The sequence below is a fragment of the Homo sapiens genome, chromosome 4 (assembly GCF_000001405.40).
Source record: "Homo sapiens chromosome 4, GRCh38.p14 Primary Assembly".
NCBI lineage: Eukaryota > Metazoa > Chordata > Mammalia > Primates > Hominidae > Homo > Homo sapiens.
The window spans coordinates 128,396,487-128,669,506 of record NC_000004.12 but is presented as its reverse complement, the minus strand read 5'-3'; the positions used below and the strand labels follow the sequence as shown (position 1 = coordinate 128,669,506).

The 273,020-nt window shown below is 41.0% G+C and overlaps 3 long non-coding RNA genes across 4 annotated transcripts, besides 23 other annotated features; 2 read left to right on the top strand and 1 right to left on the bottom strand.

Annotated features, from left to right (window-relative positions):
* Window positions 16,446-16,945: an enhancer, noted in NCBI's record as "H3K27ac hESC enhancer chr4:129573717-129574216 (GRCh37/hg19 assembly coordinates)". NCBI's record gives its function as "activates a minimal SCP1, AML or CMV promoter by ChIP-STARR-seq in primed H9 embryonic stem cells {active_cell/tissue: H9 hESC(primed)}" and the evidence as "EXISTENCE:reporter gene assay evidence [ECO:0000049][PMID:30033119]".
* Window positions 20,896-21,634: an enhancer, noted in NCBI's record as "NANOG-H3K27ac hESC enhancer chr4:129569028-129569766 (GRCh37/hg19 assembly coordinates)". NCBI's record gives its function as "activates a minimal SCP1, AML or CMV promoter by ChIP-STARR-seq in primed H9 embryonic stem cells {active_cell/tissue: H9 hESC(primed)}" and the evidence as "EXISTENCE:reporter gene assay evidence [ECO:0000049][PMID:30033119]".
* Window positions 24,814-25,313: an enhancer, noted in NCBI's record as "H3K27ac hESC enhancer chr4:129565349-129565848 (GRCh37/hg19 assembly coordinates)". NCBI's record gives its function as "activates a minimal SCP1, AML or CMV promoter by ChIP-STARR-seq in naive H9 embryonic stem cells {active_cell/tissue: H9 hESC(naive)}" and the evidence as "EXISTENCE:reporter gene assay evidence [ECO:0000049][PMID:30033119]".
* Window positions 29,398-29,898: an enhancer, noted in NCBI's record as "H3K4me1 hESC enhancer chr4:129560764-129561264 (GRCh37/hg19 assembly coordinates)". NCBI's record gives its function as "activates a minimal SCP1, AML or CMV promoter by ChIP-STARR-seq in primed H9 embryonic stem cells {active_cell/tissue: H9 hESC(primed)}" and the evidence as "EXISTENCE:reporter gene assay evidence [ECO:0000049][PMID:30033119]".
* Window positions 53,788-54,287: an enhancer, noted in NCBI's record as "H3K27ac hESC enhancer chr4:129536375-129536874 (GRCh37/hg19 assembly coordinates)". NCBI's record gives its function as "activates a minimal SCP1, AML or CMV promoter by ChIP-STARR-seq in primed H9 embryonic stem cells {active_cell/tissue: H9 hESC(primed)}" and the evidence as "EXISTENCE:reporter gene assay evidence [ECO:0000049][PMID:30033119]".
* Window positions 54,288-54,789: an enhancer, noted in NCBI's record as "H3K27ac hESC enhancer chr4:129535873-129536374 (GRCh37/hg19 assembly coordinates)". NCBI's record gives its function as "activates a minimal SCP1, AML or CMV promoter by ChIP-STARR-seq in primed H9 embryonic stem cells {active_cell/tissue: H9 hESC(primed)}" and the evidence as "EXISTENCE:reporter gene assay evidence [ECO:0000049][PMID:30033119]".
* LINC03140 (long intergenic non-protein coding RNA 3140) lies at window positions 98,964-101,574 on the top strand. Its single transcript, XR_007058268.1, has 2 exons — window positions 98,964-99,282; window positions 100,220-101,574. It is a non-coding gene; the product is annotated as a long intergenic non-protein coding RNA 3140 (long non-coding RNA).
* Window positions 102,543-103,043: an enhancer, noted in NCBI's record as "H3K27ac hESC enhancer chr4:129487619-129488119 (GRCh37/hg19 assembly coordinates)". NCBI's record gives its function as "activates a minimal SCP1, AML or CMV promoter by ChIP-STARR-seq in primed H9 embryonic stem cells {active_cell/tissue: H9 hESC(primed)}" and the evidence as "EXISTENCE:reporter gene assay evidence [ECO:0000049][PMID:30033119]".
* Window positions 103,044-103,544: an enhancer, noted in NCBI's record as "H3K27ac hESC enhancer chr4:129487118-129487618 (GRCh37/hg19 assembly coordinates)". NCBI's record gives its function as "activates a minimal SCP1, AML or CMV promoter by ChIP-STARR-seq in primed H9 embryonic stem cells {active_cell/tissue: H9 hESC(primed)}" and the evidence as "EXISTENCE:reporter gene assay evidence [ECO:0000049][PMID:30033119]".
* LOC101927259 (uncharacterized) lies at window positions 115,954-120,615 on the top strand. 2 transcript variants are annotated; one of them, NR_187927.1, is made up of 3 exons: window positions 115,954-116,145; window positions 117,081-118,068; window positions 120,252-120,615. It is a non-coding gene; the product is annotated as an uncharacterized LOC101927259 (long non-coding RNA). The 2 variants fall into 2 exon arrangements; NR_187926.1 differs by lacking the exons at window positions 117,081-118,068; window positions 120,252-120,615 and adding an exon at window positions 116,670-117,000.
* Window positions 116,075-116,144: an enhancer, noted in NCBI's record as "active region_21891". NCBI's record gives its function as "activates an Ori minimal core promoter by ATAC-STARR-seq in GM12878 lymphoblastoid cells {active_cell/tissue: GM12878}" and the evidence as "EXISTENCE:reporter gene assay evidence [ECO:0000049][PMID:35858748]".
* Window positions 116,165-116,354: an enhancer, noted in NCBI's record as "active region_21890". NCBI's record gives its function as "activates an Ori minimal core promoter by ATAC-STARR-seq in GM12878 lymphoblastoid cells {active_cell/tissue: GM12878}" and the evidence as "EXISTENCE:reporter gene assay evidence [ECO:0000049][PMID:35858748]".
* Window positions 133,220-133,873: an enhancer, noted in NCBI's record as "H3K27ac-H3K4me1 hESC enhancer chr4:129456789-129457442 (GRCh37/hg19 assembly coordinates)". NCBI's record gives its function as "activates a minimal SCP1, AML or CMV promoter by ChIP-STARR-seq in primed H9 embryonic stem cells {active_cell/tissue: H9 hESC(primed)}" and the evidence as "EXISTENCE:reporter gene assay evidence [ECO:0000049][PMID:30033119]".
* Window positions 133,874-134,527: an enhancer, noted in NCBI's record as "H3K27ac-H3K4me1 hESC enhancer chr4:129456135-129456788 (GRCh37/hg19 assembly coordinates)". NCBI's record gives its function as "activates a minimal SCP1, AML or CMV promoter by ChIP-STARR-seq in primed H9 embryonic stem cells {active_cell/tissue: H9 hESC(primed)}" and the evidence as "EXISTENCE:reporter gene assay evidence [ECO:0000049][PMID:30033119]".
* LINC02615 (long intergenic non-protein coding RNA 2615) lies at window positions 150,109-241,491 on the bottom strand. Its single transcript, NR_125882.1, has 9 exons — window positions 241,209-241,491; window positions 202,735-202,899; window positions 199,291-199,457; window positions 198,958-199,155; window positions 187,757-187,834; window positions 186,020-186,178; window positions 157,862-158,096; window positions 153,509-153,650; window positions 150,109-150,751 (listed from the first exon to the last, which is right to left on the bottom strand). It is a non-coding gene; the product is annotated as a long intergenic non-protein coding RNA 2615 (long non-coding RNA).
* Window positions 150,880-151,641: an enhancer, noted in NCBI's record as "H3K27ac hESC enhancer chr4:129439021-129439782 (GRCh37/hg19 assembly coordinates)". NCBI's record gives its function as "activates a minimal SCP1, AML or CMV promoter by ChIP-STARR-seq in naive H9 embryonic stem cells {active_cell/tissue: H9 hESC(naive)}" and the evidence as "EXISTENCE:reporter gene assay evidence [ECO:0000049][PMID:30033119]".
* Window positions 150,880-151,700: a biological region, named in NCBI's record as "NFE2L2 motif-containing MPRA enhancer 199".
* Window positions 151,288-151,337: an enhancer, noted in NCBI's record as "active region_21889". NCBI's record gives its function as "activates an Ori minimal core promoter by ATAC-STARR-seq in GM12878 lymphoblastoid cells {active_cell/tissue: GM12878}" and the evidence as "EXISTENCE:reporter gene assay evidence [ECO:0000049][PMID:35858748]".
* Window positions 151,556-151,700: an enhancer, noted in NCBI's record as "145 bp enhancer 199 fragment used in the MPRA reporter construct; PK_construct_3518". NCBI's record gives its function as "activates an SV40 promoter by MPRA in HepG2 cells {active_cell/tissue: HepG2}" and the evidence as "EXISTENCE:reporter gene assay evidence [ECO:0000049][PMID:23512712]".
* Window positions 151,623-151,633: a transcriptional cis regulatory region, noted in NCBI's record as "NFE2L2 motif; enhancer activity is reduced when this motif is scrambled". NCBI's record gives its function as "necessary for full MPRA enhancer 199 activity {active_cell/tissue: HepG2}" and the evidence as "EXISTENCE:site-directed mutagenesis evidence [ECO:0005528][PMID:23512712]".
* Window positions 152,610-152,689: a silencer, noted in NCBI's record as "silent region_15685". NCBI's record gives its function as "represses an Ori minimal core promoter by ATAC-STARR-seq in GM12878 lymphoblastoid cells {active_cell/tissue: GM12878}" and the evidence as "EXISTENCE:reporter gene assay evidence [ECO:0000049][PMID:35858748]".
* Window positions 191,971-192,140: an enhancer, noted in NCBI's record as "experimental_74020 CRE fragment used in MPRA reporter constructs". NCBI's record gives its function as "activates a minimal promoter by MPRAs in K562 erythroleukemia cells, with activity observed for the non-introgressed 4:129398607 variant allele {active_cell/tissue: K562}" and the evidence as "EXISTENCE:reporter gene assay evidence [ECO:0000049][PMID:34662402]".
* Window positions 198,768-199,967: an enhancer, noted in NCBI's record as "BRD4-independent group 4 enhancer chr4:129390695-129391894 (GRCh37/hg19 assembly coordinates)". NCBI's record gives its function as "activates an origin of replication core promoter dependent on BRD2, P300/CBP, MED14 and CDK7 cofactors, and independent of BRD4, by STARR-seq in HCT116 cells {active_cell/tissue: HCT116}" and the evidence as "EXISTENCE:reporter gene assay evidence [ECO:0000049][PMID:35650434]".
* Window positions 252,474-252,973: an enhancer, noted in NCBI's record as "H3K27ac hESC enhancer chr4:129337689-129338188 (GRCh37/hg19 assembly coordinates)". NCBI's record gives its function as "activates a minimal SCP1, AML or CMV promoter by ChIP-STARR-seq in primed H9 embryonic stem cells {active_cell/tissue: H9 hESC(primed)}" and the evidence as "EXISTENCE:reporter gene assay evidence [ECO:0000049][PMID:30033119]".
* Window positions 252,974-253,475: an enhancer, noted in NCBI's record as "H3K27ac hESC enhancer chr4:129337187-129337688 (GRCh37/hg19 assembly coordinates)". NCBI's record gives its function as "activates a minimal SCP1, AML or CMV promoter by ChIP-STARR-seq in primed H9 embryonic stem cells {active_cell/tissue: H9 hESC(primed)}" and the evidence as "EXISTENCE:reporter gene assay evidence [ECO:0000049][PMID:30033119]".
* Window positions 254,097-254,266: an enhancer, noted in NCBI's record as "experimental_73994 CRE fragment used in MPRA reporter constructs". NCBI's record gives its function as "activates a minimal promoter by MPRAs in K562 erythroleukemia cells, with activity observed for both the introgressed and non-introgressed 4:129336481 variant alleles {active_cell/tissue: K562}" and the evidence as "EXISTENCE:reporter gene assay evidence [ECO:0000049][PMID:34662402]".

Genomic DNA, 273,020 nt, shown 5'->3' with positions numbered 1-273,020 from the left:
AGCGGGGCATGATGGTGTGTGCCTGTAGTCCCAGCTACTCGGGAGGGTGATGCAGGAGGATTTTTTGAGCCCAGGAGTTTGAGACTGCAGTGAGCCATGATGGCACTACTGCAGTCCAGTCTGGGTGACAGAGTCAGCCCCTGTCCTACCAAAACAAACAAACAAACAAACAAACAAACAAAAAGTTTGGTGATTTGGTTTCCACAGCAGCTATTATTTCATATAAAAGCTACAGATAATATATTAGGAGTGCTTTTGGTTAAAGCAGAAAGACTAGAAACCAGCACACACGTGGACCTGGGGCTGAGAGGAGAAGCTATCAGATGGTACCAGCAGGGAAGCCCATTCCCACCTCTGGGTCCAGGAAAGATTGCAGTGGACACACACAGAAGCCCTGTCTATTTCACCAACCCCAGAGGGCATCTTGAACCACTACCTAATAGTATAGCTGACGTTCACAGCAAGGACTCAGAGCCATCAAGAACACGTTAAATGATGTTCAGTATACGCTGTTTAATGAGGCTGAGAAGAATATAATTCATTTTATTACGATTTCCATGAAAATGGCTAAAGCTTATAAAAGTTTGGTGCTTATACTGTCTAAGCTTCAGTTCACTGGAAAACTCGATGCTTTGTGACTCCTCGCTTTCTGACGATACAGATTGGTGAGGTATTAATTTAGGCATATTCATTTGGCATTATAATGTATGCTAAGACTACAACACAACAATTATTTCCAAAGACAGAAAAGAAGCATTGTTCAGCAAATGGAGAGTAGAACAGTACTTTGTTCAAATTAGGAAATAGACGTTGATGTGACTTCTTCATGGTGTTTTTTTTTTTTTAAACATCTGTCAGCATTCAGTGACCTCCTCTGCTTTTAGTCCACATTTGCCTAGGGCCAGATATTATCATTAATCATTTTGCCCCTCTACTCAGCAACTCAGCAAGTACTGGATTGGCCTTTTGTCCTCTTTGTTCAGCAATTTCAGGCTTTATATCAGCCTCCATAGAGGGTCCCTCTTTAGCTAGCCTACGTCTTGAACTCCTAATCTTCCTCTATTCTTACCATTGTCCTCCCCACATGGCATAAGTACTGTCATCCCAGCTTATCACATCTAATATTTTTAATTCATGAAAGGCTAGCATATTGGTTTCTGTGTAGAGCACAATTAGTGGTTCTTCAGCCCTTCATACCACCTTGTCTAGTACATCATCCAACAGGTCTAGTTTAGTTGTATCCCAGGTTACAGGCATCCAGCACCCTGCTCTCTAATTCAAGGGTCATAGAACTGAGTGACAGACCTGTGTACTATAATATTCTCTTGGTGATTTTATTAAGTTTCAAAATGTTTCTATCAGTTATCTAACATAGTCTAACACTCTCCAAATACCAGCCCTGTACTATATGGGATTTTTACATTGGATAAAAGTATTTCTAGATGCAACATGGATTATTTTTTAAAAAGTACTGACTTTGGTGTAAGACTTAAGTTCTAGGCCTGTTTCTGTCTCATGGTAACTACATGATCTTTGAAATTTTCTTAACCTCTCTGAGCTTTAGTATTTATCTCTATAAGGAACTCACTGCAAGCATTATATTAGGGTTAATGTCACTGCAAGGGTTAACTCATTGCAAGCGTTAATTCATGTATGTAAAGCACCCAGTTTAGTTCCTAACACAGGGAAGATACTAATAAATATTGACCATTTTCATTTTCTCCCTTCTTCACAATCTGTCTCATTTGGGATATTATCCTTTGGATATTGGTTGCTTTTAACTAAGGCCCTGTATAACAAAACTTTTCCAATAATATTTATTCATTTATTTATTTATCTATTTATTTATTTATTTTTTGAGACAGAGTCCTGCTCAGTCGCCCAGCCTGGAGTGCAGTAGTAGGATCTCCTCTCACTGCAAGCTCCACCTCCTGGGTTCAAGCCATTCTCCTGCCTCAGCCTCCCGAGTAGCTGGGACTACAGGTGTCCGCCACGACGCCAGGCTAATTTTTTTTGTGTTTTTAGTAGAGATGGGGTTTCACTGTGTTAGCCAGGATGGTCTCGATCTCCCGATCTCGTGATCTGCCTGCTGCGGCCTCCCAAAGTACTGGGATTACAGGCGCTAGCCACCGCACCCGGCCCAATTATTAATTGTTTATTTTTATTTTATTTATTTATTTATTTTTTGAGACGAAGTCTCACTCTGTTGCCCAAGCCAGAGTGCAGTGGTGCAATCTCAGCTCACTGCAACCTCCACCTCCTGGGTTCAAGTGATTATCCTGCCTCAGACTCCAGAGTAGCTGGGACTACAGGCACACACCACCACGCCTGGCTAATTTTTGCATCTTTAGTAGAGACCAGGTCTTGCCATGTTGGCCAGGCTGGTCTCGAACTTCTGACCTCAAGTGATCAGCCCGCCTCGGCCTCTAAAAGTGCTGGGATTACAGGCATGAGCCACCATGCCCAGCCAAAACTTTTTCAATAATTTTTATGAACTTTCCACTTCTCACCAAGTATATGAGCGTGGGGAGGGCTGGGAAATCTAGAAACTGCTCTTTAATTAGTTTGGGGCTGGTATTGACAGCACATTTCCCAACTTCCATTTTCTATCCCATGCTTCCTGCTTGTCATGTACTCTGTTCCTTTACACATCCCTAGAATTCAAGAATGGAAGAAGCACTTGTCAGGAAAACCATTTTTTCTTACCTCCAACATTGGAGAGTTTTGGCTTCCAAAATGAGAATTTCTGCCTTCCAGAATTATTGTAAAGTTTACCTATGCCCTTTCTTATAATCCCCTTCTTCATTTTTTCCCAAATGCTATGGTCCAAACGAGTCTAAAACTCTAAACCCTGTTAAAGTCCTGACCCTAAGGCAATGATATTAGGAGATGGGACCTTTGGGAAGGTGATTAGGTCATGAGGGCAAAGCCCACATGAATGAGATTAATGCTCTTATTAGAATAGGCTCAAGGGACTTCTTTTTTTCACCCCTTCCACCATGTGATGGCTCAGCCAGAAGTCACCATCTGTAGACCAGCAAACGGGCCTTTACCAAACACCGAGTCTGCTAGTGCCTTGATCTTGGACTTCCCAGCCTCCAGAACAGTGTGAAATGAATTTCCGTTGTTTATAAGCAACCCAATTTAATGGTATTTTGTTATAGCAGCCTGAGCAGGCTAAGACACCACAAGATAAGGAGAGACTAATCTGATTGGTGATATAGAAAAGTACTGAAATAGCTCAGCTCCTCTGGGCTTTCTCTTTAGGGCTGCCTGCCTACAAGCCAAGCTGCCCCTTAGCTCCAGCTTCCATGTGGTATCCCATATGGTCTGGTGGGTCACACAGTGAGAAGCAGAATATCTACCTCCATTCAGCTGCCTGAGTGTGTGCTTGGCAGATCCAATGTGGCTCTTTCTATGGGTCTCAAGAAATCGACTTCAGGCAAAGGAGAAAGGCCTTGATTTCAGCCATAGACCTATTCTCCCTTTCAGCATTTTTCAGCAAGAAAGCAGATATTTGGATCTCAATGGACTCTTGTGACTATTTCTCATTTGGCACCTCAGAGATCTCAACACCTCAGAGATCTCAACTAGTGTGAACAGGATTTAGTATGACCTCATCTCTTCTATTCCTTCTCACTAGTGTATAGTTATTGTGGGCATATTATTAGAGGAGGACTTTAACCATGAAGTACCCGCAGTCCAACCTCCCTCATTCTCCCAAGGAGAATGATGCTTGGAAGATATCGAGTCACCCATACTCACATGAGTAGTCAGTGTCAGAACCAAGGCTTGGAACAAACCCAGGTACTCTGACTCCTGGTCCAGAATTCTTGCCAGAGTGTTATGTTGCCTCTTCTTGGCTAAGTAGAATTCAAAGCAGATATGTGCTGGTGGACAAAATTCTCTGGACTCTCACCTTGGGTTCTGGCTCTCTCCTAGGTTTCCATTCTGAGTTTGATGTGGATCCAGTTATTACTAGCTTCTGGTCCTCTTATCCCACCTGGGTGTGAAAACTGCATGCACTACACATCTAGGTATCCCCAACTTGTCTGCAGGCCCCAGGAGAACTGAAGTGTCATAAAATATGATTCTTGAGCCTTCTAACTCAAAACCATCTTGTTGGAAGTAAGGCTGTATAAGTTTTGTATAAAGCATGTAGGGTCAGTTCTAACAGTCCAGAAATTTTATAACATCAGTGTATTTTCTAGGTCTAAGCTCTGTGGACTTGTCTTATTCTTCTTCTTCTTTTTTTTTTTTTTTTTAGTGTTTTCTTTTCTTTTCTTTCCAGCTCTTTTTTTTTTTTTTTTTTTTTTGAAGTGGAGTTTCACTCTTGTCACCCAGGCTGGAGTGCAATGGCACGATCTCGGCTCACTGCAACCTCCGTCTTCCGAGTTCAAGAGATTCTCCTGCCTCAGCCTCTCGAGTAGCTGTGATTACAGGTGCCCACGACCACGCCTGGTTAATTTTTGTATTTTTAGTAGAGACAGGGTTTCACTGTGTTGGCCAGGCTGGTCTCAAACTCCTTACCTCAGGTGATTCATCCACCTCAGCCTTCCAAAGTGCTGGGATTACAGGCGTGAGCCACTGCACCCAGATTTTTCTTAGTGTTTAATGTCATAAAGTCTAGAACTCCCTAGAATGACAAATGTGCTGTGGCAAATGATATTTCACATCAGTCATTTTGACTTATTATTTCCAAATGAAGCAGGATTGTCATGAGAAATACATATCACTGTACAATGGGTATAACCATAGTTGAATACACTGCAAATCTAAAATCACGTGTTTTTCAACCACTCTAACAAAGGTAAAGGGGTAGAATCATTGGGAAAGTATCCCTTATGTAACTCACAGGTAAGTTGTATCTCTACTTTCAGGTCCTGACAACATATGCTTGATCCCAGCTTATTGGACAGCATGAATAGAGCTGGGACCTCTGTTGTCTGAAAGGGAGGGAAGACCCAGGAACCATGAGCAGGAGAGGTGACTGGTTTCTGGAAGGCCCAGGTGATAGGGACTTCCAGAGTGTGCGGGTGGGCATGGGTGTGCTTGGTGGTGAGCAGAACATGAAGGTGGGGCACATGGCAGGGCTCTGTGCTTCCTTTCATGCCTTGGCTTCCTGGAAGGTCTTAACTGGCAATAGCCATCTTCAAAGAGAAGTGGCTGCTGCAGCCCTAGTGCAGTGAGACCCGAGACAGAGCCTTCAGTCCACCAGCCTGAACGACTGATATTTAAATGTCCTAATTAGAGATTTGTTTCTTTATGAGGATGGTATATTTTGAAAACATTAAACTATTTTATTTGTAATCCCCCTCGTCTCCCATTATCATCCCCAGCAGCTTAATGGACCAGACAAATGCTACCTTTTAAAAAGGAGTTATAACCTGAGAAAAGCCTCTATCAGGTAGAAAGGGGCAGGGGAAAAAGGTCCTTTTGTCTCGGAAAACTATGAAAATTAAGCAGTTAGCATGGATGTTCTGATCTGACCTTCTGGGACAAAATCCTGGAGGAAAGAGCAATGAGATGGGTTGAGGAGAAATCCAAAAGCGGAGAGAGTTTATACTCCACTCTTCTAACCAGGAAATCCATGATTCCTGTAGCTCATTAGCAGGCAAGCTGTATCTCCCACTGTAACTGCTGGAGGAGACCACCACGCTTGGTGGCTCCACTGGACCAAGAAGCCTCATGAGCAGAATAAAAATGGTGGCACAGCACAGTCTCCAACTGGAGAAGACTAAGTTGGCATTCCTAAGCTTCCTTCAGCAGCCTGAACACCCAAAGTGCCCAGGAGTTCCTGCCAGTTCTGGGGCTGCAGAACGTAGATAATGAGGCTGGCCTGAGTTTGCCATGAGAGAAGGAAAGAGACTTGGGCATAGGGCTGCAGGGCACGCCACCTAGGCTAGGGAAGTGACTGACACTCAGGTGTCACAAAGTCAGTGCCTCAGGCCTGACCAAGCTAAGATTGAAACAGGTTATCTGGCAGTTTGCCCGCAAATACAGCTGCTACCATTTCCTCTTCTACCTAGATGTATGAAGACAAGGAGTCTGTTTTCCTTCCCCTTGAATCTGGCTGACACTGCACCTTGTTTTGACCAAAAGATTGTGGCAGAAGTGATGTTATGTTGGTTTGAGGACATAGCCTGGCAGATTTTACTTTTGTTCTCTTGGAAGCCAGTTACTGTGATGTGAAGAAACAGGTTACACTCCTGAATGGTAAGAGGATGTGAGGAAAAAGACCCTGGAGGGGTCCAGCTTGGATGTTCTAGCCCCAGGCAAGCTCCCAGCTGAATACAGCCATATGAGTGACATCCACTCCATCTTGTGGAACAGAAAATTTGCCCAGCAGAGCCCAGTCAATCCACAAAATCATGAGATGTAATTGTTTTCATTGTCAAAATGATCGTTTAACCCACTAAGTTTTGAGGTGGTTAGTTATGTAGCGTAAAGTAATTATAATAAACAAAAATTCATCTGTCACAGATTTCATCAGTGGGATCCAGCCCAACCAGAAATAAGCCCATCGCAGTAGTAGAAACCAGCAAGGATCCAGAGAACAAACAACCGTTGAGTCTGAGGCCCTCTCTCCTCTACCTTCATGTACCCATGCACTATTTTGAGAAGGAGCAGCAGGAGGGGAAGAAAGAAGTTAGAAAAGCTGGTGTGGTAGGCAGAGTCATGACCTCCAAATATGTCCACATCCTAATACCTATAACCTGTGAAAAATTACCATACGGGATAAAGGGCAATTAAAATTGCTGATGGAAAGCCAAGCACAGTGACTCTTGCCTGTAATCCCACTGTGGGAGGCTGAAGTGGGAGGATCTCTTAAGCCCAGGAGTTTAGGATCAGCCTGGGCAACATGGTGAAACCCTGTCTCTACAAAAAATTAGCCAGGTACCACTGTACTCCAGCCTGGGTGATACAAAGAGACCCTGTCTCAAAAAAAAAAAAAAAAAAAAAAGGTAATTGATGGAGTTAAGATTGCTAATCAGCTGACTTTAAAATAAGGAGACTAACCTGGATTGTCCGGGTAGACTCAGTATAATCACAAGAGTCCTTAAATGTGGAAGAGTCCGTTCAGAGAGGAGAGATGTGAGAACTCTACACACTGTTGCTGGTTTTGAAGATGCAGGAAAGGACCATAAACCAAGGAATATGAGGGGCCTCTGGAATCTGGACAGTGCACAGAAATGGATTATCCCCTAGAGCCTCCAGAAAGAGACATAGCCCTGCTGACATCTGATTTTAGCCTAAAGAGACCCATTTTGGACTTCTGAACTATAGAAGGATAAGATAATAAATTCATGTTGTTTCAAGCCACTAAGTATGTGTGCTTTTTTGTTTTTGTTTTTGTTTTTTTTTTGCAACAACAGAAAACTAAAAGAGGTAAATTGTAAGTGATTAGATGATTGCTCCAATTAAGACTATCTTAAGATAGAAAAGACTGAGATGGCTTTAAATAGCAATTTTAGGAGTTTTTCTTCATAGCACCCAGTGTGGGAAGGCCAGAGAGTTAAGATTAGATCTTTCATGGGAAACAAAAATTTACTTTTTTGATTTTCACACTCTTGAGTATAGTGAGTTAAATTTGGGACCTGTTGGACATTTGTTCTGAAACTTGATTTTCTGTTAAAACAAACTGTCCTTGGAAGAGTCACACATTAAACTTTTCAGAATGAATGAGTTTATCTGATTGCTTCTGAACACGGGGCTTGAGTGAGGGGAGAATGGAGGAAATAGTCAAGCCTTGAGCATCCAGATTCCTGGGGTGGGGAGGAGTGGGGAGGAGGTAACGAGGCCAGGTAATTCCCAACTCCAAGGATGTGGCAGACATCATTGCTGTCCTTGAGCAGAGCTGTTATCAGTCCCACACAACGCCTCTCTTTACGAACAGTCTCAGAGGCACCATAAACTCTGCATCATGTGGCACTGAGTGCAGGTAGGAGTTCATTATGCCCAACAGCGAGACCAATCGCTTCATGTTACCTAGGGCCCTCACATTCTCATTGTTTTTTTCCACTGCATTTCAGATACCTGTGGTTTCAGCCCTGTAATTGGAACATCACATTTCATCATTGGTCTCTGGTTCTCCAAAGTAAAGGCTTTTTGAACCAAAAGTTAAAATATCAGCTTCCCGTGATCATTATCATCAATTATTATTCTTCACTCTTGAGGTGATACTTAACCATACAATGTTAGAAACACCATTGAATAAGTACTAATGAAATACTTCATAATAATACCACATCATTATTGTAATGATTACCAGGGATTTGTCATTCCTAAGACACACAAATATTTGGGGTATTTCAAGGCAACTACACAGGTCCTTGGATGCTCTTGAGTTCACTCTTAATTGTTTAGAATAGGGAGTGAGGGAGAAAGCTGGGGTAAGGAGGGGAGGGAAGCAAATCAGAGTTAGGTGATTGCTAAAGTCCCTGGGAGGCACAAGAGTGTGAGCTCAGGCATGAGACTACATAAACGCGGTCAAAGTCACTCTAACATTCTGTGACTCTGGGAGGTTACTTACCTCTCTGTCTATATAAGAAAAAAGGTGGGTGCAGTAAGAACAGTGCCTGCATCATAAGACTGATGTGATGATTACATAAGTTAATTCATATAAACACTCTGTTCTAAGTAGAAAGCCAATGCTTGATGAATATTAGTCATTTTTATACAGAACCCCAAAGTTGAGAAATCAACTCTTTCACAAGAACACAGATATTTTCCTCACTTACTGCATTTTACTAACTTCAAGATCAATGTTTCATTCACTTTGATTCCTTCCTCACGTGAGCTTGGTGTCCAGTTCCCTGCATATCTGGAGTCCTTGGAAACTTCTGAGAAGATTGATGCTGTTTCCAGGTTCCCTTATCAGGCCTCTGTTTCTGTTTCCCAACTGCTGCCTTTCCCCATGTGGTTCCAATACCAAAATATTTAGTCCATCTGTCCCAGAGGGTTTGGACTTTCTCTTCATTTGTGCTTCTTGAAATAATATGCTCCTGAGGCACAGACTGTTCCTTCATCACTAAAAAAGGTCAAGCATTTATTAGTCTGTGTATAAACATGACAACAAAGGAGTCCTTGTAAAAATGGAATGTTCAGCTTGGATAGAACACAGAGTAGTTCCTCTTGAATCTGGCAACTTCCCTTGGTTTTCATATCCTTTAAGTACACCATGTTAATATCACTGTTTCTTTCTTGAATTCCCAAGCCTTCCTTATAAATCCCCACGAACCCTTTGAGGTGCAAGTTTATTCATTTATAGAGCCTATAAGTACAATTTCTTTTTCAATTCAAACACATTAACAGGTTGTTCAGATAAACCAATTCTTTTTTTTTTTCTTTTTTTTGAGACAGGGTCTCACTCTGTCACCTAGGCTGGAGTACAGTGGCACGATCATGGCTGACTGCAGGCTTCACCTCCTGAGCTCAAGCAATCTTCCTGGCTCAGCCTCTTGAGTAGTTGGGACTACAGGCACGCACCACCACACCTGGCTATATATATATTTTTTATTTTTAGTAGAGACAAGGTCTCACTATGTGCCCCAGGCTAGTTTCAAACGTCTGATCTCCAGCGATCCTCCTGCCATGGCCCTCCAAAGTGCTGGGATTACAGGTGTAAGCCACCACACCCGACCCAGATAAACCAATTCTAATACTATGGATGGAAGGTGTACACTCCTGTGTGTTACACAACTACTTATCATAATAAAGGAAAATGACTTTGCTTTGCCACCAGCTGCCATTTCACACAGATGTGGCTCTGATCCCCTTGAGCAGCAACTCCTGGAAGCCCAAATTCTGGTTCATTTTCTTCTTGCTCTTCAGATGACACTAACCAAACACAGAGCTCTATCACCATGGTTTTCCCATTCCTCATGGAAGCCAACCACTGTCTGCATTAGCCTGTTCCCTTCTTAAGCCTGATCCTTTTAGACATTATATATCATCTATCTTTGTAAAACATAGCTTCTGTTTCAGAACTAGTAACACAGTCTGGGTTTAAAAAAGTTTTCATACTTCCATGTTGTCTCTATAAGCTGTTGTGAGACTTCAATGTACATAGGGCCCATTAAAACCAGTTTTTTCAATCCGCATTCCTTTTCATGCTAAGAATGTCTCAATATGGGAGCATTCTCTTTTTTTTTTTTTTTTTTTTTTTTGTCTTTTGAGACAGAGTCTCGCTCTGTCGCCAGGCTGGAGTGCAGTGGCATGGTCTTGGCTCACTGCAACCTACCAAAGTGCTGGGATTACAGGCATGAGTCACCGCGCCCGGCCAGGAGCATTCTACATGATCAATAGTGTTGTTGGTGTTCTTGTCCTTTTTATTTATTTATTTTTTTGAGAAGGAGTCTCGCTCTGTTGCCCAGGCGGGAGTGCAGTGGCACGATCTCGGCTCAGTGCAGCCTCCATCTCCCAGGTTCAGGTGATTCTCCTGCCTCAGTGCTCACTACCACCCCCGCTCCCCACCCCCCATCCAGTAGCTGCAATTACAGGTGCGCACCACCATGCCTAGCTAATTTTTGTATTTTGGAGATGGGGTTTCTCCATGTTGGTCAGACTGGTCTCAAACTCCTGGCCTCAGGTGATCCGCCCGCCTCGGCCTCCTAAAGTGCTGGGATTACAGGCATGAGCCACCGTACCCAGCCTGGTCTTCTTGTTCTTGTTCTTTTTGTTCTTGTTTTGGCTCTCTCTTCCTCCTTTTCCTGCCCCACTCCTCTTCTTCCCCCTTCTCTTCCCCCTTCTCCCCTCCTTCTCCCTTCTCCCCTCCTTCTCCCTTCTCCCCCTTCCCCTTTTCCTTCTCCCTGTTCTATTTTTCTTCTTCTTAACCTGACTTGCCTTTTTGTCCAGAGCTGGCCAGGAAAGCAATGAGGCTTGGAAAAAGATCCACAACATGTTGGCTCACTAAATACTTACTTTACCGCTATGAATTTCTCTGGTGTATGGCAGGAAGTCACGTGGTAGTATATTTTTAACTTGATGTCAACTTGTATTATTTTGTAAATACATAAGTGAATATCAGCCCTGAAATTTAGTGGCCTATCCTTCTCACAGGAAGTACAAAGTACATTTCATTCAAGTGAATGAAACAAACATCTGCTTTCAGGGCTGGCCCCAACTTACTTTTCTAGTTTCTTCAACCATATGCCCCTTGACTTCCCCAACACACACACGCGCACACACACCCCACCACTACACAGCACACACACACTGCTGTTGGCACATCATATTTTTCCCTTTCCTCTGAGCTTAGGACAGTTTTTGAGCTCCAATTAGGGGAATGAATGAATGAAATGAGCTGTGCAATCACGCCCTGCTTTTCTGGTCATCTTTTCCCTGCCTTTTGGACTATCTCCCTTCCCACTACCCCATTTTTATGGAGGAAGTTTCTATTCATCTTTCAAGGCCCAGTTTGCTGCTGTCTCTTCTTCAATCCTCACTCAGGATTACTCTCTTCTCCTCCTTCTACTTACAGGGTTTTCCTTCTTCAATATCACTCCTGCTCTGCCTTTGTTTGCCTTTTTTTGTTTGCTTTTCCTCTTCTCTCCTTACAGTAAAAGTTTCTTCATGGTAGAAAATGTCTTTTTCATTTCTGTATCTCCCAGTCGAGCACAATGGCTGCCATAAGATAAGCGCTGAGATGTTTAATGTCTACTGGTAATTGAGCTCAGAGAGGATGACTTTCAAATTCCAGGCATACAGTACAGTGGAAAGTGTCTAATACCCAAGAAACAGGATGCACAGTGGGAGTTTACATATGGGCACTCCAATGTAGATACCCTGTAGTCACTCGAATCTATGGGTCTGGAGCTGAGGCGAGATCAAGACTAGATATATAGAGTCAGGAGTTACCAGTGTAGCAGTGAGAATTAAAACCAGGGGAGTGGGTACAGAGTGAGAATTGAGGAGGGCTGAAGAAAGTCAACGTTTAAGGGTGGACAATGGATGGGACCCAGCAGTGGACTCTGAGAAGGAGTGGTTTGAGAGGTGAACAAAAAGAGAGTAAAGTCATACAAGCTAGGGGAGGAGTCAAGTTCAAGAAGGATGGTGGTGACTAGGGTTAACTGCTACAGTACTAGGGCAGCTGCTAGATAGAGGTGCAAGGTCAATATAGGCTTTTCAAAGGAGGGAAGTGTTGCTTTTCTTTCAAAGGTTCTTATTTTCAAGGTTGAATCAAATATTTGATAATTAAAACCTTAGGGGTCTAGGAGCTATAGGAACCAAACTCTCAGACAATTATAAACCTCATCAAATCTCACCAGGAAAACTATATTCTAATCTGGATTTCCCTGCTTCTCCCTATAAAAGGCATTACAGGAATATGACAGAAATTTTGTTCACAGCCTGTGACTACCTTAGAGTAATTGAGGATCTTTAAACCATATGTCCTCCGTAGCTGGTGAAGCCTTGTCTTCTTGTGGGGTCACTGGGAAAGGGTTCCTAAAGAAAGCCTTTGAGAGTGTGAAGAATATCATTAATCACCACTGAGCCTCCAAGAGTAAGAGAAAAGTAGCACTTAAAGGCAAAAGATGCCTCGAGATAGGCATTTTAATTTTTTGCCATGATAACAATCGTTATCACAATTTAATTTATATTTATTTGCATTTGCATTATTTAAATTGAAAGAAAATATGACCTTCTTTCTGAAATAGATTAAATTAGTATCAGTACAGAAATGACTACGTAATATTTTTCTTTTCTTATTTTATTTTTGGAGTAGAGAAGCAACCCATCTATCCATTCTTTCATCTGGTTTTTCATACACCTATCCATCTATCCATATATCTATCTGTCTGTCTGTCTCCCCAAATCATTTTAAGTCCCCCTTATGAGCTTTATGTATTCTGTAAGACCCTAAACCTGTAAAAACGAGCAGGACCAGATCAACATAGTCACCATTCATTATATATGAATTTGATCTAAAACATCATTCAAATTAAGTCAGGGATAAGGAGATCATTTAAAGATAAAACCTAAAGATATGCCTTAGGAGGCATCTCTGTACTTCTTCAGTGTACTAATGCTCGCTGGCATTATTGCTATCACTGATAAATGTCAAAGGGGAGAGTGATATTTTTGGAGTTGATTTTTTTACCCTATTACAAAAATAGATTATAAACACACATATGTCACAGAAAGAACTTAAGCTAATATTTCTATATAGGGACAAGCATTAGCATATTTTTAAAGTTCACAGTTACATTTCTGTTGTCAGTTATAATCGTCTCTTGGTTTGAACTCATTATTTTAAGATAGCTATCAAAAATCTATTGGTATAATGTAATCTGCTTAAATTTCACAAGTGTGTGAAAATTTTACAGTCAAAGAGTTCCTAAAGGAAGCTGTGTAATTCAATATTTTCATATAACCATCTTCATAAAGGCACAGAGCTGACTTAAACCAACAAAGGATAGTCCCTAATAACAACAACATAAAGCTATAATTGAACTCAAATTCATGAATATTTTATTTTTAGATAGTTATTTTCCACTCGGACATTAGTCTAAATCAGTATTTAGTTACAATTTACACTAAGCATATGCTTTGGAGGAAGACCATAGATAAAAAGCAAAGTATAAATGAGTCAAAGTTACCCATATCATCATGACACTCTACCACAGGTCCCTTTGCTCCTCTTAGAAGGCAGCTTAGTACCTCCAAGGTTGGAGAAGGCACTAGGTTTATCTGGATTTCTGCTCAGAGAAGTGAATGATACAATGTTTTACATGAGAATCTTGGAGAAAGCTAAGATTTCTCCAACCTTAGAGGGGATTCCCTTTCTAGAAGCCCCTTGCTTGCTGTGTTGGCAGTTGGAATGCCATATTATACAATATACTCGCTTTATTTAGTCAAGGAGACTGTTGAGGCAGTGTCAAACAGCAGGTACAAGAGCTGCAGGAGCTCTTATTATTCATCACAGTTTGGCAGCCTGATGGGTAAAGACAAGTATTGGTGGGATACTCAGGTCACAAACTTCTTTTTCCCACTGCACTTGCAGGGTATGCATTAGTCAGCTCTGCTACTGTAACAAGCAACCCCAAAATCTCAGTTACAACTACAAATACTTATCCTGGATCTGGAATAAAGAAGACAGGTGCATCAAAACTGGCTTTATGTCTTCTTCATTCCAGATCCAGGCTGAAAGAGCAGTCCATTTTGGGGTATGCCATTCCTATGACAGAGAGAAAACAGCAAGAGAGCTGGTGGAATACAATCACTCTTAAAGATTTGGCACAGATGAGGCATAGTCAAGGTCACCCACAAGGCCTAGTCACTCACGTGCCCAAGCCTGACATCAAAGGTGCAGAAATTGTAGACTCTCCCATAGGAGGTACTCCAAGAGAAGGAGAATAGGGTCTGGAGGCAGGGAACCTAAGGCTGATTTACCCTGACTTCCTAGAACTAAATCAAAAGGAAAAGCCTGACTTTCCACACCCAAGTAACAAAAGGATGAGAGGCTACTGCCTTTGCAACCCCCTTCCCCGCTTTTCCACATGGTAGATGAAAAATTGAAAGTACCTCTGATTGGTCCCCCCTCACAACCAATCAGACTGATCTTGGGCCAAGTCTTCGTTTGCATAGGAGTATAACTCTATAACTTCATTTCAGCCTCTGATTGGTCACTTTCCACAACCAATCAGACGTTTGCATAGGTTGCAACTTTGTAACTTAACTTCAGCCTCTGATTGATTGTTTTCCTTAACCAATTGGGCTGATCGTGGGCCACTACTTCATTTACACAGGATGTACACCAAATAACCAATGAAAAACCTCTAGAGGGTATTTAAATCCCAGAAAATTCTGTAACCAGAGCTCTTGAGCTGCTTGCTCGAGCCTGCTCCCACTCTGTGGAGTGTACTTTCATTTCAATAAATCTGTGCTTCTCTTTTGTTGCTTTGTTTGTGCATTTTTGTCCAATTCTTTGTTCAAAATGCCAAGAACCTGGATACCCTTCACCAGTCACACAAGTCTGTGTAATCTGTCAGAATGGGGAGTGAGTTGCTGGAAACAAAAACACAATCTATGTTCCTTGCTGCAGCCCCTACCCAGTTCTCCAGCCTATTCCTTCAAGCCCCTCCTCTTCAATGCCAGCTCAAGGAGGGTAGTTTGGAGAGCTCCATGGTGAAGGACTGTGCCCAAGAAGTGGGGCTGCAGCAGCTGTTGTTGCCATTCATCCCTGCTTTGTTCTCAGCGGCCTCTAAGTGCAGAAGGCGGAATAAATTGGCAAGAACTGAAGATGAGTTGGAAGGCAAACAAGAGAACTGAGAGCTTTCTCATTAACTAAAGGGGTCATTGAGATAATGCTTGAGGCAAGAGGCAGAGTGACCTTTAGGTACTTGGCTGGAGGGCTGTCCTGAGAGAATGGAATGAAGCTCACCCCTTAAAGCCATCATCCCCTTCAATTAATATTTACTGAGCACTACTAAGACACTGACCCTGTACTCAGAACTGTAAGCTTTCCTGGGTTGGAAAAGGCTCTGACTAATTTGCACATTAAAAAGCACACAGACAGAGGAACCCACCTTTTTTTCCCTTTCCCAGTCACCCTGGGAGAGACCGTCTTCTCTTCTTCATTCATGTGTGGAATCCCAATTAAGCGTAGTAAACAAAGGAAACTTCTTACATTGTGATTTTCCTCCCTCTTCCCTTGTTTTATTTGCAGTCTGGATTTATTGCTCAAGAATTACCTCCTTTAAGCATCATCCCCTATTAGCCAGAGAGATAAAAGCCATAAAGGGAAGGGAACTCCTTCAGTTCTCTTTGCCAGTTGTGAGACAGAGCAGCTGCGTTTACAAGGGGAGTTGACATCTGTTGACTGAGCCGAGCCTGTCCTGCCCCAGCACTGTGCTCATGCTTGGAATGCAAACTGCAGCTATCAGAGACAGCGCCGGGGTTTAATAACTGCTTGAGCCCAGAGCAAATCTACTTGGGCACTAGAAAAGAAATTGTATAGTTTTAAAGCAGATGTATGCTCTTAACGTGGTTGGCTTGTAAAGCAATAAAACTTGGGGTTTTTCCCCCCTTAGCCTATCACAACTCTTAGAATAAACAGTGTACTTAAGACAGGGCGATTCTATCACAATTCCATGTAATATTTAGTCCATATAACAAGATAAAATTTGAATTAGCATCACATATAGAAGGCATTTCATTTTCTCACATACAGTACAATATTAAGCGCAAACAACATATGTCTCCATGGTTATAAACAACAGCGTCATGTTTGCAAAACAGATCCTATATGTAGAACGTCTGTAAATGGGAGAAAATATGGGGCTTTTGTTGGTTAAAATGATGTTAAATATTTCAAGTCGCATGATCTTTATAAGAAACATTTTCAGGGGCCAGGCGCGGTGGCTCACGCCTGTAATCCCAGCACTTTGGGAGGCCGAGGCGGGTGGATCACGAGATCAGGAGATTGAGACCAGCCTGACCAACCCTGATGGGGTTTAGTAGTGAAACCCCATCTCTACTAAAAATACAAAAAACTAGCTGGGTATGGTGGTGCATGCCTGTAATTCCAGCTACTCGGGAAGCTGAGGCAGGAGAATCACTTGAACCCGGGAGGCAAGGGTTGCGGTAAGCCGAGGTCGCTCCACTGCATTCCAGCCTGGGCAACAAGAGCTCTTTCTCTGTGACCTTGAAAAAATCAACTGGTCTGAGCCTCCATTTCTTCACCTGCCAGAATAAGGATGTTGGGCTAGATCAAGGTTTCTTTAGGTGTATTGTGAGGAACATTATTTCTGAGGAAATTAATGGGAGTAATTTTTTAAAAATTATTTTTGGCTGGGCACGGTGGCTCATGCCTCTAATCCAAGCACTTTGGGAGGCCAAAGTGGGTGGATCTCCTGAGGTCAGGAGCTCGAGACCAACCTGGCCAACATGGCAAAACCCCACCCCGTCTCAACTAAAAATACAAAAATTAGCCAGGCGTGGTAGTGGGTGCCTGTAGTCCCAGCTACTCGGGAGACTGAGGCAGGAGAATCTCATGAACCCGGGAGGCGGAGGTTGCAGTGAGCTGAGATCGCGCCACTGCACTCCAGACTCCAAACGGAGTCTTGCTCTGTTATATTTGGAGGGTACAATGCAGATTTCTTACATGCGCACATAGCATACTGTCGGAGTCTGAGCTTTTAGTGTAACTGTCACCCAAATAGTGAATGTAGTACCCAATAGGTACATTTTCAACCCTCACCCCCCTCCTGCCCTCCCACCTTTTGGAGTTTCCAGTGTCGATTATTCCACTCTGTAGGTATGTATGTATGGACATGTGTATTCAAGGAGTAATATTTTTAAAAAGGCATTCCATGGTCAAATAAGTTTAGGAATTGTGACATTAAACAAAATTAAACATATTTCTTTATTCAGAAATTTAGTGTGCTAATAATATTCACCACGATGCTCCAAGAGGGAGGCAGAGTATGCATTTCCCTTATTTATTTTACCAAAAGCTTTTTCTTGTAAAACGGTTCTCAGAACTAGTCCACACACTGGACTTTAAAGACCCTTTAACTTATGACATTCTATGATTCTATTGCCTTTTTATTCTGCTTATCTTTCCAATTTTTCTCACCTATTTCAGGAAAAGACCTACTTGGGCTTTTGAATTCATTCAGAAGGTGAAGTTTAGTTTGTTCCTCATTTCTTTCATCCTTTATTCTTTTTTCTCCTACAAATTTTTTATTTTGAAAAACTTTAAGCCCTCAGAAAAGTTGGAAGAATAGTACAATACGTATATATTCTTCACTTAAATTCAACAATTGTTAACATATTGCCTCAGTTGCTTTCTGTCTCACTCTCTCTACCCATGTGCCTAGACACACATATACATTATATATATATTCTATGTATAATTTTATTGCTGAACTATTTGAAAATAAATTTCAGACATCATGACACTTCATCATTAAATACTTAAAAATGTATCTTCTAAGAACAAGGAAAATTTCCTGGGTAACCTCAAAACCACTACTGCATCTGAGAAATTGAACATTGATTAATATCATCTAATGTATACTCTGTGTTTAAATTTCCCCAATTGACTCTAAAATATCTTTATTTTAGAGTCCATTTAGGGTCCATTAGCTACTCAGCCTCCCGAGTAGCTGGGACTACAGGCGCCCACCACCATGCCAGGCTAATTTTTTGTATTTTTAGTAGAGATGGGGTTTCACCGTGTTAGCCAGGATGGTCTGGATCTCCTGATGTCGTGATCCGCCTGCCTCAGCCTCCCAAAGTGCTGGGATTACAGGCGTAAGCCACCGCGCCTGGCCTCATGACATTTATTTATTTTTATTTTTGAAAAGCCCAGGTCATTTATTTTGTAGAAAGCCTAAGATTTTTAATTTTATGACTGTATGGTTTTTTCCTCATAATTATATTTAGTTCACATATTTTTGGCAGAATATTAATATGTGATATTTTTGTGTACTTCACATCGCACCATAACAGGGGCATGTCATGTCACTTTGTCTCATTATTGGTGGTATTTTGGGTAACAGCTAGGTTAAAATGTTATTTCCTGTAATTCTCTATTGTAAACGTGGGGCCAGGCGTGGTGGTAGACGCCTATAATCCTAGCACTATGGGAGGCCAAGGCAGCAGATCGCTTGGGCCCAGGAGTTTGAGACCAGCCTAGGCAACATGGCCAATCCCACCTCTACAGAAAATGCCAAAACTGAGGTGGGAGGATCACCTGAGCCTGGGGAAGTCGAGGCTGCTGTAAGCCGTGATCACACCACTGCACTCCAGCCTGGGCAACAGAGTGAGACCCCCATCTCAAAAATAAAATAAAATAAAATAAAATAAAATAAAATAAAATAAAATAAAATAAAATAAAGGTATCTTTTCCCCTTGGCAATTAACAAGTGATCTGACAGTTGATGTTTTAAGAATTATGAATAACTTGGTTCCCATCAATTTTTCACCTAATGGCTTTCCCATTTACTGATGATCCTTCCCTGAACAAAATATTACACTGGGAATTGCAAGATAGTGGTTCTTCTAATTCTATCATCCCTGCTTCTTTATTAGCTGTTACTCTTCTGTAAAGTAGAGCTTTTCTTTTGCTCTCCCCTCACATTGAGTATCATAACATATCATAGATTTTTTTTATTAAATGTTTTATCATCTGTTTTGTAATTCATTATTTTAAAATGATTATTCAGGGGCTAGTCTGTGCCAGGTATTGAAGTGAGATTAACCTAATGTTAGTCTCAGTTTCCCTTACCTTTCCTTGCAAATACTTAGGAAACCAGTATCAGTGGGAACATGAACAACTCATCCAAATTCTTGAACTGGTAACTACTTAGCTTCAAAGTTTGTTAGGTGGTAGAAGAAATTGAAGATGAAGATGGGAGTTGAGAAAGGCCCCCAAATTGTAATTATTACTCCCTTTTTATAAACCTTGGTCAGGCTACTGTGGTTACAGCAATCATCAGATGGCCATCTTAATCATCACACAGGAAAGAAAAAAAATCAACTACCATCTCTGTGGAACTATGCTGGGTCTGACTCAGAGGGCAGGGAATCTCAACACCAAAAACTCAGCCTCCCAAGATCCATGGAAAGAGAATCTATGTTTCTATGTTAAGCACAAAATGAGTCTTTTAATGATCACCCAAGGCACTAGGAAGACCTGGGGGAATACGTTTTTATCTTTAACATGTAGTAGATTCTTATGTAAATACCAAAGGACCAAAGTCCCTGGACAAGTCAGGGAGCCTGGGAGCACTTCCCTGGTCTGACACAGGACACAGGTCCCACACCAGCAGTATCCTTACCTCTCCAGGAGAATCTGAATGACAGAGCTGGGAGCCTACTTTCAGTGGAAAGATAAGGGACACTAGTTTCTGGAAAGAACAGACCAACCCATCCTGGTCATATTTTCCAGTGGCAAGTGTATTCTGAGTGTTATGTGGCAGGGGTGGGGGAGGATTTTGCAGTGTAACAAGCCTGGGTACCATGGGACCCTGCTGACTGGCAGAGGTTGGCAAACACATCTAAAGGACGTACATTCTTTTGGACTTGATTTTGTTCCTTTTAGGGAAGTCTCTGCTCCCTTGTGGAGCCTTCCAGCCTCAGAAAAAAGGTACAGTCTGTGTTCCCAAAGTGAAGCAGCAGGCATAACAGACAGAAACTGGCATCTTGCCAGGGGGATCAGTAGTCAGGGGGTGGTGGTGGTACCTGGAGCCTTTGTCACCTCAGTGAGTATACAACTTCAGTGGCTCTGTGAAGTCATGGGGGAAGATCCACCCAGCTGTCAGAGAAACTCCAAAGGGATAAGGGCTCAATGGAAAAAGTCCAGGGTTTTGAGATGAAAAAACTCAGGTTCAAATGCCATTCCCTAAAATTTATGAAACATAAGACAACTTACTTAATACCAGTTCCTTCATCTGTAAAATAGAGATAAAAAATCCCTCACAGATGTGCTGTGAGAATCAAGGTAAAGTAAAGCATGTGCCTACTTTATCGTTAGGATTCCTTTTTTTTTTTTTTTTTTTTTTTTTTGAGATGGAGTCTCACTCTGTTGCTCAGGCTGGAGTGCAGTGGCACGATCTCGGTTCACCAAAACCTCCACCTCCCAGGTTCAAGCGATTCTGCTGCCTCAGCCTCTGAGTAGCTGGGACTACAGGCGCACACCACCATGCCTGGCTAATTTTTTGTATTTTTAGTAGAAACGGGGTTTCTACTAAATCCCGTTTAGTTGGCCAGGCTGGTCTCAAACTCCTGACCTCAAGAGAACCACCCACCTTGGCCTCCCAAAGTGCTGGGATTACAGGCATGAGCCACCCCGCCCAGCCCATTAAGATTCCTTTCATTCCAGGTAACAGAAACCCACCTGAGCCAGTTTAAGAAAAAAAAAGCAAGAGAGATTGAGAGAGAGAATTAATTGTAAGGTTATAGTGATGTCTCATCATTCTTAACATTAGTAATTCAGCTAAGCCTTATAATGAGGCTGGAATCAAAAAATAAAAGGTCATCAGGAGTCATTGTAGCTTTACTTTGTACATCTGGGGTTTTTTCCTCTCCTTGTAAGGTTTGGCTTTCTCTCCTCCAAACCAACAGAGCTGACAGAATTTAGCTACCTAGAGCTCTTGAATGTACATCTTCCAAGACACTAACATAGGGGGAACCAGAATCTCATAATCCCAAGTCCAAAGTCTCACAACAATTTGATTCTTCCCCTTATAACATAGGTTCACTGTGGTCATGAGTGGATGGGGTTGGAACAGTGGGAGGGTGCACTAGGCTCAAGCAGCACACACAGCTGAAAGGCTCGCCCCTGTGTGAGAAGGGGAGCTGCAGGGATTGTTGTGGGCTGGGTAGATGCTCCAGAATGTGCTTTCTTTTTTTTTTTTTTTTTTTTTTTCAGTACAGCTCTTCAAGAATTTATTTATTTATTTTTATTATTTTGTTGTTGTTGTTGTGTCATCTTTTTTTTTATTATTATTATACTTTAAGTTTTAGGGTACATGTGCACAATGTGCCGGTTAGTTACATATGTATACATGTGCCATGCTGGTGCGCTGCACCCACTAACTCGTCATTTAGCATTAGGTATATCTCCTAATGCTATCCCTCCCCCCTCCCCCACCCCACAACAGAACCCCACCCCAGAGTGTGATGCTCCCCTTCCTGTGTCCATGTGTTCTCATTGTTCAGTTCCCATCTATGAGTGAGAATATGCGGTGTTTGGTTTTTTGTCCTTGCGATAGTTTACTGAGAATGATGATTTCCAATTTCATCCATGTCCCTACAAAGGACATGAACTCATCATTTTTTATGGCTGCATAGTATTCCATGGTGTATATGTGCCACATTTTCTTAATCCAGTCTATCATTGTTGGACATTTGGGTTGGTTCCAAGTCTTTGCTATTGTGAATAGTGCTGCAATAAACATACGTGTGCATGTGTCTTTATAGCAGCATGATTTATAGTCCTTTGGGTATATACCCAGTAATGGGATGGCTGGGTCAAATGGTATTTCTAGTTCTAGATCCCTGAGGAATGGCCACACTGACTTCCACAATGGTTGAACTAGTTTACAGTCCCACCAACAGTGTAAAAGTGTTCCTGTTTCTCCACATCCTCTCCAGCACCTGTTGTTTCCTGACTTTTTAATAATTGCCATTCTAAAAATTTTTGCAACCTACTCATCTGACAAAGGGCTAATATCCAGAATCTACAATGAACTCAAACAAATTTACAAGAAAAAAACAAACAACCCCATCAAAAAGTGGGCAAAGGATATGAACAGACACTTCTCAAAAGAAGACATTTATGCAGCCAAAAAACACATGAAAAAATGCTCATCATCACTGGCCATCAGAGAAATGCAAATCAAAACCACAATGAGATACCATCTCACACCAGAATGTGTTTTCTATACGTACCTAGGGCAGTATCTGTCACACAATGAGGGCTTAGTAGGTGTCACTTTCCTTTTTCTTTCCCTCAGACAAGATATGATTAATGTAAGAGCAGAGATGGGGACAACTACCCAGATTTTTCTAGGGGCATCCAGGGCCTCAGGATAAGTGCAATGGAAATCACTGGGATTATTGAGGTGTCTGACACCACCACCACCACTGGGATAAATAAGGTGGGCTGTGTACTTTTATAACTTCCTTGCCCTTCCTAAATTTGGCTTCTTGCTATGTTCTTTGAGACATATCTGATCGCCCTTGGAAAATTCCCTGCTCCTGGTGATATAGTGTCAGAAACAACCCTGCTATGGAGAAAAGTACTCTATGGAAGTAGGGGGTTAGAAGGTCATGGTTAGGGCTAAGAGTCAAAGAAAATACTTAGGAACTCAAGGAATAGAATCCCTACTGGCAAGTAGCTGGCTTTTTCTTATAGCTGTAGACCACATTGCCAAGTGCAGAATGTCAGGCCTCTGAGCCCAAGCTAAGCTATCATATCCCCTGTGACCTGCACGTACACATCCAGATGGCTGGTTCCTACCTTAACTGATGACATTCCACCACAAAAGAAGTGAAAATGGCCTGTTCCTGCCTTAACTGATGACATTGTCTTGTGAAATTCCTTCTCCTGGCTCATCCTGGCTCAAAAACTCCCCTACTGAGCACCTTGTGACTCCCACTCCTGCCCGCCAGAGAATAACCCCCCTTTGACTGTAATTTTCCTTTACCTACCCAAATCTTATAAAACAGCCCCACCCCTATCCCCTTTGCTGACTCTCTCTTCGGACTCAGCCCGCCTGCACCCAGGTGATTAAAAAGCTTTATTGCTCACACAAAGCCTGTTTGGTGGTCTCTTCACACGGACGCGCATGAAATTTGGTGCCATGACTCGGTTCGGGGAACCTCCCTTGGTAGATCAATCCCCTGTCCTCCTGCTCTTTGCTCCGTGAAAAAGATCCACCTACAACCTCGGGTCCTCAGACCCACCAGCCCAAGGAACGTCTCACCAATTTTAAATTGGGTAAGCGGCCTTTTCTTACTCTCTTCTCCAACCTCTCTCACTATCCCTCAACCACTTTCTCCTTTCAATCTTGGTGCCACCCTTCAATCTCTCCCTTCTCTTAATTTCAATTCCTTTCATTTTCTGGTAGAGACAAAGGAGACACGTTTTATCCATGGACCCAAAACTCCAGTGCCGGTTCATGGACTCAGGAAGGCAGCCTTCCCTTGGTGTTTAATCATTGCAGGGACACCTCTCTGATTATTCACCGACGTTTCAGAGGTGTCTGACCACACGGGGCATCTGCCTTGGTCCTTCACCCTTAGCGGCAAGTACCACTTTTCTGGGAGGCAAGAACCCCCCAACTCCTTCTCTCCATGTCTCTACCCTTTCTCCACTTTTCTGGGGCCAAGAACCCCCCAACCCCTTCTCCTTCACCCTTAGCGGCAAGTACTGCTTTTCTAGGGGGCAAGAACCCCCGATCCCTTATTGCCATGCCCCAACCTCTTATCTCTGTGCCCTGATCCCTTATTTCCATGCTCCAACCTCTTATCTCTGTGCTCCGATCCCTTATTTCCATGCCCCGACCTCTTATCTCTGTGTCCCAGCCCCTTATTTCCACGCCTCAACCTCTTATCTCTGTGCCCCAACCCCTTATTTCCATGCCCCGACCCCTTTCCCGCTTTTCTGGAGGGTAAGAACCCCCGAACCCCTTCCCTCCATGTCTCTACTCTCTCTTTTCTCTGGGTTTGCCTCCTTCACTATGGGCAACCTTCCACCCTCCATTCCTCCTTCTTCTCCCTTAGCCTGTGTTCTCAAGAACTTAAAACCTCTTCAACTCACATCTGACCTAAAACCTAAACGCCTTATCTTCTTCTGCAACACCGCTTGGCCCCAGTGCAAACTTGACAATGGCTCTAAATAGTCAGAAAACGGCACTTTCGATTTTTCCATCCTACAAGATCTAGATAATTCTTGTAAAATGGGCAAACGGTCTGAGGTGCCTGACGTCCAGGCATTCTTTTACATATCAGTCCCTCCCTAGTCTCTGTTTCCAATGCAACTCATCCCAAATCTTCCTTCTTTCCCTCCTGCCTGTCCCCTCAGTCCCAGCCCCAAGTGTTGCTGAGTCTTTCTAATCTTCCTTTTCTACAGACCCATCTGACCTCTCCCCTCCTCGCCAGGTGGAGCTAGGTCCCAATTCTTCCTCAGCCTCGGCTCCTCCACCCTATAATCCTTTTATCACCTCCCCTCCTCACACCCGGTCTGGCTTACAGTTTCATTCCGCTTCTAGCCCTCTCCCACCTGCCCAGCAATCTCCTCTTAAAAAGGTGTCTGGAGCTAAAGGCATAGTCAAGGTTAATGCTCCTTTTTCTTTATCCAACTTCTCCCAAATCAGTTAGTGTTTACACTGTTTTTCATCAAATATAAAAAACCCAGCCCAGTTCATGGCTCGTTCGGCAGCAACCCTGAGACGCTTTACAGCCCTAGACCCTAAAAGATCAAAAGGCCGTCTTATTCTCAATATACATTTTATTACCCAATCTGCTCCCAACATTAAATAAAACTCCAAAAATTAAATTCCAGCCCTCAAACCCCACAACAGGACTTAATTAACCTGGCCTTCAAGATGTACAATTCCTTGCCTCCACTGTGAGACAAACCCCAGCCACATCTCCAGCACACAAGAACTTCCAAATGCCTAAACCACAGTGGCCAGGCATTCCTCCAGGCCCACCTCCCCCAGGAGCTTGCTACAAGTGCCAGAAATCTGGCCACCAGGCCAAGGAATGCCTGCAGCCCAGGAATGCCTGCAGCCCAGGATTCCTCCTAAGCCGTGTCCCATCTGTATGCGACCCCACTGGAAATCAGACTGTCCAACTCACCCCCTAGAGCCCCTGGAACTCTGGCCCAAGGCTCTCTGACTCCCTCCCAGATCTTCTTGGCTTAGCGGCTGAAGACTGATGCTGCCTGATAGCCTCGGAAGCCCCCTAGACCTTCACGGATGCCAAGCTTCAGGTAACTCTCACAGTGGAGGGTAAGTCCGTCCCCTTCTTAAATACTACGGAAGCTACCCACTCCACATTACCTTATTTTCAAGGGCCATAACTGTTGTGGGTATTGACGACCAGGCTTCTAAACCTCTTAAAACTCCCCAACTCTGGTGCCAACTTGGAAAACATTCTTTTATGCACTCTTTTTTAGTTATCCCCACCTGCCCAGTTCCCTTATTAGGCCAAGACATTTTAACTAAATTATCTGCTTCCCTGACTATTCCTGGACTACAGCTGCATCTCATTACTGCCCTTCTCCCCAACCCAAAGCCTCCTTTGCATCTTCCTCTCCTATCCCCCCACCTTAACCCACAAGTATAGGACATCTCTACTCCTTCCCTGGCAACTGATCACATGCCCATTACCATCCCATTAAAACCTAATCACCCTTACCCCACTCAACGCCAATATCCCATCCCACAGCATGCTTTAAAAGGATTAAAGCCTGTTATCACTCACCTGCTACAGCATGGGCTTCTAAAACCTATAAACTCCCCTTAAAATTCCCCCATTTCACCTGTCCCAAAACCAGACAAGGCTTACAGGTTAATTCAAGATCTGCGCCTTATCAACCAAATTGCTTTGCCTATCCACCCCAAGGTGCCAAACCCATATACTCTCCTATCCTCAATACCTCCCTCCACAACCCATTATTCTGTTCTGGATCTCAAACATGCTTTCTTTACTATTCCTTTGCACCCTTCATCCCAGCCTCTCTTCGCTTTCACTTGGACTGACCCTGACACCCATCAAGCTCAGCAAATTACCTGGGCTGTACTGCCGCAAGTCTTCACAGACAGCCCCCATTACTTCAATCAAGCCCAAATTTCTTCCTCATCTGTTACCTATCTCGGCATAATTCTCATAAAAACACATGTGCTCTCCCTGCTGATCGTGTCCGGCTTATCTCCCAAACCCCAATCCCTTCTACAAAACAACAACTCCTTTCCTTCCTAGGCATGGTTAGTGCAGTCAGAATTCTTACACAAGAGCCGGGACCACACCCTGTAGCCTTTCTGTCCAAACAACTTGACCTTACTGTTTTAGCCTAGCCCTCATGTCTGCGTGCAGCGGCTGCCACTGCTTTAATACTTTTAGAGGCCCTAAAAATGACAAACTATGCTCAACTCACTCTACAGTTCTCATAACTTCCAAAATCTATTTTCTTCCTCCCACCTGACGCACATATTTTCTGCTCCCCGGCTCCTTCAGCTGTACTCACTCTTTGTTGAGTCTCCCACAATTACCGTTGTTCCTGGCCCAGACTTCAAACCGGCCTCCCACATTATTCTGGATACCACACCTGACCCTCATGACTGCATCTCTCTGATCCACCTGACATTCAACCCATTTCCCTATATTTCCTTCTTTCCTGTTCCTCACCCTGATCACACTTAGTTTATTGATGGCAGTTCCACCAGGCCTAATCGCCACACACCAGCAAAGGCAGGCTACGCTATAGTACAAGCCACTAGCCCGCCTCTTAAAACCTCTCATTTCCTTTCCATCGTGGAAATCTATCCTCAAGGAAATAACTTCTCAGTGTTCCATCTGCTATTCTACTACTTCTCAAGGATTATTCAGGCCCCCTCCCTTCCCTACACATCAAGCTCAAGGATTTGCCCCCACCCAGGACTGGCAAATTAGCTTTACTCAATATGCCCCAAGTCAGATAACTAAAATACCTCTTAGTCTAGGAAGACACTCTTACTGGATAGGTAGAGGCCTTTCCTACAGGGTCTGAGAAGGCCACTGCAGTCATTTCTTCCCTTCTGTCAGACATAATTCCTCGGTTTAGCCTTCCCACCTCTATACAGTCTGATAACAGACCAGCCTTTATTAGTCAAATCAGCCAAGCAGTTTTTCAGGCTCTTGGTATTCAGTGAAACCTTTATATCCCTTACAGTCCTCAGTCTTCAGGAAAAGTAGAACGGACTAAAGGTCTTTTAAAAACACACCTCACCAAGCTCAGCCACCAACTTAAAAAGGACTGGACAATACTTTTACCATTTTCCCTTCTCAGAAGTCAGACCTGTCCTCAGAATGCTACAGGGTACAGCCCATTTGAGCTCCTGTATAGATGCTCCTTTTTATTAGGCCCTGGTCTCATTCCAGACACCAGACCAACTTGGACTGTGCCCCCCAAAACTTGTCATCCCTACTATCTTCTGTCTAGTCATACTCCTATTCACCATTCTCAACTACTCATACATGCTCTGCTCTTGTTTACACTGCCGGTTTACTCTGTTTCTCCAAGTCATCACAGATGATATCTCCTGGTGCTATCCCCAAACTGCCACTCTTAACTCTTAAAGTAAATAAATAATCTTTGCTCCAGGGCTATGCTGAACCTCCTTAGGCACTCTCTAATTAGATGTCCTGGGTCCTCCCAATTCTTAGACCTTTAATACCTGTTTTTCTCTTTCTCTTATTCCGTTTAGTTTTTCAATTCATACAAAACCATATCCAGGCCATCACCAATAATTCTAAATGACAACTGTTTCTTCTAACAACCCCACAATATCACCCCTTACCACAAAACCTTCCTTCAGCTTAATCTCTCCCACTCTAGGTTCCCACGCCGCCCCTAATCCCGCTCGAAGCAGCCCTGAGAAACATCGCCCATTATCTCTCCATACCACCCCCCAAAATTGTCACGGTCCCAACACTTTACCACTATTTCATTTTATTTTTCTTAATATAAGAAGACAGGAATGTCAGGCCTCTGAGCCCAAGCTAAGCCATCATATCCCCTGTGACCTGCACGTACACATCCAGATGGCTGGTTCCTACCTTAACTGATGACATTCCACCACAAAAGAAATGAAAATGGCCTGTTCCTGCCTTAACTGATGACATTGTCTTGTGAAATTCCTTCTCCTGGCTCCTCCTGGCTCAAAAGCTCCCCTACTGAGCACCTTGTGACCCCCACTCCTGCCCGCCAGAGAACAACCCCCCTTTGACTATAATTTTCCTTTACCTACCCAAATCTTATAAAACGGCCTCACCCCTATCTCCCTTTGCTGACTCTCTCTTTGGACTCAGCCCACCTGCGCCCAGGTGATTAAAAGCTTTATTGCTCACACAAAGCCTGTTTGGTGGTCTCTTCACACGGACGCAAGTGAAATAGAAATTATGCGTAAAGCCAACTTTCTTTCTTTCCTTCCTTCTTTCTTGCCCTTCTTTCCTTCTCTCTTTCCATCCTTCTCTCTTTTTTTTTTGAGATGGAGTCTTGCTCTGTCGCCCAGGCTGGGGTGCAGTGGCATGATCTCAGCTCACTGCAAGCTCTGCCTCCAGGGTTCATGCCATTCTCCTGCCTCAGCCTCCCGAGTAGCTGGGACTACAGGCGCCAACCACCACGCCCAGCTAATTTTTTGTATTTTTAGTAGAGGCGGAGTTTCACCGTGTTCGCCAGGATAGTCTCAATCTCCTGACCTCATGATCCACCCGCCTCAGCCTCCCAAAGTGCTGGGATTATAGGCGTGAGCCACTGCACCTGGCCCATCCTTCTTTCTTTCTCCCCTTCTCTCTCTCTCTTTCTCTTTTCTTTCCTTCTGTCCCTTTTTCTTTCTCTCTCTCTTTTTTCTTCCTTTATTTTCTCTCATGCAATAAGTGTTTATTGAGCCAAACATTATACTATTGACAGAGCTACGGAGAAGTGCTTAAGATGTTTTACGTGTTAAACTTTTTCTCCTGGAAAAGCAGAAGACCCAGGCTGGCATGTCAGGAACTCGGGCTCAGCATGACAGCAGAGATGACTGTCCCTTGATTTTAGGAAGGTGATCAAAGTGACACTAGGTGAGGGCAGCCGAGAATTTGAACAAGGTGAAAGCATCCAGTCTGAGGGAGGAGTAAAGAGCATGAATCTGAACCAAAGGATGAAGAGCAGTGAACAAACAAGGCCACAGCAGCAGGCTGAGGCAGGGCCTGGCCGGCTCCCCAGAAGCCACCAGCCAGCCAGGGCAGGAAGCCCTTAGGGAAAGCCCATAAGCCTTGGCCCAGGAGGGATCCCTGAAGGCAATAGACCTTTCAGAGCCAGGGAGGACAAAAAGCAGATTCTGAAACAATCAATGTGCCCCACACCAAATACTTTTCTAGTTGCAAAGATCAGGCCATAAAAGTCATCCTTGGGAATTCTATTTCCTGCTCACTCCCAGCACAACTTGCAAAATAGCAGGCAGAAGAAACTTACATTTTTCTAAATTCACTACTAAGACTAAAGTACTCCCAGGGACTTAGACCAAACATAAGCCCTTTCTTTAAGAAACAACAATTTAAATGTGGTCACTTAACCACAGATTTCTTTACATCACCATTAAAAACAAATTATGTCTGGGTGGTAAAATATGTTGGACTAGTTTCAGGGTTTTCCTAGATTGGCAGCTTAGGTTTGAGGCAGCATTTGTCTTCATATATTGGCATTTGTCCCCACTATGTTTCTCAACCAATTGAAAACCACTGAATCACTGAGAAATATTTAATGGGTAATGAGAATCACTTGAGTGACAAGTCCTATTTGACTAAATAGCCCTGCCATGTCTTTACAATTGATATAAATGCTTTCATATTACATTTACATCTCTTATATCCACTATGGACAAAATAGTATTTCAACAGTGCAAAAATAATGTGGCAGGAAGGCAACCCTGGAGGGTTATAAATATCAAATAAGTCATAACTATAATGATAATATTGGAATTTATCTTCAGAAGATAAAGGTTGAACTTATCAAAAGGCCACAAGTGAACAATAAAGTCTTCCTTATAGAGTACAGATAAATTTGAGATTTTCGATAATCTTGTTAAATTCTCTGTAGTTCCTTATTCTTAATACCATGCCTGAGTTTCAAAACTGCTCACTGCTTTCATAATTGCTGCTTTTTGTTGCTTCTTCCAAATCTGATCTCCAGTAAAACACTAGGATGGCATCTCTTTCTTTTCTCTGCTCCCACTTCTACCTTCCTGAATTCCCTTCTCAACTCCCTTCTCCTCATCACCTCCCAAGCCTCTATACCTAACAGTAGGGCCAAGGACATAAACAAGGAAAAGAAAATGCAAATAAGAGTTAGATATTTAATAACAGAAGAGGAAGAAGCATAGTACACACTTCACCCCTTTTTTCTACCTAAACAAATCTCAAGACTGCCGTTTGCTAGGACTGCCATAACAAAGTACCGTAGACTGGGTGGCTTCATCAACAGAGAAATATTTTCTCCACATTCTGGAGGCTAGAAGTTAGAGACCAAGGTGTCAGCAGGGTTGGTTTCTTCTGAAGCTTCTCTGCTTTGCTTGGAGATGGCTGCTTTCTCCCTGAGTCTTCACCTGCTCTTCTCTCTGTAGCTGCATCCGTCCAAATCTCCTGTTCTCATGAGCACATCGGTCACAATGGGTTAGAACCTATTCTAATAAGCCCATTGTAACTTAATTATCTCCTTAAACATCCTGTTTACAAATATAGTCACTTTCTGAAGTACTGGGGGTGAGTTGGGACTTTAACATGTGAATTTTGGGGAGACACAATTCAGCCCATAACAGCCGCTTTCACATACCTTTACCAAATAGCATTTCTTTGCCATCCATCCTACCCTGATGTTGATTTTCCCTAGCCTTGGTGATCTCTGCCATTATTTTAGTGGCTGATTAAATTTAATTGGCACTTATGCGTACTGTCTTGAGTAGTTTTTAGATGAAAGTTATTCCTCTCCCCAACAAGATCCACGAGCACAGGGCTAGTTTTTAATCCTTCTTGACGTCTAGAACACGATTGAAACATTAGCAGATAGGCTTACAGTGAAACAAAAAAGCAAAACAAGCAAGTCTCTAATGAACTGGAAGAGAAAGTGTCATTCTTTTAGTTGTTGTGTGTGTACATTTTCTCCCTCTGGGAATGGAAGCTCTGTAGAGGCAAGATTGTGCCCTTCTGAAGGAAAAGTAAAGGAATTCATTTAATTTGGCCAGTGAAAGTGAAACCTGGACAATTTTCAAAATCCTTTGCCTTTCCAATATGATTTTTAAGTATAGTGATGAGAAAATTTTGTAAACGTGTCAATTCCAATATTTTCATATATTTGGCCAAGAAGATTTTCTTTATAGGAACTTAGTTAACTTTGGATGATAACCACTAAAAGTAGTAGCAGTAGTAGTCACAGTGATCCTTCTTTGTAGAATAAGATTAGAATGCTGTAGCACAGGTACTGAAAGCAAATCTTGCAAATGATTCAAGCAGGGTTACCATCTACATTTGTGTTGCGTGGTTTGATTTTTCCATTCATAGGGCTACCTCGTCTCTCACATGCCCTTGCTGTCTTTACAAACATGGTGGGGTTTTGTGCCATGACCATGGCTTTGAAAAAGCCATTTGGCTCTTCACATATCCAAACTACATCAGGTCTTTCAGAACTCATTTTACTCATGCCTGAGGATGTGTCCAAAGAGAAGCCTATTCAGTTATAGTCTTTCATTGGCTCGAAAATTCAGTTTCAAACAAGAGGTGAAATTTGTTCCTCTCCTGGCTCTTTAGGGATGTAAGCAAAAATCTACCTTAGTGAAGAAAAATTCTAATTCCTTAGCATAAGAAATAAAAGCCAGGAAATTCCAGAATGGTCAAAATAATGGCTTATGTTATCTTCTGAGACAGCTTCAAAGAGAAATTAACCCTAATTATGACATCCTTGTTGATAAAGAAGGGAATGACAGGTCATGGGAATTGTCATTAAATGCTTTTTGGAGTGTTCATTCTTCAACATTCAGAGATAATAAGAATGATGATGGTGGCAATACTCAAAAGGAATCAGACATTTGCATAGTGTTCAACATGTGAGATGATACCAATTTTGAGAGACACTAGGATGTCATTAAGCAGGTGAGAGGCTATGCCCAGGAATGCTGTCTAATAGCCTCTCATTGTCATTATAATGGATCTATTTGACCATGTGACAAGCGCCTTACTTACATTGCCTAATTGAGTCCTCACAACAATCTGCTTAATGAGGTAGGCATTATTCTCCCTGTTTTACAGATGAGGAAACTGGGGGGTCAAAGAGTTTCTGTGACTTTCCCAAAGTCATGCAGCATATGCAGAAGAGTGACAAGTGCCAACGTGTACAGAGTCTAGGCTGTCAGACCCAATTCACCCAAGATGCATCCATTTAAACCCATGAAATTTGGGTAGGATAAATGTTTGCCAAATTCACAGGCTGGGTTTCTTGAATCCTCTATAATGTTTTTCCTGGCCCAGCTCCTTCCAGAGCGGTCCCTGTTCTCAGTCCCCATCTTCGAAGAGGAAATCGACCTGCCAGAATGACCAAGGGCTTCACCCAAGGGTTTCCACACTGTATTAAATAAGAGAGTCTCCAAACTGCCTGAGAGACAATTACTTACATAGAAAATATATTATATTTTGGTATGAGACAATCTCTCACCTCAAAATATACAGGAATAACCACTGCTTACGGTTGAAAACATTAGGAGGGGGTAGCTTTGGCTTTCAAAAGACTGCAAAACACTTTCCTAGTATCTTCGTCTGGGAAAATAATGGTCTTACTTCATTTCTTTAGGCTTCTCCCTGAGTCTGAATCTTATTTGAGAGGTCCTGGTGACTCCTTGTTTCCACAGCCTGCACAGGCAACATCTGTTCTGGCCTAAGGATGAGAACCTCACCTCCCCACCCAACACAGCTCAGCCTCAGGGGTGAGGGGAAGGAAGCACACATGCAGTTGCTCTCATCCTGAAAAACTCCTAGTGAGGAAGAAGCTTTCACACTCATGGTTCACAGAGAGATTTCAGCCAGAACTAGCAGTCTCACTAGTTGTCAGAGCCTCTTGTTGATTCCCACCTTCAGCAAAAATCCTTCAGGGCAGCAAGCGCAGCAGGAAACCTGTCATTAACAACCACCATGGTGTCACATCAGCGATTCTCAGGAGCCCTCACTCCACTATTTAACTCAGCTATTTACCTCATCAGGGAGAGCTTTGTTTGATTGTCAGAAAATAGAACATGTACATTTGTCTGTCATAAACACACACAAGCTCTCCAGAGCATAAATAAACAAAACGATCATGTACGTTGGTAAATGTGTTTGCATTATTTAACCAAACCAGATGAAGCATGTGAATAACCCTGCATATAAAGTACCATCAAGTAACTTGCTTGTAATCTGTCTTGTACAATACAGCCATTGCCACTCATTCCACTCACCCGATTCAGACCCTGGAAATGTACTATTTTTAGTTGGGCTTTGTACACCACTATTTACAAAGAGCACTGTTAAATCCTTTGAATAGCAGCCAAGAAGTTGGGTGAGAACCTAGAAGCCTGCCACACAGATCAGCATCCTAATCAACTCTGGGACAGCCAGTGCTAAAGATCTGCCTTTCTTTCCTTTTCTTCTTCCCCTTTGTCTCCCCGGGAATATCAATGTAAAAGAGGAAAGGAGACAAAGAGTTGGGCCTTATCTGTTCTTGTCGTTCAAATGGGTTGCTTTACTCACTCTCCTAGATAACAGCCCATTTGTCAACATCTTTGGCGGTTTAAGCCGTTCTTTGTCAAAACCACTTTTGGAAAAGATTTGACCATTTATTTACATGGGAGCCAACGTGACGGCAGCAGGTGCGTCATGGAAAACTCGGACGTGGGTGCTGCAAAGCCGCTGGGATTCGGTCACGTGACAGCCCGCCTGCTGCCCGGCCAGCGGGCCAAATGGCCACACGGGAAGGAGGGACAGAGGAGAAAATAGTAGGCAAAGTGTTGGCGTGAGGCAGGTGGTGGATGAGGCAGTCGCAAAGAGAAAGGATTGCAACATCAGGGAGGAGATGAAAGGCCTCATATCATTTTGCAGCCAACAAGAAACCTGAAGGAACTAAGTTTGGCTCTATTTCTACAGCTTGTGAAAAGCTGAGAATGGAAGCAATGACTGGGCTAATTCTGGACAAAATTTTTTAAAATGATTTTTGTCAGAGGAGCCCAGATCTTTGCCTCAATTCTTTGCTTTTGTCTAAATTGCTCATTTTTCCAAATTTCTGTAAGTAATTTTTTAGGTGATGTGAATTGATTTGCCTTTGGTATACCGGACAAGATTTTATTTTATTTTATTATTTTATTTTTGAGACGGAGTTTCGCTCTTGTTGCCCAGACTGGAGTGCAGTGGTGTGATCTCAACTCACTACAACCTCTGCCTCCCGGGTTCAAGCGATTCTCCTGCCTCAGCCTCCTGAGTAGCCGGGATTACAGGTGCCCGCCACCACACCGAGCTAATTTTTGTATTTTTAGTAGAGATGGGGTTTCACCACGTTGGCCAGGCTGGTCTCAAACTCCTGACCTCAGGTGATCCATCTGCCTCAGCCTCCCAAAGTGCTGGGATTACAGGTGTTAGCCACCGTGCCCAGCCTGGACAAGATTATTTGAGACATCTCTGGTGGCCTAAATCGTGAAGGGTTTGCCCCCTGTTTCCTTTTGTCCACTTTCCTCATAGTGCCATTTTGTTTTGTGCCTTCACTCAGCCTGAACTGGCTGGTGAAAGTGGCACAGCCAACTGTTGCCAGACAGTGATGTCCTGTCAAATTCCTGTACCTGCATGGGTACGTTCTCATGTTCTCTGAAATATTATTCCTTTCCCTTAACAGAGCTCACCAGACAAGAAACAGAAAAGTGTTTTGAGTACTTTGAATCAAAAGTGGTCTCTGAATTTAAGGCATTTTTATTATTTTATGTGTTATTTGTAGTTCAAAAGGGTCTTCCTATTCATCATAGTATTAGAGGCATTTGATGGAAAAGTAGTGTGCCAAGGTGATTAGTGACAACAACAACAAAAGCAACTTATTTTTGAGCCTGTGAAAGGCCCTCTTCTAGACACTTTATACAACAGCTGTATCCTTATTGATAGCCCTGCAAGGTAAGTATCATTTTTCCCATTGTGGAGAAGTACTGAATCTCGGGAGGGTACTGGGCCAAGGTCACCAGCCAATCAGTGACAGATAGGAAATTCAAACCTAGGTTTGTTGGGTTCTTTCTACTATACCAGGCAACACCATTTGTAAATGTGAACTCATTCTGAGCATCAAAGGACAATTGGCTTTACTTTGAAGAAACTCAATTCCATATTGGTTTCAGTTATTTTAACAAATTCAACATGCTTAATTATCTCAGAATTTTTACAGAATAGTAATTGTTAATTCCCTGGTAGAATTAGGCTTGCCTGCAACTATTTTTAATTCCTTAACATCTTCTAGGTATTCCACTTGACCCGATGCTTTTCCTTGATGTGGTCTGGAGAATGTGATCTATAGAAACAATGTATAAGAATATCCTGGCCGGTGGCTCACACCTGTAATCCCAGAACTTTGGGAGGCCGAGGCGGGTAGATCACGAGGTCAAGATATCGAGACCATCCTGGCCAACATTGTGAAACCCTGTCTCTATCAAAAATACAAAAATTAGCTGGCCATGGTGGCGCATGCCTGTAGTCCCAGCTTCTCGGGAGGCTGAGGCAGGAGAATCGCTTGAACCCAGGAGGCAGAGGTTGCAGTGAGCCGAGATCGCACCAGCCTGGGGGACAGGGCAAGACTCTGTCTCAAAAAAAAAAAAAATATCCTGACTTTCTTTATAGGCACATAAATAAATAAGGAAAGAATCTTTTCCCCAACCCTGAGGAGATAGGCAGTACCACTATATAGCAGGCTTGCATGCATGCAAACTTTGAAAGCAATCATTGAACAAAGCTTGGGCAAGGTTATGGTGAATAAGAAAGAGAACAAAGTTCATGAAGAGGTGCGAAGAAAACAGGAAGTAAGTGTTGGTAAATTTTGCATGTACAATAGTATTTCTGTCATAGTGAATGTCTTCTCAATAGATTATTCTCACTTTCCTCCTATATATCCATTTATTTTGTTGGACACCAACACCCAATAAAGATAATGGGAACAAATAAGAACTATAGCTCTTAATATAGATTCTAGAAAGTGAAAACTGCTTTTTATAGCTCTAAAACCAAAGCTTTTGGCTTCAATATAGATTGAAGATATCTCTCTACCATTTACTACCTGGGTTTTTTTATTCGCTTGTATAACCATGTTCTATTTCTGTTTTGTTTGAAAAGAAAATGAAATAGAATTACCTCCTACACTCACACTGCTATTGACATTAAATTTCATCTTCTTTTATTATGATCAGCAAAGTTACTCATAACACTGGAATTTGTTTTTTGGTTTTAAAGTTATAGCTGCTGCTGTTGTTGGAACAATTAGTATTGCTTTGGCACTGTGTTCCACCTAAACTCATGGCATTTGTGTACTATTTACCTTTCAGAAAAGCTATTTTCCAAGAAGAAAAAGAAAATGGAAGTACAAATTTCCAACAGCACACATTTTCTCTGCTCTCTCCTTGGCTCTGAAAGAGGATGCGTGAAACAGAATTTCAGGCTGTAATTAATGCAGCTCTTCATAAGATAAGAGGTTCTTTTATCTACAGAAAAATTGCTGCACTAATTCCCAACAAGAAGTGCAATGCTCCGGTTAATGCTCTTTCTACAAGAAGAATTCACCTTTTCTACCCTCTACATATTTACAGACAAATTTGAATATTTTGTTATGGGAAACTGAAGATGGGTAAACATACAATGATAATAGTACTTTATAGGGCTAAATCTAAAAGCCTTAAAGATTAATATTATGTTTGGATAAATGCTGAATAAGTTTACATAAAGAATTTTCAAATAACATTGACGCTACAGGCATGTACTTGTAAGCACAGACCTTAATTGGGCACAACTTAGATCCAGCACTCTTTGAGGGGGAGAATAAACAAATTGGGAAATGCATCCTCATTTGATACAGTGAGGAAAAAGAGCTATGGTTCCTTGCTCTGCTTTAAAGTACTGTCCAAAGAAGGATGAAGCCCCGCTATTTCATTTTGATTTAAATATTTCCTTGTAGAATGCACATTCCAATTTGGAAACAATACTTTCTATATGTATGTTTCATGTATGTGCTTGGAATAATTGGTAATGTGTTGGCACTGTGTTCCACTTAAATGCATGGCATTTGTATACTATTTAATGTTTTGTTGTTGTTGTTGTTTTTGAGATGGAGTCTCAGTCTGTTGCCCAGGCTGGAGTGCAATGGTGTGATCTAGGCTCACTGCAACCTCTGCCTCCCGGGTTCAAGCAATTCTCCTGCCTCAGCCTCCTGAGTAACTGGGATTACAGGCGCCTGCCACCACGCCTGGCTAATTTTTTTTTTTTTTTTTTTTTTTTTTTTTTTTTTTTTTTTTAGTAGAGATGGGGTTTCTCCATGTTGGCCAGACTGGTCTTGAACTCCTGAACTCAGGTGATCCACACACCTTGGCCTCCCAAAGTGCTGGGATTACAGGCGTGAGCCACTGCACCGGCCTTTTAATGTTTTCTTAAAAACCAGTTTTCTAAGAAAAAAAGAAGAATGGGAATACAGCAAATGAGTAGAAGACAGAGATCACAAGAATCGTGCCTGAGGTCCTGGCAAAGAAGACCCCACTGTAAGGCAGAATGGCACCTCTGATTCATTGGCCCCTTTGTATTGTTCTCAATTTCTATATCCATAAATAATAAGATTTTCATTCCCTTCCTTCCACTCTGTGAGGTGGATGTGAAATAGGTAGAGAGGTTTGTCACTGGGTGCAAGGCTAAGATGCTCAGTTAAAGCAGGAAATTACGTTGTTTGGCTGAGAAATACGTGTAATTTCTAAGTGTGATTATTGCAAGTAAAAATGAGTGATGTTTCAACAAGAGGGTTATTGTAATTCAGGGTATAGCAACAATTTTAATGTAAGCGAGAAGATGTTTGTAACACTTCCAAAAAAATAGTACTGTATCAGTCCAGTGTCCACTTTCCTCCAAACCTTCGTGCCCACGCACACACACATAAATACATGCAGGATTCCTGAGCAGGGAAGGATCCTTTCTCACGTGTTCACAAAGAGACTTTTAAGCTCAGAACCTCTTGAGGGTGAGAAACTTTTCTTGGCAGACTATCAACTGGTTCTGAGTGAACAAATCCGACAGAGCCCTTTTCCTTGCTTCTTTTTGTTCATATTGTTCACCCTCTCACAGCAAGGAAGGCTGCTAGGTAGAGTAAGGGGACTCTCAAAGGAGATGAAGGTAAATTTTTCTGGAATAGCTGCAGAGCAATTCTAATGCTTCAGTTAATCTGTTACCTCTTTCCTTGCCCCTAGCCTTCAGTTTTCCTTTTGTATCCTGAAAATAACATTGACATTAAATTGGGTCAGTGGAAAAAAATCAGTCACCAACTGTTGCTTATAATTTTGCCCCCAAGAAAACATTTGGTAACTAACCCTTATCTAGAGTACACACTATGCACAGCTCCTAGGGTGATATTTGAATCTATTCACCTTAGGGAAAGTTGTTGATTCTTTTAGACTCAAATTTCCACAATCAGAAAATTCACCTAATGCCTTTCTAATGTGTTATGCTTCACAGAAGGAGTTTAAGATCAGTGTAAATAGATATACACCCAATAGAAGTCATTGCAATATACACGAGCAGACATGTCCAAGTATGCTTATAGTTGCACTATTCAAATCAACCTAAACTACTTGAAATTAAACGGCGATTGACAGGAAAATAAAATGTGGCATTCAAACATGGAATTCTATAAGGCAGCAAAAATGAACGGACTACAGCTACATACAATACAGATGAATCTTAAAAACATAATGCATGAAAACATAAGTTTCAAAGATTACTAATAACATAAAACCCCCTCTACATAAAAAAGTAACTTAAGGCCAGGCACAGTGGCTCATGCCTGTAATCCCAGTGCTTTGGGAGACCGAGGTGGGCGAATCACCTGAGGTCAGGAGTTCAAGACCAGCCTGGCCAACATTGTGCAACCCCGTCTCTACTAAAAACACAAAAATTAGCCAGGTATGGTGTTGCATGCCTGTAATCTCAGCTACTCAGGAGGCTGAGGCAGGAGAATTGCTTGAACCCAGGAGGCAGAGGTTGCAGTGAGCCGGGATCACGCCACTGCACTCCAGCCTTGGCAACAGAGTGAGACTCCATCTAAAAAAAAAAAAAAAAGTAACTTAAAAAATTATTTAGTAGGTATACCTACAGTGATAAAACTACATAAAAATCCTAAGAGTAGTACTTACACTGGGGGTGGGAAGGCAGGGACAGGAAGAGGGAGAGTAGTACACAGGTGGATTATTGTCAGTGTTTCAAACAAACATTTGTTCATGTTAACTCATTATATTATTGAACATTAATAATCAAAGGACCATGCATAAGGAAAAAACTGACACGGAATATCAAAGTATTGGCAGAGAAAAACCATGATGAGTATATAGTGATGTTCACAGTGAAATGCCATAGGATACTCAGTTTTGTGCAAAATAAATAACAAAACTCAGAACTCATCATAAGGGAACATGCCACAGAATCTGACTCTGGCCACCTCTAATCGTTCCTCATGTCTGCTTTTTCATTTGTTTGTTTGTTTTGAGACAGAGCCTTGCTCTGTTGCCCAGGCTGGAGTGCAGTGGCACGATCCTGGCTCACTGCAACCTCTGCCTCCTGGGTTCAAGTGATTTTCCTGCCTCAGCCTCCCAAGTAGCTGGGATTACAGACGTGCACCACCACACCTGGTTATTGTATTCTTAGTAGAGACAGGGTTTCACCATGTTGGCCAAGCTGTTTTCAAACTCCTGGCCTCAAGTGATCCACCCACCTCAACCCCACAAAGTGCCTGTAACCACTGCACGAGGACTCCTCACGTCTGTTTGATCCTTACCTGACTTCTTTGGGAACCATCTTCCTTCTAGTTTGAATCCCTAATTGTAGATATTTCCTGTGACTTTATCTTTGCTCCTCTTTTTTCTTCCCTATATAATCTCTCACTGGAAGAGCACAACCACTCCCATGGCTCCAACTGCCTTTCAGATGCTCCCAAATCCATCCATCCAACATTGATCTCCCACGGGTAGCATTAAACCAACTGCTTCCAGGGTAAATCCTCTAGGATTCTAGCTATTTTCTTTTTTCTTTTCTTTTTTTTTTTTTTTTTTTTTTTGAGACGGAGTCTCGATCTGTCGCCCAGGCAGGGTGACCAGGAACTAGTCACTCAAGCTCTCTGTTAATTTCCTCATCTCTGAAAAGCGGTGTCTATAGATATCATTTCTAAGCTCCTGTTTCTAAATTTCTATGAATTCATGAATTATTGACTCTTCTTGACATTAGCTATTTGTCCAGGATATCACTATTATTCTAGGCTTATCTTTGACTTATTTCTATTTTTGTGTGCTGATTCCTAATCTGATGCCAAATTTTGTCATTTCTCTTATTGAAATGTCTCTCAAATTTACCCCATTTTATCCATTTCCTTGGTTTTCCCTTAGTCCTGGACCTAATAAGTTTAGACTTAGATTACTTGAAAGGTGTCCAGACAGGTTTCCCTGCTTCCTGTCCCCTCCTTCATTCAAGTCCTCTGACACACCACTTCTAGATTATTCATGAAAATATAATAAAAATTGTCACACCCACTTAAGAGCATTCTTATTTAATTCTGTGTTATCTACTAAAGCAATTCCAATATCTCTGGCTAGTTTAAGACCCTCCATGACTCCATGTGACTGATCTCTCCAGCTTTCTTACCACTCCTCAGCACTTAAACTGCATTGAAACGAGTGTCATTGAAGTCACACAAGCATGTACCTAAACTCCAGCTTCTAAGCCTTTATCCATGCCAATTCCTCAAACTAAAATGTTCTCTTTCTCTTTTTTCCCAAAGATGTGCATTTTTCAAGGACCAACTAAAATTCCACCTATTTAGAGCTTTCTCTAGCATTTCAAGTCTCTGTTAAACTTTCTTCTCACCTAAATACAACAGCAGCTAAAACTCGATGATGGACAATTGATTATTGCTTCTTAATTTTTCAAAGCATTGTTTGTTTTAATCTCCCAACCAAATTAAAATATTCCTAAAGGCAGAAATCATGTCTCAAATCTTTCTTATAGTTTCCTTTCTTATGGTTTCTTATTCATTGAATAAATATTAATCTCAAGTGCTGAAAGTGTGTACATCCTAAATAAAATCAGTATCTATGAGGATATGTTCAATTTAACCTTTATTGAGCACTACTTTTATAAGGGTCTGTGATAGTCATGAGGGACTTGAAACTTGAATACATAATTCTCCTTGAGAAGCTCAGACTCTTTTAAATTTGGAGTAATACATTCTACTACCTGTACATTTTTAACTCTCACTTTGACCACTCTCTGGAGATGCAGATCAATTATGTCCAACATCTTTAACATCTCTAACTGGAAGTTTCACAGGTACCCATCTCAAATTCAACTTGTTTATTACTTGTTTTTGTACTTTCGCCCACAGTACAACTCTGTACATTTTTGCTTTATATAATTTAAAGCTATGTTATGAGCCCCATTTAAATTTGAACTTGTTATATCATCCTGGGAATTGCTCCTTTTATTATTTAATCCCTAATGGTATTTCCTTCCTTAAATAACATTTTGTTTGATATTAATTTAGAGAAGTCAGCTTTCTTCTGGTTAGAATTTGCCTGTTTTTTCATGTTCCTTTTTTTTTTTTTTTACTTCAAATTGTCTAAGCTCTTAAATTTTAGATATACCTCTTTTTTTTTTTTTTTATTTTGAGTGGAGTCTGGCTCTGTCACCCAGGCTGGAATGCAGGAGTGCAGTGGCACGATCTCAGCTCACTGCAAGCTCTGCCTCCCAGGTACACGCCATTCTCCTGCCTCAGTCTCCTGAGTAGCTGAGATTACAGGCACCTGCCACCACGCCTGGCTAATTTTTTGTATTTTTAGTACAGACAGGGTTTCACCGTGTTAGCCAGGATGGTCTTGATCTCCTGACCTTGTGATCCGACCGTCTCGGCCTCCCAAAGTGCTGGGATTACAGGCGTGAGCCACCGTGCCCGGCGACAGGTATACCTCTTAAAGAGTGTAAAGCTGATACCTTTTTTCTTAATCCAATTGAGAATCTCTCTCTTTTAACTGGGGAATTTAGTCCTTTTACATGTATTATGATTTCTGATAGAGTTATTTCTCTTGTCTTGTTTTGGGTTCTTTCTTTGCTTATTTTCTCTATGTTTAAAAAAATTTTTTTTCTAGCTTTCCTTTGGATCAACCACATTATTTTCCTATTCTCTCCACCCTAATCTTTTGGATAGTATATGCCCTATAACTATTCTCTTAATGTTTATCCTTAAATTTTTTAATATATATACTTAAATGAAAGATAATCAATTTCTCTACCTACTTTATAAACCTCAGAACCTCAGGTTTCTTTGACTTTGATCATCTCTTTCAGTTTAACATGTAATTTTAGTTCTTTCTCTCTATTAATCCCAAATTAGACATTGTAATTTAATGAGTTTTTCAGTAATATATTTACTCAGTCACACTGTTTTCATTTGTTCATTTATGTTGTGATAACAGAATACCTGAGACTGGATAATTCATAAAGAACAAAATTTTATTTCTCACAGTTCTGGAGGCTGGGACATTTAAGATTAAGATGCCAGACGGTTAGGGTCTGATCTCTCTGTTTCCAAGATGGTCCTTGAATGCTGCATCCTCCAGTTGGGAGGAACACTGTGTCCTCACATGGCAGAGGAGCAGCAGAGAGCAAACCCAGTGCCACAAGCCCTTTTTCTGTTTGTTTGTTTGTTTGTTTGTTTCTTTTTTTTGAGACATAGTCTCGCTCGTCCCCCAGGCTGGAGTGCAATGGTGCGATCTTGGCTCACTGCAACCTCTGCCGCCCGGTTCAAGCGATTCTCCTCCCTCAGCCTCCGGAGTAGCTGAGATTACAGGCACGCGCCACCACACCTGGCTAATTTTTTGTATTTTTAGTAGAGATGGGGTTTCGCTATGCTGGCCAGGCTGATCTCAAACTCCTGACCTCAGGTGATCTGCCAACCTTGGCCTCCCAAAGTGCTGGGATTACAGGCGGGAGCCACAGTGCCTGGCCACAGCCCTTTTTATAGCAGCATTAATTTATTAATGAGGACAAAGCTCTTATGCTCTAAACACCTCCTAAAAGGCCACACCTTCCAACACTGTTGCATTGGGGATTAAGTTCAACATGAAATTTGGAGAGGACAAAACCATTTAAACCATAGCACAGATATTTAGCAATTATTTTCCCTCTTGCTGTTTAATGATTATCAGGATATGGATTTATAGCTTAATAGTTATTTTCTCTTAGCATTTAAAAGATATTGTTTAATTGTCTTTTGGCTTCTATTGTCATAAGTGTAATGAACATTTAAAGATAATATCTTTTCTCTCTACTTTTAATATCATTTCTTTCCTTTGATTTTTTTTTCTTTTCTTAAAATTCCTCCACAATGTGTCTAAATGTATATTTATTTTCATTTGGGTCCCTTTGTGGTTTCAGAATCTGAGAATTTATGTCTATTGTAAAGAATTCTCAGTCATTATTTCTTTGAGTATTGTGTCTCCCCGATTATCTCTACTCTTTTTCCAGAATTTCAATTAGATCTTTTTATTCTTTCAGATCTCTTAACCTTTTAGGCATCTTTTCTCTATCTTCCAATTTACTAATTCTCTTCTTTTAAAAGCTTTATTTTATTTATTTTTTATTTTTGTTTTTTTGACAGGGTCTCACACTGTCGCCCAGGCTGGAGTGCAGTGGTGCAATGATGGTTCACTGCAACCTCTGCCTCCTGGGCTCAAGTGATTTTAACGTCTCAGCCTCCTGAGTAGCTGGGATTACAGGAACATGCCACCATGACTGGATAATTTTTGTATTTTTTGTAGAGACGAGTTTTCACCATGTTACCCAGGCTGGTCTCAAACTCCTGAGCTCAAGTGATCTGCCTGCCTTGCTCTTCCAAAGTGCTGGGATTATAGGTGTGAGCCACAATGCCCAGTGCTTTATTTTTAATTGACAAATCATAATTGTATATATTTATGGTGCACAATGTGATATTTCGATACATGTTTTCATTGTAAATGATCAAATCAGGGTAACTGGCATATCTATCATCTCAAATATTTATCATTTCTTTGTATTGAGAACATTACTAATTATTATTATTATTATTATTTTTTTTTTTTTTGAGACAGAGTTTCGCTCTTTTTGCCCAAGTTGGAGTGCAATGGCGAAATCTCGGCTCATTGCAACCTCTGCCTCCAGGGTTCAAGCAATTCTCTTGCATCAGCCTCCCAAGTAGCTGGGATTACAGGTGCCCACCACCACACCTGGCTAATTCTTGTATTTTTAGTAGAGATGGGGTTTCACCATGTTGGCCAGCCTGGTCTTGAACTCCGACCTCAGGTGATCCGCCCGCCTTGGCCTCCCAAAGTGCTGGGATTACAGGTGTGAGCCACCATGCCTGGCCCTTACTAATTCTCTTTTTAACTGTAATTTTTTTTTTTTTTTTTTTGAGATAGGGTCTCACACAGTTGCCCAGGCTGGAGTGCAGTGGTGTGATCTTGGCTCGCCAAAACCTGCACCTATCATGTTCAAGGGATTCTCCAACTTCATTTTCCCGAGTAGCTGTGATGACAGGCGGGGGACACCAAGCCCAACTAATTTTTGTATTTTTAGTAAAGATGGGGTTTCACCATATTGGCCAGGGTGGTCTCAAACTCCTGACCTCAAGTGATCTGCCCGCCTCAGCCTCCCAAAGTGCTGAGATTACAGGCATGACCCACTGTGCCCGGCCTTAACTATAAATAATTTTCTATTTAACTGAGTTTTCAAATTAAACAACTATATTTTGTATCTCTAGAAGTTCTATATTGTTCATATCTTATTTCAAATTTTTCTATTTTCCCAAAGAATCCTATTCTTTTCTTATGATTTAGATTACTTCTTTTTATGTTTTTAATCAGTTTTAAATGCTTGCTTTATAGACCTTAGTAGTTAGATTATCTAAAGTTATTGAGAATGAATTATGCTCTTTGTTGTCTTTGTGGATTCTTGCTTATGGCAGATTTCCTCATTCCCCACATGTGTTTTATAGTTTCCGTTTGAGTTAATTCACAGCCAGGCTTTATTTGTAGAAATCTCATATGGATTATTATGAAGGTATGTCCCACCAAAACAGTTTTTCATTCACGTCCACCAGGCAAACCTATGTTGTCACTGACTTCCTTTGATGTTGATTTCTAGGGTGATTCTTAGACCATTCAGAGGTATAAATTCAAGTCCAAACCTACATGTGATGGTGTCAACTTGACTGGATTTGAGGGATGCCTAGATGGCTAGTGAAGTACTGTTTCTGGGTGTGTCTGTGAGGGTGTTGCCAGCGGACATTGACATTTGACTGGGAGAGGAAGACCCACCCTTGATGTAGGTGGGCACCGTGCAATCAGCTGCCAGCACTGCTAGAACAAAGCAGGTGGAAGGGGGATAAGCAGCTTGCTGAGTCTTCTTGCTCTTTTTTCCCATGCTAGATGCTTGCTTCCTCTCCTCCTGCCCTTGGGCATCAGACTCCAGGCTCTTTGGCCTTTGGACTCTGGGCCTTGCTTCAGTGGTCTCCCAGGGGTTCGCGGGCGTTTGGCCTCAGACTGAGGGCTGCACTGTTGGCTTCGCTGATTTTAAGGCTTTCCAACTTGTACTGAACCATGCTCCTGGCTTGTCTTTCTTTCCCCAGCTTGCAGACTGTCTATCATGGGACTTTGCTTTGTAATCGTGGGAGCCAGTTCTCCTTAATAAGCTCATAGGATATATATATATATATATGTCCTATTTTCTGTCCCTCTGGAGACTCCTAATATACTACATGAGGCTTTCCTCCACTCCATCCAAACCCCAGGCCAAGACAGGCAAGTTACCTTATTATCTCCTAGTGCCTATAATTGATTTTTTTTCTTTTATGAAGGTTGAAGTCATTAATGATTCTGGTGCTACGCATGGGCCCCAGCTCCAATTCTCTGCTTCACTAAAACCCAAGGCCTAATTTAATTAATCCATGTGAGTTTTCATACATCATATTAAGACCAGGAAACCCATCATGTTTGTAAATATATAGTTTATATCTAACTTTTTAGTTTTTCTTCTCTCTTAATTTTAAGTTCCTGGGGATTTACTTTATTTGTAAACTCAGCTATGCATTTGATGCTATTTTTTCAGAAGCATCTTTGGGTTACCTGATCTATCTTCTGCTATAATTCCAAATCCAAGCCTGCTGTTTTAGATCTGGATCTTGCTTCTCTACCAACCCCCGTCGACTTGGCATTTTATTTTATTTTATTTTATTTTATTTTATTTTATTTTATTTTTTGAGACGGAGTTTCGCTCTTGTTGCCCTGGCTGGAGTGCAATGGCGTGATCTCGGTTCACTGAAGCCTCTATCTCCTGAGTTCAAGCAATTCCCCTGCCTCAGCCTCCTGAGTAGCTGTGATTACAGGCACCCGCTACCAGGCCCAGCTAATCTTTTTGTATTTTTAGTAGAGACGAGGTTTCACCATGTTGGCCAGGCTAGTCTCAAACTCCTCACCTCAGGTGATCCTCCCACCTCGGCCTCCCAAAGTGCTGAGATTACAGGAGTGAGTCACCATGCCTGGCCTGGACTTGGCATTTTAGATTGTTCTTTTCTTCCTCCAGCAACCTTACCCAGAACTCAGACTTTGGTTTCCTTTCCCTTCATTCACATACCTGCCCCAGCTTACAGAGATCCTGGCCAAGGCCGGCTCTATACCTATGCCTGTCCAGAAGGGAATATTGGCCAACAAGAGCTTCCTATCTCATTGCCATGGCAACAGTCTCTTGTTTTCAGGTCCATCCTTAACATTGCCTGTAGAATGACTTTTTCTAAAACCCAGATCTGAGTATGCCGTCCCCTGCATAAAAACCTCTGCACTAAAATGAGAACTATTCTATTATTATATATTTTTAAATTTTTATTTATGTATTTATTTAGAGACAGGATGTTGCTTTGTCACCCAGGCTGGAGTATAGTGGGGCTATCATAGCTCAGTGCAACCTTGAAATCCTAGGCCTGAGTGAACCTCCTCCCTTAGCCTCCTGAGTAGCTGAGAATACAGGTGTCAGCCATCACCTTCAGCTAATTTTTAAATTTTTTTAGAGACCAGGTCTCACTATGTTGCCTAGGCTGGTCTTGAACTCCTGACCTCAAGTGATCCTTCCGCTTTGGCCTCCCAAAGAGCTGGGATTACTGGTGTGAGCCACCACGTCTGGCCTATTATTATTCATTGATACAAAATATTTTACATATTTGTAGGGTACATGTGAGTATTTGCATAGGATGTGTAATGATCAAGTCAAGGTATTTAGGATAGCCATCACTTTTGAGTATTTATCTCTTTTTTTTTTTTTTTTTTTTTTTGAGACAGAATCTCAGTCTGTTGCCCAGGCTGGAGTGCAATGGTGCGTTCTCAGCTCACTGCAACCTCCGCCTCCCATGTTCAACTGATTCTCCTGCCTCAGACTCCCAAGTAGCTGGGACTACAGGCATGCGCCACCACGCTCGACTAATTTTTTTTTGTATTTTTAGTAGAGACAGGGTTTTACCATGTTGGTCAGGCTGGTCTCAAACTCCTGACCTCAAATGATCTGCCCGCCTTGGCCTCCCAAGAGTATCATTTCTATGCGTTGGTAAGATTTTAAGTTCTCGGCCAGGTGTGGTGGCTCATGCCTGCAATCCCAGCACTTTGGGAGGCCGGGGCAGGCGGGTCACCTAAGGTCAGGAATTCCAGACCAGCCTGGCCAATATGGTGAAACCCCGTCTCTACTAAAAATACAAATAATTAGCCGGGCATGGTGGTGCATGCCTGTAATCCCAGCTACTCGGGAGGCTGAGGCAGGAGAATCAGTTGAACATGGGAGGCGGAGGTTGCAGTGAGCCAAGATCATGCCACTGCACTCCAGTCTGGGCGACAGAGGGAGACACTGTCTCAAAAAAAAAAAAAAAAAAAAATTCAAGTTCTCTGTTCTAGCTACTTTGAAATATACAATACATTGTTGGTAACTGTAGTCATCCTGCTCTGCCACTGAACATTGGGGGTTATTTCTTCTAATCAGCCATTATGTTTTTGCCCATCAACCTCTCTCTATCCCCCCTTCCCACCCATACACCCTTCCCAGCTGCTGTATCTATTCTGTTCTTTATGTCCATGAGATCTTTTTTTTCAGCTTTCACATATGAGTGAGAAAATGCAGTATCTGTCTTTCTGGGCCTGGCTTATCTCACTCAACATAATGACCTCTAGTACCAGCCATGCTGTTGCAAATAACATGATTTAATTCTTTTTTATAGCTTAATTGTATCCCATTGTGTATATATAGCACATTTTCTTCCTTTCCTTTTTTTTTTTTTTTTTCAGCAGCAGCAAGATTTACTGTGAAAAGCAAAAGAACAAAGCTTTCCATGGCATGGAAGGGGACCTAGCGGGTTGCCCCTGCTGGCTCCGGTGGCCAGCTTTTATTCCCTTATTTGGCCCCACCCATGTCCTGCTGATTGGTCCATTTCACAGAGTGTTGATTGGTCCATTTTACAGAGTGCTGACTGGTCCGTTTTCACAGAGTGCTGATTGGTGCGTTTACAAACCTTTAGCTAGACACAGAGCACTGATTGGTGCGTTTTTACAGAGTGCTGATTGGTGCATTTACAAACCTTTAGCTAGACACAGAGCGCTGATTGGTGCGTTTTTACAGAGTACATTTTATCAATTCATCTATTGATGGACAATTAGGTTGATTCCATATCTTTGCTATTGTGAATAGTGCCATGATGAACATGACAGTGCAGGTATTCCTTTGACGTACAGACTTCTTTTCCTTGGATAAGCACCCAGCAGTGGGATTGCTGGATCATACAGTAGTTCTATCTTTAGTTTTTTGAGAAATGTCCATACTGTTTTCCACATTGGTTGTACTAATTTACATTCCCATCAAAAGTCTGTCAGAGTTCCCTTTACTCCACATTCTTGCCAGCATTTGTTATTTTTTGTCTTTTTAGTAATAACCATTCTAACCAGCGTAATATGGTATTTCATTGTGGTTTTGATTTGCATTTCCCTGATGATTAGTGATTTTGAGCATTTTTTCATATTTCTGTTGGCCATTTGTATGTCTTCTTCTGATAAATGTCTATTCATGTCTTTTGCCCACTTTTTTTTTTTTTTTTTTTGATGGAGTCTTGCTCTGTCACACAGGCTGGAGTGCAGTGGCGCAATCTTGGCTCACTGCAACCTCCACCTCCTGGGCTCAAGCAATTCTCCTGCCTCAGCCTCCTGAGTACCTGGGATTACAGACACGTGCTACCTCACCTGGCTAATTTTTGTATTTTTAGTAGAGATGGGGTTTCACCATGTTGGTCAGGCTGGTCTCAAACTCCTGACCTCATGATCCGCCCACTGCAGCCTCCCAAAGTGTTGGGATTATAGGTGTGAGCCACTGCACCTGGCTCAGCTTTGTTCTTTTTGTTCAGGGTTACTTTGGCTATTCTGACGCTTTATTGGTTCCATGAATATTTTAAGATTGTTTTTTCTAATTCTGTGAAAAACAACATTTGTATTTTGGTAGAGATTTCATTGAATCTGTAGTTTGCTTTGGGCAGTATGGTTGTTTTAATGATATTAGTTATTCTGATTCATGAGCATGGGATGACTTTTTATTTGTTTGTGTCCTCTTCAAGTTCTTTCATCAGTGTTTTGTAGTTTTCCTTGTAGAGATCTTTCACCTTGGTTAAATTTATTCCTAGGCATTTTTTTTTTGTAGCTATTGTAAATGAGATTGCTTTCTTGATTTCCTTCTCCCGTTGTTCATTATTGGTGTACAGAAATGCTACTGACTTTTGTATATTGATTTTTGTATCCTGCAATTTTATTGAATGTGTTTATCAAATCTAGGAGTTTTTTTGGTGAAATCTTTAGATTTTTCTAGATATAAGATCATATCATTGGCAAAGAAGGACAATTTGACTTCCTCTTTTCCAATTTGGATCCCTTTTATTTCTTTCTCTTGCCTGATTGTTCTGGCAACGATCTTGAATAGGAGTGGTGAAAGTGAGCATCCTTGTCTTGTTCCAGATCTTAGAGGAAAGGCTTTCAGCTTTTCCCCATTCAGTATGATGTTAGCTGTGCGTTTGTTGTATGTGGTCTTTATTATTTTGAGGTACGTTCTTTCTTTTTTTTTTTTTTTTTTTTTTTTTGAGATGGAGTCATCTTGTTCTGTCACCAGGCTGTAGTGTGGAGTGCAGTGGCACAATCTCGGCTCACTGCAACCTCTGCCTCCTGGGTTCAAGCGATTCTCCTGCCTCAGCCTCCCTAGTAGCTGGGACTACAGGTGCACATCACCACACCCAGCTAATTTTTTTATTTTTATTTTTTATTTTTAGTAGAGACGAGGTTTCACCATGTTGGCCAGGATGGTCTCAATCTCCTGACCCTGTGATCCGCCCATCTCAGCCTCCCAAAGTGCTGGGATTACAGGCGTGAACCACACCTCGCCTTGAGGCATGTTCTTTCTATGCCTAGTTGAGTTTTATTATGAAGGGATGTTGAATTTTATCAAATGCCTTTTCTGCATCTATTGAGATAATCATATGGTTTTTGTCCTTCATTCTTTTGATGTGATGTGTGTTGTTTATTAATTTGCATATGTTGAACCATCCTTGTGTCTCTGGTATAATTCCCACTTAATCATGTTGCATTACCTTTTGATCTGTTGTCAGAGTCTGTTTGCTAGTATTTTGTTGAGAATTTTTGTGTCTATGTTAATCAGGGATATTGGCCGGTAGTTTTCTTTTTTCTGTTGTGCTGTCTAGTTTTGGTATCAGGGTAACACTGACCCCACAGAATGAGTTAGGAGGAGTTCCTTTGTCTTTAATTTTTTGGAATAGTTTCAGGAGGATTGGTATTAGTTCTTCTTTATACATTTGATATGAATTGGCTATGAATCCATCCAGTCCTGAGCTTTTCTTTATTGGGAAATTTTTTATAACTGATTCAACTTTGCTATTCATAATTGGTCTATTCAAGTTTCTGATTTCCTCCTGATTCAATCTTGGTCGGGTGTATGTTTTCAGAAACATCCATTTCCTCTAGGAACATACATCCATTTCCTCTAGGCTTTCCAGTGTGTTAATGTATGGTTGTTTATAAAAGTCTCTGATGATCTTTTGTATTTCTATGGTATCAGTTGTATAGTTGTAATGTCTTCTTTTTCATTTCTAATTTTATTTGGGTCTTCAGCTAGCGGTTTATCAATTTTATCTTTTTTAAAAAAACAACTGTTTCATTGATCCTTTGTATTATTATGATTTTTTTTTTTTTTTTTTTGAGACAGAGTCTCGCTCTGTCCCCCAGGCTGGAGTGCGGTGGCGCCATCTTGGCTCACTGCAAGCTCTGCCTCCTGGGTTCACGCCATTCTCCTGCCTCAGCCTCCCGAGTAGCTGGGACTACAGGCGCCCGCCACCACGCCCGGCTATTTTTTTGTTTGTTTTTAGTAGAGACGGGGTTTCACCATGTTGGCCAGGATGGTCTCAAACTCCTGACCTCATGAGCCACCCACCTCTGCCTCCCAAAGTGCTAGGATTACAGGCTTGAGCCACCACGCCTGGCCTATTTATTTATTTATTTATTTTTTTTTGAGACAGAGTCTTGCTCTGTTGCCCAGGCTGGAGTGCAGTGGCGCGATCTTGGCTCACTGCAAGCTCTGCCTCCAGGTTCACGCCATTCTCCTGCCTCAGCCTCCTGAGTAGCTGGGACTACAGGCACCCGCCACCACGCCCGGCTAAGTTTTTTTTAGCAGAGATGGGGTTTCACCATGTTAGGCAGGATGGTCTCAATCTCCTGACCTCATGATCTGCCTGCCTCAGCCGTCCAAAGTGCTGGGATTACAGGCGTGAGCCACCATGCCCGGCCTTGTATTTTTTTCATTTAGACTCTGTTTTATTTAGTTCTGCCCTGATCTTTATTACTCTTTCACTAATTTTGAGTTTCATATATTCTCACTTTTCTAGTTCCTTGAGATGTCTCCTTAGGTTTTTATTTGAAATCCTTCTCTTTTTTTTTTTCTTTGAGATGGGGTCTCACTCTGTCACACAGGCTGGAGTGCAGTGGTGCAACCTTGGCTCACTGCAACCTCTGTCTCCCAGATCAAGCGATCCTCCCACCTCAGCCTCCAGAGTAGCTGAGACTACAGGTGTGTGCCACCATGCCTGGCTAATTTTTGTATATTTTGGTAGAGACGGGGTTTCACTACATTGCCCGGGTCTCGAACTCCTGAGCTTAGGTGATCCACCCACCTCAGCCTTCCAAAGTGCTGGGATTACAGGCATGAGCCACTGCACCTGATCCTGATTTTTTTTTTTTTTTTTTGAGACAGGGTCTCACTCTCTTGTGCAGGCTGAAGTGCAGTAGAGTGGCATGATCTCAGGTCACTGCAACCTCTCTCTCCTTGGCTCAAGCAATCCTCCCACCTCAGTCTCTTGGGTAGCTGGTACTCAAGTGTGCACCACCACACCAAGCTAATTTTTTGTATGTTTTGTAGAGACATGGTTTCGCCATGTTGCCCATGCTGATCTCAGACTCCTAGGCTCAAGCAATCTGCCCATCTCAGCCTCCCAAAGTGCTGGGATTACAGACATGAGCCACTGAGCCCAGCCTCCATTTTTTTGATTTAGGTGTTTATTGCTATAAACTTTCCACTTAGCATTGCTTTTGCTGTATCCCATAGATTTTGATATGCTGTGTTTCTATTTTCATTTGTTTCAAGAATATTTTTTATTTCCATCTTACTTTTTTGTTGAGTCAATGGTTGTTCAGGACTGTGTTGTTTAATTTCCATGTATTTTTATAGTTTCCAAAATTCTTGTTGGTATTAATTTCTAGTCTTATTCCACTGTAGTCTGAGAAGACAGTTGATATAATTTTGATTTTAAAAAAAGTTGAGACTTGTTTTGTGGCCTAATATATGGGCTATCCTGAAAAACATTCCATGTGCTGATGAGAAGAATGTATATTCTGTAGTTGTTGGATAAAATGTTCTGTAAATATCTGTTAGGTCCATTTGGTTTAAAGCGCAGATTAAATCCACTGCTTCTTTGTTGATTTTTCCATCTAGATGATCTATCTCATGCTGAGAGTAGGGTGTTGAACTCCCCCACTATTGTTTTATTGGAATGTTTTTCTCTCTTTAGATCTAGTAATATTTGCTTTTCAAATCTGGGTGCTCCAGTGCTGAGTGCATATGTTTTCAGAATTGTTATTTCATTTTGCTGGATTGCTCCCTTTATCACTGTATAGTGACTTTCTTTGGTTTTGTTTGTTTGTTTACTGTTTTTGACTCAAAGTTTGTTTTATCTGATATAAGTATAGCTACTCCTGCTTGCTTTTGGTTTTCATTTTGTGTAATATTTTTTTTCCATTTCTTTACTTTAAGTTTATATGTGTCTTGGCAGATAAAGTATATTTCTTGTAGGCAGCATATAATTGGATATTTTTTCTTTATCCATTCAGCCACTTTATACATATTAAGTGGATAATTTAATCCATTTACATTTAAAGTTATTACTGATACATGAAGTTTTGAATGGCACTTGAGAAGTATTCAGCTGCCAACAGTGTTCAGCTGCCAACAGTGGCTGGGCAGGGCAACCTCCAGGCCCTTGGACAGCATGCTTGAGAACTGGAGGACAGGACCAGGATAGTGGACTTCAGGCTCTCTGGTAGTGTGTTCCATCACTGGTTATAATAGGCAAAGGCAGGTGGTCCCCAGGCTGTTGGCAGAATGCTCAGGTAGGGGCAGTGGTGGCTGTGCTGTGGGCCTGTCTCTGAGGAGGATGGGGCCACTCTCAGTGAGAGCAGTTTAGGAAGGCAGCTATGGGATGTGCAGTTCTCTCACCTTTTGGTCCAACAACAGACTGTGGCAGAGGAGGAAGTAAGATTTGTCGTTGGTGTGTGTAAAAGTGCCATCCTCCTCTCTTCTTTGACAGTCTTCTGGGGGCTGAGTGCTCAGAATGGTGCCATGTGGCAGTTGCTTGGGGCTCAGAAGCCTGTGGGACTCAGTGTGAGTGTTCTTTCTAAAGTAGTGCCTCTACACAATCTCTAAGTAGCTCTGTATGTTCGTCTGAAGCCCAAGAAGGTCAAGGTGCTTTCCTGTGGCTAGGAATGTAGAAGTCCATGGTGGGAATGTGGAGCCCTGGGGGTCATTCACTTACCCTTTCCCTATTTAAGGGAGGTTTTCTCAGCTTCCAGCTGATCTTGACCCAGTAGGTTGCCCTGCCTCCCTCTCCTTCTTTGCTTTTGATGCTTCCTACCACTTTCCTGTTGAATTCTAGTGTTTTCTCTTAGATGATCTATTTGAAGTGTGAATATCTACTTGCCATTTTTTTTCCTCTCCACAGAAGAGCTGTGTACTAGCCGCATTTAGTCAGCCATCTTAGATTTCTTCCACTGGTTCCTTGGTGGGTTGCTGACATCAATTGCTAGAAAAGCTTTTCCTCTTCCCCAGGGCCTTTCTGAAGAATTGTTCTATTTTTTTTTTTTTTAAAAGGGGGACTATGTTATTTAAAAAATGTCAACATCATAAAAGTCACAGACAGGCTTCAGGACTGTTCTACATTAAAATAGTAAATGGACATGACAACTAAGTACAATACTTTAGGTTAGACTTGATCCTGTTCTTGAAGGGGGAAAAATACCATAACAGATATTGCTTTAATTGACAAAATTGGCATATGAATTCCAGGGTAGATAAAAAGTATTTTATTAGGGTTAAATTTACTAAAGTTGATAACTATTCTGTGGTTAAGAAGAGAATAGCCCTATTTTTAGGAAAAAAGAACAGAGATATTTAGAAGAAGGTCATAATGATTCATCCAATTTATTTTCAAATGGTATAGAAACAATTCTGTGTGTGTGTGTATATGTACATATATATGTGCACACACATACATATATGTATTTATAATAAAAAGGAGAGAGAGATCAAACAAAAAAGCAAGTAGGATAAAGTATTAACAATAGGTGAATCTGGATAAAGGATATACAGGCATTCCATATACTATTCATACTTTCAACTTTTCTGTAAACTGGAAATTATTTACAAATAAAAGTAAAAAATAAAACAAAACAAAAAATGTTCCGTCCTTTCTCTGTTGTCTGAGGATGTTTAGTAGACCCTTCATAGCCTGGCTCTGGCTCCTTTCTGGCTGCACCTGCTACTATTTCCTTTCTCACACCCCAATAAGCAGCCCAACGCTTCCCATTCCCCAGAGTACACCTCTCTGCCTTTGCACCTCTAGTTTCTTATATTTGGAATGGTGTTCAGCTTCCTTCCTGCTCAGAAAATCCTCATTTCCTCAAGGCTCAGCTCAAAATGATCTCTTCCATGAAGTTCTCTGAAAAATCTTTTAGAAAGTTTTAAGCAAAGTTGAGGTGCTCAGAAAACTAGAGAGAGACACAATATGCTTTGTTTAATCAGAAATGTGCAAAATAAAAGGTCTGGAAAGAGTTGGGTAATTTTGTCTCATAACTTTCTTTTCACTTTTAAAAATTCTTGCATCATTCAGTACAGTTTTAAAGTCTTCACTCTACATGGAACTTCTATTTGAATCTTTCTACCATATTATAGTAAGTTATTTTATTTTATTTATTTATTTATTTTGAGACAAAGCCCCACTCTGTTGCCCAGGCTGGAGTGCAGTGGTTCGATATTGGCTCACTGCAACCTCCACCTCCTGGGTTCAAGCAATTCTCCTGCCTCAGCCTCCGGAGTAGCTGGGATTACAGGCACCCACCACCATGCCCCGCTAATTTTTGTATTTTTAGTAGAGACGGGGTTTTGCCATGTCGGCCAGGCTGGTTTCAAACACCTGACTTCAGGTTATCCATCCACCTCGGCCTCCCACAGTGCTGGGATTATAGGCATGAGCCACCGTAACCAACCTACAATAAGTTATTATTATTATTTGAAACGGGGTCTCACTCTGTTGCCAGACTGGAGTGCAGTGGTGCAATCTCGGCTCACTGCAACCTCCACCTCCCAGGTTCAAGTGATTCTCCTGCCTCAGCCTCCCAAGTAGCTGGGACTACAGATGTGTACCACCATGCCCAGCTAATTTTTGTATTTTTAGTAGAGACGGGGTTTCACCATATTGGCCAGGATGGTCTTGATCTCTTGACCTTGTGATCCACCCACCGTGGCCTCCCAAAGTGCTAGGATTACAGGTGTGAGCCACCATGCCCAGCCTAATAAGTTATTTTATATTACAACAACAATTTGTATATCTTATAAGATACCGTGCTGTATCATAATTATTTCTTCAGGTATCAGTTTCAGCAATCACAATGTGGAATAAGAACTATCTTATTTGTCTTTAAATCTCTTCCAACACTTTGCAAATGCCTAGCATGCAGTGGGCATTAAGCAAATTCAATGATCATTGTATAAAACAACCTAATTACCAAATTTGATTTAAACATGCATGTACATACAACTCTCAAGTTTAACATCACTATTATCCTAGCAAACAAATGGGAAAGGCTTAACAAAAATGTTTTCACTGGACTTACTCTTCTCGTGGGCAGTCTAATAAATAAAGTCCATTTTTTTTCAGTCCTCCTCAGGCAAAAAGACATGTAATATATGGGTAAATAAATGATTATAGACCCATACAGAGTGAAACCTTTTAACTACAAATTTACATAGAGCCAAATCTAGTTAGGGTCAGAATTTGAAAATCCCACCAGACTCAAAGCAATTTGTAAGTAACAAAATTCCATTCAAATTGATTTATCTCTGATTTTTAGACTGTGTTTTAAAAATACTTTTGTCTAAAGGTAAATCGGTCTCTGAACAAACATCAGAATCTCTGTAGCTTTGTTATGGCTAGGTTTGTCAGATGAGCGTATGTATTAGAGTTCTCTAGAGGAACAGAACTAATGGAATAGATATATCTATTTAAAGGGGAGTTTTTTCAGTATTAACTCACATGATCACAAGGTCCCACAATAGGCTGTCTGCGGGCTGAGGAGCAAGGAGAGCCAGTCTGACTTCCAAAACTGAAGAATTTGGAGTTTGAGGCGTGGAATCATCCAGCACAGGAGAAAGATGTTGGCTGCGAGGGTAGGCCAGTCTCTCTTCACATCTTTTCTGCCTGCTTTTTATTTGAGCTGCACTGGCAGCTGATTCAATTGTGCTCACCCAGATTAAGGATGGGTCTGCCTTTCCCAGCCCACCGACTCAAATGTTAATCTCCTTTGGCAACACCCTCAGAGACAAAGCCAGGATCAATATTTCGTATCCTTCAATCCAATCAAGTTGACATTGAGTACTAACCATCACAGTGTGTATGTTCATCTGCCTTTTGGTTTAAAAAATATACTTATTTTATACTTATTTTATACTTTGAACTCATGAGGACATTTATATTTGTACATATTTAAATAAACACTATCCATGTACTAGATTTTCTAGAAAATAAAACAGTTCCTTCTAGGATTCAAATTAGAATCAAAAATCAAAGTAAATTTGTGCTTTTATGCTCTACGAACCATTGAAAATGACACATGCACAACTTTCCCAAATCTAATTTAAATCTTAGCTAAGAATATCCTAGCATATCAGTTGTTTCCTGGAATTTTAATATTTGAAGAGGTGGAAAGAAATGGGTTTTTTTTCTTTATTTAAGGATAGAGTTAAATAACAACTAAGAATTTTATTTTTTATAACAAAGCTGCAATGTTTTGAGCACTATTATGTTTTAGCACAATATGAAGTCTAGAGATTCTTATATTAACTTAGTGATCTCAGACTTTTTACAAATAAAAAGTGTAAATTTTTATTCCATTGGATTCTATTACTCCCCTTTGTGTTATAATTGTTCTCTTTTTTTTTTTTTTTTGAGACAGAGTTTCTCTCTTGTTGCCCAGGCTGGAGTGCGGTGGCGCGATCTTGGCTCACTGCAATCTCTGCCTCCTGGGTTCAAGCGATTCTCCTGCCTCAACCTCCCGAGTAGATGGGATTACAGGTGCCCGCCACCACCATGCCCAGCTAATTTTGTATTTTTAGTAGAGACGGGGTTTCTCCATGTTGGTCAGGCTGGTCTCGAACTCCTGACCTCAGGCGATCTGCCTGCCTCAGCCTCTCAAAGTGCTGGGATTACAGGGGTGAGCCACCACACTTGGCCAATTGTTCTATTTTTTCAGTAGAGCTAGTTCTTTTTTGTGTATGTGTAAGACAGGGTATTGTTCTGTTGCTCAGGCTGGAGCGCAGTAGCACAATCACAGCTCACTGCAGCCTTGATCTCCCAGGCTCAAGCCATCTTCCTGCTTCAGCTTCCTGAGTAGCTGGGACTACAGGCATGTGGCACCACACCTGCCTAATTTTTTATATTATTTGTAGAGATGGTGTCTTGTTATGTTGCCCAGGCTTGTCTTAGACTCCTGAGCTCAAGCAATCCTTCCACCTAAGTCTCCCGAAGTGCTGAAGTTATAAGCATAGGCCACCATGCCCAAGCTAGCTAGTTCTTTTTACAATTTAAAAATTAAGTGTACACTGCAACCAGAATTCTTGATTTGCAGAGCTCACTTAGGGACTGATAAGGACATGCTGCTGACTCAAAAGGATGAGAAGCTTGCATTTGATGATGCTGAGTAAAACCTAACTCCCTGAGTTCTAGTAATTGCCCACAACACATTATTTTTTCTCCTCTTTTTTTACTTCACTTTTCCTCATATATGACATGCAACTCTGAGAATTAGAGGTGTCTTACCTGGAAAAGAAGAGAATTAGAGCAAATATAATTGTCATGGGCTAACTCTTGCAGATCTCAGCTCAAGAAGTCAGAACCCATAGGTGAAATTGTAGGGATAACACCAGCTCAGTGTAAAGAATTTCCAACATAAACAGCTACTGCATAACAGAATGAACTGCCATGGAAGAATACAACATCCAGTCAAGGCATGTAGTCAAGGAAGAGCAGATAACCATCTGCAAGAGGATTTCAACACTGGACCAGACAGTCCTATAGTAAGTTGAAGTCTAAGACCCTATAATTATGTGATATTGGAGATTTAATGTTTACAATATTATTGTCATTCCATCTGGTTCCTGGTACTAAGTCTTTGTTTTTTGTTTTGTTTGTTTGTTTTTCTTTTGGAAACAGGGTCTCGCTCTGTCACCCAGGCTGAAGTGCAGTGGCATGATCTTGGCTCACTGCAGCCTCAACCTCCCAGGCTCAAGCAATCCTCCCACATCAGCCCCCCAAGTAGCTGGGACTACATCCATATGCCACCATGCCTGTTTAATTTTTGTATTTTTTGTAGAGATGTGGTTTCACCATGTTGCCCAGGCTGGTCGCGAACTTCTGAGCTCAGGCAATCCACTCACCTTGGCCTCCCAAAGTGCTGGGATTATAGGCATGAGCCACTGTGCCTGGCCTGTGGTACTAAGTCTTCCCTGACATTTTGTCAGTAAAGGTCAAAGTCACTGGAAATGGTCACTGCACCTAACCTAAGTGTCAGTTTCCTGATCTATAGAGTAGAGGATTTGATGAATTTATCTCTAGAATTCTGTCTACTTCTAGTCAGATTCTTCACTGACATGAAGTCACCACTGTGTATCTACCTTACTAACCTTTTTTGGTTAACATGTGGGAAATTTAATAAATTCCTGACATTTTTCAACAACATTTATAACCTTTGGGGATCAGTTCATTTTCACCAATTCAATTTTAGTCATCTTGATTGCTTTTGTCAGAGGGGAAAAATAATGTCACATAATTAAAATAATAAATAACCTCCCAAATAATGTATGTTTATTAATCTTATGACAGAACCTCCAGCTATATTTTGTTAGAACTAAATTTAAAACAGCACATAACTTGCAGCTCTTGCAAGTTCTCACAATTTAAAAATTGAAGATGTGTTACAAGCAGAGTTCATGAATTATAGAGCTCAATGATTATATTTGATAAAGTATCCTCTGATCTACAATTACAGACTGATGAGAACATGCTGTTGATTCAAAAAGATTGGAAAATCGCATGTATCACTTGCAGACTGCTGGGACCAGCGTACCGCAGGCTGCTCAGGTATAGAGACGCATCTTCTAGGAGTGCCAATTGCCCTACTCTCTGGGACTGAACTAACTAATACCCAACCTCTGAGGTCCTTAACACCTCATGTATTCAATCTGTGGTATTCTTAACACCTCACCTCTGAGACAGTCAACATTGTGTCAGGTGTTGAAGCCTAAGCCTCTGAAGCCAATGTTATGCTAAGCTGTACAGGAGCTGAAACTACAACCTCTGGCTCAAGAACATCCCAAGCAGTGGCCTGTGCAGAAACTCCTGCAGGAACACCCCTTCATCAGGTCTAGTGAGCCAAGTCCTTGCAGCAGTAGGGCCAGTAATCACTCCCATTCCCATTGACTTTTTTTTTTTTTAAATCAGTTAATGCTTAAATATAAGTCCACCTCAGTCATCAATCTCTTTGCCTGATTTTCCCCACTGCTCCTGGATGAGCCCTCTGTTCCTCCTCTCTTGCTCAGGGCTTCCACATGCCTTCTGGAACCGTTGCTTTGTATTCAGCAAACTCCCCTATGTCATCACTCTGTTCTCTCAACCATGCCTTCACCTTTTTGCTCCAACAAAAACCTGAGTTTTCCCTGAGGACATTGCTTCTCCTTTAGTCCTCTGAAGTGGTGACCGTCTGCTTTCTCACATCAGGTGGAGAAGGGCTTTGCTGTCCCATTGTTCCCCATTGTCATTTCCAGGTCCCTTGTCCTTGCACTCTCTCATCTGAGTCAGTGTGGAGCTATCTGATAAGGCCTCCTTTCCCCCTGCTGGTAGCTATCATTTCTGGGCCTCCCATTTACTCTTTGGGACTGTTCCCCTCAAATCCAAACTCTGCCAATTGCTGCAGTAATTTCAAAATGCAAAGTTGACATACATGATAATCTGGCCTCTGAGTCCCAACTTCCTTATCTCCAATGACCTTTAGCTTCTCTCCATCCAAGCTACCCACTCTCAGGGTCACATTTGGACCTTGTCATCATCTGCAACAGATCTATTGCCAAAACCGCTGATTCAAGCATCCTGCTTTTTTATTTTTTAGTTTTTGAGGTGGAGACTCACACTGTCACCCAGGCTGGGGTGCAGTGGCACGATCTCTGCTCACTGCAACCATTGCCTCCGGGGTTTAAGTGATTCTCCTGCCTCAGCCTCCCGAGTAGCTGGGATTACAGGCGCCTGCCACCAGGCCCGGCTAATTTTTTGTATTTTTAGTAGAGATGGGGTTTCACTACGTTGGCCAGGCTGGTCTTGAACTCCTGACCTTGTGATCCACCCGCCTTGGCCTCCCAAAGTGCTGGGATTACAGGCATGTGCCACCTTGCCCGGCGCATCCTGCTTTTTGACCACACCTGCTTCTCCTTTGCCGTTCCACCCACCATGACTATTTTGTGTCCAAATTTAGATTTTCAGCCCAGTAACCCCTTCTACTTTCTACCAATTCATCAGGTCTCTTCTTTTATCCTTTGTCCCTTATCCAGCTAAAATCCCATGGACTGTAGTTTCCGTAACAGTTTGTACATTGTCTCCCCTACCACAGAGCCTTTGCCCATGGTAGTCTCTCAACCTACAATGGTTTTGCTCATCACTTTCCTGGTTAATTCCTATTCATCATTTAGACCAATGCTGGTCAGTAGAACTTCTGCAGTGATGTAAATATTATATACCTGTGCTGTCCAATTCTGTAGGCACTAGCCACATGTGACTATTGAGCAGTTGATGTGGCTAGTGTGACTGAGAAACTGAATTTTAGGTTGTTTTGTTGTTGTTGTTGTTGTTGTTGTTGTGTTTTTTCATTTTTTTTTTGTTTGTTTGTTTTTGAGACAGAGTCTCGCTGTGTTGCCCAGGCTGGAGTGAAGTGGTGCGATCTGCAACCTCCTCCCGGGTTCAAGCGATTCTCCTGCCTCAGCCTCCCGAGTAGCTGGGATTACAGGCATGCCACCATGCCTGGCTACTTTTTGTATTTTTAGTAGAGATGGGGTTTCACCATGTTGGCCAGGATGGTCTCGATATCCTGACCTTGTGATCCACCCGCCTCGGCCTCCCAAAGTGCTGGGATTACAGGCGTGAGCCACCATGCCTGGCCTGAATTTTAGTTTTATTTACTTTTAATTAATCTAAATAACTACATACAGTGGCTGCTATTTTTGTCAGTGCAGCTTTAGCTCTCACTCAAACTCACCTTCCTTAGGACAGCTTTCCCTAACTCCCCATGTGATTTCAGGGTCCTCTGTTATATTGTCATGGCTTTATCCTTGCCTTCACAGCACCTATCTTAGTTCGTGATTATATAATTGTTGTGTGATTGTTTGACTGTGTCTGATTGCTTACCATTGGATCCCCAGCATCCAGCATAGTTCCTGACATACCATAAATATTTTTCAATAAATGAATGAATGGATGGACATTGTGAGAGGAAGAGGAGGTGGTGCAGATTAAAATTGCTGCAAAGAATCTTCAGTGGACAATCCTCATGACCCAAAGAAAAATGACTGCACTACTGGAGTTAGGGGTGCCACCAATGAGTCAGCTGAGCAACCTATTTCCAGGGCCACTTGGCCAGCATTGGTGCCAATGAGTGCAAGGACTGTTAATACTGACTCACAGGCCAAAGACAAGCTCCTTGTCCTCAAACTATAAGCATCATCTCATTATTCACGTTCTATCAGGTTACCATTAGTCAGATTTCAACTGTCAAAACAATATCCTCCTCCAGCAGAGCTATGAGCCTGATAATTTATTCTGATATACTTTGGCTGCTACCAATTTTTTGTAACTTAAAAAATACTGGGATACTATATTTGAAAGTAAAGCACATTATTTCAACACCTGATTTACTCAATTTAACATATGGCTTATATCTTAAATGTGTTTTTAAAAGATTATATATTCTCAAATTGATAGAATTATAATTTCCCCCATTTAAGGTTTACATAATTAAATATAGGCATGTAATTTTTGTGGAAACAGATACAATATGATCTAGAACACTGTAAAATATTCCTGCTCAGAAAAAAATAGATAAAATTCAAAAAGGTCCTTCCAAATATAACACTTCCATTTTTTCAGTAACAACTTTGAGAATTCCTTTCTAATATCAACAGTTTTTAAGGACTTTCCATTTATAGTAATTGTACTTTCAGTATTCAGTTAAATGAGAAAACACATAAGATAAAAGCTTCTATAAACCCAATAATGTTCTGAAACTTATAGCCATTAATCAGCATGTACTTACATATTCTTAAAAATAAGAGTACAAATATATTTGCAATATAAACAATGTTTGTAGTGGAAACACACATTTGCTTCACTATCCCAACTTCCCCACCATGCTCTCCGGTTTGTTTCTGTTATATATTTGGTGGTTCGGTAACTCAGAAACTGATCCAAAATTTAGAGTAGAAAATGGACTTACTGAAGGGGGACGGTCTTAGGCAAAATGCAAACATATATACATATATGTGTTTGCTGGGTGTATTTATTATATATATGTCGCATATTACATGTACTCTTGACAAGAGAATCATAGAACTTGGAGATATTCCAAAGTTTATCTGGGCTATTTCCCATAATGCAATAGAGTAGTATCTAGATCATTCATAACAGAAATAGCTGAATGATTTGGGTGCATTCAGCAATGAAAGAATGTTATTATTTTATAGTGGCTTTAACATAGGAGAAAAAGTGTTTTCCCAATAATTATGATTATTGCCATTAAAACCTCCAAGGTTTTTGGTTTTCACTCTACTACCTATAGGTGTGTGGAGTAGTGCAAAAATCTAATCCATGTCTATTCTGCAACAGAACAGCCTATCAGATCATTTCCCAGTTAGAAGCACCTGCCTTTCACTGATTCAAGTCATACTTTAGCCCTGGGGCATTCTCTTATGGCATGTTTCTTTTATGATGCTGGTTTATGTCAGTTTGGTTTTTGCATGTAAATGCCGTCATTCTTAGAACTTCCTCCCCCACCTTACCTAGTTATGATAAGCACAACATCAGTGAATCATGAGAACGTAATCCTGAAAACTTCCCCATTTTAGGAACTGCCTTAGTTTTGCAAAGTATTTTATAGAAATACTATGTTCATATTTTAATAGAAATATAATCTAGACAAAACCAAAAAGCAAACTTCTTTCTAGGTAAACTTCCCTATGAGGACTCTGCTGTTACATTTTCCTCCTCTGTAGTTAAGTTTCCTATATCTTTGAGCTTTAGTTCTAGAGCTTCAGATTTTGTAAGGCATTTTAAAGGAATCATAGGAAACCTACTCTAGGACCAGGTTTACTTAGATTGTCCTGATTCTGAACTTCTGAATCCTATGTGCACCTCCTTCTTAATTATGTAAACCTGTGACCCTCTGGTCTCTTCCTCAAGTTCCTTTCTGCGCCTAGCCCTCTACAAACAAGTCTTTTTTTTCCCTATTTCCCAGAAGAAAAGCACTCTAGTTTTGAAGACTTGTACTTTGCTGATCACCTTCTTTACCTATTCATCCTCCAAGACACATAGTGGTAATTTGATTAGTAGCAACCTGCCCAGATAGCAAAATGCATGTCCACTTTAATTTCTGTACAGTCAGCTTAAATGGTATGCCTCAGGGAGAGCTCTAAGCTACACTTGACTTTAGATTCCCTTGTTAATTCAACAATTAAGACTAATCTGTTACATATTACAACTTATAAAATAGTATTTCCAGCTTTTTTTTTTCAGACAGGGTCTTGTTCTGTTGCCCAGGCTGGAATGCAGTGGTACAATCATAGCTCACCTCTGCCTTGAAGTCCTGGGCTCAAGCAGTCTTCCTGCCTCTGCTTCCTGAGTAGTTGGGACTACAGGTGTGCACTGCCATGTTGCCTGGTCTGGCCTCAAACTCCTGGGCTGAAGCCATCCTCCTGCCTGGTCTCCTAAAGTGTTGGGATTACAAATGTGAGCCACCATGCTCAGGCTATTTCTAAGACTATTATGGCATAATGGGTACTCAATAAATATTTGTTGAAAGAACGAATGAATCAACTTATAGTCTTAGACGGAAAAGACAAAGGATCAGATCTCTTTTTGCTAACCCCAGCACTGGATTGGTGAATGCTGCCTTCTATTTGAAAGTGTGTAAAATTCTTCTTCCAGATATAAACTAAAATCAAAGACTACCTCTGCATGCCATCCCATGAAGCAGTCTGCTGTTGCGATATCAGGTGTGGCTTCCACCACCACTGCCACTATCATCCTACATATTTTTTTTTTTTTTAGACTCTGTCACCCAGAATGGAGTGCAGCGGTGTGATTTTGGCTCACTGCAGCCTCCGCCTCCTGGGTTCAAACAACTATCCTGCCTCAGCTTCCCAAGTAGCTGGGACTATGCCACCATGCCCATGCCACCACACCTGGCTAATTTTTGTATTCTTAGTATTGATGGGGTTTTACCATGTTGGTCAGGCTGGTCTCAAACTCCTGCCTCAAGTGATCTGCCCACCTTGGCCTCCCAAAGTGCTGGGATTACAGGCGTGAGCCATCATGCCCGGCCTTCATCCTACATTTCTCTATTCTTCTTCTGTCTCCTCTTATCAAAATCTGAACTGATCCAGAAATCTTCCAGCCCTTGGTGTGTGTGTGCACATACATACACACACACACACACACATACATATATAGATATGTATGTATTTTCTTGATCTTAGTCCTAATGAAAAACATGTGGAGCATAGCAAGTAATTCCTTCTTATCCTATGAATAGCAATTCAAGGGATGGTTTCCAAGGAATTATTAAAACACACACAAGAATTTACATTATACTCCAGTGGGTAGTAACAAATTGAAAAGTTATCAATGCTTTATAATGTGGGGAAAACTCTGAGTATATAACAATCTTGGGCAGTGAAAAAGAAATAACCCAGATTCCACAGTTTGAACTGCTGACCTTTTTCTGTAGCTGATCAACATTTTTCACCTCACTTAGTTTACTAATTTACTATTTTCTTACGCTAAATTTTGCATCCTTTTGGTATAAAGTGCCAGCATACCCAGAAAATATTTTTGCATTTCACATGCTAGTTAAAATACACCCTCACATAGTTTGTGTCTTTGAAAATAATTTAGTACCCTATGATTAATACACCAGACTCATATAAATATAAATAGACATAAATACACATATATATATGTTTCGTCTTAGTTTCCATCTGAGTTTAACTGAGAAAATCCCCATATAACAAACATATGTACAAGTCCCAGCCAATGATCCATTCTAGACAATGTTAAATAAACCAAATCTGGTTTGGCCAAAGAACTTAGATAGTCCCTTGGAGTTTTCTGCTACATCAGGTGTAACTGAATGTAAAATTTTCTATCTGGAATTTCAGGGGCAATTAAAACTCTTAATAATTCTTTTTCCCTTTGGCTGTACCTTTATTGGTTGGCAATGAATTGGTTGGCTTCTGACCAACATAGGAAAAAAACATACTTTTTTCTCAGAAAACTTGTGATGACAGCTGTCATTTTCCAGCTCTCAGATGCCAATGGGAATTGACCCCAATAGTCATAAGCAATAAATTTCTGTACAGAGAAAATCCTATTAATGGAGGAGCATTTTCCATTAGGAAATTCCTTCTAATAAGAAATAACTAAAAACTACTTACTGTTCTCTTTACAGTGCCCTGTCCCATGACAGGCCCTCATTCCAGGCCCCACCACAGTGATATCTCTATTGTACCACCAGCTCCCCAAAGTGGTGACAGGAGCCCTGGGCCTGAGCTGCAGCAGTGACTCAGCACGCCCCAAATGTCTCCAAGTTTCCAAGGCCACCCCACAGTTGTATAGTAGCTCCAGTCAGGCTCCTGGGGAGGTCTGTCTGACCTCATTACCATGGAGCAAGACAGGATTTTGTAGAACATGCTTTTTTCAGTCTCTTTAAAGAGCACAAGCCAGGACACACAAAGACTAGAAGCTGGTTTCTAGGAAATTTAACCTCTCAAAATATGGGCATCATTGAATGTCCCTGATACAGTCATTCTTCAGCTGCCACTGTCTGAAAACAACATACACAAAAGATGAAAGACAACTTTGAATGACAAGCCCCCGACTCAGGACTAATGATAAGATTATTAAAGTCACACATCAGCCTACCAGAAGCAAAAATTTTCTTCCCTGAAAGAGTTGAGAAGTGTCACTGTCCAGTGAGGCATTTATTTTCAAACTAAATCCAGTTAAGAAGCTGGGCTGCTGGCCATAACTCCTACAGAAACTAACGTATACTTCTGTGCCTCTGACAGCCCGGCCCAGTGATGAGTACACAGTTGTAATTGAATTGCATTTGATGTTGTTTGCACTAACACAGCACCAGACTTCAGGACAAACCACAGCTCTGCAGAGCAGAGTTCTGGCCCACTCTCCCCCCACCTCACCCCCCGTGGCTTGGGTCTGCCCTTGTTGTCCTGACCTGCCGGAGGTTTCATCAGCATTACCTCTGACTCATACTTCGCATTCAAGAGCAAGATGAATTCGCTAGCAATGAGTACCTGGAAGAGGGCCAGACTATTGGTACTAAAGCAGTGCTGGCCCCAACACAGCTCGCTGGGCCAGACGTTGATGGGAAATGGCTGACAGCAGGATAAACAAGCAGCTCCCTTTTTGGTGAGCTTCAGGGGAATCAGGTGGACAGAATCAAGGCTTCAGGTATGCTCTTCAGAGGCTCTGTGGAGTGGTGGGAGGCTGTAAAACAGCACTGGAGATGGTTGTGGTTCTCCCCCAGCAAAAGCACCGGCAGGAAGAAAGGCAGATTGGCAAACAGTGTGGGCCCACAGTGCGAGCCAGGGGAGAAGCCATCAGGTGACACATCAAGCCGTGAGAGGCAGCTGGTCAGGGACCCCTCAGTTCCCCACCGTCCTGCAGAGACATGGGGGGCAGTGTCCGTGCCTCCCTCCCTCACCACCTGAGCTGCTCCACAAGAAATTCTGAGCGCCACTGGGCAAGTAGAGGGAACCAAATGCCTCAAGATGGAGAAGAGTGCAAGGTCTAACTAGCAGTACTGTGGAAGAGCAACACAGACAAGAGGTGTAGAATTAGCTGGGCAGGGTGTATGGGTTCCTTCCGGTGCCTGCATACCTGAGAAGAAGTCATTCGTTGAGCTTAGTTTAGGTTTTAAGGCAGTTTTGGTGTTTGAGGCTTATTTAGCACACATAAGTCCAAGGTAGCATCAGACAGAATTATAAACTTCATGTGACTTTTCAAAACAACCCAGTGAGCCCATTGTTAGCAAATAGCAGTCAGCCGAGATAAGCGGCCATTCTAGGAGCAAAGGCACTTGTGCCAGGAAAACAAGAACAAGCACGAGCAAGAAGCAGGGCAATGCAATCCACAAACACAATTCATGCTTTACAGCTGTGAGACAATGCTTCTTTTGCTTGGACCTCAGGCTCTGCAAACTGCAGCACAGAGGAGGGTAAGTGTGCAGTGGCCCCTAGAGAAGAGTGGTCAGTAATGAAATTGCACCCCACTTTACTTGCCCCTTTGTGTTCCTGGGTCACTGCCAGGCTGTCCCAATCCTGCAACATGTGGAAAGCCAGTGTGTTCAGATGGAATAGTAGGGGATGCAACCTAAAGAGATTACTAGTAAGATTTTCCAGAAAAAGAAAAATAACTATTTTTTAAGCATGAGCAGGGGTGGGGAGGGGTGGGGGGAAGAAAGTTTCTTTGTTTCTCATTGGAAAGCTTTGCAAGCTATTGACTTATTGAGGAAAATCAGGACAATTGGGTACACAGCTTTGACTTCTGGTGATTTCTGACACTTTCCTCGAAAGCCTATCACTCCACACTGAGGGCCCCAGGATTGACTGTTTTACAGAAGCTCTTATGTATTGAGGTCCTGTATGAACTGGACCCATGTAAGATGGGGAGTGGTGACAAACGTTGGCTCAACCTCAATTGTGAGATTATGGTTCAAGGTTATTTTCTTAGAGATAGTGAGTCTTCAGAAAACCTTTGAGTAAAGGCAAATGAAAGGCTTGTGTCTAAAAACAGGCTTCCAAAAGTGGAAATAGGACACAGGAAGTGGAGAGTCGGAAAACAAAACAAAACAGATGAGCTGGAATGAGAAGAGTAGAGAGAGAAGTAGAAAGACAGGGAGAGACTCTGTAAGGAAAGCTGTGAAGGAAAAGGATTGCAGCCTCTTGGCTTTATTTTCAGTTAGTGCCTCATACAATTCACGAGGTGAGGCTCCCACACATTCTGGCCTGTTCTCCCCAATTATGGGGGTGGGGAGGTAAATGAACTACACCCAGACTTCTTGCAGCTGTCACCTCAATATCAGGTATCTGCGAGGTGGGGAGAGAGGTGGGAGGATTGGTAAGGGGCTGTATAATTACTGGGAACTCCAGCCAATGTAACACATGGTTATGTGGGCCTATGTAGTTAGGTTTCACTATCCCTATTGACTGTGCCAGACCCTGAACTAAATACTGGAGTGTCGAGATCAAGAAGGCATGATTCCCGCCCTTAGGAGTGCACCATCAAAGGAGGTGAGGAGTGCATCTCCTCACAGGAGGAGACAGATGAGTAAACTGAACATTTTGATTCAGTACGTTTTGGGATACAGGTAGGAACCAGAGCTGCAGGGCCAGGGGAAGGGGGCACCTCCCCCAAAGGCAAAGGTCCTATCCTCGGTCCCACAGAACAGCTTACAAGACTCCTCCTCAGGTGCAGCTGGTTCGGAGGGTACGGTCGTCTCCAGCTGTCTCCTACATCGTCTCTATTTTCTCACTGGCTCCTTCTAGTCTAGGTCTCTCCAATCCTATACACATCGTTTCCAGCTCTGTTATGCCTTCAGGCTACTGGCTGAGACTTTTTCTTTTACTGCTAAAGCATAGCATACATTTTCCTGCATTTCCTCCCTACCCTCTCATTTTTCACCCACGCCTTGATGTCAAGTTCCTCTCTGTACCACTTTATCATAATCTCCCTCTTGAAGAAGAACCACCAGTGATTTCCTCATCACTAAATCCAATGATCCTCATTGATGTTATTATACAGGGAGCTGACTGGCAACTACCACACTACAAGCTAAAACTCTCCCCTCTTTCACTTTCCCAGGCCTGTCTGCCCTTGTTCTTCCTGCAGTTCTCCTGTGCTTCCTTCATTAGCACCAATTCCCTTTCCCATCTCATAAGTGGGAGCGTCCCCCAGTGAACAGCCGCAGGGAGCGCACCTGCATCCAGAGTTCCAGCCCTTCTCCATGCTGATGACACCCAAGTCTTTATCTCTAGGTCTGATCCTTTACCTTATTTCGAGTCCAGAATTTCTAATCACGTACTGGTCAGGTTCACTTTCATGGTCATCTGTGTCTCTCAGGGTTCCTGGCATAGTGCATTGCATAGATATGGATACAATAATATTAAGCTGAATGATGAGTGAACAAATGAACGGATAAAATATCCCAGTCTCCTGCAGAAAATCCCACCTTGTTACCTCTGCCTTTCTTTCCTGACCATGGTTTCCAGCCTGTTATCTTCCAAGAGACAGACAATTTATTATTATCTTCCTAGAGGAGTCTCATCCCCAAAGCCTGGAAATGGGGCTTTGTATTATCGGTCTAAAGATGGGTATTATTGTCTCTCACCCCTCCATTCTCTTTTCAGTGTCTCATTTTCTTTCTTGGTGAAATAGAACAAAAGTGATCAGCCCTTGTGACAAGTCATATTATTCATGGTAACATTGTTTCGTCTTGTAAGTGACTGACATTAGGACTGACATATGAACTGATTTATACCCCAACTTCAACATGCCCTTTCCCACGATCCTTAACCCCAAAGCAACAGTAACAGCTGGACTAACAGCCCTTGCGATATGCCAGGCACTGTGCTGGGCTAAGTGCTTCACATGTGTTATCTTTCCGAATCTTTTCAAAAAGCTTATAAGGCAGAAACCATTTCCAGAGAAGGAAACCGAGGCTTAGGGAAGTTAAAGTAACTGAATCAAGGTAAGTGGTAGAGCCAGGGTTCAGGGAGACATGAAAACATCCCACTCTTAACCCTTCACCACACAGCCTCTTGTGTCTATCGGATTCAGTTACAGGGGGCTTGAGTTGGTTCACGTCTACAAATAATTGAACGTCTGTTACATAGTGAGCATTGTGGGATACAAAGGTTTAAAAAGATCAAGTCCATGATCTCAAGGAGCTTACAGTCTAGAGGAAGAGCACCAACATGAGACTGACGCCTGTGCAGTGAAATGAGACTTTTGGATGAAAGGGTTACATTTACACAAAGCACGCACAGTTCAGTATTACATGTCCCTGCCCTTGAAGAAGATCCCAGCTGCTAGAGTTTTGACTATGCAGTGTTTCAGATTTAGTTTCCCCTCCTCTTTGATCAGGCTCCTCTGTCTTTCTAAAGCTCATACTATACATATAATTTCCATTCAAATTCAAAATCTTTCCAATTATTGTAGTGAATGCAATGTTATTCAAGGATTTTTTTTTCCTGAAAGAGCACCTATCTGACATGCATTTTTAATTTTATGTGCAATATGCAAATGTCATCACTGTAGTTGTTAACCGCAGTGCAGGATTGCAATTAACTATGGAGCTGTGCATTTTAGTTATATGCTAATGCTAATGAGATTTTCATAAAGCAAGTCCAATTACCAGCCCTATTTTTTAACTGCAAGAGCTAGTGCAAAGCAAAGGTGTTGACTTTCTTTAGAATAAATTACCCTTTGTCCTTGGCTCCTTCATCATATTCAATCATCCTAAAAAGTAACTCCTGCTACTTTGAATATTGTATCCTGCCTTGCTCTCCAGTACAATATTAATGGAGACTGTGGGCAAGATTGTTTAGAAACCAATTTACACTGCACAGGCAGTGGGAAAACTTCCTCCAAATGTAAACTGCTCCAACAGAGGAGCAGAGCTTTGAGTACTCAAAGTAAACAGGACCTAGAGGAGACTGAAGACCCAGACAGTGAGTTAGCAAAAATAAATCACAAGAGAGCGCATATGTGGTATAACCTTGCACTGAGGAAACACAAGCGGTGAATGGGTGTTTAAACTCAGATTTATGATCAGCTGTGTCACTGGTGGAAGACAACCACCTTAGAGGGATATTCATTCATTCATTCACTCATTCAAGAAACAGTTGTGGGGACTTCTGTGTTCCAGACACTAAATTAGACACTGAAGGTTCAAATATGAATAATATAGGGGAGGAGAGACAGACTTTCATATTTTATTTCTATACTAATTGATTCTTTTACAAAAAGAAAGTGTCTGTGAATTACTTGGGCAGTGAAAGAATGAATAAGCACAATGCCTGCCTTCAGTGAGCTTATGGTCAAGTAAAAGGATACAAATATGTAAAACAATTTTAAAAGGATACAAGCATGTAAAACAAAATGTGACACATGAGGTATTTTTAGAGGAGGACAAAATGAAGGCAAAGGTCAGTTTGGAGAAGGAAGGTGATGGGGAGAAAAACTTCTTAAAAGATAAGGAGATTCTTGAGCTGAACCTTGAAGGTGGATAAGTATTAGCTAGAACAGGGTGGGAGGTCAGTCCAGAAAAGAACAACCTGAAGAAACCACAGAAGTATGCAACAGCCCAGGTGACTGTAAGCGATCCAAGGTCCCTGGAAGCACAGGGTGTGCAGCAGAGCCGAGGTGAAAGGTAAAGTTGGAAAGGAGCCACTGAGAAGTTTTCAGCAGGAGAATAAACAATCAGACGTGCCTCTTGGGCAGCAAAGTGGAACAAGGGCGAAAGGTGAGTGGGTGGGGGCAAGTAAATCACCCACCCATAGGAACCACTTCTGTGTTCAACTCAGACCCTGAGACAAATGATCAGATTATATTTCCCCTCAAGATGTTTCCCGTGCCCCTATGGAAGGCTATGAAACAACAAAGTACTCTTTATTTTTAACATTTTCCTTCCAGAAAGAAAACATGAGAGACAGGGAAAAAACGCTTGATGACGTTGATATACAGTTTGAGTGTCTTTTCTAATCTGGATCAACTTCGAACCAAGATGAAAGAAGCATAGAAACAAAAGCACAAGAGAAGAAAAGGCAAGAAAAATAAGGGGAGAGAGGATGACAAGAATAGTACCAGGCTGGGCACAGGGGCTCATGCCTGTAATCCCAGCACTTTGGGAGGCTGAGGCGGGTGGGATCGCCTGAGGTCAGGAGTTTGAGACCAGCCCGCCCAACATGGTGAAACCCCATCTCTATCAAAAATACAAAAATTAAATTAGCTGGGCGTGGTGGTGCACACATGTAATCTCAGCTACTTGGGAGGCTGAGGCAGGAGAATTGCTTGAACCTGGGAGGCGGAGGTTGCAGTGAGCAGAGATCATGCCATTGCACTTACAGCCTGGGTGACAAGAGCGAAACTCCGTCTCAAAAAAAAAAAAAAAGTACCGGCTGGGCGTGGTGGCTCACGCCTGTAATCCCAGCACTTTGGAAGGCCGAGGCAGGTGAATCACGAGGTCAGGAGATCGAGACCATCCTGGCTAACATGGTGAAACACCGTCTCTACTAAAAAAATACAAAAAATTAGCCGGGTGTGGTGGTGGTCGCCTGTAGTCCCAGCTACTTGGGAGGCTGAGGCAGGAGAATGGCGTGAACCGGGAGGCGGAGCTTGCAGTGAGCCAAGATCGCGCCACTGCACCCCAGCCTGGGCGACAGAGCGAGACAACGTCTCAAAAAAAAAAAAAAAAAAGGTACCAAAAATGAAGTAGAATTAGGTCTGGGTAATGGGAGTACCTTTTCTCCTTTTCATACCAACCTGCCCCCAAACTCCTGACACCTCTGCCTGGGAGAGAAAAGCCAGGAATTGGGAAAGGAAAGTGGAACATGGAATCTTCTGGAGTCGTCAGTAGAAGCAGACGTCCATTAAAGGCAGAAGTACACAGAGTTCCACTTCATTGTAACAAGGATGAAAGGTTAAAAGTCCCAGTACATAGGCAAATATATTTAGTGGTGGAAAGTTGAGGAGTTTCTATCAGATGTCTTCTGCTTTAATTGTGAAATATGAAGTAAAGTTATCTGCCCTGAGGGGAGAGGTGGGAATTCAGACAATGAAAAAGTTTGAGCAAATAGTGGGGTTCGTCCAGAATTGGGGTTTTGCTAGATAACTTCAGTGGAAGGATCAAGGGTCAAGGGAATTTAGAATATAAGTAATATGTTCTGGATAGGAGGAAACTGAAGACAAAAGTGGTTGGTGGATGGGCAGAAAGGAAAGAGGAGGAGTGATGGGAGCAACAGAGTAAGCTGGAGGGAGGGGGATGTAGCCGGAGGGCAGTCATCTGTACTTGTTATCTCAGGGGGGATGTCCAGGTCTAGGGTGAAGCTGTGAGAATGGAAGGCGGAGATGGGGTATGGAAGATCACTGGAAGATGAGGAGGTCAGAGAACTGAGTGCTCAGTGGTTAGATGGGTCAGATAGAAAGAATATGAAACAAATGCCAGGCTTCAACGACTGAGGAGGAGTGAACAGAAAACCAAAAGAGAAGAACATCATGGAAGGGCAGTGGGGGCTTGGCCTGATGACCTGGGCCTTCAAGGAGCAGGAATCCTGAGGCAGATGTTGGTGATTTTTAACCTCATCCTTTCATCATTTTTCTTGCTGATAGAGCCTTCCTTCCCCATGGAGATCACATGTATGAGCTCATGACCCAACCCTAGCCAACAGGACTAGGGGGCAATAAGATGGGGGCTTCGGGGAAAGATTTTCCTCCTTGTTAGGAAATTGTAGGTGAGGAGAAATTGCACTTTCCAGTTTTGACATTATAGCAGGTTGAATAATTCCCCTGAGAGATATCAGGTGCTAATCCCTGGAACCTGTAAATGTTACCTTGTATGGGAAAAGGGTCTTTGCAGATATGATTAAGTTTAGGATCCTGAGATAGGGAGAATATCCTGAATTGTCCAGGTGGGCCCTAAATGCAGTCACAAAGTGACCTTTTAAGAAAGGGGTAGAGGGAGATTTGATATAGACAGAGAGAAGACACACACACACACACACACACACACACACACACACACACACACACAAAGGTAATGTGAAGGTGGAGTCAGAGATTGGAGTGATGTGGCCACAAGCCAAAGAATGCTGGCAGCTATCAGAATCTGGAAGAGGCAAGAAACAGATTCTCCACTAGAGCCTTCAGAGGGAGAAGAGCCCTGCTAACACTTTGATGTCAGCCCAGTGACACATCAAACCTCTGGCTTCTAGACCAGTGAGAGAATAAATTTTTGTTGTTTTAAGAACCAAGTTTGTGATATTTGTTACGGAAGCCATAGGAAACTAATTCAGATGTAGCAGTGAGGGATTTGATGACTGGAGTGGCAGCAGCTATCTTGAAACCATGAGGACACAAACCTGAGGATAAAATTAAATACAATATCCTGGAGAAGACAGAGTGGAAAAATGGAAAGACCTGTTGAATTAGCCACATATCACTCAACCTTTTGACTTCTTATCATGTAAGATAATAAATGTCTTTATTGTTTATGGCTCTTCTGGTTGGATATTCTGTTACCTGCAGCCACAAGCATTCTAATTGATACAGCCCTATCCAAAAGGGTAGGAGAGTCCTGGCTGGGAAGCAGCAGTGGGTACTAAGGAAGAAATCTGACCCACTTGCCAACTCTGACAAGAGTGCATAAAATGAAAAATGAGCAGCTCCCACTTGAGAGAGGAGCAGAACAGGTAACTTGGAGAGAGTCAGAAGATTAAGAAAATGGTTAGGGAAAAGATTGTAGGGATAGGGGCATTTGTTAATTATGCAACAGGCCTTTTCAAAGGCAGTAAAAGCTTAGGAAGAGGAAGATAATTGGGAGGTATTCTGAGAAAAGGTGTATGTGAATCATGACACTGTACTGTTATGATGAAATTATATAGAGTATAGGTGGAGTGGGGAATAAGGAGAGACTCGCACTTTGGACAATGACCAAAAAAAAAAAAAAAAAAGGGAAAATAGATACAATGCTTGTTAGATTTAACCAGCCCCAGGGTTGCCAAGAAAACATTTCTACCAATGCCAGGACCAAAGTAGTTTTTGAACTTTAATGTTTATAAGGTTCATGGAGTTTGTTAAAAATCTTAAACATTCCTAGGCCCCAGGACCAAGATCCTGACTCAGTAGATCTCAGTAGGGTCCAGAAATCTGCATTTCTAATGAGTATCCCAAGCGATTCTATTGCAATTGATTTGGGACCACATTTTGAAACACACTGTCCAAAACACTTGCTTTCACATGTTTTTGACTAAAATCTGCATTAAGAAATATATGTTGTGGCATAAGCCACATGCACACACCCACACATAGGCATGCACACACCCACAAGCACAAACGTGTGCACAAGGCAGGTAAAACAATCTGGCTTAACCAAATAGACATTTATTTTTCATTTACACAAAATCCAAAGCTGATGTCCCTGGCCAGGTGACTCCATTTGGGTGACATTCCTCCAAATAATGGCTCAGGATCCAGGCTGCTTCCACATGTGCCTCTGAGATCATGTGGCTTCAAGATTGTCCCGGTGTCATCTAGTGGCATACGGGAAGAAGAAAGCATGGAGGAGCCTGTGTGGGAGGGTTTTAAGGGCCATATCTGAAAGTGGCATATATCCCTCCAGACATACTCTATCAACAGGGTCTCAGTCACATGGCCGGTTGTCGAGGCTGGGAGAGGTAGAGGAGCCCACAGGTCCTGGTAAGCACCATCAGACTCTCCACTGTAGACAGACTGAGATGTGTGTATTTAACCAAGACCAAAGTTTCACAAAATAATACTCCTATCACATCCAAATCCTCTGATAGTTTTCTGTTTTGTTCCATCCCATTCTTTTCTAGTTTATTTTTCAAAACGTCAGTCTTCACAACTAAATTGATCTCATGTTCAGTGAAACTCACTCAACACGCCACAGTTTCAAAAGCATCATCCTGGAGGATGTTGCCATTTGGCCAACGGGGTGGGTGGCCCCACATTTTTGAGGGGCTCTGTTTTCTTTGAATATACATTCAGCACCCCCACAGTCCAGCCCACTCAGTAAGTGGTCACTATCATTGCTCTCATGATTGTGGTGGTGAAAAATACAAAGGCTTCCCCAGAAATGGCAATTTTTTGCAATTAACAGCACGTAAAATAGCCTCCTTTTGGTTAAGACTTTAGAACTGAAACTTGCTAGTGGGGCAAGACGAAGGAGGAAAAAGAGCTGGAGGACGTGTGTCTACACTGAAGGCAGGACGGAATCTACAGAGTGCCTCTGCTGCTGTGCTTACCACGTGGTTCCCTTTCTCCCTGCACTTGGACCAGACAGGCAAGATTCACCAGATGTGCAACCTTTGCCCGGCTGGAAAAACCAGAAACCCAAAGCCATAGTAGACATTTCCATAGGGATTTCTTACCTCTTTTGGTCTGGACCGACCCAATGATTAGTTACTGAATTTGACCCTCGATTGTATTTCTGAAGCTCCAGGTTGGAAATGGGGTGAGTGGGTGAGAAGGAGCGGCCCTGGCTCCGGCTCCTCCCCACACCCAAACTCTTCCTGTCCTTTCCAGCTGTCTCAGACACAGGCTTGGGGAAGGAAGAGATACACACAGGGAATGGGAAAGAGGATTAGGAAAAGGTGCGGAAATGGGAAAAGGAAGGGAGAAGAGTGGGAGAGAGGAGAAGGGAAATCAGGGGACGTACTCCAGAGCAAATTTTTACCAGATGAAGAGAAAAAAAGAGGAAAGGCTCTTTAGCTTTCACTCCACCTCACGCATGGACTTAGGAGAACTCGACTACAGGACTCAGTTTTTGAAACTAGCTTCTGGAAGGATTCAGAACTCACTGAGTTTCACGAAAAATGAAAATTACCTGAGGAAAATGCTAAATGTTATTTAAGAATCACAGAATAAGGACTGCTCACTTTAGACAGGTTAATGTGTGGCTCTTGGATAAAAATTTAGAAAGAGGCAGCTGTTTGGAAAGTCCGGGAGGGGCACCAAGCCAGAGACCTGGAGCAGCTCGCAGCCCAGCCTTATGCTGGAGTAACCTGAGCCCTCAGAGAGTCCAGGAGGTGAGGCTACAGTCCAGCATTCTATTTTTAATTCACAGTGTGGAGATAAGAGTTAAATATAAAGCAGATTAAGACTTCCCTTAAATCTCCTCTATAAAAGAAAAACTGGAATTAATCTACAGGAGCACTCCATGGATAGCTCAATACCATCATTTTTTAAGAATAAAATTAGAAGCAGAAAACTGTGTCCTTATCCTTTTGACATCCAAGAATTATTGCCATGAAAGTACTACAGCCCATGAAATTACTTTCCAGGTTACACTCATTAGATTTAGCATTTTCATTCTGTAGACCTGTGGTTTTAACGGAAAAGAAAAGAAAAAAAAATCCCCTCCCTTCATAGTACAACTGTTCCCATACACTGGCCCATTAATGGGATGCTAATGAATGCGGAAGTCATTGTAAAATCACAAACGCAGAACTGAGAAGCAGATTTCAAACATCGATAGGCCTAGCCTTGTTTTGGAAATTTGGATCATGAGAGCATGGGACTCAGGTAGAGCCCTGCAGCCTGTGTTTTCTGCACACTGTAGCTAAAGAGGCCCTCAATTACAGGCTCGATTTTTAAAAAATTTTTAGTCATATTATACAATCACCATTATGGGTTAGACATTAAACAGATGCCAACCTAGCTACTACAGGCTTTGTCACTGGAAGTGTTAACCACATAACACGGCAGCAGCAGAGCAAAGAGATTAAGAGTTCAGGCTCTAGAGCAGTTGGCCAGGGTATGAACCCAAGCCCTACCAATTACTCACTGTGTGACCTTGGGCAAGTTGCTTAATCTCTCTGTGCCGGTGTTTCCACTTTTGAAAAGCGGAGATAATAATAGTCCGTGCCTCCAGTTAGGATTAATTGAGAAAATGTATGCAAAGCACTAAATCAGTTCCTGGCACCATAGTGTGTGCTCAACAGCAGTTGGTGGTTGTTAGTATTTTGTTGTTGGAGACGTGAGAGAAACGAATCTGAAATGGCTGTGCACTCCGGTGGCTGAGTTCAAACCTGCTGAGGTGTCTGGTCTTCACGACATCTCAGGCCTCATGCTGCAGAGGAAGAGGAACCAGTCACCTTCTCTGACGGTCTTCTGTGTATCTGAATCTATTGCCATGCACTGAGCCTTGCATGGTGTGTAATGCCTTGGTTTGTGTATTTACATCATTCCAGCAAGTCAGGATGCTTTTCTGAGCAACTCTCTGTTTGCATGGTGCCTTTAAATACACACAAGAATTACAAGGCAATCCTCTGTTTGTAGCCTACATGAAGGCCAGTTGGAGAGATTTCAAACACCCAGGAGATTCAGCAAACTCATTATAGGGTCTAATATAAGAAGGAACTGTATGTATGAGGAGCTGCTAGGATGCAAAGATGAGTAAGAACTGACCTCTGCTTTCAAGTCAACAATTAGCTGAGGGGCACAGTTAAGACGTAGGTGGATTGACTTTTGTGTTATCCAAACAACACAAACCCATTGTTACAGAGTCTCCAAAGATGAAACACCAAACAAGACACACCTTAGAGAGCAGCACAGCACAGATTCATTTCACAAATACCTACTGGGCATCATCATTTGCCAGGTTACTATTCTAGGTGCTGGGATATAGCAGTGAACAAAAGTCCCTGCCCTTGTGGAGCTGACATTCTAGTGGGCAAAAGAACAATAAATAGAAAAGCCCAAGAGTATGTGTATATACACACATATACACATGGATAGTACGTCAAGGCATGCTAAGTGTTACAAAGAAAAACACAGAAGGGGTAACAGGTTAGGGAGTGACAGGGAAAGGAGGGGTTATATGACAAGCTGCTAATCTTGAGGTAAAGGAAGTTAAAGAAAGAGAGAAACAGATGAGGACTAAGAGCATCATGAGAAAATTCTGGAACCTGGGTAGGCAGGAAGGCCATGGTAGAAGGAGCGGGGAGCAGGTTGTTCTAGGCATGGGATTTAGAGAGAGCAGAGAATGGCCAGAGATAGGAGGAGGGCCAGAGGAGAGGCAGGCGCCCCCAGGGTGGGCACAGCACCTCTGGGGACCAGGTTAACTAGGGGCCTGAAGCCAGAGCCATACAGGCCATTAGGTGTAACTCTCAAGAGCTACTGCAAACTGCCTGGGGAAAAAACATAAGCAGTCCCAGTTTTTATTTCAGCTGGTGAACAGGAACCAGGGCCAAAGGACGGCACCAGCCTGGTAACACCAGACACTTTTTCTAACTCTCATTGTCACTTGTCATAAAGAACTTCCAATACTGCCTGCTGTCACAGGTGCAATCTAAACAAGCTGAACTTATAGAGGCAGAGCATAGAACAGTGTTTGTCAGGGGCTGGGAGAAATGGGGAGTTGTTAGTCAAGAGGTAAAACATCTCATCTATGTAGGATGAAAACGGTCTGCAGATCTAATGTACAGCATGGTGACTGCAGTTAATAATTCTGCATTGTATACTTGAAATTTGCTGAGAGAGTAGATCCTAAGTATTCTCATCCACACACACACAAATATGGTAACTTTGAGGTGATGGACATGTTAGTTGACCATGGTAATCATTACACAATGTGTATGTGTATCAAAACATCACATAGCACACCTTACATGTATACCATTTTTATTTTAAGAAAAAAAAGAACCTCCAAATGTGCCTCTCTCCATGTGCTAGAGAAGAGCCTTCCGCAGCCACACATTCCCCCTTCCAGCCTGGTCACATTTGGGAGCCCCTCCCAGCTCGTGCTCCCCCATTTCAAGGAAGGCTGCGCATCACTTCTCCACTCACTCTCATGGTGGCTGGGTTTGAGGACATTATGCTTGGAGTGATGACACCAGAGCCACATGGAGAAGAAGCAGGGTGGCCTCCAAAGGAAAGGAAGCTGGGCTAGGGCAACTGTCCACCACACGTGGGGTGTGGTTCTATGTGTGAGAGTTTTGCTGCCTCTTCCTTCAGCAGCGTCCAGAAGCCGTCGTCTCTGCTGCGGCCTGAGTGCTCGCCTCAGCAGCCTTCCCTACCCCTCTGGGGTTTGCTGCCTCAAGTCTTTGTGATCAGGAGACCAAACACATAGGCCTTTAAAAAACACCCGGCATATAAGCACAGAATGAGAGCTTAAAGAGGGCCACTCACACCTTGGGCTTTTGAGAGACCATTTCTAAGAATTGTGTCTGTGTTTCTGTGGGTAGAGTTGGCTGAAATTCTAATGGGCACCGCAACATCCTCTGTATGAAGTAAGTGTAATTCCTTAACGCGAAATAGAATGGCTGAACATCACGTGAGTTTGCCCGCCTTGCAAACTCACAGAGGCAGTCCAATCCACAGAATCTACAAGATATGCTATTTCCATTTTTTTCTTTTGTAATCAAGTTAGCCTACAAGTCAGTATCTCTGATACTGAGACTCTACAATAAGCAGCTCCCATGGAAGCCCACTAGCTTTGCTCAAATTGAACTATTTCATTTCAGTAACCAGTACATTCTATGTCTCATTGATAGAAATTGCTGTTTGGAGGTTTGTTAATTTGCTTATTCATTTTTTTCAACAAATATGTTGAACACATAATATGTGCTAAGTACAATGCTATGTCCTAGAGGTTCAAAGGAAGATAAGGTCCTTGTCAACCCACAGGTATATGCTACATCTTCTTGGTCTTCTTAAGTGGGGTTTTTAAAACTCCCGCAGAAAAACTCTGATTCTGGCTATGCTGTAAGAATTTTGTTTTTATTAGTTCTCTTTTAGGCACTGTACCTTATTTGAACAATCACATCATTGAGCACAGAGCAGGAAAAAAAAAAGAGCAGAGAAAAGTTATATGGAGTCATTCTTTGAAAGGCCTAGATTATAAAATCAGAATATAAGGTGAAAATCATGAATAAGCACAAGTAGCTTTGAAATTCAGTTATGCAGGTACCCTGCTGGAAACCAACACACACCATGTCTAGGTAAATCAAACTCAGCCATCATTTCTTCTAGCTTTGGTTAGGCACTAGATTAAACGGTTGACTTGCATTTAGAGGCAATATTGTTGATAAAAACATGCCTTTAAAATGCTAGGATTGCATTCTGTATCTAATAAACTGGGTCAGAATGACAGTACAACAGACTGATGTGTAGAATATTCTGAAATAGTAACTGATGAATTACGTTTGCATCTGGTAATTCTAATGGCCCTGCAGCTCTGAACCACTGAGTCAAAGGCATCCCTTCCATCATATGAGGATGGGCCTTTAAGCCACCACCTGCCCTTCTACTCCCTCCTTGTAGTGAAGAAAGGTAGCTGAGGGTTCCTGAGCTTTCCAAGGAGGATTCAGACATCCTGAAGGGACCACTAGACCAGAAGAGGCCTGGGTTGGGTCAAGGGCAGTGTGTAGAGTGTGGACTTGGAGCCTGAATGGCCAACCATCAGCAGTGGGATGGTGTCACAGTGCCCACAAACTAGAGAGGAGAAGTCCTACCTCAACTGAGGTCAGCACAGACCAGAGGAGAGCAAGCAGAGCGCAACAGATATGTTGAGTCTCCCCTGTGAAGAAACTCAGGAGGGTGGGAAGAAACCCGTAGTGCCCAAATGTGTACCCAAAGAGACTAAATATTAAACTAGAAGTGCCTGAGTTATTTTGAAATAATATTTTTACATTGCCTACCAGAAATGGAGGCTTGAGAGCTAAGTTGTGTTCAGTTATAGAAAAACAAAGCCACATTTCTACTCATGAATAGTGCTGTATGTGGTAAACTGCTACATATCCCAAACATAACCTCAGTGACTGAAATGGCAGAATCACCAGCACAATTAAATGAGTTCTCCTTATGTACTGAGAGAAATATATATTGAATTTTCATATCTTAAATGCATATAGGACATCATCTCCTCATCCTCTTGGATCCTACATTCCTATGCCACATATAACACTAAGCTCAGAGAACACAATAGTTTGCTTGGATACCAAAACACATAGCATGTATCCACTAATACTCACACCCATCCAAACTCACCAAAAGCACAAGAGAAATGAGAATTTTTGTCTCTTAACTTTGTGCTTAACACCCTTTGTGGTTTTTTTGTGTTTGTTTGTTTGTTTGTTTGTTTTGTTTTGTTTGTTTTGAGACAAGGTCTCACTCGTCGCCCAGGCTGGAGTGCAGTGGCATAATCTCAGCTCACTGCAACCTCTGCCTCCTGGGCTCATGTAATCTTTCTACCGTAGCACCTACCCCACCCGGTAGCTGGGACTACAGGCGTGGGCCACCATGCCTGGTGGCTAATTTTAGTTTTTTAATAGAGAAAGGGTTTCGCTGTGTTGCCAGGCTAATGTCAAACTCCTAGGCTCAAGCAAGCGATCTTCCCACCTCGGCCTCTCAAAGTCCTGGGATTACAGGCTTGACTGGGTTTTAATGAGACTGAATATTATTCTGTCATTTGGGTTTCTTTCTTTCTTTCCTTTTTTTTTTTTTGAGATGGAGTTTTGCTCTTGTTGCCCAGGCTGGAGTGCAATGGTGCGTTCTCGGCTCACCACAACCTCCACTTCCTGGGTTCAAGCGATTCTCCTGCCTCAGCCTCCCGAGTAGCTGGGATTACAGGCATTACACAGGGGTAATTACAGGGATTACACCACCACTCCCGGCTAATTTTTTGTATTTTTAGTAGAGACGCGGTTTTTCCATGTTGGTCAGGCTGGTCTCGAACTCCTGACCTCAGGTGATCTGCCCGCCTCGGCCTCCCAAAGTGCTGGCATTACAGGCATGAGCCACCACACCCGGCCGGCATTTCTAACTCTAAAAACTACTTTAGAATCATATTACATTCTATCTTGTTATCCAATATTAAATGGGGCACAGATGTTCAGTACATTTTTATTGATTAATAGATTAAAGGACTATGTTTATAAACTGGATTGGTCGGCAGGAACTGGGGCAGGTTATATATTAATATGTTAATGTGAACTAAGATATGGAAATTTATTTGGATAATGTGATATTGACATCCTACCCAACCCTGAAATCCCATGATTTCTAGTTCAAACTACCTAGCATAACAGTAGTTTCATCTTTAGGGATAAAAGACTATTGATTCTCTAGTGGAGAAGCAGCATTCTCTTTCACCATCCTCAGTCTAATTCTCCAAAATGCTATTTTTAAGAAGCCCCAGCTAAAAGGCAAACAGCACAGTGGGTTAGATTTGGTGTTGGAAAGGTAGAAATAGATCTTTCCTTGTTGAGAACTACTCAATTCGGTAGAATAGGAGACAAAAACCATTTGTGCTGTCCAGGGCTGAGCTCAGTGAGGCTGTTAAAGGTAGAAACAGAAAACAAATCTATCACGGAACCTCAATTAGCTTTAGGGGGCAATATCTCAGAGCCATCTCCATGGAGAGGAGGCCACTTCTCTCGGTGACCAGGACACAGTCTCACAGCTGCTCGGGCCTCGAGGGCCTAAGGAGACAAAGTGAGCAGAGGTGAGATCATGTTCTGTAGAGATCGTAGTGCCAGCCAATGTGCCCCTGTCCTCACATGCTGGCAGGCTGCCTGGAAGTAGCCAGCCCAGCTGTTAGATCTGGTGGCAGTCTATTTAACCTGACCATACTGGGAACAACATCCCAGCTCTCCTGTTAGTGAGGCATTTTCCAGGCAAAAGGTCTTGTATGCATTTGGTTCAGTGGTTATTTGCATATTAGGAAGGGCTGAGAAAATGGCAGGTAGATACATCCAGCCTTCCAAGGAAGATACACCCACCCTTTCAAGGAAGAAAGTTGGATGTTTTATGGCTAGAGACACTATGATACTTGCAACCAGAGTCATAGCTAACAACTAGCAGTCTCTAAATCATATTTGTCATAAAATTCTAGAGTCGAAAGAGACTTTGGAGATTGTCTAGTTTTAGGAAAGAATCAGGAGCCCAGAGATTAAGAAACTTGTTGAAAATTACACAACTATTTCATGGCAAAACCAGGACAAAAACCCAAATGACCTAATTGCTAATCCAGAGATCTTTTCGTCACACCCAACAGCTGTTTGAGAACATACAGGACAGCTCTCCCTTGCTCACTGCTCAGCCTTTATATCCCTCTTCCCCTAGTGTCTGAAAAGGGTGTTTGGTGGATAAATATCTGGAGGGCCTCTGCAAATTTTGTTTAGAAGGTCTTTGTTTGCTGCCAATATCCTTCCATCATTTTGTGACATTTTCCTGAATATATTCATTTTTCTAATTTTTAAGATTTAAAAAATAACTCACGATATAGAAATAAAAAATAGAAGTTCTCATAATTTTCAAACTTTGGAGATAGCCACATTAAAGATTAGGTGTACATTCTTCCAGATGTTTATGTATATAAAGATTTTACACACACATGCACCCCATATGATATGATATATGAGTTGTTAACAATTTATTAAGCTTTCACTATTTTAAAAGAAGCATGCTGTTCATTCTTGGTAGATGGGAGATGAGCTACTGAATATCTATTAGGCATGAGATTTCTTACCCAGGAAGTCTTTGCTAATGAAGTCTACCCTTCATTAACCACCCTGTTGCACCCTCATTCCTCACTACCCCACTGTTAACATACTCTTTTGTTTTTCAGCCCTAAAGATGAGAATTTAAGCTGGATCTCCTAGAGGAGTTGGGATCAAGTCTATGTACTTGGAGAATACAAGAGAAGGACCCAGCTGGGTGTGGTGGCTCACACCTGTAATCCCAGCACTTTGGGAGGCCGAGGCGGGCGGATTACCTGAGGTCATGAGCCCCAGACCAGACTGGCCAACATGGCGAAACGCTGTCTCTACTAAAAATACAAAAATTAGCCTGGCATGGTGGTGCACACCTGTAATCCCACCTACTCAGGAGTCTGAGGCAGGAGAATCACTTGAACCCAGGAGGCAGAGGTTGCAGTGAGCCAAGATTGCACCACTACACTCCAGCCTCGGTGACAGGGTGAGACTCTGTCTCAAAAAAAAAAAAAGAGAGAGAGAGAAGGACCCAACCTTTGGGACAGGGAGGAGGAGAGTTGGTTTCCAGAAGACAGTAGGATGGGATTGATGCACTTACCTAAAGCTCAGGAGCTGGTAGGAGCGCCAATAGCCATGGTTCTGCCTGAACCCAGGCAGGCCAGGAACTCAGCATCCTGAGTGGGATTCTCAGTGAAGATAACACTGCTAAAACCTGGCCATGGAGAATATAAACACTGCCAGAGGAGTTACCCATGACAAATGGATTACATGGTCAGGAAGTCCAAGTTCTCAGAGATAAACCCAACTAACTGATAACCAGGAACTTCATCCCCATTATCTCTGACCACTGGGTCCTAGAGTTCTTGTATAATGCCAAATGGGTAAGAGGAGCTCCCTGAGAAAATGACAGATTAGACTTCCCACCAACCCTGATGGAAGGGACAGAGTCTTACTGAAATGAATTTAGAAAAATAAAAGCATGCGATGACTCTTTCACCTATGAACTGTGGAACAAATCAAACATGCAACATATGTGATGCAATAGGATGTGATTGGATTTTATTTACATATCAGGGTATCCAATGATACAAAAATTGTTTCTATTTCCACATCTGTCTCACAATAGACATAATAATTTAAGAGAGATTAAATATTCAAAAGTAAACAAAGCAAGCAAACAGAATCTCAGAAGAAAGTTTAGAAGAATATATGTATAAGTTATGGATCAGAGAGACTTTTATATACATTGTATCAAAGCAAGAAACTTAGTCCAGGAACAGTGGCTCACATCTGTAATCTCAACACTTTGAGAAGCTAAGGCAGGAGGATCACTTGAGTCCAGGAGTTCAAGACCAGACTGGGCAACATAGCAAGTCCCCTGTCTCTACAAAAAATAAAAAATTTAGCTGGGCATGGTGCCACACGCCTGTAGTCCCAGCTTCTTGGGGGGGCTTAGGTGGGAGGATCACCTGAGTCTGGGAGGTCGAGGCTGCAGTGAGCCGTGACTGTGCCATTGTATTCCAGCCTGGGCAAAAGAGTGAGACCCTGTCCCTGCCAAAAACCCCAAGCAAACAAACAAACAAAAGAAACTTAAAAGCGATAGAAGAAAATGTGGACATATTTGATATATAAATATGTAAATTTTTTAGTATAGAAAGACATACAATTGTTCAAGGTAATATACAAATGCTAGATTAGGGGGAAATTGCCATGGATATGTCAGATAAGATGTTACTATCAGTAAAATGCAAATAACTCCCACAAATTAGTAAGAAATAGATAAACAGTGAAACAAACATAATAGCAAGTAATATGACTAGAAAATTCACAGGTGAGCAAATCCAAATGGTGATTAAACTCATAAAAAGATGCTCTATTTCACTAGTTATCAAGGGAATGTAAATTAATGATATTTATTCTCATTTATCAGATAGACAGTTTTTTTGAAAAGGATACTCTCACACATTGGTGTTGGAAATTTAAGGAAGATTGAAATGCACACACATATATCTTATAATCTAGAAATCCTACTTCTGAGAAATCAATACTGTAGAAATATGAGAGCCATCTCTTCGTGGTATGGGGTAGGAAAAGTTTCCTCAAGAAAACGGAGAAAACATGAACCATAAAGGAAAATGTTGATAAATTGGCTATATTAGTATTTATTTCTATATGCCAAAATATGTCATAAACACATTTAAAAGGAAAGTCATAAACTGGCAGAAGATAGCTGCTACTCATAAAATGATCAAAATATTAATATCCAGAAATACTTGTTTTTATCTATATGAAATTGCCAATATTCAACAATTTTTGACCAACAAAAAAGATATCTGACTCAACCTAATACACATAATTTTTCCATATTCAATAAGAAAAAGACAACCCAAGAGAAAGAAATGGACAAAGCACATGAATTCACAGATGAGGAAAACCAAATGGCCAATAAACCTTTCATAACTACGCTTAATTCACTAGAAATCTGGGAAATAAAATAAAAACTATAATGAGACAGCATTTCATATCATAAAGTTGGCAAAGATTAAAGAGGATTGGTAATAATGTGGGGAAATGGGAACTCTTATATATTGTAGAAGTACATATAGGTATAAATTTGGCAATACCATGTGAAGTTGATGATAAACACCCCCACCTACTTCACTGCTGGGTATATGTACCAAAGAGAACCTCAAGGAGACATGTATAGGAAGGATTTATGAAGCATCATTTATATAGCAATTGGCATGATATGAATGACATTGTATTTTATAGGTAAATATTGATATGAGATAGATTTATATCTGTCAAAATTAAAGATCTAACTCTACATATGTCAATGTGATAAGTCTTTCAAAAATATAATGTTGAATAAAAAACAAATTGCAGGAAAATACCTAGAGTATGAGCTCAGTTATGTACATTTTAAAATTACACAGGACTTTATACACATAGTAAAATGTGAATGGAGACAATATATAGCTGATTTAAGATAATGATTAGAGAGAGAAAGAGATGAAATGGAAGAGAAATAAGGAGATCTTTAACTACAATTCCAACCTTGTTTTTTTGCTTTCTTTTTTTTTTTAAAAAAAAAACCTGAATATGGCAAAATGTTAACAATTGTTTTAAAAAATAATGTTTCAGGCTGGGCACAGTGGCTTATGCCTGTAATCCCAGCACTTTGGGAGGCTGAGGCGGGCAGGTCACCTGAGGTCGGGAGTTTGAGACCAGCCTGACCAACATGGAGAAACCCCGTCTCTACTAAAAATACAAAATTAGCCAGGCGTGGTGGCGCATGCCTATAATCCCAGCTACTCAGGAGGCTGAGTCAGGAGAATTGCTTGAACCCAGGAGGCGGAGGTTGCGGTGAGCCAAGATCGCACCATTGCACTCCAGCCTGGGCAACAAGAGTGAAACTGTCTCAAAAAAAAAAAAAAAAGTTTCACACTTCTGTGTTTTTCAGTTATCATCTGTTCTTTCCTCTATGTTTGAAATATTGACACTTTTTTAAAAAAGAAATAAAAGTTATAATATGTAAGATTCCATGAACAAGGATGTTCGTTGCAGCATTGTTTCTAGAAGAGGGACCCGTCTTGGTGCCCAATGATAAGGGAGTAGTTGAGGAAACCGTGGTACATCCATACTATGCAGTTCATTCATCTATGGCTTGTGATAGATTGAATTGGGCTTTTGTTTAGTTTAAGTATTAAAAAAATTGACATTAATTTAGTATCTCACATTGTTGAAGTAATGAAAAATGGGATGCACAGTGTTCTGAAACTGGCTGCGTAATATTTCATCATATAGAAGCAGGTGACATCATAGGTGAATGTTTGCCCACTTGCTCACCCTGTTTATTAATGATACATTTCTTTTTCCCTCTGCCCCTCCTATGTCTTTGAAGCTTTGATTCAGAGCGTCATTTACCAACCTCCAATTCCTCTGTGGTTATGGCCGGAACCTCTGATCACATAATTTCGCAAGAGAATAAATTATGACAGCAGGGTCTTTTGGTTTGATTTCTAATTAAACAAAAAGGCCCTTAATAACGAACTCTCTCATCAATTTATGTGGATGGCAAATGTCAGAGAGCAACTTGGGATTTCAGCTTTCTTCTTTCCTATCATCAAGGAAAGTGTCACTCCTCTGACTTATACCTCTCTGTCCACAGCATCTTTCTTCAAGAGCTCAGTTAACCTCCTGTCACTGCACTCCTGAACTCCTGGGTGATGCCAGGCAGGAGAGTAAGTTACAGGCATTCTTAAAGCATTTCTGCTGAATATCCAGGGGACTGGAGAAAAAGTGGATAACTTGTGCAGGGCAATGCTAACAATACTAATAATAGAACAATGGCTAACAAAGGGCCCTGCATCGCCAGACCCCCCTGTGCTGTCTTCATGAACTCAGTTCCTTATAAATACAGCTCATGAAGATTGTTGCTCTATCACAGAGGTTACACCATTATTTGAAAGAATCAATAACATTCACATAGTTCCTTAAAGACATTCTGCTCTCTAAATTTCTTCCTTTGGCTGGTATTTTAAGAGCTGCCTCTATACTTTGGATGTGTGGTCTACTGATGTTCAACAGCTATGAAAGGATCACTCATTTACCACACCATGGCCTTCCAAAGCCCTTGTCATCCAGAAATAAAATTTCATTTCTTAGGAGGAAAATGAAAGTTTTGGGTTTTTTTCCCCCTTGTAATGTTGAGAGCTTCTTCTCACCACAGCAAATTGGATCAAAATCTCCCAAAGGGGCACAGAGACAAAGGGAAATGATCTGAAGCTTCCTGGTGAAAGCAGGTCACATTATCCCCTCTTCCTCGTCTTTCCCGTCAACACCTCTGCAGGAGGTGCGCCTTCAGAAGGCAGTGTTGAGGGACTGCACACACAGGCTTCTCCAGCCTGGGAAATGGGAGTCAAATTGATAACTACCATTAACATGCTCGCCATTTGCAAACTACTTCCCCTTGAGTGTTTAAAAGCATTTTTTTGGTCAATTGAGGACAAAGAAAATGCCCTTTTCTGTGCTGGAAGAAAACAAGTTAATGACTTCAATTGCTTCCCTTGCTGTGGCTAGCTGATTTCCAAAATCTCCTTTACCCATAATGGTTTGGATGCTAGGGCATTCTCACTGTGATGCTGACATAGCTAGACAGTAGAGAGCTAGTGTCACGCTGTGGGTAGCTAGGGGGCATGGACTTTGCAGAGGGATCTGTAAAACTGAGAATCCAGTTCCCAGAGACAGAATAATATTAAATGTCAAATGTGGCACATTGATGAAACTATTTTTGTTTGAAATTACACCCAATACATAGTACTAATGCCTATCCAAATATTAAAATTACCCCCCAAATGGAACACATTTGCTGTTCTTTAAGATGCATTTTTAAACTGCCACTCTGTAATAATTCTGGCCTTTTATAGAGTCCAGAAGTCCAAGGCCACACATCCTCCTCATCAGCATTCACTTGAGAGGGCCTGTAACCTTTCAGATGAGGAAGCACTACTTTTTATTTTTCTCATGCTTTTAGATAAGTCTGCTAAAAGGTCTGGTCACATCTGAGATTAGGGCATATTGACCCCAAAGAATGGGGAAAGGGGACTTCTATGCTACTAAGGACTGAGTTGTGTTCCCCCATGCCTCCACCTTCCAAATTCGTATGTTGAACCTTAACCCTTAAGGCAAGCTTGTCCAACCCACGGCCCGTAGGCTGCATGCGGCCCAGGATGGCTTTGAATGGGGCCCAACACAAATTTGTAAAACACTATGAGGTCGGCATGGTGTCTCATGCTTGTAATCCTAACACTGTGGGAGGCTGAGGTGGGTGGATCACTTGAGGTCAGGGGTTCAAGACCAGCCAGGCCAACATGGTGAAACCCTGTCTCTACTAAAAACACAAAAATTAGCCGGGTGTTGCTGCACATGCCTATAATCCCAGCTACTTGGGTGGCTGAGGCAGGAGAATTGCTTGAACCTGGAAGGCCGAGATTGCAGTGAGCCAAGATGGCGACACTGCACTACAGCCTGGGCTACAGAGCAAGACCCTGTCTCAAAAAAAAAAAAAAGCAAACAAAAAAAAGTATGATATTTTCTTTGGTGATTTTTTAAGTTTTAGCTCATCAGCTATTGTTAGTGTTAGTATATCTTTTGAGTGGGCCAAGACAATTCTTCCAATGTGGCACAGGGAAGCCAAAAGATTGGGCACCCTTGCCTTAAGGTGATTTGAAAATAAGATCTGTAAGGAGGTAACAAAGGCTATGTGACGTGACAAGGGTGGGGCTCTGATATGACAGGATTAGCATCCTTATGAAAAGAGACGCCAGAAATCTTGCTCTCTCCTTGCACAAAAAGGACATGTGAGCACAAAGCAAGAAGGTTGCCACCTACAAGCCAAAAGAAGAGGCCTGAGAATGAAACCTATCTTTCTAGCACCTTGATGTTGAACTTCCTAGCCTCCAGCACTGTGAGAAATACATTTCTGCTGTTTAAGCCATGCAGTCTGTGGTATTTTGTTATGGCAGCCCATGCTGACTAACACAGGGACATATCTTCAGGCACGTTCACATTTCAATTTAAAATCCCACTGTGGCAGTAGCTGAGACTTCTTTTTGAATTAGGTTGAAGGAGTTCAGGACATGGCACCCCAAAATATGCCACTTTGGTATGTTGATTATTTTGAGCTTAAGGCACTTGAAAAACAGCAAATGCAAGAAGCTTTCTCTAAGCTCTTATTACCTGCCTAAAGACAGATCCTCCAAGAGGAACTCAATTGTCATAAATTCCTTCCCCAGGAGTTTCATCAACCAGGAAAGATTGATTCTTAATCACAAGAGAGGAGACCAGAGGTTGACACCACACCCAGACACACTTTGTCACAAACTGTTATATCTCTCATCTCTTCTTCTAAGGGTCCATTAATCTTTCCTAAAATTCATTGACTCTTCCCTAAGTGGTCTACAACCTCTCTCCACTTCTCCTCTTATGACAGTGTATATAAGCTCTCAAACATCCCCACTTGTGTATTCACATTTTTCCTGTGATGTCTCTGTGCATGTAATATTACAAAATACGTTAAAAATAATTTATTACTTAAAACTTTAGATCATATTTTAAAATATTAAAAATTACAGTGAAAATTTTGTTTTTTGTGTCGTTAATATCCCTGTTATCAGTTTATTTATTTATTTTTATTTTTTTTTTGAGACAGAGTCTCGCTCTGTCACCCAGGCTGGAGTGCAGTGGCGCGATCTCGGCTCACTGCAAGCTCCGCCTCCCGGGGTTCACAACATTCTCCTGCCTCAGCCTCCTGAGTAGCTGGGACTACAGGGGCCCCCCACCACGCCCGGCTGATTTTTTGTATTTTTAGTAGAGATGGGATTTCACCGTGTTAGACAGGGTGGTCTCCATCTCCTGACCTCGTGATCCGCCCGCCTCCGCCTTCCAAAGTGCTGGGATTACAGGCGTGAGCCACCGCGCCCGGCCTATCAGTTTATTTTGTAGACCCAATTACCGAACCTAGGAAGGTAACAAGGTTTGTTTTACCTAGGTGGGTTACCAGGTTCTGGCTTCAGGATCAGCTCATAGCCTGAGACCCAGGGGCCCTGAGGTATGAGTCTCTTTCTCCTTGAAATTCCTCTACAAGCTTAAAATACATCAGTGCTTTCTGACAGATTTCGTTTTACAGCCTGATTGTGTCTAGGGAGAGAGAAAATGGAAAGGGTTGGGCACTGGAGATGAAGAGGAAAGGTCAAGATTCCCTAGAGGTCATTCTCACAGGTTCTATGGGGACTTTGTGTGCACCTTGCTTCTCTTTTAGGGGTATCTCTGTTTCTTACATTCCTCAGGCTTTACCACTATTCATAATAATCATACTATCCAGGCATTCGGCCATTTTGCTGGCCTGGACATAACTGACTTGCAACTCAACTGCCCAGGATGATATAAATTTGTGATATTCTTTATTCAGCCCTTTTCGTAGAGTAGAGGGAAAAGGATTCTCTCTAGAAAGTGAGCAGACTAGGCCGCGTTCTGTAGCTCAAGCCTGTAATCTCAGCACTTTGGGAGGCCGAGGCGGACAGATCACCTGAGGCTGGGAGTTCGAGACCAACCTGACCAACATGGAGAAACTCTGACTCTACTAGAAATACAAAATTAGTCAGGGGTGGTGGCGCATGCCTGTAATCCCAGCTACTCAGGAGGCTGAGGCAGGAGAATCGCTTGAACCCAGGAGGCAGAGGTTGTGGTGAGCCGAGATCGCACCATTGCACTCCAGCCTGGGCAACAAGAGTGACACTCAGTCTCAAAAAAAAATGAAAGATAGAAAGTGAGCTGACTATTACCATCAATGTCCCTGGCAGGCTCTGGCATTCCTTGTCCATTAAAGATAAGTACAAATTGGACTTCCAACAATTAACAAAAATATTTTAGCAGCTTATTCTGATCTTGAATAACGAAAGTTCATTGCACACCCTTGAATTTTTTCTTCCCAATTCCTGGAATTTATATAAAATTTGTAGAGAAACCCAATACCTTGATGCATTCTACTAGAGAGTGTTAGAGCTCGAGACTTTCAGGAATTAAACCAAGTCAGCACACTCTATTCTGCTATCCTCAGACTCCTCACCCAGGGTGGTGGTGGGGAGCCAGGCATGGGGCTCTTAATACAACAGGAGGACACCGATGGGGAAATGCCTACTGCCCCCTGCTGGTGGAAAAGGGTCCATAGTTCCAACAACTTGCATAGCCCTAAAAGGCCTCATTTAAACATTGTATTGAAACCATGGTATCAGCTTCAAAATGACTTTAAATAACCTTAAATATTTAGCTTTTTAAAAATAAAACTGAGCAGTAAAAATCTACTGCTTGGTTTTTCCTTAATTATACCGCTCCTCCTCCATCTTTTCAGTTTCCTTTACAATCTGGTAGATCATACGACATTAAATTCTAGGGCGTTCAGCACCAAACAATGGTTGACCTGTCTTAGGTACCAAAGTCCCTTTAATTTGTGATGATAGATAAAACTTTTCTTAAAGTGTTCCTTTGAGAATGTATCTTGAAAGTATTAATAATTACCTGGAAGGTAACTGTGGCTGTAGCAAGTGCTGGGACTTGGAGTTGTATGTTATCGTTCCAGTATCAGTTCTGACACTTACTTAGCTGTAAGATTTAGGAAAGTCACCTAATCTCATAGACCTCATTTGTGAAATATGATAATAATACATAACACACAGGGTTGTTATGGGGATTACATGAGATTATTACAATGAAAGTGTTACTCTAAGAGCTATAAAATTGGAAGGTATTACAACTAAAGGAGCAGGTAACTGTGGGGTTGCCCACTTAACCATTATCAGACAGGTATTTGGAGTCAAACGCCCTAGAGCACAGTAAGGATTAAACATTAAACTGCAGATATTCGTCATTGAGATTAGCGTTATTACCATGGTTTAATATTTAATTCTCACTGTTCTCTAGGGGACCAGATGGACTCTGTGGAGAATGTAGACTTAGACATTCCTGACTACTTGCATCCCAAACTAAAGTCCATACAAGATAAAAACACCTCATAGACAGAAGAGTCACTCCATGAGGCATTCTAAGAATGCACTTTCTGCATGGTGACTAGTTTTTAAGTGGCCAAGTGGATAGGCTCTCAGCAATCTTGCTCCTCTGGGAAGAATAAAAACATTACACTGAAGGTCTTGTTTGTGAGTTGTGCTTTTGGACCTAAGTTTTTCTGCTATAAGGGGTATATTATTAACAAAACAAACCCAACCAAAAAGTTGGAATTCCTGGAAATTCACCAAAATTGCCTGGCTGCTGCAGCCCAACAATTCTTTAGCTCTTTTCAATCATCTTTATTTTGGATTTACTTGGAATCCTTGATCTTTAACCCAATTTTGAGCATTACACTGTCCCTATTTAACGCAAAAGGAATATTTTGGAATTTTAAAAGAGCCACAAAATATCAAACCCAAGATCCTAGTTTTGGGTCTTGTTTGTTTGTAAGGGTGGAAGGATTTCACATCTTATTTTGTACTTACTGTGTTCCCAGCAGCTTTTGTTTTGCTCACATCTCACACAGAGCATACTCAATTCAGTGAACTAATTTGGTTGTATGGTAAGCACTGCAGAGAAGCTATGAAAAAAAGTCACAATCGGGAAGGTAGAAAAGGTCTTCCAAGGATGCACTGAATCTGTTACATATACTCTGGGGCCTCCGAGTTTTCTGGGAAAAAACAAAAGCAAAACAGTGGCTGGGAAACCAGCTTAGTACATAGGTATTAAAGCATGGAACAGCTTCTTTTGACTAGTTTAAGAGGAAGCCATAAAGCACAAGTTCTTGGAATTATGCCAGCAAAAAGTGTAACCCTTTTATTTATGGGGGCATTCATCAGAACTGGGCCTTTGTGAGCCTACCCCAGACTGTGGTCACTTGGTTTAGTCAGTTGCTGACTTCTCTGAGAGAACACATCCCCTTTTAGCAGAAATAAGGAGCAAGGAGAACCACTGGGTAGTGACTATCACAGTGATTCCCATTGGAAACCAACCCACGAAAGCCCTGTAAAGAATAGCCCTCCTGTATTCCATGCCAGTGAGTGATACTTACACACAGGACGGGTGAGACAACATGGATCCACAAACACCTGGTTTACTTATATTGGCCATGATGGTGCCCTCAGGACAAACCACAGATAGAGATCTACCCAAGGAATTCCTGAGTTCATAGGCTGACCGTGTCCTTTGATCCCCAACCCAGCCATTTCTATATGACCTCTGTTGTTGTCCCAACTGAACCCCATTCTTCTCTCTTTTGTGGTTGTAAGGATGAAAAACTTGATGACTTCTTTCTCTTCATCATGGCTACTTCTCAGAATGTCTTGCTGACCACGTCATTGTTGCCTGATTCTATTGATCTAATAAAATCTATTTCTATCAACAAAATATAACTATGTGTGACCACATATTTATACCTTTTCACAAATGGAACTTCTTACAAATAGATTTCCCATCCATGTTAACTTATTAAGTAAAATTTTCCTGTTTTTTAATAAAATAAGTTTTCCTAATCTCAAATACTATCCAACAGATGTTAGTCACAAACATACATCATAAGTGGGAAAGTATTATAATAAAGCTCATTAGTGCTGTTTATTTACCTTTCAAATGCTATTGAATTTTTACATGAGTTTCTCTATAAGTTCATTAGTTGTTATTAAGAAATAAATATATGATTGAATTTTCCAAATATATTTGAATTTCATAGTTTAGCATTTCATACGAGAGAAATAATCAGCCAATGTTTTTGCCTGCTGTTTCCATGAAGATTTCATTTATCTTAGAAGTGATTAATATAGAATGACTATAAATAATATAAATTTAAATAGAATATACTTTTTTTTTTGCTATGTTGTTTGTTAGGCTTTACAATGTTGTAAAAAAACTGTAACAATCCTCTCAGACTGGAATTTTTCTTTATCAAACTTTTCCTCCATTTTCAGGAAGGAACAATGATTCAGAAGTCTTGTAGATTAGTCACTTCTTAAGAAGTTAGATCATTCAGTACTGCATCTTAGCCAACTGTCCAAGGTCAGCAAAATGCACAGCATGTTCTGTTTGATGGCCCCAGGCAGAAAGCCACAGCATTCAAACTATTAATATCTCCTGACCTTTCAACTTACAAATAGAAGCATCCTTGTGGTCATTTTTTTTTCCTGTATATCCCTGAAAAACTAAGGATCTAGGGTTTAAGATAAGAAATACTTAATTTAATTTAATTTAATTAGTTTTTAACCACAATCCTGGGCTTTTATATAAAAGCACACTGTTTATTTCTTTTTTCCTTTTGAGATAGGGTCTCACTCTGTCGCTCAGGCTGGTGTACAATGGTGCGATCTGGGCTCACTGCAACCTCTGCAGCCTGGGCTCAAATGATCCTCCTGCCTCAACTTCCCAAGCACCAGGGACTACAGGCATGCGCCACCATGCCTGGCTAATTGTTGTATTTTGTGTAAAGACAGAGTTTCTCCATGTTGCCCAGGCTGGTCTCGAACTCATGGACTCAAATGATCTGCCTGCCTTAGCCTCCCAAAGTGCTGAGATTACAGACATGAGGTACCGTGCCTGACCACTGTTTATTTGTTTCATAAAATTTTCTTAAACACCAATTATGTGCAAGTTACCATGCCAGGCCTCTGGGAAACAAAGATGAATCAGTCAGATGTACCTGCAAGGAGCTTATGGTCTAACTGGGGAGAAGAAATACAGCAAAATACTATAACATAGGGTAAAAAGTAAGAAGTACCACAAGAGAAGCACAGACAAGATGATTTGGGGGTTCCAAAAAAATAGATTATTAAATTTTGTGGGCTGGCAGCAGAGAGGAAGGAATTGGTAATTAATCTGAGAAGATGACATTTGAGCTTGCTCTTGATGGACAGAATTTAAAATGTAGAGAGGAGATGTAAGTGCAGACATTTCAGATTGAGGAAAGAGCATAATTAAGGGCATGGAGGTCAGAAAACATGGGGTAATAAAAAAAGGTTCAAGTAGTTCAGTTTAGTTAGAGAACATGGTATATGAATTTAAAAAATCACTGAACTAAAATCAGAAAATTACTTTGAGACCAAATCTAGAGGGCTATTAACACCAGATGATAGAGTATGGACTCTATTTTACAGACAGTGGGAGCCCGCTGAAGGGAAATGCCACATTCAACTTATGCTTCAGTGTCGGATTCCATTGGAAAGGGGGCGGTGACTGGAAGTGAGGACACCAACCCATCAGGCGTGCTCTCATTTAGTTTTCTAGCGGAAAAAAAAAAAAAAGCCTGAAGCAAGGATTAAAGTACTGACATTTTATTTGGGAAGCACAAGCCCAGGCCAGGGAAGCTGCAGAAAAAGGAAAAAAGGGAAGTGAGTATAGGAAACAATGCACAGTCATGCCTTGCACAACTGGCTTCTGCTTCGGGATGAGCCATTGGCTGATGAGGCATGGGAGGCTCAGCAGGTCTGTTCCCTTGGCATGTGGGACATCTTGCAGTGGATGCAGGGAGGGACCATGCCTCTAGCATTCTCTGGGAAGAATAAAGGAGAAGTTTATCTTCCCACCTACCTCCCATTGCCTGTTTTTCATTGGTCAAAACTTGTCCCACTAGGAATTAACTCCTTCACATTTCCAAGTTTATATCATATGACTGCTCCAACTACATGGGACCCCAAACCCCAAACCTGATGTATGTATAGTGTTCCTGTTTCATCCAAGCCTGGAAATGAGGGGAAGAGCCAGAACCTCTAGGTGAGTACTAGGTGGCTTGGCAGTGTGTGTGTGTGTGTGTGTGTGTGTGTGTGTGTGTGTGGTTGAGGGGTGGAGAGTTAAGGGGACTTCTAAGGTAAGTCCCTGATTAGTCCCAGCCAGTTGAACTGTGTTGGGCAGGTATGGTGGTTGAGTAGTTGAAGGTCCTAGAAGTGGACAGTGGCCACAGTGTCTAAGGAGGCACAGAAGATTTGTGTTGAGATAATGATTCAAGAGAAAAGAAGGACCCTTCATACTTCAGTCAGAGAAGAATTCTTTTGGTGGGCTATCATGCTCTTGGGTTAAATTCTTTTCTCTGTAACATTATTTAGAAAATCGCCTCCCTCTCAACAATGAAGACTGAGTACCACTGGCTTACAGATATTTCTGTATATTATCTGAGTTAGTAGAGTTTGAGTATCACATTTCTTTCCTTCCAATTCTATGATTTGTCATCATAAAGTTTTGGCATACGCAGCCCAGTCTTTGGAAGAGGGGTTGAGAATTGTGTAATATCAGGTTTAGCATTATAAAGTAACATCTATCATCTGAAGATGAGACTATAAACACCAGTCTGGACATAATAGAGCATGCTTAGCCCACTTGTTTGGAACTACAAGGAAAATAAGGTCATACAAAAGAGCCCTCTGCCCTTAAAAAAGAATTCTCAATTGCAAATCACTTCTGAGTACCAGTGGGGAAATGCAGTCATTTATTCTCAAGACTGAAAAGAGAAAGGAGACCTTTTTATCACTTTGTGTGTGTGTGTGTGTGTGTGTGTGTGTGTGTGTGTGAGAGAGAGAGAGAGAGAGACAGAAAGAAAGAGCAGGAGAGAGAGAGAGACAGAGAGAGAGAATATGTGTGTGTGTTACCTACCTAAAGCTAATGGTAGCCAATTTTTTCCTTTTTTTCTTGGAATTTTTTTCTTAATCTAAAACAGGCTTGGTGCTCTGGAAAAAGAATTAGAATTGCATTCAAATAGTCAGGCTTCAAGTTGCTTCTGCCTCTGTGTGAAGCAAATAGTAACAACTCACTTCGAAACTCAGGCTCCTGGACTGTAAATGAGGATAATGATACTCACCCTACCAACCTCAGGGACTGTTCTAAGAGCAAAATGAAATGAGACTGAGCTCTGAAAATGCTTAAATGCTTTTCAAAGTAGAGTGATCGTGCTTTCTGTAGCATCAAAACAGTCCTCTATAAATGGGCAAAGTCAAGGCATGGACTGGATCTGACAACAGAGAATGGCTTGAGGGCTGGAAAAAGAAAAAAATGCAAATGCCCCAAATCTCTGCTTCCCTTACAGTGTGGAAATCGCCCCATAACACACTGCACCAGGTAGGGTTAAATTGATCCCAAATGTTTCAGGAATTTTTAATGCCCTTCGAAGAGACATTTCCAATTCTTCATCTGCCCAAAGTAATGCTGCTAACCTACTATCTGTCAGTTTCCTCAGTGCTTTGAAGATTTTTCTAAAGTCATCTGACTTGGTTTCCCTTTGATTTCAAATTCCTGCTTATTATATGTATGACCTTGAGCCTTTTTAACTCATCTGAGCCTCTCTGTTTCCTCATCTATAAATTGTGAATAAGAAGACGTTACTGTAGGATTATTAGAAACTTTAGAAATAATACTTTTAATACCAGCATAGTGCCTGATCCATAGGCATCCAGGACATGCCAGCTAAGATCATTGATTATTGTTGTCGTTTTTAGTATCATACAGTAGAAAGAACAACATCTTTGAAACCAGACAATCCCGCATTTAAATCAGCTCTGTCACTTACGAAACGTGTAATCCTGAATAACTGAAGAAAACTTTTTGAAGTTCAATTTTGAGATAATGATGGATGATTTCAGACTTTGTGAGAATTTCAGAGGTATCGGCAGTAGGTTGAATGGTGAACCCTCCAAAAGATATATCTATGTTCCAAACTCAGAATCTGTGAATGTGACATTATTTGGGAAAAGGGGGTTTTGCAGATATAATTAAGTTAAGCATCCTGAGATGAGATCATCCTGGATTTTCTAGATAGGGCCTAAAGCCAATAATGAGTGTCTAAGACAGAAGAAGACACAAAGAAGAAGAGACGGGAATGTGGTCACAGAGGCAGAGACTGGAGCAATGCAGCCACAAGCCAAGGAACACCTGGACCCACCAGAAGCTGGAAGAGGAAAGAAGGGATTTCTTTTTCTTCTAGAGCCTTGGGAGGGAGCATGGCCCTGCTGACAACTTATTTTCAGACTTCTAGATTCTAGAACTATCAGATAATAAATTTATATTGTTTTAAGCCACTATGTTTGTGGTGATTTGTTCTAGCAGTCCTAGGAAACCAATGCAGTATTTAATACAGAGTGCCCGGTACAATGTTGGCATGTGACAAGCACTCAGCAAATGGTAGTTGCATAGTGAGTTCTCCTCCTGTCCCCACTACCTCCTCAATGAGTAAATGCCTGAACAAATCCATAGGCAGCCATCTGAGAGCCTGACTCCAGGGAGCAGGGGGTACAGTTAGCCTCAGCCCATGCTAAAATAGAAGCCTGACCTTAGTTTGGTTAATGCCACACTCTACCACAGGCAATTGACACCAGGGCTCTCCCATTTTATAATAGCGCAGATCCAGTCTCATTATGCATTAAAGAGTTTGTTCCCCTAAAACTCTTACTGCCCCCAAAGGTTTAGAATTTAAAAATAACATCGACAATCTCTGTTCAAAAAAAGTGAACAATATACTTAAACGTTCTTCTTGTAACAATAGCCTGCCTCTTCCTGAAGTGCTATAAAAATTCAGGGAGCAACTTCACCCAGTTGTGAGAGATAAAAGAATAGCAACTAAAACGGGCAGTCAGACCAAGGCAGGGGGGCAGCCTGTTGTCTCTGGGTTGAAAACCATCCTGAATGCTAAAAGAAATCACTCTAAAGAGGGGTGTGTGGGTGCATATTGACAGACTTCAGAAGCTGAGGTTTCTGAGTTTAGCCTCCTGAATGAAGCAGGACTTTTGACATACTACCCCCTGGGGCCGCTGCCTTAGGTGTGATGCTATTGGAGCCAAGGATCTGTCTATGATGGGGTCCAAAATTTACACACCACGGATGAGATGGAGCAAACATGTGGAGCTTTTTTTTTTTTTAATGTTTCTATAACAGATTCCAGCTTCCTTGTGAATCCACATCCTGTAGGGCAATTGTTATAGCGAACCTTTATACAGTGATTGCTGTGTGTCCTGGCACTCTTTTCAGTGCTTGAGATATATTAACCATTTAATCCTTACACTTCCTAGGAGGAAGTACTATCAGGATCCCCATTTAGAAGATGAGCAGCGAGTGACAGAGATTTAAGTTATTTGCCCAAGACCACATAGCTAGCAAACAGTGCCAATTCAAGAGCAGGTCATCTGACTCAAGACTTTATGCTCTTTGTCACTATACTAAACTGTGGGAAATAGAATTAAACTTGCCAATTAACATGATCTGCCCATCTCAGGTTTACACTTTCAAATGAAATCAATTTCTTTTGAGTAAATGCTCAGTCAGGTCCTCACACTTATGGGAGAGGGGCTTCTGGTGGCTGTACTGGTCCCTGAGCAGTGGGTGGACATCTACTGCTGGGAAGCTCTGTAGTCTGTTCTCAGTTGGTCTCTTTCCCTGGCTGGTCTCTGGCCTTGGCAGCATCCTGCCTCTGGCTGCCTCATGCCACGAGACGGTGGTCACGAGTGTCCATCGGGGCCCCTCTTCCACAGGTATTGGACATACCCCCACAGGTCCCCTTCTGCTGGCATTGAGCGTCCTGTGGACCCTCACCCCAGCCATCCACTGCCCCAGCTTTGGCACTCAGTACCTTTAGCTGGCCGAGCAGGCTTTTGGTCTTCTCTCTAGGCCCACCAGAAACCCAGGAGTCCTTGCAAAGCCAACCTCGGCTCCCAGGAAAAGAAAAGGACTACCTTTATCCTTTCCAACTCATATCATCCTCTCTGGACTCTCATTAGGCTACCAAGCCTTTTCCAAACCACCATCAGACGTGCTCCAAAGGGTTGTACAGTTTTCTCAGTCTACACTCAGGGAGGTTGAAATGTAAACATTACAACTCAGATGTGCAAAAAAAAGAAAAAATATGTAGCTCTTTCTTATTTTCCATTATCTATCCCAACTTGCTATGGGGCCCCATTCCCAGTCAGTAGCAGAGACAATTAAAAAAAAAAACTTAAACCTCAGTCTCTTCTGCTTTTAGGAAAGTCTCTTTCAGTTTAACTCATTCTTTTGGGGGTAAATATTCAATCAATTCAAAGTTAAATTCCTTCTCAGTGCTGATTTTTTCAAATTTCTCAAGGGGGCCCTTTTTTCCCTCTTCCTTTCCAAGACGGCCTCTCAGGAGTGAGGGAGGTTGAGAGTGGGCACATTAGTTCTCCAGAGAGCAGGTCTTCTTCAGGCTGGTCTGGTCTCTGATGCCCTCTGCTGGTATCCGCCAAGGTGTGGCTAGTCGTGCCTGGCCCACTGCTGGACTCTGGGGTCCCTGCCATTGCCTCAAGATGTGAAGCCTCTACCCTTTGTGATTACCTTGTCTTGTCCCTAGGCCTCTGCACAGTCACTGTTTTATCAAAACTTCTGTGAACCCCTTCCAGGTTCATGTGGAACCCTGGGTTCTCCTACATACCATTTGGAGACGCTGGGGACCAGTATTAAAGAAAAATTATCCAGACACTTGTAAAAATGGTAAGGAAGACTTTATTCAAGACTGCTGTAGTAGAGATGATATCTGTTGCAATAGGAGAAAGACATTGGGTTCAACTCTGAATACAGTAGAGATAGCTTAGGATTTATAGTCAATGAGCAGAGTGAAGGAGTCGGTGGATGAAAAATTACTAAGAAGAGATATTAAGAGTAGGGGGGACTCTTGCTAAACTGGCCTTACAGAATTCTTGCTAAAGGCAGGCTAAGGACTTACACATCAAAGTGAGGGATGAGGAACTTGATCAGATATCTAGGGTGGGGAATGATTCAGCAAGATCCTTCGTTAAGACTGGGCTATGCAGCCCAAAGTCAGGATGAGACCAAGGTCAAGGTCTAGTCAAGAAAAGGACTCAGAAGAGCCTGACCAAAGTTTGGTCAAACAGAAAATCTTTATTACCAGACAGCATCTCAGGCCAATCTATCTGAACATCCATCAGACTGGACATTCTCAGACTCTCTCGCACCCGCAGTATCTGTGGTTTCTATCACCCTCCTCTTCTTCGCCCTTTGATTTAAGTCTGGAGAGTTGGAGGTGCCTTTCCAGGGACCTAACAGCATCCCCACCCTGAGCGAATTCCCTCCAATCTCTCTGCTTTCTCTCACAGAGGAAGCCTTTCTACTGATTCTTCCTTTCTTGTATCTTCTGTCCTCTCTATGCTGTGCTCATAGTAAAACTCTAATCCAAGTTGGGTTTTGTATGTGAAAGAGAGGTCTGAGAATAAAAAAGAACTCCTTTTCTCTCTCAGCAAAGGCTAGCTGAGACAATATTATTATCTTTCTTTGGATTAAATGCTACTTGGGAAGACAAAAACTAAAGCTGACACTTTGTTTTCCTTTATATTTCAACAATATTGATCATTCCTGACACAATAAACACCTCTAACTGGATGAGGACGGTCACACAAAAGGAAGTTCAAAAAAGAAACATATATTAATATATTTCAAAACTACTTCATTCCCATGGCAAATCTATAAGTGCTTCCTAAGCCCACACTCTGTGCCTTCCCTCCCCATTCTCCCTGCAAAGCTATGATGATGCATATTTTTCTGATAGTTTGAAAGACATTTGAAGAATTCACATTTCTTTCTCCACAGCACAGTGATGGACATTGAGGAAGATATTGTATATTTGTTCACTCAACACTCATTCCAACGCTCTCCTAGTTTGCCTTTCTATCTACTACAGGCTGGAAGGTAAAAGAATTGTATTTTCCATACTTTCTTGTGGTTAGGAATCTGCATGTGACCTAAGCTCTACACCCACTCCCAGCCCACCCCAATGAGACCCTTGGAGGTGGAAGTGAGTAATTTGAGGAAATGGCTGAATTCTCAGTGAGACAGGCTTTTCCAATAACAGTAGTGAAAGAAGCATTTGGGTTTCCCTGGGGTAGCTGTGGAAATATGTCTGCCATCCAGTCCCTATCACACGGGCCGCTAAGAACAATCCCATGGTTTAGTCGGGCAGTCTTCTGGGTGTGTTGTACTTGGCTGCTCTGTTCTTGGTCATGGAGCTTCTAAGAATGTTTCTGTTCAGAGATTCTGTGAACTATCTAATACTCTTTAACATACGCTTTTCTGTTTAGACTGACTCTAGTGGAGCCTGCTGTCTGAAACTCCGAAGTCTGACCAAAGCAGCAACCCCCTCTCCATTATCCCTGTTCCCCCTCCTCTCACGACATAAACAAAAGTGTAAGCATGGAAATCATAATTAAAAAAAAAAAAACAAAAAAACTGAGCCGGGCGTGGTGGCTTACGCCTATAATCCTAGCACTTTCGGAGGCTAAGGTGGGCGGATCACAAGGTTAAGAGATCAAGATTATCCTGGCCAAAATGGTGAAACCCCGTCTCTACTAAAAATACAAAAATTAGCTGGGTGTGTTGGCACGCGCCTGTAGTCCCAGCTACTCGGGAGGCTGAGGCAGGAGTATCACTTGAACCCAGGAAGCAGAGGTTGCAGTGAGCCAAGATCGTGTCACTGCACTCCAGCCTGGCGAGAGTGAGACTCTGTCTCAAAAAAAAAAAAAAAAAAAACTGGAGGGTTCTTTGTCTTAGTCAAAGCTATCTTGGTTTTAAATAAGAGACATCAACTCGAGCTATATTTACCTAAAAGAGAAATTCATTAGAAGGATGCCAAGAGCTATGTAGTGCTCTGGAGACTGGAAAACCCTCAGGGGACAAGAAACCATCTGTCTTTTCTTCTCTCTCTTTTTTTTTTCCTCCATGCAAAGTTCCGAGTTTGTATCAAGTTTCAACCACAAGGGCAAATTATTCTCAGTGCCAATTCCAAATTCTTGAAATAAAGATCGAGCCTAGAAGTCAAGTTGTCCACTCCAAGCTAATCAATTATGGCTAGAGAACTGCATCGCACAGCCAGGCATGGTGGCTCACGCCTGTAATCCCAGTACTTTGGGAGGCCGAGGCAGGCGGATCATGAGGTCAGGAGTTTGAGACCATCCTGGCTAACATGGTGAAACCCCATCGCTACTAAAAATACAAAAATTAGCTGGGCACAGTGGCAGGCGATTGTAATCCCAGCTACTTGGGAGGCTGAGGCAGGACAATCGCTTGAACCCTGGAGGTGGAGGTTGCAGTGAGCTGAGATCATGCCACTACACTCTAGCCTGGGCAACAGAGCAAGACTCTGTCACAAAAAACAAACAAACAAACAAACAAACAAACACAGAGAACTGCATCGCACAAAAATATGGCTGTGGAGTAGTGGTGAGCACTCAGAAAATTAGAATAAGATGACAGACACTCCAAACTGTTACCCCTTAGATATCTGTGTTTAGAAATCTTACCAGAACTCAAACATTTCTAGAGTTTAATAATGCTTGAGTGGTAATCAGGTAGTTACAATACAGCTCAATGTACTTTGAGCTGCTGAAGCCTCCCCAAGACTTCCCTAACACTTTTGGGAAACCTCTGGATGGGGAATTTTGTGAAACCACTAGACATCAGCGGCTTTGCCCTTAATGGCTATGGTGGCCATTATCCTGACTTTCCGGGAGCTTGTCTCATTCACGCCACCTTCTTTAATAGTTTACTACTAAGTCCATGTGACACACAGCTTGCCTGGGAGGAAGTCCAAGCCCAAGGTGAAGACACTGTAAGATGTATTGCTCTGATTTTCCTTTTCCAAAATTTTAATGAAGATCCCAAACATGCCACAGTGGTATATTCTAAATCCTTAGATCCTGTAAAGAGGGCACCAGAAATCTCAAGTCAAACATATAACCAGTTTTACCCAACTACAGTTCTCACCAGACAACTCTATAATGGTAGAATTCAGGTCCTCAGTAGGGCTGGGATTGACTGGCTTAAGGGATGTTTAGATTCCTCAGTGAGGCTAAGAACTATGATCTAAAAACACAAGGTCTCAAACATGCACAGAACAAGATGGGATGTTCCCTACTGTCTTAGAATTTTGACTTAGAGCCCCAAAGCTGGGGACAATAAGTACTAAGTACTCACACAAAATCTAAAAGACTTAAAAACACATGGCAATAGCAGTCCAACCGTTATCATTCTGTCTAGACTATATAAGATTAGAAATTTAAAAATAAGATTATTTGAAGAAACTATGTAGGTATAGAGAAGTCTGATACTTTATCTCAAGAGACACATTCATAGGGACAGGCAAGCATGCAATAAAGAGTTGGTCATCTTACTCCTTACCTGGGTTTTTGCAAAGCTTCCCAAACTCATAGGTCTAACCTCTACTTTCCAGTAGAACAGACCTGGTACTCCAGGGGACCCTACTACTATAAAACATTTAGATCCTGAATAAAATAAAATTTAAATTACATGGCTAGACTCAAATGAAATAGGAGAAAGCACCCAGGGTGAAAAACAATGCCTAACTAAAATAAATCTCTTGATTTGAAACCACAGCAAGTGAATGTGCACCGGTAAAAGATAGAAGCTAAAGATGGTCCAGGCATTGATTTGGGGCTAGAGAGTAGATTAGATTCCAAGATAGAGCAGGGTAAAAGGAGCCCAGGCTGTAGGTATACTACCAAAGGTCACAGTAAATAGCCACAGCCTAGGGCCCTGGGAGAACTCCAAGGATACAGAGATGGAGATTAGAACAACACTGACAGATAAGAGGCATTTCCTAATCCCTCCTCCCTGGTGCCACATAGAGAAGGAAGAGAGAACCAGGGGCGACAAATGAGGAACAAGGAAAGAAAAAACAAAAACAAGAAAGGAAAGACTACGCTGCCCTTCCCTACCGAGATTACTGAAGCTCCCATATCAGGGTGAGGCCTGATATGGGAGCAGGGAGATTTAACTCCAGCAGACCTTAATACTACACTTAAAAGCAACTGCAAAGCCATGAATGAGGAAGAGAGATCCAAGAGCATGATTGCAGGCAATGACAGGAGAATAAATTCCATTGAGTTCTGGCCAATCAGTAAATAAGTTACTTCAGATATAATTGTTTCACATGATTGTGTGTAAACTTTGATGAGATTCCATGAAGATGCCCTAAAAATTAGCCTGGGACAAGGAACTCAGGAAATCTTTTCTCCAAACAAAGAAAGCAAATCTCACGGTCTGTGTTTACACGGTCTGTGTTTACACGGTCTGTGTAGATATCACAACCCAAATCAGACCCACAGGAAATATGCTTTAAAAGTTGTCTGATGTAACCCATTTAAAGCAAAAGATGATTCCTTTTTTTTTTTTTTTTTTTTGTCATAAAGAAAATGGCTCTGCTATATTTCCTCCATTTCTGGTAGATTTTTGTCTTTATTGATAAGATAATGCATATTTGAACCTCAAAAATTTGGAAGCACTGAAAGAAGGGGTGAAGGGCAAGTGATGGGTTTAATGGAACAATGCAATTGTGTGAGAGTTCGTTATAGAATTAGGGGAGCGAATCATGTATGTTGTTACTTCTGTGTGATCACAATGTCAAACAATCCAGCCCACATTTGAAGGAAGGATAAAAACTAAGATTAATGTGAATGAAATGAATAAAACCAATCACAAGTCAGTGGGCCTCAGGATGTTACATAGTAATATGTCATAAGTATAATATTTTCTTTTCTTTGTAGAATTAGATGCTAAACCTAGAAGATGAAGTTATTTTCATGAAATCATTTCTGAACTACTGATTTTAGACACAACTCCTCTTATAAGTACTCACCATTCTGAAAATAAATGCTTAGTTTGAAGTTATTCTGTAAGAATATGTCCTCATATCTAAATTACCCCAAACTTTACATTTTTTTTAAAAGAGATGGGGTCTCACTCTGTTGCCCAGGCTGGAGTGCAGTGGCATGATCATGGCTCACTGCAGCCTAGACCTCCTGGGCTCAAGCAATCCTCCTACCTCAGCCTCCCGAGTGGCTGGAACTACAGGCATGTGCTGCCAGATCTGGCTAATTTATTTTTTAACTTTTTAGAGATAGGGTCTTGCTATGTTGCTCAGGCTGGTCTTGAACGGGGGCTCAAGCGATCCTCCTTCCTCGGCCTCCAGAGTAGCTCCGATTGGATTACAGTCATGAGCCACTGTGTCCAGCTCACAAACTTTATATTCTCAAGGCTTCACATAATGAGGCTAAAAGGTTCTTGTATATTCTCAGTCATTTTAGAAGAGACAGAGGGAGTTGGCTGAAGGAAAGAGTTCCTCTTACCCTGAAACCTTCGTTACGACAGACAAACGTCTGGCAGCTTCAGCCTTCCACAGATACCTTACATTTACATAGTATCTGGCAGTGTTCAAAGGGCTTCAGTAATGGTGCAGGAGTTACAGCCTTGAATCAACTGAGGAGGCAGAATCAACCAGCTCCAAGACTATTACAGACAAGCTTGTGGCCTCCAGCAAGCCATGCAGTCTCTCTGAGCTTTAAGCTCCTCATTTATAAAACAAGGACATTACATATACCATCTCGACATCTTTTCTAGGCCTAGGATTCAGCTGTCTTGCCCTCCTAGCAACGGAGTAATACAATGCCGCCACTCTGGCAACTGAGCAGAGGTTGGGGAGTTTGGCAAGCTGAAGAACATGTTTATGAGCTCAGAGCATGGTTAAGGCTGACGTGCAAGTCGTTCAGACAAAGCAGAAAGAAAACCACTTTCAGAATACTCTTTGTGATGTGTATGCAATTTACTTCCTAAAAAAAGACAGAGTATTTTCACGGCTGGTGTGAGTCCAAACTTGCCATAGTCTCAGGCAATGCGTCTGGCTATTTTAAAGTGCTAAGAAGTTTAGTGACAAGTGCCCTTCCATTTCATCTTTTTCAGAATTATTAGGCTTTGGGGATGAGGAGAAGATGTGGGGGAGGGGAAGCTTGAGTAATCCTTTCAGGAGCTTCTTCTTACTTTGGCACACGGACAGTTCTCAAGAGGAAAGAAGATTTTTTTTTTTCAACCATATAGTTTTCCATGAACAGGAAATTCATAGCAAAACATTTCCCTTTGTTTTGAGGTAGTCACCACACCACAACACCCAAGGGCCCATCCTGAGAGAGTCATCTGTAGATCTTTGTATTTTAGCCAGCATTCCTTGCCATATTGTTTATATAAAACACACACACCCCCCTAAACTCATACATCTAAATTCACACATGGAGGAAATTTAAATGCAAATATTTTTTCATATACCTATATATGTATACTAAAAGCAAGTTCATATAACAAGATTAGTCACAATTACGTAATATAAAAATTCTGACCTTGTTCAAGTTACCCTAAGAATGTAGTACTGTGATTGTCAACTAAGGTCATGGGCACTTTGGTATGTCTGAGAAAGCTCTGTAAGTGTGCTAACAAATTTTGAACAACATGCAACATTGATTTTGGTGACATCTGCGTAGGAAGCCTGTTCTTACGATGTCCATCAGATGGACCACAGAGCTCAATGAGCAGAGGCAACATGATGTAGAACAAAGGAGCAACTTCTGGGAATAGAACATAGGTGGTGACCACATGAGGCCTGGAGAATATAAGTCAGATCAATACATTGTTCTATTCAACAGTAGCAAAGCTTATCACTTTTCTTATCACTTTAAAATTGATAAAATTTATTGATAAAAGTGATAAAGTTTTTATATTATAGAAATGATTGTTTTATTTTAAATTTCTTTTTTTTAGACAGAGTCTCGCTCTATCACCCAGTCTAGAGTGCAGTGGCACGATCTCGGCTCACTGCAACCTCCGCCTCCCAGGTTCAATCAATTCTCTTGCCTCAGCCTCCCAAGTAGCTGGGACTACAGGTGTGCATCACCACACCCAGCTAATTTTTGTATTTTTAGAAGAGATGGGGTTGTGCCATGTTGCCCAGGCTGGTCTTAAACTCCTGGCCTCAAGTGATCTGCCCACCTCAGCCTCCCAAAGTGCTGGGATTACAGGCCTGAGCCCTGGCGCCCAACCAAAATGATTGTTTTATAATTGTTGTTGACTTGTTCATTTTTAATTTCTTCAAATACACTGATAAGAGTCTTAACATTTGCAAATATGTTATAAACACAAATAAGGGTAAGAAGCATCGTTATAAGAAAGCATTTTGGGTTTGGTCCTGACTTTCCTACAGTGTCCCAAACATCAACACCCCTTATGCTCTGGTGTGTCTCCTGGGGCTGCTGAGCAATCCAGGTGCCTCCTGAGCTTGCAGAGGTCATAGAATAAGGCTCTGCCAAGGAGGGCTTGAATGTCTGCTGAAGGGGCAGACATTCCCCCTATCTCTTATCCAGGGAAAAGGGGTCCCTGGATGGAAAAAGGGAGCCTGAGATAGATAGAAAGGGAAGACTCATCACTCTCTGGGACCTGGCCTATGGCTAAGTGGTAGAGGTTGATGATTTCCTCCAATAGAGGCAGAAACACAGTTAAGAGTTGAGTCTTGCAAACCAGATAGTCCATTTTTATGTTCTCCTTAGTATGTAGTTTTCTTTTGTTATCCCAAACTTTTTGGTGCCTAAAAATTTTGTTTAAAAGTTCTAGTTTGCAAGGCACAGTGGCTCATGCCTGGAATCTCAGGCTTTGGGAGGCCAAGGTGGGGGGATTGCTTGAGGCCTGAAGTTCGAGGCCAGCCTGGGCAACTGAGTGAGAACCCTTCTCCAGAAAAAATTAGCTGAGTGTGGTGGCATATGCCTGTAGTTCCAGCCACTCGGGAGGCTGAGGTGGGAGGATTACTTGAGTCTAGGAGTTCAAAGCTGTAGTGAGTTATAATTGTGCCAGTGTACTCCAGCCTGGGGAACAGAGCGAGACCCTGCCTAAAAAAAAAAAATAGTTCCAGTTTGGTCACAGCCATGCTGTGTGTTTTGGAAAATAAAGGAGACAGTTGAGTTTACCTTTGGATTAAACATTATTGGAGGAGTGTTCTGCAGAGATTAATGTGGGGACAACAGCACCATAAGCAAGAAACCCTCAAGGGAAAAAGGAACCCCAGGAACAAGTTTTGGCCATGATACTTAGCTGTTCCTCCCAAGGTGCAGATTCTTTCTTCGTTGCTAAGCCTTAATGGATTAGTCTTCAATTTTACCAGCGGGTCTTGAAAGCTCCTTTACACACATGTAAGGAAGAATAGGGCGTGAGTCAGTAAATTTGGCATCATAAGAAAGTTTGGACAAAACCTAAAATGTTAACACAACAACAATTAACAAACTCTCATGAGACCCTGACAGAGGTTAAATTGCTAAAGGAATAGTAATTTATTCATGTTGCACTTTGGCAATTATTTGTAGATCTTGAAGTAGTACATCATCTGGAAATACCATTTATCATTTTTTTAGTGCTTAAATAGGATGTTTAATAGGGACAAATCCTCAGTTTCCTAAATCAAGAGTATTAAATTCCACAGCTTAAATTATTTTATTAAATAAGTGTCTGCAGTGTTGCTTGTGAAAAAAAAAGTGGCCACAATTCCTAAAACTGAGCTGGGAGTTTGAGTCCAGTAGCATTTTTGTTTACGGGGATAAGAAGGGAAGCCAAAATGAAAGAGGTGAATGAGAAGAGAATCCACATTCAGAATTCACTTTCTTAAAAACCAGCAAGAGTGACCCCCAAAGCCATCACAACTGTTTTGTCTATCAAGACTGTGTCATTGAATCATGTAGACACATAGGCCAGGCCAGAACTCAAACTTCTCTGAAAAGCACTGATTTTTTGTCCTTAACAAGTCTAAAACAATAATCCTCCCAATTGCAAACAACAGTATCACCGTATTTTTATCCTAGTCATCTTCATTGATGCCTATAGTGTAACATCAAGAAGTATAATCTCCATGTAGTGAAGAGCTTGATAATAAAAATCTACAAAATGCATTTCTGTATACTAGCTCCTAAGTTATAACTGATATTTATTCTAAAGTAAGAGATGGAACCTTTCCTTCCCCTTCTCTACCCTGAAGATATAAAAAATTTACAATTTGAGAAACCAAAGAAAATCTTAAAGAAATGTTATAATGTATAAATTATAGCTACCAATACTCAAAATGAGTCAAGAATGAAAAACATTCCAAATACATACCATTAATAATGTAATGTCACCTTAATTTTGAAGTTTATGTAATTGATGCTTATATGTTGAGATTATTTCCCCTAATAATAATAATGGATTTGCATTGACCTGTTATTATTAATAGGGAAAATAACCTACTTTTTAGGGGCCCTTTATAAGCCACAACATGTTTTTTAAAGATGGTTAAAATTATCTTTAAGTGAGCAGGAATTGAATCAATGGTCATGGCCCCATTAGTGTGATGCTCCATCAACCGAGTGCAGCTGGAGAGCTCATATGTGTTTACTGATGTGGTAACAGGAGGGGGGCAAGCCAGCCTCATCTTGTGCATGTCAGTGCCCTTGTTCAGACTGCACTGGACAGTTGGCATCATTCTTACCTTAACTTGTGTTCAAAACATTATTTGTTAGCAGATGATATCTTTCTTTTTGAAGATTACTGGCATATCCATTGACAGGGTGGGTGAATGGGCTAGTAAACATAAATTTAAGGACTCAAAATTATTTGTTATTACAGCTGGAAGGAATTGAGTCAAACATCAATACTCTACAGATGAGAAAACTGCAGTGTGAGGAGGTTAAGTCCCTTGCCCAAGGTCATGGAGGTATTAAGTGCTGGAGCTGGGACTAGAATTACATCTTCTGTTTCTGCACTGGTCTCCACAGTGAAGGCTGCTGGATTCCACACTGGTATGTGGAGGAAATGACTTGCAAGGGTAGAAAGAAAGAAGCTTTGATCTCCCAATGGCTCAGAACTTCTTTTAAAAAGTGATTTTTGTTGGCATGACCGGGAACACTGCCCTGGCAAGTCTCTGTTGCCTGACCTCCTCTATATAAACCCAAGCCATGGTCAAGGGAGCTAGGAGCTCTGGCTGCCTTGAGGGTCCACATCTGGGCAGGCACCAGGAGAATTGCTCTGAGGCTCAGGCTCCTGACAATTGTACATATACCCGGGGCCTACATTCAGAATTCTTGTCTGCCGATGAGGTTCAAGGGCCAGTTGTAGTGCCAAATCAGGCCCTGGAGGTCCCCCAAAGTGCTGGCCATTAAGTCTTTAGTTCCTGGATTTAGAGGAGGCCAGGGAGGAGGTCCTAGAAGTGAAGGCCAGGGTACACTTGGGGTGGTGTAGAGTATTCAGTGGGTCTCATGCAGTGATTTACCAACTAATGGATATTTCAATAATTAACAACTAGTACATTTTACTAGCTTATACAGCAGTCCTAAAATCAAGCCTGCATATGCCCATTTCAGATGAAATACTCTTAATGAGATACTCAGTTTAGAAGTATCCCAAGGAGTAAACTCAGTTTTATATGCTGGTGCAGGAAATGTTACCCAAAGTATGGGATGTGCCCTGGGAACCTGGGGCCCACACTGAATCATAGTGTGTAGGTCCCCAATCCACCCACCCCAATCTCTCATTTATAGGCCCCATACCCCCTACCCCTGCCAACTCATCCATCCCTTCAACACACACACACACACACACACACACACACACACACACACACGCATGCATACACAAGGCAAACATCACAAGCAATTCTCAAAAGAAAATTACAGAAGAACATGAGCCTAAGGGTGTATGTGTATAAGGGTCCTTGGCTTACATATGAGTCTCTGTCTTTCTCTCAGCTACCTCATTCACCTAAACATCTGTTAGGAGCTTTGAGATTCTTTAAACCTGCATGAGTGACACCAGGAAAATTACCCCATCCTCAAACAGGTTTGGGCTCTAGGAATGATTCTGCCCAGCAGCCCATCTTTCCATCTAGTTGAGACCGAGCAATGAAGTCAAAGAACATTCTTTGGTCAAATATGTTTTGGCCTGGATTTGCTAGAAGAGCTCTTTGGACTTGCTGAGAACTCAATTACTGAATCTTCTTTCATTTAGCTTTTGTGTTTCCTGGACAGAACTCAAGAGGAAGATATTATTGTAGTGGGGTTAAACAAGGTCACTCTAGTCTGAGTGACAGACAATAATAACGAGCCCCAGAAAGGTACCTGTTTTCCAGGGTGGTGTGATCAGTATTACACAAAAATCTTGCAAGCCATCTTTTACGAGGCCAGCAAGATCACAGAAGGCAATACCCAGTTTGCTCAGAGACAAGCTGTTTGCTAATCAAGTTTTCTTATACTCAGAACTATGGAAACATTTTCAAAGGTATTATTCTCGGCAGGTTTCCAATAATTCAACATTTCCAGACTTATCCAAATGGCTTCTGAAATATTTGCTGTTTGTTGAGAGCAGCTTTCAGGATGAGGTAATTAAAAGAAACCTATCAATTTGAGATTTTTTTTTACCGTGAGTAAATAATGTTGACATACTGTTCAAATAAACCCACAATTTACTGCAATCTGTTTTTAGAGAAACCCTCCACTTTAACCTCCAAATAGGAAAAAACGAAGAGACTTTCCTCTTCTCATTTAATCAAGAACATATGTTCAAAGATAATACCGGAGGCTTATTCTGGGAAGCGTTCTGCTCTTCCTCCGACAGCCACGCAGCGAGCTCACGAGGCAGCCTCCACACATAATGAAAGCAAACGCCACCATAAATCTCCCGCTCGGCGGAGGTCACTTCAGAAAAATCGCCCGCTGCTCAGATAAGCACCAGCTTTGCTGAGGAACATGGAAGGGGGAAAACACCGACTGTGATAAACACCAGCAGGTAGGCTCCAAATGGAGGCCAACCCAGGCAACTCGGAGAGAAGGGAGCCGGGATGAAGCAGGTGTGTGTGCGTGTGTGTGTTTACACACAACAGCCCTGGCCCAGTGTGTTCTGGCTGCGAGAACAAGCAACCGCACCACGAGAGGAGCTGCTCTCCCCCCCGGGAGGAGAGCTCCGGAGGCACCAATTTTCATTAAACCTAGGAGTACACACAGGGGCAGGAGGCCAAAACAGTCCTCGAAACTGAGGCTTTTAAAAACATCTGTTGGCAGCGTTGAGATCCTAGAAGAGAGAGAGAGACGGAGAGAGAGAGAGAGAGAGAGAGAGAGAGAGAGAGAGAGAGAGAGCTCAGAGTCCAGCACTTTCATTTCCAGACTGTGAGTCATAAAAGGAGTACGTAAATCCCTATCGCCAGAATACGCTGACCCAAGTCTGGGTTTATGAACACCTGAAGTACATTTCATGAGAATTAGCTTTAAATATCAACCTGATCACAAAGCTTGAAAGGTTTTCTCCCATCTCAGGATGACTGGAGTCCGCTGGAACCTGGAATGGAGTTTTCTGACAGCAAAGGATTACAGGAGCGTAACAGAAATTATGGAGATTTCCCCGCTAGGCATAAGGATGCGATCACTGTAGGCACCTGTGGGCCCAAGCAGGTTACCCACCAATATCCCTTTAAACACCAAATTATGGACTATTAGGCCACTGCTTCAAGGCTTCTACAAATGTGAAACCTTGACAAATTCCCAAATAAAAGCCATAAAACCAATCATTTTTTAAACCTGTATGAGTGACACCAGGAAAATTACAGCAGTGTGGCAGGTCACTGTGAAATAAAGCTGCCAGAAAGAAGCTTACGATGCTGTCATGGAAAAGGCAATTAGAAGGTTACTTTCTCTCAGGTCTAAGATTGGTTCTTGTTCTTCCTACAGCTCCCTGCCTTCCACCTCCCTGCTGCAAAATGGATCAATCTATAATAAGTAGTAGTTATATATCATAAGGCAGCAATTCCTTTTAGTTGTTCCACTATAAAAAAGCATCCAGATTTAGAACTTGACAGGAACCAGTATCGCCTGCCCCCCAGAGCCGGCAGAAAGTCTGTGTATGTCATTCAGCCAGCATGGAGTCTGGGTGTTTTAAAAGCTTTAATTTGAAGGGGATAAAAAACCTGGGCGTTAAGCAATTTGGCTGTGGATATTTAATGCATCAGCCACGCTATAGAATTGGAGTCCTCTATTTAAAATGAGAAATTGAAAACTTACACGCTCTGTAGGCAAGGTGTAAGTAAATGTAGGATGGTAAGCAGAAATCAGCTGAGAACCTGCAGAAACGCCATTAGAAGGACTAATGGCATGGTTCAGAAGTGGCCTTAAACAAATGCTAGGGTGTCGTTTGTAAGTGTGTAAAACAGGTCTGGCTTTTAATTAGCAGGAGCCATATCTCCCTGTGTTTAGGAAAAGGCATTACTTCTCAAAGAGAATATCCTAACGGGGTCTACATAGGGACCAGGAGGAAACAATGGCCCGGGAGTTGAGATTTGCCTCAAGGCACGTTCCTCCTCAATGGCAGCGTGGAGATTGGAACTCAGTCTCCTTATCTCTAATTTCCACTCTAACACACTTATTGTAGGTAGAAAAAATGCATCCCAAAGATGTCTACTTCTTACTCCCCAGAACCTGTACATACAGCACCTTACATGGCAAAAGTGACTTTGCAGATACGATTGAGTTAAGGGTTTTGAGATAGGGAGATTACCAGGTGGCCCAACGGAATCACAAGGGGCCTGATAAGTATGAGAGGGAGCAGAAGAGTGAGGGTCAGAGTCAGAGAGAGACTGGAAGATGCTATACCACTGGCTTTGAAGATGAAGGAGGGGGACACAAGCCAAGGAATGCAGGCAGCCTCTAAATGCAGGAAAAGGTAAGGAAATCGGTCTTACAGCCTCCATAAAAATGCCATCCTGCCAATGCCTTGATTTCAGCCTCATGAGACCCTTTCAGACTTCTGATCTCTAGAACTGTAAGAGAATACATTGCGTTGTTTTAAGCCACTAAGTTTGTGATGATTTATTACAGTACCAAGAGGAAATCACTACAGTGTTCTAGCTGGGGATCACATTTCCCCACCTCATTTTGATCTACTCAAAGTAGTCCATTACCTCAGTGCTGGTTAGAGTCTTTATAAAAGCAAAAACAACAGAATTCAGATGCTTCTGCAGTTCTCTCTGGTATGGAGAGCAGGTGTAATCCCGAGACCCATAACCTAGAGTTGGACCAGCGTGTACCAAGGTGGGGCTTGGCAGGAGTGGTCCACCCTTTTGGGAAGGAGTGTTTTATCACTGACATTGTTAAGGGTCACCACAGCAGATTTTTAGTGGGTTTTGTTGTTTTTAAATTCTCATAGGCAGTGCACCTCTTATTGCCTGTTCCAGCATGATCTGCTCCCACTGCCCACACCCACCATTAACCTCCACCGTTGGTCTTTAGTGTCTTCTACTTTCCTTTTTGGATTTTGTTTTTGTTTGTTTTATTTTTTAAATTTTTTAACTTTCCTTTATGACACTCTTTCTTGTGGCACCTTGTTGGCTCTCTGCTCTGTGTCTCTTTCCCATATGAATGATTCCTAAAGGAAAGATTTTTTCTAATTATCAGCTCTGTGTTAAGAAATTAGTTGGAAAGAACTTAAAGTATGAGGGTTCATCAACTATTTCTGGTGTATTAGAATACTCTATTTCATTTGGGTGTGTTTCATTAATGACTTCTACCCTCTTATCCCTGCTGCTTCTGTAAAGCCTTCAAGACCCCTCAAAGTTAATCTCTACAGGTGAAATTTCAGGCTCCTGGTTTGGGTGGGCCTTTTCCAGAGTGTCTCATGTACACTTTGTAGATACAGCTTTGGAGTCAGACAGACCGGGGTTTGACTCCCTGACCCACCATTTACTAGTGATGTCACCTTGAAAAAAATTATTTATTGTCTCACTTTGTTTATCTGTAAAATGGAGAACATAACAATGATCTTGCTCCATAGTGAGAAATTAATGCGATTTTGTATTTCAAGTGTTTAGCAGAGTGTGACCCACACAAGCCACAGAAATCGTGGTGGTGGAGAAGTCACAAAGTGCTTGGTGCCCATACTTCTCAGATTCTGAAACTTCTGGTCACGTAGGATTTGAAAGCCCATTTACATCCTATGGGGCCAGAAGTTTCAGAATCTGAGTGTTGAAAAGAAATATCCACCAAATGTGTAACAGCAGCAAGCATTTACACATAGCTAGCTGTGAACCTTCTTCTTGGATAGCGGGCTCCAACAAGAATAAGCAATGGTAAGAGATGATCTACAGCCCTGTCCAAAAGAAGCTCATGGTTTAGGAGGGAGAAGATATAAAGACATAATTACTGAATTACTGGCATTTATCACTCTATATGAAGTGTCATTACAACTGAGGATGATGAGAAGACCCAGGAGACAAAATCTTCCAAGGGAATCAGGAACAAGGGCACAGAGGTAATGAATTTTGAGTTGGGTCCTGGAGCGTGAGTAGGAGTTTGCAAAGCAGAAAATAGGAGAAAAATTATACCAGGCAGAGAAAAGTGTATAAGAAAAACAAAGTAAAAGAATATCAACAGAGAACATCTCCTGAGCATAACAATAATATTGAAGCCATGGGTACAAATTAAATCCAGTTCAATGAGTTAAAGCCATAGCAACTTGCACTGAATCATCAACAACTTAACTTTCTCTGGATCTGCTGCAAAGTGATTTCAGGGTCACACCGAACATTCTTCCTTGACTAAAAACGATGCCTTGAGAATTCACTGATGGCCACAGTGCAATCAATACTAATCAGGTAATACGCCCTGGCCCTGAGATAACAGAGCATCTAGAATCCCAATGTATGAATTCATACCTAATCTATATACTGCCTTATATGAGTGGAGGATTTGTTCACATTCCAAAGCATTTTAGTAAGATGCTAAGAAAAATCAATAACTTATTAAATACCAGTTACCTCATTAAAACAAACAATTAATCATCTTTGTTGCTATTATATTGGGACCACAGATCTGACTTTATATATTTTTCATTGGTGTGTATGCTCACAGGTTTACTCCATTCATTAGAGGAGATGACAGAACTCTTGACAGCAATGCTATCAAGAAGGAAGTTTCAGTTTAAGAACCCCTCTGGGCTTGCAGAATGACACACACTGCAGCCAAGATGGTGCTACTATAAGAAATGGACTCCCCAGCACGTTATTGAAGAAAAAAAAAACCTGCAGCAATCAAAAAAAAAAGGGGGGACGGGGGCAAATCTATAACTTCAGCTGGAAGTGATGAAAATTAACTGTTAGAAGTAGAAGAGACCTTATGCTACTAAAATAATAATCATCACTTCAAATATTTCCTGCTCTTGAAATATTTTGTCAGTGCCCTGTGATATCGGGAAATAAAGTTACGTTCATTTCCAGTTTTAAGATGGAAATGGGAGTTCACATTAGCGTACATACATATTTTGTGAAATGGAAAAATGAGACCCACTGTCAGCCACAATAATAAGTACATTCCTCAAAAAATGAAGACTTCTGGTTTGATTTCATTGACCTGTTAGGAATGGTTAACTTTTTAATTTTTTTTTTTTTTGAATACAAATTTTGAGTTATCTCTCCCAAGGCCATCATGTCATCAATTTCTTAGGAATATAGAGAAAAGGTTGAACTATATGCCTATGAATCTGTGAATAAATTACTCTTCTTATCTATGGAAATGTCCCCTACACTTAAAAAGTATGGTCAGCATTATGTAAGCTAAACCGACAAGTGCTGAGTTAAACAAAATTATCTCAGTAAATTATATATGATAGGGTTTTTTTTCCCTAGGAATCTTTGAATAGCATTTCTTAAGAAATTGTGATTATTAGGTCCAAATAATTTAAAGTTGCCATTTCATTTAGAGTTGGCTGATTTTTGTGTGAATGTTTTTGCAAAGAGCATCATATGTGAGTCTTCCCTGCAGCCTGCATAGTGCAGTGGAAAGAAAACAGACACTGCATTTCTTAGTCTGGATTTGAATCCTAACCACCCTCAGACTGTCTTTAGTCAGTAACTTTACTTTTCTAAGTCAGTATTTTCAGATATTAAATAGGGGTAAATAACATTTCCCCTATGTATCTCACTGGAGTATCATTATGATGAGCTAAAGTCATGTGTATAAAAGAATATTATAAAATCTGGGACCCTAACTGGTTAGTCATCCTGTGTTGTTGCACTAAAAGAAACACAACAAAAAGAAACCCAGCAACTGAAAGTTAAAGTTATTCTGAAATTTATTTGTAGCTTTAAAGAGTATTAAAAGAGATCTAATTTATAATTCATAGCACTTTTTTTTCTTTTTCTTTTTTTCTTTTTTTTTGAGACTGAGTTTCACTCTTGTCACCCAGGCTGGAGTGCAATGGCGTGATCTCTGCTCACTGCAACTCCCACCTCCTGGGTTCAAGCGATTCTCCAGCCTCAGCCTCCCAAGTAGCTGGGATTATAGGTGCCCACCACCATGCCCAGCTAATTTTTGTATTTTTACTAAAGACGGGATTTCACCATGTTGGCCAGGCTGGTCTTGAACTCCTGACCTCAGGTGATCTGCCTGCCTCAGCCTCCCAAAGTGCTGGGATTACAGGCATGAGCCATATGCTTGGCCAATTCACAGCACATTTCTGATAGTCCCCCCCTTACTGTACCTCTCAAGTTCTCTCACACTCTCACATTCTCACATGTGGTTGTTTTGGAGCCTCTTTATCAACTCCTCCCTCTCAACTCTCCACCCAACCCCTCTCCAACACTCAGGACTTAAAGCTTGTCTATATCTGTCTTCTCCCCCATCCCCTGTGTACCACCTCTTCTCCTCAAGCTCTTTATTGCATATATCATTTTGGCTTTCTGCCTTCCTTCCATACAGCTATGCCCCAGATTCTCCACCAGAAAAGCCTAGGGGGAATCCAGCAGGCAAAAATCTTCCATGCAACACTCCTATCCCCAAGCAAGTGGTGTAGAATGAAGAGACGGAGAATATTCATACATTCATATTTTTCACTTTGGGAGGCTGAGCAGGCAGATCACCTGAGGTCAAGGGTTTGAGACCGGCCTGGCCAACATGGTGAAACCCCATCTCTACCCAAAATACAAAAATTTGCCAGGCGTGGTAGCACATGCCTGTAATCCCAGCTACTCGGGAGGCTGAAGCATGAGAATCGATTAAGCCCAGGAGGCAGAGGTTGCAGTGAGCTGAGATCGTCCCACTGCACTCCAGCCTGGGCAACAGAGTGAGACCTGTCTGAAAAAAAAAACAAAACACACACAGACGCACATAATTTTAACACTTTTTGCACATTAATACTTTCACTCTAGCTGTTGTTCTCTATGCATATTAATAATTATATTGTCTTTTATCTTTTAGTTTAGGTAATAAGGTCTTTATTTTCAAAATAAGTAAAACAAATCACAAACGATTGACCCAGCAATTGATTCAGGATCCCAGAATCAGTCAAGAATGTAGGTAGAAAGTGAGTTTTAATTTTTTTCTACTCTACAGAACAGTGGTTCCCAGAGTATGTTCTAAGATATCCCTAGAGATGCCTCTGAAAAAGAAATCCAAGGCCAAATACAACAGAAAAATGCTGTATTCTGTCTTCCTTCAGGGGGCGGGGGTCCACAATGCATACTGGCAACTGAGGGAAGTCCTGAGTTTGTAAAGAAATCTACGCACAAAAACAGAGATTAGAGACTTAGTGGGAAAAGCAAGATTATAAAACATTTAGGACAATATTTTTAATCTCTTGTAGGGAAACTTTCTTAAATTGGACCCCAAAAGCACAACCATAACATAAAAGATTGATACATTCATCTCTATTAAAATGTAAAACTTCTCTTCATGAGAGAACATCATTAAGAAAGTGAAAACATGAATCACAAATTGACAGAAAAAATTTTTCAAATACGTAACTTAAGAATTACAATGAAGAAAGCATAAAGAACCCCTAAAAGTCAATAAGGAAAAGACAACCCAGTTAGAAATTGGGCAAGAATGTGGATAATAGCATTTACAGAAGAGGAAACTCAAACAACCAATAAATATATGAAAAGATGCTGAAATTCACTAGTAATAAAGGAGGTGAGAACCAAAATCACAATGAGATGGGCAAAAAATTCAAGTCTGACACTGCCAAGTGTCGACGCAGATACGGAGCAATGACATTTAAAGCCTGTTAGACTGAATGAAAATTAGAACCATCCCTTTGGATCACAATTTGGTTTATCCTATAAAGGTGAAGATGTACCTACCCTCACACCCACTGATACATACCCTAGAGAAATTCTTGTACATGTGCTCTAAAAAACGTTTACCAGAAAGTTCCTAGTACCATTGTTTGTGATGGCAAAACACCAAAGCCAAAATAATATTAATCAGACACTAAATGGCAAATGAATTGTTCATAAACAAAATGAATAATGGCAATGAAAATGAACTACAGCTATGTTTATCAACAGAGATGAAGTCCAGAAACACAGAATGGAATAAAGGACAAGTCTTAGAAGAATATCCACTGCATGCTTTTTTATAAAGCTAATTCAAAAGCTTTTTAAAAAAATTTTTTTTTTGAGACAGGGTTTGATCTGTCACCCAGGCTAGAGCACAGTGGCACCATCTGGGCTCACTGCAGCCTTGATCTCCTGGGCTCAAGTGATCCTCCTTCCTCAGCCTCCTGAGTAGCCTGGGACTACAGGCATGTGCCACCATGCCTGGCTAATATTTTTTCAAAAATTTTTTATAGAGATATGGTCTCACTAAGTTGCTCAGGCTGGTCTTGAACTCCTGGCCTCAAGCAATCCTCCCACCTTGCTGAGATTACATGTATAAGGCACCATGCCCAGCCCAAAAGCATATACAAATTTAAAATATATTATTTAACGATATATATTTATATACCTATAGTAGAACCATTATGAAAAACAAAACTCAAACACAAAATTCAGAATACTGATTACTCTGGGGAAAAGAGGAGGCTACAATCAGAAAGGGGCAACCAGGGGATTCTCTGGGATTGGTAGTGTATTTGTTAAGCTGGGTTTTTATTGTTCTTTATTGTGTGTGTGTGTGCGTGCGTGTGTGTGTGTGTGTAAATTTTTTGTATGCATTAATATTACATGCATTCATTTTAATTTTTAATTTAACTTATTTAGCTCAGTATCTCACAGACATTGCCCATGTAATCCTTTTATCTCCTTACACATACTAACACCCAGTCGAGGTCTGTTTCGGAAACACTGCTCTAGGCCTTAAAACCTCTCTTTTGGCAAACAGACTCGCCCCAGCCAAAACTTGGGGCTATTATTCCAGCAGGGCCAGGATGCCAGAGCAGATGCCTAGCTTTTCCTGGGGCCACGCTTCTCCAGGCCATGCTTGTGCACGTCTTCATAAGCACACATGAACTGTATATACCAGCCTTACCTCAGGTTTTAAAAGTCCTTGTTGTGGAAGTAGCAGGAGGTCTGCTGATGTGTACAAAACTAACTGATATTCAACTCCCCCATGTCCTTGGAGTCCACTTTCCCTCCCCAGCCTGTCCAGGCACACATGGCAGGAGAGATGACACTCCAAGCAGAGGTGCACGTTCTTGTAAGAATGAAAATTATTCTGGAGAGCTCAGTGTTTTCTGGGTTTTACCATGGAAGTATCTAGTCAGGCGCAGCATTTTCTGAGGCAATTCCTCTGTGCGGCTAATGCCTAATAATCTTCCAATATAAATAGCTCCTGCTGGGCTTTTGATTTTCACACCTTGGTGGACTCGTTGAGAGATACTTTACAGCCGGTTGCAATGCTGAGAAGCCAACATGTTTTTCCCCATGCCTTTGCTGATAAAGGACTTTTGAATCGCTGTGATTGTAGCAATATTAAACTCCCATGCATGGCTGTTGGACTTTAGTCTCTCATTAGTATCAGGTTTAATGAGGTCAGGCTAAGAGAAGATTGTATGTTCTTAAACTGAGTTGACATTGATTGTCACTACCATGGAGTGGCCTACTATACTTTAAACCCCTGGTTCAGAGGGAATATTTCATTTTTGCTAACATTGTCTTCCATTGTGAAGACTGATTTCAGCATAATGATCCATCACCTGAGGAGATTCACTCTGCTGCTTCGAAACTCATATCTTGTAACCAGACATTTTATATTCTCTGAGTCTCCCGTTCCCAGCTCCCCGGCTTACTGCACCTGCTTTTTCATAGCTCACGGCCCTCTCTCCTTACAGGGGATGCCACAGAGATGTTCACCTCTCACTTCTTTTTCTCCATTTTCTTTTTCAAGAAACCTTGTCACTTACACACAGTTTCCAGCTCAAGAGCAAGCCATCTATCATCACATGAGGTGAAAGTGGCACGGAGCAATGTGTGCTGAAGCAGAACCAACATGGAAATGGTGAATTTGTTTTCACAAAGTGTCAAATGGACCGAAGCGTCCTTAACACACTGGCTTTACCCCGGAATGGCATTTGGAGGGCAGGGAGGTGATATTTTCCTCAACCCAAGGCTAGGAGGTCAGATGAGCAGCAAGAAGATACTGGAAATCCATCCCAACTGTCTCCCTGGGTCTCACGTCACCCTTTCTCTTTGCACATCTGCTCAGTCTCCTCTCTTCCTCTGCTCACCAGCCTTCTCTGGTCCCAGCCCATAGAGCAGAGCTCATGACTGCCCCAGGTCTCCTGAGGACTCATAGTCCAACCATACTTCTCTCCAGTCCCAAATGCAAATTACCAGAGTTGCAATTTCAGTTGACCCCATCTGGGTCAGCTGCCAATCCACTGGAGCCAGAGGTCAGGGGCACATGCACCTAGATGTTCCTGGGGGCCATTTCCTCTGACTCCAGGCACCCAATTAAGAGTGTTATTACAAGCTGGACAGACATACCAAAGTGCATCCAATATATGCACCTGTCCTTAAGAGCATAATAATACTTCAAAAAATCATCATGATGCATTCTATAATTTATTTCACAAATAATCAATGAACCCCTAATTTGTCAGGCACTGTGCTAGGCTCTGAGGATTCAGGCAGATGATGTCCAGCCCTCTAGTGGGAGAGATAAACAAAAGAACAACCAACTTACAAACAAAATAATAACAGATTGCAATAACTGCCACATAAAAAATGGAAGGGGTTATGTGACAGAGTATTTGAGGGATGCACGTGGAGGCATGCTTGTCTGAGGCCCTCTTGAAGAGCTAATGTTAAATACCTAAGGAAGAAGGTGATTTCAGTAGAGGGGATGGTGGGGGCCCTGAGGTGGAAAAGAACCTAGGGGATACAATATGAGTTTAGAGACACAGACAGGATCCAGTTCATTTGGGGCCTGTGAGCCATGCTAGGAGGTGGGGCTTTTATTCTAAGGGCACAAGGAAGATGTTGACAAAGGTCAAGCAGAGGAGAGCTTGATCTGATTTATGTTTTTAGAAGATGACTTTGGGGTGGGATTGTGTGGAAGCAGGGAGGCTGGTTAGGAAGCTGTTGTGGTAGTTCAGGAGAGAGAGCAGATGAACCTTTGGGAGGGTGACAGTCATTAGGATGGACAGATGTTACAGTCCAAATGTTTGTGGCCCCCAAAATTCATACATTGAAATCCAATCCCCAATATGATCATATTAAGAGGTAAGGCCTTTAGGAGGTGATTAGGTCATGAGTGGGGAGCTCTCATAAATGGTATTAGTGCTCTTATAAAAGAGCCTGAGGGGCTCGTTTGCCTGTTCCACCAGGTGAGGAAGCAGCAAGAAGGTGCCATCCATGAATCAGAAAGTGGGCCCTAACCAAATCTACTGGCACCTTGATGCAGGACTTCCAGCCTCTAGAACCATGAGAAATAAATGTTTATTGTTTATAAGCTGCTCAAACTGTAGTCTTTTGTTTTAGCTGCACAAACAAACTTAAGACAATAGAAGAACCAGATTCTAGATGTATTTTGTAGTAGGACAGCCCAGAACTTGCTGATGCATAGGATTTGAGGTGGAAAAAAAAGAATTTCAGATGACTCCTAGCTTAGGTTTCAGTGGCTGCATGGATGGTGAGCCATTTTCTGGAATAGGGCAGATTGGAATGACTGACCAGATCTTTATCACAGAAGACGTCAAAGCAAGAACTCTGCAGCCCCAGACATCGAGGTTCTTGGAACCTGATCTGCTGAGAAACTCTTGGTTCTCTCTGTAGTCCAAGGGCTCTAATTCTCATAGACCATCACCGTAATTCCACTTCAGTCACCCCAACCACACCTCCTCCCTCAAAACCTACCTATCTATCCCTAGGATGCTTAGAGGAAGAAAGGCTTGGGGTTGACGCAGTGAATTAACCCAAATATCAATTCTCTCCTTTCTAACTCTGTACATTGTTAGGACAACTTTGCTCCAAGTGCCCTATCAGCCTCCACCTCTACAATAAGGGCAGGGAGAACATATTTACTTCACAGAGCTTTCATTTTTAAAACTGAAACAAAGCTATACATGTAAAGTACTTATTCCAGTGCCTACATTATGGTGAGTATTTGATACACATTGGATGTCATTATTCTTAGCATTTCTTTTTTTTTCATTTCTTTTACTTTTTTCAAGGTAAATTTATTACCAGGTACAAATTTGCTGCTTATACACAGAGACTGGAAATAAGTTTTGTTTGTCTTTAGCTCCACAGATGACGGGTGTTTTGTAGCAGTATAATTATCCAGGCAAAAAATTTCACCACCAGGAAAATAGATGTTCAATTGCATTTGCCCAAAATAAAAACTAAGATAAAGACAGAAAATCTTTTCCTGATTTGTGAAATTATTTGTATGAAATGTCTTACCAAGATATAAAATTAAATTACATTTAGTTATACATTTAATTAATTCCTTATTGAAAAGAATAAAATACATGAAATGAGAACTATTCCAGAAATTCAGTACATATGGTCATTGTCCAATGGAGATCAATATAATGGGATTTTACTTGCATTTCCTGCCAAAGAATAGCTTTTCTGGCAGGTAGACATTACTTAGAGGTTGAAGACAACAAAAGAATGTCTCACTAAGGAGCGTTCTGGTATCTCTTTTCCTATAAATTCTCAAGTGTGGAGCAGACAGAATATGTCCACTAATTAAATTTAATAATCTCTTTCAAGAGGTTAGCACTTATGCTACCTAACGTGATTTCCTATTCCATATCCCTCAGCCATTCATTTTGTCTTGGAGGCCATCTCATCAGACAGGAAAATAATAAACTCTCAAGACTGGGGGCACCTTAAAGGCCAACTCATCCACCTCTCCATCAGGATAGAAAATAAATGAGATAAATAAATATTCTCTGCTGTTCGAGTTCTACCCAAAGCATAGAATAGCCAATAGCCTTGGATAGAATATACAAGGGAATAGCTACTGCTATTCCCACCATCCCACATTCAGCTGCCCTTGCAGGAAAAGCAAGTAATCCTGCCTCATTGATGGGCAGAGCTCCACCGTGTTCACAAAGTCAAAGCAATCTCCTACTGAGATTCCATGATAGGCCTCCTCTTAGTCTTAGTAGTGGCCTTTCCATTTGAAGGAAGTCCTTATGAGCCACAAATATCTGATAAAACCCAATACATCAAAGAAGCAGGATGTGCTAGGTAGAATAATGAACCCCTAAAGATGCCCACATCCCAATCCTCAGAACCTGTGAATGCATTCTTTTTGCACATGAGATATGATATTTATATGGTAATATAACATAGACATGTATACATATGTACATTTCTGTTCATATATATGAAGTATATTGTTACTAATCAGTGGTTAACCTTGAGATGGGGAGATTTTCCTGTTCTGGATTATCCAGATGCCCCAACGTGATCACAAGGGTCCTTATAAGTGAAAGTAGGAAGCAAGAGAGTGAGGGTCAGAGTCAGAGAGAGACTGGAAGAGGCTGCCCTGCTGGCTTTAAAGATGCAGGAAGGGGCCATGGCTAAGAAACGCAGGCAGCCTCTAGAGGTGGGAAAGGTAAGGAAACAGATTCTCCCACAGAGCCTACTGAAAGAAGCACAGTCCTGAGGACATTGCTTCTAAGCCTAATAAGACCCACTTCAGATGTCTGGCCCCAGAACTGTAAGGGAATAAATCCATGCTGTTTTAAGCCACGAAGTTTGTAGTCATTTGTTACAAGAGTAATTGAAAACCAATATGTAGGGTGGGTAAACATGAGAGGGTAACAAGAGACTTCATTTCCTCCCGAAGCCTCTTGGAAACCTCACAGGAGCCCCAGTTGAAGAGCTGTGTATGTGTGTTCCTGACCCCCAAAGGCCAACCTACAGCTTCCAGCTACTGATGGCTTTTTATCACGGCATAGTGAAGGCAAACCAGGTACTCATGTGCAAAATAATTTCAAGGAGAGAGTTAAGGTGGGGAGAAATTAAAGGACATTTTAACAGGCCAGGCATGAAGTGGTGAGCATGGGAACAGAGTAGCAGTGATTCAAGAAAAGCCATAACTTTTGGGTCACTCCACCACCACCAAGCCTTAGCCATCCTGGCTTTCCCGTTGTTCCTACAACTCACTGTGCTCATGGAGAGCTTGGGCCCTTCTGCCCGAAAAGATCTTTCCCCTGATAGTACAAGGACTCAGAGCTCACCATTCAATGGCACCACCTCAGAGAGCTTTTCTGTGCCCACCCCATCTATAGCGCCATCCAGGCAGCATTATATGACTTTGCTTCAATTCTTTACTGAGCACTTAACAAAATTTCATGAGTTTCTTATTTACATGTTTACATATTTATTTATCATCTATTTTCTCCACCTGGAATATAAGCTCCATGACAACCAGCACTCTGTCTGTCTTCTGCCCACTTACATTCCCAGGGCCTAGATGAGTACCTGGCACACAGGAGGTGCTCAATAAATACATATAGAAGGAACAAATAAAACTGGAAAGTCCTCAGTTACTCATTGGATAGAGAAGGAAACAGAAGGATGAATCAGGAGTGCTGGGAAGGGAAGAGTGTGTTCCCTTTAAACGATACGGAAGAGGGACAGGGAAGTGCTGGGTAGAGGAGGGCGGGTCCCTGGCTAGGGCTTCACCCCCACAGACCTTGGTGAGGACAGGCACTTCTGCCTATGTGCCCAAATGTTACATTTCCCAAGATCACCCTGGCCCACCACACCCCCATCCTGGGCCTACAAAAACCTGAGACCCTAGCGAGGCAGAGAGAGGTGGCTGGACGTCGAGAGGAACACGTCATTGGAAGTAGGCACAAGTGGCTGGATGGCGAGAGGACATCGAGGGGAGCATGCTGGCAGAAGAGCACACCGACAGACACTGCAGGCCATCGACTTGCAGGTCGAGGTGGAGCTTAGCCAGGGCACTCTGAGGAGAGCAAGGGCACCCAGCGGCCCAACTCCAGGGGAAAACTATCTCCCTTCTGGCTTGTCCATCAGCGAAGAGCTACTTCTACTCAATAAAACCTTGCATTCATTCTCCAAGCCCATGTGTGATCCGATTCTTCCGGTACATCAAGGCAAGAAACCCTGGGATATGGAAATCCCTCTGCCCTTGCCACAAGGTTCATCGAGCTGGTTAACGCAAGCTGCCTATAGACGGCAAACTAAGAGAGCACCCTTTAACACATGCCCACTGGGGCTTGAGGAGCTGTAAACATTTACCCCTAGACACTGCCGTGGGGTCGGAGCCCCACAGCCTGCCAGTCTGTATGCTCCCCTAGAGCTCTGAGGAGCGGGGCACTGAAGAAGCAAGCCACACGCCCCTTGCACGCCCTGCAAGGGGGACAAGGGAACCTTTCCCGTTTCAATATATGGCTCCAACATGTTTACCCTTAAGTACCTAGAGAGGTTGGTGCCATGGACAGAGATAGGAGAACAGAGAGAAAATGTAAATTCAGGACATAAAGCCAAGGATGAGTTTGATTTTCAGTATGTCAGGCATGAAATAATAGCAGGAAGTCCTGTGGGCACTTGAACTCATCAACTACCAGTTCAACTTGTTTTTTCATCATCTTCCTAAACTGGCTCCTGTTTTCTTCCTCTCTCTACTTCATTTGGTGACACCACCATTCAAGCAGTTGTCCAAGCTAGAAAGCTAGGAATTTATCCTGGACTCCCTTCTCTCACTCGTTCCAAAATCCAATCAGGCCAATTTTCAAATTGCCAAATTTAAGTAAGAGGCATATTTTTTCTTCCACATATGCTGCCCTTTTCTTTGATGAATCCTCAGTATGCTATCTTGCAGTTGTTTTTTAAAAAATAAATACACTTACTCAGTTTCCTCAAGGTAAAGATAACATTTTAACAATGAATGAAAAAATAACTACTTTTCAAAAGAAACCCCTATCGAAGAGAACTTTAAAAATAGATGTTTAAAAATGGTTCCATCATCTTGTGATTTTATTGCCAAAAATAACGTAAGGGGGTCATGTGTACACACATGGGTATCAGAACACTTTAAAAGCTTGGCATTTACTAACCTATTTTACGTTTTTTAGAAAAGAGGTTCAGCAGATAACGGCAACTATTTGTTAACACGACAAAAAGTACATATCTCTTCCAGTTAGCCTGCAAGAACAACTGATTGATATCAGGGATGAAACATATTTACCAACTTGAATTTCATCAAAGACATTTGTGTCATTACTAATAGAATTGAGCACGGAGTCTCATGATTAGTAAGTGTGCTTCCATTTGGAGTTCCATATCTTTATAAGGCCTTTTCCAGCTATATCAGCCACTACAAGCAAGAACTGAAATACACTGAGAACAAGACCTGCAAATCACTGTATTGCAAGTATTAAACCAAAACTTAAACAGAATAATTAGGTGTATTCAATCATTAGGTTTGTCTATTATAAGTAAATAAAATTATTTTAAATGCTTTAATCCCTTTTCTATTTTATCCTTTTACTGTTTATATTTTGGACAATGTTTTTAAATAGATATAATATATTAGTGGAGCAATAAGCATATAGTTGATTTGAAATATAAGTACACTGGGAGTGTGCAGCAGAGATTTCCATACCCACAGGATGTTCAATCACTGGAGCCAGAGGAGCCACCACAAAATGCACACAGCCCACAGCATGGAAACATTTCCATGGCTCCCCATTTTACGCAGCTGCCATCCTCTGTGACTATCAAGATGGGCGATGTGCTTGCACAGAGGTGTACTGTCTTCTGGGTACACTTAGATTTCATGAAACCTGAAAGACCTGGTAAGGAAGTAAAGCACAGCAGCAGTTTGTTACTACTGTAGCCACTAGCTTGCTGCTTGGATAAGGTGAACAAAGAGTTATGCTCAAGCACTGGCTTCTAGCCCTCGCTCCATCCCTTTCTCTCTCTCAAGAAAGCATATGGAATGCCAGTGGGGGACAGTCACCATATTCTAGGGATAACCTTGAATCTGCTCTAATTTAGGTTTCTAAAGGAGTAAAGCCATTACAAACCTAACACTTTATTATTAGTAACACATTGTTTGGCTGCACCCCAGTGAGTTAGGACTCCCAGGCTGAAAACCTCTTCCTTACAAAATCCCATTTCAGCTTCCCCATCCCTGCTTTCCTCTCACACCTCACTTTCTACCACCTTTGGTCTCACACTTTACCCTCAGGTGCCTGCACATATCATGCTGTTTCTTACTTTGTTCATAGTCTCCTTTGCCCAACATTTCTTCTACTTGCCATCCCCACCTGACTAACTTCTATTTTGCCATTAGGATTAAGCTTAATCCCACCACTGGGCATCTACCCAAAGGAAAAGAAATCATTATATTAAAAAGATACCTGCACTTGCATGTTTATTATAGCACTATTCACAATAGCAAAGTCATGGAACCTACCTAAGTGTCCATCAACAAACGACTGGATAAAGAAAATGTGGGGCGTGTGTGTGTGTGTATAAAATATATATGAGTGTGTGTGTATATGCACACACCATGAAATACTATGCAGCCATAAAAAAGAATGAGATCATTGCTGGCAAGATGGCTGAATAGGAACAGCTCTGGTCTGCAGCTCCCAGCAAGATCGACGCAAAAGGTGGGTGACTTCTGCATTTCCAACCGAGGTACCCAGTTCATCTCATTGGGACTGGTTGGACAGTGGGTGCAGCCCATGGAGGGTGAACCAAAGCAGGGTGGGGCGTTGGCTGACCCCGGAAGCGCAAAGGGTAGAGGAATTTTTCTCCCCTACCCCAGGGAAGCCATGAGGGACTGAGCCTGAGGAGCCATGCACATTCTGGCCCAGATACTGCACTTGTCCCCTGGTCTTCGCAACCCACAGACCAGGAGATTCCCTCTGGTGCCTACTCCACCAGGGCACTGGGTTTCAAGTACAGAACTGGGCGGCCGTTTGGGCAGACACCAAACTAGCTGCAGGAGTTTTTTTGTTTTTTTTTTTCATACCCCAGTGGCACCTGGAATGCTAGCGAGACAGAACTGTTCACTCCCCTGGAAAGGGGTGCTAAAGCCAGGGAGCCAAGTGGTCTGGCTCAGTGGGTCCCATCCCCACAGAACCCAGCAAACTAAGATCCACTGGCTTGAAATTCTCACTGCCAACACAGCAGCAATCTGAGATCCACCTGGGACGCTTGAGCTTGGTGGGGGGAGGGGCGTCCGCCATTGCTGATGCTTGAGTAGGCAGTTTTCTGCTCACAGTGTAAACAAAGCAGCCAGGAAGTTGGAACTGGGCAGAGCCCACTGCAGCTCAGCAAGGCTGCTGTGGCCAGACTGCCAGATTTCTCCTCTCTGGGCAGGGCATCTCTGAAAAAAAGGCAGCAGCTCTAGTCAGGGACTTATAGATAAAACCCCCATCTCCCTGGGACTGAGCACCTGGGGGAAGGGGCGGCTGTGGGTGCAGCTTCGGCAGACTTAAACGTTCCTGCCTGACAGCTCTGAAGAGAGCAGCAGATCTCCCAGCACAACGTTCAAGCTCTGCTAAGAGTCAGACTGCCTCCTCAAGTGGGTCCCTGACCCCTGTGTATCCTGACTGGGAGATACCTCCCAGTAGGGGCTGACAGACACCTCAGACAGGAGCTCTGGCTGGCATCTGGCAGGTGCCCTGCTGGGATGAAGCTTCCAGAGGAAAGAACAGGCAGCAATCTTTGCCGTTCTGCAGCCTCTGCTGGTGATACCCAGGCAAACGGGGTCGGGAGTGGACCTCCAGCAAACTCCAGCAGATCTGCAGCAGAGGAGCCTGTTAGAAGGAAAACTAACAAACAGAAAGGAATAATACATCCACTCAAAGACACCATCCGAAGGTCACCAACATCAAAGACCAAAGATGGATAAATTCACAAAGATGGGGAGAAACCAGCGCAAAAAGGCTGAAAATTCCAAAAACCAGAACGTCTCTTCTCCTCCAAAGGATCACAACTCCTTGCCAGCAAGAGAACAAAACTGGACAGAGAATGAGTTTGACGAACTGACAGAAGTAGGCTTTAGAAGGTGGGTAATAACAAACTCCTCTGAGCTAAAAGAGCATGTTCTAACCCAATGCAAGGAAGCTAAGAACCTTGAAAAAAGGTTAGATGAATTGCTAACTAGAATAACCAGTTTACAGAAGAACATAAATGACCTGACGGAGCTGAAAAACACAGCACAAGAACTTCGTGAAGCATACACAAGTATCAATAGCTGAATCCATCAAGCAGAAGGAAGGATATCAATGATTGAAGATCAACTTAATGAAATAAAATGAGAGGACAAGACTAGAGAAAAAAGAATGAAAAGGAACAAACAAAGCCTCCAAGAAATATGGGACTATGTGAAAATACCAAACCTACGTTTGATTGGTGTACCTGAAAGTGACAGGGAGAATGAAACCAAGTTAGAAAACACTCTTCAGGATATTATCCAGGAGAACTTCTCCAAGCTAGAAAGACAGGCCAACATTCAAATTCAGGAAATACAGAGAATGCCACAAAGATACTACTCGAGAAGAGCAACCCTGAGACACATGATTGTCAGATTCACCAAGGCTGAAATGACGAAAAAATGTTAAGGGCAGCCAGAGAGAAAGATCGCGTTACCGATCAAGGGAAGCCCATCAGACTAACAGCGGATCTCTCAGCAGAAACCGTACAAGCCAGAAGAGAGTGGGGGCCAATATTCAATATTCTTAAAGAAAAGAATTTTCAACCCAGAATTTCATATCCAGCCAAACTAAGCTTCATAAGTGAAGGAGAAATAAAATCCTTTACAGACAAGCAAATGCTGAGAGATTTTGTCACCACCAGGCCTGCCTTACAAGAGCTCCTGAAGGAAGCACTAAACATGGAAAGGAACAACTGGTACCAGCCACTGCAAAAACATGCCAAATTATAAAGACCATTGACACTATGAAGAAACTGCATCAACTAATGGGCAAAATAACCAGCTAGCATCATAATTACAAGATCAAATTCACACATAACAATATTAACCTTAAATGGAAATGGGCCAAATGCCCCAATTAAAAGACACAGACTGGCAAATTGGATAAAGAGTCAAGACTCATCAATGTGCTGTATTTAGGAGACCCATCTCATGTGCAAAGACACACAAAGGCTCAAAATAAAGGGATGGAGGAATATTTACCAAGCAACTGGAAAGCAAAACAAAGCAGGAGTTGCAATCCTACTTTCTGATAAAACAGACTTTAAGCCAACAAAGATCAAAAGAGACAAAGAAGGGCATTACATAATGGTAAAGGGATCAATGCAACAAGAAGAGCTAACTATCCTAAATATATATGCACCCAATACAGGGGCACCCAGATTCATAAAGCAAGTTCTTAGAGACCTATAAAGAGACTTAGACTCCCACACAATAATAGTGCGAGACTTTAACACCCCACTGTCGATATTAGACAGATCAGCAAGACAGAAAATTAACAAAGATATTCAGGACTGGAACTCAGCTTGGACCAAGTGGACTTAATAGACATCTACAGAACTCTCCATCCCAAATCAACAGAAAATACATTCTTCTCAGCACCTCATTGCACTTATTCTAAAATTGACAACATAATTGGAAGTAAAACACTCTTCAGCAAATGCAAAAGAATGGAAATCATAACAAACAGTCTCTCAGACCACAGTGCAATCAAATTAGAACTCAGAATTAAGAAACTCACTCAAAACCGCACAACTACATGGAAACTGAACAACCGGCTCCTGAATGACTACTGGGTACATAACGAAATGAAGGCAGAAATAAAGATGTTCTTTGAAACCAGTGAGAACGAAGACACAACGTACCAGAATCTCTGGGACACATTTAAAGCAGTGTATAGAGGGAAATTTATAGCACTAAATGCCCACAAGAGAAAGCAGGAAAGATCTAAAATTGACACCCTAATATCAAAATGAAAAGAACTAGAGAAGCAACAGCAAACAAATTCAAAAGCTAGCAGAAGACAAGAAATAACTAAGATCAGAGCAGAACTGACAGAGATAGAGACAGAAAAATCCCTTCAAAAAATCAATGAATCCAGGAGTTGGTTTTTTGAAAAGATCAACAAAATCAATAGACCGCTAGCCAGACTAATAAAGAAGAAAAGAGAGAAGAATCGAATAGACACAATAAAAAATGATATAGGGGATACCACCACTGATCCCACAGAAATACAAACTACCATCAGAAAATACTATAAACACCTCTACGCAAATAAACCAGAAAGCCTAGAAGAAATGGATAAATTCCTGGACACATACACCCTCCCAAGTCTAAACCAGGAAGAAGTCGAATCCCTGAATATACCAATAACAGGTTCTGAAATTGAGGCAGTAATTAATAGCCTACCAACCAAAAAAAGTCCAGGACCAGATGGATTCACAGCCAAATTCTACCTACCAGAGGTACAAAGAGGAGCTGCTACGATTCCTTCTGAAACTATTCCAAACAATAGAAAAAGAGGGAATCCTCCCTAACTCACTCTATGAGGCCAGCATCATTCTGATACCAAAACCTGGCAGAGACATAACAAAAAAGGAACATTTCAGGCCAATATCCCTGATGAACATCGATGCGAAAATCCTCAATAAAACACTGGCAAACTGAATCCAGCAGCACATCAAAAAGATTATCCACCATGATCAAGTTGGCTTCATACCTGGGATGCAAGGCTGGTTCAGCATACGCAAATCAATAAACATAATCCATCACATAAACAGAATCAATGACAAAAACCACATGATTAGCTCAATAGATGCAGAAAAGGCCTTCAACAAAATTCAACAACGCTTCATGCTAAAAACTCTCAATAAACTAGGTATCTATGGAACATATCTCAAAATAATAACAGCTATTTATGACAAACCCATGGCCAATATCATACTGAATGGGCAAAAACTGGAAACATTCCCTTTGAAAGCCAGCACAAGACAAGGATGCCCTCTCTCACCACTCCTACTCAACATAGTATTGGAAGTTCTGGCCAGGGCAATCAGGCAACAGAAAGAAATAAAGCGTATTCAAATAGGAAGAGAGGAAGTCAGACTGTCTCTGTTTGCAGATGACATGACTGTATATTTAGAAAACCCCATCGTCTCAGCCCAAAATCTCCTTAAGCTGATAAGCAACTTCAGCAAAGTCTCAGGATACAGAATCAGTGTGCAAAAATCACAAGCATTCCTATACACCAATAACAGACAAACAGCCAAATCATGAGTGAACTCTCATTCACAATTGCTACAAAGAGAATAAAATACCTAGGAATCCAACTTACAAAGGATGTGAAGGACCTCTTCAAGGAGAACTACAAAGCACTGCTCAAGGAAATAAGAGAGGATGCAAACAAATGGAAAAACATTCCATCCTCATGGATAGGAAGAATTAATATTGTCAAAATGGCCATACTGCCCAAAATAATTTATAGATTCAATGCTATCCCCATCAAGCTACCAGTAACTTTCTTCACAGAACTAGAAAAAACTACTTTAAACTTCATATGGAACCAAAAAAGAGCCTGCATAGCCAAGACAATCCTAAGCAATAAGAACAAAGCTGGAGGAATCACGCTATCTGACTTCAAACTATACTGCAAGGCTACAGTAACCAAAAACAGCATGGTACCGGTACCAAAACAGATATATAGACCAATGGAACAGAACAGAGGCCTCGGAAATAACACCACACATCTACAACCATCTGATCTTTGATAAACTTGACACAAACAAGCAATGGGGAAAAGATTCCCTATTTAATAAATGGTGTGGGGAAAACTGGCTAGCCATATGCAGAAAACTGAAACTGGATCCCTTTCCTACACCTTATACAAAAATCAACTCAAGATGGATTAAAGACTTAAATGTAAGACCCAAAAACCATAAAAATCCTAGAAGAAAACCTGTGCAATACCATTCAGGACATAGGCATGGGCAGAGACTTCATGTCTAAAACACCAAAAACAATGGCAACAAAAACCAAAATTGATAAATGAGATCTAAAGAGCTTCTGCACAGCAAAAGAAACTATCATCAGAGTGAAGAGGCAACCTACAAAATGGGAGAAAATTTTTGCAATCTACCCATCTGACAAAGGGCTAATATCCAGAATCTACAAAGAACTTAAACAAATTTACAAGAAAAAAAAACCCCATGAAAAAGGGGACAAAGGATATGAACAGACACTTCTCAAAAGAAGACATTTATGCAGCCAACAAACATATGAAAAAATGCTCATCATCACTGGTCATTAGAGAAATGCAAATCAAAACCACAATGAGATACCATCTCATGCCAGTTAGAATGGCAATCATTAAAAAGTCAGGAAACAACAGGGGCTGGAGAGGATGTGGAGAAATAGGAACACTTTGACACTGTTGGTGGGACTGTAAACTAGTTCAACCACTGTGGAAGACAGTGTGGCGATTCCTCAAGGATCTAGAACTAGAAATACCATTTGACCCAGCAATCCCATTACTGGGTATATACCCAAAGGATTATAAATCATTCTACAATAAAAACACATGCACACATATGTTTATTGTGGCACTATTCACAATAGCAAAGACTTGCAACCAACCCAAATGCCCATCAATGATAGACTGGATAAAGAAAATGTGGCACATATACACACCATGGAATAATATTATGCAGCCATAAAAAAAGGATGAGTTCATGTCCTTTGCAGGGACATGGATGAAACTGGAAACAATCATTCTCAGTAAACTATCACAAGAACAGAAAACAAAACACTGCATGTTCTCACTCATAAGTGGGAGTTGAACAAGAAGAACACATGGACACAGGGAGGGAACATCACACACCAGGGCCTGTCAGGGGGTGGGGGGCTAGGGGAGGGATCACATTAGGAGAAATACCTAATGTAGGTGACAGGTTGATGAGTGCAGCAAACCACCATGGCACATGTATACCTATGTAACAAAACTGCACGTTCTGCACATGTACCCCAGAACTTAAAATATAATAAAAAATAAAATAAAAAAAGAAAAGAAAAACAACAAAAAAAGAATGAGATCATGTCTTTTGCAGCAACATGGATAGAGCTAGAGGCCCTTATCCTAAGTGTAATAACTCAGAAAATCAAATACCACATGTTCTCACTTATGAGAGCTAAACAATGGGTACACATGAACACAGAGAGGGAAATAACAGACAATGGGCGCTCCAAAAAAGGGGAGAAAAAAGGGGGGGTGGTGAGAGCTGAAAATTTACCTATTGGGTACATTGTTCACTCTTTGGGCGATGGGGACACTAAAAGCCCACACTTCACCACTACACAATATATCCCTGTAACAAAACTGCACTTGTACTCTCTAAATCTATAAAAGGAAAAAAGAAAGAAAAAAGACTAAGCTCAAACCACTTCTTCCAGGAAGTCTTCCCTGACTCACCATGATCTACCTTTGCCAGCCTTTATGTTCCCATCATACTCGAATAGCTCCATGATTGCACCAGAATTGTCTATTTACAGGTTGATTATTCCCACCAGACTGTGAGCTCTCATTTAAGCTGAGGGGGATGGAGTCTTACCAGTAAGCACAGTGATGGCATGTAGCAGGCATTCCAGAGATGTTTGCTGAATGAGAGAGTGAAGGAGCCGATGAATCAGAGAGCCTCTGGAAGCCCTTGGATGTTTAGGAGTGACAGACTAGAAGGTTAATCTAATGACAAAACATCTACATTTAATTAGTGATCTTTCATTGCCTTGAATGAGAAGTTACCAAAGAATGAAAAATTACAAGAGAAATAGAATTGGGGCACTCTGGGGGGAGGGTAGTGAAAAGCTGTTGAGTAAGAGAAGAACATGGATAGGGTTCCGCAGTTGACCCAAAAAGGCCATTTCTCCCCTTCACAGGTATCACCACAAAGCAATGACCTCTAAGGTAGCTTGTGGCTGGACAGGGTTGGAGGTCTCTCAATTGCTGGACATTAACCCTTTAGTTGCTGTACTGTCGGGAGTTCTGAGGAATCCCAGAGGAGGGCCAAGCAATGTGGACAGTGAATGGGGGGTTCTCAAGGAGCCCTGGGCTGGGGCTATTTTCCAACAAGTACAAAATTATTTCAGATTTTTTAATCATTGGGGTAGACATACCAGTGAAATCAACTTAATACCAGCCTGCCTATAGGTAAATCAGGTACATACCCCTGTGTCTTCAAGGAGAATAACTGACCCTTTAAAAGCCAACAGTTTTTTATCAAGTAAGAACTCTTTCCCTCTTGACTTTTGAGAACACTTTCTCAGCACTTGGGCGGATAGAGCAAGCTCTAAACAAGCATTGAGTGATTTTTTTTTTCACTGTTTTTGTTCCCTTAAAAACTTGTCTGTATAATTGTGTTGGGTAGCTCTGTCCTTCCCCATAGCAATAAAATGAAAGCTGATTTAGGCCTTACTATGTGGAGGACTTTTAGTCACAACAAGCAATAGCTTTACAGTTATTTGCATTCTTAGCTTCCTCCTTCGTGTAATTGGAAGAGATTTTGATTCAGTCCTTAACCTAGTTTTTACAGAGCCTCCACCAAATGCCTCAGACTCAGATACACTCTGTCACCCGTGGCTAAATAAATGAAATGAGTTTTCATCAGAAAAGGTCAGTTCTCCTCCCAGAGAGGGTTTCTATGATTCCTGCACTTGATGGGGTTTTTCCCCACCAATGGATTTCTTTCTCACTTGATTGTCCTTTCCTCACTGAGTATAAGCTGCAACTCTTTCCAACGTGGGGCTCACTTGGGGTTTTCATTTTTCCAGGATTGATTCGCTCTCAGAAGGTGAAAGTGGGATGGGGGTGGGATGAGTGAAACCATCTCTGAAATGACCAAAAATAGCTGCAGTATATAAAGCAGCTGATTAAATTATTTTGAAGAGCTGATGAATGCTTTAAAAATCTCTGCACTGAATGCAATTACCAATGTTTCTCAAAGTGCACTTTGAGGCCACCTGCATCCCAATCACCTGAGTGCTTGTCAAACATGTAAACTCCCAGGTCCCATCAAAGGACCACATCTCACAGTAAAGGCCTAGAAATCTGTACTCTAAAAAAAAATTTAAATAAAGAATAATATACATACTGAAAAGTGCACACAGCATAAAGTGGACAGCTTGCTGGAGTTTCACAACTAAACCCATCTGCAAAGCCAGCACTCAGATCAAGAATAATATCACTGATATCCCAGAAGCCCCTCTGCTCTCTCCACGCACAGTCTACTCACTCTCCTCAAGGCCAACCCGTATCTTAATTGCTAATGCCATAGATTACTTTCACCTGGGTTTTTTGGTACTGTCTATAAATGGACTCATGCAGTCTGCATTCTTTTGTGTCTGGCTTTTTTCACAGATTGTGAGATTCATCCACATTGTTGCATGTCATTATAGACTGTTCACTCTCTTTGGCTGAATGGTATTCTATTGCATGACTATACCAAAATGTATCCATTCAATTTAAATCTAAATTATAATGAAATACAGTCATGCGTCACTTAATGATGGGGATATATTCTGAGAAATGCATCATTAGGCAGTATTGTCATTGTGTGAACATCACAGAGTGTATCTACACAAACCTAGATGATATAATCTCCTACATACCTAGGCTATATTGTATGGCTTATTGCTCCTAGGTTATAAACCTGTACAGCATGTTATTGTCTTAAATATTGTAGGTAGTTGTAACCCAATGGGAAGTATTTGTGTATGTAAATATACTTAAATATAGAAAAGATACAGCAAAAATATATTATAATCTTATGGGACCACCATTGTCTGCATGGTTCGTTGTTGACCAAAATATCATTTTATGGCACATGACTGTACCTTTGTATAACCAATAGAATGGCTAAAATAAAAACAGAAAACACCAAGTGTTGGTAAGAACGTGGATCCACCGAAACTCTTAAACACTAACATGGCAGTGAGACTATAAGTTGATAAAATCATCTTGGAACACTTTTGGCAGTATTTACTAGTGCTGAATATATGGCTACCTTAAATGCAGAAATGCTACTCCTAGATGCCCAACAGAAACACATATGTTCACCAAAAAGACACAAAATAGCCCAAAACCTGGTACTACCTAAAAGTGTATCAACAATTGATCCAAATCTGCCTTTTTAACATATTTACTGGTTGTCTCTTATGTACATGAAATTTTCAGAATCTTTGCATTTATATTCTGAAGGTCTACCTTGAGAATAACCCTAGGAATTTTAGCAGCTATCAAAATACATATAGGGTCAATATATTTGAATTAAAGAAAAGATATTTTTCATCATTAAACCACCAACAGGACTCCAAGTAGGAGTTTACACTTAAGCACCATATACATTCCCTCATGACTTTGAAAGCTGAGCTGTATAGAAAAGTGTTTCACAAAGTGTGTTGAAATTTTAATTGTGTTCTCACAGCCATGTGTTCAGGGCAGCTGCTGCTGTTACTCAATTGCACTATCACTGCTGTGAATGAATATTTTATACACTGCTGTTTTCCCACACAGTTCCTTTGATTAAATAAAACTGGAATGTGTAAACTCAAGAAATAACTGAAAAAACTCAGTTCTTAGAAACTTTGATAAGAAGCAATTGAGCAAACCCCTACTCTGAAGTCGAGTGTGAGAATTTACTTTTGTTCTAGTACAGATGACAGATGTGGAATAACAACCTATTTAAGGGAGTACCCTTAAGGTGAGCAGCCTTAAATAACATAGAGATGACCCAATTTTCCCTCCTCAGGAGGTGAACAGGCACCCAGGAGGAAAACCACCTTAAAGGTAAACAAAGAAACAAGCCATTCTTGTTCCTCAGGATTTCCACAGATTAACAACAGTCCAAACAAACCCCAAATGCAAACTATTTGGAATCTCCAAATGTTTAGAACTGAAAGAGGCCTTAAAAGACATCTACAAAGAGAAAAGGAGACTTTTACATGGATATGACATAACCAAAATTATACATTGCTATGATTTAAAAATAAGGCATAAAGCCAAATTTTTAGGCACTCAGTAATATAGTGACTGAATTTAGCCTCTATGTGAGACATTTCAGCAATTACTAAAAAGCACAACGAACTTAAGGAAATCTAGCGTCTCCAAGTGTAAGCCATGAATCTGCCCTCCTTCTAAAACTAGAGCCACCATAGGTAGTGTTCCTTTTGTTTTATTTATAAAGGACTATTCAGAGGTAACCTACCAAAGTCAAGGCGAAAGAGCCTACAGCAGACACCAGTATCTCAAACCTAAGATTGAGAAGGGCACACTGGTATTCAGGACAACTGGGACTTCTATGTGCAAGTGGCTGTGACATGGCAAATATAGAGGAAGAGCTCTGACTGTAGCTGCAGGACGTAGAGAGAACCCCGCCCCCCGCCCCCGCACTTTTCCATTATTAATCTGCTCTGTCTCAAGGGAGATGACAAATACTTAAATTTTTTTTTTTTTTTTTTTTTTTTTTGAGACAAAGTCTCACTCTGTCACCCAGGCTGGAGTGCAGAGGGCAATCTCGGCTGACTGCAACCTTTGCCTCCAGGGTTCAAGTGATTCTCCTGCCTCAATCTCCTGAGTAGCTGGAATTACAGGCGTGCACCACCACACCCAGCTAATTTTTTGTATTTTTAGTAGAGATGGGGTTTTACCATGTTGGCCAGGCTGGTCTCAAACTCCTGACCTCAAGTGATCCTCCCGCCTTGGCCTCCCGAAGCGTTGAGATTACAGGCTTGAGCCACCGCACCCGGCAAATACTTAAAATATTAGGAAGCTTGATCACTTACAAGGAGCAGCTCATCTGGGAATACACTTCTCATTCACCCTAAATTCCAGAACTTCCCTCAGCCCTTAGGATCACGCTTAACTTGCCAGGCAGTGAAGTTACAAGGAGGGGGTGGTCGTGGGGTAGGGCCCATGGAACAGTCAGCCTGTGCAGGTGAAAAGGGGGTGACTTCAGAGGACTCTGCCACTCTATCACTCAGGTTCCCTAGAATGGCGGTCTCATGGGATATTGTCAAGTGAATGTTTCTTTTTTTTTTTTTGTAGGAAAAAGTTGACTCTTTAGGACAATGAAGTGATTCTAAATATGGTGAATGTACTTTTTCTTTTTCTTTTTTTTTTAAGTTGGAAGTCATCCTAGCAGTTAGTTGTTCTTTGAGATGGAAACTTTATCCTCATAATTTAATTTACTTGGACTGCACAGGAGTTTTCGAATTAAACATTGTCTCTAACAGTGTTACTAGTGAATTTACCATTATTTCAAGTTTAAAATGCAGCTTTGCCCACAGACAGCCAAGACAAACCCAGGACGGCCAGCTTTAGCCAGCCTGGGCCAGCCAAGGCCCTCCTTCTCCAGTCAGGAAGTAGATGCTGGAATGCCTATGCCTGGGTCACTGCGTTAGGTCCACCCATAACTCTTAAACAGGGCTGACTCAGCTGCTAGCAGGGCGAGGCCCTGAGTGGGTGCCAAGCAGACCTTGTTGTTCTCCTGCTTGTGCCCCGTTCTTTCTTTTTTTAAAAAATTTTCAACTTTTATTATAGATTAAGGGGTATGTTCCACGGGTATATTGCATGATGCTGAGGTTTGGGGTACAAATTAGCTGTCACCCATGTAGTGAGCATAGTACCTATCACAATACTTTTCAGCCCATGTCCTCTTCCCTCCCGCCTCATCTAGCAGTCTCCAGTGTCTACTGTTCCCATCTTTATGTCTATGTGTATTCAATGTCTAGCTTCCACTTATAAGCGAGAACATGTTATTTGGTTTTCTATTGTTGCACTAATTGGCTTAGAATAATGGCTTCCAGCTCCATCCATGTCACTGCAAAGAGCATGATTTCATTCTTTTTTATGGCTGTGCAGTATTCTATGGCATATATATATATATACCACATTTTCTTTATCTAATTCATGTTGATGGGCACCTAGGTTGATTCCATTTCTTTGCTATTTGTACTCCATTCTTAAGGCCATCCTGGCATTATCCTAGGCCAGGCTCCGCTTCACTTTTCTTTTATGGGACAACCAAGCAATCCAGTTGAGGAACCCCTTACATTTCTGACAAATAGGAGAAACTGGTAAACTGTCTGAACCAATTCCCATCAAGGCCACCCTGATGCAGAGCTGATTCTATCATGTTTGTGTGGTACAAAGGTAGATTTGGGCCAAAACATAGAATATAAGCTCTGTGAAAGTAGATGCTTGTGTGCATTTTATTCAGTTCTGTCTCCCGAGGCTCAGAACAACACCTGTCATATAATAGGAGCTGGACAAGTATTTGGTGGAGGTAGTGCTGATCCAGAGGGGATGATGAGAGTACAGACCAGAAGGAACCAGGGCTCGGCAACATGGGCCTGGGCCTCATGAGCTAGAAATGGAAGAAGGGTAGCTGAACCTGGTGGAATTCAACACTCATTGCGGGCTTTTAAAAAACCAGATCATCAAGGTAAATCCTACCTTATTAGTGTTTTTTCATTAATTCAGCAAACATTTATTGAGTACCTGTGTTGTACTAAGCACTGTCTAGCTGCGAGGCACACCACAATGAACAAGACAAAAATCCACGTCTGCAAGAAGTTTCCATTCTAGTAGGGAAGACAGGCAATAAACATGCAGGTATTTTGAAGAATTTTAAGTGTGAAGAAGAAAATAACCATTAAAACAGATAGATGCCGGGTGCGGCGGCTCACACCTGTAATCCCAGCACTTTGGGAGGCCGACATGGGCAGATCACCTGAGGTCAGGAGTTCGAGACCAGCCTGGCCAACATGGTGAAACCCTGTCTCTACTAAAAATACAAAAATTAGCCAGGAGCAGTGGTGTGAGCCTGTAATCCTAGCTACTCAGGAGGCTGAGGCAGGAGAATTGCTTGAATCCTGGAGGTGGAGGTTGCGGTGAGCCGAGATCACCCCACTGCAGTCCAGCCTGGGTGACAGAGACTCCATCTCAAAAAAAAAAAATAATAAAAATAAAAAACAAACAGAGTGGAGCAGGGACAATATTATTGCTCTTGCTAGGATAATCTGAGAAGGATTCTCTGAGGGTCTGATATTTGAGCTGGCACCTGAATGCTGAGAAAAAAGGCAGGGATTTTCTCAAAGAACATTTCAAGCAGCAAGAGCAAAAGCCTTGACACACGGTACATTTGGAAGGTCAAGGGACAGCGAGTGTAGGTAGAGATAGAGGCTGAGTGGGGAATGGGAGGAAGGTTGAGTTGTGTATCCTTGTAGCCCTGGGTAAGAAGCTTACATTCTATTTTAAGTGAGAAAAGGGAAACATAAAAAGAGCTGAAGCAGGGGAGTAGGTTGATCTTCACTCATTGAAAAAAATATTTCTAGCTGTGGTCCGAAGATTGGCTATGGGGGAGGAAGAGAGGCCAGTGAGAAGGATGCTACATGCCTTGGCTGGGCTGCAGCCAGGAGGTGCTGAGAAGTCATCAGCTTGGGATACCATGTGCAGCTGCAGGACCTGCTGATGGATTGCAGGTGAGGTATGAAATAAAGGAAGGGAGGAAGGAATGAAGGTGACTCCGAAGATTTCCAGGAAGCAGCTGAGTGGATGGTGGTGCTATTTACTAATCTGGGAAGGGTAGGGATGGGGTCAGGTGAATGCAGAACCTCTTTTAGCCACAAAGAGTTTGAGGTTGACATGCACAGTCTCATGATGTCAGACAATGGTTCGAATACGGAGATCTAAGGCATAAGAAGAAATAGCGACTGAGGAGTCAGCAGCGTATTTGTGGCATGGAAACTCTGGATGAGACCACCTAGGCAGACGCACTCAGCATCAATAGCATCTTTCACAGAACTGACCGCCTCTAATGTATCACTCCCCAGTATCCTGTTAGCTCATAACCTGACTTCTTTCAGACCTATTCTCAACTCTCTCATTGACGTAATGTGAAGAAAGAGGAAATAATAGGGACAAAATGTCTGATCAACATAGAACTTCAAGGATGATGAAAGTTCCTTTTTAAACTAGATAATCTAGAGGGGAAGACAGCAAACTATAAAAGCAAAATGCAAATTATTATTCTTCTTGAACCTGGTTTCAAGTCTGTTTTCCTAGTGACGCTAATGCCATCTGAAATGCTGCGGGTGAACTAGGACAGTGCCTCCAAACATTCCCTTTGAATGACATCATTGATTCTAGGCAAAGAATCAAGGGATCTTGGACAGCAGGACTTAGGAGATAAGGAAAAGGGAAACCCATTAACATTTAGGTAACATACACATTTAACTTCTTGTTTTTTGCGTTTTTAAAGTATTCTATTCTTAAACCTATGATGCTTCATTCTAAATATATTTTATTTTCATTTTAAATTGTAAGGTCTCATTGAATTTGCTGCAGTGAGCTTCAAAGTCACATCTGTAATTATGAGGGGAAAACTGAAGCGTAAAGTTCTATAACAAATAGATCTAGTTTTCTGCTTTGCCACTGGGAAACTAAGCAGATTGCACATTTTGTTTCATAAGGAAAATCCCCCAGAGTCCTAATGCAAAACCTATGTCATATACATGACTCCACTTTGAAACAATGGAATCTCATGGTGCAGCCAACCTTTGCAAAACAAGTCAAGGAATTTTCCATGATGCCAAGGACTCTAGTTGGAGTTTGTAGTATATCAGGCCCCATTTTCCCCTGTTATTCAGCTCAAAACGTAAACAAAAAAGAAGGGGTGGAGAGGAAGAGAGGAAGGAGGAAGAGAGGGAGGGAGAAAGTAAAGAAAAACTTTACCCCTAGAGATCAAAGGTTAAAACTTAGCTCTTCCCTGGAATTGTCTGATCTTGATTCAAGGGCATAGGAAGTGTATGGCTGCTCTCATTTTATACCAGAAAACAGCAGAGTCCCTGATTCTTTGCTCTAAAACCACTATAAAAGGAAACTGGATCTAAAATCCTGTTTCACCCTGAATTGAGAATCCATCTGTGCACTCTGAGCGCTCTTCCTCACCCCACCCTTCACCGAACAGAAAAAGGAGGCGGGCAGTCCAGTGCTTTGCACATCCCTACCACAGGACCACACTACTGCTAAGGTGTTTAAAAACCAGGATCCTCATTTTTGCTCATTCTCAAATGGCTGCTTCTTCAGACATGACCCAGCCCGTTGCAACCAAAATACTACTGAGTTTTATCAGATCCACTCTGAAGTCTGCCCGCTCTTCCCTACTCTCCTCTCCAACCATTATACTCACTCCACCTAGCACTGTCTCACCAAAAAGAAGCTCTTTCTTGCCTCTGTGCCTTTGCACACACATTGTCCCCTCTCTGATCACACTTATTTGTTTCACCATGTCTGTGTCCCCCACTTACATGTTTCACAATCATACCCCAGCTGGTCTAGCATCACAACATGAGAAAGGATCACAAGTAGAATATTTTTTAAATTCTTAGCTGGGCAAGGTGGCTAACATCTGTAATCCTAGCGCTGTGGGAGGTTGAGGTGGGAGGATCACTTGAGCCCAGGAGTTTGAGATCAGCCTGGGCAAATAGTAAGACCCCCAAATCTACAAAACATTTAAAAACTGAGCTGGATGTGGTAGCACATGCCTGTAGTCGCAGCTACTAAGAAGGCTGAGGCAGGAGGATTACTTAAGTCCTGAATTTTGAGGCTGCAGTGAGCTAAAATGGTGCCACTGCACTCCTGTCCAGGTGACAGAGTAAAGACCTCATCTCTAAGAAAATAAAAAGTCAAATATAAAATAACTGGCTGGGTGTGGTGGCTAATGCTGATAATCCCAGCACTTTGGGAGCCTGAGGCAGGAGGATCACTTGAGCCTGGGAAGTCGAGGCTGCAGTGAGTCGTGTTCATACTACTGCACTCCAGCCTGGGTGACAGAGTGAAACCCTATCTCAAACAAACAAACAAACAAAAATTATCCCCAATTTAGGTCCTTTGGTGGGTTGAGTGTCTTAATGGCTCCAGCACATCCATCACTTTTGCCATGTACCTTGGCAGTGCCCTCTCAATCTGAGGGGCATTCTGCCCCAACTCACCTGACTGTGGCTTTAGCCTAGTGACTGATTTTGTCTCATGGGATGTTGGCAAACATAATTCAGGCAGAGGTTTCTGAAAGTGCTTGCACATTTCCACTTAGATTCATGTGTCTCCACCACTGCTAAGAGAGCATGCTCAGGCTGACCTGCTTGGCTACTCACACGGCAGAGCCAACGTGCCGCAGCCATCCCAGCCAAGGCTACTGTGGACCAGCCAATGGCAAACAATCCCCATACATGTGAATGAGCCCTGGCACCACCAGCAGAGCTGCCTAGCCAACTCACAGCCGACTGCAGATGAGTGCAGCGCAGAGCAGCCGAGCCCAACCCAGAGCAGATTCATGAGCTAAATCAAGGTTCAGCCAACTATGGCCATGGGCCAAGTCTGACCCACCATCTGTTTTTGTATGACTTGTGAAAAAAACTCACAGACCATTCAACTTCGTGGTTGAAAAAAATCAAAGTATAATATTTCTTAACATATAAAAATTCCATGAAATTCCAATTTTAGTGTCCATAAATAAAGTTTTATTGGAACACAGTCATGCTCCTCCATTTGCATAGCATCTAAGGCTACTGTTGTGCTACAAGTTCAGAGTTCAGAGACTGTATGGCCTGAAACACCTAAAATATTTACTATTTGGCCCTTTAAAAAAAAAAAAAGATTGTCAATCCCTGAGCTAAATAAATGTTTATTGCTGTGTGCCACTGAAAGTCACCAGTGATTTGTTTTGCAGCATCACTGTAGCAAAAGTTTACTGACACATCTTCTCATCTGAACAGCCATTTCTTTACCTATTTCCCCCACAGAAAGTACTGGTGGAGCAGAAGAAGCCCAACGTCAGAACAAAGCCAGCTTCCCCCTCCTCCTTCCCACCGTGGGCACAGACCCCATGTCCTGGATTGATGGCTGGGATGATGGGCTGTAACAATGAATGCCAGCATATCAAAAAATGTCAGATTCTTCAGTGGGTTCCTGTCTAGGGAGCAGACAACACCAACCACTCTGCCACAGTGACCAGTGAGGATCCAGAAGTCCCCTCATCCTGCCGACAGTGCCACAAAGCTTATGAACAAGGGTTTCCATCTATCACCAGCTGCACACTGAGAGGTCAAACTGCATAGGAGTAGAGGCATGAAGAGGAAACCTGAAAGATGAAAAGAAACTTTTAGCTCAACCTAGATAATTACATTGGAACTAAGTTTACAAGATTGGGCTAAAATTGAATTCCCACTCTGGGGTCCAGTGGTGGAAATTTGAGAGAAATATTCCACCAGTTAATAAAAAAAGTTGTTACATTTTTTATTATCTCTGAGTGTATTGTGAGTGAATTTTGCAAATCTGATATGAATTTTTGTAAAATGAATACACAGATGAATAAATGAATGAATGAATGCGAAACTCCTCATCATCCTGCCATGTACTCTTCCCACCACCCGCTGGCATTTCTAGCCAGTGAAGGCATCAATCCAGAAACAACTCATTCCTCATCTTGAAATGCCTTCCAACTTCTAGGAGCAAGCAGCAACTTCTAGGTCTAGCTCCCTCCTTCAGAAATGCCTAAACATTCGCCTACATTCCCTGGTCCCTTGGCTCAGGAATTTTGTAGGTGGTCTCAAAGCCTTGGATAAATTTACATGAAACAGGCTGGCATCCTCTATGTTAGAGGAGTTTGGATCTTTCAGTAGACTCTAGCCTTAAACCTGTACCAAAAATCTTTTGAGATTATAATGAGGCAATGTTTTCCCCAAGAGGAGAAAAGGTCAGATTCCCACATCTGGAGTTTGACCTTTGTGCATGTTGTCATTTCACCCACCACAGGAAACCTTTCTAGGCTGGGCTAAAATGTGTAACTTCTCAACAGTGTGGCTGGTAGCAATCCCACCCAGCTGTGTGGAATGGGAAGTGAAAGGGCAATTAATATTCTGTTAAAACTTCAGGGGGCTGCACTGAAGCTGGCCAGATAGCAAGGCTGACTCATCACGTTAAAACCCAATGCAGTATTGTCTGCTCACTTCTGCTGACTCACTTGTCAGCCCTAAGCTATGTGTACCCAGGCAGAGCTGCCAGGTCTCACATCCGCCTTTCCAGAGTGTTACCCTTCTGCACCAGCCATGACCATTCACTCTCTGGAGAAGCATTTATGATCAGCCATGGATGATTTTAAATGTGTGAAGAACTGTTTCATGGAGGGAGATTATCAGCCTCTTTCTTACATTGTTTTACATGAAAACAACATGAACAGCAACACAACTGACACTGGAGAAGAACCATAGTTCTTCCAAGCTGGAATGGAGCCTTAGAGATCAAGCTAGATCTTATGAGATCTAGTGGGAAGGAGGCTAGCACGTTGAATAAGAGCTTTGAGTCAGGCGACCTGAATTTATGTAGCCTTGGACACAGGTAGTCGAATTATAAGTAGTAGGCTAATACAGCTGTTAAGCAACTTTAAGCAAATTGCTCAGACTCTCTGAGCTTTGGTTTCCTTATCTGTAAAATTAGAAATAATTATAGCACCCACCTCATGGGGCTATTGTGAAGAAAGGATGAAAAGAGATCAAGTATAAAAGGAATCGAGTGCTGGGCACAAAGTGCTCCATATATTGTAGCTATTAGTAAGGCTGATGAGGCAATTCATGGAAACCTCTTTCCTGGAAACAGGATAGAACCTACATGTGTTTGGCATTAGATTAGTAAAGGGTAAAAGAATATCACTGCAAGCTGGGTATTGATGGGGGTGGGGAGGACAGAGAAGGAGGAAGAATTGCCCAGGGAATGCTGGACCTTCAGTATTTTGAAGGGCCCTGCTTTGGGGCCCAGGTGGGGAAGTATCCACCTTTCCATCCTGGTTTTAGGTCTGCTGAAGATAGTTATTCTTTTTTTTTTTTTTTTTTAAAAAGACCCTTCTGATTATAAGTCTTTGTTTGAAGACATTGCTCAGATTTCCCTTTAAGGGCCTCATTTAAATGTACACACAAGGCAGCACAGTCCAGTTTTTTAAAAAAAGCCTGGCTAGTAATGACATACAGAAACTGATACTTACATGATACTGTTAAGTGCACTCTTTTTAAACCACTAATTCTTATTTCACAGAAAGTGGTCCTTATGTCAACGTCCTTAAGAGGTCCAACAGCTTGTATAACCAGCAGACCTCATGGTTAGTTAGCAGCTTTCAGGACTTGAATTCCCAGTGATAAACAAAAGAATTCCGAAGGCCACAATCCATAAACTCTCCATAAAAACATATGGAACTACTTAAAAAGGTTGGCTCAGGGCTGTTGTTTTGAAAACAAGCATCCTCAGCCAGAATCTCTACTGAGTGCTATTTACTGAATGGTTGAAGAAGGGCAAGACCCCATGGATGCTGTAGCGCTGCGTTTCAGCAATCGCCAACATTTTGCAGATATTGCTCTAAGCCTCCTGATATCCTGGGAAGGATGCAAGAAGTCCGTACCTTTGCATCCATTCCACTCAAGGCATTGGGGCTACTCATGGAGGAGCCTGCACACCTTAAATATCCTTCTACACATGTGATTCCAAGATCTTAGGCCTCCAAAACTCTCGTTTACTATTCTCGGAGCTTTCTGATTACAATTCCCCCAGCAAGATTCAACTGACTGCTCCATCCTTTGCACCTCAACAATAATCCATCAAAATTTCACTTATAGAATAGATGATTCCAAGCCAGTCTCCTATTAGTGAACTGTGTTCTTTGAAAGCAGCAACTTTTATCTGCTTCTCCATATCTCTAGGATTTGGCTTAGTAGGTGCTGGACAATTCTTTTATTCTTGTATTAATAAAATCTAATTAATTACAATTATAAGTTAATGAGTAAATTGATTAGGCCCTGACCTTTTGAATCAGTCTAGAGCCAAGACTAGAACTCAAAGTTCTGATACTTACTCTGACTTCACAAGGACTTCACTCGTACTTCACAAAGATTTCCAGTGAACCCAATCATCGCTCTTGCTGTCAGATGTCAGATTAATGTGGCCACCAACATGTAGATATAGGATAGGTTTTGGATCCATTGGCCATCATACTCCTAAACGTGAACATAGTCAACTTACCTGGTTTTTCTATGCTGTTTAAGGATCAAGAGAGAATCTTCTAGAACTTTGTCTTGGTTCCAGAACAACACAGATTGTCTCTCTTTTTCTAAAACTAATAATGAGGCTTTTTTTCTCAGTATTAAAATGTTACTCAAGACTTTCTGTTTTAATAAAATGGGAGAGTAAGATAAATCTCACTATTAAAAAGCTAGAAATACTGGATAAAATATAAAATTTGAAATGTTTTATATTCATGCTTAAGCTCTCAAGAAAGAAAAAGAAATACCCAGGCATCAGAAACCAAGAGATAATTGAAAACAGAACAAAGTTTTAAGGTGTCAGTTCATGACGTAGCTGTGCTATGGAGGTGGAAGGGTGACTATTATTATTATTTATTAATTTTTTTGAGATGGAGTCTCGCTCTGTCACCCAGGCTGGAGTGCAGTGGGGTGATCTCGGCTCATTGCAATCTCCACCTGCTGGGTTCAAGCAATTCTCTTGCCTCAGCCTCCCAAGTAGCTGGGATTACAGGCGCATGCCACCATGCTCAGCTAATTTTATTTATTTACTTTTTTTTTTTTTTTGTATTTTTAGTAGAGACAGGATTTCACCATGTTGGCCAAGCTGGTCTCAAACTCCTGACCTCATGATCCGCCTACCTCAGCCTCCCAAAGTGCTGGGATTACAGGCATGAGCCACTGCACCCGACCAGTGATTACTGATTCTGTTCACCCAAGGGCTTGTGATTTCACGCTCATGTGGAAACATGAGGTAAGCACTGGGCCCAAGTGGACAGGAAATTGGAATTGAGAACCTTGCATAGAAGCTAGGTTCTACATGAAAAGGTAGTCTACATATTCTACATGAAAAGGTAGTCTAAGTAAAAACCCACCCATTCACATAGGTATATGTCAAGGAAATTGAAAACTTAAATGAGTAGGTTAAATAGCAGATTTGATATAGCAAGATAATTTATAAACTGGAAAACAGATTTTAGACATTACTCAATAGGCACAGAGATATAAAGATCTGGAAAATATGGAAGATTAAGGGACATGGAAGACGGAAAAGGAGAACCAACAGATTTAATTCCAAGAATGCGAAATAGAGGAAAATAAGACAGGCAATACTTGAAGAGATAATGGTTGAAATGTTTTCATCAATGATTAAAACACTTGAATCCTGAAGTTCAAAAACTGTAATGAATTCCAGGAAGGATAAATAAAGCTTAAATGTAACAAATCCAAAGCAAGCCACAATATAATGCAACTGCAGAACTTCAAAGACACACATCTCAAAATATTATAAAAATACTATAAAAGCAAAATCATCAACCTAGAATTCTATACCCAGCTGTATTTAGTTTTCTAGGGCTGCCATAACAAAATACCTCAAATTAGGTGGCTTAAACAACAGAAGCTTATTTTTCACAGTTACGGAGCCCAGAAGTCAAAGATCAAAGTGTTAGTAGGTTTGGTTTCTCCCTGACTTGAAGAGCACCCTCTTCTTGCAGTGTCTTCCTGGGGCCTTTTCTCTGTGCAAATGCATCCCGGGTGTCTCTTCTTATAAGGACAGTGATATTGGGTTAGGCCCCATCTTTATGACCTTAGTTAACCTTAATTACCTCTTTAAAGGCCCTGCCTCCAAATACAGTCACATTTGCCCTTACAGCTTCAACATACAAATTCTGGAGGAACACAATTCAGTCCATTGCATCAGCTAAGTCTCATTCAAAAGTGAAAGTAAAATAAATACATTCCCCAAATAAAAGACCAAGAAAGTTTACTGCTCATTGATAGTGATGAAATCAGCCCCTCCATAATTGGCCAAACTCTATGCTATCATTTTTAAAAATTAAGATTGAACAGACAAAAATGTTTTAATGTTCTACTCCCTTAAACAACTATCACAACCTCTTCAGAGACTTTCAACGTCATATTCCCCTACTTCTTCAAAGAATCTCCTCCTCCTTTTAAGATGTACATTTGAATCTCTTTTTGTGTGTTTATTTCAATGCTTTTCAGTACTCTTATTTTGAAAATGTACATTTGACTCTCCTTTGAAGTTTGTTGGCTTATGAGTACTGGACCACCTCAATTTCTTTGTGGATCCCAAGGCAACTCCTAGAAGAGGTAGATGTGTGAGTACAGGGAGGGAGGAACCTTATATTCATACAGAAAAGAGAATTTATGGAATTAATTAAATCATAAAATTAATGTTGACCTGAGCTGTGGTAGGTAGTCCTGGACTCTACCTGTTCATCTTTTTCATTTCTTCTTGCATACAGATCTTAAGTAAATGACAAAAAGCCATATTTTAAAATTTTGAATCTGTAAGTTATCTAAAACACAGACCTTTATAGAAATAAATGCTAGGGATATGTTGCAAAAAGAAGAAAACTTTAACCAAAAGTATAGAAGTGGAATGCAAAATGCAAGGTGATCAAAGTAATTTGAAAACACATGGGTAAATTTAAACAGGCATTGGCAGTATAAAATAATAAAAACAATAACAACGATAATAGTTACAATGGTAATAACAATATCAGTCAGCATCCAGTCATGAAACAGGAACCTAAGTCTTTTTGACAGAGGGAATTTAATGACTTATGTGGGTCATGGAAGCCCAGAGAGGTCAAACAGGAAAAGAGTGGCAACCCAGACACTAAAAACAGCAGACTGCTGCTACTCTCCCTGGGCTGCAGAAGCAGGGCTCAGAAGCCAGGCCATTGGGCAAGCACCAAAACCACAAAGTGAATGACACCCAGTGGGAGCTGGAGTCAGGGAGGAAACACAGCCACCACCAGAGATGCTAGAAGAAGAAGCATCCAACCTTCCACCAATGTCTTCCACTGACAAAACTCACCTAGATAGCAGAGGACAAGGGAGCCTGGAAATGTGGTTGGCTGTAATACAGAGTAGAATAAAAGAAGGGCAGGAAATGGATCTGAAAGCAAAGGCAGCTGATTAGCACAACAATAATGACTGTTAGGGTTTCAAAAAAAGGATAGGATTAAATGGATAATAAAGGACAAGATAGAAAGGGGGTGATCTAGCAAATAAAAAATTAGTAAGAATTTTAAAAATTTGAGCCAGCCGGGCGCCGGTGGCCCACGCCTGTAATCCCAGCACTTTGGGAGGCCAAGGCGGGCGGATCACAGGGTCAGGAGATCGAGACCATGGTGAAACTCCGTCTCCCTAAAAATACAAAAAATTAGCCGGGCGTGGTGGTGGACGCCTGTAGTCCCAGCTACTCGGGAAGCTGAGGCAGAAGAATGGCGTGAACCCAGGAGGCGGAGCTTGCAATGAGCCGAGATCGCGCTACTGCACTCCAGCCTGGGCGACAGAGCAAGACTCCCTCTCAAAAAAATAAATAAAAAAAAAAATTGAGCTGCACAAATTAAGAAGCTTGATTTAATTCAGAGCTGCTCACAGTTGTGCCAGACTCCCTGGAATGCCAAGAATCAGTTACAGATGTGCTGTGAGATATTAATCCCCTTGGCCCTCAGGGCAGTCTGGCAGGGCCTGGCTGCCTGGAGCCTCCAGGCTGTTAGAAGCCTTATCCAAGGCTCCTTGGAGGGAGGATGGAGAAGAGCAAGGTCTGACAGGGAACCCCACAGTCCCTGGAGATGTTGAGTGCAATGAGCAAAATGGAGCCCTCACTGCTCTGCCAGATGCACTGTGCATGGCCAAGGTGCTCTACTACCTGGAGATGTACTTCAGCAGGCACTGCAGGGCAAACCCCTGCCCTCTTGAGTCCAAAGGGCTCATGGAGCTCCAGGGGAATGGATGCTCCAGGTGACTGAGGAGCAAGGAATACAACCCAAACTGCAGCATGGGATGGAGAGATGGGGAAAGGGGACTCCTGGTAAGTGCTAATCCAGGCATTGGTCCCAAATACCTGTCTTTACATATATATATATAAATATATATAAATTTATATAAATATATATATTTATATATATTTATATATATATATATATATAAATACTATTCTGTCATCCATTGCTGTGTAATAAACTACCTCAAAACACAGTGGCTTAAAACAACAATCATTTCATTATCTGTCATTATCTTCTGAGTCAGGACGTTGGGCAGGACTTAGCTGAGCAGTTCTTTTCCTCCATTTGAGGTACATATACTTGGTATTATTCAGTTGGTGGCTGGGCTGGGCTGGAGGAATCAAGACAGCTTTTCTCACATACCTGCTATTTTGACAGGATGGCTAGATGGCTGGACTAACCAGGGCCCCTCTACCTCTGCATATAAGGTCAAGTCTTCTCCACAAGGTCTCTCCAGCAAGGTAGTCAGATTCTTATACAGCAACTCAGGCACAAAGAGGCCAAGGCAGAAGCTTCCAAGTACTTTTAAAGAACAGGCCTGGAAACAGCACAGCATCACTCTTCCCTATTCAGTTGGCCGAAGCAGTCACAGGTCAGCCTAGATTCAAGAAAAGGGAAAGTAGACCCCGCCTCTAAATGGGAAAAATATCAAAGAATTTGCAGTTTTCTTTAATCCACCATTGATGCTTTTTTCTGTTTGTGACTAATATGAACTTGAATGGCCTGCAAGCTAGAGGTAACTGTTCTAACAGTAGATTTTCACAGTAAAACTTCACTAGAATTTAAAAATACTTGGTATGTGAAATTTTATTTGGATTTGAAATTTATTTGTCCTGTGTATAAGTCAGAGTTCAGACAGAGAAGCGGAACTTTATGGGGATAAGATGGCCAGACATCCAAATAGCTAGATAGAGAAAAAGACAGATGATTAATAGATGATAGATAGATAGATAGATAGATAGATAGATAGATAGACAGACAAGGATTTCACCTTATGCAACTGTGGGAGCTGATTAAACAATCTTTTTTTTTTTTTTTCGAGACAGAGTTTTGCTCTTGTTGCCCAGGCTAAATAGAGTGCAATGGTGCAATCTCTGCTCATTGCAACCTCTGCCTCCCAGGTTCAAGTGATTATCCTGCCTCAGCCTCCTGAGTAGTTAAGACGATTGGCACCCACTACCACGCCTGGCTAATTTTTTGTATTTTTAGTAAAGAGACAGGGTTTCGCCATGTTAGCCAGGCTGGTCTCGAACTCTTGACCACCTCGGTCAAGAGACACCCACCTCGGCCTCCCAAAGTGCTGAGATTACAGGCGTGAGCCACCGTGCTTTGCTGTGGTTGAACAGTTTCTATTACGCTATTATTTTTGCGTCTAATGCTGGATTTGAAACCCAAGAGCAGGCAAGGTGCATATAAATAGGAGAGATTAAGGTCAAGATGTAACCTACAAGGATGGCCTGGAACCAGTGTCAGTTCTTGCTGTCTCCAGCCTTGATGAAGTGAGTGTCCTGCAGGAGACACTAATGCCCTTTTTCCCAGAGCTAAACACATAAACACACACCTGGCTCAGGAACTGGAGAAGCCAAAGTTAGATTTAAGGGAAGGTGCAGCAGTTCCAGCCCAGATGCTACCCTAAGCAAATGAGGTGAGCCGACAGATAAAGCAACACGTGTGAGCCTTAAAACGCCCTTGCTCCAACCTTCCCAGCATACAAAGCAGAATGGCTTCTGCTTCACTTCTGCCCTCCAAATCTCATGCAAAAATGCCTCCTGAAGCCCATCCTGACTGAAAACACATAGGGAAAGGGCTTCTGGGAGACACAGTTCAACTAGCCAAGTGGACACGTTACAAAGCTACCATGCCCTGTCACAAGAAATTTCAAATTACATTTTTTCAGTGAAATTAAGGAAGAACTTTAGATGCTTCCTATATAATATCAACGGTTTGAATTGTTTTTAAAATGTTGTAACATGATTTTGGTAATTTATTTGGACAAATATTTTCATTGGGTTTTCAACACCATGAATTTGAGGAGATTAGAAAAGGTCATTATTAAAACATCTTAATCAGGAATGATCTATAGCTATTTCAAACATAAAATCTGATTAAAATAGTTATGTTCATGAAAGCAAACTCAAGTTTCTCAAGTAAAATTCTGAAAGTGTTTTATTTAGGCTTATAAAAATTTAACAATGTCTTATCTAATACTTTGTATTTTTCCTTGTAATTATATAAAATTTTAAAAGGTACAATAAATATTTTAGTAAGCCCTGCAAGACATTTTCAAATCAACTCCAACTTATGCTACTGTGCTGTACAAATATTAGAATTTTCTATATATGAGATGTCATTAAAAGGATTGGAACCACTTATATAAATTGACATATATGGATTTCCGTACCTAATAAAAAAAGAATGTATGTTCTGTTTAAGTGCACATTGTACGTTTGCAGAAATTGACCACATTTTAGGCCACAAAACACATCTCAACATATAGCAAAGAACTGATATCATATAAACCAAGTCATCAACCATAATGCTATTAAGTTATAAATCAATAATCTTTTAAAAAGCAAAAAGAACTCTATAAATTTGGGGATTTAAAAACATGCTTTTTTTCTGGGCAAGATCTTATTCAACTTCTAGTTTCAAGCTATTAGAAAAGGAAAAAGACTGAATACATTTATGGCAATAAGTTTTTGAAAATGCTTTTAGGTAAATCATTAATTAAACAGGAAATAAATGATAACAGACATTAAAAAATATCTAGTACTGAGTTGTAACTGAAACTATTTGTAAAAATGTGTGAGGTGCAGCTATAGTTACAGTTAAAGGAAAATTTATTGTCTTAAAATCCTGCCTTTGACATAAAGGAGTTGAAAATTAATGAGCCAAACATACAACCCAAGAAATTAGAAGGGAAAAAAAAAAAAAAAAACGTATCCACGATAGGCAAGTTGAATAGAGGGAAGAAAATGATAAAGATATGACTGAAAATCAATGAACTAAAGACAATGAAACAATAGCAAGTATCACAATCCTAAATTTGTTTCATTGAAAATTGACAAACTTTTAGCAAGATTTTTAATGAAAGAGTAAGAATAAAAGGTTCTGTGAACAGCTACTCAGGAGGCTGAGGTGAGAGAATCACCTGAACCCAGGAGGTGGAGTTTGCAGTGAGCCGAGATCGCGCCACTGCACTCCAGCATGGGCGACAGAGTGGGACTCAGACAAAAAAAAAAAAAAAGGTGCTGTGAACAAAAGAAGACATAGTTACAAATACGGTTGATATTTAACAATCATAAAATAATGCTTTGAACAACTATATTACAAATTAATTAGAAAATAAGTAAAACAGGCAATTTCTTCAAAACAAATGTAGAACCAAAACTAACTCAAAAAAGAAACAGAAAATCTGAATAAACTATTGAACAACCAAAGAAACTGAATCAGTAATTAAAATCTACCCATTAAAAAACACCAGCCCAAAAGTTTTTTAGGAGTGTTCTACCATACACTAAAGGAATAGATAATCCAAAACTCTTTCAGAGAATAGAAAGGAAAAACAAACAAACACATACCTTTCATGAGGCAGATATACCTTGATTCTAATAAACAGACAAAACTGAAAGGCCAATCACATTCCAAAGCAAAGACAAAAAACTTTAAATAAAATATTAGCAAATGGATTCCAGCATTGTATTTAATTACATTAACATATGTTAATATATTTAAAATTATTAATAACTCACAACTATAATATAATTATTTAAAAACACAATTTTATATAAAGAGAGAAAATATATACACATTTCAATACATGCAGAACAAATATTTTGTAGACTTCAATAACCTTTTCATGATTAAACTGATAGCTAACAAAAAAAGAAGGGAACTTTCTTAAACTAATAAAGGTTATCAACCAAAACTGTACAGCAAATATTATACTGCATGATGAAATTCAGAAATACTCCTGTTTAAGTTCTGAACAAAGGAAGAATACCCATTATAATCACTTCTATTTAATTTTGTTCTAAAGGATATTAAACAGCACAATAAGACAAGGCATAAAAGGAGTAAAGGATTGGGAAGAAAGAAACAGGACTGTAATTATTCATAGATGATGTGAGTTCAGCAATGCTGATGGATTAAAATATCAACATGCATATATAAATAACGTTCTTATACATCAGCCACAATTAGGAAAATGTAATTTTAAAATAGATTCCATTTACAATAACAACAACAAAAAGCAAATGCAAATAAGGACCTAGGAATAATCTAGCAATAGATATACAAGACTCTATGAAGGAAAATTATAAAAATATATTTTTTATTATTATAAAAATTATAAAAATATATTTAAGACTAAAAGAAAAGTGAAATAAATGAAGATATATATTTATTCATGAATTAGAAAGTTTAAAATCATAAAGATCTCAGTTATCATCAAGTTAATCTATAAATTTAATGTAATTTCAATCAACAAGTTTTTAACAGAACTTGACAAGTTAATTCTAATGCATATGGAAGAGTAAAGAGTCAAGAATAGACAAGAAGCATTTTTGAAAGACATGAAGTATCAAGAATAGACAGGTAGACTTGAACAAATGGAAAGACATCTTCTGTTCTTGAATAATGCAACTCAATATTATAAATATGTCAGCTCTCCCTAAATCAATTTATATATTTAGGACAGTCTCAAAGAAAATACCAACAAGCTTCTTCATGAAGTTAGACAAGCTAATATTACAGTTCATATAGAAAAACAAACACATAACAGTAGCCAGGACACACTCAAAAGAAAAATCAATTTGGGGATAAGTCATATATCAGGAATTAAAACATACTATAAATTCTCTATAATTAAAAGTGTGGTGCTAGTACAAGAATAAACAAATAGACCAGTGGAATAGAATAGAAAGCTTAGAAATAGACACAAGTTAATCTGGAAATGTAATATGTGATAAAGGTGGGATCTCAAATGACTGGTACAAAGATGGACTTTATTTTATTTATTTTATTTTATTTTATTTTTTATTTTGAGACAGAGTTTCACTCTGTCGCCCAGGCTGGAGTGCAGTGGCACCACCTCAGCTCACTGCAACCTCTGCCTCCCAGGTTCAAGCGATTCTTGTGGCTCCACCTCCTGAGTAGCTGGGATTACAGGCCTGCACCATGATGCCCACCTAATTTTTGTATTTTTAGTAGAGACGGGGTTTCACCATGCTGCCCAGGCTGGTCTTGAACTCCTGGACTCAAGCAATCCTCAAACCCTGGCCTCCCAAAATGCTGAGATTACAGGTGTGAGCCACTGTGCCTGGCCTCAAAGATGGACTTTATAATAATAAATAGTGCTCAAACAATTGGGCATCCACTGGGGAAAAAAGATAAAATTAGATCTGTAACTTACACCATAAACAAAAATGTGCTCCAAGAGGATTAGGAATCTAAATAGAAAACAAGGGACGGAACCATAAAAATCCTAGAAAAAAGCACGGGGGGATTGCTTTTCAACCTAGATATGAGAAAGGCTTTCTAACTATAATTCAAAATCCAGAAGCAATAAAATAAAAAAAAATTTTGACTACAAAAATGTTTTTTAAATTACATACCAAGAGTAAATAGAGTCAAATGACAACGGACAAACCGGGAGAAAATATATCAAAGTGTTATGAGACAAAGGACAAAAACCTCATAGCAAGACGGCAAAATACATGAACAGAAATGTTTTTAAAAGGTTAGAACGTTCAAATTCACTTATAATTACAGAAATAAAATCAAAACAATACTGTGATACCATGTTGTACTTCTTATATCAGAAAAAATAAAAAAGTGTGAGGATATATTCTGTCAGGAGGCTATAAGGAAATAGATAATTTCACACAATGCAAACTGGTAGAAGCTTTCTGGAGGGAATTTTGGCAAAACCTAACAAAACTACACATGCACTTACCTTTTGGGCCTGCAATCTCACTTCTAGAAATCTACCCTGCAGATACACCCCCAATCATACACACACACAGACGAATATGTCCAAGGTTAGTCATTGCAGCATTGTTTGTAATTGCAAAAAAATTGGAAGCAACCAAAATTATTATACAGAGGACAGTTGTTGGATAAATGAAGTTACCTTCATACAATGGAGCACTATGCAGCAGTAAAAAAGAATATGGAAAATGTCTGTGATTTCCAGGATATACTGTTATTATTTTTTTACAAAAAAGCAAAGTAAAAAAGATTATCTATAGTGCTAACCTTTGTGTATAAAAGGAGAAAGAAAATATACACATATCTGCTCATTTGTACAAATGCAAAATAAACACAGGAAAGATAAACCAGAAGTTAATGAGATTGGTTACCTAGAGGGGGTGAGTGAGAACAGGGTGGAAAGAACAATAGGACAAGGCCGAATGCGGAAGAAATGTTTCTCTGAGAATACTTTTTTTTTCATAGTTCTGATTCTTAGAACCATGGTAATGGTTCACACACACACACACACACACACACACACGATAAATAATTAAAAATAAACCAGGATGTGATAGGAACCTCAAATGGAAGACAAACAGTGACAAATGAACCTAACTATATCACAAATAACTAACATAATCAAAGTGAAGAGAGTGGTGAAGAAAGAACTAATCTAAATATCTTTGGAAAAGAGTATTTTGCATGAATACTGTAAGGCTAATGACAAAAAAAAATTGAACCCAAATTCTGTATTCTAGGCTAATGTAGGTTGATTATTCCAAAACTAGTTTGTGTATATACTAGGATCAAAACTTAAGTAAATATAATGAGCTAGTTCCTCACTATCAGCAAAAGAAGTTACAAAGAACAGAAAGGCTAGAATGAAACCAGTGGTGTTGGGTTGGAATCAGAGGTATAAATGTATAATTTTTAATATGTATACTTACGGATGGATGTATATATATCCTACTTCTGTTGACTGAGCAGGACTAGAGACAATACTGATATGGACAGGAGGCAGGGAAAATAGTGGGTAGAAGAGGGTGGGGTCCCTGTTGAAGCCCCACCCTCAAGCCTGGAACCTCAGCCCAAAGTGAGAACATGCATTCCTGTTTTCCCTCTTGAATGTTGCCTTTTCCACCCCCTATCGTGTACCCATAAAAACCCCAGGCTCCACTGGCAACAGCAAAGGAAAGAAGAGAAAAAGCAGCTTGATGTTGAGGAGAAGCAGCTTGATTTCAGAGGGACGGCTTGATGGTGGGATCTCAGAGAAGAGTTTGGCCCAGGATGGCTGTACTCCAGGGAAAACCACCTTCCCACTCCATCCCCTTTCCAGCTCTCCATTATACTGAGAGCCACTTTCATCGGCAACAAAATCCCCTGCATTTAGCATCCTCAATTCGTTCATGCAACTTGCTTCTTCCTGGACACCAAACAAGAGCTCAGGATACAGAGGGCTGTCACACTGAGCTGTTAAACACTTAAGCCATCACCAGAGGGCAAAGCTAAAAGAGCACAACTGTAACACACACCTTCTAAGGCTCCATGGGTCACAGGTACCCCCTGCAGATGCTGCTACAGGGCCACACGAAGTTCTGTTCCTGCCAGTGCCCAGAAGCACTCATGCCAGCCCCTGTACCCACTCACCTGCATGCTCCCCATCCCATGAGGGATTGAGAGCTGTGGGCTCAGTAAATGAATTACCCCCTTCACAAGTCCTGTGAAGGGGTCAGGGAAGATTTCCTGTTTCAATAACCCCTTATAGCAATAGCATATCTGCCCAGATCTTAGCTGTAAATACCATTCCTGAATAAAAGAAATCAAGGCTACAGAATTAACTCCAGGGAAATGGTGATTCCAGAGCTAGGGCAAGGGAAATAAAAGACAATCCAGGAAAACTCATGTTGCCAAGTGAGAATGTACTCAAAAAAATCTGGGGACATGTTGAAAAGACAGAGAAGCAACATGAAGGATCTCCCAAAGACCAGAGCTAGTTAAATTTGAGCAACAAAGTAAGTTATGATAGTATCAAATGATGACCCATGAGTTCATGCTAATGTAAACAAATAATTGAATAAATAAGTAAATGAGGGAGAAGGGACAACTTCTTACAATGGATTACCAATGAATAAATTTAGAAGTAGGGAAAATAAAAAATAACCATTAGGCAACAGCACAGTAATAAATGTTGCAGGCAAGAACAATCAATGGCTGCTCAAATTAGTGTGCAAAAATATGGCAAGAAGTGAAATATTTGCATAGTCTTCAAGTATCTCCCCAGAAGATATTCAGTGATTGTCAAGGGAAAAATAGTGGCTTCATAATTGAGAAACCTGGCAGACATCACCTTAATTGAGTGACACAGGCTAACATCACCAGTAATAAGGCATATCGACATCATGTGCCCACTGATATGATGAGCTAAGATGGGCACATCGCTTCAGTGGCATTCTTGCCAAAATGGCACAACCTCAATGTAATAATTAAAAGAAAGACCATTCCAAATTAAGGGATATTCTATAAATAACTGACCAGTTCTCTTTAAGTGTGTTAGCCATGAAATTTAAAAAAAAGAAAAGAAAGAAAGGAAAGACTCAAGGTGGGTCTAATATTGGACAAAACCAAGGAGACAATACAACCAAATGCAATGTGGGAGCCTGGATTGGATCCTTGACAAGAAAAACACTTTAATAGGAAATCTGGTGAAACTGGATAAAGATTCATAGATAAGGTGACAGTTTTATGTCACTGTTAATTTCCTGGTTTTCATACTCTTACTATGGTAATGTAAAATGTTAACACTGGGGGAAGCTGTTAAAGGGTATGCAGGAACTCTGATTTCTGCAACTTTCCTTTGAGTCTAAAATTATTTCTAAATAGAAAAGTTTTAAAAAATAGATTTGGAAAAAATAAAACAATGAAAAGAAATTTCTCTTTCCACGAAGCCTGCCTTTCAAGACTATTATCTCACTAGAGAGGTCAAGAAAGTGAACTCTGATTCAGAGTCTATCACTTTTTTTTTTTGTTTGTGGTAATTCTCATTTTCTCCTTCCCAGTACATAGTCTTGTGGCACAGATTTGAAAATGGACAACCACAAAGAAACATGACTTATGTGAAGTGAAGTGAAAGCTACTGGTTTAATATATGCAAAAATTCCCTATTTACAAAATAAGTGATCATTTGAATATTAATGTGTCTTTATGACACTTTTATAGGGTGAAAATGCCATCAGTTCCAAAAGTCAAAAATCAGCATGCAGTGTGATATTAGAAATGGAAAAATGTAGTGACAGAAGTGGAAACTGGAGGGTCAGAAAAGGTATAAAAAATGTAGCCAGTGGCTGCATGACAAGAAGTCAAATGGCATTTTTGGCCAGAAGGACCACTCTCCCACTTTCTTTATGCTAGCAATATTTTTTTAAATGTTAAAAGTATTTTTGTAAGTATTTTTCATGTTTCTAAAAATACATCAATTTACCTTGGCTTTTTAAAAATCACATTTGTCAATATAATGAGCAGAAGACTATTCCTACTATTCTTTATGCATAGCTTTGTAACCTGCAGACAAAAATGAAAACACCACACCTATGTTCTTTCCTATCTGTAATATCCCACAACTCATTGTCAGTTTTACCTCCCTCTGCCCAGTGTCTAAGTCTTATTTCCCTATAGCTATACAAGCTCTTTGGAGACAAACATTATATCTGGTCCATGATGTTATCATGCACCAACACCATATACATATTAAATGTTAAATAAGTAAAAGGATGATGGCTTACTGGCACTCAAACCCCTTACATGACGGGGAGCATGCAGATGGGCAGGTGCAGAAGCTGGTGTGAGCACTTTTGGGCTCCGGCCCCACAATAGAATCTAGGGGTGGGTGTCTGCGACTCCTGAAGTCCCAGTGAGCATGTGTTACAGCGCACTCTTTTAGCTTTGCTGTCCATGGACAGCTTAAGTGTTAAACAGCTCAGTGAACACTCTGCCTTTTTGCAAGGGCTTTCTGTATCCTGAGCTCTTGTCCAGCATCCAGGAAAAATCAGGTCACACACGGACTTGAAGGATGGTGAATGCGAGGGTTTTATTGATTGGTGGAGGTGGCTCTCAACAGGATGGATGGGGAGCTGGAAAGGGGATGGAGTGGGAAGATGATCTTCCCCTGGAGTTTGGCCATCTAGCGCCGATCTCATCTCCAATCATTCCCAGCTGAACTCCTCTCAACGTTCAGATGCTCCTTCTCTTCTCTCCTTCTCTGCTGCTCTTCTGCTCTTCTGTTCATCTGCTCGTGGAGCCTGGGATTTGGGGTTTATATGGGTTCAGGATGCAGAGTGTGGTGGGCCAAAAGGGAACTTTTGGGTGCAAAAATAGGAATGCCTGTTCCCATTTAGGGCCATGGGTTTCCAGGCTTGAGGGTGGGGCCTTTGCCAGGGAACCACCCTCTTCTACCCAGTATTTCGCTATCTCCTGTCCCTATCATTAGGGCCATTGGGCAGACAAGGGGTGTGTCTGCTTGGGGCAGTGGCACTGCTACATTGTTTCTCAGGTTCTGAGTATGGCCTATAGTCATTCCACTGACTCAGGGATATGTCAGCTACACGGAAGCTTGAAAGTTTCTCCTGTTTGAAGGATGGCATGTAGTGTTTTCGCCAGCTTAAGGGGGGGTTCACCCTGGATGAGACAATCAGACTGTTCCTTCAGCTGGAGGTAAGGCAGCAGGAGTTGGTTTCCCTGTAGTGCAGGAGTCATAGCTGATCTTGGGCCCAGGCTCTGCACAGATGAGGTTGTGGGGTTCAATGACCTATGGGCTTGGTGGGATGAAGATGGAGTCCCAGTGCTTGTGAGGCACAGTGGCTAGTGGCTCCCAGAGCAGGGTGCACACCAGAGGTGACTCTGGTCTCAAGATGGCACCATGCTGCAGCAGCCTGGCTCATAGGGAGTGGGCAGGGGGTGGAGAGTGCACACCTTGTACTGCTAATTTAGTATAATCCCCACAGTTCTCCCAATTGGGCTCATGGCTTGAAAGGATTGTGGAATTCTCTTGTTATAAGGACTGTAGGTATTGGCAGTGGCAATGGAAGCTGGCAAGGGTCTTCTACTCAGATTTTTGCCAGAACAGGAAGTGTCTCCTGACTTCAGACATATCTAATCTGGGTGGGGCAGACAGAGCTTCAGAGGCTGAGTGCCTGCGTGCTGCCCTCCTGGACTTCCATTTACCACAGGTGCATCTCCACCTCTTTGCTGCCTTCCAAGGTGCTCCTTCCCACACTCCAGTCAAATCTTAGCTGTGTATTCATTGCCTTGGTTTTTTCTTGTAAGGGGAATGAATACTAGGCACCTCTAACATTATGCTGTTGTTACTCCCCAAACTTTTAAATAAGAACTAACACCAATTCATCTCAAACTATTCCAAAAAATGGAGGTGGGGAGTGGAATTCTTCCAAACCTAATCTACGAGGCCAGAATTATTCTCACACCAAAACCAGAAAAGAACACAACAAAGAAAGAAAACTATAGACCAATATATTTGATGAACATAGATGCAAAAATCCACAGCAAAATACTAGCAAAAGAAATTCAATAGCACATCAAAAGAATTATACACCATGATCAAGTGGGGTTTATCTCAAGGATGCAAGGATGGTTCAAATATGCAAATCAATATACATCACACATCACATCAACAGAATGAAGAATAAAAACTAATATAATCCTCTCAGTATTCACAGAAAAAGCATGTGCTACAATTCAAAATCTTTTCATGACAAGAACTCTCAATAAATTATGTACAGAAATAATATACCTCAACACAATAGAGGCCATATATGACAAACCCACAGCTAACATCATATTGAATGGCGGTTGGGGGGAGTTCTTCTAAGAACTGGAATAAGACGCAAAGCCCACTTTCACCACTCTTACTCAACATAATACTTAAAGTCCTAGCCAGAGCACAATTAGGCAAGAGAACAAAATAAAGGGCATCCAAATTGGAAAGATGGAAGTAAAATTTTCCCTGTTTGCTGAGGACATATTCTTATATATGGAAAAACCTTCATCGAAAGACTCCATCAAAAAACTCTTAGAAAAGAAACAAATTCAGTGAAATTGCAAGTTATAAAATCAACATACCAAAATCAATAGTGTTTCTATACTGCAATTAACTAGCTGAAAAAGAAATCAAGAAGTGATATGGTTTGGCTCTGTGTCCTCTCCCAAATTTCATCTTGAATTGTAATCCCCACATGTTGAAGGAGGGACCTGGTTGGGGGGTGATTGGATCATGGGGGCGGTTTCCCCCATGCTATTTTCATGATAGTGAGGGAGTTCTCATGAGATCCAATGGTTTAAAAGTGGCAGTTTCCCCTACACACTCTCTCCTGCCACCATGTAAGATGTGCCTTGCTTCTCCTTCACCTTCTGCCATGATTGTATTCCTGAGGTCTCCCTAGCCATGTGGAACTGTGAGTCAGTTAAACTTCTTTTGTTTATAAATTACCCAGTCTCAGGTAGCTATTTATAGCCGTGTGAAAACAAACTAATACAAGAAGGCAATCCCATTTATAATAACTATAAAAAAAATGAACAAATTTAACCAAGAAGGTGAAATATCTCTGCGTTGAAAACTATAAAACTATAAAACACTTAAGAAAGAAATTGAAGAAGACACAAAAAAATGGAAAGACATCCCAAGATTACGGATTGGAAAAACTAATATTGTTAAAATGATCATACTACTTAAAGCAATCTATTTATTCAATGCAATTCCTATCAAAATACCTTTAACATTCTTCACTGAAGTAGGAAAAAAAAATCCTAAAATGTGTATGGAACTACAAAAGACCTCAACTAGTGAAAGTAATCCCGAGGAAAAAGAATGAAGGTGGAAGTATCACACTACCCGACTTCAAAATACACTACAAAGCCATAGTAACCAAACAACAGGGTACTGGCATAAAAAGACACATAGACAAATGGCACCAGAAATAAATTCATGTATTTATAGCCAACTGATTTTCAACAAAGGCACTGAAAACATCCACTGAAGAAAAAACACCCTTTTCAGTAAATGGTGCTGGGAAAATTGGATATTCATACTCAGAAGAATAAAACTAGACCCCTATCTCTCATCATATATAAAATCAACCCAAAATTTATTAAAGATGTAAAAGTAAGGATAAAAACTATGAAACTACTCAACGAAAACATAGGGGAACCACTTTAGGACACTGTTCTGGGCAAAGATTTTATGGATAAGGCCTCAAAAGCACAGGCAACAAAAGCAAAAATAGACAAATGGGATTATATCAAACTATGAAGCTTCTGCACAGCAAAGAAAACAATCAACAGAGTGAAGAGATAACCTGTAGAACAGGAGAAGATAATTCCAAACCATTTATCTGACAAGGGATTAAGATCCAGAATACACAAAGAACTCAAACAGCAAACAGCAAAAAAACCATATAACCCAATTTTAAAATGGGCAAATGATCTGAATAGACATTTCTTAAAGGAAGACATACAAATGACCAACAAGTGTGTGAAAAATGCTCAACGTTGCTAACCATCAGGGAAATTCAAATCAAAACTACAATGAGATACCATCTCACCTCAGTTAGAATGGTTATTATAAAAAGACAAAAAAATAACAAATGCTGGTGAAGATGTGGAGAAAAGGGAATTCTTATACCCTGTTGGTTGAAATGTAAATTAGTACAGCCATTATGGGAAGCAGTATGGAGATTTTTCAAAAAAAACTAAAAATAGAACTACCATATGATCCAGTAATCCCACTAGTGGGTATATATCCAAAGGAAAGGAAATCAGTATGTTGAAGAGATATCTGCACTCCCATGTTTATTGCAGCACTATTCACACTAGACAAAATATAGAATCAGCCTTAGTGTCCATCAACAGATGAATGGATAAAGAAAATGTGGTATATGTACACAATGAAATACTAATCGGCCATAAAAAAGAACAAAATCTTATCATTCACAGCAACATGGATGAGCTGGGAAGACGTTATGTTAAGTGAAACAAGCCAGGCACAGAAAGAAAAATACCACATGTTCTTACTCATTTGTGAGAGCTGAAAAAGTTGATCCTATATAAATAGACAGTAGAATAGTAGTTACTAGAGGCTGGGAAGTGTAGGGGGAAGTAGGGAAGAGGGAGAGTTTGGTTAACAGATACAGAATCACAGCTAAATGGGAGGAAAAAGTTTTAGCGTTCTATTAGCACTGTAGGATGACTATAGTTAACGTTAATTTATTATATATTTTCAAGTAGCTAGAAGAGAGGTTTTGAATGTTCCCAACACAAACAAATTGTAAATGTTGGAAGTGATGGATATGCTAATTACCCTGATTTGATTATTACACATGTATACATAAATTGGAATATCACATTGCACCCCATAAAGATGTACAATTATTAGGTGTTAATTAAATTTTTTAAAAAATCACTAGTGGCCTGATTTAATCAATCATGCTTATGTAATGAAGCCTCCATAACTGGGTTGCCAAACAGGAGGAGGTACCTGGAGAGTGGTGGTCCCAGAGAGGGCACAGAAGTTCACACCCCTTCCCACATACCTTCACCTGTGCATCTCTTCCTTCTGAATGTTCCTGACTTATATCATCTTATAATCAATGGCTAATAATAAGTAAAGCACCTTCCTCATTCTGTGAGCTGTTCTAACAAGTGATCAAACCAGAGAAGGGGGCTTTGGGACCCTCCAGTTTACAGCCAAGTCTGACACAAGTCATGGGTAACATGGGAAACTACCACTAGTGACTGACATCTGAAGCCGGGGACAGTCTTGAGGGGCTGAGCCCTTAACACGTGGAGTCTGTGCCAACTTCAGTTAGCACAGAATTGAACTGAACTGTAGGATATCCAGCTGGTGTCAGAGAATTGCTTTGTGTGGGAGAAACCCACACGTTTTGGTGACCAGAAGTGTTTTGCGCTGAGTGTGAGGAAAACAGTTAATCTTTTTCCATACAAGAGGGTAGGCAGCATGTAGAGTAGGAAGAGGACCTACCACCAGAGCCTGACACCAGTTCACAGAGGAAGAGGTTCTATAACTCAGTTAAAGTGTTTATATACAAGGAAATCTACAAGGACTGGAGAGTTAAGGACTAAAAACACATGGACCCAGGCTTTCCAATACAGTCAAATTTATATACAAAGAATCTAGTACCTCACTAAGAAAGTGAAGGCTTCAGGTTTATGGATAAAATTAAGTAAAGGAATATTTGGAAATGTAATGGAGGCCATAACAAAAATAGAAAGTTAAACTTTCAGCAGTGATGAGTACTTTCTCTTCAAGAGGCATATAAATCTCAGAAGTTAAGCCATGAATAGTATAGAAGTTTTAGCTATCCAACCCAGTGTGGTGAGGTTTTAGATGTATGGTAGTTTATTTTACAACAGCCACCAAGGTCAGCATAAATATTAATTAGGTCCCTGTTCCACTTCTGGTTCATGGTTGATACAGGGACATCCTATCACACAGCAGTTCAGGCTGAGCCAAGTGATACATGTTTTCACTTCATATCAGCTATGATAAAAGAAAAAAGTTTGTGAGTAAAATAGATATTCAGATAAACAGAAATATAATGCCTTCCCATCAAAACCTACCAGCAGGGAGGAAAACAAAACCCAGGAAGTGCCAGGAGAGGAAAGAAAGCAAGTCTAAGGCCTGTTCTCAGTTTTAAGTTCTGCAGGCCTTCCTAGAAGATGACCCATTTTTTTCACTTTTCATGTATTCACACTACTCGGAAACCCTCAATTCTCCTATTTTAAGGATTAAAAAAATTAATTACGGTATATTCCAACAATAACCTTGAGACATGACATCTTCTATTAATAGAAAAAAGACTTCTACTATGACATGACTTATGCTTAGTATAAAACTTAAACTATGACATATTTTCCTACTACCTTCTTCAAAAACATATAAAATTGTGGTATATATGACTACAGAACTGATATTAGTAATGGTAAGTTAGGAGGTTATAAACAAGGTTCTGTGTCATAAAATTTGAGTCAACAGGAACCCAATTACTGAGAAATATTTTGAAAGACGAGGGACTACGTTGAAAAGAAGAGAATAAGAACTAAAAGATAACAATAAAATATTAAGGATTTTTACAAAAACAAATATATCGTGATATATAGCCTTCTTTAATAGTGATGATAGATGTAGCTGTCACATTGCTTTTATTTCCTAGTCTTCCCTTAGCTTTGCTAAGTGGGCAGCACCAAAGCAGGACACCTGATGCAAAAGCAGCCAATCCATGAGCTTGTAGCAGTCAGTGACCTGGGATCTGACTAGAATAGATGAGCTGGGCCAGTAAGAATCCTCCTTCAGGAATCTGAATCACAAGACCTAGAGAATTTCCAGTAAGCAACAGGGCAAAAGCTAAATGGACAGATCAAGAGATACTATGCTATATGGAGGTGTAGAGTCCCTACTACGGTCTGTATTAGTCCATTCTCACATTGCTATAGAGAAATACCTGAGACTGGGTAATTTATAAAGAAAGGAGGTTTAATTGGCTCACGGTTCTGCAGGCTATACAGGAGCTTCTGGGGAGGTCTCAAGGAACTTCCAATCATGGCAGAAGGCAAAAGGGAAGCAAGGCACTTCACATGGCTGGAGCAGGAGGAAGAGAGAGACAGGGGAGGTGCCACATACTTTAAAACAACGAGATCTCACGATAACTCACTCACTGTCACAAGAACAGCACCAAGAGAATGGTGCTAAACCATTCATGAAGGACCATCCCCATGATCCAAGGAACGTCCCACCAGGCTCCTCCTCCAACATGGGGGATTACAATTGAACATGAGATTTGGGTGGGGACACAGACCCAAACCATATGATGAACCATATGCAAGCTACAGTTATGAGGAAGCCAGTCAATAGACAAAAGAGAGTGAAGGCCACATATGTAAGGAAGATTTTGCCTGTGTGGACAAAGAGAGAGCGAAAAGAAGGAAGGAGAGGAGAAGAAAGAGGAGAGGCAAGAGTAGGCTTGATTCATGACAGCTTCCTTAACACCCAACTATAATTCAATTTCTGTCATTGGGTTTCTCTGAAATCCCTCTGAAACCTAACATCTCTGTTCCTTATAACTAAAAGAACCCTAAGCAAAACAATGCATCCTAAGGTCAGTATGCTTCTAGGCAATCTTCTATACTCTCTTTATCCACAAGAAATGGTACTTAGAATAAAGACTTTTGATTAATCAAGGTATCAATTTGCTGTAAAGAAATTTAGTTCCACTGTTATTTACATAATCTTGGGCAAGTCACTTATCTCCCAAGCCTTACTTTTCTCATCTATATACATCTATATATATAGTAGGTTTATTGTGGAAATAACAATAATGTGTATGGAGCACCTGGCCCCTAGGCACTCAGAACTTGGTAGTTGTCATAATTCATTAAAATAAAACTTAAGACTTGTACAAAGCAAGTCCATTGTCTTTATATAATTTGATACACTAAACAGCCCAGGTGACATAGGTAGGACAAGTGTTGCTATCTCCATTTTTCAAATGGCTCAGTGTCATAACTTCCTCAAACCATAGAGCTGGCAAATGGAAGAATGTGGACTTAAACATAGGGCTTATGATTGCTAGTCAATCAGATAACCTCCCATTTCAGCAAAGCCCAGAAAGTACACTCACAGATTAGGGAAAAAAAATTGCAACCAATAAATTTGAAACGGGGGGGAGAGAAGAGTCCTGATTAACCTTCAGTTTAAGAGAAAAATCCATTCCATTAAAAGCCCCTTTCCCTGGGCATTCCTGATAATTGAGATTTTACAGTTCTTTGAAATACCACGAGGTCAACAAATTGCACACACTTACAGTTCCATGAAAGAATGGAAATAATGGTACTCTCTAGGGTAGAGAAAGAGAAATTCATTACATTAGAAAATCCTGAAAGAATGACATGAGAGACCAAGAGCAATACATGTAAATGCAGAAAAGAAAGAAGGAAGAGGGGGAGGAGGGTAAAAAATTATTTTTGGCATACCTAATTACTACAGAACCTCACCTCCTAATCCCCAGGGTAATTCACACTTTTATAGATAGTATGTCAAATTACCTTTTCAGATCTTAGTAAAATAATCCTGAATGTTTCAAATTCAGATTGTAAGAAAACTTTATGTTAGATCATATGGCAGTTCTAAATAAAAGTTAGTTGCTAAATCTAAATTTTTTAAGTTTCCCTTTCTTATTTGAAAATAAGAAAAGTTTCAATGATTGCACATATTTATCTTCTAATAACTTTAATAAATAAAGCATTAAAACCATGGCCATGCCCTAGTATAGAAAAACCTAGCCGGGCAAAAATACCATGTCATAAGACTTCTGTTTGGCACCCCAAACATTATGAATACATCATACAAACTAAGTGCTGCTCCCTGTTCATTTTTGTTGACAGCTTTGACGTTGAGATACAGGTCAGGAGGAAATGATGCACAGAGGACTTATCTAACCTCTTGAGGGTCTCTTATTCCTTGGTGACATGACTTTTAAGGTCTCACCTAGAACCAAATTTCTAAGCTCTATCAACTTTCTCTCTGTCATTTCTTCAAATCAGATTTAATGAGGATGTCAGATGACTGAACTGCCTCATAAGTTCACTCAGTGTTCATTAAGCCTTGCACATCTCCTACAACTCCAAAGCCTGGAGTGAGCATAGGCTCAAGGTCAATAGCTTGGGCTTTAGAATTTACTAGCCATGTGGCCCTGGGAAAGTAACATAACCTCTCAGTACTTTATTTTCTTCATCCATAAAATGGGATAATAACTACCTTACAGTATTGTTGCAAGGATTAAATGCATATAAAAATGTTTAAAAGAGTGCCTACAACATCACGTGTTCTCAATAATTTTTAGCTGCTCTTATTATTACCTTTTGACAACGCAATGTTCCTTAATACATGCAAGCACAAAGTCTATGGGAACGTGTGCCGCTAGGAGGAAAAGATGAAACCCAAATGTGCACACAGAGCAAAGACAGGAATGTATGAAACAACAACACATGCTTGCTGCAGGCTGCATCCAGTCAGCTAAACTGAGATGAGCTTCACGTTCTTCCATGGTTGGCCTACACCATTAGCCCCTGCTGGCAAATGGGAAGTGCTCACGATAAAGCAGACTGAATGGCAGCATGCGGGTGGACCAGCACAATCCATCCCCACTACTGGACCAGGAGCCTGGACTGCATTCTCTGCTGTCCCTGAATTAGAGCACTTAGGATGTCATACACTGTTAACAGGTTCTAAGAGTTCTAGGGGTTTAAGAGAAAGAATGAAGGGCATAGCGGAAGAGCTAGCATTGAGGGAATCTCTGTGAAGTGGTCTTTAGCTGCATTTCAAAGGCAGGTGGGAAGCGGACTTGGGAAGAAGTGAGCAGAGCTTTCCAGATGGGAGAAATAGGATTTGTGTGCCCCTGGGTGTGAAGTTTGGAGAAGCCCACATTGGAGAAGGCCAATAGTGCTGCCAGGAATAAAAAGCATGAAATCAGGTGTAGCAGCAGGTATAGCCAGTAATCGCCAGGGAAGATTTTTGTCTCTTTTTGCCAATTTCCAGAGAAATAATCTCTGCAACCGGGTGTTCTTTGTTGTTAGGTTAGCTCCCTTTTAGGATTATATTTAGACTTTTTTTTTTCTTTTCTTAGAAAACCTCAAATGATTACAACTTTCACAGAATGTTTAAGTAGGTCACAAAAAAACAAGGAATGCTTTTTCCCACTCAAATAGATCCCTGAAACTCTAGGTTCTAGAGAACTGGATGCTAATTTCCTCATTCTCCCAGGGGGACAGAATGACAAATTCTACCTGCCTCACTTCCATCTTCCTCCACCTCCACTCCATTTAAAGGCTCCCAGTTCACTGTTCAGTAAAAGGAAGGAGGATTTTCTCAGAAACCAATTCTCTAGGTGAAAGAAACCTAGGTGAGGATTTCCAAAAGCTAAAGACTTCTCACAGAAGTCAGGTCATTTTATATTGCTCTAGAAAGATAACCAAGGGGATTGAAGGGATATTACTATAGAGAAAAACAATAACATTTAAAACCTCAAACCCCACTAAATTCCTTATATGACAACAAATAGTGATGCTTAATATTTTTTGCCATGGCTCAATAGTTAGATGCAAACCTCAACTCAGTCACAGAACTCTTTCATCCATGCTACTCATACAGAAAAGAGAAAAATGATGGAAAATTTTCTAGCAAGGATTTTGTTTTCCTTTTTAAAGTTTATCCTGGAGTTGAGGGAGAACTTGGAAACAAGATTCTGATTAAGAAGTTATCCTCATTGGGACAGGGACCTCCTAAGACACTCTTCCACAAGCTATCAGCACATGCTTTACACATTGTGAAGTCATGGCTTTCTCACGTCTTCATCTGATTCCTAATTCTTTTTCTCATCTAGGAAAATGTTGCCAGGGATTTTCACTGAATGTCATTTTCACTGAAGAGGTCCCAATTAAGAATTTTTGGATCTCGGACTGAAAAACTTTCCAAGATAATTATTATAATCCAGGGCTTCAAAGGAGCAGAAATTCAAAGGAATGGAAAGAATTTCAGTAGATAATCTACAGGATGGCTGCCACTGATCCTCCCCTCGTCCTGCACTCCTGGCTTTGCCCTTTCCCTGTGAGCTTATTGCTGAGAATCTGTTAGGCATTTCAGCAAAGGTCATGGCATTTATGACAGCTTAATATAGAGCATAAAGCGGAAAAAAGGTTGACTCCAAGGCTGCAAGCCCAAGAGAAAAAGAGAATAGAGTAGAGATATAGGCAAGGGAAGGGAAGATGATGAGTGGCAGTTGGGAATTTGAGACTAAAGAGAAGGTGTGAAATGCAGTTTCAATGATAGAGTAACAGTTAAAGCCTTGAGATAAAAAAGTTGGCACGTGCATCTACGTACACACACAGATATACCCCTATGTTCAAGGCCTGGGTTTTGGGGGTAATCAGGAGTAGGAGGAAAAAAAGAAGAAATAGAAGGACACAGTGAAGATAGGTTAGAAAGGCAGGAGGAAAAATTCCAAGATGTTCCAAAAGGCAAGATAATATTTTACTATGGGGCAAACATTAAACAAAAGAAAGCTGGTGACAAAGTATTAATATCATACAAAGTAATCCTAAAGGCAAAATGCATTGTTCCAGGTAAGAAAGTCATTATATGATGACAAAAGTCAATTCACGAGGAAGATATCACAATCCTCAACTTGTATGCAATGAATAACACAGTCTCGAAAATAAATAAAGTAATAATTGAAATAACTTCAAGGAAAATAAACATTCTATTATCAATCATAGTGGGAGATTTTTACACACTTTTCTCAGTAAATGACAATCCTAATATCAGTAATGTCATAAAAATATCTCTAATTGTGGTGTTTAACTATTGAATTCCAAATTTTTAATAGTAGTCTTTAATATTTTTACCTTAGTTATCTTCCTCCTATTTGAACATTTCCAACTTGAAACATGAGTTCTGGTCAAACCAGTTCACCAAACATGTTTTCTTCGTCTCACTTTTATTTCTCACCTTAAGTTATATCCCCTAGCTGAAATGTTCTCTCCCTTCAGTAGACTTTTCCCCTGCAATTGTGAGAGAGGTTGAAGCAAGACTGGCATAAATAGACTTCTGGATCACAGGACGGAAGGAGTACAAAGATACGTGGGCCTCAAACACAATGCCTCAGCTTCCCCAGGAAAATTGTGTTTGTTTCTAGATCTCCCTTCTGGTCAAGGGCCACTCATTTAAAGCAGTGTCCAAGAACTCAGCCTGGACCAAGCTTTGGAATAACAATCTATGTAGTATGGACAGCAAGAAAGACCAGAAGTCAATTGTGTCTTCTCTTTTCAGGAGAAAGCCAGTGGTCTGGGAAGGCAAATCACCTGGGGCTGGCTGAATGAAGCAAGGAGAAAAAAAGTGTCTGAGATATCATGCCAAAACCTGACAAACAAAGGAGAAAACAGAGAATAAGCTGAAGGTACCAGTGAGTGAATGAGAAATAGGAGATTAGTGAGAAGCTGAGATACAAGTTGAGTCTGGTGGAGATTAAGTCTAACAACTTATATTGTCAAGTTTTAGATCTGGTGTTTTGATCCTACCTCTTTGGCATTTAAGGACACAGGAATGACTCAGTATCTTGGGATAGACCCCTGGCATTCTGCCTTTTCTGTCAGGCAAGCCTTTATCAGAATCTAGGCACGCTTTAAACACAAGGCATGCAGAAAGAGGTATACCGCTTCCCTTTCTGTCTCCTGTAGTTGTGATACACCTGCAAATAGTCAATACATATAAAGGAAAAAGTCATGATAAAGATAATGCTCTGGGCCAGGCCTGGTGGCTCACACCTGTAATCCCAGCACTTTGGGAGGCCAAGTCAGATGGATCACCTGAGGTCAGGAGTTTAAGACCAGCCTGGCCAATATGGTGAAACCTCGTCTCAACTGAAAATACAAAAATTAGCCAGGCATGGTCCCAAGAGGTAGAGGTTGCAGTGAGCAGAGATTGCGCCACTGCACTCCAGCCTGGGCAACAGAGCAAGACTTTGTCTCAAAAAAAAAAAAAAAAAGATAATACTCTGTCTGCAACTCCTCCTAAGGGCAAGAAAGGAAGATGAGTAAATCACCTTCCCATATGAACCTATGGTTCTGGTCCCGTTATGATTGTCGACAGTTTATAGAAAAATATAAATAATTCAAAGCTAAGTGTCAACTGATAGCTTTAATAAATGCATAATTTCACAGCATGGAAGCTTTGTTGTTTGCTCATATCACTTGCTGTCTAGAACTAAAACAGCAATAATAATATATCTGACATGTAAGATATACCCTTAAATAGAAATAGCAAAAACCCACATGATGTCAAAGGAGGCTCTTTTTCAAACAGCCAAAAAGCCATGAAAATCAATGAGCCCTGGAGTAGCTCCACCCTTGAGATCCTGTCTAAGAATCAGAAGATATTTAATAAATTGTGCGTTTTATCTCACATAAAAGAAACACACATAGACGGTCTACCCCTTAAGAGGCTCAGCAAAGCTCAGGCCAGAAAAACAAATTCACTCAGGTTCAGGTTGAGGCTGCCACCAGCATAGACAACCAGGAAAGGGTTATTGAAAAGGCTAAGGAAACTTTTAATGTTAAGAGCCTCTACTTTTTAGAGTACTGTGAAAGCTCTGCTGAAAAGAAACAAACATAGCAAGAGCAAGTAGAAGTGATATCAATAATATTAGGGATAACAGCAGCTGCTGAGGAGTTTCCCCATATTGTGGCTGACCAAGAGGGGTCTTACTGCTGTTAAAAAGACAGGGGATGAGATTCAACAGTGAGTTCAATAATCTTCATTTGGGTTCACCTGAAAGTAAGACTTAGCACCAGACTCTACATTATAAAGAATTTCCTGGTCCATCAGGGTTTCCATGTAAATAAAAAAAAAAAATTCTGTTTTAATACTTGGATGTCTCCTGAGGTCAAAGACTGAAGTTCAGGTTCTTTCTTGGTGTAATGCCAGTTTTCCATCCTCTTTAAGCCAGACTCTGTGTTGTTTTTCTAATTTACACAATAAAATGCTGTTTGTTGAAAGAAGATCACTAGAGGGTTTGTGGGAGCCCCTCAAATACTTCATTCAATTTTAATGGGGTACTTGACATCCCACAAAGTTCACACACATGAGGAAGAGATTGCACAGTGCGAACTGGTGAAAAAATCCATTGCCTACTCCTCCAGGAGCATGCTGATAACATGAGGTGACTAGTACATGATACGTTTCATAGGACAGCTTTGCAAATGGTCATGCCTTTCTGCACAAAACAAATTAAAACATAATCATAACCCCAGTACCACTGTTATCACTGGGTGGCATTCTTCGTGATTAAATGTATATCACATTCTTTGTAGGCATGCCAGGGTAAAAGCTGCCAAATTCACAATGGCAATTTATTTCAAGTTTTCAAAATAAAAGTTATGTATCAAAAACATTTTTTTAATGTATCAACTTTTTATTTTTTCCCATGCACTTATTTGATGCAGTTTATTAGCAAAATTGACATTGTCTTTGGATGTCCATAACACTGGCTATAAAATGGGATAATTATATCTAGACAACATATCTAAAAGGTTTAATATTTTAGCTACACTTTGACAATTTCCGTGGTTTGAATGTGCTAATTTTTATAATATTGTCTCAGAGGTTCATTTTTTTTTTCTTTCCAACTTTTATTTTAGGTTCAGGGGGTACATGTGCAGGTTTGTTACATAGGTAAATTGCGTGTCATGGGGGTTTGGTGTACAGATTATTTCATTACCCAGGCAACGAGCACAGTACCCAATATGTAGTTTTTCAGTCCTCACTCACTCCTGCACTCCACCCTCAAATAGGCTCCAGTGTTTATTACTTCTTGTGTCCATGTGTATTCATCATTTAGCTCCCACTTATAAGTTAGAACATTCAGTATTTATTTTTCTATTCCTGCATTAATTCATTTATGATAATGGCCTCCAACTCCACCCATGTTGCTACAAAGAACAGGATTTCATTCGTTTTTATGGCTGCATAGTATTCCTTAATGTATATGTAACGCATTTTCTTTATCCAGTCTGCCATTGATGGGCATTTAGAATGATTCCACGTCTTTGCTGTTGTGAATAGTGTTGCGATGTGCAGGTGTCTTTATGGGAAAACAATTTATATTCCTTTGGATATATACCCAGTAATGGGATTGCTGGGTCAAATGGTAGTTCTGTTGTAAGTTCTTTGAGATATCTCCGAACTGCTTTCCACAGTAGCTGAACTAATTTACATTCCCAAGAGCAGTGTATAAGCATTCCCTTTTCTCCACAACCTCACCAGCATCTGTTATTTCTTTGCTTTTTTTTTTTTTTTTTTTTTTTTTCTGAGATGGAGTCTTGCTCAGTCACCCTGGCTGGAGTGCAATGGCACAATCTCAGCTCACTGCAAGCTCCGCCTCCTGGGTTCACGGAATTCTCCTGCCTCAGCCTCCCGAGTAGCTGGGATTACAGGTGCCCGCCACCACGCCCGGCTAATTTTTTGTATTTTTAGTAGAGATGCGGTTTCACTGTGTTAGCCAGGATGGTCTCGATCTCCTGACTTCGTGATCCACCTGCCTCAGCCTCCCAAAGTGCTGGGATTACAGGCATGAGCCACTATGCCCAGCCTTCTTTGCTTTTTAATAATAGCCATTCTGGCTGGTGTGAGATGGTGTCTCACTGTGGTTGTGATTTGCATTTCTCTAATGATTAGTGATGTTGAGCATTTTTTCATAGGCTTATTGACCACGTGTATGTCTTCCTTTGAAAAGTGTCTATTCATTTCCTTTGCCCATTTTTTATTGGGGTTGTTTGGTTTTTGCTTGTTAATTTATTTAAGTTCCCTATAGATTCTGGATAGTAGACCTTTGTTGGGCGCATAGTTTGCAAGTATTTTCTCTCATTCTGTAGGTTGTCTGTTTACTCTGTTGATAATTTCTTTTGCTGTGCAGAAGCTCTTTAGTTTAATTAGGTCCCATTTATCTATTTTTGTTGTTGTTGTTGCAACTGCTTTTGGAGTCTTTGTCATGAAATCTTTGCCAGGGCCTATGTCCAGAATGGTATTTCCTAGGTTTTCTTCTAGGGTTTTTATAGTTTTAGGTTTTACATTTAAGTCTTTAATCCATCTTGGCTCAATTTTTGCATATGGTAAAAGGGAGGGATCCAGTTTCAATCTTCTGTATGTGGCTAGCCAGTTATCCCAGCATCATATATTGAATAGAAAGTCCTTTCCCCATTGGTTGTTTTCATTGACTTTGTTGAATATCAATTAGTTGTAGGTGTATGGTTTTATTTCTAGATTCTTTAACCTGTTGGTCTATGTGTCTATGTACCAGTACCATGCTGTTTTGGGTACTGTAGCCTTGTAGTACAGTCTGAAGTTGGGTAGTGTGCCTCTGGTTTTTGTTGTTGTTGTTTGGGTTTTTTGTTTTCGTCTGTTTGTTTTGCTTAGAAATGCTTTGGTTGTTCAGGCTCCTTTTGGTTCCACATGAATTTTAGAATAGTTTTTTTTTAATTCTATAAAAAATGTTATTGGTAGTTTGATAGAAATAGCACCAAATCTGTAAATTGCTTTGGGCAGTGTGGCCATTTAACAATATTGATCCTTCCTATCCATGAGCATGAAATGTTTTTCCATTTGTTTGTCTTCTCTTGATTTCTTTCACCAGTGTTTTATAATTCTCGTAGAGATCTTTTACCTCTCTGGTTAGCTGTATTCCTAGGTATTTTATTCTTTTTGTGGCTACGGTGAATGAGATTGTGTTCCTGACTTGGTTCTCACCTTGGACATTGTTGGTGTATAGAAATGCAGCTGATTTTTGTGCATTGATTTTGTATCCTGAAACTTTGCTAAAGTTGTTTATATGTCTAGGAACCTTTGGGCAGAGACTATGGGATTTTCTAGGTATCAAATCATGTTATATTCACAAAAGGAGTTTAATTTCCTCTCTTCCTATTTAGATGCCTTTTCTTTCTCTTATCTGATTGCTCTGGCTAGGACTTCCAGTACTATGTTGAATAGGACACATTCTTATCTTGTTCTGGTTCTCAAGAGGAATACTTCCAGCTTTTGCCCATTCAGTGTGATGTTGGCTGTGGGTTTGTCATAGACGGCTCTTATTATTTTGAGGTATGTTTCTGTGATGTCTTGTTTGTCAAGGGTTTTTAACATGAAGGGATGTTGAATTGTATCAAAAGCCTTTTCTGCATCTATTGAGATGATCATGTGGTTTTTGTTTTTAGTTCTGTTATATTAAGTTACAAGTCAAATCATTATGGAATGTCCAAATATTCTCCCAACACTCTAGTTTAATGGTGTTGAATATCATTCAAAATAAATAGGCCATTTCCTAAATATTTTGAAATCTATTCTTAAGGTTTCAACTTACTGTAAAGAAACCTAATATATGAAAAGCCAGATTTACAGAAAAGATAAATTGGAGAGGGGATGTTATTTACATTTTCTTATGGAGTTTACCACAGGATTCCTTCACAGCAAATCCCTGTGATGAAATGGAGAACCCACAACTCTCAAGTGGGGTTCCTACCCCTAGGTGCTTTGAGGAGTTTTCGTCTATCAACTTTTGAGGGATCAAAGAGAAGGATTTATTACTTTGGCAAAGAGTGAACTTTTCTCAGCCTTTCCTCTCTGACTGCCAGGATCTGCATTTAAGAGCACGTCCAAGAGTCTGAAGCAGGTAAGCCACCAATCTTTGCACTCTGTGTGAGGAAGGGCACCACTGTCAGTTTTCCACAACCTTGGGTCTTCTGTTCTCAGCCTTAGGTAAGAGCTATTCTTTTCTCAGCCACTGGCCTCACCAGCATTACCAGGGCCAAGACTTTCTCACGGTGTTAGGCACACACCTTCTTCTCAATGGAATCTACACCTCATGGAAAGAATATGAGTGTTGGATTCTGAATCCCAGTCCTGGCTCCATCACTTAATAGCCAAGTGACTTCAATATTCTAGAGCTCCCATTTTTCCATTAATAATGGGGTTGACAATATCCAATTCATTGAAAAGTGAGAGGATAGGTTAAATGTTGGTAAATCATCCAGTGTTGGGCCTCATATGTAACAGATTAACAAATGGGAGCTTTAATGATGACAGCAATTATCCTGGATGTTTCCTAATGGTCTCTTCTTTCTCTTGTCGAGTTTTGTTTGCTTCCTTGTTTTCTTATCTGCTTTTAATGTTCTTCTAGTAGGCTTTCAGTTGATCTAGAGGTCCTTTTTCTTAACCTGCATTTACCCACATGTCTTACTCTCCTTCTTCACCAGCTAGCTCAGTGGGTCAGAATTCCCATCCTCCTCAACAGAAATCATCACTACTTTTTCCTAAACCCCATCTGGAGCCAGACACTATTTTCATAGAACAATAGTACATCTGCTTGTCATTACAGTTCAGCTCCCCTGGCCCCAGCCAGGCTGAACAGGATGCCAAACCCACAATGACTTCTCAGGAAAAGGGACTCTGTCAAAGAGCTCCTCTGTACATTGAAAGTAAAATTTGATTTATAAAACCCTCACTACACAGGTAACTTTCAGGAACAAATCTGCGGTTCTTGAAAGGTAAGGCTCGTAGGTTTAAAAAGAAGTTCTAAACAATATTTGTCCTTATACTGAGCCTTTGTCTGGATAGGAAAGGGGACAGGAATAAAGGTAACTAACACTTATTGTCTATTTTGTGTCTTAGTGCTGTGCTAAGTGTTTTGCAACCATTATGTTATTTAATTTTCATAACTATCCTCATAAAATAATTATCCTCACTTTACAGTGAGAAAACTGAGATTCCAACAGGTTAGCCTAAGGAATAAAGCTAGTCAGTGGCAGAACCAAGACAGAAATTCAAGCCTGTCTTACCGATACAGAGTGATATCTCATGATAGAGAATGCTTTATGACATGTAAAACACAATAAAACACGTTCTTTCTGTTGGCTTAAATATTTTACCTGGTACTTTGGATCACTGGAGGCTGAAGACCCTCCTATAGGCAGCAGTGAGAACACTCTTGACACCTTCGGCATGCAGGTGGCTGCAATACTCTGGGGTTGCATAAAGTCTTAAGGATCAGTCTGATCCCTTTCTCATCGCAGAAAGCTCCTAATTGCCTGGTGGGGAGATTTTTGATTCAGCTCTTATAGTTATACAGAAAGCACTAAACCTGCTGACTACAAATTAATCCTCTTTTCCTGGAACTGTGCATGGACAAAGGCATGGAAAGACAATGGCTTCCACCATTCAGAGGTGAACAAGCAACAGACCAGCTGGGCAGTGGCCCAGGACTCCAGCCTTTTGTGAGTACTATAGCATGATTGGAAGCTCAAGTTCCACTGGAAATATAACTTGAGAGTGCAGAAAATTACATTTATCAGGCCTCCTCTCAGGGAGTGTATGTGGTGGAAAGGGATGCTTTAATAATCTGCTTGGGTTAAGAGAAAGAGACCGCCAAAGGGTGTGATAACGTTACGGCTGATGAGTCCTCAACTGTGTTCTAAGGAGGTAAGGTCGGGATGGCAACAGGGCTCTTCTTTGGTAGAGTGTGGTCTGTATATTTGGATCCAGAGCTGGACTACACAGGACAGGCTGAACACTGTCACCCAGCGTTTGTTCATTCATTCATTCATTCAGTCAGTCAGTCAGTCAGTCAGTCAATACATATGTTTTGAGTGATTATTATTAATATATGTTCTGTTTGAGGTACTGGGGATAAAACAGTGCACAAAACGGCAAAAAAAAGACCTCAGCCTTTTTTTTTTTGAGGTTTTCTCATTTTTTTCCAGCTTTATTGAGATCTGCTAAATGAATATTGAAAAATACTTAAACTTATCTCATGCCCCCAAAGTAGCTAACTAAGCAAAACGCACAATGCCCTTCATGTTATAGACTAAAAATGAGCCACATAATATAACCAGCAATGTTTTCAAAATGGTTGAAATTGAAAGACAGGCTATCCCAGGTATCAGAAATGCAAAGGAAACATAAAACTGAAGTGGTAACGGTGGCCCAGGGAGGAGACTGGAATAACTACAGAGCCTCATCTGTTAAGTGGTAGGTTTTTAGTATGATGAGTGTCAAGAGACATGGCCTTGGGCTCATGTGAAATAGAGAGCCAGAACTGAAACTCCTAAATAAAGCTGATATGTCAAAGTTACACACCCACAATGAAAGGGATTAAAACATCTGTGCATCAGACCAGGGAAGTGACACATAAGCAAAGGAGTGTGTCTCTTCCTAGAGATTTTGGGTGAAAAATCAAAAATCCAGGCCTGTGCTTTGTCCAGGTTGGGAGTCCAAATTTATGTCAAAAGATGCTAGAAATTAATACAAAAACTGGTTCCAGACTGGCACATAGCAGAAGCAAATCCAAACCATTCTCTAGGGCACACAGACTTTATAGAAAACAACCCTGCTGAAGATGAGCTCACAAAGCACATGCAGAAATAATCTACCTTGAGAGAGAATGAGTCAGCAGACTTAAAAATGGGGAGAATTAGCAGGCCCAAAGAGTTGAGATAGTAAAATAATGTGCAACAATCTATAAAATAAGAATGTTTTTAAAAATTAAAGAGAGGAATGAGTTAAAACTGTAAGAAAAATACTGAATACTATGGGGAGAAAGTTAAGATTATCAGTTTGTTGATGTGTCAAATGACTAACCTGTCATGAATACCAGAATATTTACCTACCTTGAGTGCCCACATGTCTGAGTTTAACTCTGCTTCCATTTTATGATTCCGTAATTCCTCATCACATTTAGAAAAGAACTATTGGGCAACACAAAGAGCAGAATTAGGAGTATTTTATTAATGTTTTAAAAACTCAGTTCAATGTATTCATCTTTTGTTTGAATAACAGAGGACACCAAGAAAAAAAGACATCGATGGCATTTATCTATTGTGAGTCGGAATGAAGGTTAAGTTTTTAAAACAAAGAACTCCCAAAATACAGAGGTTTAAATAAGATACATATTTCTTCCACTCCTAAATAATAGTCGGGCAAGCCTATCTTGGCAGGGCAGCTCTGCTCCACCAGGTCATTCAAGGATCCAGGTTCCTTCCAACTCATTTCTCTACTATGCCCCAAGGCATTTTACTTAATCTTCATGTCAAAGCTGGGTCTCAAAAGGGTCTGTTTCACTTCAGACCAGATCAAATGGGAGCACAGTCCTGTTTTTTAGGCTAAGGTGTGGAAATGGCACATATTGTTTCCACTATCATTGCTTGGCCTGACCTCAGTGACATGGCCTCATCCAATTAAAAGCGTACCTGGAAAATATAGTTTTTAGCTGAGTAATCATGTGTCCAGATAAAATTCTATTACTCTGGAAGAAGGGGAAAATGAATTTGTAAATCATCTAGCAGTGTGTCAAATCTGTAATTCTAGCAAATATTGGGGAGGAAGTAGTTAACTAAGTTTTAAAAAATATATGTTTTAGCCTATCAGTCAATCACAACTCTTTGTCAAAGTCCTGCTATTAGCTCAGCATTGTGAGTAGAAGAAACAAAAAAATGAGGTGGCAATCTAAATAGAAAAGACTATTCACATACATTAATTGAAATAGGATTTTTTAAAGTATGCGATTAAGTGCTTAATTGTAAAGATCCATTTCTAATTCCAGGTCTATATTTTCTTCCACAGTCTTCCAACATGATACTTTCACATGTGACTTTTCCTAAAACTTGTTTCATGTGACACCCCCAAGCCAGAAACCTGAAAGTCACACTGACTTCTCTCTCTCTCTTCCTCCCACCGCATAATCAGAATGTCATCCATTTCTATTGGTTCTACCAACAAAATACCCACTCATCTCTCTTCTTGCTTCTTTTCTAGCTCAAGCTCTCATAATTATTGCTTGCAAGGATTATTGCACAGATCTTAAAAGCTTCCATTCTCTCTCCCCTTCAAACTATCCTGTATATTGTTTTTTGAGTGATCTTTCTAAAACAGGTTTATCCATCTGTCTATCTATTGTCTACTTTGTGCCAGGCACTGTCCTAGGTGTTTGAGATTCAGCAATAAACAAAACAGATAAAGATGCCCTCATGAAGCTTACGTTTTAGTAGAGGGAGACAAAGAATAAATGATGTACAAAGTAAATGAGTACATCATGAAATATGTTAGAAAGTGATAAACATCATGGAAAAAGGAAAACGTAGAGCAGAGTAAGAGGGATTGAGAGTGTTGATGGGAGGAGGGGGATGGCTGGCCAGGACTCAGACTTATTGATCAGAATGTTCACTAGATGAGAAGATAACACTGAAGCCAAGACAAAGAAGGGAGTTGGCCATGAAGATCTGAGCACAGAGAATTTTAAGAGGTATGGCTGAATTGAAGATATGTGGTGGGAGCCCTACCATAATGTTACAGAAACAGAAAGGACGCCAGTGAGGCTGGAACAAAATGAGCCACTGTAGACAGTAATGGGATCAGAGAGGATTGCAAGGACTTTGGTGTTCACTTTGTATCATGAGACAGCATTGGAACTTTTTGAACAGAGCAGTGACATAATCTGACTTAAGTGTTTAAAAAGACCACTCTGTTGTACTGAGAGTAGATTATTGGCCAGGTGTGGTGGCTCATTCCTGTAATTCCAGCACTTTGGGAGGCCAAGGGGGAGGATCACTTGAGGCCAGGAGTTTGAGAATCAATTATTGGAGGAGGGGGTGGAGAGGAAGAGTGAAGGGCAGAAGTAGGTGGCCCAGTTAGGAAGCTGTATTAGAGGCAAGAGGTGATGGAGGTTTCTACAAGGGTAATAATGGTGAATGGCTCTGTTATAATATATTTGGAAAGCAGATCCAACAGGATTTGATGTAGGATATGAAAGAAAGAGAGAAGTCAAGGATAACATCAGGGAATTTGGGGCTAAGGAAAGGAAAGATGGAATGCACTGCCATTAGCTGAAATGGGAGACAGAGAAGAGCTACGTGGAGTTTGCGGGGGAGATCAGGAGTTTGGTTTTAGAATAATAAGCTTGAGATGTCTATTTGGCATCTAAGTGAGAATGCCAAGTAAGCAATTGGATATATACGCCTGCAGTTCAGGCAGGTCTGGCCTGAAGATACAATTAAAAAAATGCAATAATTGCATATGGCAGGCACTGTGCTAAGCATTCTACATATGTAACTTATTTAATCCTCACAACAACCCCAAGACATAGCAGGAAATATTATCATCTCTTATTTCACAGGGTGGGAAACTGAACCACATAGAGGTTAAGGAACTTACCTGAGGTCACAAGAGTAGTTTGTGGAAGAGCCATGATTTGAATGCAGGAATATAAGTACCAGAATTCATGCTTTGAGCCACAATGCTACAGCACAGGTAATATTAATAAACTTAGGAGTCTTTGCATGTGAACGATATTTAGTTATGAGTCCAGGTGAGATCACCAAGGGAATATAACAGAGAAGAGAGTGTCTGAGGAATTTGTTTAAAAGTAATATGGAGTGGGTGGAGGGAAGTAGGTAGGAGCGTAGATGAAATAAGGTTGGCTCTGAGTAGATAAATACTGAAGCTGGGTAATGGGCACAAGGAGTTTCATTATACTTTGCTGTCTAATATGTGTATGGCTAAAATTTTGCATAATGACAGGAGAAAAACAAAGACAGAGGGATGAAGAAGAACAATCAAAGGAGGCCAACAAAGAGTGCCAGTGAAACAGGAAGAAAACCAGAAGCATGCTATCCTGGAAATCAAGCGTCCCGACTGTCTATTGCTGCATAACACACCCCCAAAACTCTATGGCTTAAAAATATAACAATTATACACAGTATAGAGATTCCTCAAAAAACTAAAAGTAGAACTGCCATATGATCCAGCAATCCAACTTCTGGGTATATATCCAAAGGGATTGAAATCAGTATGTCAAAGAGATACCTGCACTCCCATGTTCATCACGGCACTATTCACAATAACCAAGTTATGGAATCAACCTAAATGTCCATCAATAGATGAACAGATAAAGAAAATGTGGTACATAGACACAACGAAATACTATTCAGCCTTTAAAAAGAAGGAAATCCTGTCATTTGCAGCAACATGGATGAAACCAGAGGACACAATGCTAGATGAAATAAGCCAGGCACAGAAAGACAAATGCTGCATGATGTCATGTATGTGTGGAATCTAAAAAAATCAAACTCATAGAAATAGAAGAGCAGAATGGTGGTTACCAGAGGCAGGGGGTGGAGAGAGGGGAAATGGAGCTGCCAGTCAAAGGGTACAAAGTATCAGTTATACAGAAGGAATAAGTTCTGGAGGTCTATTGTGCAGCATGACCACTATAGCTAATAATAATGTATTGTATTCTTGAAAATTGCTAAGAGAATAGATTTTAAATGCCCATACCACCAAAAAAAAGTATGTGAGATGATAGATATGTTAATTAGCTTGATTTAATCTATAATGTATACACATACCAAAACATTACAGTTGTGCTCCCTAAATATTATTTGTCAATTAAAATTTTTATCTAAAAATAACAACCATTTATTTTATTCAGAAATCTGCAATTTAAGCAAGGCTCAGCAGGGACCTGTCATCTCTGCTCCTGTGTCATTGACCATCAGCTGGGGTGACTCTCCTGGGCCTAAGGACGCCTCTCTAAGGTGGTTCATGTACATGGCTGGCATCCACCAGCTGGGAGCTCAGCCAGGGTAGGCCTATCTCTAATCTTCGGTTAATCCCCAGATTGACTAAAGATAAGTAGTGCAAACGAGAATTACTTGAAACTTCTTCAAGCATGTGCCTTACTCTCAACTGACAAATGACCCTTCAGAGAACACTAAGAAAGGTTGCTCTGATGCTGGGACTGTTTCCTTTACAGCAATGACAGGAAGTGAGGCGAAAACATTTGTTATTTAGGTCTTTGTCAATGCCAGGAGAGCCCCCTGAACTTTACAGCAAAAAAAAACAAACAAAAAAACTCTGAATGTGTTTTTTCTTTTCTAATAAATTTCATTATGTATATTTGAGGCTTCAGATATATTATGGGACACATATAGATAGTAAAATTGTTACTATAGTGAAACCAATACATATCTATCATCTCACTTAGTTACTTTGCGTATGTGTGACAAGAGCAGCTAAAATCTACTTATTTAACAAAAATCCCTAATACAATTTTATTAACTATAGTTCTCATGTACCACATGATCTCTAGACTTGTTCATCCTATGTATCTGCTATTTTGTATCCTTTGACCTGTATCTCTCCATTCTCCCCACCCCTCACCCATGGTAATTGCTGTTTCATTCTCTATCTCTGTGTATTTGAGCTTGAGCTTCTCTTTTTTTTATTCCACGCATAAAAGAGAACATGCAATATTTTTCCTTCTGTGTCTGGCTTATTTTACTTAGCATAATGCCCTCAAGCTTTAACCGTATTGTGGCAAATGGCAGGACCTCTTTTTAAAGACTGAATAATATTTCAACAATAAATAATATTCCATTGTATACATAAAGACATATACATACACACAATGCAATATTACTTATTTACACACATACTAAAGTTTATATTATGGTGTATATATATATGCTTCTTTTATGGTATATATAAATTTATATTGTGGTACGTCTGTGGTGTGTGTGTGTATATATATGTATATACACTGTAATTCCTTTATCCTTTCATCCATCGTTGGGTGTTTGGGTTGTTTCCACATTTTGGCTACTGTGAATAATGCTGCAATGAACATGAGAGTACAGATATCTTTACGAGGTGGTGATTTTATCTCCTTTGGGTATATACCCAGAAGAGGAATTGCTGGATCATATGGTAGTTCTATTTTTAATTTCTTTAGAAACCTCCATACTGTTTTCTGTAATGGCTGTACCAAAAGACATCTGAATTTTATGGATACCTTTTAGTCACAGCTCCTTTTTGGAATGTCTCCTTTGTAAAATACTTTAAATAGCTGCAAGAAGATGGGGGAGAGGGTGAAAAGATGCATACAAATTCTTGTGTCTCTGACAGAGAATAAGCAAATAGCAGAGATTAGTTTTTCCTTAATCTTCTTTTTTTTTTTTTTTTTTTGAGACAGAGTCTCACTCTGTCACCCAGGCTAGAGTGCAGTGGCACAATCTCTGCTCACTGCAAGCTCCACCTCCCGGGTTCATGCCATTCTCCTGCCTCAGCCTCCTGAGTAACTGGGACTACAGGCACCCACCACCACACCCGGCTAATTTTTTGTATTTTTAGTAGGGATGGGGTTTCACCGTGTTAGCCAGGATGGTCTCAATCTCCTGACCTCGTGATCTGCCTGCCTCGGCCTCCCAAAGTGCTGGGATTATAGTCATGAGCCACTGCGCCCGGCCTTTCCCTAATCTTCCTACTCATGATTCAAAATAGTTCTGTTCATGGGCTTTTCGAAGGTCGTCACCATGGGCAGGATAGCAGTTGTTCCTCGTCAGCATCCTAAGGTAGTGACTACCACTGAAGCCTATCAGAGTTCATGGAGAGTTTTTAACACCGAGACCTGAATTCCAAAATGCTTTGACACTTTAAATCAGGGAAGAGGTTGGAGTGCCAGGGCTATGTCTCCCCCACCATATGCCTGACAAGTACAGAAGGCTGGGCCAGCTGTTCTCAACTCCCCTGAAGATGCTGAGACAAGTGTGGGTCACCCCACATGGCACTGAACATGCAGACAGAGACCACAGGGCTGTTGCAGAGGAACCAAGGAGGAAACAATTAAAAAACACATAAGGAGAACTGAAAGGCAAGTTTCATATTTATTTGCCCTTTTTTGCTAACTCAAAAGTTCAAGGAGGGCCTGAAGTCATTAGATGTGACAGAGTACATGTTTTGATCATGGTGCAGTAGTTCTGCATGTTGTACCTTTGCCTGTGTTTTACCATTTGAGAATGGATTTGAACAAGTCGGCTTGTCTCTGCAGTGAAAGCCCTCAGGGGGTCATCCTCAACATGAGGCACCCATTGTTGACCAAAGCCATTGGCTAAGACTTGAAGTGTTTCTCAAACACTCAAAGAACTGAAGTTGGTCTCAGAGGCCGGCATCCTTTCATCCTGTGCCTCCCACTGATGTAACTTAGTCAGATCACAGGTGTGCTAACAAGGCAATTGAAAGCAAACTCTTTTTGCCAGCAATATAAACACACTCCAGGTTCTTTTTTTTTGAAATGGAGTCTTGCTCTCACCCAGGCTGGAGTGCAGTGGCGCGATCTCAGCTCACTGCATGCTCCGCCTCCCAGGTTCACGCCATTCTCCTGCCTCAGCCTCCTGAGTAGCTAGGACTACAGACACATGCCACCACGCCCGGCTAATTTTTTGTATTTTTAGTAGAGACGGGGTTTCACCATGTTAGCCAGGATTGTCTCGATCTTCTGACCTCGTGATCCGCCCTCCTCGGCCTCCCAAAGTGCTGGGATTACAGGTGTGAGCCACCGCGCCCAGCCCTCCTAGTTCTTTTTTTCCTTCACTGCTCTCATCACTTATTAGTTTACCACCATCTTCTTGGCTTCTAGGAGATTTGTCTCCTGATTTTTCTTGATTTCTCGGGTTGCCCTTCCTCATTCTCCTCACAGACTCTTTGTCACTTCTCACACCTCCACCTCCTCATCAGGCCACTTTTCTCTTCATTCTTCCAGCTCTCAGCACCTCATCCTCCCTCATGGTCTAAGACGATCCCGCTCCCCGCTGACCGTCCCTGTGGTAATAGAAGCTACACAGAGTGACAGCACCCACTCGGCAACACAGTCTTTCACCCCAGTTACTGTAGTGGCCTTCTACAATGTTCCCTGGTCCATGATCTTGCCCCTTCCTATTGCATCTTTCACACTGTTGCCAGCATAATTGTTCCAAAATAGAAATTCCATCATGCCACTCTCTACTTTCAATCTTTTAATGGCCCCAGTGGCTTTGGGGCCATTAACATCTAATTTGGGGATAAAAATCTAAATTCTTAATATGGTATAGAAGCCTGTTCCACCTGGACCTGTCTACCTCGGCCCTCACAGGTGCCCTTCACCATCCCCATCCCAAACAACTTGCATTTTAGCACATACACCATGCTATTTCTCATCTCTGTCCTGGAACCCCCTCTCCTTGCCTCCTACAGGATGCCCAACTCTCATGTGTCTTTCCAAAAGCAGCTGATGTTTCCTCTTCAGAAAGAAAACTCTCATTCTTCAGGCTACAGCAGGTGCCTTTCATGTGTGCTTCCTCTATCAAAGCACATTACAACAATAATTCTTATTTTGCTGTTTGTTAATTTCTTCATATCCCTCTTCCTGTGTGCCTAGTTCTCAACCGCAAGCATGTTTGAGATACTCAATAAGTATTGCACGAATCAATTATAGCTCAACCATGGATCAATATGTACACTACTTTTCTTTGGTCAGTTCTGACTTGTTTCACTTCCTCAAGTTGCTCCTATTCTAGCAAGAGAGACAGAAAAGTAAGTAGATATTCCTAGTATAATAATCTCAGAGGATTCATGGGCCCTCTAGGCTCATCCAGAAATCCCATATTAACAACTATAAACAATGAGGAAATAGACACACACAGGACAAATCAGAGAACATCATTCTTTAGTAACATATAGTGTCAGAGCCTTGTCAGAGCATTTGCATTTATTTATTTATTTTGAGAGAAACAGGGTCTCACTCTATCGCCCAGGCTGGAGTGCAATGGCACAATCACAGCTCATTGCAGCCTCAAACTCCTGGACTCAGAGATCCTCCCACTTCAGCCTCCCGAGTAGCTGGGACTACACGTGTACGCCCCTAGGTCTGACTAATTTTTTAAATTTTTTGTAGAGATGGGGGTCTCCCCATGTTGTCGAGGCTGACCTTAAATTCGTGGGCTCAAGCAATCCTCCCACCTTGGCTTTCCAAAGCACTGGGATTACAGGCATGAGCCACTGTGCCAGCCCCAGAGCATTTGCTTTACAAAATAAGGCTGAAGAGTTCAGAGCCATACCTGCCCTCCAAGATGGTCTGTCTCCCAGTAGGCAGCAGCTTTGGATAAAGTTCACTTAGCCAGTTTTGAAACCACCTAATCAAGGTGATTCAAAACTTGGTGAGGTACTTGGTAAAATGCTTTGTGGTAATCCTTTGTTTTACTCTGATATACCAATCTCATAAACTTTAACAAAAAAATTACCGCCTAGCTTTTTATTTCTCTTCACCCAAGAGTCTCTTTCCTGGGGTCCTCTGTGGTCTACAATTTCCTTGGGAAGTTTCCATCCTGTCTTTCTCATCTTGCCATCTTCAATCTGTTTCTCTTCTGCTGCTCCCAGCCCTACTTTCAACAATCTAATTCACAGAGTATGGACCCTCATTTCAGCACCTGCCCTTGGCTCTGTTCACCACTTTTTTTAATCTCATGCCTTTCCTACCATGTTGAGCATTTTTGCCTCATCTCTCCTACCCCTCCCTAGACATTGGCTGGGCTTTTTCATCTTCTACTGTGAAAGCACCTGATCTGGTCACCACCGTGTGGCACCTAGGCAGTAGCCTCTGGTTTGCCCTGAAATGTCATCACCAAAATGCACACTGACTTCACAACTATGACACTGACTATAGTAAGAAAGAGTATGACAGCAACACACAGCACTGGGGTCAGGGTTTCTACATCTCATTTCCCTTTGCAACTGGTATGACCCCTGTATGAGTTAACTGGCTTGATTGTTTAGAGCTATAGTTCTTAAGCTTCTTGTGAGCTGCAGAGCCCCCTACTCAGATAAACTCTTAGTGCTAGCAAGTAACATTTAAAACGCTGACTGGTTCTGGCTGATGTGGGCGTAGAAGTCCAGAGCCTCCTTTGCCTCTTGTTCCCATGACCCTCAGGGATTCTGCAGAGCCCCAAGGTTTGAAAAGCCCTGGGGGAGGGTACTTTTTTTTTTTTTTTTTTTTTTTTGAGACGGAGTTTCTCTCTTGTTGCCCAGGCTGGAGTGCAGTGGCGTGATCTCCGCTCACTGCAACCGGGATAGGGTACGTTCTAATGAAGCCCGTGTGGCAAGCTCCACACCATTCAGGTTTTGCCATAGGCTATGCAATATCCCAGAAACCAATGTGACTTCATGGTTATGTGGATAGATCCTAGGAAAGACTGTCAGGTTCAAAGCCCCACTCCCCCAGTCACTAGCTGAGGCTGATTGGACAATTTACTTAACCTCTCTGTGCCTGAGTTTTCTCATCTCTTGAACAGTGATTATAATGGTTCCTGCCCCTTTGTTTGTTAAGAAGATTAAATGAGCTCACAGCAGAAAGGGCTTAGAAGAATACCCGGCCAGGCACAGTGGCTCACACCTGTAATCCCAGGACTTTGGGAGGCCGAGGTGGGCAGATTACCTGAGGTCAGATGTTTGAGATTAGCCTGGCCAACATGGTGAAACCCCGTCTCTATTAAAATACAAAAATTAGCCAGGCATGGTGGCACACGCCTGTAATCCCAGCTACTCGGGAAGCTAAGGCAGGAGAATTGCTTGAGCCCGGGAGACAGAGGCTGCAGTGAGCTAAGTTCATCATGCCACTGCACTCGAGCCTGGCCGGCAGAGTGAGACTCTATGTCAAAAAAAAAAAAAAAAGAATGCCTAGCTGATCTAGAGAGGTGGTAGATAAATGTTTGCTACTATTATCTTCTAAAACCATACACTGTCCTTAAGGAAGACCCAGGGACACAGTGTAAGTGACTCAGCACAGCCTTCCATTACCACAGAACACACCCTGTGGTGGGAGCCAACACAGTCCTCCTCCTGCATGGGGTATGGCAGACTGGTCCTTTGCAAACTGTGTCTTAGAGTACATAAAGTGGTAGCTCAAGTTCCTAAAAAGGGACATTGACTTCATCCAATAGAACAACTGGCTCCACAAAGGAGTTTATTTCCCAAAGTCTACTACAGATTTAGGTCAAGTGAAAGATTATACACAGTGCACAGCTTTTCAATGGAAATGGACTGGGCCATTTGATTAGACTTGTAAATTCTAAGGTTAATTGGGAGTTGAGCATTGCAATTTCAGGAAATTGGTTACTAGGCATGTTTGTATATTTCTGAATCTGTCCCGTTTATAGCTGCAAATATATGCCATTAATTTATGATTTTCTTTCTACAGGCTTCACCAGGGTAAACACAAATAAAGAGATTAGTCATTAAACCCAGAAGGAATTTGAGAGCAGGGCATAAAATTTAAAGAAGGTTATACCCTGAAAAAAAAAATGATGTGAGAACTAAAGGCAACAGAAAATTAGCTGCTAAATCTTTGGGATAATGCAGTTTTACAGGTTGTTTTTAATAATACTTGCTATATTGTACTTTAATCTGTGATCTTCCAAGCTAAGCTAAGAAACTCCCAAGGGAAGAAGGGTAGAGGCCTAAGTAGTGTAAATAGATCTTTCCTAGAAAAATCTTTTCTTTCCTGAGTTTGTGTTTCCTTTATTACTTTTTGCTCATCAAACCTAAGGGGAACATATAAAGTATAGATACGGACTCTACTTCCAGAATGCCTACTTTCCCGACTAAAATCTGGAATGAGAAGAAAGCTTGGAACTGTGATTCTTAAGGCTCAGCCCGAATCAGATCCCTTCCCAGCCAGCACAGGAAGTGTAGGAACAGCTTTGTCAGCATCTTCATGCTCATGCCCTTGATGAAAGAGGAAGGAACTGGTAATGATATGGTCCACAATACCTTATCCTCAGTTCCAAAATCCCAAAAGCCCTGCAACCAAAAGTTTTTCACATATTTGACATAAAAACTCCATAGGTGGCAAAAAATCTGACCTTTTTGACATGAGGTTCTACATAGTCACTACTGACCTGAGGATGACGATGCATATATGTTGTGGTCAAAATATTAATACATTTGCTTATGAGGTGCTGACCCAGACTCTACTGGAAATACTACATATGCAATATATACCATTTACCTTTCTAACATCTGAAAAGTTCTGAAATCCCAAATCTGTCTGGTGGCCGAGTCCTAAGTGATTTGAGGTGAGAAGAGGTCTGAGAAGACAGGACACCACTGTGGCTCTGCAGAAGGAAAGTGACAGCATATCTAGAAAGCTGGTGTACTTCAGATGAACAGGAACTCAAAGGGAGCTGTCAGGGGCATCCATTTCAGCCTGAGGAGCAGAAAACCAGTGCAATGCATGACACAACAGTCGCTAGCCACACTCCTTAACTGACTGCCCATCCCTGTCTGCTGGTACCAGTCGAGGCCCAGGTAAGCACAGAATGGGAGATATTGCCACACCTACCCTCCCAGAATCCTCATCTCAGGACCCACAGCAGTATTTTTGCAAGCATCTTTCTTCATTTTTTCTTCTCTTTCACCATCTCTCCACTTCAGTTTCTCTTCCATTCTTCCAAATTCCACACTATTGTCACTCAGAATTCACTGGTGGTGATGGAAAGTCTAGGAAACCTGAAAAGAGCAAAATAAGTTTCCACCCTGGTTATACCTTTTTTTATTATTATTATTCTGGATTCAGACTGCCTGGGTTCAACTTATGACTCTACCACTTCCTAGCTATGTGACTGTAAACAAATTATTTCATCTCTTGTTGACTTAATTTCCTTGTCCATAAAATAGGGATAATAGTACCTACCCTAGACAGTTGTTGAGAGGATTAAATGAGCTAATAATATTAATATTATTATGTGAGCTAATATTAAATGAGCAAATATTATTATTAGCTAACAGAAAGTGCTTGGCATATAGTGAGTGCTTCGCAAACATAAGCTGCTATCATTTTTATATGTGTCTGTAACTGTCTTCTAAATAAATTTCATACACTGACAATGTGCTTTTTTTCCCTGTAGAATTCTTTACATCCATTTCTTAAGTTGGTACCATAATGGCATTTGATGGTCAATAATTACTTGGTAAAAATGAAGATAAAGGATAAGACAACAAAGAGATAGATGCACAATCAAAACCTGAGTATAAAGTTCCAACATTGCTTTCATGATATCGCCTACTATAACATTCTGGTGGTGTGCACAGTTTCTCCCTCTCCTCTTTCCTCCTCTTGCTAATTTGTTTTGAAAGCTAAAAAATAAAATGAAAAAAGGGTAATGAAACATTTGATATACAAATTTGAAATAAAACTATTAAGCAGAGACAAATCTTTGAGGTAGTTCATATTATATTCACATTTTTGTTTTCAGATTACCTATAAACACTAATGTAAATAATGTAATAATCCAATTGTCCAACTAATAACACACTGAGAACAGTTAATTATGCATTAAACTGAAGCCCAATTATTTGTGTATGGCAACTAGAAATCTTTCCAATGATATATCCTTCCCTGATACCCCACAAACTGTCCTAGAGGTTATGCCTTGGAGTAGATGTCTCCTGACTTCCCCACCACGTTTAGAGTAATGCCTGTCCAAACTGGCATTGTGGGCCATCTCTACCAGTGAAATCATAAACTTCATGTACATTTTTAGTGTCCCCAACTCTGAGTCCATGGTTGTACTGGGAAGGCTGGGAACCCTATATACTAATCTACTCCTCTCTCACCTACTCTGACTACGGAATTAATGTCAAGACTGATATAACTTTTTTTTTCCAGGGTCAGCCCTAAACGGACCAACCCATATCTGTCTCAGTCAAGTTCACCTTCACCCCACTTTATTTATCAAAAAAGTATTCACTAAAAAAATGTCCAACTTAAGGAGAAAAAAAGAATCACAGCTAAATGTGGGTTTAAAGCTGGAGAGACTTAAGATTGAAAAACTGCCAGTTCTTACTGCTCACTTACTCACATGAGGGTTTACAGCTCCTGAAATCATGCCAGGGCTTTGAAAATGAAAGCTTGCAGTTAGAAAACGATGGCTCATGACAGCAAGGATCAGTCATGTGACAGGCCAAGCGTTTTCTGTCATTGCTTCCCTCAATCAGACAGAGCTTAGAAATGGAGGTTAATCGGTGAGATAGCATCCACAGAGGCTGAGGGCAGCAGAATTCAGCCACAGCAATTAATCATTTAATTGCTTTCTGATTCACTTTAAATGTCTTTTAAAAAGATATTAAAGAAAAACATTATTGAAAGGACATTTTAGACTATTTAATAAAGATCCAATATGCCCTTTGTGAACCAGAAAATAAATGGATCTCTAGCCCACCTCTGTTCAATGTTTTCTTGGGCAACACTTACTTATACAGAGGAAAGCATGACAGTCTCTGCTCCTGGCAGGAGAAATAGCACATATAAAAGCACTTAGGAAAGAAAGCACGGGTATAAATAAAAAAATGGATTTTTTTGTTTTTAGGGTTTTTGTCTGTTTTTTTGGCTAAAGAGTAGGATGTGTGAGGGGTGGAGAGGAAAGCCTGGAAACCTAGCAGACTACATTTTAGAGGACCCAGAAGCCAAGATAAGGAGCCCAGACTTGATCTATTAGGCAATGGGAGCCACTAAAGGATTCTGAGTGGAGGAAGCAGTATGGTTAGGGAACAGCATAAGCTGAGGGACCCAGTGGCCCTGGGTTCTCATTCCAGTTTTGCCCCTCATTAGCTTGCATGAATGTGGGCCCATGTGCCTTTTTTGGTGCCTTCCAAACTGTACAATGGAGGTAATAATACCATTTCCAGGGTTATTGCAAACATTACAAATAATATATGTGACATAGCAACCCCAGGGCCTGGCATAGAAAGGATACCTATTAAATGGTGTTAGCTGTTACTACTGCTGTGCTCTGGGTAGGAAGGTTGAAAGGGAAGAGATGGGAGGAGGGAGAGCTTGGAGGTCCAGGCAAGAGGTCCAGAGGGCCTGGACTGGACAGAGTACAGGCAAGGAGGGCGGCAAAGGCAGGATCCAAAAAAATGGAGGCCGAGAAAGAGTAACTTGCACAAAGCCATTTGACAATGACTGGAGGTGAGCAAAGGAGGAAGAGAAGCCACAGAGACTCCAAGGAAAGGCTGAAGTATCATGCAAGTCAGAAAGATACAAACTTCTACACAGATCCAATATAAACAGTTATGTCAATAAATGCCAAACTGAGCCTGGATTTCTGGAATGACTATGGAAATAACCCAAACCATATTTCTTTTCCCATCTGAATTCTTAATAATAACGGCAACTTTCAAATCTGCAGAGTCAGATGATTTGGGTTGTATCATTACTCAGCATCGTACACCAGGCAGCTTCTTCTCCCCACACACCTTTGCCCGGACTCAATTCTTCACCTCACCTCCACTATGGAAGTCTGGCCATTTCCTGGGGCACTTCAACCAGCTTCATTGTCCTCACTCACTTTACAGGCCTGACAGCACACATGACTGCTGATGCTTTCCTCAGCCTGTGACTGCCTTCCCCACAAAACTCACATTCATGGATAACAGGTAGAGAAATACCTGGGACTTCAGAACAGCAGTGCAGCAACTAATAACTTGTCGCACCTGACATTTTCATTAGGTACTGCATTAGAAGTGTCTTCAAGAAGCAGCTTTAGTAATTTTGTAGCACTCTGCTCAGAGGAGATTAATATGACTTACACAGAGGGGCTTCAGCCCCTTGCCCAGCACAAGCTTCCATCCTCCTCCGAGTCAGCTGTGGGTTTCAGCCCTGTCAGCTCCATGTAATTCACAAAGGAATCAGTCCACGGATACTGCCCAGCCATGCAAGTGCCTGCCAGGACACTCAGGGGAAACTTTACAGTGTGTATAAATAAGCTTTAATATTGTAGTATACCTTTTGGGATGCATGTCTAATTTGTTAGAACATGCAGAAGAGCTGACAAACCACTTTGCACCTTTTTGGCAGCATCTGCTTTGCACGGCTGTCTTGGTGAAACACAGGACCTGGGCTCCTATCTTCTTCTTCTTCCACTGAAGTTGTTCTTTTTCTTGAACATCTCTGAGAAAACATTGAATATGGTTTGACTTGGTTTCATCATTCATTCCAGGCCAAATGTCCTGCTGACTTATCTTTAATGAATATGATTGTACTGGCAGTGCAACCTGCCCAACTCCAGAGTAACAACACAAAATATAGTGTCTTGTAGGTATTAAAATGTTTTATGCTTTACAAAGGGAAGTGGGAATTGGGGAGGTGATGACAACATGAGGCCAAAGGTGGTTCACAAGTCACCTCTTCCTAGATAGGAAAGTGCTCCTTCTGAATTCTGCACAGGAAATATTATATTCCTTATCCAGCAGCACTGGGCACAGGGAAGTAAAGACCCAGCTCCTGCATGGCCAATTCGCCACTGGTGTGCCAGTCTTACTTTTTTTTTTTTGAGACAGAGTCTCGCCCTGTCGCCAGGCTAGAGTGCAGTGGCACGATCCCAGCTCACTGCAACCTCCACCTCCCAGGTTCAAGCAATTCTACTGCCTCACCCTCTAGAGTAGCTGGAACTACAGGCACACACTACCATGCCCAGCTATTTTTTTTTTTTTTTTTTGTATTTTTAGTAGAGACGGGGTTTCACCATGCTGGCCAGGATGATCTCAATCTCTTGACCTCGTGATCTGCCCGCCTCGGCCTCCCAAAGTTCTGGGATTACAGGCATGAGCAATCGCACCCGGCCACCGGTCTTACTCTTTACCCTTGGTTCAGACGAATGGAGACTGATAGCCATGGGTAAGGTTTCTACTTTTTGACCTCTGTATGTCACAATAATATTAATGATAAAAATCTAATATTCATTGAGTGCTACTATTTCTATTTTACTCCTCTGCCACCACCTTATGAGATAAGGTGTTATTATTACTCACACTTAACAGAGGAAGATACTGGGCTTTAGAGAGTATATTAGTCAAAGTTCTCCAGAGAAACAGAACCAATAGAATGGATGGATGGATAGATAGATAGATAGATAGATAGATAGATAGATAGACAGACAGACAAGAGCAGGGTTATTACGGAAACTGGCTCATGTGATTATGGAGGCTGAGAAGCCCCATGACAGGTAGTCTGCAAGCTGGAGAACAGAGGAGTCAGTGGTATAGCTCAGTCCAAGTTCCAAGGCCTCAGAATCAGTGAAGACAATGATGTAACTCTTGGTCAGAGGCCAAAGGCCTGAGAACCTGGGGGCTGCTGGTTCAAACGTCCCAGAGTCTGAAGGCCAGAGACCCTGAAGTCCTCATGTACAAGGCAGGAGAAGCTCCAGAAGAGAGAGCAAATTCGCCTTTTCCCTGCCTTTTGGTTCTCTCCAGGCCCTCAGCTGATTTGACGGAGCCCACCCACACTGGGTGAGAGCAGATCTTCCTTTCTCAGTCCACTGACTCAAATGTCAATCTCTCCCAGAAATAATGCTTTACCAACTGTCTGGGAATCCCTTAACCTAGCTGACACCTAAAATTAACCATCACAGAGAGGTAGTAATTTACCCAAGGTCAGACAGCTGGTAACCAAGAAAACTAGAACTCAACCCAGGTCTCTTTTACACCAGAGTTAGATTTAAAAATTACTGTAACTCACTGGAACAATGGCACCCCCAGATTACATTCCAGGAGCATTTACTAGAGAATTCCAGCTTGATATCTACAATTAAAAAAGAAAAAGCCTCAGTGCTTACTGCTGTAAGTTTGACTAGACACACACTTATTAACATAAAATGATCTTAACCATTTCAGGAAAAAGCAGATAACTCTGTGATATTCATTGACTTCCTACTCTATAAAAGGCACACAGCTAATTATCACTAAACGGGGGAGGAGTGTCAAAGAGTAAGATGAGGTCCCTTTCTCAGGGTACCTGCAGCTTAAAAAGATAGACAAGCCCTAAAACCATGCAATTCAAGGTCATATCATGAAAGGCATTGCAAAGGTGGATGTGATTAATTGGCAAATTAACAATACAGAGTAAAAGTGCTAGAGTGATTCAGGTGAGGAAGATTTCTTTTCAAGCAGGAGTAGTCAGGGAAGACAAGAACAGAGATGGGACTCCAGGGGGAACTGGAGGAGGGATAGCCCTTGATGAGGTTGGAGATTGCTAGAAAGTGGAAGGGGCATCCAACAGAAGTGAGAATGCCTGGAGTGGGTGAGAGGGAAAATCAATGCCAGGCAGTAAAAGCATCTTGGCAAGATCTTATGCAGCAAAAGCCTATGCATCTTTTTTCTGATCACCAAAATTTGAATTATCCAAAAGAATATTGAACCAGGTATAATATACTTTATTTTTCATCTAAGAATCTTATTTTTGTGTTTTTAATTAAAAGCTTGTCGTCTTCAAATTAATACACCAGGAGATTTTTTTTAAAACATATCAGTTTCCTCATGTATAAAATTGCCCATTTTGACTTTAAAGTCTAACAATTTGACTACATGATTTTTCTTGATAATATTGTTTAAACAAACTTCTTCTAGTGGGTAAAAGTCAAATAAATTCACCTAGGTGGATCTTTCAGAAGTAGAGGTTATAAATATGATCAGATATTTGTTTACATAATTTATTTACACACTGGGAAAATTAGCCCCTTTGAGGGAGCTGGTTTTCTTCCCAGTGCATTGATTCTCAGTTCCTGTGTGTTTTCTGATGCCTCTCACCCCACTGCAGGCCAGGCCACTGGGAAATTGGTTAACAAGTGATGCCTTTGGATTCTTTGGCATTATTGATCTTCAGGAAATCATGGCTCTCCACTCAAAGTCGGCCTTAGCAAGTTCAGAGTGAATGTGTAAAACAGGGGGTGTCAGAAAAACCTTGGCCTTTTCTTACCCATGATATTGGAGATGAGGACGATAGACTGGGGATCTAAAAATGAGATACAAGACTCTTTGCATCAGCTCTCCACACCTAGGCCTCCTCTGAGACCTAAAAATATACTGTATATGAAATGCACAGCAATAGAGCAAAACCATAAATTAAAAGTATACATTTATTAAGCACCTATCATGGGCCAGACACTGTGCTAAAAGCTTACCTCCATGACTTCACTTGATCTTCATAACTACACTGTGAGGGAAGCTCTTGTATTATATTCATCTTACAGATGAATAATGCAGGATAAGAAAGATTAGGGTGCCCAAAGCCACACAGCCAATGGGAAGGTAGACCTGGGAGTCAGGTCAAGCCTCCTTGGCTCCAGTCTTGTGACCCACTATACCATGCTTGATTGGAATGCAGAGTGAGCCCCGACAGGTAAAGCACAGTGACACACTGACACAGACTGGGTTGTGTCCTCCCAAATTTTGTATAAAGTCCCAACCCCCAAGGTGACTGTATTTCAAGATAGAGCCTTTAAGGGATCATTGTAGTTAAATGAGGTAATAAAGGTGGGGCCCTAATCCTATAGGATTGGTGTCCTTGTAAGAAGAGGAAGAGACACCAGGGTTTCTCTATTTGCATGCAAATAGAGAAAAGACCATGTGAGGACACAGCAAGAAGGCGGCCATCTGCAGGGCAAGAAGAGTGGCCTCAAGAGAAACTAAGTCTGCCAACACCTTGATCTTGGACTTACAGCCTCCAGAGCTGTGAAAAAAAAAAAATTTCTGTTGTTTATGCCACCAATTCTTTGGTATTTTTCATGGCAGTCCTAACAGACTAATACACATACCTTCTGCTATTTCACATTTGGCTTCTCTGCCCCAGCTGGGTCTGCCACAGCTACCCTTGATCCTAACTGTCTTATAGGACTCAAAATCTGGAGTAGGAGGTTTCTAAACCAGTGGGCTATTACATTTGGTTATCATGAAGACCTCTGTTGAAATACTCTGTTGGATCTCAGAACAAGCTGAAGGTGATCTAGGGCAGTGCATTTCAAACTCCCTATGGTGAAGGACCAATTTCCTCTATTCCTTTAGTGACAGATAGGTGATCCTACCATGCACGTCTGGGTAGGCAGCTCCAGTCACAAGTAACTCACCAAGAAAGTGGAACAACATGCCGTTCCATAGTATTTCCTCATCAGATGCTTGGACTTCTCAGCCAAGCAGTGGCGTGCCGCAAATGTTTAGTACCCGGTTCTTAAGGGTGGGAGGAGTCCTGATTTGTAGCATTTGTCAATTTGCATGATAAAAATACCTCCCATTATGGCTGATTTCAAGCTACCACAGTGAAGTTACTGAGCTGCAAAAATGGGAAGAAATGCCCACGATCTCTCTGGCTCTGGCTCTCTTGACTGGTACCACCCACCTCCTGCACATCATTGTAGCAATGTGCAATGCTATAAAGTTTCTAAATACAGACTGTGGATTTCTGTACTTACCTCCTTGCAGGAGGCAAATCACACTTTGCATAACACTGACCTAAATCGCTTAAGCTCAAGAGTCCCCAGAGAGGCCCCCTAAAGTCCATTAGCTCACTGTTTTATTAGGTAAAATTCTGGACTGATAAAGTTCATGCAATGCCCATGCATTGCATAGCAATAGAGCAAAACCTTAAGGTAATAGTGCACATTTATTGAGCATTTTCAGAAACGGCCCATTTAATCATAATTAGCTATGAAAAATGGCAGGAGCTCAGCTCTGGTCTTCTCTCCTTTTTTTCTTCCTTCCCTCTAGAATTATTATCTTAATGGCCTTCTCCTATCTCCTCTTTTACATTTTCCCTTCTCTTGTTCTCCCTTCTCTAAAGGATTGTTCTTCCATTTCCTTTGCCTCTTTTCAACAACATAGTCAAGCACAAGCTTCCCATTGGTCCGCTTTCTTTCCCTACAATTTAACTTTATTGTGAGAATGGATCCTACTCTTTGTTATAAGGAGCAATGAGGGGATAAGCCCACTCAAGCAACTCAAGGGTAAAACCCAAAGCAGGCAACAGCTTTAAGGGCCTGTGGGATTAAAGGCAGATAATGGAGTGTTACTTTAGCCCTCTTTATCCTTGCTTTCCCAGAACCAATTCTGCTTTGTTCTGTTTTCTTTTTTTCAAACAGAGCCAGTCATCAGTAGCATAGCCAAGGCCGTGGCTTACAGAAAAGGGATCAACAGCAACCAGAGTGGGGAGTGACCTATGCTGACATCCAGACAAGAGGTAATTAGAGCTGACCTTGGGAGGTGGCCATGAGAATAGAAACAAAAACACAAATACAAGCCATAAAGCCACACGTGGAAGTAAAATCAACAAGATTGGGCTACTGATTAGAGATGGAACAGCAAGGGCAAGGGAGGAAGACGGCACAAGGTTTCAATGCTGACGGCAGCCACATGAGTCATCCTGGAGCTCAGCTTCAATTGAGTTACTCAAATGAGAAAAAGCCTTGCATGGCTGCAAGCCTACTGCACATACAGTAAAGCCTAAATTCCTATATAAGGACTGCCACAGTTTTGCATCAATTTATCATCGACCTTGGACTCACTCATTCATTCAGCAAACATGTATTGAACAGCTACTATGTATTATGCTGGATCAGGAAATTAAAAATGAGGAAAAAGCACAGTTCCTGAGTTTGAGGAGTTCAGCAGCCTGAAAGGGGTATCCTCCAAATAAATCAATACATACATGCACAGCCTCTGTTCACAATGTTCTCTTCATCTGAAATCCCTACTATTTACTGAGTACCCACTACATGCCAGAGACTGCTCTTGGTCCTGGGGACATGGTTGAGTTACTTCTGCCCATTTCCTAACTAGAGCTGTAGATATATTCATATATTTGTCTGCATAGAGTGCTGAGGTCATGGGGACCACAAGAAGAAGAGAGCCAACACTAGACTCTTGGAGTAATGCTTCTATTTCATGGGTTGGGAAAGGGAGAAGAGCCAGAAGTGATCAGAAGAAAAACCTGAGAGGGAAGAGAAAAACCAATCACAGAAGATGGGAAGTAGAGAGTTTCAAGAATAAAGGAGAATGTGTTCTGTGTTCAGTACAACACAGAGGCTAAGAGAGAAGGCTAAGAAAGTCCCCACACAGTCACTCATTTCTGTTAAAAGATGGCAAAGATTAATGAATAAACTGACAGAAGAAAGGCTAAAGATGCACAACAGAGCAATGCGGTGCTTTACAAAGACTCTGGAGCAGGAATTAGGAAGGTACAGGATTTATGGGCAGGAGTGGAAAGGTTGACCTTGGAAAGAAGAGAGAGACTTCTTCCCCCCAAATTAGAAGAAAATAAATGAATATGCAGACATGAATTCAGGGTGGTCACAGAGGCCCCAAGAAGGGTTTGCAGTCAGCCTCATGTGTGAATCCCAGCTCTGCTACTTACTTTCTGTGATATTGGGCAAGTTATTCGGACCCTCCAAGCCTCAGTTTCTTCACCTACAAAGAGGATATGATAATGCCTTTTTCATAAGGGTGTTGTGAGGATAAGTTGAGAAAATGTATATGCAACCAGCTTCCCCTTTGCCTTACCAGTACATATGGGGTCATCAAAATAAATTCTACTGTCCCTTTCCCCCTCTTTGTTCACACTGTGGTCCTCCACAAAGTGCTCTTGCAAAAGAGCTTGCAAGGGAGCCCACCCCACTGCACTGTGTGGGTCAGCCAAGCCTCTGCTGTCCCAAAACTACTGCAGCTGAGGTCCTGGAACAAACAAGATGTCAAATCCAAACAATGCCATCTTGTCCTACAGAGTGTTCCCAAAGCAGCCTTTTCTGTTTTTACTTAAAGCTTTCCCCAACCCACCCTCTACAAATCTCAGCTAGGGCCTGGCTTGAAACCTGAGTGACAAGTACCATGTTACATCTAGCATTATTCCCTCTCTCCCATGACCAGCTTGCAGTCAAGCTCCTAGCAGGCTCTCTGTCCTTCATATGAATACATTTTTGGTAGGCCCCACATCGCTAATTTGCTAGGTACCTCCTGATATATGTCAGTCTCAATCTAGGCTAGCATAGAACTTAGCACACAGCAGGGACTCGAGAGAAGTGAGTCCTGCATCATGGTTTTATTTATACTTCCGATTTGGGATGCCCCTTCTCCCATTCTCAGTCACATCTGTGTTTTACCCAGGTGCTCAAAGATTGGTGAGCTGGTAAATGTTTAGCAACCAGCCCTCTGGGAGAAACTGCCTGATTTTGTAGTGTTTGCTAATTTCCATGGTGTAAACACTCTCACCATGGCCAATTTCAGTCTACCAACATGATTTCAACCACCTTGCAAAATTCCTGAAAATGTAACAATCAGTTCTTCCAAGCTTGTATGAGCTGTCTCTAGCACACCACTCAACAGGTTACCTGGAAATCCTGACTAGTAGCTTATTGAAGTAGCTCTGAAGTTTGTGTCCATTTAATAAAGCCCTGTGCACATGCAGCTACTGCTTTGTAAAGACAACATCCCACCCCAACTGCACTGCAATGGGGATGAACTATAAGGGCATCAAAGTCTCATTTAGAGACCTTCACTATTTTCATGTGGTTTGAGAAAGGATTATATTTAAATGGCATTTTGGCATTTTGGCATTTTGAGAGAAACAGACACACCCTGACGAGTAAAATCTCAGGGATGATCACTGAACAAAAACACTGTCACCAAGTAAGTAAATAGTGACAAGTTTATAAGATGCTGTTGGCAGTAGCTGGATTTCTCAGTGCTGAACACTTGAGTTGGGCATAGTGGGAGCGGCTGGTTAGCCATTTGTCAGGCTAAGTCAAAACAGCCCTCCAGCTACAGCACAGACGGCAGACTGCAGCTCATCAGCATTTTATTTATGACTCTTAATTAGCAAGCAAAAAAGGAGGGAAGAAGTTCCCAGCTTGGGATATACATACTTATACATATATATTTTTCCCATAAATTATCTTTGTCAAAATAATTTAAATTCCCATGATCCCAAGAGGTAGGCATTATAATTTACATTTTATCAGTAGGAAACTCCATCCTAGAAGGTAAGTGTAATTATCCTAATTTTACCAGTGAAGGTTTAGAGAGGCCAAGTGATTTTTCCTAGGTAACACAGCTAGAACATGGCAGAGCCGGGAGTTGAACCAGTCTTTAGATTCTAATGCAAAAGCTCTTTCAATCATATCATGGTTGGCTCTTACTTGGCATGTTGGAATAATAGTCCATTGACTTGGGCTAAAAGAGCATTGACTACTAAACTCATTACACTTGTGAATAAACTCCTGGTTCTTATGGTTAGAATTGTATCTTTGTTTTTGGTTTTGTGTTTGTTTGTTTTTGAGAGAGTCTTACTCTGTCGCCCAGTGGCACGATCTTGGCTCACTGCAAACACCACCTCCTGGGTTCAAGCGATTCTCGCACCTCAGCCTCCCAAGTAGCTGGGACCACAGACGTGCACCACCATGCCTGGCTAATTTTTATATTTTTAGTAGAGACGGGTATCACCACGTGGGCCAGGCTGGTCTCAAATTCCTGACCTCAAGTGCCTCCCCTGCCCTGGCTGGGATTACAGTCATGAACCACTGAGCCTGGCCTAGAATTGTATCTTTGGAAGGAGGGAAGTTATCGAGTGAGTGTGGAACACAGGACCACTAAGTGAGGCAGGATGACTCCCTGTTTGCTTTTGAAGAACCTGGAGTCTTGCTTTGTGACTGACAGAGTCAATCACAGGGCAGGGAATAAAGATCAGATCCCCAGAGCCCAGGAGTCTGAAGTGACTCTGATGATGGAGAAGGGCTCTGAGCTGCTGGGCCTTTGAGTGACTGTGAGGTGTAAGAAGCATCAGAAGCATGAAAAGGGCTGGCAACTCTAAACACGTCCAATCACTTCCATCAGCCATCTGTTTCTATGGCATTTAGAGAGTGCTACAACTGAGTACTGCTGATCACTGATTTGGTGGAAAATAACCTGATATTTACATAATATTTAAAAATCTAATCTTTAATTATTAATACATAAATCATCTTTAATACGGGTTTGTTTCTTAACTCCTGTGAACCTCAAAGGATAAAGTATTTATATTATTCCCAAGGGTCGTCCCATGCCTTATTAAAGAATGAACTGAAACACAGCAACTTCTGGGCTCTCTGAGGAGGTGTGGTCAGTTCTACAGAGGTCACAAGTATTTTTGGCTCTTGGTTCTTTCCAGAGCCAGGAAAGGACTGCACTTCTCCATCCTCTTGAATGAACTATCTGTTGTAATGTGTGTCACTTCAGGGTGGAAGAGTTAGCTAAGAGTTGGTGAACGATTATCCATGCCAGCTTCCCCTGCCACAGTGATCCCGGCAGCACACACTGAGATGACAGACTGTCTGTCAATTGGGTCCCTGAGTCACTCTGTCAAACAGAATCTCGACTAAGTTTTGGAAGCTGTTGTTACCACTGCATAACTTCACCTATCCTTCTAGGAAAGGAGATTAATTTGGCAGAGGAGGCTAACACACATTACATCTGATATTTCATTAGCCAAAGTAAGTCACATCACCATGCTTAACTTCAAGAGGACAGAGATGAAAAGTAAAAAATAGGAAGTCAAACTCCCAGATGCCTTGAATCCCAGGGGAAATCTGGAATTCCAAGTCCCTGAAAAAGTCATGTCTGGGGTGCTGTTCTTCCTGAAGTGCACAAGAGAAAATTAAAGTTGGAAAATTGGTCAAAATGAATTTATACCTTCAGGTATAGATGACCAGAAAGGATCTAAACTCCTTAGAACTTAATAAGAAATCTCCTGAGCTGAACATGAAATTGAGATTGGGTCAAATCAATTTAACAAACACCCATTGAGTGCCAATTCCTTGTACAATGACAGTGCTGTGTTACACATTGCAGGAAATGCTTAGGAGTATAGAAGCCCTGTCTTTCTTTCAAGGAACTTAATGATCTAATTAGTGAGCTCAAACTCAACACCAGAGAGAACCACATAATAAAACTGTTAAATAAAAGCTTCAAATACTGGTAAATAGGATGCCACAAAGCCAAGCACTTAGTGACAAAATTCACCATATATGGAAATCCCTATCTATATGTTGAAGGGGCTCAGTCACCTCTGAAAACTAACCATAGTTTGCCCTTGCTTCATCCTCACATCTGCAGTTAATACACTCTTGTCAGTGGCTTATGGCTGAGGCTGACTACAAGCGCTACAAGTGGAAGAGATGGAGGGGATGTTCAGGCTCTCAAGAAAAATAGCTGAAGAAGAAAAAGCTCCTCAAGTTCTTGGTGGCTCAACTGGAAGTAGCCAAAAGCAAATAAGCTGCCCGTGGGGCCTGCCTTGTTTTGCCACATGCCCTCAGCATAATAGTGAAAGGACTAGAGGAAGGCCAAGGCCACAGCCAAGAAACTGCAGCATCTGGCAGCTATCTGGCTTTCATACCCCGTGTGCCCCCCTTGCCCTGCTCCAGATGGCTTGGCTGCATCAACCAGGGATGCTGCCAATGCACTGGGCAACAGGTGAGGAGCTCATTGCTGAATATGTCATGGCGCCTAGAAGTAGCACCAAGAGGTAGCACTCGAGAATCTGTCTTTGGATTAAAATGCAAGCTTGAGACCTTATTAAGGAAGACTTGACTATAACAAGGAGACTGGTATCTAACTCAGCCACTCCCCTCCCTCAGCCTAGTCCAAACCAAGCTGCGCTATGCAAAATACATGGCATCATGGTTCAAATGAAGGATCTGTACCTCTTTCCCCAAGTTTCTGGAATCATTGAAGATTGAGTGTAAATTATCACTCTTATGTGTATTCTCCAAGCTTCATGACTGCTTTCTTGTAAAGAAGAAAAGAGGTTCCTTTCTCTCTTCCTAGAGTCTGAGCAACTCACCAGGGTAGTACCCTGACAGCAGGATATCCAGCATCGTTGAGCCTTCCTTTGTATGGGGAAAGGGACAATATGTCAAATTTGGTGTCTACCACATCCACGGTCCTCCTGAAGGGAACAACCATGCCCATAGCCCAGGCTGGGGGACAGCCCTGCACAGGTCTAAAAGTGACTCAAAGGTGGCCAAGCAGAGCCTAACTCATCCCCTGGGAGATGGCCTGGCCTCCAAAGCTCTGTCCAGACAGGAAGAATGCAATTAACTCAGCCAATGAGTCTCTCTTCCCTTCCTCCTTCCCTTCCCCCTCCACACTTCCCTCAAAATTAACCAGGAAATACAGGGAAAATAGTCTCTGAATTGTTAGTGGGACCAGAAGCTAAAAAGATGTACCCAGAGAGCAGGTGCCATGTAGGAAAGCTATGGGACAGAGGGTATGAGGGTGTCAAGGTCAAGACTAAGCTGAAGAAATGAGTTAAGGAAAAGGTACACAGAGTTGAAGGTGAGGCCAAGCAGCCGTAGTGGTGTACACAGAGGCCAAGTCCCTGTGCTGGATAGGATGGGGATAGGCCCACAGCTGAGCTGTGCTGGACCCTAGACTGTTGCTGAGCCCAGCTCCAGCCTCCTGTGGCATTTTGCACACTACTTACCCATGAGAGTCCTGTCTCTAACCCCCAACAGCTGCCAATAACCCCCAACAGCAAGGCTGCCTCAGTGTATTCCAGCTCTTGCCCTCACACTTCCTAGCATGACGAGGGCCAGTTTCCACAGATAGTTGGACAGTGGCCAGGCTAGACCAGCCCTGACACTCCTTCACCCATGTCACCAGATGCTTCTCATATCAGGCACATGACACCTAGCACGTAAGGTTATATTGCTCCTTATTGTTCAGGGTTTGATGCGATCTCAACAGCTATTTGTTGTGTAAAATATTTTTAGCATGAGATTTCTATGTGTATGGGGGACCTGGAGGAACAGTTAGGGAAGAAGAGAATTATCCTAGCAGCCGACTGTGTCACATTCTTGATGATGTGGTCAGTGCCCTGCCCACATACATGCTCAAAAAATAATTGTCAATAATGCCGTCTTCATCCCACCTTCCTGTGTTTATAAAAGACAAGTGCAGAGAATTGAAAATGAGGTCTCAGGGGATCCCAGGCAATTGAAACTCTTCCTTCCTCCCTCAGGGAGTGAATCAGAGAACACGTAAGTGCACTCATGTGGTCTTCATAGAGAGATACTGCACAGGGCAGTAGATTTCAGGGAGGAAAAGAAAAGAAAAACCTTTTCAAGTCCATTTAAAACAATCCATGCAGCTGTTTCCTGAACTCTTCCAGAAGAACTGAAATACAAAACGCTACCTCTTCCCTCCATCACCTCCCCCCCACCTCCGCCCTCCTAACTGGCTTTCAGGTGACGCAATGATGAGACCTCTGCGGTGAGCTCTCATCTGGAGGGATGCAGAAAGCCAACGGAGCATGGGGTGCTGCCACCTCTTGGATGTTCATAGCCAAAGCAAGTCTCTGTCCCAGAAAGGATGTATTTCGGTGATATTATGAAATGTTAACGGGCAATCTGTTCTGAAATAATTGCTCAGTGTGTTGGCCTCCTTTTCCATTTTAGAATTTCAAAGGCATTGCAGGCCGAAAGCAGTGCCAGCCTGTTAGTGGTACCTACACTGATTAAATCCAGCCCATCATAACCACAGCTACACAAAAGCTCTTTTTCCCAATTAATGAAATGCAATTAATGGTATCATTGAAAAACTCCTGCCACTTCAATTTAAAGCTATTTAGAGCTTCAATTTAGAACTGTGTGCATATTTTAGAACATGCTTTTTTTTTTTTTTTTTTTTTTTTTTTAGCTGACACGATTAACAGCACCTAATTTCTGGGATACGCCCAAGTTTCAGTAGGGGAAAAAAAGAATGTTTACCAGAAACATACACAATAATAATGGCCTCCTTTCCCTTCCTTTCCTAAACACACAAACACACACACACACACACACAGAGGCTCACACACGTGCAACCCAGTTCAGTTCCAGTTATTCAACTGTTACAATGTCTCCCTCCCTTGTGGAAAACCTGATAGGTCTATGTTGGAAATATCTAGGGTGCTCTGATGTAGGATACAAATTCCAAGGCCTTTATTGCATGATGGTCCTTTTGAAATATTTATATTGATCGGCCCAGTTCCTGAGAGGAAATAGGTTGTTTCTCTTATTCTCCCAGGTATAGGTCATTTGAGCAGTTGGGCTGTCATTTTTTTAATCTCCACATTTCCCTAAGGATAGTGAGAGGATGATTTAAACGGCAACATTAGCTGCTTTAGGCTAGATTTTCAAAGCTACACCAGGGGAGTTAAAAGCCCAAATCCTGTTATTGTTACAGGATTAATGCACAGAAATCCCAGAATACCACTTTGGAATTGTAGCCAAGGAATATTATTTTAATGTACTATGTGTTATTTTTAGACTCAGATATAGCCCAATTATCAGCTGGTGTATCAAAAATGAGACAAGACAGATAGCTGTCTTGTCTTTAATCCAAAATTCCAATGATGTTTTTGGTGTTTGTGTTTTCTCACCCCTTAGAAATCTGGATATTTGGAGGAAAAAGGTAAAAGATAGAAACTACAGCAGCTACCTCCTACCTGCTTGGTTGCTATAGAGGCTGCTTCTTAGAGTACTGGTTCTATAGAATATTTTAGCACGGTTTTCCCCTCCCCCACCCAGGGGAGGCAGGTGGTAGGAAAAGGAGGTATTGAATCAGGGGTCATCTTGACCATACTGCAAAAAGCTACAAATCAACCACAGCACACTCATGATTTCAAGGCAGCAAGTCAGGGCTCCTTTCTTCAGTTATTTTTATTTCTGCTTTTATACATCTTAGATTGTTGTTCAAAAATAACCAGCTGTAAAAGGTCTTCCAGTTGCTTCCAAGCTGCCCTGTGGACATCAACCAACATTTATTGATTCTCTACATCCCTGCTGTTGGGTTTTATTAAACTGGGCTTGTCTTTCCTTTGGCCCCTGAGTAATTGCATAGGTTGGAGATGGCCAAATCACTGTCTCTCAGCTAACCCTAGTCTGTGAGAACTCCTGCCTTTCTGTTAGTCAAGAACTACTATGCCAGTAGTTCCTCTCACTGACTTCCAAGATTCCAGAGTATCTTCCATTATCTCAAAAGTTATTGTATCATCCTAAAAAGGACAAGCATGTTTGCACAGATCTGTTTCTGTGTGGGGTAAGTTAGGAGGGGGTGTATTCCCACTTCAATAAACTCACAGTTTCACTATGTCATCAACGAGGGTTTCACTTGGAAGTCTCCCTATGTTTGGCCACCACGAACTCACAGATCGCAGAGCCCTCTCAGCAGACAGAAATGAACCCTTTTTGAACCACCAGCAACCAGGAGCTCTGACCTTGCTTTTCAGAGCAGTTGTGAGAAGGATTAAGTAACATTTTAAGAAGCACTTACCACAGAACTTGGCACCTTGTAGGCTTCCCTGAGTTAAGGAAGCAGCACAAACAATTTAAAAAATTCTTTTATATTTATGTGTATTTTTCAATTTGCAAAATTATTTTTGTACATGATCTCACCAGCAATACAATGATGAGCCTTGCTAATGCCTATGGCAGGTACTCAATGTGTGTTTAACGTGGAGCTGACTCAAGTTACATGTCAGCTTTTCCCATGTAGTTTGTACATAGAGTTTGGGCTACAAATAGGACTGGAATGAAATTCTCCATTTCAGTTTCTGGGGCATCGTCTATATCATAACCACTATTCATCTATATTTATTCATCTCTGAAACAGAAGTTATTGAATCCTAGACCCTCAAAAACCAGAAGAGTACTCCCAGTTATATATTTTAAAATTATAAAAATAGATTAACAACTCATGAGAATTATTATATTCTTATAATACATAAAATATAATTTTTATATTTAATAATATAAATACTAATTACTACTACCATCTACTATTGGTATAACACAATAAATTAGGCACTACTATATACATATATATATATACATATATAATGAACAGTTCTTCCTCTCAGTAAATACTCATTGAAGAACTACTAGGATGCTGTATACACCTATAGTTTACCAAGAATAAAACTTACTGGCACCTAGCACAGTAGCATACCTAATATTTTGTACTTTCACATCATAGTCGTGGAATAAATGCATACATGAATGAACACGATGAGTCACTAAAGATAAATGTGTCAGTAGGTGCAAGTACTAAAGTCTGAGAACTTGCCCCATCTGTGAAATGAGAGGACTAACGCTGCATTGGAGGATCATTATAAGGACAAGTGTGACAATATACATCGGATGGTGGCAGGCAGCTTCTAAAGTGGCTCCCAATGATTCCTGCCTTCTGGTTTTCATGCCCTGGGTAAGCCCCTGCCCGTAAATGTGAACTGGTGACGTGCTTCTACAAATAGAATATGGCAAAGGTGATGAGATGTCACTTCTGTGATTAGGTTACAAAAGACTGTGACTTCATTCGTGCTGGTGCTCTCTCTTGGGACTGAAGGAGACCTCCAACCAACAGCCTGTGAGAAACTGGGGCCTTAGTCTCACAGCCCTCAAAGAATTGAATCATGCCAAATACCTCATGATTGGAAGCAAGTCCTCCCCTAGTCTAGCCTGGAGATGACTACAGCCCTGGGTAAGATCTTGAGAGAGGCCTTGAAGCAGAAGACTCAGTCAAGCCATGTCAGGATTCCTGACCCACAGACACTGGGACATAATAAACCTTTTAACGCACTAAGTTTTGGATAATTTGTTATGCAGCGATAGGTAACTAATACAAGGACCTACTGTAGCATGTGCATTTTGAAGTGTGTGATAGAGAGAAGCCATAATATTTTATAGTGGGGTTATAAATTATAGTGGGCTTACCTACAAGACTAGAGTTTTTTCATGCTAGCACAGTTAATCATAAAGGCTCTCCCTTACTAAGAAGAAGAGCCAACCAGTTAGTCAGTGGAAAGGAATGATGGGACCCATTCTGCTGGTGATCTCCTCAGCTAATACCAGGGGCTAGTCCTGTGCAGCAACCAGCACTAAACCGCAGGGATGAAAGAATGTCTTCATATACAACTGGTGGGCAAAGATGCAGTTGAATTCATCCCTGTTGAGCAGGGGTTGAAATGGCAGTGGTCTCCTGGAACCATTTCTGTGAAACAAATTGGGGCACATGGTTGTTTAGTGTGAACCCTGGCCTTGCATAAATTAAATGATTCTCTCGGCAGTCCTTTTTTGAACTGTTCCCATTGCCTGCTGTAGACAGTTGGCTCTAAATCCATTTTACAGAAGCACTTTCTGTTCCTTGGATAAAAGGAAGTACATAAATTTCAAGTGCCATATTACCATACATGCATGGTTCTGTTTGGGCACAAGCACGTTGTTCTTATCATAAATTCTGACTCAGAATGAGAGCTCAGGATTTACCATCTCACTCTTTATAGTTACAAGATCGACTAAACTGATTACAAGAAGAAATATGTAAGCTTTGAAACTGTTCACACCAGTGATGTGGCTCAGTAGCTTATAAAAGTGGCAAATAACAGCAAGCCAAAAGAAGGATATTTCAGGAAAGATGGAGCTCTTAAAAACACAGGGTTGGTCGTGTTCATAACCCAGACGCTGATGTTGCTCTTTGGAGCCTGGGATACTCTTTCCACTGCCTATTGTTGGACCATGGTCCTTGGAAACATGGGTTTACTCCACTGTAAGTCCTTCCTCCAACACACTAAAATTTCTAAGACCTCTCTCAGGGAGCTGACATGGCCGTAAGTGAGGGGCAGTCAGCCTGAAAGATGGAATGTTCTTATATCTTCTAAGGCTTCAGCTCTTGATTGTGTGTGCACGTGTGTGTGTGTGTGTGGTGTGGTGTGTGTGAAAATGTTGGTTTGATGTGGTTGTTTTGGGCAGTCAAGAGGGGTCTAGAGCCCCATGACAGGCTTCTTTCTGTCCTCGTCCAGTACTTGAGGCAGGATAGTGCAGCCATTAGAATGGAAGGTAGTGTAGGCAGATCACAAGGATATGAATCCCAGGCTCACTATTTACTAGCTGTGAGACCTTTAACACATTATTTAAATTCTTTGAGCTTCAGTTTCCTCACATGAAAACTAGAAATGATATTACCCCTCTCACAAGATTGAGATGAAGATTAAATGTGATAATCTATATAAAGCAACATTGTGCCTGACACATAGTAAACACAATGTAAATGTTAATGTTTATAATAATCTTGTTCTTTATGTTGTTAATCCTCTTTGCATATGTCAAACTGTTACCTCTTTGAAGACTTTAGCCGTGGATTTTTACATAGTTGGACATTTTTCAGTAATTTTTCAGTGAGTTTACCTAGGCTGAAAATACCCCTGCCAAGCAGTCCTGAGAATGCCCTCTTCTCTACATTTCCTCTTCTGGTGATCTCATCCCCTCATGACTTTAAATACCATCTGCTTTCTGATAACTCCCAAATTTCTATCTCCAGCACAAATCCCTTCCTGAACTTCCAATTCTTGTCTCTAACTGCCTCCCTGACATCTTAATTAGGAGGATGTCTAATAGAGTGTCTCAGACTCAACTCATCCAATATGGTACTCTTGATATTCCCTCCAAAAACCTGTCTCACCCACAGTTTACTTATCATTCCAGATGCTCAGGCCAAAACCTTGGAATCATTCTTGCCCCTATTTTTCTTTCATAACCTATATCCAATTCATCAGGAAGTTCTATTGGTTCTATCTTCAAAATATATCCTGAGTCTGACCATTTCCCACCACTGCCACATCACCTCCCTGATCTAAATCATCATTATCTCTCACTTCCAATAGCCTTCTTTTAGAAATAAAAGTATTTAAAAATAATTTTAACTACATAATCAGAAGCTTTTGAGGGTAAGCTCTGTCACCCCAAAAGTACTCTTCAGTGTGGATTTTCCAAAAGCAACAACACTGTCCTATATAATCAGCATACAACTCTTTGAATCAGGAAATTAACATCGATACACTACCATCAAATCCCATTCAGCTGTTGCTAATTTCCCTAAAATGTCTCTTTTCCCTCTGTGGTTCAGGAGTTTTTCACGAACACATCACAGTTAGCTGTTATATCTCTTCAGAATCCTTTGATCTGGAAGTGTCTCAGTCTTTCCCCATCTTCCATGCACTTGGCACAGTAGGAAGTGTTACATTCGGTAGGATCACCCCCTGTAGGATGATGGTTCCTTACGATCAGACTCAGGCACTTCATCCAGGGCAAGAATTCCACAGAAACAATGACATTCTCTTCTCAGGGCATCACATCAGAAGTGATACAATGTCAACCTATCCCACCTTGGTCTCCTGGTCATGTTGATGTCTGCCAGCTTTCTCCACTTAAATTTACCATTTTTTCTTTGTAATTGATTTATATGTTAGGGGAAGGTATTCTCAGAATATGTCAGAATATCCTGTTCCTCATGAAACCTTCACCTTTCAGCCTTAGCATCCATCCTCTGTGAGACTTCATCGATGACTTTAGCCCAAATCAAACTACATCTGTGAAAGTTGCCAAACATTATTGTTTATACATTTATTAGTTGGCATTTTATAGTAAAGTCAAGCTTACCCTTTTCATTCATTTATTCATTCGCATCGGAATGGATTCACAGATTCCTATTTTATTCAATGAGTTGTAATCCATTATTATTCTTTAATGCAAAAATTCTCCCTGATTTGACCAATAGGAGCCCCTGTGTCCTTTTGAAATGTTCCCACCATTCACTGAGCCTTTCCTTATTGTCCAGTACAAGACGTTGCAGGCTCATCTTACACTTTCCAAGTCTCCCCACTCCCACCCCAACCAACCTGGAATCAGCCATTGGCCATCACTCCAAGGAGCCTTGGTATCTTCCAGTGAAAGATGGTTTTTAGAAACCAATGTCTGGGTGCTCATTGTACTAATTGTTACTAAGGTGTTATTGCTACTAAGCCCTCCCGGTGAACAGAGCTTGGACATGATGTGTATATATATGGCACACACTTAAACATCTATAATTACAAAGCTAGCTAGACAGACAATCATATGTTCATACTGATACCTCCAATTCCTGTCCAACTTCAGAGTTCCTTCTAGCCTTCCTCATTTCTGTTTATAAATTCCTTCTCCAGCAGTGAAAAACTTGGCTCCCATTATTCTTACATTCACCATCAATTTACTAATTTGCTCAGTGTGACCAACTCCCTCTCCCCACTCTACCACCCGCCATGCTGGCTGTGTCTTCCACCTACCACCTCCACACCACCCCCTCAGCTTCTGACCCACAGCCTGCAGCTCCCCAACCCCAGCCTATGCCTCTGCATGGCTGCCCCAACCCCTTCGCTGCCTCACATTTTCAGCTGCCAGGCTGTATCCTCCATGGGAAGGGGAACAGGAAGGAGAAGGAGTGACAATATCAGCTGCACCCCCAGAGTTTATCCTCACTCAAGAGTCAGAATGATTCTGATAAAACATAAGTTCAACTGTTCCTCTGTTCAGAATCCTCCATGACTTTCCATTTCACCCAGAGCAAAATCTGAAGCTCTGACAATGCCTAGAAGGTCCAACATGATCTGGGACTTGTTACCTCACTGACTTTGTCTCCAACCATCTTCCCCCTCATTCACTCTGCTTCAGCCACACTGTCCTTACTATTCCTAAAATATGCCTGTCATGCTCCCACCTAAGGGCCTTCCACTTGCTTCTCTCTACCTGGAATACCTCTCCCCACATAGCTGCATGGCTGACTGCCTTACCTCTTTCAAATTTTTGTTCAAATATTACCCCAGTGAGACCTACCCTAACTGCACTTTTAAAAATATTGATCCTTCCATGCATACCTGATCCTTCTTATCCAACACTGTGTTTTCCATTTTCCATTGCATTTACCATTTTCTAATATGCTATATAATTTATTTAAGCATTATGTTTATCATTTATCATCTGTCCTTGCTACCACTAGAATGTAAGGTCCTTTGGAACAGGGAGATTTTTTTCACTGATGCATCCCAAGCACCTAGAAAAGTACCTGTCATGTAATAGAAACTCAATATATAATTGTTGCATAAAAATTAACATAAGCATTATTATTTTTATTATACTTATGAGGAAACTGAGTCTGAGAGAGGCCAAAATAATTGCTTAATTCACAGAGGTTAAAATAACTGGCCCAAGGTCATATAACTATTAAGTCATTCCTGAAGTCCCATCCCAAAATTGTTTAATTTCTAAACCATTTGACATTTGAATAAGTATTAACTTAATTAACTAACTAACTCAGAATGGGCATTTTCAATGTGCCTAACTTAGAGCCAAAGGACATCCTAAAAACTATGATAAGATTACTTACTGTGTATTGAATATTATTATTTTCTCAAAAGAAAAACTTTGCTTTGTCACATGTTAAGAAGCAGTTAGAAAGAGGTTCTTGACAAGTTGGCAAACTTTGAGTCACTAAGATCCTCAACAAGATTTATTCTATACTTTATAATAATTCTACTTGCTGTATTGGGTGAGGCCAAAACCTATGTTGGTTTATGAAGCACCTCCTTAAAGATAAATGACTTGCCATTCCCCACTATAAATAAAGTTCCCAAGTACATGGGTTTTGCACACAAATATGTTAATAATAGCATTGTTTATTACAGTAAAACATCAAAAACAACAAAATGTCTGCCACGCAGGAATGGCTAAGTAAACTGTGGCATATGCTCCTGTCAGGCACTACATTTGTCTTTGTGGCCCTCCAACCAAATTCAATCTCAGATCCACTCAGATTAACTTATAACAACAGATAATATTTATTGAATACTTATTATGTTCCAGGTACGGTTTCAAATAATTTATATGTATTATCTCCCTTAACCCTCACAAGAACCCTGTGAGACAGGCCCTGCCCGTGCATGTGCATGCGCACTCCACTGCCTTGCTGCTACTGGCACAAGCATGTGTGTGCACGGACTCTGCTGCCCTGCTCCCACCAGTGCACACATACATGCAAGGACCCTGCTGCCATACCCCAAAGAAGCAGTTTTGCCAGCATCCCCCATCAGATCGTTGTTGCCAGCAGGCCGGGAACACCTCAGCCCCTCCAGTGCAGGAGGTGCTTAACCTTGAAGTACCAGAGAATAAAGCCATGGGCCTGCTACCAGCTGCCTAGGATTACAGCACACAGCCCAGCTGTGCTGAGCTGAGCTGTAGCCCCCTGAAATCTTTCAGCAATGAAGCCAGTTAACTGAATCCAATTTATACCACAAGGGCATCAAAGAAAGCAAAAAAAACCCATCCAAAGGGCAGTAACTTCAAAGATTAAAGGAACATCAGCCCATATAGATAAGAAAGAACCAGTGCAAGAACTCTGGCGACTCAAAAAGCCAAAGTGTCTTCTTACTTCCATATGACTTCACTTGCTCCCCAGCAATTGTTTTTAACCATACTGAAATGACTAAAATGACAGACAAGGAATTCAGAATCAGGATAGCAAAGAAGAGCATCAAGATTCAGGAGAAAGCCAAAACCCAATCCAAGGAGTCCAATAAAATGATAAGAGATCTAAAAGACAAAATAGACATTTTAAGAAAGAACCAAACTGATCTGATAGATCTGAAATACTCATTTCAATAATTTCATAATAAATCAAAAGTATTAACAGCGGAATAGACCAAGCTGAGGAAAGAATCTCAGAGCTCGAAGACTGGTTCTTAAAAAAAATTTAGTCAGACAAAATAAAGAAAAAAAATAAACAAACCTCTGAGAAATATGATATTATGTAAAGAGACTAAACCTATGACTCACTGGTATCCCTGAAAAAGAGGGAGGGAGAACAAGCAACTTGGAAGACATATTTGAGGATATTGTCCATGAAAACTCCCCCAACATTACTAGAGAGGTAAACATTCAAATTCAGGAAATTCAGAGAACTTCTGTGAGATACTATATAAGATGACCATCCCCAAGACTCATAGTCATCAGATTCCCAAGGTCAAAGTAAAAGAAAAAATATTAAAGGCAGTTAGAGAGAACGGATAGGTCACCTACATAGGGGACCCTATCAGGCTAACAGTGGGTCTTTCAGCAGAAATCCTACAAGCCAGAAGAGACTGGGTGCTTATATTTAGTATTCTCAAAAGAAAAAAATTCCAACCAAGAATTTCATACCCAGTGAAGCTAAGCTTCATAAATGAAAAAAAAAAAAAATCCTTTTCAGACAAGCAAATGCTAAGGGAATGCATTACCACCAGACCTGCCTTACAAGAGGTCCTTAAGGGCATGCTAAATATGGAAACAAAAAACTGTTACTAGCCATCACAAAAACACACTTCAGTACATAGACAATTGACACCATAAAGCAACTATACAATCAAGTCTGCATAACAACCAACTAACACCACAATGATAGAATCAAATCTGTACATATCAATATTAAACTTGAACATAAATGGTCTAAACACCCCATTTAAAAGGTGAAGAATTAAGAATCTAAAGGGGTAAGACCCAACTGTATGCTGCCTTCAAGAGATCCAACTCACATACAATGATATCCTTAGGCTCAAAGTAAAGGACTGGAAAAAGAAAATCAAGCAAGCAAATGGAAAACAAAAAAGAGCAGGGGTTGCCATTCTAATTTCAGACAAAATAGTCTTTAAACTGACAAATGACAAAAAGGACAAAGAAAGGTATTACATAATGATTAAGGGTTCAATTCGAAAAGACTTAACTATCCTAAGTATATCTGCACCCAATACTGGAGAACCCAGATTCATAAAACAAATTTTAAGAGACCTAGGAAGATACTTAGACAACCACAAAATAATAGCGGAAGACATCAGTACCTGTATTAGTCAGGGTTCTCCAGAGGGACAGAACTAACAGGATATACGTATATATGAAAGGAAGTTTATTAGGGAGAATTGGCTCACACTATCACAAGGCAAAGTCCCACAATAGGCCATATGCAAGTTGAGGAAGATAGAGGCCAGTAGTGGCTCAGTCTGAGTCCAAAAGCCTCAAAAGCAAGAAAGTCAACAGTGCAGCCTTCAGTCTGTGGTTGAAGGCCCAAGAGCCCCTCGTCAAACACTGGCAGAAGTCCAAGAGTCAAAAGGCTGAAGAACTTGGAGTCTGATGGCCAAGGGCAGGAGAAACAAAAGGAAGTATCCACCACAGGAAAGAAATGAAAGCCAGAAGACACAGCAAGCCGTCTTATCCCACCTTCTTCCTCCTGCTTTTGTTCTAGCTGCACTGGCGCCAATTGGATGGTGCCCATTGAACATTCAGGGTGGGTCTTCCTCTTCCAGTCCACTGACTCAAATGTCAATCTCCTCAGGCAACATCCTAACTTACACACCCAGAAACAATACTTTACCAGCTATCTAGGCATTCTTCAATCCAATCAGGTTGTCACCTCATATTGACTATCACAAGTCAACTCCTTGTCAACTTGGCACTCATACACATCTCCTGAAATCACACTTAATCTCCAAATAAAGAAAATAATAGGTCATAATTATGCCTAACATAATACAACTATCCTTCATACAACAAGAAGCACACTAATCCTTAACCTAAATGCTATTAAATAAAGTTAACAACACTTAAATGCTGATATGAAGTCAATAAATCTTACGTTACGTGATAAAGGAAAAAGAAGGGAAATAAAATGAAGACACTTTCTCAGTACAGGTGTATGTATGCACAAACATATTTATAACAAAATAAGGAGGAAATAGTCATGACAATTACAATCCTCATTTCTGTACCTGGTCATGTGGTCATAGCTGGTATTCATAACTACCTTCTTCTACTACCCATTCTGTATTCCCTTTGCCTTCAGCAAGCACCTTGGCTGGTCACGGTTTTTTACCTGGTAGAGTGACCAAAACTTTCATTCCTGAGGGGTTCTGGCCAGTTGTAGTCCTGCCTGAATTGGGTTGTTGTAGTTTCCATTGACCTTAATCACAGGGCATGGTAATACTAAGAGACGCCCTAAGGGGTCTCCTGTATTCCAGACATACTTTTCCTTACTTCCATTGTGGAGTAGTAGTCTTATTTCATCTTGATAGTCTGGGTCAATCACTTCAGCCAACACTGTAACTCCCTTCTTAGCCTGTTGACTTAGAGGCAAGAGGAGGCCAGAGTGGCCAGGTGGCAATCTTAACTTCCGGTTAAATGGAATCATTGCTGTGTCTCCTGGTGGCAGCATTCCTTCCTCTGGAACTAAGACCTCTAGGCCAGTAGAAGATAATGTTGTGGGAAAAGAATGTAAAAATTTTGCTAGTGGGTCACTAGGGGTGATGGTGAATGCTGCCACTTCCACTTCCACCCCTTGATTCCTGAACCCATGAATCCCGCTATGGGAAAAACAGTACCATATATTGGATGCTGATTCAAAGCATACACAGCCTTCTGGAGAACTTTGCCCAAACCTTGTAAAGTATTTTCACACCTAGTTGGCGTTGTGATTGTGACTTCAAAAAGCCATTCCACCATTGGTACCAGAGAAGTGGGGCATTGCTATAAAGAGACCTGAAAATGTGGAAGTGACTTTGGAACTGGGTAATGGGCAGAGGTTGGAATAGTTTGGAGGGCTCAGAAGACAGGAAGATGAGGGAAAGTTTGGAACTTTCTAGAGACTTGCTGAATAGTTGTGACCTAAATGCTGATAGTGATATGGACAGTGAAGTCCAGCCTGAGGTGGTCTCTGATGGAGATGAGGAATTTACTAGAAACTGGAATAATTATTTTTCACTCTTGCTATGCTTTAGCAAAAAGACTAGTGGCATTGTGCCCCTGCCCTAGAGATCTGTGGAACTTTGGACTTGAGAGAGACGAAATTTCTTCTGACGGAAGAAATTTCTAAGCAGGAAAGTGTTCCAGATATGACCTGGCTGCTTCTAAAAGCCTATGCTTATTTGCATAAACAAAGAAATGACCTAAAACTAGAGCTTATATTTAAAAGGGAAGCAAGCATAAAAGTTTGGAAAATTCGGGCTGGGTGTGGTGACTTATGCCTGTAATCCCAGCACTTTGGGAGGCTAAGGCCAGCAGATCACTTGAGGCCAGGAGTTCGAGTCCAGCCTGGCCAACATGGCAAAACTCCATCTCTACTAAAAATACAAAAATTAGCCAGGTGTGTTAGTGCATGCCTGTAATCCCAGCTACTCAGGAGGCTGAAGCATGAGAATCACTTGAATATAGGAGGTGGAAATTACAGTGAGCCAAGATCACACCACTGCCCTCCATCCTGGGCAACAGAGTGAGACTCTGTCTCCAAAAAAAAAAAAAAAAAAAAAAGTTTGGAAAATTTGCAGCCCAACCATGCAATATAAAAAGAAAAACCCATTTTCTGAAGAGGAATTCAAGGCTGCAGAAATTTGCATATGTAAAGAGGAGCTGAATGTTAACTGCCAAGACGACGGAGAAAATGTCTCCAGGGCATTTCAGAGACCTTCATGGCAGCCCCTCTTATCACAGGCCTGAAGACCTAGGAGGAAAAAAATGTTTCATGGGCCAGGCCCAGGGCCTTGCTGCTCTGTGCAGCCTCAGAACATGGCGCCCTGCATCTGAGCCACTCCAGCTTCAGCCATGGCTAAAATGGGCCAATGTACAGCTCGGGCCATTGCTTCAGAGGGTGAAAGCTCAAAGCCTTGATGGCTTCCATGTGGTGCGGAGCCTGCAGGTGTGCAGAAGCTAAGAGTTGAGGTTTTGGAGTCTCTACCTAGATTTTAGAGGATGTATGGAAATGCCTGGATGTCCAGGCAGAAGTCTGCTGTGGTGTAGAGCCCTCATGGAGAACCTCAACTAGGGCAGTGCAGACGGAAAACGTGGGGTTGAAGCTCCCACACAGAGTCACCACTGGGGCTCTGCCTAATGGAGCTGTGAGAAGATGGCCACCATCCTCCAGACCTCAGGATAGTAGGCCCACCAACAGCTGGCACCACATGCCCAGAAAAGCTGCAGGCACTCAATGCCAGCCCATGAAAACAGCTGTGGGAACTGCAGAGCCACAGGGGCAGAACTGTCCATGGCCTTGGGAGTCTACCCCTTGCATCAATGTGGCCTGGATGTGAGACATAGAGTCAAAGGAGATTATTTTAAAGCTTTGAGATTTAATGACTGCCCTGCTGGGTTTCAGACTTGTATGGGGCCTGTAGCCCCCTTGTTTTGGCTGATTTCTCCCTCTTAGAAAAGGTCTATTTACCAAATTCCTGTACCCCCATTATATCTTGAAAGTAACTAACTTGCTTTTGATTTTAAAGGCTCAGAGGCAGAAGGGACTTGCCTTGTCTCAGATGAGACTTTGGACTTGGACTTTTGAGTTAATGCTGGAATTAGTTATGACTTTGCAGGACTGTTGGGAAAGCATAATTGTGCTTTGAAATATGAGAAGGAAATGGGATTTGGGAGGGGCCAGGGGTGGAATGATATGGTTTGACACTGTGTCCTCACCCAAATCTCATATCAAATTGTAATTAATAGTGTTGAAGGAGGGGCCTGGTGGGAGGTGATTGTATCATGAGGGGTGGACTTCCCCCTTGCTATTCTCATGATAGTGAGTGAGTTATCAAGATACCTGGTTGTTTGAAAGTGTGTAGCACTTTCCCCTTCTCTCTCTCCTGCTCTGCCATGGTAAGATGTGCTTGCTTCCCCTTTGCCTTTGCCATGATTATAAGATTCCTGAGCCCTCCCAGTCATGCTTCCTGTACAGCCTGCAAACTGTGAGTCAATTTAACCTCTTTTCTCCATAAATTATCCAGTCTCAGGTAGTTCTTTATAGCAGTGTGAGAACAGACTAATACAGTACCCCACTGACAGTAATAGACAGAACATCAAGGTAGAAAACTAACAAAGATATTTGTTACATATTTGTTACATATTCCTAAACACAATATGACCAAATAGACCTAACAGACATCTACAAAACACTCCATCCAACAACAACAAAATATACATTCTTCTCATCTGCACATGGCACATACTCTAAAATCAACCACATGCTTGGCCATAAAACAATTCATAACACATTCAGAAAAATCAAAATCATACCAACCAAGCCTTTGGAAGACAGCAAAATAAAAACAGAAATCAATACTAATAAGATCTCTCAAAACAATACAATTATATGAAAACTAAACAACTGTCTCATAAATGACTTTTGGGTAAACAGTGAAATTAAGGCAGAAATAAAAAAATTATTTGAAACTTATGAAAACAAAGATACAATATACTAGAATCTCTGGGACACAAATGAAGAAGTGTTAAGAGGATAGTTTATAGTGCTAAATGCCCACATCAGAAAGTTAGAAAGCTCTCAAATTAACAATCTAACGTCACACCTAGAGGAATCAGAAAAACAAGAAAAAAAAAACCCCAAAGCTAACAGAAGAAAACAAATAACCAAAATCAGAGCCAAACTGAATAAAATTGAGATGTGAAAAAACATGCAAAAGATCAACAAAACCTAAAGTTGGTTTTTTGAAATAATAAATAAGATTGATAGACTACTAGTTAGAATTATATAGAAAAAAAGAGAGAAGATTCAAAAAAGGACAATCAGAAAGGACAAAGGGGGAATTAGCACTGACCCCACAGAAATAGAAAAACTCCTCAGAGACTATTATGAACACCTCTACACACACATACCAGAAACCTAGAAGAAATGAATAAATTACTGAAAACATACAACCTCCCAAGATTGAACCAGGAAGAAATTAAAACCTTGAACAGACCAATAATGAGTTCCAAAATTGAATCATTCATAAAAAACCTACCAATCAGAAAAAGCCCTGAGCCATATGGCTACACAGCAGAATTCTACCAGATGTATAATGAAGAGCCAGTACCAATTCTACTGAAACTATTCCCAAAAATTGAGGAAAAGGACTCCTCCCTAACTCACTCTATGAGGCCAGCACCATTCTGATACCAAAACCCAGCAGACACACACAGACACAAAACATCAGGCCAATATCTTTGATGAACACAGATGCAAAAATCCTCAACTAAATACTATCAAACCGAATCCAGCAGCACATCAAAAAGCTAATCCATCATGAGAAAGTAGGCTTTATTCCTAGGATGCAAGGTTGATTCAACATACACAAATCAATAAATGTGATTCATAACATAAACAGAAGGAAAAATAAAAACCACATCATCATCTCAATAGACAAAGAAAAGGCTTTCAATAAAATTCAACATCTCTTCATGTTAAAAACCCTCAACAAATTATGCATAAAATATAAGAGCCATCTATGACAAACCCACAGCCAACATCATACTGAATGGGCAAAAGCTGAATGCATTCCCCTTAAGAACCAGAACAAGACAAGGAAGCCCACTCTCACCACTCATATTAAATGCATACTGGAAGTCCTAGCTGAGCAATCAGGCAAGAGAAAGAATTAAAAGGCATCCAAGTAGGAATAGAGGAAGTCAAACTATCTCTCTTCACAGATGATATTATTTTATACCCAGAAAACCCCATAGTCTCTGCCCAAAAGGTCCTATATCTGGTAAACAACTTCAGTAAAACTTCAAGATACAAAAACAATGTACAAAAATCAGTAGCGTTTCTCTATACCAATAACATTCAAGCTGAGATCCAAATCACAAATGCAATTCCAAATACCTAGGAATTAACCAAAGAAATGAAAGACCTCTACAATGAAAATTATAAAACAATGATGGAAGAAATGGACACAGAAAAATGCAAAGATATTCCATGTTCATGGATTGGAAAAAACAATTTTGCTAAAATGTCCATACTACCTTGAGCAACCTACAGATTCAATGCAATCCCTATCAAAATACCAATGAAATCTTCACAGAAGTAGAAAAAAAATCATAAAATTTATATGGAATCACAAAAGACCCAGAATAGCCAAAGCTATTCTGAACAAACAAAAAAACAAACAAACAAACAAACAAAAAACAAAGCTGGAGGAATCACATTACCTGACTTTAAATTATACTACAGAGCTAGAGCTATAGTAACCAAAACAGTGTGGTACTGGCATAAAGACAGACACATAGACCAATACAGAACCCACAAACAAATCCACACACCTACAATGAACTCAGTTTCAACAAAGGTGCCAGGAACACATATTGGGGGAAAAGACAGTCTCTTTGATAAATGATGCCAGGAAAACTAGATATCCATACGCAGAAGAATGAAACTTGATCCCTATTTCTCGCCTTATACAAAAATCAAATAAAAATGGATTAAAGACTTAAATCTGAGCCAAGATGGCCGAATAGGAGCAGCTCCAGTCTACAGCTCCCAGTGTGAGTGACGCATAAGATGAATGATTTCTGCATTTCCAACTGAGGTACCCGGTTCATCTCACTGGGGATTGTCAGACAGTGGGTGTAGGACAGTGGGTGCAGCACACCGAGCGTGAGCCAAAGCAGAGCGAGGCATGGCCTCACCTGGGAAGCACAAGGGGTCAGGGAATTCCCTTTCCTAGCCAAGACAAGGGGTGACAGATGGCACCTGGAAAATCGGGTCACTCCCACCCTAATACTGCACTTTTCCAAGGGCCTTAGCAAACGGCACACCAGGAGATTGTATCCCATGCCTGGCTCGGAGGATCCTATGCCGACAGAGCCTCGCTCATTGCTAGCACAGCAGTCTGAGATCAAACTGCAAGGCAGCAGCGAGGCTGGGGGAGGGGTGCCCACCATTGCCGAGGCTTCAGTAGGTAAACAAAGCGGCTGGGAAGCTCAAACTGGGTGGAGCCCACTGCAGCTCAAGGAGGCCTGCCTGCCTCTGTAGACTCCACCTCTGGGGGAAGGGCATAGCCAAACAAAAGGCAGCAGAAACCTCTGCAGACTTAAATGTCCCTGTCTGACAGCTTTGAAGAGAGTAGTGGCTCTCCCAGCACACAGCTTGAGATCTGAGAACGGACAGACTGCCTCCTCAAGTGGGTCCCTGACCCCCGAGTAGCCTAACTGGGAGGCACCCCCCAGTAGGGGCAGACTGACACCTCACACGGCCAGGTACTCCTCTGAGACAAAACTTCCAGAGGAATGATCAGGCAGCAACATTTGCTGTTCACCAACATCCACTGTTCTGCAGCCTCCGCTGCTGATACCCAGGCAAACAGGGTCTGGAGTGGACCTCCAGCAAACTCCAACAGACCTGCAGCTGAGGGTCCTGACTGTTAGAAGGAAAACTAACAAAGTGAAAGGACATCCACACCAAAACCCCATCTGTATGTCACCATCATCAAAGACAAAAGGTAGCTAAAACCACAAAGATGGGAAAAAACAGAGCAGAAAAACTGGAAATTCTAAAAAGCAGAGCGCCTCTCCTCCTCCAAACAAATGCAGCTCCTCACCAGCAATGGAACAAAGCTGGACAGAGAATGACTTTGACGAGTTGAGAGAAGAAGGCTTCACGCGATCAAACTACTCCGAGCTAAAGGAGGAAGTTAGAACCCATGGCAAAGAAGTTAAAAACCTTGAAAAAAGATTAGACGAATGGCTAACTAGAATAACCAATGCAGAGAAGTCCTTAAAGGATCTGATGGAGCTGAAAACCATGGCATGAGAACTACGTGACGAATGTACAAGCCTCAGTAGCCGATTTGATCAACTGGAAGAAAGGGTATCAGTGATGAAAGATCAAATGAATGAAATGAAGTGAGAAGAGAAGTTTAGAGAAAAAAGAATAAAAAGAAACGAACAAAGCCTCCAAGAAATATGGGACTATGGGAAAAGACCAACTCTACGTCTGATTGGTGTACCTGAAACTGACAGGGAGAATGGAAACAAGTTGGAAAACATTCTGCAGGATATTATCCAGGAGAACTTCCCCAATCTAGCAAGGCAGGCCAACATTCAAATTGAGGAAATACAGAGAATGCCAAAAAGATACTCCTCGAGAAGAGCAACTCCAAGACACATAATTGTCAGATTCACCAAAGTTGAAATGAAGGAAAAAATGCTAAGGGCAGCCAGAGAGAAACGCCAGGTTACCCACAAAGGGAAGCCCATCAGACTAACAGTGGATCTCTCGGCAGAAACTCTACAAGCCAGAAGAGAGTGGGGGCCAATATTCAACATTCTTAAAGAAAAGAATTTTCAACCCAGAATTTCATATCCAGCCAAACTAAGCTTCATAAGTGAAGGAGAAATGAAATACTTTACAGAAAAGCAAATGCTGAGAGATTTTGTCACCACCAGGCCTGCCCTAAAAGAGCTCCTGAAGGAAGCACTAAACATGGAAAGGAACAACCGGTACCAGCCACTGTAAAAACATGCCAAATTGTAAAGACCATCGAGGCTAGGAAGAAACTGCATCAACTAATGAGCAAAATAACCAGCTAACATCATAATGACAGGATCAAATTCACACATAACAATATTAACCTTAACTGTAAATGGGCTAAATGCTCTAATTAAAAGACACAGACTGGCACATTGGATGAAGAGTCAAGACCCATTAGTGTGCTATATTCAGGAAACCCATCTCACATGCAGAGACACACATAGGCTCAAAATAAAAGGATGGAGGAAGATCTACCAAGCAAAAGGAAAACAAAAAAAAGGCAGGGGTTGCAATCCTAGTCTCTGATAAAACAGACTTTAAACCAACAAAGATCAAAAGAGACAAGGCCGTTACATAACGGTAAAGGGATCAATGCAACAAGAAGAGCTAACTATCCTAAATATATATGCACCCAATACAGGAGCACCCAGATTCATAAAACAAGTCCTCAGAGACCTACAAAGAGACTTAGACTCCCACACAATAATAATGGGAGACTTTAACACCCCACTGTCAACATTAGACAGATCAACGAGACAGAAAGTTAACAAGGATATCCAGGAACTGAACTCAGCTCTGCACCAAGCGGCCTAATAGACATCTACAGAATTCTCCACCCCAAATCAACAGAATATACATTCTTTTCAGCACCACACCACACCTATTCCAAAATTGACCATATAGTTGGAAGTAAAGTACTCCTCAGCAAATGTAAAACAACAGAAATTATAATAAACTGTCTCTCAGACCACAGTGCAATCAAACTAGAACTCAGGATTAAGAAACTCACTCAAAACCACTCAACTACATGGAAACTGAACAACTTGCTCCTGAATGACTACTGGGTACATAACGAAATGAAGGCAGAAATAAAGATGTTCTTTGAAACCAACGACAACAAAGACACAACATACCAGAATCTTTGGGACACATTCAAAGCAGTGTGTAGAGGGAAATTTATAGCATTAAATGCCCACAAGAGAAAGCAGGAAAGATCTAAAATTGACACCCTAACATCACAATTAAAAGAACTAGAGAAGCAAGAGCAAACACATTCAAAAGCTAGCAGAAGGCAAGAAATAACTAAGATCAGAGCAGAACTGAAGGAGATAGAGACACAAAAAACCCTTCAAAAAATCAATGAATCCAGGAGCTGGTTTTATGAAAAGATTGACAAAATTCATAGACCGCTAGCAAGACTAATAAAGAAGAAAAGAGAGAAGCATCAAATAGACGCAATAAAAAATGATAAAGGGGATATCACCACCGATCCCACAGAAATACAAACTACCATCAGAGAATACTATAAACACCTCTACACAAATAAACTAGAAAATCAAGAAGAAATGGATAAATTCCTTGACACATACACCCTCCCAAGACTAAACCAGGAAGAAGCTGAATCTCTGATAGACCAATAACAGGCTCTGAAATTGAGGCAATAATTCATAGCTTACCAACCAAAAAAAGTCCAGGACCAGATGGATTCACAGCCGAATTCTACCGGAGGTACAAGGAGGAGCTGGTACCATTCTTTCTGAAACTATTCCAATCAATAGAAAGAGAGGGAATCATCCCTAACTCATTTTATGAGGCCAGCATCATCCTGATATCAAAGCCTGGCAGAGACACAACAAAAAAAGAGAATTTTAGACCAATATCCTTGATGAACATCGATGCAAAAATCCTCAATAAAATACTGGCAAACCAAATCCAGCAGCAAATCAAAAAGCTTATCCACCATGATCAAGTGGGCTTCATCCCTGGGATGCAAGGCTGGTTCAACATATGCACATCAATAAATGTAATCCAGCATATAAACAGAACCAAAGACAAAAACCACATGATTGTCTCAATAGATGCAGAAAAGGCCTTTGACAAAATTCAACAACCCTTCATGCTAAAAACTCTCAATAAATTAGGTATTGATGGGATGTATCTCAAAATAATAAGAGCTATCTATGACAAACCCACAGCCAATATCATACTGAATGGGCAAAAACTGGAAGCATTCCCTTTGAAAACTGGCACAAGACAGGGATGCCCTCTTTCACCACTCCCATTCAACATAGTGTTGGAAGTTCTGGCCAGGGCAATCAGGCAGGAGAAGGAAATAAAGGGTATTCAGTTAGGAAAAGAGGAAGTCAAATTGTCCCTGTTTGCAGATGACATGATTGTATATCTAGAAAACCCCATCGTCTCAGCCCAAAATCTCCTTAAGGTGATAAGCAACTTCAGCAAAGTCTCAGGATACAAAATCAATGTACAAAAATCACAACCATTCTTATACACCAATAACAGACAAACAGAGAGCCAAATCATGAGTGAATTCCCATTCACAATTTCTTCAAAGAGAATAAAATACCTAGGAATCCAACTTACAAGGGATGTGAAGGACCTCTTCAAGGAGAACTACAAACCAGTGCTCAGTGAAGTAAAAGAGTATACAAACAAATGGAAGAACATTCCATGCTCATGGGTAGGAAGAATCAATATCATGAAAATGGCCATACTGCCCAAGGTAATTTACAGATTCAATGCCATCCCCATCAAGCTACCAATGACTTTCTTCACAGAATTGGAAAAAACTACTTTAAAGTTCATATGGAACCAAAAAAGAGCCTGCATTGCCAAGTGAATCCTAAGCCAAAAGAACACAGCTGGAGGCATCACACTACCTGACTTCAAACTATACTACAAGGCTACAGTAACCAAAACAGCATGGTACTGGTACCAAAACAGAGATATAGACCAATGCAACAGAACAGAGCCCTCAGAAATAATGCCACATATCTACAACTATCTGATCTTTGACAAAGCTGACAAAAACAAGAAATGGGGGAAAGATTCCCTATTTAATAAATGGTGCTGGGAAAACTGGCTAGCCATATGTAGAAAGCTGAAACTGGATCCCTTCCTTACACCGTATACAAAAATTAATTCAAGATGGATTAAAGACTTAAATGTTAGATCTAAAACCATAAAAACCCTAGAAGAAAACCTAGGCAATACCATTCAGGACATAGGCATGGGCAAGGACTTCATGACTAAAACACCAAAAGCAATGGCAACAAAAGCCAAAATTGATAAATGGGATCTAATTAAACTAAAGAGCTTCTGCACAGCAAAAGAAACTACCCTCAGAGTGAACAGGCAACCTACAGAATGGGAGAAAATTTTTGCATTCTACTCATCTGACAAAGGGCTAATATCCAGAATCTACAAAGAACTCAAACAAACTTACAAGAAAAAAACAAACAACCCCATCAAAAAGTGGGCAAAGGATATGAACAGACACTTCTCAAAAGAAGACATTTATGCAGCCAAAAGACACATGAAAAAATGCCCATCATCACTGGTCATCAGAGAAATGCAAATAAAAACCACAATGAGATACCATCTCACACCAGTTAGAATGGCAATCATTAAAAAGTCAGGGAACAACAGGTACTGGAGAGGATGTGGAGAAATAGGAACACTTTTACACTGTTGGTGGGACTGTAAACTAGTTCAACCATTGTGGAAGTCAATGTGGCAATTCCTCAGGGATCTAGAACTAGAAATACCATTTGACCCAGCCATCCCATTACTGGGTATATACCCAAAGGATTATAAATCATGCTGCTATAAAGACACATGCACATGTATGTTTATTGCGGCACTATTCACAATAGCGGACTTGGAACCAACCCAAATGTCCAAAATGATAGACTAGATTAAGAAAATGTGGCACATATACACCATGGAATACTATGCAGCCATAAAAACTGATGAGTTCATGTCCTTTGTAGGGACATGGATGAAGCTGGAAACCATCATTCTCAGGAAACTATCGCAAGGACAAAAAACCAAACACTGCATGTTCTCACTCATAGGTGGGAATTGAACAATGAGAACACACGGACACAGGAAGGGGAACATCACACACCAGGGCCTGTTGTGGGGTCGGGGGAGGGGGGAGGGATAGCATTAGGAGATATACCTAACGTTAAATGACGAGTTAATGGGTGCAGCACACCAACATGGCACATGCATACATATGTAACAAACCTGCACATTGTGCACATGTACCCTAAAACTTAAAGTTTAATAATAAAATAAAATAAAGACTTCAATCTAAGACCTCAAATTATGAAATTGCTACAAGAAAATATTGAGGAAACTCTCCAGAACATTGGTCTGGGCAAAAATTTCTTGAGTCGTACCCCACAAGCACAGGCAACCAAAGAAAAAAATGGACAAATGGGATCACATCAAGTTAAAAAGCTTCTGCACAGCAAAGGAAACAATCAACAAAGTGAAGAGACAACCCACAGAATGGGAGAAAATATTTGCAACACCCATCTGTCAAGGGATTAATAAGCAGACTATATAAAGAGCTCAAACAACCCTATAGGAAAAAAATCTAATAATCCGATTTAAAAATGGGCAAAATATTTTAATAGACATTTCTCAAAAGAAGACATGCAAATGGCAAACAGGCATATGAAAAAGTGGTCAATGCTACTGATCATCAGAGAAATGCAAATCAAAATTACAAGATATCATCTCACTCCAGTTAAAATGGCTTTTATCCAAAAGTCAGCCAAAAACAAATGCTGGTGAGGATATGGAGAAAAGGGAACCCTCATATACTGTTGGTGGAAATGTAAATTAGTACAACCGCTATGGAAAACAGTTTGGAGGTTCCTTGAAAGACTAAAATAGAGCTATTATGTGATCCAGCAATCCCACTTCTGGGTATGTACCAAAAGAAAAAAATCAGTATACTGAAGAGATATCTGCACTACCATGTTTGTTGTATCACTGTTAACAACAGCCAACATTAGAAGCAACCTAAGTGTTCATCAATAGAAGAATGGATAAAGAAAATGTCATACTTATACACAATGGAGTACTATTCAGCCACAAAAAAAAGAATGAGATTCTGTTACTTGCGACGACATGGATGGAACTGGCTGTCATCATGTTAAGTGAAATAAGCTAGGCAGATAAAGAAAAACATCACATGTTCTCACTTATTTGTGAAATCTAAAAATCAAAACAATTGAACTCACAGAGATAGAGAACAGGATAGTTACCAGAGGCTGGGAAGGGTAGTGGGAGGGCAGGGAAGAAGTGGGGTTGGTTAATGGGTACAAAATAAAATAGAAAGAAAGAGTAAGACCTAGTATTTGACAGCATAACAGGGGCACTATAGTCAACAATAATTTAATTGTACATTTTAAAATAACTAAAAGCATAATTTTAGTTATTTTAAAATAACTAAAAGAGTAATACAAAGGATAAATACTTGAGGGGATAAATAGCCAATTTTGTATGACATGATTATTATGTGTTACATGCCTGTACCAAAACATCTCATGTACCTCATAAATATGTACACCTAATATGTACCCCTCAAAATTTTTTAAATTATTTTTTAAAATGCAACCCCATTCACAAAAGCAACACAAAGAAGTACCTAGCAATAGAGCTAAACAGGGAGGTAAAAGATCCCTACAACAAGAATTACAAAATACTGCTGAAAGAAATCAGAGATGACACAAAGAAATGGAAAAATATTCCATGCTCATGGATAGGAAGAATCAATATTGTTAAAACAGCCATACTGTCCAAAGAAATTTATATGTTCAATGCCATTCCTATCAAGCTACCAATGACATTTTTTACAGAATTAGAAAAACTATTCTAAAATTCATATGGAACCAGAAAAGTGCCCAAATAGCCAAAGAAATCCTAAGGAAAAAGTATAAAGCTGGAGGTATCACACTACCTAACTTCAAATTTTACTACAAGGCCACAGTAACCAAAACAGTATGATACTGATACAAAAACAGACACATAGACCAATGGAACAGGTTAGAGAACTCCGAAATAAAGCCAGAAACCTACAACTGATAATCAACAAAGTCAATGAAAACAAGCAATGGGGAAAGGATGCCCTATTTTATAAATGGTGCTAGGATAACTGGCTGGCCATATGTAGAAAATGGAAACTGGACCCCTTCCTTACACCATATACACAAATTAAGATGGATTACATACTTAAATGTAAAACCTAAAACTATGAAAACCCTAGAAGAAAACCTAGCAAGTACCCTCTGGACATAGGCCCTGGCAAAAATTTCATGACAAAGACTTCAAAAGCAATTGCAACAAAAACAAATATTGACAAGTGGGATCTAATTAAACTAAAGAGCTTCTGCACAAAAAAGGGAATTATCAACAGAGTAAACAGACAACCTACAGAATGGGAGAAAATATTTGCAAACCATACACCAAAGGTCTACTATCCAGAATCTATAAGGAACTTAAATAAATTAACAAGCAAAAAACAAACAACCCCATTAAAAAATGGGCAAATGACGTGAACAGACATTTCTCCAAAGAAGACATACATGCAGCCAACAAGCCTATGAAAAAAAGCTCAATATCACTAATCATTACAGAAATGCAAATCAAAACCACAATGAGATACCATCTCACACCAGTCAGAATGGCTATTATTAGAAAGTCAAAAAATAACAGATGCTGGTGAGGTTGTGGAGCAAAGGGAATGCATACACACTGCTGTTGGGAACGTAAATTAGTTCAGCCACTGTGGAAAGCAGTCTGGAGATTTCTCAGAGAATTTAAGACAGAACTGCCAGCAATCCCATTACTGGGTATATACACAAAGGAACATAAATAATTTTCCCATAAAGACATGCATGCATATGTTGATCACAGCACTATTCACAATAGCAAAGACATGGAATCCACTTAGATGCCTATCAATGGTGGACTGGATAATGAGCATGTGGTACATATTATATACCACAGAATACTACGCAGCCATAAAAAACAGTGAAATCTTGTCCTTTTCAGCAACATGAATAGAGCTAGAGGCCAGTATCCTAAGCAATTTAATGCAAGAACAGAAAATAAATACTTCACGTTCTCACTTATAAGTGGAAGCTAAACATTGAGTACACATGGACAGAAAGAAGGAAACTAAATACCTGGGCCTACTTGAGGGTGGAGGGTGAGAGGAGGGTGAGGATTGAAAAACTACTTGTCAAGTACTATGCTTATTATCTGGGTGATGAAATAATCTGTACACCAAACCCCCATCACATATAGTTTACCCATGTAACAAACCTGCGCATGTACCCCTGAACCTAAAATAAAAGTTGGAAAGGAAAAAAAAAAAAAGAAGAGAATGCTAATGGATACGGGAATATGAAGCAGCCACTGTCCCCAGGGCTGGGATACAGTGCCCAGGGAAGGGTCCCCAGCCACTTCCCAATCCAGGGTTGAAATCCATACCTCACTGAAGAAGGAAGAATCCAAGTTCAGTGAATGGCAGAGATATCGCTGTGGTGTCATACTGACCAAACTTGCTGGAAACCTGCTCTCTGGAACTTGCTGGAAATTCCTGACACTTTTTAGGGTGTCAGGAAAGGCGTTCACAGGGAGATGTCACATTGGAGCATTCCACAAAGTCACCCAAGAAGAGGTGAAAGAGTACGCTGCTGGCCACTGGGTGCTGCTGGTTGCCAGCAGGACCCAGGTGCTGGAGAAACCACAGGCATTCCAGGAGCTTGCATATAAAAATGGTCAGACCAGGAAGCAAAGCCCGTTCCTCCTATCATGTCTCTCATGCACCCTCTACCGACAAAGATTAACATGGTGCCATCTGGCAAAGAAAAATATTTAAAGGGCCCATATCCATTTTCTCAGAGCATGCAATGAAGAGTGAATTTGTAGCTGTGAGGCAATAAATTGATACCCTATATGTCCTTCAAGACGAGAACATCACCTATTCTTTGCTGAGTTTGGTTCCAGAAAAGTTCAATGTTGTAATAATTATCTTCAACAAAAATGCATAGTTTGTTGGTGTAAATTCTTCCAAGAAGCATATAAAAGGGTGGTGAAAGGATTGTGGAGCTTTCCAGATCCAGAGACCCGCTATGAAGGATATCAGCTGCAGCCACGTGCCTCATGAGGATCAGCACAGAGTAAGAGAAGCCATGCTGATTTATCCTGCATCTGCTCCCATCCTCTGAGGACACCTTGCTGCCCATCAGATTTTACATTCTTGCCTAACTAATTTGAGAACATAATCTAAGCTTACTCTATGTGTATACTGTTGTCTCCTCCACCGAGCTATGTTCTACTGAAATGCTACAGCATGCCATGGAATGTTGTGCAACCATTACACATGTTATTTAAAAAGAGTTCATGATTAAATGGAAAAATGCTTGTGTTATAATTATAAGTGAAAAGGGTAGGATGCAATATTATAATATGTGAAACAAACAACACTACATAGAAATAAAGAGCAAAAAGAAATACCCCCAAATCAATCACTATCTTTAGGTGGAATCAGAGTAATTTTCTTCTTCTTCCTATTATTTTTCTGTAATTTATGTATTTACTATAGTGACCACGTACTGGTTATACCTTTGGGACAAAACAATCTATCTAACAATAACAACAACAACAATAAATATATATATATACTTTTAATTTATTTATTTACATTTATGTGTGTATCTTGAAGTCTTAAACTGAGCCAAGGTTTGGGAACCAGAATTTGACAGAGTTCCATATAGAGTATCTGAACCAGTTCTTTATAGTTTACACAAGCTAAGGCGACTGCGACCCAATAGCAGTTTGGCCAATTGAGATAGACAAATTGTCTACCCTAATGAGATAGAAAACGGCAATATATTTACCAAAAAAAATGAATTCCATTCCCTGAACTTTTAGAATTATTGAGATCTATACACATATTTGAGTAGGATATAAGAGAATATCAAATATAAAGAATTAATAAAACAAGCAGGAAATAAAATATTAGCAACTTTCTTCCTTATCAATGAGACAAGCCAATCTCCTTATAGTTTTAACAGCAGTTTGGGGGAACCGTCTAAACACTGCACTCTTAATTTAGGCACATATTTCCTGAAAACTTATATTTACATTTGCCAAAACAAAGCAGTAATTTCCCCCCAAACCATGGCTATTGCTAGAACCATGAACTTCTAAACTCAACCTCCATAATTCCTCTGCAGAAACTGGCAGCCACACCTCTCAATCCTATAATAACGTGTAAGAAAAAAAGAAACCACATAATATGAAAGATATTCAAATAGCAAATAGTAAGGATTATAAAATTACAGACTAAGTATCAGACTCTACACTATCTGTGGACTCTGTTTCCCAGCACATCGTTTTTTAGGAGCAGATGATCTAAACAGCCCAGCTGAATGAAACCTACTGGAAGGCAGTGGATGACCTCATGACATCTAAGCATCCCTTCCAGTTCTAGGACTCCATTATTTAGCAGAGATCTGATGCACAGGGAACATGTTAGAAAGAAGCATTCAGTCTGTAACAGCATTTTAAATGGAAGAAAACTTGAGTCTGTGAGGAAGAGGAATGCTAAGTTGATCTCAGTTCGCCTAGGAATGTCCTGGTTTTAGCACTGGAAGTTCTCCATCTCAGGAAACCTCATCATTATGGGAAAACCAGAATGGCTAGTCATCTTACTGTTTGGATCTGACAAAGATTAGCTTCTTTGGGTTCCCGTGCAAATTAAAAGCTTTAATTAACTAAGCCTCATAAACCTTTAAACTAGTGATACTGATTTCTGCCTCTTTCATCCAGCTCCATGTAAGCACATTCTCATTATCGCCCACACAAGGGCTGGACTCTATGGGTCCTTCCGAATGGAGATCAGGAGAAGCTGTGAATGGTTAAATCCTGAAAATGTTTGAAAAAGAAGCTTCTTCTTACCTTTATTAACTATAAAGTGGCAAGCTCTCCAGGAGAAACAGGCCTTCTTTGGGGGGTTCTCTGACTATATAACAAATGTGTTCCCCAAATCCTATAAACTCACATTCAATTATTGATGAATGTTCTCTTCAGGACACACTATTCAACAACCCAGATTACTCAATAATCAATCCTATTATTTACTTGCTACTTTTTAAAGGCAATAAAAGGGATACAAATACATGATCTACACAATGCTTTATTTTCCTGTTTCCTCTCAGCCACTTCTCTCTGGTGTTTCCATGTCTCTATCAGTCTCTGTGATTCCCAGAAAATCTCCTTCTCCATTCCCAGCCTACGTGGTTTTCTTTCCTTCTTCTCCTTCCTCTACTCTCAGCATATTAGCCTATTTCCCAGAAAGAAAGAGCTCCTTTTCATGAAGAGGTGGGAGGAGGGGATAAATTGAATTTGGAATTACAGGATTTTCTTTGGCAGTCTAGGAAAGATCAGAATTTGAGGACATTCCTGCATTAAGTATTTCTGTTCCACAGCACTCCTAATGTTGGTAAGTGTCTGACACAGATACCCATAGCATGTTAGTGCTAAAAAGGCACATAGAATGCATGAGCTCAGTCCCCTAATTTTAACAAGTGGGAAAATGAACAGAGACATTAAATAACTTATCCAAGGTCACAAAATGTCCTTTCCTTGCTATATGACTTTAAATCCTGTGACTTGTGGTTTTCAAAAGGAGTAGCTGTCAATGCCCTGCAGACAGAGACTACCAGAAATACACGTGTAGTTGAATCATGTGCTGTGGCAAGAGAGAACACACACAGTGAGGAACCATGGAGTGTCTCAGTAAGAAAGTATTAGAAAGGATTTAGTGTAGAATGTTGGTCCTGTTAGGTGATTTTTGGGAGGGTTTAAGGAAGTGGACTTTGCTGTTGATTGGATACTATCAGGAAGCAAAAGTACTTCTATGACTAAGTATCGTGATAAATCTTATGTGGAAAAAGGGATGAAGAGAGCCAGGCTAAAGCCATAATTGGTTTAAAAAAATCAGCAGTCATTCATATTAGCCAGAATAAAGGGATGTTTGGTCAGTTTTGTGTCTTGGACAATGTCCATAATTTATCTGTGTTGAAACATAATTACACAATGGTCTTGGTTTTTTTCTTTATCCTTCACGATCACAGAGTGGCCTTGTCTAATGCTGATATCCTGTGAAAATGTTTATTTCAGCAGGAGAACACCAAGAACTCTTGCTGTCTGTCCAGCTGCTGGATGTTGGGAACTGCTTTTCTCATTCTCACAATAATAAAACTACCATCTATTGAGCACTGTCAGTATTCCAGGAAAGTTTTACTCTTCATCACCAACTGAGGAGGTAGATACTATTATGATTCTAATTTTCATAAGAAGAAACAAAGGTTTGGTGAGGCTGGTAATCTCACAGCAAGTAGATGGGCAGAGCTGGGGCTCAAAACTGGGCATCTTTCTGCAGGGTGTGTACTCTGATCTGCTCCATGACACTGCAAAGCATGAACTGGAATATTGGGGTCTGGGGAGTTAACTCATGGAGATCTGTGGAACATTTTTGCAGTAAATACAATGAGGAGAATATTTATTCAGGGATTGCAGGCTTCAACGAACAACTGGATCATGAGACACTCAGGATGGAAGAAGAAAAAATGTGGAAAAAAACCCAGCTGTGACATTTTGACCATGAAACCCTTCTTGGGAATAGTCTAATAAAAGGAAAGCTGACTTATTGTTCCTTAACCAAAGAATGACTTTTATGATTTAGAATATTATTTTAAACTTGATTCTCTGTTTCCAGTGTGAATTTAAATCAACTGACAGGAGAAGGAAAAAATCAGCAGCAACTCCTCCAACATAGAGTAACTCAGTGTAGTCAAATGATGAAGCAAAATTGTTCAGGGCTTTGTGATGGGAGCAGCAGGCACCTGGCAGTACCAACAACTTAATCATAATGATCAAGAGGAAAATATGGTTATTAATAGCCTTATAAATGCATTTATTTTTCAGAATCACCTTTGGAGTGAAATGAAAGAATGAAAATCAAATTAACAGACAAAGGCCCCCATTCCACTGTTCCCACACACTGCCAGGTCCTCCTGATTTCAGTAGGTGTTCTGGGCACAGAGAAAAAGCAGGAGCTCAATATTGATCTATTTCTAGTATTAGAAAGAATTCTTCTCTTAAATTTCAAGGCAGCCAAAATCCTAGCATTACAGCAGCACTATAGCCTGTGCTTCCCTTAATAGATCCAAGTAACAGCACTGGGATAGAATATACACTCCTTTCTCAAATGAAAGAAAAAGAGAGTTATTTCAGATGTGGGGTGGGAAGTGCTGGGGAGGTGGTTTGATTAAATAAAAGGGAAAATGGGGTGTAAGATATAGCTCTTCAGCTATTGCAGCTCTTTTATTGATCTGTTCTTATCATACACATTCACTTTTTCAGGTGTCATCATTCAACAACTTACTGTGCCAGTACTATGCAACAAGCACTGGGCTAAGCTCTAGAAATAAAAAGTCGTTTAAGATTTGGTCTATACCAAAATTAACTCAAGATGGATTAAAAACTTCAGTGTAAAACCCAAAATTATAAAAACTCTGAAAGACAACCTAGGTATACCATTCAGGACATAGGCACAGGCAGATTTCATGATGAAGATGCCAAAAGCAATTGCAACAAAAGCAAAAATTGACAAATGGAATCTAATTATACTAAAGAGCTTCTGCACAGCAAAAGAAACTATCAACAGAGTAAACAGACAACCTACAGAATTGATGAAAAATTTTGCAAAGTATCCATCTGACAAAGTTGTATTATCCAGTATCTATAAGGAACTTAAATTTACAAGCAAAAAGCAAACAACCCCATTAAAAAGGGGGCAAAGAACATGAACTGGCACTTCTCAAAAGAAGACATACATGTGATAAATAAAGCTCAACATCACTGATCATTAGAAAAATGCAAATCAAGGGCTGGATGCGGTGGCTCACGTCTGTAATCCCAGCACTTTGAGAGGCTGAGATGGGTGGATCACGAGGTCAGGAGTTTGAGACCAGCCTGGTCAACATGGCGAAACCCCGTCTCTACTAAAACTACAAAAATTAGCTAGGCATGGTAGCACACGACTGTAATCCCAGTTACTCAGGAGGCTGAGGCAGAGAACTGCTTAAACCCGGGAGGCGGAGGTTTTAGTGAGCCAAGATTGTGCCACTGCACTCCAGCCTGGGCGACAGAATGAGACTCTGTCTGAAAAAAAAAAAAAAAAGAAAAGAAAAATGCAAATCAAAACCACAGTGAGACACTATCTCACACCAGTCAGAATGGCTATTAGTAAAAAGTTAAAAAGTAACAGATGCTGGCGAGATTGTGGAGAAAAAGGGATGCATATACCCTGTTGGTGAGAGTGTAAATTAGTTCAACCATTGTGGAAGACAGTGTGGTGATTCCTCAAACACCTAAAGAGAAATACCATTCAGCCCAGCAACCCCATTACTAGGTATATACACAAAGGAATATAAATCGTTCTATTATAAAGACACATGCATGTGTATGTTTATTGTAGCACTATTCACAATAGCGAAGATATGGAATCAATCCAAATGCCCATCAATGATAGACTGGATAAAGAAAATGTGGTATATATACACCATAGAATACTATGCAGCCACAGAAAAGAACAAGATCACATCCTTTGCAGGGACATGGATGGGGCTGGAGGCTATTATCTTTAGCAAACTAACACAAGAACAGAAAACCAAATACCACATGTTCTCAGTTATAAGTGGGAGCTAAATGATGAGAATACATGGACACATAGACAGGAACAACACACACTGGGGCCTATTGGAGAGTGGAGGGTGACAGTCAGGAAAAAAACTAACCAATACTAAGCTTAATACCTGAGTAATGAAATAACAAAGCCCCATGACACACGTTTACCTATGTAACAAACCTGCACATCTTGCACATGTACCCCTGAACTTAAAATAAAAGTTAACAAAAAAAGACTTGGTCATTGCCCTCAAAAGTTCTATTTTGATTGTGTCTCTCATTCTTTTTTGCATAACACCTTGGATATTGCCTTACAGGTGTTTCCTGTTAATGACAATTACAATGATATTGATGATGATAACAATGCAAGGCACAACTGTCCACAAGTATAAGTGGCAAATATAAAAAGGGCTTATCTCAGAAAAACTTTTATTCATCCAATAAGTTGATCCATAGTGAGCAACTATTTTGTGGTATAGATGCCACTCTGGGCTCTGTGAGAAGTACAGAAAAGACTTCCATTCTCAGGAAGGCCTGGTGAATCTCTAAGCCCATCCTGGAATGAGCAGAAATGCCCAGGTCAGCCTTTGGTTGCTCCAAATCTCAGAAACGACTGATGGACAGTCAAGATTTGGCCTTGCTGCCTCTGTTTCCACCATACCTCTAAGGTGGAATGGAAATTTGCCCAGGGAAGTAGCAAGGAACAAATAACAACCACATTAAGTACTTTCTTGTTATTCTCTAGGCAACAGTACCAAGGAATGCATTGTACATCACACATTTTCAAGGTCATACATTCGAGGCGACGTTATTCCTATGCCTCCCCAGAGGACAGTATCACGTGAAAGCCACACAATCATGCCAACCCATCTTCTCCAGCATGAGGCTTTAAGAAAGATGTGCCTATATGGGAAGTGACTGGATTACATCATTAACTGAAGCAACTGGTTTCATTTCAATGTGTCAATGAGCATTGTGTGGACTTAGAGTTATAGGGTTAAGTGATAAGAACATGGATAATTTCCTAGATATTTTCTAGGAGCAAATAGTGATCACTGGCTGTGGAATGGATTCTTTGTGGATGCACGTAGCTTCCTCTGCCCCAGTAAAAGGGGGGCAGAGGCCCTGTACCCTGTGGCCTCCTGGACCACCCCATGCCACTACCACCACCACCACCCCAGGTCATATCCTTGCAAAAACACCTGCTTTTCTGGATTCCCAGCTAGGCCACCTAATGCAAATTTCCCAGCAGCCTTAGCCAAGCCCCAAATTCTACATCTGTTCCACTTTTCTCTATTCCAGATCAGCACGATATCTTCACGTTTGCTATTGTGACCACTGTTGAACCACAAAGACAGGATGCATATGACTAAAGACATGCTTTTTTTTGCACAGCACATAGAAGGAATGGTCTTGGATTAAATCTAGAGTTCTTAACTTCAGTAATAAAGAAAAGAAGATGGATCTCTACTGACAACTGGGATCAGAACCTCAAGAATCTCTTTAGCAAGTCTCCTCTATCAATCAAAAGGAGCTGACAAGGAAAGAAATTAACGTTGATTGAGTACTTACTATTTGCCTGGCCCTCTCTTAGGTACTTTATTATCTATTTATCCTCCTATCAGTCTGGCAAGTTCATATTACTATACTCAATAAAATCTACAGAACATTCTGGAAGCTCAAAGAAGATAAAGAACTTACCTAAGATCACACCAACTAGTAAGTTAAAGAACTGGGCTTGAAGCCCAGGTGTATGCAATGCCACAGATGTTTACTACAAAGGAGGATCATAGGGTGAAAGACTCTCCCTCAGGATCATAGTCAATAAAGTCAATAAGTCATTCTTACTTCTTCTACAAACCTGACATAGGAGCAATGTATTCTAACCTCTTAGATTATCTAAATACATTTGTGATTTCATTAAAGCAAAATAGCAATTATGTACTTGAAATATTTATAAAATAAGTCAACTACATTTGAAAGAAAATGTAAAAGCATTGCAATTAAACAGATTTGCACACACTGCAGGGTGTTTTTCTAACAAAAGGAGTAAGGAATAATGCTGCTAATAAAAACAATGATGATCTTGTTTAAATGTCCTAATAACTCATTTAGTGCTGTTCTGAGTGAAACTGTATATTAGTAATTTCGAATAAAGTCTTTGATGAAAGATTAAATATATCTTCTGCCCATTCTCCTCTGCAAAGCTAGTGATTCAAATGGGCTAATTTGTTCCCTTTCTTCTCATAAAATGTTTTAAGTAATCTATAAATGTTTTTCTCCTTCTATTCATATTGTAAGAGGAACCAAGTGAATAATAATGAATAAGAATAAGGAGTTATACTGATATATTGGAAAGTAATGGGTGCCCCCACCATCACTACCACACACATACATACTTTGAATTCTCATTTGGGCTTCCAGTAAGAAACAGGAAGCTCTCACATCTCAGAGCAAATATTCCCTCTGGAAACTATATTAAATAGGAGCTATCCTAAAACAATTGTCTGGTCACTTTTGAAAAAATTATCATGCTAATTAATAAAAAGTAAGGTTTTATTTTTCCCAGAAATCTAAAACTGTACAATAGCTTATATATTTAGCTCTTCCAGAAGAAATTAAGTTTGGCTGATTAAATTCTATACTGAAAATTTTCTCTTTAGCATTTCAAACTTAACAATATACAGTATTTGTAATGCTTCTAAGCCTGTGTGGGGAAAACAGGCCAAGCCATTTTAATGTCTTTTGGGATACAGGGCACATAGGTTGTTTTTGACATAGATCAAAACAACTACACTCTGTGAAATGGGTAACCTACAGGAACAAACATAACCTTGGCTAACATATGAGATTGTTCATGAAAAATACTCCTGTTTAGAGGACAATATTGGTTAGAGAGACCTTTGTCTGCAGCATTGTACTGAAATTCCTAACGCAAAGCAAAACGTCCATAGTACTTATCATGCTTTCTACAGGTAATTGGCTGCCTTCTCAGCTCCTGTGGGCCTCTTAAGAAAACAGAAAACACCTTATTTTTTCTTATTACTCAGTTCCCAGTATCAGGCATTCAATAAATATCTGTTTAATGCAACGAATGACTCCATCAACCAACATTCACTCTAAAGTAATTTCTACCTTAGTGTTCATATTTCTGATATTTTCTTCATCAGGTATGACCTGACAAACATTCTAATTTCAAAAAAGCTGGTCATGTCCTGTTTCTAAAACCCTCAAAGCCAATTATGATGTAAAATATGTTTCAGGCTCAGAGAAATGAGCATCAAGGCATGTCATATTTTCTCCATAGAGAAGCCTGGCAAAACCAAGCCCAATCCCTTTCCAGTCCAGGAGCTGCAAAATTCCCAAAGAGAAAACCAAAACGAAGAGAAGCAGAAGTCCTAAATAATCTACCTGCTCCAAGTTAAGGTGAAATAAAAATCTGAGCTCCTCAAAAAAAGATGTAAACCCACTTGGAAGGTACAGCATTATCCACAATGTACCAAGGATGTCTACCCAGAAAAGACATCTCCCTCACTGGATAACCAAGCCAACTAAAGACGCCAGCCTTTTAGAACAAATGGGTTATTCTTTGGTGGTGACATTAGAAGTGTAAATTTAGGCCGTATACTAATAAAAGAGACTGATTTATTTTCAGTCCGTTTTTCGAACATTTAAATCAAGACTTTTCTCTCCTGCCTCTGGGTTAAGGGCCTCCCTGCTTCCCAAGCCTGCCTGTTTCAGGATTTGCCTTTGCCTCCTTCCATTAGTCAACTATTTCCCCTCCAACCAGACTGAGTCCCAACCACAACATTGACACTCACTCCTGAACTTTCTTCTAGGCCAGGCCAGAGTCCCAGTACAATTTTAATCTACACACCTCATTCTCAGAGCTCAGCCCAAAAAAGCACACATCATCGAGGACAGGGTGGAGAAAAGGTGACATGTGGGTGATCCATGAGCAGAACAGAAATAGAAAATATACGATATTTCTTCCAGGAGCTGATGATACTTGTGAGCACCCAGATTTACACTTTTACATCCTTCACTACAGTTTTATACTTTAGGTTGAAAATGTTCTGCATGTTGGATAGAAGTGGAAGAAGGGACAATCACAGGGCTATCACGTCAGCCTCAAACACTCACATGTGCACACACTTTGCTTGGAAATGAGAAATGCGATCACATGATTAAAGCCTCTTTTAAAACTTGCTAGTCTCTTTCAATGTTTTCTACTTAAGGCCTTATTATCCTAACACTATATGAGGTAAACCTACCACTTTGGAATAAACCTCTAATTTGGGGGTGATTGAGTATTCTTTTTTATATTCACTGAGGATAGAACAAAAATAAATAGGTTCATATTACAGCAAGTGGGATTTGGGTTTCTTACAAAAAGTTCCTGGTGATGAGAACCTATACAAACAGCATGTTCAAGTAGAAGGGGAAGAGGGTCAGGTCCCAAGTCTGAGGAGCTGGGTTGGCTTTATCACATATTAGCTGCAATCTTATTCAAGCTACTTGACCTCTCTGTACTCAAGTGTATGATTTAAATAAGATAGTATAGGAAAAGTACTTTGCATCAACAAGTATTTTTTTAATAGTGTTATTTTCATCATATGAATCCAGCAAGATAAAAATCCCAAACCCAAATTTCTCATTATTGACACACAATTGCCCCAAGCCTTCACTTTCACCAGGAAAGAACCAAGGCCTGAGATGAGGGATGTTTAGCTGTGTTTGAAGTGTTCAGAGGAGGGGACACAGGTAGCATATGTCTGCTCCATGGATAAAAGCCAAAATAGCAAGTAGATACTTACCTTTCAAACATATCATTTGTAGAGAATGCTTGAATTCATCAGAGAAGACATAGGAAGTGCCAGAAGTAAGTTAGGAAAAAGTCTGAGGCAGCTTGCCAAGCCAGGAACTGACTGACAGCCGGGAGAGGCTCCCGGACATGGGGAAACAGTAAAAGAGAAATTCCAGAGCTCCGAAACAGGCTTTTATGATCTTAGCTCTGAGAGAAACCCTCTGCCCACTAGCCCCTTGTGCCTGACATACATACAGAGCTGCCTAAAGACTGCACAGAGATGTTGCTCCAGAAAGAAAACCCACACAGAATCCTACAGGCATCCAAGCCTGGAGCAGCCTCAGCTGGAAGCCATTTTGATTTGAGCCTAGATACCAGGGATTTACAGACATAGCTACAGCCACTGCACTGCTCCAAGGAGGGAGACCAGAGGGCAGGTACCTCCATGCACCCCCGCGAGGGTACTTGCCACCCTGCTGTGAGCTGCTGTTGAGACTGAGATGCAAGCAGACCACACTCCCCTCAGCTTCTTGCTCATGCTTCCTGCCTGGATGGTGCCCCACCCTCTCCAGTCCCAGGTTCTGGGGCCATTTTGAGAGTTTAATCCCAGGCTGCACCCTACCTTCAACCTGAACTCAGGCTGACGAGGATGTGGTCACCACCCAGCCAAGGAGGGGCAGGCAAGCCAGGCTCCCCTATACGTATCTAGGAAAATACCCAATGCCTTGCTATAGGCTGCTGTGAGACTAAGAATTTAGTGGACTGCACTCCCCACAGCTTCCTGCCCATGCTGCTCACCCGAGAGGAGTCCCACCGTCTCCAGTCACAAATCCACACCTGGAACCATTTGGGGAGTTTAGAGATGTCGTTTGGCAACCCGGTAGTGGTGGCTACAACATTCATTGTAGTCTTGGGCCAGAGTTTCCAGTGCTTGCTCTGGAACTGGCGAAGGACCCGCACAGCCAGAATTAAGTGGCAAGTGTGGAGAGTGCCCCAGCAGTAGGCATTGAATTAGACTTTCTCCTGTTGCAGGACAGGAATGGGAGGAGAGTTGCTGAAGTCTAGGTTTCTCCCAGGCTGCAAGACTTGCAGCAGAGACAGCTTTGTGATCTGGAAGCAGTCTGAGTGTGTCATTGCTAGGTCCCCCAGCCTGCTCCCTTGGTCAGTTGGGGGACAGGGCCCTACCAGCTACAAGGAGCAGGAGGGAGACGGACCCCACTCCCGAGGAAATCTAATCCTTAGCACAGACTACCCCTAAGGGAGGAGAGAGCACAGCCCACCCAAGACCCCCTTGGGTCAAAAGAAACACAAGCACAGCACCAGACACTGGAGGCAGCACCACTGTAGCCCAAAAACAGATGTGGAGAGGAATCTTCTCTCACCCCACCTTCCTCATTGCACTGTCACAGACTCAGCAGCAACCTATTCCCATCAGGGCCTAGGGAGCACGAGCTGAAATAGTCTGCTTCTCAGGCTTTTCTAGTAGCTCCACCTCCACTGAAGGCTAATGTGCACTGGGAGTGAGTATTTTTTGTGCTTCTCTGTTTCCTCTGCTCCCATCTTTACCTGCTGGCTCTTACCCTTAAGCTCCATCTACTAGACTGCAGCCTGAATTACATAACCAAAGAAAATTGCATTGCTACAACAAGCCCCATCTGAGAAAGCCACTGCATGAACCTATCTGCAACCAAGAAACCTGTGCAGAGCTAGGACCCTTAAAGCACCCAGAAATGCAGCCAATCTATTACATATATATATATTACAAATACCACAGCCATACAACCAAAGGAAAAAAAAAGATTAAAAAATCAAGGAGCCCCATCCAAACAATAGCAAATTCAAAAAGAAGGAGAAGGAGGAGGAGAAGGAGAAGCAGCAGCAGCAGCAGCAGCATCCGCTCTCTCAGATGAGAAGGAATCAGTGGAAGTACTCGGACAATAAAAACAGCCGGAGTGTTTTATCATCTCCAAAGGATCCCACTAGCTCCCAAGCAATGGGTCCCAACCAGAATGAAATGTCTGAAATGACAGATATAGAATTCAGAATATGGATGGCAAAGAAACTCAATGCTGAGATAAAGTTGAAATATAACACAAAGAAAACAGAAAAATAATCCAAAATTTAGAAGACACCATAGCTATATTATGAAAGAACCAAGCAGAACCTTATGGAATTGAAAATGTTGTTTCAGGAATTTTAAAACACAGAAGCATTAATAACAGACCAAGGTGAAGAAAGAATTTCAGAGCTTGAAGACTGGTCCTTTGAATTGACCCAGTCAGGCAAAACTTTGTTTAAAAATAATCAAAATATAAACAAAGCCTTCAATAACCATGGGATTATGTAAAGTGATCAAATCTATGATGTACTGGCATTCCTGAGAGAGAAGAAGAGAAAGTAAGCAACTTAGAAAACATATTTGAGGATATAATTCAGGAAAATTTCCCCAATTTTGCTAGAGAGGTTAGCATGCAGATACAAGAAATCCAGAGAACTTCTGTGAGATATTATAGAAGATGACCATCCCCAAGGCAGATAGTCATCAGACTGTCCAAGGTCAACATGAAAGAAAAAAACCTTAAAGGCAGCTAGAGAAAAAGATAATATAGGCTCATATTACCTATAAAGGGAAACCCATCAGAACTAACAGCAGACTTCTCAGCAGAAACATTACAAGCCAGAAGAGATTGGGGGCTCATTTTTAGTATTCTTAGAGAAAAGACATGCCAGCATAGAATTTCATATCCTGCCAAACTAAGCTTCATAAACAACAACAAAAAAAATAAAGTATTTCCCAGACAAGCAATTGCTAAGGAAATTCATCACCACCAGACTGGCCCTACAAGAGATGCTTAGGGAGTTCTAAACATGGAAATTAAAGAATGATACTTGCCACCCCAAAAGCACACACAAACATATAGCCCATTAATTCCATAAAACAACTACACAATCAAGACTACAAAGCACTAGCTAACAATACTATGACAGGGAAAAAAAAACCTCACATATCTATATTAACCTTGAACATAAATGGCCTATATGCTCCACTTAAAAGACACAGAATGGAAAATCGGATTTAAAAAATAAGACCCATCTTTCTACTGTCTTCAAGAGAGCTATCTCACATGTAATGACACCCATAAGCTCAAAGATGGAGAAATTTCTATTATGCAAATGGAAAACAAAAAAGAGCAGAAATCACTATTCTTGTATCAGATAAAATAGACCCTAAACCAACAACAGTAAAAAAGGACAAAGACGGCATTACATAATAATAAAGGGTTCGATTCAACAAGAAGACTTAACTATCCTAGATACATATGCACCCAACATTAAAGTACCCAGATTTATAAAATAATTACTTCTAGACCTAAGAAAAGACTTTGACAGCCACACAATAATAGTGGGGGGACTTCAACACTCCACCAGCAGCAATAGACAGATTATTGAGCTAGAAAACTAAAAAAGAAATTTTGGACTTAAATATAAACTGGAACAATCAGACCTAATAGACAGAACACTCCACAGAATATTCTACCCAACAACCACAGAATATACATTCTTCTCATCTGCACACAGAACATACTCTAATATTGACCAGCTGCTCATTCATAAATCAAGTCTCAACAAATTTTTTAAAATTGTAATCATACCAATGATCTTCTTGGACCATAGTGGAATGAAAGTAGAAATCAATACCAAGAGGAACTCTCAAAGGTACATGAACATACGGAAACTAAAAAACATGCTCTCGAATTATTTGGGGGTAAAAACTAACGGCAGAAATTTTAAAAATGTTTTGAAAGAAATGAAAATAGAGACACAACATACCAAAACCCCTGGATGTGGCAAAAGCAGTGTTAAGAGGAAAGTGTATAGCGCTAAATGACTACATCAAGAATATAGAAAGATTGCAAATTAACAACCTAACCTCACACCTGAAGGAATTAGAAAAGCAAGAACAAACTAAACCCAAAGCTAGCACTAAAAAGAAATAACTAAAATCAGAGCAGAACTAAATGAAATTGAGACCAAGAAAACATACAAAGAATCAAGATTTAAAAAGCTGGTTCTTTGAAAGAATCAGCAAGATTCATAGACTGTTAGCTACATTAACAAAGAGAAAAAGAGAGACAATCTAAATAAGCACAATGAGAAACAACAAAGGTGATATCACAACCAATCCCACAGAAATACAAAAGATCCTCAGGGATGACTATGAACATCTCTATGCACACAAACTAGAAAATTTAGAGGAAACGGATAAATTCCTGGAAACATACAAACACCCAAAGTTGAACCAGGAAGAAAAAGAAATTCTGAACACACCAACAAGTAATGAAATTGAATCAGTAATAAAAAACCTACCAATCAATAAAAAGCCCTGGACTGTATGGATTCACAGCCTAATTCTACCACATGTTCAAAGAAGAACTGGTACCAAACCTGAAGAAACTATTCCAAAAAATCAAGGAGGAGGGATTCTTCCCTAACTCATTCTATGAAACCAGTACATCCTGATACTAAAATCTGGCAAAGACACAACAAAAAAGAAAACTACAGGCTAATATCCCTGAAGAACAGAGATGCAAAAATCCTCAACAAAATACTAGCAAACTGAACCCAGCAGCACATCAAGAAGTTAATTCACGACAATCAAATGGGCTTTATTCCTGGAATGCAAGGAGAGTTCAACATATACAAATTAATAAATGTGGTTTGCCACATAAACAGAATTGAAAACAAAAACCATATAAACATCTCATTAGACACAGAAAAAGCCTTCAATAAAATTCAACATTCCTTCATGATAAAAACTCTCAACAAACTAGGCACCAAAGGAACATAGCTCAAATGATAAGAGCCATTTATGACAAACCCACAGCCAACATCATATCGAATGGGCAAAAGCTGGAAGCTTTTTTTTCCCTAAGAACTGGAACCAGACAAGTCCACTCTCACTACTTCTATTCAACATAGTACTGGAAGTCCTAGCCAGAGAAATCAGGCAAGAAAAAGAAATAAAACGCATTCAAATAGGAAAAGAGGAAGTCAAATAATCTTTCTTCACTGACAATATGATTCTATACCTAGAAAATCCTAAAGACTCCACCATAGGATTCCTAGAAATGATAAATGACTTCAGGGAAGTCTCAGGATACAAAATCAATGTACAAAAATCACATTTCTATACACCAATAATGTTCAAGCTGAGAGCCAAATCAAGAATGTAATCCCATTTGCAATAGGCGCACACAAAAACATCTCTAGGAATACATCTAACAAAGGAGGTGAAATATCTCTATGAAGAGAACTGTGAAACACTGTTGAAAGAAATTATAGATGACACAAACAGATACAAAATCATTCTATGCTCATTAATCAATATCATTAAAAATGTCCATACTGCTCAAAGCAATCTACAGATTCAATGCTATTCCTATTAAATTACCAATATCATTTCCCACAGAATTAGAAAAAAACTATTCTAAAATTCATATGGAACCTAAAAAGAGCCTGAGTTGGCAAGGCAATCTTAAGTAAAAAGAATAAAGCTGGAGGCGTCGCACTACTTGACTTCAAGTTATACTACAAGGCTATAGTAACCAAAACAGCATAGTGCTGGTACTAAAATAGACATGTAGACCAATGAAACAGAATAGAGACCCCCAAAATAAAACCACACACCTACAACCAACTGATCTTCAACAAAGTCAACAAAAATTAATAATGGTGAAAGGATACTCTATTCAATAAATTATGCTGGGGAAACTAGCTAACCATATGCAGAAGAATGAAACTGGACCCCTACCTCTCACCATATATTAAAATTAACTCAAGATGGATTGAAGACTTAAATGCAAGACCTCAAACTATAAAAATCCTAAAAGAAAACCTAGGAAATCCTTTTCTAGATATTGACCTAGGCAAAGAATTTATGATGAAGACCCCAAAAGCAAATGCAATAAAATAAAAAATAGACAAATGGGACTTAATTAAACTGAAGAGCTTCTACACAGCAAAAGAAATGATTAACAGAGTAAACACACAACCTACAGAATGGGAGAAAATATCTGCAAACTGTGCATCTGACAGAGTATTAATATCCAGAATCTATAAGAAACTTAAACAACAAGCAAAAAAGAAACAACCCCATTAAAAAGTGGGCCAAGGACATGAACAGACACTTCTCAAAAGATATAAGTAGCCAAAAAACATGAAAAAATGCTCTTCATCACTAATCATTAGAGAGATACATATCAAAACCACAATATCTCATACAAGTTAGAATGACTAATACTAAAAAGTCAAAAAATATTTTTAAATGGTGGATAAGAGGCAGAACTAACTTGCAGGTTTCATTTGGATGGACAGAACAGCATGTGGAGACTCATATTGTGAACTTTTGCTCCAAGAACTACCACAGGAACAGACTGCAAAAACCGAAATAATTCACAGATCCTTTGAAAGAAGCAGCTTGGTGCTGCAAACTCAGTGAGACAGCCAAAAAATTGTGAGTGCCCAAAGTGTGAGAGGCGGAAAGTCTACCTCCGAACACACATCTTCACTGGGGAACCCTAAAATCCAGATCACAGGAGAATGATTTAACCTTACCTATAGCTGAAATGAATTTAGAGAACCAAGCAAAATATAAAAGTAGAAGATGGGAAGAACCCTGTAGGTACTCCTGGTCGCCAGGGAAACCCGGGTGGCCATTTCTGAGTTTATCCCTCAGGAGTCCTTGGGGAGGGCTGCCAGTGGAATTGGAGAAGGACCACAGGGAGAAGGAAACTCCCAGCCGAACTCTGTAATAATTTCCATCGAACGTGAATTTTCCTGGGAGTAGAGGGAGTGAACGGAAAGTGCAGATATAAGCACAGAAGCTGAGGCAGGTGGGGAGGGTTGAAACTGAGTCCTGAAAGCCCTGCTTGCTTCTTCAGTGGGGAGGCTTATAGCCTGGGGCAAGATCTCAGCCCTACTCACCAGCTGCCTGAATATAAACTCAGTGCTGTTGATGGGGCATGGTAGGGGTGAGGCCAGCCTAGCTGGCTGCATGGGAGCCGGGTAAGGCCTGTCACTGCTGGTTTTCCCCAACTTTCCTGGTGACCTGTATGTTGCAGCAGAGGCAGACATAATCCCCCTGGGAACATAACTCCATTGGCCTGAGAACCACACCCCTATCCCCCACTGAGAGCCACAGCAAGGTGAGCCAGAACTCAGACATGCCTACCCCTGCCCCCACTTGATGGTCTTTCTCTACCTACCCTGGTAGCAGAAAACAAAAGACATAATCTCTTGGAAGCTCTATGGCCCTGCTCATTACCTGAGAAACCCAAATACGTTTTTTTTGTTTGTTTGTTTTTGTTTTTTTTTGAGATGGAGTTTCCCTCTCATTGCCCAAGAAGGAGTGCAATGGCACAATCTCGGTTCACTGCAACCTCCACCCCCCGGGTTCAAGTGATTCTCCTGCCTCAGCCTCCTGAATAGCTGGAATTACAGGCATTCATCACCACACCTGACTAATTTTGTATTTTTAGTAGAGACGGGGTTTCTCCATGTTGGTCAGGCTGGTCGTGAACTCCCAACCTCAGGTGATCTGCCTGCCTTGGCCTCCCAAAGTGCTGGGATTATAGGCGTGAGCCACCGTGCCCAGCCAAAACCTGAATACTTATCCAGACAACCTCAGGGCAAAATTGTATCCCCACTATACTACGACAGTTGATGCTCTCTTGAAAGCACCACTTCCTGACTGGAAGTCAACCAATTCAAGCCATTACAGCAACTCAAAAAAAAAGCAACCTTGTTCCAAGAAAGGAGAAAACAATAGCTAATTCCACCGCCTATAACATCCTGGCAAACCAGAGGTCCTGAGTCTGCCCACAGGATAACTTCACTCCTAGCACAACCAGCATTTGAGAAAACCAGCATACTAAACAAAACTACAACTAAGGACCCACACAGAGTCTACTTCACTCCCCTGCTACATACACTGGAGCAGGTGATGGTATCCATGGCTAAGAGACCTGAAAACTGATCACATCACAGGACTCTGCAGATATTCCCCAGTACATGCCCAGAGCCTGGTAGTTATGCTGGGTGGCTATACCCAGAAGAGCAATAACAATCACTGCAGTCCACCTCTCAGGAAGCCCCATCCCTAGGGGGAAGGGGGAGAGTACCACATCAAGGGATCAACCTATGACACAAAAGAATCTGAACAGCAGCCTTTGAGCCCCAGATCTTTCCTTTGACATAGTCTACCCAAATGAGAAGGAACGAGTAAAATAATTCTGGTAATATGACAAAGCAAGGTTCTTTAACATCCCCAAAAAATTACATTAGCTCACCAGCAAATCCAAACCAAGAAGAAATCTCTGAATTACCAGATAAAGAATTCAGAAGGTTGATTATTAAGCTCCTCAAGGAGGCACCAAAGAAAAATGAAAACCAACTTAAAGAAACTTAAAAAATAATACAGGATATGAAAGAAAAAATGTCAAAAGAAATAGCATAAAAAAAAAATTACAACTTCTGGAAAGACACACTTAGAGAAATGCAAAGTACACTGGAAAGTTTCAACAATAGAAGAAAGTACTTCAGAGCTCAAAGACAAGGCTTTTGAAATAACCCAATCTGACAACGACAAAGAAAAAAGAATTTTAAAAAAATGAACAAAGCTGCCAAGAAGTGTGAGATTATGTTAAACAACCGAACCTAAGAATAATTGGTGTTCCTGAGGAAGAAGATAAATCTAAAAGTTTGGAAAAATTATTTGAGAGAATAATCAAGGAAATCTTCCCTGGCCTTGCTAGAGATCTAGACATTCAAATACAAGAAGCTTGAAGAATACCCAGGAAATATACTGCAAAAGATAGTCACCTAGGTGCATAGTCATCAGGTTATCTAAAGTCAAGATGAAGGAAAGAATCTTAAGACCTGTGAGGCAAAAGCACCAGGTAACCTATAAAAGAAAACCTATCACATTAACAGCAGATTTCTCAACAGAAACCCTACAAGCAAGAAGGGATTGGAGTCCTATCTTTAGCCTCATTAAACCAAACAATTATCAGCCAAGAATTTTGTATCCAGTGAAACTAAGCTTCATAAACTAAGGAAAGACAGTCTTTTTCAGACAAACAAATGCTGAGAGAATTTGCCACTACCAAGCCAGCATTAAAAGAGCTGCTAAACAAAACCTCAAAATACACCAGAATAAAACCTTAAAGCATAAATCTCACAGGGCCTATCAAACAATAACACAATGAAAAAAACGTATTTAGGCAACAGCTAGCACAATGAATAGAATAGTACCTCACATCTCAATACTAATGTTGAATGTAAATGGCCTAAATGCTCCATTTAAAACACACAGAATGGCAGAATGGATAAGAATTCACCAACCAGGTATCTGCTGTCTTCAAGAGACTCATCTAACACATAAAGACTCACATAAACTTAAGGTAAAGGGGTGGAAAAATATATTACATGCAAATGGACACCAAAAGCAAGCAGGGGTAGCTATTCTTATATCAGACAAAACAGACCTTAAAGCAACAACAGTTAAAAAAGACAAAGAGGGCCAGGCACAGTGGCTCATGCCTGTAATCCCAGCACTTTGGGAGGCCGAGGTGGGCAGATCATGAGGTCAGGAGATCGAGACCATCCTGGCTAACATGGTGAAACCCCATCTCTACTAAAAATACAAAACAATTAGCCAGGCGTGGTGGTGGGCACCTATAGTCCCAGCTACACGGGAGGCTGAGGCAGGAGAATGGTATGAACCTGGGAGGCAGAGCTTGCAGTGAGCCAAGATCATGCCACTGCACTCCAGCCTGGGCAACAGAGTGAGACTCCGTCTCAAAACAAAACAAAACAAAAGACAAAGAGGGATATTATATAATGATAAAAGAACTAGTCCAACAGGAAAATATTACAAACCTAAATATATATGCAGCTAACACTGGAGCTCCCAAATTTATAAAACAATTACTACTAGACCTAAGAAATGAGATAGATGGCAACACAATAATAGTGGGGGACTTTAATACTCAACCAACAGCACTAGACAGGTCATCAAGACAGAAAGTCAACAAAGAAACAATAGACGTAAACTACACCCTAGAACAAATGAACTTACCAAATATTTATAGAACATTCTACCCAACAACTGCAAGATATACATTCTATTCATCAGCACATGGAATATTCTCCAAGATAGACCATCTGATAGGCCACAGAACAAGACTTAACAAATTTAAGAAAATAGAAATTATATCAAGTATTCTCCCAAACCATAGTGGAATAAAATTGGGAATCAACTCCAAAAGGACCCCTCAAGACCATGAAAATTAAGTAAGCTATTCCTGAATGATAGTTGAGTCAACAATGAAATCAAGATAGAAATTTAAAAATGCTTTGAACTGAATGATAACAGTGACACAACCTATCAAAACCTCTGGAATACAGCAAAAGCAGTGCTAAGAGGAAAGTTCATAGCATTAAATGCCTACATCAAAAAGTCTGAAAGAAAACAAATAGACAATCCAAGGTCACATCCCAAGGAACTAGAGAAACAAGAACAAACCAAACCCAAACCCAGCAGAAAAAATGAAATAACCAGGATCAGACCAGAATTAATGAAACTGAAACAAAAAAATACAAAAGATAAATGAAACAAAAAGCTGGTTCTTTGAAAAGATAAACAAAATTGATAGACCATTAGTGAGACTAACAAAGAAAAGAAGAGAGAATATCAAAATAAGCTCAATTAGAAACAAAATGGGAGATATTACAACCGATAACACAGAAATACAAAAGATCATTCAAGGCTATACAGACACCTTTACATGCACAAACTAGAAAACCTAGAAAAGATGGATAAATTCCTGGAAATATACAACCATCTTAGATTAAACCAGGAAGAAATAGAAACTCTGAACAGATCAATAACAAGCAGCAAGATTGAGATGATGACAAAAAAATCACCAACAAAAAAAAGCCCAGGACCAGATGGATACACAGCTGAATTCTATCAGACGTTCAAAGATGAATTGGTACCAATTGTATTGAAAGTACTCCAAAAAAATAGAGAAAGAAGATAAATCGTTCTATGAAGCCAGGATCACCCTAATACCAAAACCAGGAAAGGACATAACAAAAAAAGAAAACTACAGACTGATGTCCCTCATGAACATAGACACAAAAATTCTCAACAAAATACTAGCTAACTGAATCTAACAGCATATCAAAAAGATAATCCACCATGATCAAGTGGGTTTCGTACCAGGGATGCAGGGATAGTTTAAAATACACAAGTCAACAAATGTGATACACCATATAAACAGAATTAAAAACAGAAATCACATGATCATCTCAATAGATGCAGAAAAAACATTTGACAAAATCCAGCAGCACTTTGTGATTAAAACCCTTAGCAAAATCGGCATAGAAGGGATGTATCTTAATGTAATAAAAGCCATCTATAATAAACCCAAAGCCAACATTATACTGAATAGGGAAAAGTTTAAACCATTCCCCCTGAGAACTGGAATAAGACAAGGTTCCCACTTTCACCACTTCTATTCAACATAGTACTGGAAGTCCTAGCCAGAGCAATCGGATAAGAGAAATAAATAAAGGGCATCCAAATTGGTAAAGAGGAAGTCAAACTGTCACTGTTCACCAATGATATGATCATATACCTAGAAAACCCTACAAACTTATCCAAAAAGCTCCCAGATCTGATAAATAAATTGACTAAAGTTTCGGAACACAAAATCAATGTACACAAATCCATAGCACTGCTATACACCAACAGTGACCAAGTTGAGAATCAAATCAAGAACTCAAACACTTTTACAATAGCTGCAAAAATAAAATAAAATAAAATAAAATATTTAGAAATATACCTAACCAAGCAGGTGAAATAATCCTACAAGAAAAACTACAAACCACTGCTGAAGGAAATCACAGACAACACAAACAAATGGAAATACATGCCATGCTCATGGATGGGTAGAATCAATATTGTGAAAATGACCATACTGCCAAAAGCAAATCTACAATTCAATGCAATTCCCATCAAAATATTATACCATCATCATTCTTCACAGAACTAGAAAAACAATCCTAAAATTCATATGGAACCAAAAAAGAACCTGCAGAGCCAGTGCAAGACTAAGAAAAATAACAAATCTGGAGACATCACATTTCCTGACTTCAGACTATAGTATAAGGCCACAGTCACCAAAACAGCATGGTACTGATATAAAAATAGGCACATAGACCAATGGAACAGAATAGAGAACCCAGAAATAAACTCGAATACTTACAGCCAACTGATCTTTGACAAAGCAAACACAAACATAAAGTGTGGAAAGGACACCCTATTCAACAAATGGTGCTGGGATAACTGGCAAGCCACATGTATTAGGTTGGTGCAAATGTAATTGCAGTTTTTGCCATTAAAAAGTACTAGCAAAAACCACAATTATGTTTGCACCCACTTAATAGAAGAATGGAACTAGATCCTCATCTCTCACCTTACACAAAAATCAACTCAAGACTGATCAAAGACTTAAATGTAAGACTTGAAGCCATAAAAATTCTAGAAGACAACATCAGAAAAACCCTTTTAGACATTGGTTTAGGCAAAGACTTCATGACCAGGAACCCAAAAGCAAATGCAACAAAAGCAATGATAAATAGATGGGACTTAATTAAACTAAAAAGCTTATTCACAGCAAAAGAAATAATCAGCAGAGTAAACAGACAATCAGATATTGATCATCAAGACAGATGGGAGGCAGGACTAGATTGCAGCTCTGGACAGAGCAGCATGAGGAGACTCACACTGTGAATTTTAGCTTCAAATTAACTGCAAGAACAAAGCATCAATCCCGAGAAGACCCACACACCCTCTAAAGGAAGCGGACTGATCCTGCAGGACCCAGGAGACACCTCAAATACTGTGAATGCCCCAACTGCAGAATTGAGAAAGGGAGACCCACCTCTCCCAAACACACACCCCCACTGGAGAAACTGAAGGTCTGTTTGCAGGAGAAGTTTCTGACTTTACCTGGAGCTGAGTCAATGTGGAGAGCGGAGTGAAATACAGGGGTACAGGAAGCAGCAGAAAGGCCCTGGGAGTTCACTGGGTCCCCAAGCGGGCCATTCCTGCTGGCAACACAGGGATTCATCAGGAGGGCGGCCAGAGGAACAGGGAGTGAAACTCCACAGGGACAAGGAAATCTCTAGCTGAACTTTGTAACAATTTGAATGGGGCAAGGGGCAAGAAGCCTGCTGGCCAGAACTCGGGAGAGGGCATGAATCCCATGTGCAGATTCCACAGAAGAAGAACCAACCCCTTTTCTTTAGCAGCTGGGAGGCAGGTAGCCTGGGGCAAGCTTTCAAGCCCCTCTTGCCCACTGCCCAGAAACGGACTCTGGGCTGTTGTGGGGGTGGGGGCATAGTTGGAGTGAGACTGGCCCTTCAGTTTGAGTGGGAGCTGGGTGAGGCCTGTGACTGCTGGCTTTCCCCCACTTTCCTGACAACCTACATGACTCAGCAGAGGCAGCCATAATCCTTCTAGGTACACAGCTCCAGTGACCTGGGAATCTCACCTCCATCCCCAACAGCAGCAGCAGCAAGATCTACCCAAGGAGAGTCTGAGCTCAGACATGCCTAGCCCCGCCCCCACCTGATGGTCCTTCCCTACCCACCCTAGTAGCAGAAGACAAAAGGCATGTAATCTTGGGAGTTTTAGGGCCCTGCCCACTGCAGGTCCCTCTACAACCCCCAGTGCCAGCCCAAAGCCGGGTAGACTCGTTGGGTGGCTAGACCCAGAAAAGAGGCAACAATCACTGCAGTTCAACTGACAGGAAGCCACATCCATAGGAAAAGGGGTAGAGTGCTACATCAAGGGAACACCCCATGGGACAAAAAAATCTGAACAACAGCCTTCAGCCCTAGACCTTCCCTCTGACAGAGCCTACCCAAATGAGAAGGATCCAGAAAACCAACCCTGGTAATATAACAAAACAAGGCTCTTCAACACTCCGAAAAAATCACACTAGTTCACCAGCAATGGATCCAAACCAAGAAGAAATCCATGATTTACTGGAAAAGAATTCAGTTTAGTTATTAAACTAATCAGGGAGGCACCAGAGAAAAAGGCAAAACCCAATGCAAAGAAATCCAAAAAAATGATACAAGAAGTGAAGGGAGAAATATTCATAGAAATAGATAGCTTAAAGAAAAAACAATAAAAATTTCAGGAAACTTTGGCCATTTTTAGAAATGTGAAATGCTCTGGAAAGTCTCAGCAATAGAACTGAACAAGTAGAAGAAAGGAATTCAGAGCTCAAAGAAAAGGTCTTCAAATTAACCCAATCCAACAAAGACAAAGAAAAAAGAATAAGAAAATATGAACAAAGCCTCCAGGAAGTCTGGGATTATGTTAAACGACCAAACCTAAGAATAATCGGTGTTCCTGAAGAAGAGAATTCTAAAAGCTTGGAAAACATACTTGGGGGAATAATCAAGGAAAACTTCCCCAGCCTTGCTAGAGACCTAGACATTCAAATACAAGAAGCACAAAGAACACCTGGGAAATTAATCACAAAAAGATCATCACCTAGGTACATCGTCATCATGTTAACCAAAGTTAAGACTAAGGAAAATGTTAAGAGCTGTGAGACAGAAGCACCAGGTAACCTATAAAGAAAAACTATCAGATTAACAGCAGATTTCTCAGCAGAAACCTTACAAACTGGAAGGAATCGGGGCTCTATCTTCGGCCTCCTCAAACAAAACAATTATCAGCCAAGGATTTTGTATCCAGCAAAATGAAGCATCATATAAGAAGGAAAAATACAGTCATTTTCGACAAACAAATGCTGAGAGAATTCATCATTACCAAGCCACCACTACAAGAACTGCTAAAAGGAGCTCTAAATCTGGAAATACATCAAAACAGAACCTCTTTAAAGCACAAATCACACAGGACCTATAAAACAAAAATACAAGTTAAAAAGCAAAAACAAAAAACAAAAAAAAACAAACTACACAGGCAACAAAGAGCACAATAAATGCAATGGTACCTCACATTTCAATACTAACATTGAATGTAACCGCCTAAATGCTCCACTTAAAAGATGCAGAACCACAGAATGGATAAGAATTCACCAACCAACTATCTGCTGCCTCAGGTGACTCACCCAACACATAAGGACTCACATAAACTTAAAGTAAAGGGGTTGGAAAAAGGCATTTCATGTGAATGGACACCAAAAGTGAGCAGGGGTAACTATTCTTGTATCAGACAAAACAAACTTTAAAGCAAGAGCAGTTAAAAGTGTATATAACGGTAAAAGGCCTTGTCCCACAGGAAAACATCACAATCTTAAACATATATGCACCTAACACTGGAGCTCCCAAATTTATAAAACAATCACTAAAAAATGAGATAGACAGCAACACAATAATAGTGGGGAACTTCAATACTCTACTGACAGCACCAGACAGGTCATCAAGACAGAAAGTCAACAAAGAAACAATGGATTTAAACTATGCCTTGGAACAAATGGACTTAACAGATATATACAGAACATTTCATCCAACAACTGCAGAATACACATTCTATTCAACAGCGCATGGAACGTTCTCCAAGATAGACCATATGGTAGGCCATAAAATGAGCCTCAATAAATTTAAGAAAACTGAAATTACATCAAGCACTCTCTCAGACCACAGTGGAATAAAACTGGGAATCAACTCCAAAAGGAACCTTCAAAACCATGCAAATACATGAAAATTAAATAACCTTCTCCTGAATGAGCACTGGGTCAAAAATGAAATCAAGATGGAAATTAAAAATTCTTTGAACTGAATGACAATAATGACACAATCTACAAAACCTCTGGGATACAGCAAAGGTGGTGTTAAGAGAAAAGTTCATAGTCCTAAACGCCTACATCAAAAAGACTGAAAGAGCACATGCTGACATTCTAAGGTTACACATCAAGGAATTAGAGGAACAAGAACAAATCTAACACAAACCCAGCAGAAGAAAGGAAATAACCAAGACCAGAGCAGAACTAAATGAAATTGAAACAAAAAAAAATACAGAAGATAACTAAACAAAAACCTGGTTCTTTGAAAAGATAAATAAAATTGATAGACCATTAGCAAGATTAACCAAGAAAAGAAGAGAGAAAATCCAAATAACCTCACTAATAAATGAAACAGCTGACACCACTGAAATAAAAAGATCATTCGAGGCTACTATGAATACCTTTACTCACATAAACTAGAAAATCTAGAAGAGATGGATAAATTCCTGGAAAAATACAACCCTACTAGCTTAAATTGGGAAGAATTAGATGCCCTGAACAGACCAATAACAAGCTGCAAGATTGAAATGGTAATTTAAAAATTACCAGCAAAGAAAAGTCCAGGACCAGAGGGATTCACAGCAGAATTCTACCAGACATTCAAAGAAGAATTGGCACCAATCCTTTTGACACTATTCCACAAGATAGAGAAAGAAGGAACCCTCCCTAATTCATTATATGAAGCCAGCATCACCCTAATACCAAAACCAGGAAAGGACATAACAAAAAAAGAAAACTACAGGCTGATATCCCTGATAAACATAGATGTTAAAATCCTTAACAAAATACTAGCTAACCAAATCCAGCAACATATCAAAAAGATAATCCACCATGATCAAGTGGGTTTCATACAAGGGATGCAGGGATGGTTTAACATATGCAAGTCAATAAATGGGATACACCACATAAGCAGAATTAAAAACAAAAATCACATGATCATCTCAATAGATGCAGAAAAAGCATTCAACAAAATCCAATATCCATTATGATTAAAACTCTCAGCAAAATCAGCATAATACAAGGGACATACCTTAATGCAACAAAAGCCATCTATGACAAACCCACAGCCAACATAATACTGAATGGGGAAAAGTTGAAAGCATTCCCTCTAAGAACTGGAACAAGACAAGGATGCCCGCTCTAACCACTCCTCTTCAACATAGTACTGGAAGTCCTAGGAAAAGCAATCAGAAAGAGAAAAATTTAGGGCAAATAGGTAAAGAGGAAGTCAAACTGTCACTGTTTGAGGACAATATGCTCATTTACCTTGAAAACCCTAAAGACTCCTCCAGAAAGCTCCTAGAACTGATAAAAGAATTCAGCAAAGTTTCCAGATACAAGATTAATATACACAAATTGGTAGTTCTTCTATACAGCAACAGTGACCAAGCAGAGAATCAAATCAAGAACTCAACCACTTTTACAATAGCTGGAAAAAAAAAAAAACTTAGGAATATACCTAACCAAGGAGTCGAAAGACCTCTACAAGGAAAACTACAAAACACTGCTGAAACAAATCATAGACAACACAAACAAATGGATACACATCCCATGCTCATGGATGGGTAGAATCAATGTTGTGAAAATGACCATACTGCCAAAAGCAATCTACAAATTCAACACGATCCCCATCAAAATACCACCATCATTCTTCACAGAATTAGAAAAAACAATTCTAAAATTCATACGGAACCAAAAAAGATCCCACATAGCCAAAGCAAGACTAAGCAAAAAGAACAAATTTGGAGACATCACACTACCTAATTTCAAACTACACTATAAGGCCATAGTCACCAAAACAGTGTGGTACTGGTATTAAAATAGGCACATAGACCAATGGAACAGAATACAGAACCCAGAAATAAACCCAAATACTTATAGCTAACTGATCTTCGACAAAGCAAACAAAAACATAAAGTGGGGAAAGGACACCCTTTGCAACAAATGATGCTGGGATAATTGGCTAGCCACATGTAGGAGAATGAAACTGGATCCTCATCTCTCACCTTATACAAAAGTCAACACAAGATGAATTAAGGACTTAAACTTAAGACCTGAAACTATAAAAATTCTAGAAGATAACATTGGAAAAACCCTTCTAGACATTGGCTTAGGCAAGGATTTCATGACCAAGAACCCAAAAGCAAATGCAATAAAAACAAAGGTAAATAGATGGCACCTAATTAAACTAAAGAGCTTTGCAGAGCAAAAGGAACAGTCAGCAGAGTAAACAGACAACCCACAGGGTGGGAAAAATTTTTCACAATCTATACACCTGACAAAGGACTAATCTCCAGAATCTACAATGAACTCAAACAAATCAGTAAGAGAAAAACAAGCAACCCCATCAAAAAGTGGGCTAAGGACATGAATAGATAATTATCAAAATAAGATATACAAATGGCCAACAAACATATGAAAAAATGCTCAACATCACTAATGATCAGGGAAATGCAAATCAAACCCACAATGCAATACCACCTTACTCCTGCAAGAATGGCCATAATAAACTAATCAAAAAACAGTAGATGCTGGCATGGATGTGGTGATCAGGGAACATTTCTACAGGGCTGGTGGGAATGTAAGCTAGTACAGCCACTATGGAAAACAGTGTGGAGATTCCTTAAAGAACTAAAAGTAGAACTACCATTTGATCCAGCAGTCCCACTACTAGGTATCTACCTAGAGGAAAAGAAGCCATTACTCCAAAAAGATACTTGCACACGCATGTTTATAGCAACACAATTCACAATTGCAAATTCGTGGAACCAACCCAAATCCTTGTCAATCAACAAGGGGATAAAGAAACTGTGATATATATATAAGAAACTGTGATATATATATATATATATATATATATATATACACACACACACACACACACACACACATATACATACACACACGATGGAATACTACACCATAAAAAGGAATAAATTAACAGCATTTGCAGTGACCTGGATGAGACTGAAGACTCTTATTCTAAGTGAAGTAACTTAGGAATGGAAAACCAAACATTGTATGTTCTCACTGATATGTGGATGCTAAGCTATGAGGACAGAAAGGCATAAGAACGACACAATGGACTTTGAGGACTTGGGGGGAAGAGTGGGAGGGGGGTGAGGGATAAAAGACTATAAATATGGTGCAGTGTATACTGCTCAGGTGATGGGTGCACCAAAATCTCACAAATCACCACGAAAGAACTTACTCATGTAACCAAATACCACTTGTACCCCAATAACTTATGGAAAAATAAAATAATAATAAATTGTTTTAAAAAAACAGACAACCCACAGAGTGGGAGAAAATCTTCACAAACTATTCATCTGACAAAGGATTAACATCCAAAATCTACAAGGAACTCATACAAATCAGCAAGAAAAACAAATAATCCCATAAAAGAGTGGGCTAAGGACACGAGTAGACATTCTCAAAAGAGGATATACAAATGGCCAACAAACATCAAAAAAATGCTCAACATCACTAATGATCAGGGAAATGCAAATCAAAACCAAAATGAGATACCACCTTAATCCTCTAAGCATGGCAATAGTTTAAAAATCAAAAAATAATAGACATTGGTGTGGATGTGGTGAAAAGGGAACAATTTTACACTGCTGATGGGAATGCAAACTAGTACAACCACTACAGAAAACGGTATGGAGATTGCTTAAAGAACGATCCATGATTTGATCCAGCAATCCCACTACTAGGTATCTACCCAGAGGAAAAGAAGTCATTACATGAAAAAGATACTTGCACATGCATGTTTATAGCAACACAATCTGCAATTGCAAAAATATGGAACCAACCTAAATGCCCATCAATCAATGAGTAGATGAAGAAAATGTGATATATATATACACCATGGAATACTACTCAGCCATAAAAAGGAACAAAATAATGGCATTTGCAGCAACCTGGATGGAATTGGAGACCATTATTATTATAAGTGAAGTAACTCAAGAATGGAAAACCAAATATTGTATGTTCTCACTTATAAGTGGGAGCTAAGCTATGAGGATGCAAAGGCATAAGAATGATGCAACAGACTTTGGGGACTCGGGAGGAAGTGTGGCAGGGTGGTGAGGGATAAAAGACTACACATGGGGTACAGTATACACTCTCAGGTCATGGATGCACCAAAATCTCAGAAATCACCACAAAAGAATTTATCCATGTAATCAAACACCACCTGTTCCCCAAAAGCCTATTGAAATTTTTTAAAAAAAACTGATGTTGGCAAGATTATGGAGAAAAGGAAACACTTATATACTGTTGGTGGGAATGCAAATTTGTTCAGCCACTGTGGAAAGCATTTGGAGATTCCTCAAAAACTAAAAACAGAATTACCATTCAACCAAGCAATCCCATTACTGGGTATGCACCCAAAGGAAAATTAATCATTCTACCAAAAAGACATCTGCACTCATATGTTCATTACAGCACTATTCACAATAGCAAAGACACAGAATTAACCCAGGTGCCCAACGATAGTGGATTGGATAAAGAAAATGTGGTACATATAAACCATGGACTACTACACGGACATAAAAAGAATGAAATCATGTTTTTTGCAGCAACATGGATGCAGCTGGAGGCCATTATTCTAAGTGAATTAACATATAAGCAGAGAAACAAATACCACATGATCTCATTTATATGTGGGAGATAAGCATTGGGTACACTCAGACATAACAACAGGAACGATAGACACTGGGAACTCAAAAGGGGAGATGGGGGGGGAAAGGGTTGAAACACTACCTCTCAGGTACTATGTTCACTATTTGGGCAAAAAGATCATTAGAAGCCCAAACCCTAGCATCACACAATATACCC